This window comes from Malaclemys terrapin, chromosome 24 (genome assembly GCF_027887155.1).
Source record: "Malaclemys terrapin pileata isolate rMalTer1 chromosome 24, rMalTer1.hap1, whole genome shotgun sequence".
Lineage (NCBI taxonomy): Eukaryota > Metazoa > Chordata > Testudines > Emydidae > Malaclemys > Malaclemys terrapin.
The window spans coordinates 7645970-7934327 of NC_071528.1; the positions used below are offsets into that span (position 1 = coordinate 7645970).

Below are 288358 nucleotides of genomic sequence, written 5' to 3' on the forward strand. Positions count from 1 at the left end.
TCTGAGTCACTGATCTAAGAAGTCTTGGCTTTGACTGTGACACACACCTTTGCTCCTCCCCCTCCTCCCCAATTGCATTTTTGGCATATTTGACCAAATGATGGGAAATTTTTTGTTTCCTGTTCTCAGCCACATCTAGTGCATAAGAACATAAGAAAGGCCATACTGGGTCAGACCAAAGGTCCATCTAACCTAGTGTCCTGTCTTCTGACAGTGGCCAATGCCAGGTGCCCCAGAGGGAATGAACAGAACAGGTAATCATCAAGTGATCCATCCTCTGTCACCCATTCCCAGCTCCCGGCAAACAGAGGCTAGGGACACCATTCCTGCCCATCCTGGCTAATAGCCATTGATGGACCTATCCTCCATGAACTTATCTAGTTCTTTTTTGAACCCTGTTATAGTTTTGGCCTTCACAACATCCTCTGGCAAGGAGTTCCACAGGTTGAGTGTGTGTTGTGTGAAAAAATATGTCCTTTTGTTTGTTTTAAATCTGCTGCCTATTAATTTCATTTGTTGACCCCTAGTTCTTGTGTTATGAGAATGATTAAATAACACTTCCTTATTTACTCTCTCCACACCAGTCATGATTTTATAGACCTCTATCATATCCCCCCTTAGTTGTCTCTTTTCCAAGCTGAAAAGTCCCAGTCTTATTAATCTCATCTCACATGGCAGCCGTTCCATACCCCTAATCATTCTTGTTGGCCTTTTCTGAACCTTTTCCAATTCCACTATATTTTTTTGAGAGGGGCCGACCACAGCTGCATGCAGTATTCAAGATATGGGCATACCATGGATTTATATAGAAGCAATATGATATTTTCTGTCTTATTATCTATCCCTTGTTATTATCTAACATTTGGTTAGTTTTTCTGACTGCCGCTGCACATGGAGTGGATGTTTTCAGAGAACTACCAACAATGACTCCAAGATCTCTTTCTTGAGTGGTAACAGCTAATTTAGACCCCATCATTTTATATGTATAGTTGGGATTATGTTTTCCAATGTGCATTACTTTGCATTTATCAACATTGAATTTCATCTGCCATTTTGTTGCCCAGTCACCCAGTTTTGAGAGATCCTTTTGTAGCTCTTCACAGTCTGCCTTGGACTTAACTATTTTGAGCAGTTTTGTATCATCTGCAAATTTTGCCACCTCACAGTTTACCCCTTTTTCCAGATCATTTATGAATATGTTGAATAGAACTGGTCCCAGTACAGACCCCTGGGGGACACCACTATTTACCTCTCTTCATTCTGCAAACTGACCATTTAATCCCATCCTTTGTTTCCTATCTTTAACCAGTTACCAATCCATGAGAGGACCTTCCCTCTTATCCCATGACAGCTTACTTTGCTAAAGAGCCTTTGGTGAGGGACCTTGTCCCTTTTTGAAAATCTAAGCACACTATACCCACTGGATCACCCTTGTCCACATGCTTGTTGACCCCCTCAAAGAATTCAAGTAGATTGGTGAGGTATGATTTCCTTTTACAAAAAACATGTTGACTCTTCCCCAACAAATCATGTTCATCTATGTGTCTGATAATTCTGTTCTTTACTATATTTTCAACCAGTTTGCGCGGTACTGAAGTTAGGCTCACCGGTCTGTAATTGCCAGAATCACCTCTGGAGCCTTTTTAAAAAATTGGCGTCACATTAGCTATCCTCCAGTCATGTGGTACAGAAGCTGATTTAAATGATAGGTTCCATACCACAGTTAGCAGTTCTGCAATTTAACATTTGAGTTCCTTCAAAACTCTTGGGTGAATAACATCTCGTCCTGGTGACATGGGCGGTGGGTTTTGACTGAAATGCTACTATGTGGATTATTTCTGCATTCTCTACTATGGCACTAAATGCTGAAATATGCATTGCATTAGTATTGCTGGCTCTACAAATAGCTATAGCACAGATTATCTTCAATCAGCTTCTCACAGCAGTCTGTGCATTATAGTATATTTTGTATTCAACATACACGCCTAACTTTGATTAATTTCCCCCGTCACATATTCATCAATTCGTTCACATTGTCCTTCATCACAACCATCTCTTGTATGCACAACTTTATTCTCTGCAACACACTACTACAGTCACTTAATCTGCTGCTACAACGGTGAATTTATTTAAAGGAACAACACTTAGGCAACCTTTAATAAACGGATAATATATTTCGCTAACTCTGACTGTTTGAATGGTCGGATGTGAGGGTTAGGATTTGGAGACCGTGCTGTATGTTGCATGAAAAGTAATTTCAGATATATATGCAGTGAGGCCTTAGATTGATTTCTGACTTTGATTTTTGGGTGTGAACATCTTCTACACTATTATGAGTGGAGGCATTGCTATATATCAGGAGAAAAGGAATTTCCTCTACATTTGCAATAATTACTTGAATTCCACATATGACCTCCATGGCATGATATTTTGGGCAGTTGTTATATCCGCATTCCCCAAACATCACCCCCAATGGGGCTGAGGCTATGGTAATATTGATTTCATTGGGTTACATCTAAGTAAGGCTAAGATTCTGTCATGGATATTTTTAGTAAAAGTCAGGGACAGGTCAAGGGCAATAATGAAAAATTCATGGACGCCCCTTGACCTGTCCCTGACTTTTGCTAAAAATATCCATGACAAAATGGGGTGCCTGGGCAGTTGCAGGCTGACTGGGATCTCCAGGGCCCCCCTCCATGCGTAGAAGCTCTGAGCTCCAGGGTCCCCCTCCACCGGCAGCTGCAAGCTCCAGGGGTCCCCCCTGCCGCCCACAAGGGCCAGGAGCTCCGGGGGTCCAGCCTGCTTCCCCCGGCGGCCCAAAGCTCCCCCGGCTGCCTGCGGAGGCAGATAGCTCTCGGGATCTCCCTGCCGTCTGGGGTGGCTGGGAGCTCCGGGGGTCCCCCCTGCTGCCCACAAAGGCAGAAAGCTCTGGGGATCCCCCGGCCACTCACAGTGGCCAGGAGCTCCGGTGGCAGGGAGCTGCGAGCGTCCTCCTGCCGAGATTGCAGCCTTAATCATAAGGCCTTCTCCCAAGGTTAATAAATTGTCAGAGCGGGATCTTGATTCATGTTCACATGAATGTGCAAACATTGTGGCAAAAATGAATAGAGAATATAACTATTCCTATTCATGAGACTTATAATAAGTAACAACCGTTGGTCATTAGATGACTGTCCTCACCATAAATCCTACCAGTCCCACAGGTTTTGTGTTCTTTGTCTTGTGTTCCACATAAGTGATAATCCCACGTTGGCATTCAAGCAAGGGACATTCATACTAGGGCTATGAAGTGACTACCATATCAGGAGATTCTAACTGAATCTACCTGGTTTGGTACATCAGAAAGAGTTATTGACAGTGATGTAGATATTCTTAAGAGAAAGCACGAAAACCCAAGATAAACCAGTTTATGACTTAGGCATCTTTTGTATATTTGCGTGCAAAGAAACCCTGGCAGACTGATTAGCAAAACTAGCAGGGAGAGTTATGCAAGAGAAGGAAAATTAAAGAAAATCTGACATTTGAAAACAACCACATCAACTAGAAAACAATAATGGAAGAGGATTTAAGGATTAAGGGAAACCCAGTAATAAACAAAGAGAAAACATTCAACCTTCTTGGTCCTGCTAGTGAAGGCAGGGGGCTGGACTCGATGACCTTTCAAGGTCCCTTCCAGTTCTAGGAGATAGGATATCTCCATTAATTTAAATTTAATTTAACCTTCTGTCAGCCATAAAAGCCACTGGGAAACCAATCAGCGGAGGGGTCTGAAACCTCCCTGATGTAGAGTGGTGTACAATTCCACCGTAACAGTTCTACACCTTAAAAGGCACAAAGCACAGATCTAGACCTAGTCTCACTCTTCACACAGAGAGCCAGAAACTTCAGCTTGTGGGCGCAGAGTATAGCTGCATTATGAGGAAAGAACACAACGTAGACAGTAGCTTAGCCAACTAATGACAAAAGAAGAGGAGGGGTAGAATAGCATAACTGTGTACAATCATATGAAAAATATAAACACCAAGGAGGGAACACATGGCTTAGGGGTATCATAATGGCGTATAACTAAGAGTACTGGGATGAAATTAATCAAAGGATAATGCAGGCTGCATATCATGAACATTTCCACTATAATTGTTGTGGTAGTAGCACCTAGGGCCCCGGCTGAGTTTGGGGGCCCTTTGTACTAGGCACTGTACAAATACATTGTAAGTGGGAACGGTCTCTTACTATCTAAATTCCCAAGACAAACAAACGACAGGACCGAAAACAGAGGCAGAGGTGGAGTGTCTTGCCAAGGGCACGCAGTAAGTCAGTGGCAGAACTGAGAACCCTGGTTTAGTGATAGAACCCAGTTAAGTGCCCTAGCCACTGGACCCCACTACCTCTCCCATGGAGAAATCTATTTGACATGCTGGCGGTCCCCTTGCGGAAGACATTTATATATCATCTTTCCTCTGAGGATCTCACATCTCTTCATGGACTTTTAACCAATTCTCACATCATTGTGAGGTTAGGTAGCGTATTTCTGCACTCACCAGAGAGGTGCATTTATGACTAGAGATGTTAAAACGATCTGCCCAAGGTTGCAAATCAAGTTAATAGAAGGATCAATAAGAGAACCCAGAAGCCCTGACTTCTAGCTCTCTGCTCTGCCCACTAGAGACAGACGTGAAGAGTAAAAACATGTTATAGAATCATAGAATATTAGAGTTGGAATAAACCTCAGGAGGTCATCTAGTCCAACCCCCTGCTCCAAGCAGGACCAACACCAACTAAAACATCCCAGACAGGGCTTTGTCAAGCCGGGCCTTAAAAACTTCTAAGGATGGAGATTCCACCACCTCCCTAGATAACCCATTCCAGTGCTTCACCACCCTCCTAGTGAAATAGCGTTTCCTAATATCCAACCTACCCCACTGCAACTTGAGACCATTGCTCCTTGTTCTGTCATCTGCCACCACTGAGAACAGCTGAGCTCCATCTTCTTTGGAACCCCCCTTCAGGTAGTTGAAGGCTGCTATCAAATATTAAGTCTTCCAAGATTGCAGAGAGATACAGTCTATGGGAGCAGCTTTGGCCTAAATTTGATAACCATTTGTGTCAGACTAGGATAAGTACCGTTGACCAAAGTCTACCATAGATTGGTTGTGATGTATGAATCACCATTACAAATGTAATCTCTACTCTTCAGAGAAATCATTATTAGCAGCAGCTGTATCATTTCCACAAAATGAATGGACAGGAGAAAACATTACCTCAGAAGCCATTCATGGCTGTTGGTGCTGTTCTCCAGGGTGGGTGGCACAGGGACAGCAAAAGGGGATGCTTGAGAGGGCCCCAAATCCTGAGTGGTGCTGCGACCCTGTGCATCCGGTTGCAAAATCGCTCATTGAAATTTGGCCTGGTGGCTCCTGCGGCACAATGGTGGGGTGGCTGGACCAAACTTGAGTGCACTGCGACCCCACGTGCCATGTCACAACGCCTGGCGCGTGGAGCCAGGCCCAACCCTTCAAGACAGGAGTTGAGTGCTGCTGCAGGATGAGTGTGGGATGGGCTCACCTGCCAGGTTGCAACCCCACTCACTGAAATTTGGCCCAGCAGCCTCTCTGTCAGAACAGCGGGGCCGCCGGGCCAAAGCCGAGTGGCACTGTGACCCCGCATGCTGGGTCACAATGCTATTCACTGATATTTGGCCTTCCCTCAGTGGTCATTTTTTTGGAAAGGTTTTGCCCCAAACCCTCAAAAACCTCTTTGTGTGCGCCCTACATGTGGCAGGTAAAAAGGGGTTTTTTTCCTCAAAAATCTTCTTTAACCTACTCACTAGAAAGACCTCTTAGAGGTGAAATATTTCCTCTGTGGGCAAAATCCTTCCAAGTGAATGTTTTCCTAATGTACCTGCAATATAATGGCAGCCATCTGTCTTGAACCGTGACAGTGTAAGTGCCTGAGCAGGACAGTTGCTGTGTGTCATGCTGCAGCATCACGAGTAGTTAAAAAGTCCAATTCTTGGGTGACAGCCCGTGCCACAATTAGTGCAAGCCTAAGACGCAGGGCCAGAGGATGAAGTTGACACACTCCTAGTGCGTGAGGCGTGCTGCGCTTTCCTCTGTGCTCTCCTCACTTTCCTCTCTCTCAATCTCCTCTCTTCAGCCTCTTTGACCCCCGGGAGCAGAGCTGCCTTCTATTGTAGCCTGTGGCGTCTTCCCAGCTTGTGGTGTCCGTGTTGAATGTTTTCAAGTCCCTCTTGCAAATATCTCTGAACCTGAGCCTAGGTGGACCCAATGGCCTTGGAACATCCAGAGGTTCTCCATGCAGGAGCTCCTTTGGAATGCCTCCATTGTCCATCTGGTGCAAATGGCCAAGCTAACAGAGATGTCTGTGTTTGAGAAGAGGGATTAGACTTGGCAATTTTGCTTTCTCAAAACGTGTCAAGAACCATAGGTGCTGACTCTGTGGGTGCTCCATGGAAAAAAAATAGTGGGTGGTCAGCACCCACCAGCCACTCGCTGATCAGCTGTTCAGCAGCCCCCTCCCCCCAGTGCCTCCCACCTACTGCCAATTAGCTGTTTGATGGTGGGCGACAGGCACTGGGGAGAGGGGGCGGAGTCAGGACTGGGCACTGGGGGAGAGGGGGGAAGAGGCAGGGGGAGGGCGGGAAGAGGCGGAAGGAGCGTCGGGCCTTGGCAGAAGGGGGAGAGTGGGGGCAGGGCCTCAGGTCAGAGTGGGGTTGGAGCACCCACCCAGAAAAATGAAATTCGGTGCCCGTGTCAGGAATTTTGGTTTCCGACTTGATATTTAGAATCGAAGAGGGTGTGGAAATTGTTTCGCCTTCTCTCATGCTTGCTATAGTCGGTCTGGGTCTCACCACCATACGGCAGCGTGCCCAGAATGCAGGGCTGGTAGACCTGTATGTCCGTGTCCAGTGTTAGTTTCCTGTTATGCCACATGCACATGGTCAGTTGGCTGAATGTAGTAGCAGCCTTTCAGATGCCAGAATTAAGCTAGTCATCTAGAGATAAGTTATCCAATACAATTGATCCTAGATAGCAGAACTTGCGCACAACTTCTGGTGTGGCGTTAGCTATTGAAACTTCTGGTGCAGTCAACACACCTTGTGCCAGAATCATTGTCTTTTTTTAGACTGATGGTTAGTCCAAATTAATCACAAGCTAGCACAAAGTCATTGCAAAGTTGCTGGAGCTCCTCCTCACTGCATCATCCGTGGAAAGAAGATCTCATCTCAGCAGATCTTTGACTTTGCTTTTTCTCTTAGACATTCAATGTTAAAGAGTTTCCTGTCTGATCTTGTATGGAAATGTACTCCTTCGGTGCTAGAAGAGACAGCATGATAAAGCATCAGAGAAAAGTATCAAAGGGGTAGCCATGTTAGTTTGAGAAAAGAATATACTGAAGAGTGTTGGTGCCACAACACACCCTTGTTTGACACCACGACGGATTTCAGCACTGTCAGATTGATCACCACCATACTTGACTGTAGCCTTCATGCCATCATGGAAGGATTGAATCAGGCTGAAGAGGATTGGGAGGTAGCCACTTCTCTCTAGCAATGGGAAAAGTCCCTTTCTGCTGACTGGATCAAAAGCCTTGGTGAGACTTACAAAGGCCATGTGGAGAGGTTTTGCTTGTTCTTAACACTGCTTGCAGTTGCCTTAGTGCAAAGACCATGTTCATAGTTTGTGATTGTTTCCACTCACCATTGCATCTATTAGCTTCTGTCAATGATGATGTCTCCATTCAGAGATTTGAGTAGGGATGTCTTCTTGGCTGAAGGACTGTTGCTTTCTTGTTTCCATCATACATATCTTAGAACTCCTTTCTCAAAGAACATTTGTATCTTCTCACAGAGATCGAGCCAGTATGATTGAGCATATTGCTTTGCTGTTCACGGCAACGTGCTCTTGGCCACTCTGAGAGAGTGGCTCATGTTGTGGTGGAGAAGGGCCTCCGGAGAAGGGTCCATGTTGCAGTGGAGATATGCTGTGTGTTTTGCTTCAAGAAGTGGAAGCAGTTCTTCAGAGCATGCTGCAAACCAGTCTTTATCTTAAGGTTGCCGCTATAAGGATATTTATTCTGAGCATGTAAAAAGCAACAGAGGGTCCTGTGGCACCGAGGGTTCGGTGCCACAGGACCCTCTGTTGCTTTTTACAGATTCAGACTAACACGGCTACCCCTCTGATACTATTGTGAGCATGTTCCATGCTGCATCAGCATTCAGGAGAAGTGCAATCTTTATTGGAATTAATTTGCAAACTGGACATCATTAAATTAGGCTTGAATAAAAACCGGGAGTGGATGGGTCATTACACAAAGTAAAAACTATTTCCCCATGCTAATTTCCCCCTACTGTTACTCACACCTTCTTGTCAACTGTTTGTAATGGGCCATCCTGATTATCACTACAAAAGTTTTTTTTTCTCCTACTGATAATAGCCCACCTTAATTAATTAGTCTCATTACAGTTGGTATGGCAACACCCATTTTTTCATGTTCTCTGTGTATATATATCTTCCTACTGTATTTTCCACTGCATGTATCCGATGAAGTGGGTTTTAGTCCACGAAAGCTTATGCCCAAATAAATGTGTCTCTAAGGTGCCACAAGTACTCCTCATTTTTTTTGCTGATACAGACTAACACGGCTGCTACTCTGAAACAAGCAATAGTGTCTGCCTCTGACTATATAGGCCTGTATTGTACCAAAGTCCTCACCATGGATGCCTTTGGGGCCGAAGAGCGTCCTCTCAAAGGAACATCATTATTAACAGGGCCAGCACAAATGCAGTGTGTGTTCGGAGATCAAGAAAAGACTTACTTCTCCCACTCATAACTCCTTGATTGATTAGAAAGGCCTCCACCCATCTTCCCTGCACATCCCCACCTACCCACAGACTGATTTCAGTTATGCTCTTGCCACTCATATTATGCAGGTTTGCCAAGTGTTTGTCATTGTTTTGAGATGTCCGACTAGGACTAGCATATGTGTTTGGCTGCCAGTGTCTGAACCCTCCTGAACAGTCTGTATTCTAGCCTCTCAAACTTAACATTTTCTGTGGTGGGATGTGACACTGAGTTGCTATTCCAACACCATCCTGTTGTGCTACCAGCCCCACAGAGCCCCTCAGTCCAGGCCCCCAGGTTCAGATAAATGAGCAAATGGATTTCTCTCCTGTAGAAGACCAAGAACACTTTACAAAACTAGCCACATTTTTGTCTATCACGTGAGATTAGAGCCAAGTGAAACTACCAGGTTTTTTCCTCTGGCAAGTTTATTTGCAACCCAGATTTTTTTTTCATGAGTACGGTTCACTCATCCCAACGGACTTAATTAGAAATTCTGCTTATCTAGTATGTCTGCCAGGGAAACAATGTAAGCCCAATGATGCTAAATACTAATATCAGCTTCACTTATGAGGCCTCACTTGCCCCCCGCCCCCAAACTCCCATGACATGCTAAGAGACCTATTACAGGTAAAAGTGATGTGTACAGCTGTGTTTTGGTGCAGAGGAGAGGTGAACATTTTAATACTCTCACCATTGGAAATACTCTTACCTAGAGACCACTGGAAACTCTACAAGATCTGTCCACAATCCAGTTGGTTGGAATGAACACTATTAACTGTAAGTGAGAAAACCTGGCTTAAAACTGCAATGGGATCCGAAAGAAATGGGCAGTCTTGCATTACGAAGTCTTTAACTTTGGATCAAATAGAGGTAGCCGGTTTCGCCTGCCTCATACTTAACCATCCATAAAGACAATAGAGGTTTGTTCTCAGTCTTAGCACTTTCCTTAAGAGTCATAAATTTTCTGTACTCCCAAATTTGTGATTGAATAAATGAACAAACAATGGGTCCCTATCTGGCAGTTGCATGGAGGCGGGCACCAAACAGACCTCATAATTACATTATTGAGTGACAGTCATAACTTCTAACTAGTGACTAATGGGCATACTCCAAACAATTCTAAAAGTTCCAGATGCTTATCCGTGCCTCTTTGATCAATAAATCAAGTCAGAAATCTAGTGAGAACAGCTTGGCATCTTGACATTTACTTCCTGGCCATTACCAGGAAGTAGTGGAGAGGTGCATGAAAAGTTTAAAGTGAAACAGATAAAAAATTACTTAAAATACATTTTTGGGACCTCAAAAATGGTTAGCGTTTTGGATCAAGTTCTGAGTCTGTTCTTATTTGATTCAGACTAGTTTCTCCATCCTTATTTCTTACCAGCGAAGAAGGCTTTGCTATTTACAGGAAACGAATGAGGATTGTAAAACATAATTAGGTCTTTTTCAGAAATGTAATAAGTATTACACAGTTGGTCATATTAAAAAGAAAAACACTTTATTAACCTACAGGTAAGGTTTTATAGACATTTAAACACTTAAAAACAGAAATTGCTACATTAAATTACAAAAATAAACCACCATAGACATCCTACACCCCAAAAAATTAATTTAAACAACCACTTTAATCAGATCTTTATATTGTATACATATTTCAAAGAAATACCACGTGAATGGGGGAGGGATAGTTCAGTGGTTTGAGCATTGGCCCGCTAAACCCAGGGTTGTGAGTTCAACCCTTGAGGGGGCCATTTAGGGATCTGGGGCAAAAAAATTGGTCCTGCAAGTGAAGGCAGGGGGCTGGACTTGATGACCTTTCAAGGTCCCTTCCAGTTCTAGGAGATAGGTATATCTCCATTTATTATTATTATAAATGTTTTGAAACTGTAAAATGCAGCCTGTGCTGTTATGTTATTATATTTTTCTGACACTGTTATTTTAGATGTATTCACAACTTCAATATAATGATGATTCTTGTTTATAGGAATACGAAGCATGTGCATTGCTTTTGTAAAGTATTTTGTGTATATATTTATTTTACAAATTGCCTGAGTCCTGGGCAATTACTCCTAGTAACATAACAGAACCTGCTGTAGGTGACCAAAAATATCCAAAGAAAGCCCTACCTAATACATATTTGTATGCCTGGAATCTTTACCGTTGCTATTTGGATGCTTTAATCACATATAGGCAAAAGCCCTTGCAGAAATGAGATCACCTTACACTATAACTGTAGTCAATGCAATGTTTGGAAGGAAATAATAGAACATGAGCCTGCATCATAATAAACTAGAGCCTAGAAACGATTGTCAGATCAACTGCTGGAGGACATTTACAGGAAGCTTGTTTCTTTGTCTATAAGAGCAACTTGCTTCAGCGGAGCAGTCAGTGTGACAACCAGTCACACGCTATTGCCAGTGGTGCGGTAAACTCCGGAGGCATCTGGGTGTAGTGGGAGACATTCTGTACCTAGCCAGGCAAACCCCCCAAATTCAGAATTGCTGCCTGACCCAAACCTTCGGTTTTTTTGCTTTTTTGTTTTTTCCGTATCTCTAACTGCTAATGGGATCAGTTATTATTGCATTGTTGTTGAGTATTCGACCGTATCCTTTCCCGAGTAACTATACTAATAACATTCATTATCATTTGTTTCTGTAAAAGTAGCCGGATGGCTACCTGGGCTCTTGATTAATTTGCAAAGGCAAAGAAATCTCACTAGTAGGATTAAAGGGCGAGGGCTAAAACCACAGTGGGCATTTCAACTTGTGCTGCGTCCGTCATGTGTAAAAACTGTCCTCGTCACAGTTTGTTTCTACATATCTGATAGGTCTCTTCAAAATTGATGTTAGTTCCAGTGTTGAAGAGCTTACAATCAAACACAACAATTCAAACCTATTTATTTATTTATTCTACTGTATAATTGTGTCTCTCAAGTTCTCTGTGCATAAAAATCGGAGGTAGACATGAGATGGCAATATTGCAGAGTAGTGTGCATTTATGCAAGTAATATTCATTTTGAAGCTAGTGAGCCTAGTGTAGGTATCCTATACCTACATCTAGTGGGGATGCATATACACCTCTACCCCGATATAGCGTGGCCTGATATAACACAAACTCAGATATAACGTGGTAAAGCAGTGCTCGGGGGGGGGTGGGGGGGCTGCGCACTCCGGTGGATCAAAGCAAGTTCGATATAACGTGGTAGAGGTGTATATATCTCTCCAGACAAAAGCTATGTTAAATATGAAGTTAAATTTGAGAGTATATATCAGTAATTTAGGGTAACTAAACGCAAGCATTATAAACCCAGGAAATTCAAAGTTAAGATTAAACTTAAAAGAAATCCAAATATGTTAAGGTATGGAAATATACATTTAGGTCAGCCAGACAACCTTAACTCTGCCCTGTAGTGACATTTATACAGGTATGTATATATAAACACACACATACACACACTTTGACAAAATCTACTCATCCATCCCTTAGGATGGAGGTCCAGGTTGGATATCAGGAAAAACTATTTCACTAGGAGGGTGGTGAAACACTGGAATGCGTTACCTAGGGAGGTGGTGGAGTCTCCTTCCTTGGAGGTTTTTAAGGCCCGGCTTGACAAAGCCCTGGCTGGGATGATTTAGCTGGGAATTGGTCCTGCTTTGAGCAGGGGGTTGGACTAGATGACCTCTTGAGGTCCCTTCCAACTCTGATATTCTATGATTCTATGATTCTATGATAGGTAGTTTTTTGATGGGCAAGTAAAATATATTTGATATTGTTTAAATTACAATTTTGCAAGACTGATTTTATATATATACACACACACACTAAGTGACTGACTTTGTCAAAATGGTTTGATTAGTTCTTATTTATTATTCACTACATTCTCCTGGATATACTGTTGAGCAGGTGATGTGGAACATATATGTGCCAGATAGATAGCCCAGTGCAAATTCTGGTGTTCAGATAGTGCAGTAATAAACGTATTATCCCTTAGATGAATAGATTGAAAGTTACTAATTTGCTTCTAATTGTAGTATAAATCAAGAACTTAAAACACTTCCATTTCCTCTCCAGAAAAATATTGTTGTGTTTGTTTGATGACTTTTAGGTCACCAATTTGTGCTGATAGAAAAGACAGACTGTTGGTCCTTTAATTACAACACATTTGGATTTCTGAATGTTGGTAAGAGATGCTACTGTTCTCTAACACTATCACAACCAGTTCTAGTGTAAATACAGATGCTAGACAAGCCACAACCAAGAGCAAAAAAGAACTGGGAGTTGTTCTTTACAACCTTCTGAAAAGCCATCAGGTGATAGGTTGGGATAAAGAGATTTATTCTGTGACTGAAAAGGAGGAAACGTTGAGCTTGGGATTATAGTTGATCACCTTTTATTTCTGTAAATGGAACATGAACAATAACGTGACATGGGTCAAACAATGCCCCAGTTACACCCATGCAATCACTCTGACATAAACAAAAGTGGTGTAGTTGACAGCAGAATCTGGCTTCCTATTTCTAACTATTGGACCTTCTGCCAGTGTGAGCAGAAGGAGTGAGAACCTGACAGATCTGACATGGGCTGAGCCACCCTAACTCCAGAAGAACCAGACATCTCCTGCAATATCCTCACCACCTCCCCGCAACTCCCTTGGCCTTTTACAAGAAAGTTAATCATAGAATATCAGGGTTGGAAGAGACCTCAGGACATCATCTAGTCCAACCCCCTGCTCAAAGCAGGACCAACCCCAACTATATCATCCTAGCCAGGGCTTTGTCAAGCCTGACCTTAAAAACCTCTAAAGATGGAGATTCCACCACCTCCCTAGGGAACCCATTCCAGTGCTTCACCACTCTCCTAGTGAAATAGTGTTTCCTAATATCCAACCTAGACCTCCCCCACTGCAACTTGAGACCATTGCTCCTTGTTCTGTCATCTGCCACCACTGAGAACAGCCGAGCTCCATCCTCTTTGGAACTCCCCTTCAGGTAGTTGAAGGCTGTATCAAATCCCCCCTCACTCTTCTTTTCTGCAGACTAAATAAGCCCAGTTCCCTCAGCCTCTCCTCGTAAGTCATGTGCCACTCTCAGCATTAACTTACTCAAGTTTCCCCTAAGTAGGTCGGAACTACCTCTCGGCGGCAGCCCATGAAGTCGCTGGAGAGGAACACCATCCTAGCCTCCGTGGAATCACTGAAATGCATACAGATCTGTTAGTTTGAAAGTCATCTCACCTGCTCATTCCTGAAGGGGGAAATTGTCTCCCTCCACTACCTTTGCTCCCTCAGTGAATGATGCCGAAGAAATCTTGAAGTGTTTTCTGTTTCTTCCCTGGGTAATTCCAACATAAGGGACACTCTGGCCCTATGATTCCAATTTATTTTGGGCTAAATGCAGCACAAGAATAATAGGAAAGTAGAGATAGGAAACATAAAACAAAAGCTAGACAACAAGCCTGGTGACTCATTTCTAATTTTCTAGCCTTTGTAACGACTGAACTCAGATCTATCATGAGAACCAGGAACGACAAGAAGCGTAAGTCCGTCTCGCAGTCCCACAGAAAGGGAGAGGGATTGGGATTTCTCTGATTCAATCTGAACAGCCCTTTTTATGAAGAGACAGCAACGTTTTCTACATTAAATCGATCCACAAGTCAGTTGTGAATGAGCGGTGCAGAAGAAAGCGGTTTGGGCATGGGCTCTGAATAGCAGGAGGAGGGCAGAAAATGGGTCACAAAATTTGCTGGTGTACTGGTTGGAAATAAGAGTCAAATTATGAATGAATACAGGAAATTAGAATCCTGACTCTGTACTAGAGGTGGGCATTATTTTAACAACATCTTTGTGGATTAATTTAATGCCCTTGAAAGAGAGAAAGTATTAATGCTGACTGATCCAAGCATAGGGCAGGCTGGCACCAAAAAAGTTGCCTTCACACAGCTCTTTCAACGCACCCGAGTTTCAAATCGTAGTACACGCTGATGTCCCAGTTTGCTCTTGGTCAGTGAAAAAAAACCTCTCTGGAAGGTGAGTCAGACCCTTATACAGAGGTCAATCAATAGTGTGCTGTCTTTTTGCCATAAATTGTTGCATTGCATCCTGAAGATTGCAAGATTTTAACACCATTGTCATTAGTCACAGCAAATTCCACTGCCAAAGACCTCCTATTAAGAATATCGAGCCCCTGTACATTTGAACCTGGATTCCACTAGCCATAAAATCAATGCATGCAACTGCTATGACAGAGCAGGGAGCGGGAGCTGGTCTTTGATGGGGCATTGATGCTAGCCCACTTGAACCTTTAAAAATAAGGCCCAGGACCTAGAAATAGAACTGAAGCCAACGTGGAATGTGAAATTTGCAGCTATGAATTTAATTCTTGGTTGGGTTCAAGCCATCAGCATACAGGGACCAAAACGACGCTCAGTGCCCAGGAGAGGGTGAGGGGCATCAAGGACCCAGTTAAATAACTTAGAGTTATTGCCGGGCAGCTCTAAATGGTGCCACTGACGCAGGATGCTTAATGGATTCTGGGCCAGAGGAAGAGTGGCTGTTTTCATACCATCTCACACGTCAAACTATTTGAATTCCAATGCTACTGAAATCTGTATTTCAAAAACTCAGATCGTTTTTCAGATAGCAGAATGAAAGGCAAAACAAAACAAGAAAGCAATTGATTTCATAATCAGTCTGGTTAAAGAAAATGAACCCTCCGTGGTCACGTGCATTCAGTTTCAAGATTAACAAAGATAAAAAAAATTCTTTGGATTAGCAATTTATCTGAACTAGATTAAAGGTGTAAAACTGGGGGGGGGGGGAAGGCAGAAATAAGTGAAATGCATATTAAATGATCTTTTCTACTGCTCAGTATGTGCTACCAATACAGGAACGAGTACAGAAACATCAGCCGGCACGACAAGGAATATGGGTAATGAATCCACACCTGTCATGAGTGCCGGAGTAAGTACCGAGCAAAGCGGACACAACAACACAGAAAGACACGCGGCCATACACCACTGATGAGAGAGCTCATGAGGGGTTTCTCCACAACTGAAACTCTTAGAACTAGAGAGACGAACCCATCCCCAGTTACTGTGACAGAGACACCCGTGAGGCCAACTGTTTCCTCGTTAAGCACAGCAACTGCTGAGATGAACACATTCACAATACCTATAACCAAGGCAGACACAACTTCCCCGCCATAGCAAGTGAGCCAGATTCCATTGGCGTATTCATGTTTATTTGAGATGGTGTCTAAAACGGCAGGTGAGAAAGCTTTGGAAACCAGTATACTTGAGACAACTGAGGCTACAAAACTCACAACTAGCTCTCCATTCCTCGCTAGCATCATCACACTGGCAACAGTGCAGCGTAATGGAGACATATTACCTACCACCAGGAAAGAGCTGAGCCATACTGCAGAAGGGACAAACATGACCAAACAAATGAATGCTGCCCGGGATTATTCTCAGGAGCCAAGAACATCCCCAGATACTCTGAAAAGGACATTAATGAAGTCAGCTCTGCAAAGCACAAATCTAGGACAGGGAACAAGTGAGACAACCACTTCCTCAATACCTCCAGCTGCTAGACAGTGCTCCCTTTTGCTGATGTCATTACACAGACACTGTCTGTTACTTTTACCACCTTGGAGATGCTCTCTGCTACTTCCTGGACAACAGTTGTAAACGGCGGCGAGTGTGTGGAAACCACCTTTTTACTCTCTCCGAGCACAAGTGTAGAGAAAAATGTTCAAACTGCTCATATAAAAATACCCACCGGAGAGCTGACAGGGAGTAGCAGAAACAAACTCTGCTACATCAGGGACACAAAGTAGTGTAGCTGTATTAATCACAGTGGTCCCATCATCGGTAGTGGTAACCATTCCACCCTCTACAAAAGAGCTAGGTCATCCAAACCCAACCTTATTCCTAGTTGAAAAAGAGGAGACTAAGGGGGGATATGATAGAGGTATATAAAATCATGAGTGGTGTGGAGAAAGTGAATAAGGAAAAGTTATTTACTTGTTCACATAATATAATAGGGGCCACCAAATGAAATTAATAGGCAGCAGGTTTAAAACAAATAAAAGGAAGTTCTTCTTCACACAGCGTACCGTCAACCTGTGGAACTCCTTGCCTGAGGAGGTTGTGAAGGCTAGGACTATAACAGGGTTTAAAAGAGAACTAGATACATTCATGGAGGTTAAGTCCATTAATGGCTATTAGCCAAGCTGGGTAAGGAACGGTGTCCCTAGCCTTTGTTTGCCAGAGGGTGGAGATGGATGGCAGGAGAGAGATCACTTGATCATTACCTGTTAGATTCACTCCCTCTGGGGCACCTGGCATTGGCTGCTGTTGGTAGACAGGATACTAGGCTGGATGGACCTTTGGTCTGACCCAGTATGACCGTTCTTATGTTCTTATGTTACCAACAATCACAAGATTTTGAAGTCACACGCAGCTAAAAAGTACAAAAGAGAAAATGGCCAAGATTGTCATTACAGCCAAGGCAGAGAGCACCTCTTTGTGCTGTCCCAATTCAAGGAGAAAGCCGCACAGAAGAAATGATGACCAATGCAAAGTCGCCGACTCCTAATCCTGGGATAATCACTTCAGAAGGAAGCAGCAATTGGAATGTATCAGCCACAGAAAACACAGGCGCAACTACAACCGTGTTAAGAAGTGTCACCACCCCAGGAAGCCTAGCTTCAGGTGTAACCACTTTTCTCCACCAGCTGAAGAAACAAGGGCTACAACAAAGAGGTTTTATCCATCTCCACACTACACCCATCCCAACCATACTCAAGTACAAATGAGAATGTTTTCCGTTGCCTCGTCATTTATTACATACTCAGTTATGAGGCAACAAAATTGCTAGGCACTAACTAGAGGAACCTAAGACTTGCCGTGCTGGAGCAGATCCGAGTCTCGGACAGTGGCCAGCACTGTCTGCTTCAGAGGAAGGTGCATGAAACTCTCAGGTGGACAATTATGGAACAACCTGCCCACAGGGGAGTTTTCTTCCTAGTTACTTCAGTCCGAGACTGGTGTATGCCCTGAAACGCATCACTTCTAAAATAAGAATCCTAGCGAATCTAACTGTGGATGTTCCTATTGGCCACCGATGTGTCTATTCCTTCTACTCCTTTTATGAATCTACTGAGGTCTTGGGAAAGGAGGCTTTCCAAATGCTGCTGATGCTCGGTTTTAATGCACAGCCCTAGAGAGACAAGGAGACATGGGGTCTAGTGCTGTCTTCACTTTTGGTCACAACCTTGGTGCAGGGCATTTCCTGGGGATTAATGAGCTATTGGATGGAGCGGGTGGCCCTTGGTTTTGGATCAGGCTATGCGCAATCTTAGCCTCTTTCCCCCTCCCTTGCCTCAAAGTCGGATAGCTGTGATAAAGTGAAACTCCAAAAAGTCCCATGGCCATCCAGAGTTATTTTTTTTTTGACCGATGCAGATTAATTTGGTACATATGAGGAAGTTCTGAAGAACGAACACCCTGCACATTAGATTGCTTAAATCATCCCTCAGCTTTTAATTAATCTCATATTATTCTTTTGTTACTTGTTACTCTATACCTGTGTGTTTACTGAGGTGTGGGATGGCCTCTAGTGACTCAGCTGGAAAGAGAAACAGAAAATCCATCACCCCATTTCATTTAGCAGGTTATACACACAGTGTAGGCTCCATATGGAGCTCACTGGAAGGCTATATAGATACTTACAGGGATCAGACAGAAACAGACAATCTTGAAGTAAGCAAGGCTGACACACAGATTCTGGGCTAGATTTCCAACTGACGCTGAGGAGCGCAGAGTGAAATACAGAAAGGGCTGCCCAGGTGGTTTTAAGCCTCTTCTGTGCTCTGTTGATTCTGAACTAGCAGTGCCCTGAGCCAGCCCTCAGCATAAGGGGGGGTTCCTACCTGACGGGGGGTTCCAAAGAGGATGGAACTGTGGTGGCAGATGACAGAACAAGAAGCAATGGTCTCAAGTTGCAGTGGGGGAGGCTTAGGTTGGATATTAGGAAACACTATTTCAATAGGAGCTGGGTGAAGAAGCACTGGAATGGGTTACCTAGGGAGGTGGTGGAATCTCCTTCCTTAGAGATTTTTAAGGCCAGGTTTGACAAAGCCCTGGCTGGGATGATTTAGTTGGGATTGGTCCTGCTTTGAGCAGGGGGTGGGACTAGATGACCTCCTGAGGTCTCTTCCAGCCCTAATCTTCTATGATTCTATAACTTACAGCAGCTTTAGGGCTGCCGTATGTTACACTGATTGCCATTGGTCCTACAAGACTATGCAGCTGGGGATTACTGGGGCAAAAAGAAGTCCTAGCCATGGGGTGCAGGGAGGTCTATGCTGGGCTGATTCTTCTGTGGCCTGTTATAACGCCTTAATGGTCACTTTGTACCATGGGATCAGGTCTCAACATACAGCGGCGGCTCCAGGCACCAGCGTTCCAAGCGCGTGCCTGGGGCGGCAAGCCGCGGGGGGCAGTCTGCCGGTCCCTGCGAGGGCGGCAGTCAGGCAGCCTTCAGTGGCGCGCCTGCGGGAGGTCCGCCGGTCCCATGGATTTGGCGGCAATTCGGCGGCGGGTACGCTGAAGCCGCGGGACCGGCGGACCTCCCGCAGGCATGCTGCCGAATCCGTGGGTCCGGGGACCTCCCGCAGGCATGCTGCCGAATCCGTGGGTCCGGGGACCTCCTGCAGGCATGCCGCCGAAGGCAGCCTGCCTGCCGTGCTTGGGGCGGCAAAAAAGCTAGAGCCGCCCCTGTCAACATAGGGAAGAATCTGACCCCATGTGCCAAATATTATTCTCTGTTAAGTATACTAGGAACATTTTTCATCCATAAAAATAAACACAGATGGTATTTTCCAGATTAGCATATTTATTGAGATCTCTGTGTAAGAATCCATCTGTGTCCTGAAATATGTAAACATCGGCTATGTGTAAGTAGGACGATTGGTTTAATTTCATTTAATCAATGTACAATGTACTTGATCAAAGGTATTGCTTTATTACCTAATGAGTTTGGGGGTCTCATTCTAGTCCCAGACAGGACCGCCCAGAGGATTCAGGGGGCAAAGCAATTTGGGGGGCCCCTTCCATAAAAAAAAGTTGCAATACTATAGAATACTATATTCTCGTGGGGGCCCCTGTGGGGCCCGGGGCAAATTGCCCCACTTGTCCCTCTCCCCGACCTGGTCCCAGGACACATTTTTGCACATCGCCAAACTACTGCACAATATTGCCTACTTTCCAGGACTGGCAGCCAATAGTTCGGCTACAGGACTAGTCTGTATGGGTATCTCAGTCCCACTTGAAATATGCTGGCCCAGGGGTATGCGGAATCCACTCCATCCACGGCAGAGGCATTGGAAATCTGTTGGAAATGTTGCTACGTTCAGTGGAATATTCCTGCAGATTCCCCCCTGCGCTGCCAGTACAGAGACAGAGTGGAGGCAACTTGCGTTTCCCCTGTTCAGGAGCTGGTGTAACTCCAGGTTCAGGCCCAGAGTGGCACCATGTTTCAGTGACCACTATGAGGTTTTGCAGGGGTGCCACATCTGCACAAAGCCAAAATAAATGGATTTTCTCACAGGCAGCAATGAGGAGTTTGGCCTTAAGCAGAAGACAAGGTGTGGAGCCACCTCTCTGCGGCTGCTTCTCCAAACCCAAATTCTCCCCACGTCCCATATGCCAGTGATTGTGACCACTAGGTCTGTGTAGTGATGGACCCAGTGGCTACAATTCTGTCCCGTCCCCCACCAAAATTCCTCATAGTGCAAGGTTATGTGGAACCAACACACCCACCCAGCCCTTTCATTGCAGAACCGTGATGGCTACACTGCATTGGGGGGCTTGCCATGGTCCTTGTGCTGATGGATGAATTTCAGCCAGAACAAATAAACACCTTTACTTATTTCTGGGCCACAGGCTCTTTTATCAGTGTTGTCTCCGATGGTATTCTCATGCACAATAAAGAGCAGGATGATAGTTATGGGATTTGGGCCTTGTAGGAAGTTTTGAACAGATGCATAAGCATAGCTGCATTTTTGTAATATTATAAAATCAAGCCTTTTGGCGCACAGGCTTCTTGCCCAGGTAAAGGCAGACTTATTACACTAGGCAGCACATTAAGGTGTGTCAGTCTCTAAGCTAACAGAACAACATGCTTGTGTTACCTGAGTTAATTCCACAACATTTGGAACCTGCTCTCAGAGGGAGCAGAGTTACAACGAGCCTGGAGCAGCAGCTCATCGGGAGAAATAATCTCAGGCAACAAAAATGGATTGGAAACTTCACTCTGTGCAATATTTCTTGCGGGACATCTTTATAATCGTGGCACTTTATTTCCACACGTGTGGAACAGGTAGGAAGTTCTGAGTCTTTCTTTTTTAATGTATAGAGCTTTGAAAGGGCAAAGTAAGTGTGTCTAATAAAGTTTGGAAGAGGTTTTTTAAGAAGGCTGGGAATATGACGTGCAAGCGGGGGAGTGTGTGGAGAAGTTTCACATAGTCTCAGAATATTTATTTTCCTATAAATGTGCATGCAACGTAGAGATATTAGATTAAGGTGCAAAACAGCAGAGGCATTTTTCTAGTGAACATTTATTATAGCAGGGAATTGGGAAGAGGGAGATGGAGAAAGAGAGAGAGCGAAAGAAGGAAAAAAAGAAAAGCTAAAGGGGCTGTGGACAGAACTTTGTAATGTCTCACTAACAAAGGATAACCACGTACTTCAGAGCAATAAGTCAAAGCAGGAGTGGGTTGTGCATGCTCATCCATAAGAAATACAAATAATAAATGTGCTCTGCTGGTCCTATTGCATTTTCTCTTTGCACCAACCAAAGGGGATGTCTGCATTGTTATTTTTATAGCTGCTCATCTTGTTAGTACAGGTGTTCTTTCTATTTATATAGAAGTAATCTGCTGTATTGCTAATGTAGCCGATGATTTTCGTTTATTTAGTCTATGCACAAGTTACATTCATTTTAATGCCCACTAGTATGGGATGCATAAATATTTGTTTTTGTACATTGCCTGTGCTGCAAGTTCCGAGAAAGATGTTTTTCCCCCTATGTTTCAATTCAAATGGATTATTTCAGCCATGCAAATAAAATGCTGCATGTAGTATTTTATAGTGAAAGATTAGGTGGGTAAATCAGCAAATGGCCCTTTCTGCAAACTTCCTCCAGGTGATTGTGGTGGTTTCTCTTCCTACATACACCCCATCTCAAAACCACCACACACAACTAGGCATGGCGGCCAGTCCGAGGTCAGGGTTAGGATAATAGTGTGAAGGGGATGAATAACGCCGGTCAGAATGCAGGGGCATTGGCAGAACTGTGCCGAGGGTCCAGGACTGGAATAGCAAGGATTGCTAGTAAATTGAGATTGTGACCAACTGTCAGAGCTAGACTGGCCAACTTTTAGAAGCATCAGACCAGCTTTTAGAAGCACCGGTAGATTTGACTGGAGAACTTGGTATTGTAATAATAAGGGTTTCTGTCTATCATGAATGAGGTACATTGATGACACAGCGTGGAAGAGTCAGTAAAGGAATGGCAAGGTGTGTAGCAGATTGGCATTTAGGTACATTGACAGCTGTGTGAGGACTCAGGGATGGCATAGAATCATAGAATATCGGGGTTAGAAAGGACCTCAGGAGGTCATCTAGTCTAACCCCTTGCTCAAAGGAGGGCCAATCCCTACTCCCCCCTCCTTTGTTTTGTTTGCCCCAGATCCCTAAATGGCCCCCTCAAGGATTGAGCTCACAATCCTGGGTTTAGTGGGCCAATGCTCAAACCACTGAGCTATCCCTCCCCGCATAGCAGCAGAGCTCTGCAGATCAGGCTTGCGGTGCTTGGGAGAGCTGTGTGGCTAAGAAGCTTGCACATCACTTGCCTGTACTGTCCCTAGCCCTAATCAGTGCTGTTAATCTCTCTCTTACATAGAATTCACTGTGCCTTGTGGTTAGGACATGTGCTATTTGCTTAACAGATTCTCATAGAGCAATGTCTCCGTTTTGACAGCGACATTCCTTGTCACTGGAAACAGGCTCAGGCTTGTGACATGCTGTCAATTCTCCAGTGGGCGGGTGACAAGTAAGATGTGATATGTTCCTGCTATTTACAGCTCGTTAGAACCAAGAGGACTGACATGACTTCATTATTGACTTGGATAATGGAGCAGAGAGTACGCTTATACATTTTGCAAATGAACTAAACTGGGACAGGTTGCAAGGGCTTTAGAGGGCAGGATTAGAATTCAAAACGACCTTAACAAATTGGAGAATTGGTCTGAATTCAACAAGATGAAATTCAATAAAGAGAAGTGCAAAGTATTTCAGTTAAGGAAAAATCAAATGCACAACTATAAAAGAGGGAATAGCTGGCTAGAAAAGGATCTGGAGGGTATAGTGGATCTCAAACTGAATATAAGTCAACAATGTGATGCTGTTGCAGAAAAGGCTAATATCATTATGGGGTGTATTAACAGAATGGTTGTATGTAAGACACGGGAGGTAACTGTCCCATCCTACATGGCACTAGCGAGGCCTCAGCTGGAGTTCGGTGTCCAGTTCTGGGCACCACACTGTAGGAAAGATGTGGACAAATTGGAGAGATTCCAGAGAGCAACAAAAGTGATAAATGATTTAGAAAACCTGACCTCTGAGGAAAAAATTTAAAAACTGGGTATGTTTAGTCTTGAGAACAGAAGACTGAAGGGGGAACCTGATAAGTGTCTTCAGATATGCCAAAGGCTGTTATAAAGAGGACTTGGATCAATTATTCTCCATGTCCACTGAAGGCAGGACAAGAAGTAATGGGTTTACTCTGCAGCCAGGGAGATTAAGGTCTGGTCTATACTACCCGCCTGAATTGGCGGGTAGAAATCGACCTCTCGATCCCCAAATCGGCGCTCTAACTCCACCAGCGGAGGTGGTAGTAAGCGCCGCCGACAAAAAGCGGCAGAAGTCGATTTTGCCGCCGTCCTCACAAGGGGGTAAGTCGGCTGCAATACGTCGAATTCAGCTACGCTATTCACGTAGCTGAATTTGCGTATCTTAAATCGACTCCCCGCTGTAGTGTAGATGTACCCTTAGGATAGTTAAGCTCTGGACCAGGCTTCCAAGGGAAGTTGTGAAATCCCCATCACTGGAGGTTTTTAAAGAAATGGACAAACACCTGTAAGGGATGAATCATAGAATACCAGGGCTGGAAGGGACCTCAGGAGATCATCTAATCCAACCTGCTGCTCAAAACAGGACCGATCCCCAGACAGATTTTTGCCCCAGATCCCTAAATGGTCCCCTTAAGGACTGAACTCACAACCCTGGTTTTAGCAGGCCAATGCTCAAACCATTGAGCAATCCCTCCCACCTTGGGCTAGGTTTACTTGGTCCTGTCTCAGTGCAGGGGGCTCAAGTTGATAACCTCTCAAGGTCCTTTCCAGTCCGACATTTCTGTGATTCTATGACCATATTGAACACAAATGTTGTTTTGTTAGTAAACAATATTATTAATCTTTCAGGTTTTCTCTCTAGATAATGACAAAAAGATCCATTTTGGTGTATGTTGCAGTAAGATATTAATTGTAGTAAACATTAAGACTGAGTTTTTCAAAGCTGTTTAGTGGGTTTGGATGTTTAATTTCCATTAATTTTCATGGGAATTGGGTGTCCAAATCCCTTTGTTATAGTTGTACTCACAGGCCCCAAATGGGGTTGGAGTCACAGCATGCTGGGCATTGGACAAACATGATAGGAGACAATCCCTACGCCGGTAGCGCTTACAATCTAAAGGACACAAAGCAGACAAAGAACAGGGGAAGGGGATATGACATACAAACAAATGAATATGTTGAGGAACTGGTAAATGAATATAGTGAAGCTGTGTTAGTTACAAGTGGTGCTGGTGGTTTTAATAGAGACAGAGTGGAGCTAGCAGGAATGAGGAAGGTTAGTAAGAGTAAGTTATATGTGTGAGAACAGAACACTGGAATTTTTGGCTTGGAGAAAGAAGAGGAGTAAAACCTGCAAAAAGGCTGAGGGCCAGATTTTAGGTGCCTAGGTGCTTTTGAAAATCCCATTAGGCACCTAGCTGCCTCTTTTGACACTTAAATACCTTTACAAATCTGCCCTTTAGTGAGATTTAGGCTGCTAAATCATGTAGGAGCCTTTGAAAATTTCCCTCAGGATTCATAAAAGTTCAAGAAGGGTTTATCAGTGGTGTAATTGGAAGCATTAATAATAAAAATATTGCTTGGGAACTATGGGATACAGAAACCAGGGAGCCGATACCACTCATCTTTACAATTTAACTAGCACTTTATGTCTTCAAAATATTTTACAGACATTAGCTAATTAATCCTTATACTCCCTGGTTAGAAGGGAAAGATTATTAGCTCTGTTTTATGGATGGGGACACAGGCACAGGAAAGTGAAGGGACCTGTCCCAGACCTCCCGCTGAGTCAACAGCAGAGCTGGGATTGGAATTTAAGAGCACAGCTGGGCGAATAATGGTTTTTTCAGTTCTCTGGCAACTCAATTTAGAAAATAAAAACATTTAATTTCAGGTCAAACCAAAACCAAACACTTTCAATTTTTTTCAGTGAATTGAAAAGTAAAAAAATTTCAAGTCAGGTTGAAACAAAAATTGATTTTTTTGGTTTTGATCTTGGGCATTTTTTTACACCATGCCATGGAGGGGAGGAGGGCGCACCTCCCTTGTGACCTTCACCCCGGTCATTAGAGCAGTCCCTGAAATGTGGGAGCCGAGGTCTGGCTCTCCCTCTGCCCGAGGTGGAGAAGGGACAGTGTCCTAGCCACTAGGCTATGGGATATTCTGGTGTGGGGCTTTCTCAATGAATAATTAAATACTCATTGGAGCACCGACTTGAAATTGGGTCTCCCACATCCTAGGCAAATGCCCCAACCACCACATCATAGATCATCGTCTCTCTCTTTCCCTGGTACAATGAGTAGTCATTGTTAGAGGGCTTATTCCTTCACCCGCTCACTTCCCTGGTCCTTCTCGCATGAACAGAGAGCAACAATATCCGAAGTCCGAAGGTGCAAACAATTCAATGTTTATTGGGGTGAACTTCCGGCAAGCATGATTCCAGTTTCCTTCCTTAGTGTCCCCCTTCCCAGTTCTGACACCACAAAGCCTTGCCTGTGTCCCTGTTCCCATTCCCTGTTCCCATTCCCCCACCCTTAGCAAAATATGATTCCAATTCCCCCCCCATTCCCTGTTCCCATTCTCCCCACTTGACTCCCTGATTGACTGCAGATTATATAGTAAACCTGAGTTCTGCTTAGCTATACGTTAACCAATCATTTTACTGAAATTTAACTAACCAATCCCAAACATATTGTAACAGGTTTATTTAACCAATTATATGCCACCACCTTAATTGGTTTATGATGTATATTTGGTTGTCGTGGTAATTGAATCTTGTGTTACTATGGCAACTGAGTTAGATTATTAGGGAATAGCCCAGCCAGTTTTGGCTGGTTAAACTGTTGCCCACAAGGATATAACAGTTTACGCCCAACAAAATTAATTAGACAGCAGACAGAAACAATCACAGAACCAGACAGAGATTATACAGACAAACAATAGGGAAGTGGAGACTACAGTGACAGAACAATACAGAAATGAGGATTTTACACCGCAGCTATTGATCAGTGAGTTCTTGCCAGACAGGATGCTATCAAAGTAAGTTTTCTTTAAATCTTTTAGGCTCTTCGCTTTCTCTGGAGGTGATCGATCGGATCCCCTTTCTAACAGCCCCAGATTGCCTTATTTCAGTGTGACTGGTTTGGAATGTGAGGATGTGACCGGTCGCTTCCCAGTTTATGGCTGGCCTCTGCTGCTTAGCCAAAGGCCTTAGCCTAAGAACCAGGCCTCAGACTGTCACAGTAAGAGAAGGCCCTAAACAGGCAGACAGTGATTTTGATTCTCTCTTTTATACCTCTATAACTAGCTAAGTGATAAGAATACACCTACATTCTTAAAGTATAGACCTTTGCAGTCAGGCCTGAGTAGCTATAGTCTAACAATTGTCATCATGAATGATTCTGTCTGATATTCAAGGTTTCATTTTTCTCTGATCAGTTTTACCTGGAGTTACTCCATTGACTTCAATGGCCTTTCTCCTGATCTACACAAATGAAAGTGAGAAGAGAGGTCCTCCATCTTGAATAGTCTCACAACCCTAACCCCATACAGACAGGCAAACCTCTTTTGCTTAAAGGTGCAGTACGGCAAGAACAGAATCTTACCTATATTCACCATGCATGTAATCTTGGCCTAATACAGTCCAGCACAAGACAAACACTAGAAGCTAAAATTACAGACAGTCGTGCATTGAGTTCATATTGTCCATGTTCAATTTGTGTTACAATGATGAGGTTTCTTAAAGGAAAGTATTCCAAGTTTATCATGTGGGTCTGTTTCAGCAGAACTGGTGAGGTTGTTTAGTGAAATTGGCATAGATCCATTGACTACAGAGCAGTTATGCAAATTCACACCAGCGAAAGATCTGGACCAGTAGCTTCTTCCAGCTGTGTGGAACTTAGAACCCAAAGAGTCTGCTGTCCAATCAGCCTCTGTTCTAGGCGCTTATTAAAATTAAGTTATTGTGAACAAAAGGACGTTCAGCCTCCTTTGGGGAAAAAGCATGTAAATACACAGGTTATTGCTGATTCCAAAGTATGAACACATTGTACTGCACAATGCAGTATTGTACATAGAGTCAGGTCTGTTATTGCATAGAACAAGTTTGCATAGTTCAGGGAACTGGTCGTGGTATCTGAATGTTTTGTTTCTCAAGGCTAAGCAGAAAAAACTGATTTGTCAATCTGCCCACAAGAAGATGTTAATTATACCTGAAGGATTTGCACTTAAAACTGAAAATAAAAATGCGCTGTAATAAATCTAAACTGAGATTTCAAAAATACTAGAGGAAGTTAAAATTCCATTAAAATCAAAGGATGTTATGAGTCTAACTCCCGTGGATAGCTTTGATAACCTCAATGAGAATGTCTGAGTCTCCAATCAGACAATTAGAAAATGATGACGTCAAATTATGGCTGGCCTTGATGGGTGTACAGGGGAGTAGGAGAGAGCAAAAGGTAGAAGATATAAGTAAAGTTAGTATTTGCAGGGATTTCAAAGTTCTGATGACAGAAACAGTTACAGGACTAGGCCTTGGAGTTCTGACCAGCTCAAAAACAATTTCTATTGGTCCAACTTTAGGGTTTTTAGTACTATTGGACAGGTAGACATAATATCTTTCAGATTTCCAGAGGTAACACAAGGGTACAAACTAAAATTGACCAGGTAAAAAAATGCAGCAGAGCTGCTGGTTACGTTATTCGCAATTCTTTCAGTGACAGCATGGTTCCCAGGGGAAATATTTCCAAATTATAATTCATGCAAATATTGTTATCCGATAGACTAAGATTTAGCCACCAATCATAGAGCTGAAAAAATAAATTCTGAATTGTGTTTCTCGACAGGGGAAGCCACAACTGCATCTATTGTCGCGACAAAAGACATCTCCACAGAGGTATACGAGAGTACAACTGTTCCCACCACTTTTGACCCTACCACAGATATTCCATTTGGGAGTACAGACACCATAGGCCAGAGCACCATGGAGAAGTCAAGCCCTCTCCAGCTTGACACTACACCTAAGGTGAGCACCACTGCAGAAGCTGAGAGAACCACCGGCCTCTTTTTCTCAAGTCCATCAGCTGAGACAACCTGGGAAAAGGAAACGCCACCTTCTCAGACGACGAGTGTCACTGAGACCTCAAGCCAAGTTGAGATCAAAACATCTGATTCCCTAACACCTAGAGACTCAGTCACAACTGTCCCACTCTCCAGTAACTCCTCTGATACTGCAAGTCCAAGGGAAACCTTAACAACTGCGGAAAACACCACTGCTATTTCACAAGCCAGCAAGCCTGGTGGGACGACAACTGGAGAAGACACCACTAGAATAGCAGAGACCAGCACAGTTCCAGTCCATCCCACTATGTCATCTGAGTCCACAAAAGTGTCTGCAAGTAAATCTACTTCGATGACAGACTCGCCTCAGACAACTTCCCAGACTGACAGTATGTTAACTGTTGGGAGCAGCACGCCAGAGAATTCAGTTGTAAGCACCGCAGAGAGCACTACGACATCAGATACGCCTACCAGAGCAAGTACCTCGATAGAAACGGAAGTATCCACAGTTCTGCCAAGAATCAGTAGTGCCCAGGCAACGGCTGAAACTTTGGGCAGCACTAACGCACGAGGAGAAACCACAACCGTCTCTCCTGCAATTCCATCAGGCAGGTCCACAGAGATGTCCGGAAGAACCTCTGTTCCCACCACTTTTGCGCCTCTCACGGCTACTACAGAGGGGAGCCCAGGCACCGTAGCCCAGAGTACGGTGGAAAAATCAAGCCCTACTACCTCTACTCTAGCAGAGACGAGCACCTCTCAAGGCACTAGTGGAACAGCGGAGATGCCCACTGCTTCAAGAGCAACTTCTAGCCCTAGTGAGACGAGCACTATTCCTGCAAACACCACAGTAGCAAAGACAACTCCAAACTTCTTTCCTTCTAGTGCAACAAGTGAATCCACAGAAACGGGTACAAGTGCAACTGCCGAGAAGACGAGCGCCTCTCTCGCCACAAGCCCAGTCCAAGACATTTTAGGCCTGGCCAGCAGTTCAGCGGCTGGATCAAGGCCAACGTCTCAAGGGAGCACTCCCTTCCCTGAGACGGGCACTGTAGCAACAGAGACATCTCCTGCTGGGCCACACACCAGCACTCCAGCTGAGACCACAACAAGCACGGTGCGCAGCACTAGTGACAGAGGCACAAGCCCAAATACCTCCCTACCCAGAACATCGGCAGAAACCACAGAGATGGCTGGAAGTTCCCCATCTGTCGAGACCACGACTGGCTCTGTAACTAGCCCCCTCACTGCAGAAACATCGACAATTCCAAGAAGTACAAGCACTGGGACACCCACCACTACGCAAACAATGGGACCTACCTCGGCACCGGAAAGCGCTACCCCGCTTCATACAACACTTAAGGTGGGCACCACTGTTGGAACTGAGAGCACCACCGGCCTCTTTTTCTCAAGTCCATCAGCTGAGAGCACTACGGAAAAGGCAACGCCACCTTCTCAGACGACGAGTGTCGCTGAGACCTCCAGCCAAGCTGAGATCACAACCTCTGAGTCCCTAACAAGTAGAGACACTATCACAACCGTTCCACTCTCCAGTAACCCTTCCCTTACTGCAAGTCCAAGGGAAACCTTCACGAGTGCGGAAAGCACCACCGCTGCGCCACACACAAGTACGCCTGGTGGGACGACAACTGGAGAAGACACCACTAGAATAGCAGAGACCAGCACAATTCCCGTCCATCCCACTACGTCATCTGAGTCCACAAAAGTGTCTGCAAGTAAATCTACTTCGATGACAGACTCGTCTCAGACAACTTCCCAGACTGACAGTACGTTAACTGTTGGGAGCAGCCCGCCAGAGAATTCAGTTGTAAGCACCGCAGAGAGCACTACGACATCAGATACGCCTACCAGAGCAAGTACCTCGATAGAAACGGAAGTATCCACAGTTCTGCCAAGAATCAGTAGTGCCCAGGAAACGGCTGAAACTTTGGGCAGCACTAACGCACGAGGAGAAACCACAACCGTCTCTCCTGCAATTCCATCAGGCAGGTCCACAGAGATGTCCGGAAGAACCTCTGTTCCCACCACTTTTGCGCCTCTCACGGCTACTACAGAGGGGAGCCCAGGCACCGTAGCCCAGAGTACGGTGGAAAAATCAAGCCCTACTACCTCTACTCTAGCAGAGACGAGCACCTCTCAAGGCACTAGTGGAACAGCAGAGATGCCCACTGCTTCAAGAGCAACTTCTAGCCCTAGTGAGACGAGCACTATTCCTGCAAACACCACAGTAGCAAAGACAACTCCAAACTTCTTTCCTTCTAGTGCAACAAGTGAATCCACAGAAACGGGTACAAGTGCAACTGCCGAGAAGACGAGCGCCTCTCTCGCCACAAGCCCAGTCCAAGACACTTCAGGCCTGGCCAGCAGTTCAGCGGCTGGATCAAGGCCAACGTCTCAAGGGAGCACTCCCTTCCCTGAGACGGGCACTGTAGCAACAGAGACATCTCCTGCTGGGCCACACACCAGCACTCCAGCTGAGACCACAACAAGCACGGTGCGCAGCACTAGTGACAGAGGCACAAGCCCAAATACCTCCCTACCCAGAACATCGGCAGAAACCACAGAGATGGCTGGAAGTTCCCCATCTGTCGAGACCACGACTGGCTCTGTAACTAGCCCCCTCACTGCAGAAACATCGACAATTCCAAGAAGTACAAGCACAGGGACACCCACCACTACGCAAACAATGGGACCTACCTCGGCACCGGAAAGCGCTACCCCGCTTCATACAACACTTAAGGTGGGCACCACTGTTGGAACTGAGAGCACCACCGGCCTCTTTTTCTCAAGTCCATCAGCTGAGAGCACTACGGAAAAGGCAACGCCACCTTCTCAGACGACGAGTGTCGCTGAGACCTCCAGCCAAGCTGAGATCACAACCTCTGAGTCCCTAACAAGTAGAGACACTATCACAACCGTTCCACTCTCCAGTAACCCTTCCCTTACTGCAAGTCCAAGGGAAACCTTCACGAGTGCGGAAAGCACCACCGCTGCGCCACACACAAGTACGCCTGGTGGGACGACAACTGGAGAAGACACCACTAGAATAGCAGAGACCAGCACAATTCCCGTCCATCCCACTACGTCATCTGAGTCCACAAAAGTGTCTGCAAGTAAATCTACTTCGATGACAGACTCGTCTCAGACAACTTCCCAGACTGACAGTACGTTAACTGTTGGGAGCAGCCCGCCAGAGAATTCAGTTGTAAGCACCGCAGAGAGCACTACGACATCAGATACGCCTACCAGAGCAAGTACCTCGATAGAAACGGAAGTATCCACAGTTCTGCCAAGAATCAGTAGTGCCCAGGAAACGGCTGAAACTTTGGGCAGCACTAACGCACGAGGAGAAACCACAACCGTCTCTCCTGCAATTCCATCAGGCAGGTCCACAGAGATGTCCGGAAGAACCTCTGTTCCCACCACTTTTGCGCCTCTCACGGCTACTACAGAGGGGAGCCCAGGCACCGTAGCCCAGAGTACGGTGGAAAAATCAAGCCCTACTACCTCTACTCTAGCAGAGACGAGCACCTCTCAAGGCACTAGTGGAACAGCAGAGATGCCCACTGCTTCAAGAGCAACTTCTAGCCCTAGTGAGACGAGCACTATTCCTGCAAACACCACAGTAGCAAAGACAACTCCAAACTTCTTTCCTTCTAGTGCAACAAGTGAATCCACAGAAACGGGTACAAGTGCAACTGCCGAGAAGACGAGCGCCTCTCTCGCCACAAGCCCAGTCCAAGACACTTCAGGCCTGGCCAGCAGTTCAGCGGCTGGATCAAGGCCAACGTCTCAAGGGAGCACTCCCTTCCCTGAGACGGGCACTGTAGCAACAGAGACATCTCCTGCTGGGCCACACACCAGCACTCCAGCTGAGACCACAACAAGCACGGTGCGCAGCACTAGTGACAGAGGCACAAGCCCAAATACCTCCCTACCCAGAACATCGGCAGAAACCACAGAGATGGCTGGAAGTTCCCCATCTGTCGAGACCACGACTGGCTCTGTAACTAGCCCCCTCACTGCAGAAACATCGACAATTCCAAGCAGTACAAGCGCTGGGACACCCACCACTACGCAAACAATGGGACCTACCTCGGCACCGGAAAGCGCTACCCCGCTTCATACAACACTTAAGGTGGGCACCACTGTTGGAACTCAGAGCACCACCGGCCTCTTTTTCTCAAGTCCATCAGCTGAGAGCACTACGGAAAAGGCAACGCCACCTTCTCAGACGACGAGTGTCGCTGAGACCTCCAGCCAAGCTGAGATCACAACCTCTGAGTCCCTAACAAGTAGAGACACTATCACAACCGTTCCACTCTCCAGTAACCCTTCCCTTACTGCAAGTCCAAGGGAAACCTTCACGAGTGCGGAAAGCACCACCGCTGCGCCACACACAAGTACGCCTGGTGGGACGACAACTGGAGAAGACACCACTAGAATAGCAGAGACCAGCACAATTCCCGTCCATCCCACTACGTCATCTGAGTCCACAAAAGTGTCTGCAAGTAAATCTACTTCGATGACAGACTCGTCTCAGACAACTTCCCAGACTGACAGTACGTTAACTGTTGGGAGCAGCCCGCCAGAGAATTCAGTTGTAAGCACCGCAGAGAGCACTACGACATCAGATACGCCTACCAGAGCAAGTACCTCGATAGAAACGGAAGTATCCACAGTTCTGCCAAGAATCAGTAGTGCCCAGGAAACGGCTGAAACTTTGGGCAGCACTAACGCACGAGGAGAAACCACAACCGTCTCTCCTGCAATTCCATCAGGCAGGTCCACAGAGATGTCCGGAAGAACCTCTGTTCCCACCACTTTTGCGCCTCTCACGGCTACTACAGAGGGGAGCCCAGGCACCGTAGCCCAGAGTACGGTGGAAAAATCAAGCCCTACTACCTCTACTCTAGCAGAGACGAGCACCTCTCAAGGCACTAGTGGAACAGCAGAGATGCCCACTGCTTCAAGAGCAACTTCTAGCCCTAGTGAGACGAGCACTATTCCTGCAAACACCACAGTAGCAAAGACAACTCCAAACTTCTTTCCTTCTAGTGCAACAAGTGAATCCACAGAAACGGGTACAAGTGCAACTGCCGAGAAGACGAGCGCCTCTCTCGCCACAAGCCCAGTCCAAGACACTTCAGGCCTGGCCAGCAGTTCAGCGGCTGGATCAAGGCCAACGTCTCAAGGGAGCACTCCCTTCCCTGAGACGGGCACTGTAGCAACAGAGACATCTCCTGCTGGGCCACACACCAGCACTCCAGCTGAGACCACAACAAGCACGGTGCGCAGCACTAGTGACAGAGGCACAAGCCCAAATACCTACCTACCCAGAACATCGGCAGAAACCACAGAGATGGCTGGAAGTTCCCCATCTGTCGAGACCACGACTGGCTCTGTAACTAGCCCCCTCACTGCAGAAACATCGACAATTCCAAGAAGTACAAGCACTGGGACACCCACCACTACGCAAACAATGGGACCTACCTCGGCACCGGAAAGCGCTATCCCGCTTCATACAACACTTAAGGTGGGCACCACTGTTGGAACTGAGAGCACCACCGGCCTCTTTTTCTCAAGTCCATCAGCTGAGAGCACTACGGAAAAGGCAACGCCACCTTCTCAGACGACGAGTGTCGCTGAGACCTCCAGCCAAGCTGAGATCACAACCTCTGAGTCCCTAACAAGTAGAGACACTATCACAACCGTTCCACTCTCCAGTAACCCTTCCCTTACTGCAAGTCCAAGGGAAACCTTCACGAGTGCGGAAAGCACCACCGCTGCGCCACACACAAGTACGCCTGGTGGGACGACAACTGGAGAAGACACCACTAGAATAGCAGAGACCAGCACAATTCCCGTCCATCCCACTACGTCATCTGAGTCCACAAAAGTGTCTGCAAGTAAATCTACTTCGATGACAGACTCGTCTCAGACAACTTCCCAGACTGACAGTACGTTAACTGTTGGGAGCAGCCCGCCAGAGAATTCAGTTGTAAGCACCGCAGAGAGCACTACGACATCAGATACGCCTACCAGAGCAAGTACCTCGATAGAAACGGAAGTATCCACAGTTCTGCCAAGAATCAGTAGTGCCCAGGAAACGGCTGAAACTTTGGGCAGCACTAACGCACGAGGAGAAACCACAACCGTCTCTCCTGCAATTCCATCAGGCAGGTCCACAGAGATGTCCGGAAGAACCTCTGTTCCCACCACTTTTGCGCCTCTCACGGCTACTACAGAGGGGAGCCCAGGCACCGTAGCCCAGAGTACGGTGGAAAAATCAAGCCCTACTACCTCTACTCTAGCAGAGACGAGCACCTCTCAAGGCACTAGTGGAACAGCAGAGATGCCCACTGCTTCAAGAGCAACTTCTAGCCCTAGTGAGACGAGCACTATTCCTGCAAACACCACAGTAGCAAAGACAACTCCAAACTTCTTTCCTTCTAGTGCAACAAGTGAATCCACAGAAACGGGTACAAGTGCAACTGCCGAGAAGACGAGCGCCTCTCTCGCCACAAGCCCAGTCCAAGACACTTCAGGCCTGGCCAGCAGTTCAGCGGCTGGATCAAGGCCAACGTCTCAAGGGAGCACTCCCTTCCCTGAGACGGGCACTGTAGCAACAGAGACATCTCCTGCTGGGCCACACACCAGCACTCCAGCTGAGACCACAACAAGCACGGTGCGCAGCACTAGTGACAGAGGCACAAGCCCAAATACCTCCCTACCCAGAACATCGGCAGAAACCACAGAGATGGCTGGAAGTTCCCCATCTGTCGAGACCACGACTGGCTCTGTAACTAGCCCCCTCACTGCAGAAACATCGACAATTCCAAGCAGTACAAGCGCTGGGACACCCACCACTACGCAAACAATGGGACCTACCTCGGCACCGGAAAGCGCTACCCCGCTTCATACAACACTTAAGGTGGGCACCACTGTTGGAACTCAGAGCACCACCGGCCTCTTTTTCTCAAGTCCATCAGCTGAGAGCACTACGGAAAAGGCAACGCCACCTTCTCAGACGACGAGTGTCGCTGAGACCTCCAGCCAAGCTGAGATCACAACCTCTGAGTCCCTAACAAGTAGAGACACTATCACAACCGTTCCACTCTCCAGTAACCCTTCCCTTACTGCAAGTCCAAGGGAAACCTTCACGAGTGCGGAAAGCACCACCGCTGCGCCACACACAAGTACGCCTGGTGGGACGACAACTGGAGAAGACACCACTAGAATAGCAGAGACCAGCACAATTCCCGTCCATCCCACTACGTCATCTGAGTCCACAAAAGTGTCTGCAAGTAAATCTACTTCGATGACAGACTCGTCTCAGACAACTTCCCAGACTGACAGTACGTTAACTGTTGGGAGCAGCCCGCCAGAGAATTCAGTTGTAAGCACCGCAGAGAGCACTACGACATCAGATACGCCTACCAGAGCAAGTACCTCGATAGAAACGGAAGTATCCACAGTTCTGCCAAGAATCAGTAGTGCCCAGGAAACGGCTGAAACTTTGGGCAGCACTAACGCACGAGGAGAAACCACAACCGTCTCTCCTGCAATTCCATCAGGCAGGTCCACAGAGATGTCCGGAAGAACCTCTGTTCCCACCACTTTTGCGCCTCTCACGGCTACTACAGAGGGGAGCCCAGGCACCGTAGCCCAGAGTACGGTGGAAAAATCAAGCCCTACTACCTCTACTCTAGCAGAGACGAGCACCTCTCAAGGCACTAGTGGAACAGCAGAGATGCCCACTGCTTCAAGAGCAACTTCTAGCCCTAGTGAGACGAGCACTATTCCTGCAAACACCACAGTAGCAAAGACAACTCCAAACTTCTTTCCTTCTAGTGCAACAAGTGAATCCACAGAAACGGGTACAAGTGCAACTGCCGAGAAGACGAGCGCCTCTCTCGCCACAAGCCCAGTCCAAGACACTTCAGGCCTGGCCAGCAGTTCAGCGGCTGGATCAAGGCCAACGTCTCAAGGGAGCACTCCCTTCCCTGAGACGGGCACTGTAGCAACAGAGACATCTCCTGCTGGGCCACACACCAGCACTCCAGCTGAGACCACAACAAGCACGGTGCGCAGCACTAGTGACAGAGGCACAAGCCCAAATACCTCCCTACCCAGAACATCGGCAGAAACCACAGAGATGGCTGGAAGTTCCCCATCTGTCGAGACCACGACTGGCTCTGTAACTAGCCCCCTCACTGCAGAAACATCGACAATTCCAAGAAGTACAAGCACTGGGACACCCACCACTACGCAAACAATGGGACCTACCTCGGCACCGGAAAGCGCTACCCCGCTTCATACAACACTTAAGGTGGGCACCACTGTTGGAACTGAGAGCACCACCGGCCTCTTTTTCTCAAGTCCATCAGCTGAGAGCACTACGGAAAAGGCAACGCCACCTTCTCAGACGACGAGTGTCGCTGAGACCTCCAGCCAAGCTGAGATCACAACCTCTGAGTTCCTAACAAGTAGAGACACTATCACAACCGTTCCACTCTCCAGTAACCCTTCCCTTACTGCAAGTCCAAGGGAAACCTTCACGAGTGCGGAAAGCACCACCGCTGCGCCACACACAAGTACGCCTGGTGGGACGACAACTGGAGAAGACACCACTAGAATAGCAGAGACCAGCACAATTCCCGTCCATCCCACTACGTCATCTGAGTCCACAAAAGTGTCTGCAAGTAAATCTACTTCGATGACAGACTCGTCTCAGACAACTTCCCAGACTGACAGTACGTTAACTGTTGGGAGCAGCCCGCCAGAGAATTCAGTTGTAAGCACCGCAGAGAGCACTACGACATCAGATACGCCTACCAGAGCAAGTACCTCGATAGAAACGGAAGTATCCACAGTTCTGCCAAGAATCAGTAGTGCCCAGGAAACGGCTGAAACTTTGGGCAGCACTAACGCACGAGGAGAAACCACAACCGTCTCTCCTGCAATTCCATCAGGCAGGTCCACAGAGATGTCCGGAAGAACCTCTGTTCCCACCACTTTTGCGCCTCTCACGGCTACTACAGAGGGGAGCCCAGGCACCGTAGCCCAGAGTACGGTGGAAAAATCAAGCCCTACTACCTCTACTCTAGCAGAGACGAGCACCTCTCAAGGCACTAGTGGAACAGCAGAGATGCCCACTGCTTCAAGAGCAACTTCTAGCCCTAGTGAGACGAGCACTATTCCTGCAAACACCACAGTAGCAAAGACAACTCCAAACTTCTTTCCTTCTAGTGCAACAAGTGAATCCACAGAAACGGGTACAAGTGCAACTGCCGAGAAGACGAGCGCCTCTCTCGCCACAAGCCCAGTCCAAGACACTTCAGGCCTGGCCAGCAGTTCAGCGGCTGGATCAAGGCCAACGTCTCAAGGGAGCACTCCCTTCCCTGAGACGGGCACTGTAGCAACAGAGACATCTCCTGCTGGGCCACACACCAGCACTCCAGCTGAGACCACAACAAGCACGGTGCGCAGCACTAGTGACAGAGGCACAAGCCCAAATACCTCCCTACCCAGAACATCGGCAGAAACCACAGAGATGGCTGGAAGTTCCCCATCTGTCGAGACCACGACTGGCTCTGTAACTAGCCCCCTCACTGCAGAAACATCGACAATTCCAAGAAGTACAAGCACAGGGACACCCACCACTACGCAAACAATGGGACCTACCTCGGCACCGGAAAGCGCTACCCCGCTTCATACAACACTTAAGGTGGGCACCACTGTTGGAACTGAGAGCACCACCGGCCTCTTTTTCTCAAGTCCATCAGCTGAGAGCACTACGGAAAAGGCAACGCCACCTTCTCAGACGACGAGTGTCGCTGAGACCTCCAGCCAAGCTGAGATCACAACCTCTGAGTCCCTAACAAGTAGAGACACTATCACAACCGTTCCACTCTCCAGTAACCCTTCCCTTACTGCAAGTCCAAGGGAAACCTTCACGAGTGCGGAAAGCACCACCGCTGCGCCACACACAAGTACGCCTGGTGGGACGACAACTGGAGAAGACACCACTAGAATAGCAGAGACCAGCACAATTCCCGTCCATCCCACTACGTCATCTGAGTCCACAAAAGTGTCTGCAAGTAAATCTACTTCGATGACAGACTCGTCTCAGACAACTTCCCAGACTGACAGTACGTTAACTGTTGGGAGCAGCCCGCCAGAGAATTCAGTTGTAAGCACCGCAGAGAGCACTACGACATCAGATACGCCTACCAGAGCAAGTACCTCGATAGAAACGGAAGTATCCACAGTTCTGCCAAGAATCAGTAGTGCCCAGGAAACGGCTGAAACTTTGGGCAGCACTAACGCACGAGGAGAAACCACAACCGTCTCTCCTGCAATTCCATCAGGCAGGTCCACAGAAATGTCCGGAAGAACCTCTGTTCCCACCACTTTTGCGCCTCTCACGGCTACTACAGAGGGGAGCCCAGGCACCGTAGCCCAGAGTACGGTGGAAAAATCAAGCCCTACTACCTCTACTCTAGCAGAGACGAGCACCTCTCAAGGCACTAGTGGAACAGCAGAGATGCCCACTGCTTCAAGAGCAACTTCTAGCCCTAGTGAGACGAGCACTATTCCTGCAAACACCACAGTAGCAAAGACAACTCCAAACTTCTTTCCTTCTAGTGCAACAAGTGAATCCACAGAAACGGGTACAAGTGCAACTGCCGAGAAGACGAGCGCCTCTCTCGCCACAAGCCCAGTCCAAGACACTTCAGGCCTGGCCAGCAGTTCAGCGGCTGGATCAAGGCCAACGTCTCAAGGGAGCACTCCCTTCCCTGAGACGGGCACTGTAGCAACAGAGACATCTCCTGCTGGGCCACACACCAGCACTCCAGCTGAGACCACAACAAGCACGGTGCGCAGCACTAGTGACAGAGGCACAAGCCCAAATACCTCCCTACCCAGAACATCGGCAGAAACCACAGAGATGGCTGGAAGTTCCCCATCTGTCGAGACCACGACTGGCTCTGTAACTAGCCCCCTCACTGCAGAAACATCGACAATTCCAAGCAGTACAAGCGCTGGGACACCCACCACTACGCAAACAATGGGACCTACCTCGGCACCGGAAAGCGCTACCCCGCTTCATACAACACTTAAGGTGGGCACCACTGTTGGAACTGAGAGCACCACCGGCCTCTTTTTCTCAAGTCCATCAGCTGAGAGCACTACGGAAAAGGCAACGCCACCTTCTCAGACGACGAGTGTCGCTGAGACCTCCAGCCAAGCTGAGATCACAACCTCTGAGTCCCTAACAAGTAGAGACACTATCACAACCGTTCCACTCTCCAGTAACCCTTCCCTTACTGCAAGTCCAAGGGAAACCTTCACGAGTGCGGAAAGCACCACCGCTGCGCCACACACAAGTACGCCTGGTGGGACGACAACTGGAGAAGACACCACTAGAATAGCAGAGACCAGCACAATTCCCGTCCATCCCACTACGTCATCTGAGTCCACAAAAGTGTCTGCAAGTAAATCTACTTCGATGACAGACTCGTCTCAGACAACTTCCCAGACTGACAGTACGTTAACTGTTGGGAGCAGCCCGCCAGAGAATTCAGTTGTAAGCACCGCAGAGAGCACTACGACATCAGATACGCCTACCAGAGCAAGTACCTCGATAGAAACGGAAGTATCCACAGTTCTGCCAAGAATCAGTAGTGCCCAGGAAACGGCTGAAACTTTGGGCAGCACTAACGCACGAGGAGAAACCACAACCGTCTCTCCTGCAATTCCATCAGGCAGGTCCACAGAGATGTCCGGAAGAACCTCTGTTCCCACCACTTTTGCGCCTCTCACGGCTACTACAGAGGGGAGCCCAGGCACCGTAGCCCAGAGTACGGTGGAAAAATCAAGCCCTACTACCTCTACTCTAGCAGAGACGAGCACCTCTCAAGGCACTAGTGGAACAGCAGAGATGCCCACTGCTTCAAGAGCAACTTCTAGCCCTAGTGAGACGAGCACTATTCCTGCAAACACCACAGTAGCAAAGACAACTCCAAACTTCTTTCCTTCTAGTGCAACAAGTGAATCCACAGAAACGGGTACAAGTGCAACTGCCGAGAAGACGAGCGCCTCTCTCGCCACAAGCCCAGTCCAAGACACTTCAGGCCTGGCCAGCAGTTCAGCGGCTGGATCAAGGCCAACGTCTCAAGGGAGCACTCCCTTCCCTGAGACGGGCACTGTAGCAACAGAGACATCTCCTGCTGGGCCACACACCAGCACTCCAGCTGAGACCACAACAAGCACGGTGCGCAGCACTAGTGACAGAGGCACAAGCCCAAATACCTACCTACCCAGAACATCGGCAGAAACCACAGAGATGGCTGGAAGTTCCCCATCTGTCGAGACCACGACTGGCTCTGTAACTAGCCCCCTCACTGCAGAAACATCGACAATTCCAAGAAGTACAAGCACTGGGACACCCACCACTACGCAAACAATGGGACCTACCTCGGCACCGGAAAGCGCTATCCCGCTTCATACAACACTTAAGGTGGGCACCACTGTTGGAACTGAGAGCACCACCGGCCTCTTTTTCTCAAGTCCATCAGCTGAGAGCACTACGGAAAAGGCAACGCCACCTTCTCAGACGACGAGTGTCGCTGAGACCTCCAGCCAAGCTGAGATCACAACCTCTGAGTCCCTAACAAGTAGAGACACTATCACAACCGTTCCACTCTCCAGTAACCCTTCCCTTACTGCAAGTCCAAGGGAAACCTTCACGAGTGCGGAAAGCACCACCGCTGCGCCACACACAAGTACGCCTGGTGGGACGACAACTGGAGAAGACACCACTAGAATAGCAGAGACCAGCACAATTCCCGTCCATCCCACTACGTCATCTGAGTCCACAAAAGTGTCTGCAAGTAAATCTACTTCGATGACAGACTCGTCTCAGACAACTTCCCAGACTGACAGTACGTTAACTGTTGGGAGCAGCCCGCCAGAGAATTCAGTTGTAAGCACCGCAGAGAGCACTACGACATCAGATACGCCTACCAGAGCAAGTACCTCGATAGAAACGGAAGTATCCACAGTTCTGCCAAGAATCAGTAGTGCCCAGGAAACGGCTGAAACTTTGGGCAGCACTAACGCACGAGGAGAAACCACAACCGTCTCTCCTGCAATTCCATCAGGCAGGTCCACAGAGATGTCCGGAAGAACCTCTGTTCCCACCACTTTTGCGCCTCTCACGGCTACTACAGAGGGGAGCCCAGGCACCGTAGCCCAGAGTACGGTGGAAAAATCAAGCCCTACTACCTCTACTCTAGCAGAGACGAGCACCTCTCAAGGCACTAGTGGAACAGCAGAGATGCCCACTGCTTCAAGAGCAACTTCTAGCCCTAGTGAGACGAGCACTATTCCTGCAAACACCACAGTAGCAAAGACAACTCCAAACTTCTTTCCTTCTAGTGCAACAAGTGAATCCACAGAAACGGGTACAAGTGCAACTGCCGAGAAGACGAGCGCCTCTCTCGCCACAAGCCCAGTCCAAGACACTTCAGGCCTGGCCAGCAGTTCAGCGGCTGGATCAAGGCCAACGTCTCAAGGGAGCACTCCCTTCCCTGAGACGGGCACTGTAGCAACAGAGACATCTCCTGCTGGGCCACACACCAGCACTCCAGCTGAGACCACAACAAGCACGGTGCGCAGCACTAGTGACAGAGGCACAAGCCCAAATACCTCCCTACCCAGAACATCGGCAGAAACCACAGAGATGGCTGGAAGTTCCCCATCTGTCGAGACCACGACTGGCTCTGTAACTAGCCCCCTCACTGCAGAAACATCGACAATTCCAAGCAGTACAAGCGCTGGGACACCCACCACTACGCAAACAATGGGACCTACCTCGGCACCGGAAAGCGCTACCCCGCTTCATACAACACTTAAGGTGGGCACCACTGTTGGAACTGAGAGCACCACCGGCCTCTTTTTCTCAAGTCCATCAGCTGAGAGCACTACGGAAAAGGCAACGCCACCTTCTCAGACGACGAGTGTCGCTGAGACCTCCAGCCAAGCTGAGATCACAACCTCTGAGTCCCTAACAAGTAGAGACACTATCACAACCGTTCCACTCTCCAGTAACCCTTCCCTTACTGCAAGTCCAAGGGAAACCTTCACGAGTGCGGAAAGCACCACCGCTGCGCCACACACAAGTACGCCTGGTGGGACGACAACTGGAGAAGACACCACTAGAATAGCAGAGACCAGCACAATTCCCGTCCATCCCACTACGTCATCTGAGTCCACAAAAGTGTCTGCAAGTAAATCTACTTCGATGACAGACTCGTCTCAGACAACTTCCCAGACTGACAGTACGTTAACTGTTGGGAGCAGCCCGCCAGAGAATTCAGTTGTAAGCACCGCAGAGAGCACTACGACATCAGATACGCCTACCAGAGCAAGTACCTCGATAGAAACGGAAGTATCCACAGTTCTGCCAAGAATCAGTAGTGCCCAGGCAACGGCTGAAACTTTGGGCAGCACTAACGCACGAGGAGAAACCACAACCGTCACTCCTGCAATTCCATCAGGCAGGTCCACAGAGATGTCCGGAAGAACCTCTGTTCCCACCACTTTTGCGCCTCTCACGGCTACTACAGAGGGGAGCCCAGGCACCGTAGCCCAGAGTACGGTGGAAAAATCAAGCCCTACTACCTCTACTCTAGCAGAGACGAGCACCTCTCAAGGCACTAGTGGAACAGCAGAGATGCCCACTGCTTCAAGAGCAACTTCTAGCCCTAGTGAGACGAGCACTATTCCTGCAAACACCACAGTAGCAAAGACAACTCCAAACTTCTTTCCTTCTAGTGCAACAAGTGAATCCACAGAAACGGGTACAAGTGCAACTGCCGAGAAGACGAGCGCCTCTCTCGCCACAAGCCCAGTCCAAGACACTTCAGGCCTGGCCAGCAGTTCAGCGGCTGGATCAAGGCCAACGTCTCAAGGGAGCACTCCCTTCCCTGAGACGGGCACTGTAGCAACAGAGACATCTCCTGCTGGGCCACACACCAGCACTCCAGCTGAGACCACAACAAGCACGGTGCGCAGCACTAGTGACAGAGGCACAAGCCCAAATACCTACCTACCCAGAACATCGGCAGAAACCACAGAGATGGCTGGAAGTTCCCCATCTGTCGAGACCACGACTGGCTCTGTAACTAGCCCCCTCACTGCAGAAACATCGACAATTCCAAGAAGTACAAGCACTGGGACACCCACCACTACGCAAACAATGGGACCTACCTCGGCACCGGAAAGCGCTATCCCGCTTCATACAACACTTAAGGTGGGCACCACTGTTGGAACTGAGAGCACCACCGGCCTCTTTTTCTCAAGTCCATCAGCTGAGAGCACTACGGAAAAGGCAACGCCACCTTCTCAGACGACGAGTGTCGCTGAGACCTCCAGCCAAGCTGAGATCACAACCTCTGAGTCCCTAACAAGTAGAGACACTATCACAACCGTTCCACTCTCCAGTAACCCTTCCCTTACTGCAAGTCCAAGGGAAACCTTCACGAGTGCGGAAAGCACCACCGCTGCGCCACACACAAGTACGCCTGGTGGGACGACAACTGGAGAAGACACCACTAGAATAGCAGAGACCAGCACAATTCCCGTCCATCCCACTACGTCATCTGAGTCCACAAAAGTGTCTGCAAGTAAATCTACTTCGATGACAGACTCGTCTCAGACAACTTCCCAGACTGACAGTACGTTAACTGTTGGGAGCAGCCCGCCAGAGAATTCAGTTGTAAGCACCGCAGAGAGCACTACGACATCAGATACGCCTACCAGAGCAAGTACCTCGATAGAAACGGAAGTATCCACAGTTCTGCCAAGAATCAGTAGTGCCCAGGAAACGGCTGAAACTTTGGGCAGCACTAACGCACAAGGAGAAACCACAACCGTCTCTCCTGCAATTCCATCAGGCAGGTCCACAGAGATGTCCGGAAGAACCTCTGTTCCCACCACTTTTGCGCCTCTCACGGCTACTACAGAGGGGAGCCCAGGCACCGTAGCCCAGAGTACGGTGGAAAAATCAAGCCCTACTACCTCTACTCTAGCAGAGACGAGCACCTCTCAAGGCACTAGTGGAACAGCAGAGATGCCCACTGCTTCAAGAGCAACTTCTAGCCCTAGTGAGACGAGCACTATTCCTGCAAACACCACAGTAGCAAAGACAACTCCAAACTTCTTTCCTTCTAGTGCAACAAGTGAATCCACAGAAACGGGTACAAGTGCAACTGCCGAGAAGACGAGCGCCTCTCTCGCCACAAGCCCAGTCCAAGACACTTCAGGCCTGGCCAGCAGTTCAGCGGCTGGATCAAGGCCAACGTCTCAAGGGAGCACTCCCTTCCCTGAGACGGGCACTGTAGCAACAGAGACATCTCCTGCTGGGCCACACACCAGCACTCCAGCTGAGACCACAACAAGCACGGTGCGCAGCACTAGTGACAGAGGCACAAGCCCAAATACCTACCTACCCAGAACATCGGCAGAAACCACAGAGATGGCTGGAAGTTCCCCATCTGTCGAGACCACGACTGGCTCTGTAACTAGCCCCCTCACTGCAGAAACATCGACAATTCCAAGAAGTACAAGCACTGGGACACCCACCACTACGCAAACAATGGGACCTACCTCGGCACCGGAAAGCGCTATCCCGCTTCATACAACACTTAAGGTGGGCACCACTGTTGGAACTGAGAGCACCACCGGCCTCTTTTTCTCAAGTCCATCAGCTGAGAGCACTACGGAAAAGGCAACGCCACCTTCTCAGACGACGAGTGTCGCTGAGACCTCCAGCCAAGCTGAGATCACAACCTCTGAGTCCCTAACAAGTAGAGACACTATCACAACCGTTCCACTCTCCAGTAACCCTTCCCTTACTGCAAGTCCAAGGGAAACCTTCACGAGTGCGGAAAGCACCACCGCTGCGCCACACACAAGTACGCCTGGTGGGACGACAACTGGAGAAGACACCACTAGAATAGCAGAGACCAGCACAATTCCCGTCCATCCCACTACGTCATCTGAGTCCACAAAAGTGTCTGCAAGTAAATCTACTTCGATGACAGACTCGTCTCAGACAACTTCCCAGACTGACAGTACGTTAACTGTTGGGAGCAGCCCGCCAGAGAATTCAGTTGTAAGCACCGCAGAGAGCACTACGACATCAGATACGCCTACCAGAGCAAGTACCTCGATAGAAACGGAAGTATCCACAGTTCTGCCAAGAATCAGTAGTGCCCAGGAAACGGCTGAAACTTTGGGCAGCACTAACGCACGAGGAGAAACCACAACCGTCTCTCCTGCAATTCCATCAGGCAGGTCCACAGAGATGTCCGGAAGAACCTCTGTTCCCACCACTTTTGCGCCTCTCACGGCTACTACAGAGGGGAGCCCAGGCACCGTAGCCCAGAGTACGGTGGAAAAATCAAGCCCTACTACCTCTACTCTAGCAGAGACGAGCACCTCTCAAGGCACTAGTGGAACAGCAGAGATGCCCACTGCTTCAAGAGCAACTTCTAGCCCTAGTGAGACGAGCACTATTCCTGCAAACACCACAGTAGCAAAGACAACTCCAAACTTCTTTCCTTCTAGTGCAACAAGTGAATCCACAGAAACGGGTACAAGTGCAACTGCCGAGAAGACGAGCGCCTCTCTCGCCACAAGCCCAGTCCAAGACACTTCAGGCCTGGCCAGCAGTTCAGCGGCTGGATCAAGGCCAACGTCTCAAGGGAGCACTCCCTTCCCTGAGACGGGCACTGTAGCAACAGAGACATCTCCTGCTGGGCCACACACCAGCACTCCAGCTGAGACCACAACAAGCACGGTGCGCAGCACTAGTGACAGAGGCACAAGCCCAAATACCTCCCTACCCAGAACATCGGCAGAAACCACAGAGATGGCTGGAAGTTCCCCATCTGTCGAGACCACGACTGGCTCTGTAACTAGCCCCCTCACTGCAGAAACATCGACAATTCCAAGCAGTACAAGCGCTGGGACACCCACCACTACGCAAACAATGGGACCTACCTCGGCACCGGAAAGCGCTACCCCGCTTCATACAACACTTAAGGTGGGCACCACTGTTGGAACTCAGAGCACCACCGGCCTCTTTTTCTCAAGTCCATCAGCTGAGAGCACTACGGAAAAGGCAACGCCACCTTCTCAGACGACGAGTGTCGCTGAGACCTCCAGCCAAGCTGAGATCACAACCTCTGAGTCCCTAACAAGTAGAGACACTATCACAACCGTTCCACTCTCCAGTAACCCTTCCCTTACTGCAAGTCCAAGGGAAACCTTCACGAGTGCGGAAAGCACCACCGCTGCGCCACACACAAGTACGCCTGGTGGGACGACAACTGGAGAAGACACCACTAGAATAGCAGAGACCAGCACAATTCCCGTCCATCCCACTACGTCATCTGAGTCCACAAAAGTGTCTGCAAGTAAATCTACTTCGATGACAGACTCGTCTCAGACAACTTCCCAGACTGACAGTACGTTAACTGTTGGGAGCAGCCCGCCAGAGAATTCAGTTGTAAGCACCGCAGAGAGCACTACGACATCAGATACGCCTACCAGAGCAAGTACCTCGATAGAAACGGAAGTATCCACAGTTCTGCCAAGAATCAGTAGTGCCCAGGAAACGGCTGAAACTTTGGGCAGCACTAACGCACGAGGAGAAACCACAACCGTCTCTCCTGCAATTCCATCAGGCAGGTCCACAGAGATGTCCGGAAGAACCTCTGTTCCCACCACTTTTGCGCCTCTCACGGCTACTACAGAGGGGAGCCCAGGCACCGTAGCCCAGAGTACGGTGGAAAAATCAAGCCCTACTACCTCTACTCTAGCAGAGACGAGCACCTCTCAAGGCACTAGTGGAACAGCAGAGATGCCCACTGCTTCAAGAGCAACTTCTAGCCCTAGTGAGACGAGCACTATTCCTGCAAACACCACAGTAGCAAAGACAACTCCAAACTTCTTTCCTTCTAGTGCAACAAGTGAATCCACAGAAACGGGTACAAGTGCAACTGCCGAGAAGACGAGCGCCTCTCTCGCCACAAGCCCAGTCCAAGACACTTCAGGCCTGGCCAGCAGTTCAGCGGCTGGATCAAGGCCAACGTCTCAAGGGAGCACTCCCTTCCCTGAGACGGGCACTGTAGCAACAGAGACATCTCCTGCTGGGCCACACACCAGCACTCCAGCTGAGACCACAACAAGCACGGTGCGCAGCACTAGTGACAGAGGCACAAGCCCAAATACCTACCTACCCAGAACATCGGCAGAAACCACAGAGATGGCTGGAAGTTCCCCATCTGTCGAGACCACGACTGGCTCTGTAACTAGCCCCCTCACTGCAGAAACATCGACAATTCCAAGAAGTACAAGCACTGGGACACCCACCACTACGCAAACAATGGGACCTACCTCGGCACCGGAAAGCGCTATCCCGCTTCATACAACACTTAAGGTGGGCACCACTGTTGGAACTGAGAGCACCACCGGCCTCTTTTTCTCAAGTCCATCAGCTGAGAGCACTACGGAAAAGGCAACGCCACCTTCTCAGACGACGAGTGTCGCTGAGACCTCCAGCCAAGCTGAGATCACAACCTCTGAGTCCCTAACAAGTAGAGACACTATCACAACCGTTCCACTCTCCAGTAACCCTTCCCTTACTGCAAGTCCAAGGGAAACCTTCACGAGTGCGGAAAGCACCACCGCTGCGCCACACACAAGTACGCCTGGTGGGACGACAACTGGAGAAGACACCACTAGAATAGCAGAGACCAGCACAATTCCCGTCCATCCCACTACGTCATCTGAGTCCACAAAAGTGTCTGCAAGTAAATCTACTTCGATGACAGACTCGTCTCAGACAACTTCCCAGACTGACAGTACGTTAACTGTTGGGAGCAGCCCGCCAGAGAATTCAGTTGTAAGCACCGCAGAGAGCACTACGACATCAGATACGCCTACCAGAGCAAGTACCTCGATAGAAACGGAAGTATCCACAGTTCTGCCAAGAATCAGTAGTGCCCAGGAAACGGCTGAAACTTTGGGCAGCACTAACGCACAAGGAGAAACCACAACCGTCTCTCCTGCAATTCCATCAGGCAGGTCCACAGAGATGTCCGGAAGAACCTCTGTTCCCACCACTTTTGCGCCTCTCACGGCTACTACAGAGGGGAGCCCAGGCACCGTAGCCCAGAGTACGGTGGAAAAATCAAGCCCTACTACCTCTACTCTAGCAGAGACGAGCACCTCTCAAGGCACTAGTGGAACAGCAGAGATGCCCACTGCTTCAAGAGCAACTTCTAGCCCTAGTGAGACGAGCACTATTCCTGCAAACACCACAGTAGCAAAGACAACTCCAAACTTCTTTCCTTCTAGTGCAACAAGTGAATCCACAGAAACGGGTACAAGTGCAACTGCCGAGAAGACGAGCGCCTCTCTCGCCACAAGCCCAGTCCAAGACACTTCAGGCCTGGCCAGCAGTTCAGCGGCTGGATCAAGGCCAACGTCTCAAGGGAGCACTCCCTTCCCTGAGACGGGCACTGTAGCAACAGAGACATCTCCTGCTGGGCCACACACCAGCACTCCAGCTGAGACCACAACAAGCACGGTGCGCAGCACTAGTGACAGAGGCACAAGCCCAAATACCTACCTACCCAGAACATCGGCAGAAACCACAGAGATGGCTGGAAGTTCCCCATCTGTCGAGACCACGACTGGCTCTGTAACTAGCCCCCTCACTGCAGAAACATTGACAATTCCAAGAAGTACAAGCACTGGGACACCCACCACTACGCAAACAATGGGACCTACCTCGGCACCGGAAAGCGCTATCCCGCTTCATACAACACTTAAGGTGGGCACCACTGTTGGAACTGAGAGCACCACCGGCCTCTTTTTCTCAAGTCCATCAGCTGAGAGCACTACGGAAAAGGCAACGCCACCTTCTCAGACGACGAGTGTCGCTGAGACCTCCAGCCAAGCTGAGATCACAACCTCTGAGTCCCTAACAAGTAGAGACACTATCACAACCGTTCCACTCTCCAGTAACCCTTCCCTTACTGCAAGTCCAAGGGAAACCTTCACGAGTGCGGAAAGCACCACCGCTGCGCCACACACAAGTACGCCTGGTGGGACGACAACTGGAGAAGACACCACTAGAATAGCAGAGACCAGCACAATTCCCGTCCATCCCACTACGTCATCTGAGTCCACAAAAGTGTCTGCAAGTAAATCTACTTCGATGACAGACTCGTCTCAGACAACTTCCCAGACTGACAGTACGTTAACTGTTGGGAGCAGCCCGCCAGAGAATTCAGTTGTAAGCACCGCAGAGAGCACTACGACATCAGATACGCCTACCAGAGCAAGTACCTCGATAGAAACGGAAGTATCCACAGTTCTGCCAAGAATCAGTAGTGCCCAGGAAACGGCTGAAACTTTGGGCAGCACTAACGCACGAGGAGAAACCACAACCGTCTCTCCTGCAATTCCATCAGGCAGGTCCACAGAGATGTCCGGAAGAACCTCTGTTCCCACCACTTTTGCGCCTCTCACGGCTACTACAGAGGGGAGCCCAGGCACCGTAGCCCAGAGTACGGTGGAAAAATCAAGCCCTACTACCTCTACTCTAGCAGAGACGAGCACCTCTCAAGGCACTAGTGGAACAGCAGAGATGCCCACTGCTTCAAGAGCAACTTCTAGCCCTAGTGAGACGAGCACTATTCCTGCAAACACCACAGTAGCAAAGACAACTCCAAACTTCTTTCCTTCTAGTGCAACAAGTGAATCCACAGAAACGGGTACAAGTGCAACTGCCGAGAAGACGAGCGCCTCTCTCGCCACAAGCCCAGTCCAAGACACTTCAGGCCTGGCCAGCAGTTCAGCGGCTGGATCAAGGCCAACGTCTCAAGGGAGCACTCCCTTCCCTGAGACGGGCACTGTAGCAACAGAGACATCTCCTGCTGGGCCACACACCAGCACTCCAGCTGAGACCACAACAAGCACGGTGCGCAGCACTAGTGACAGAGGCACAAGCCCAAATACCTCCCTACCCAGAACATCGGCAGAAACCACAGAGATGGCTGGAAGTTCCCCATCTGTCGAGACCACGACTGGCTCTGTAACTAGCCCCCTCACTGCAGAAACATCGACAATTCCAAGCAGTACAAGCGCTGGGACACCCACCACTACGCAAACAATGGGACCTACCTCGGCACCGGAAAGCGCTACCCCGCTTCATACAACACTTAAGGTGGGCACCACTGTTGGAACTGAGAGCACCACCGGCCTCTTTTTCTCAAGTCCATCAGCTGAGAGCACTACGGAAAAGGCAACGCCACCTTCTCAGACGACGAGTGTCGCTGAGACCTCCAGCCAAGCTGAGATCACAACCTCTGAGTCCCTAACAAGTAGAGACACTATCACAACCGTTCCACTCTCCAGTAACCCTTCCCTTACTGCAAGTCCAAGGGAAACCTTCACGAGTGCGGAAAGCACCACCGCTGCGCCACACACAAGTACGCCTGGTGGGACGACAACTGGAGAAGACACCACTAGAATAGCAGAGACCAGCACAATTCCCGTCCATCCCACTACGTCATCTGAGTCCACAAAAGTGTCTGCAAGTAAATCTACTTCGATGACAGACTCGTCTCAGACAACTTCCCAGACTGACAGTACGTTAACTGTTGGGAGCAGCCCGCCAGAGAATTCAGTTGTAAGCACCGCAGAGAGCACTACGACATCAGATACGCCTACCAGAGCAAGTACCTCGATAGAAACGGAAGTATCCACAGTTCTGCCAAGAATCAGTAGTGCCCAGGCAACGGCTGAAACTTTGGGCAGCACTAACGCACGAGGAGAAACCACAACCGTCACTCCTGCAATTCCATCAGGCAGGTCCACAGAGATGTCCGGAAGAACCTCTGTTCCCACCACTTTTGCGCCTCTCACGGCTAGTACAGAGGGGAGCCCAGGCACCGTAGCCCAGAGTACGGTGGAAAAATCAAGCCCTACTACCTCTACTCTAGCAGAGACGAGCACCTCTCAAGGCACTAGTGGAACAGCGGAGATGCCCACTGCTTCAAGAGCAACTTCTAGCCCTAGTGAGACGAGCACTATTCCTGCAAACACCACAGTAGCAAAGACAACTCCAAACTTCTTTCCTTCTAGTGCAACAAGTGAATCCACAGAAACGGGTACAAATGCAACTGCCGAGAAGACGAGCGCCTCTCTCGCCACAAGCCCAGTCCAAGACACTTCAGGCCTGGCCAGCAGTTCAGCGGCTGGATCAAGGCCAACGTCTCAAGGGAGCACTCCCTTCCCTGAGACGGGCACTGTAGCAACAGAGACATCTCCTGCTGGGCCACACACCAGCACTCCAGCTGAGACCACAACAAGCACGGTGCGCAGCACTAGTGACAGAGGCACAAGCCCAAATACCTCCCTACCCAGAACATCGGCAGAAACCACAGAGATGGCTGGAAGTTCCCCATCTGTCGAGACCACGACTGGCTCTGTAACTAGCCCCCTCACTGCAGAAACATCGACAATTCCAAGCAGTACAAGCGCTGGGACACCCACCACTACGCAAACAATGGGACCTACCTCGGCACCGGAAAGCGCTACCCCGCTTCATACAACACTTAAGGTGGGCACCACTGTTGGAACTGAGAGCACCACCGGCCTCTTTTTCTCAAGTCCATCAGCTGAGAGCACTACGGAAAAGGCAACGCCACCTTCTCAGACGACGAGTGTCGCTGAGACCTCCAGCCAAGCTGAGATCACAACCTCTGAGTCCCTAACAAGTAGAGACACTATCACAACCGTTCCACTCTCCAGTAACCCTTCCCTTACTGCAAGTCCAAGGGAAACCTTCACGAGTGCGGAAAGCACCACCGCTGCGCCACACACAAGTACGCCTGGTGGGACGACAACTGGAGAAGACACCACTAGAATAGCAGAGACCAGCACAATTCCCGTCCATCCCACTACGTCATCTGAGTCCACAAAAGTGTCTGCAAGTAAATCTACTTCGATGACAGACTCGTCTCAGACACCTTCCCAGACTGACAGTACGTTAACTGTTGGGAGCAGCCCGCCAGAGAATTCAGTTGTAAGCACCGCAGAGAGCACTACGACATCAGATACGCCTACCAGAGCAAGTACCTCGATAGAAACGGAAGTATCCACAGTTCTGCCAAGAATCAGTAGTGCCCAGGCAACGGCTGAAACTTTGGGCAGCACTAACGCACGAGGAGAAACCACAACCGTCACTCCTGCAATTCCATCAGGCAGGTCCACAGAGATGTCCGGAAGAACCTCTGTTCCCACCACTTTTGCGCCTCTCACGGCTAGTACAGAGGGGAGCCCAGGCACCGTAGCCCAGAGTACGGTGGAAAAATCAAGCCCTACTACCTCTACTCTAGCAGAGACGAGCACCTCTCAAGGCACTAGTGGAACAGCGGAGATGCCCACTGCTTCAAGAGCAACTTCTAGCCCTAGTGAGACGAGCACTATTCCTGCAAACACCACAGTAGCAAAGACAACTCCAAACTTCTTTCCTTCTAGTGCAACAAGTGAATCCACAGAAACGGGTACAAATGCAACTGCCGAGAAGACGAGCGCCTCTCTCGCCACAACCCCAGTCCAAGACACTTCAGGCCTGGCCAGCAGTTCAGCGGCTGGATCAAGGCCAACGTCTCAAGGGAGCACTCCCTTCCCTGAGACGGGCACTGTAGCAACAGAGACATCTCCTGCTGGGCCACACACCAGCACTCCAGCTGAGACCACAACAAGCACCTTGCGCAGCACTAGTGACAGAGGCACAAGCCCAAATACCTCCCTACCCAGAACATCGGCAGAAACCACAGAGATGGCTGGAAGTTCCCCATCTGTCGAGACCACGACTGGCTCTGTAACTAGCCCCCTCACTGCAGAAACATCGACAATTCCAAGAAGTACAAGCACTGGGACACCCACCACTACGCAAACAATGGGACCTACCTCGGCACCGGAAAGCGCTACCCCGCTTCATACAACACTTAAGGTGGGCACCACTGTTGGAACTGAGAGCACCACCGGCCTCTTTTTCTCAAGTCCATCAGCTGAGAGCACTACGGAAAAGGCAACGCCACCTTCTCAGACGACGAGTGTCGCTGAGACCTCCAGCCAAGCTGAGATCACAACCTCTGAGTCCCTAACAAGTAGAGACACTATCACAACCGTTCCACTCTCCAGTAACCCTTCCCTTACTGCAAGTCCAAGGGAAACCTTCACGAGTGCGGAAAGCACCACCGCTGCGCCACACACAAGTACGCCTGGTAGGACGACAACTGGAGAAGACACCACTAGAATAGCAGAGACCAGCACAATTCCCGTCCATCCCACTACGTCATCTGAGTCCACAAAAGTGTCTGCAAGTAAATCTACTTCGATGACAGACTCGTCTCAGACAACTTCCCAGACTGACAGTACGTTAACTGTTGGGAGCAGCCCACCAGAGAATTCAGTTGTAAGCACCGCAGAGAGCACTACGACATCAGATACGCCTACCAGAGCAAGTACCTCGATAGAAACGGAAGTATCCACAGTTCTGCCAAGAATCAGTAGTGCCCAGGAAACGGCTGAAACTTTGGGCAGCACTAACGCACGAGGAGAAACCACAACCGTCTCTCCTGCAATTCCATCAGGCAGGTCCACAGAGATGTCCGGAAGAACCTCTGTTCCCACCACTTTTGCGCCTCTCACGGCTACTACAGAGGGGAGCCCAGGCACCGTAGCACAGAGTACGGTGGAAAAATCAAGCACTACTACCTCTACTCTAGCAGAGACGAGCACCTCTCAAGGCACTAGTGGAACAGCAGAGATGCCCACTGCTTCAAGAGCAACTTCTAGCCCTAGTGAGACGAGCACTATTCCTGCAAACACCACAGTAGCAAAGACAACTCCAAACTTCTTTCCTTCTAGTGCAACAAGTGAATCCACAGAAACGGGTACAAGTGCAACTGCCGAGAAGACGAGCGCCTCTCTCGCCACAAGCCCAGTCCAAGACACTTCAGGCCTGGCCAGCAGTTCAGCGGCTGGATCAAGGCCAACGTCTCAAGGGAGCACTCCCTTCCCTGAGACGGGCACTGTAGCAACAGAGACATCTCCTGCTGGGCCACACACCAGCACTCCAGCTGAGACCACAACAAGCACGGTGCGCAGCACTAGTGACAGAGGCACAAGCCCAAATACCTCCCTACCCAGAACATCGGCAGAAACCACAGAGATGGCTGGAAGTTCCCCATCTGTCGAGACCACGACTGGCTCTGTAACTAGCCCCCTCACTGCAGAAACATCGACAATTCCAAGCAGTACAAGCGCTGGGACACCCACCACTACGCAAACAATGGGACCTACCTCGGCACCGGAAAGCGCTACCCCGCTTCATACAACACTTAAGGTGGGCACCACTGTTGGAACTGAGAGCACCACCGGCCTCTTTTTCTCAAGTCCATCAGCTGAGAGCACTACGGAAAAGGCAACGCCACCTTCTCAGACGACGAGTGTCGCTGAGACCTCCAGCCAAGCTGAGATCACAACCTCTGAGTCCCTAACAAGTAGAGACACTATCACAACCGTTCCACTCTCCAGTAACCCTTCCCTTACTGCAAGTCCAAGGGAAACCTTCACGAGTGCGGAAAGCACCACCGCTGCGCCACACACAAGTACGCCTGGTGGGACGACAACTGGAGAAGACACCACTAGAATAGCAGAGACCAGCACAATTCCCGTCCATCCCACTACGTCATCTGAGTCCACAAAAGTGTCTGCAAGTAAATCTACTTCGATGACAGACTCGTCTCAGACAACTTCCCAGACTGACAGTACGTTAACTGTTGGGAGCAGCCCGCCAGAGAATTCAGTTGTAAGCACCGCAGAGAGCACTACGACATCAGATACGCCTACCAGAGCAAGTACCTCGATAGAAACGGAAGTATCCACAGTTCTGCCAAGAATCAGTAGTGCCCAGGCAACGGCTGAAACTTTGGGCAGCACTAACGCACGAGGAGAAACCACAACCGTCACTCCTGCAATTCCATCAGGCAGGTCCACAGAGATGTCCGGAAGAACCTCTGTTCCCACCACTTTTGCGCCTCTCACGGCTAGTACAGAGGGGAGCCCAGGCACCGTAGCCCAGAGTACGGTGGAAAAATCAAGCCCTACTACCTCTACTCTAGCAGAGACGAGCACCTCTCAAGGCACTAGTGGAACAGCGGAGATGCCCACTGCTTCAAGAGCAACTTCTAGCCCTAGTGAGACGAGCACTATTCCTGCAAACACCACAGTAGCAAAGACAACTCCAAACTTCTTTCCTTCTAGTGCAACAAGTGAATCCACAGAAACGGGTACAAATGCAACTGCCGAGAAGACGAGCGCCTCTCTCGCCACAAGCCCAGTCCAAGACACTTCAGGCCTGGCCAGCAGTTCAGCGGCTGGATCAAGGCCAACGTCTCAAGGGAGCACTCCCTTCCCTGAGACGGGCACTGTAGCAACAGAGACATCTCCTGCTGGGCCACACACCAGCACTCCAGCTGAGACCACAACAAGCACGGTGCGCAGCACTAGTGACAGAGGCACAAGCCCAAATACCTCCCTACCCAGAACATCGGCAGAAACCACAGAGATGGCTGGAAGTTCCCCATCTGTCGAGACCACGACTGGCTCTGTAACTAGCCCCCTCACTGCAGAAACATCGACAATTCCAAGAAGTACAAGCACAGGGACACCCACCACTACGCAAACAATGGGACCTACCTCGGCACCGGAAAGCGCTACCCCGCTTCATACAACACTTAAGGTGGGCACCACTGTTGGAACTGAGAGCACCACCGGCCTCTTTTTCTCAAGTCCATCAGCTGAGAGCACTACGGAAAAGGCAACGCCACCTTCTCAGACGACGAGTGTCGCTAAGACCTCCAGCCAAGCTGAGATCACAACCTCTGAGTCCCTAACAAGTAGAGACACTATCACAACCGTTCCACTCTCCAGTAACCCTTCCCTTACTTTAAGTCCAAGGGAAACCTTCACGAGTGCGGAAAGCACCACCGCTGCGCCACACACAAGTACGCCTGGTGGGACGACAACTGGAGAAGACACCACTAGAATAGCAGAGACCAGCACAATTCCCGTCCATCCCACTACGTCATCTGAGTCCACAAAAGTGTCTGCAAGTAAATCTACTTCGATGACAGACTCGTCTCAGACAACTTCCCAGACTGACAGTACGTTAACTGTTGGGAGCAGCCCGCCAGAGAATTCAGTTGTAAGCACCGCAGAGAGCACTACGACATCAGATACGCCTACCAGAGCAAGTACCTCGATAGAAACGGAAGTATCCACACTTCTGCCAAGAATCAGTAGTGCCCAGGCAACGGCTGAAACTTTGGGCAGCACTAACGCACGAGGAGAAACCACAACCGTCTCTCCTGCAATTCCATCAGGCAGGTCCACAGAGATGTCCGGAAGAACCTCTGTTCCCACCACTTTTGCGCCTCTCACGGCTACTACAGAGGGGAGCCCAGGCACCGTAGCCCAGAGTACGGTGGAAAAATCAAGCCCTACTACCTCTACTCTAGCAGAGACGAGCACCTCTCAAGGCACTAGTGGAACAGCGGAGATGCCCACTGCTTCAAGAGCAACTTCTAGCCCTAGTGAGACGAGCACTATTCCTGCAAACACCACAGTAGCAAAGACAACTCCAAACTTCTTTCCTTCTAGTGCAACAAGTGAATCCACAGAAACGGGTACAAGTGCAACTGCCGAGAAGACGAGCGCCTCTCTCGCCACAAGCCCAGTCCAAGACACTTCAGGCCTGGCCAGCAGTTCAGCGGCTGGATCAAGGCCAACGTCTCAAGGGAGCACTCCCTTCCCTGAGACGGGCACTGTAGCAACAGAGACATCTCCTGCTGGGCCACACACCAGCACTCCAGCTGAGACCACAACAAGCACAGTGCGCAGCACTAGTGACAGAGGCACAAGCCCAAATACCTCCCTACCCAGAACATGGGCAGAAACCACAGAGATGGCTGGAAGTTCCCCATCTGTCGAGATCACGACTGGCTCTGTAACTAGCCCCCTCACTGCAGAAACATCAACAATTCCAAGCAGTACAAGCGCTGGGACACCCACCACTACGCAAACAATGGGACCTAACTCGGCACCAGAAAGCGCTACCCCGCTTCATACAACACTTAAGGTGGGCACCACTGTTGGAACTGAGAGCACCACCGGCCTCTTTTTCTCAAGTCCATCAGCTGAGAGCACTACGGAAAAGGCAACGCCACCTTCTCAGACGACGAGTGTCGCTGAGACCTCCAGCCAAGCTGAGATCACAACCTCTGAGTCCCTAACAAGTAGAGACACTATCACAACCGTTCCACTCTCCAGTAACCCTTCCCTTACTGCAAGTCCAAGGGAAACCTTCACGAATACGGAAAGCACCACCGCTGCGCCACACACAAGTACGCCTGGTGGGACGACAACTGGAGAAGGCACCACTAGAATAGCAGAGACCAGCACAATTCCCCTCCATCCCACTACGTCATCTGAGTCCACAAAAGTGTCTGCAAGTAAATCTACTTCGATGACAGACTCGTCTCAGACAACTTCCCAGACTGACAGTACGTTAACTGTTGGGAGCAGCCCGCCAGAGAATTCAGTTGTAAGCACCGCAGAGAGCACTACGACATCAGATACGCCTACCAGAGCAAGTACCTCGATAGAAACGGAAGTATCCACAGTTCTGCCAAGAATCAGTAGTGCCCAGGCAACGGCTGAAACTTTGGGCAGCACTAACGCACGAGGAGAAACCACAACCGTCTCTCCTGCAATTCCATCAGGCAGGTCCACAGAGATGTCCGGAAGAACCTCTGTTCCCACCACTTTTGCGCCTCTCACGGCTACTACAGAGGGGAGCCCAGGCACCGTAGCCCAGAGTACGGTGGAAAAATCAAGCCCTACTACCTCTACTCTAGCAGAGACGAGCACCTCTCAAGGCACTAGTGGAACAGCGGAGATGCCCACTGCTTCAAGAGCAACTTCTAGCCCTAGTGAGACGAGCACTATTCCTGCAAACACCACAGTAGCAAAGACAACTCCAAACTTCTTTCCTTCTAGTGCAACAAGTGAATCCACAGAAACGGGTACAAGTGCAACTGCCGAGAAGACGAGCGCCTCTCTCGCCACAAGCCCAGTCCAAGACACTTCAGGCCTGGCCAGCAGTTCAGCGGCTGGATCAAGGCCAACGTCTCAAGGGAGCACTCCCTTCCCTGAGACGGGCACTGTAGCAACAGAGACATCTCCTGCTGGGCCACACACCAGCGCTCCAGCTGAGACCACAACAAGCACGGTGCGCAGCACTAGTGACAGAGGCACAAGCCCAAATACCTCCCTACCCAGAACATCGGCAGAAACCACAGAGATGGCTGGAAGTTCCCCATCTGTCGAGACCACGACTGGCTCTGTAACTAGCCCCCTCACTGCAGAAACATCGACAATTCCAAGAAGTACAAGCACAGGGACACCCACCACTACGCAAACAATGGGACCTACCTCGGCACCGGAAAGCGCTACCCCGCTTCATACAACACTTAAGGTGGGCACCACTGTTGGAACTGAGAGCACCACCGGCCTCTTTTTCTCAAGTCCATCAGCTGAGAGCACTACGGAAAAGGCAACGCCACCTTCTCAGACGACGAGTGTCGCTGAGACCTCCAGCCAAGCTGAGATCACAACCTCTGAGTCCCTAACAAGTAGAGACACTATCACAACCGTTCCACTCTCCAGTAACCCTTCCCTTACTTTAAGTCCAAGGGAAACCTTCACGAGTGCGGAAAGCACCACCGCTGCGCCACACACAAGTACGCCTGGTGGGACAACAGCTGGAGAAGACACCACTAGAATAGCAGAGACCAGCACAATTCCCGTCCATCCCACTACGTCATCTGAGTCCACAAAAGTGTCTGCAAGTAAATCTACTTCGATGACAGACTCGTCTCAGACAACTTCCCAGACTGACAGTACGTTAACTGTTGGGAGCAGCCCGCCAGAGAATTCAGTTGTAAGCACCGCAGAGAGCACTACGACATCAGATACGCCTACCAGAGCAAGTACCTCGATAGAAACGGAAGTATCCACACTTCTGCCAAGAATCAGTAGTGCCCAGGCAACGGCTGAAACTTTGGGCAGCACTAACGCACGAGGAGAAACCACAACCGTCTCTCCTCCAATTCCATCAGGCAGGTCCACAGAGATGTCCGGAAGAACCTCTGTTCCCACCACTTTTGCGCCTCTCACGGCTACTACAGAGGGGAGCCCAGGCACCGTAGCCCAGAGTACGGTGGAAAAATCAAGCCCTACTACCTCTACTCTAGCAGAGACGAGCACCTCTCAAGGCACTAGTGGAACAGCGGAGATGCCCACTGCTTCAAGAGCAACTTCTAGCCCTAGTGAGACGAGCACTATTCCTGCAAACACCACAGTAGCAAAGACAACTCCAAACTTCTTTCCTTCTAGTGCAACAAGTGAATCCACAGAAACGGGTACAAGTGCAACTGCCGAGAAGACGAGCGCCTCTCTCGCCACAAGCCCAGTCCAAGACACTTCAGGCCTGGCCAGCAGTTCAGCGGCTGGATCAAGGCCAACGTCTCAAGGGAGCACTCCCTTCCCTGAGACGGGCACTGTAGCAACAGAGACATCTCCTGCTGGGCCACACACCAGCACTCCAGCTGAGACCACAACAAGCACAGTGCGCAGCACTAGTGACAGAGGCACAAGCCCAAATACCTCCCTACCCAGAACATGGGCAGAAACCACAGAGATGGCTGGAAGTTCCCCATCTGTCGAGATCACGACTGGCTCTGTAACTAGCCCCCTCACTGCAGAAACATCAACAATTCCAAGCAGTACAAGCGCTGGGACACCCACCACTACGCAAACAATGGGACCTAACTCGGCACCAGAAAGCGCTACCCCGCTTCATACAACACTTAAGGTGGGCACCACTGTTGGAACTGAGAGCACCACCGGCCTCTTTTTCTCAAGTCCATCAGCTGAGAGCACTACGGAAAAGGCAACGCCACCTTCTCAGACGACGAGTGTCGCTGAGACCTCCAGCCAAGCTGAGATCACAACCTCTGAGTCCCTAACAAGTAGAGACACTATCACAACCGTTCCACTCTCCAGTAACCCTTCCCTTACTGCAAGTCCAACGGAAACCTTCACGAATACGGAAAGCACCACCGCTGCGCCACACACAAGTACGCCTGGTGGGACGACAACTGGAGAAGACACCACTAGAATAGCAGAGACCAGCACAATTCCCCTCCATCCCACTACGTCATCTGAGTCCACAAAAGTGTCTGCAAGTAAATCTACTTCGATGACAGACTCGTCTCAGACAACTTCCCAGACTGACAGTACGTTAACTGTTGGGAGCAGCCCGCCAGAGAATTCAGTTGTAAGCACCGCAGAGAGCACTACGACATCAGATACGCCTACCAGAGCAAGTACCTCGATAGAAACGGAAGTATCCACAGTTCTGCCAAGAATCAGTAGTGCCCAGGCAACGGCTGAAACTTTGGGCAGCACTAACGCACGAGGAGAAACCACAACCGTCTCTCCTGCAATTCCATCAGGCAGGTCCACAGAGATGTCCGGAAGAACCTCTGTTCCCACCACTTTTGCGCCTCTCACGGCTACTACAGAGGGGAGCCCAGGCACCGTAGCCCAGAGTACGGTGGAAAAATCAAGCCCTACTACCTCTACTCTAGCAGAGACGAGCACCTCTCAAGGCACTAGTGGAACAGCGGAGATGCCCACTGCTTCAAGAGCAACTTCTAGCCCTAGTGAGACGAGCACTATTCCTGCAAACACCACAGTAGCAAAGACAACTCCAAACTTCTTTCCTTCTAGTGCAACAAGTGAATCCACAGAAACGGGTACAAGTGCAACTGCCGAGAAGACGAGCGCCTCTCTCGCCACAAGCCCAGTCCAAGACACTTCAGGCCTGGCCAGCAGTTCAGCGGCTGGATCAAGGCCAACGTCTCAAGGGAGCACTCCCTTCCCTGAGACGGGCACTGTAGCAACAGAGACATCTCCTGCTGGGCCACACACCAGCACTCCAGCTGAGACCACAACAAGCACGGTGCGCAGCACTAGTGACAGAGGCACAAGCCCAAATACCTCCCTACCCAGAACATCGGCAGAAACCACAGAGATGGCTGGAAGTTCCCCATCTGTCGAGACCACGACTGGCTCTGTAACTAGCCCCCTCACTGCAGAAACATCGACAATTCCAAGAAGTACAAGCACAGGGACACCCACCACTACGCAAACAATGGGACCTACCTCGGCACCGGAAAGCGCTACCCCGCTTCATACAACACTTAAGGTGGGCACCACTGTTGGAACTGAGAGCACCACCGGCCTCTTTTTCTCAAGTCCATCAGCTGAGAGCACTACGGAAAAGGCAACGCCACCTTCTCAGACGACGAGTGTCGCTGAGACCTCCAGCCAAGCTGAGATCACAACCTCTGAGTCCCTAACAAGTAGAGACACTATCACAACCGTTCCACTCTCCAGTAACCCTTCCCTTACTGCAAGTCCAAGGGAAACCTTCACGAATACGGAAAGCACCACCGCTGCGCCACACACAAGTACGCCTGGTGGGACGACAACTGGAGAAGACACCACTAGAATAGCAGAGACCAGCACAATTCCCCTCCATCCCACTACGTCATCTGAGTCCACAAAAGTGTCTGCAAGTAAATCTACTTCGATGACAGACTCGTCTCAGACAACTTCCCAGACTGACAGTACGTTAACTGTTGGGAGCAGCCCGCCAGAGAATTCAGTTGTAAGCACCGCAGAGAGCACTACGACATCAGATACGCCTACCAGAGCAAGTACCTCGATAGAAAATGTAGTATCCACACTTCTGCCAAGAATCAGTAGTGCCCAGGCAACGGCTGAAACTTTGGGCAGCACTAACGCACGAGGAGAAACCACAACCGTCTCTCCTGCAATTCCATCAGGCAGGTCCACAGAGATGTCCGGAAGAACCTCTGTTCCCACCACTTTTGCGCCTCTCACGGCTACTACAGAGGGGAGCCCAGGCACCGTAGCCCAGAGTACGGTGGAAAAATCAAGCCCTACTACCTCTACTCTAGCAGAGACGAGAACCTCTCAAGGCACTAGTGGAACAGCGGAGATGCCCACTGCTTCAAGAGCAACTTCTAGCCCTAGTGAGACGAGCACTATTCCTGCAAACACCATAGTAGCAAAGACAACTCCAAACTTCTTTCCTTCTAGTGCAACAAGTGAATCCACAGAAACGGGTACAAGTGCAACTGCCGAGAAGACGAGCGCCTCTCTCGCCACAAGCCCAGTCCAAGACACTTCAGGCCTGGCCAGCAGTTCAGCAGCTGGATCAAGGCCAACGTCTCAAGGGAGCACTCCCTTCCCTGAGACGGGCACTGTAGCAACAGAGACATCTCCTGCTGGGCCACACACCAGCACTCCAGCTGAGACCACAACAAGCATGGTGCGCATCACTAGTGACAGAGGCACAAGCCCAAATACCTCCCTACCCAGAACATCGGCAGAAACCACAGAGATGGCTGGAAGTTCCCCATCTGTCGAGACCACGACTGGCTCTGTAACTAGCCCCCTCGCTGCAGAAACATCGACATTTCGACGTATTACTGAAACAACAGAAGTGCCATTTACTGCACCTGATGTCACTGTCATCTCACAACACGCTTCTAATGGAATGAAGACAGCTACTTCAGCCTCAGAAAGCGGTACGTTCTTCTGGACGATTAATTCCATTCCGATATCAAGTCCTGTTTCTCCAGCCCGAACTTGAGATTATACGGCTAAATCCCAAGAGATTCTAACGTCTGTCTTTGTTGCTCCTTTATCTCTAGGGACGATAGTCGCTGTTACAAATGACTTTAGAACAGAACTGGGAAATTCTCCAACAAGTGTTCCCCAAACTCCATCCAGCGGAACTGGCAGCATTACTTCACCAGCTGAGAAAACTGGAAGCTCCTCTGTCACCAGTACTGTAGCTGAGCTATCAACGACCATCGGCACCCATGCTGCAGAAGAGCTGATTACATCTTCCTCTGTCACCAGTCCCCCAGGTAAGACAAGAAGTATGATTCGCAGCAAACTCTGGATCAGGCCTGTAGGTAACACGGTGTGCACCAGTAAGAGATTTCTTCTACTGTGTTTGCTTTGCTGATCTGGACAATATTTTGAAGGGTGGAGTGAAAACCATGTCCATTCCATGCCCACTTATGCGAGGGGTGGGGAGATCTGTGACGGCTTTCCTCACTGCTCTATGGTCTGAGATGTAGGTTGTGAGTGCAGGGGATTGAAGAGACACCTTGCATCCAGTGTGCCAGCATTCCTGGGCATGCCAGAGAACCACCTTTGCCCTAAAGAAATATTTTTTATCAAATTAAAGGGGGAAGTCAATGTAGCTCTTTATATTCCCAAAGCACTGAACTCTCCTTAGCTGCGTCCTCATGACCTATCATCTGAAGTATTAGTATCCTCATTTTACAGATGTGGAAAGAGAGGATTTCAATGACGTGGCCACCGACACACAGTAGCAAAAGTGGGATTAAAATTTAAGGTGCCTTTTGGTCCTTTAATAATGAAGAGGATATTAAATAATAATAAAATCACACACAGTCTCAGAGTCAACCCTGTCAAAGGATCAGTGTGGGCGGACCTTAATGCCTGGATGAGCCTCACTGAAGTAACCACATGGCACTGCTGGGGATTATCTTAATCCAGGGGTGGCCAACCTGTGGCTCCGGAGCCACATGCGGCTCTTCAGAAGTTAATATGCAGCTCCTTGTATAGGCACCGACTCTGGGGCTGGAGCTACAGGCGCCAACTTTCCAATGTGCTACAAGGTGCTCAACCCCTGGTTCTGCCCCAGGCCCCGGCCCCATTCCACTCCTTCCCGCAAGGCCCCTGCCCCTTCCCCTGAGTCTGCCACACCCTTGCTCCTCCTCCTCCCCCCCCCAGCCTCCTGCACACCAGAAAACAGCTGATGGCAGTGGGCAGGAGGCGCCGGGATGGAGGGTGAGGTGCTGATTGGCAGTGCTGCTGGCGGGTGGGAGACACTGGGCTGGCAGGGGAGCTGACGAGGTGTGGGGCTGCTGACATGTTACTGTGGCTTTTTGGCAATGCACATTGGTAAATTCTGGCTCTTTCTCGGGCTCAAGTTGGCCACCCCTGTCTTAATCACTCCCACCAAGCTTTATGTCATCTGCATGGAAAGTGTAGTTCCCCAATGAGACCAGCAGATGGGAGTGTTTAGTCACTAATAAGCCAGTAAAAGCTTTGTCAAATAAAATGATAGCAAATCAAAGGGAGCCTTTACCGCAAGCAGCGAAAGGCAGCGTGACTTACTTTTCAGTTGGTTCGCAAGATATGTTACTTGTCATTTCCTGCAAAGATTTTTTTCCAGACGAGCAAAACTGCATGAAATATTTGTGTTCCGGGGCTTGCATCCAAATTTGTTCCAAGTTAAAGCTACAGATATTGAACAATTTCTAAACAGTTCTGTCCCTTATGGGGTGGGCCTTCGTTTGACTGTCATTTCTACGCAGCATTAAAATTGTGCACAAACTTACATAGAACCATAGAGTTAGAATAGTCATCTAGTCTCACCCCGTGCCAATATGCAGGATTTGTTGTTTCTAAGCCAGTGGTTCTCAAACTAGGGACGTTGCTTGTTTAGGGAAAGCCCCTGGCGGGCCGGGATGGTTTGTTTACCTGTCGCGTCCACAGGTTCGGCCGATCCCAGCTCCCACTGGCCGCAGTTTGCCGCTCCAGGCCAATGGGGGCTGCAGGAAGGGCGGCCAGCACGTCCCTCGGCCCGCGCCGCTTTCTGCAGCCCCCATTGGCCTGGAGCAGCGAACCGCGGCCAGTGGGAGCCGCAATCAGCCGAACCTGCAGACGCGGCAGATAAACAAACCGGCCCGGCCCGCCAGGGGCTTTCCCTAAACAAGCGGCGGCCCTAGTTTGAGAGACACTGTTCTAAACCATCCAAGGCAGGTGGCGCCAGCCTCCTTTCGAAAACCTCCAGTGAAGGAGGTTCCAGAACCTCCCAGGGCAGGTCTGGTCCATTGGCCGACTGTTCTCACAGTTCGGAAGCTTTTCCTGAGATTTAATCTAAATCTGCTCTGCTGTCGTTTGAACCCAGGGCCTCTTGTCCTGCCCTCTGTGGCAAGAGAGAACAACTTTCCCCCATCTTTTGTACGGCAGCCTTTCAAGTATTTGAAGACTGCTCTCATGTCCCCCCTTAATCTCCTCTTTTCCAAACTAAACATACGCAGTTCCTTCAGCCTTTGCTCGTCTGGCTGCATTCCATCCCTTTGATCATCTTTGTCGCTTGCCTCTGGATCCTTTCCAGTTTCTCTACAACCTTTCTATACATGTGCCCATACACTGCAGGTGCAAACGCTGGTGTACTCAATTATACAATACTTGTGCCTGCACGAATGCAAATGTTAACAGAAAAGAGACCAGGAACACAAGCCACTTTTGGATTCTCATTTCCTGTGTTGAGGGTTTCTAGGTTCATTGCATGCAACAGGTGATGCACTTGAAGTTGGTGGAAACGGGTTTGTAATTAGGTAGCAATTCCTTGCGTGGAATTTGCTGGCTGATTCTTTTAGCTGCAATAGCATCAAATTCCACCTCTTAGTCAAGGATTGTGTATAAGTCTCCTGCCTGGCTTTTGGGATTTGGATGTGCAGGAAATAGAAATGATACACAGATTCTCCCAGAATGAAGGGTAGGGGGCTATATTTGGACTGGCCATAAAGGTGAACAACAAAATAAAACATGGGGATGGGGGAGGTTTGCATGTGCCATTTCATACTCCTTCAGGATTCACAACGATATGTGAAAGGCAAATTGCTTTGTTTCTGAATGTCCTTTTCTGCTTGTTTGTTATATTATATTACATCTCTCCTTTTGCTTAATGACCCTCTGGAGGAGCGGAGAAGTGGAGTCAGGGCGTGACACTGCAGAAAGTCAAAGTATGAGATATAGTTTCCCCAGTCCTCCTTTGTGAGCTATGAAGGACACATTAAGGATGAAAAGGGATGGTCCATATTTTGTGACTGAAATGTTTTCACCCACAGAAAAATGGAGTTTCCTAGAAAGCAAAATAAAACAAAACCAACAAAATCCAGCAGTTTGGGGGGAAATTTTGAAACGAATTAAACACATGCTTTTGTTTTGTTTCGTGTTAAATTGAAATTTGTTATTTGTTTTTGTTTTCAGCAGCTAAAATTCATTCAGAGTTTTGTATTTTTCCCTTCTCCTGCTTTTTTTTTTTTTTTTTTTTGGCCACTGCCTTTAATCACATGAAAGAGGTTCAGGTTACCCCACTTGCTTTTGTCTTTTTCTTTTTTCTTTTCTCTGCTCTGTAACTTTTTCAAAACTTCCTCAACGGTGCAGAAGTTAAAGTTGGTGGGGGAGAGGCTGAGGTAAAAACCCCTGCACATTATACACTACGCTGGAATTGGTCTTTTAAAAAAAGGAGTGGGGAGAAAAGGAAATCTGAAATTTTGAAAAGTTTGGAAAATAATTCACAAAAAAATTAGAAAAAAACAAAACAAAACAAAAACTATTCCACTGTGAACCCTGGGAAACAGATGCAACTTCAAAATTCAAACATGCTCTGCTCATTGTGTTTCCATGTTTCTACGCATGCTGAACCTCAAAGAAATCACACAAATACACATAGGTTCTGGAACTAGGGATGCTGGGGGTGCACTTGTACCCCTGAGCTTGAAGTGGTTTCCATTATATACAAGGTTTACAGTTTGGTTCAATGGCTCACAGCCCCCCCACTCTACAAATTGTCCCAGCCCCCTTGCAAATACATCTTCCCACTTCCCGGAAGAGCTCTAGAAGGCCATTTCCCCACACAGGAGATGTGAGGTTTTCTGGATCTCTAAGAAAGTTCCAAGGTTCTGCTCTTATTTAATCCATATACGCCACCAGTGAGGTTCCTTTTCACAGCCACTATCCTTCTATTTAAGGAACGCTAGATGGGATACTCTTCAGATTCTGTTAACTTCTCTCCTTAATTAATATACGTACAGGCAGCTGTATGTTAGACATGCTACAGCATGTGCTTGTTATTTTGTGGCAGGCAGCATTTATTGGACAGGGGTTTGTCTGTCTTTTTCTTAATTTCCAAAACATGAGAATTCCCTTTACACATAACGGCCGATACTTGGAAAAATGTAAATATCATAACAAAGAGGTGTCAAGTATCAGAGGGGTAGCCGTGTTAGTCTGAATCTGTAAAAAGCAACAGAGGGTCCTGTGGCACCTTTAAGACTAACAGAAGTATTGGGAGCATAAGCTTTCGTGGGTAAGAACCTCACTTCAGATGCAAGACTGAAGAAGTGAGGTTCTTACCCACGAAAGCTTATGCTCCCATTACTTCTGTTAGTCTTAAAGGTGCCACAGGACCCTCTGTTGCTTATAACGAAGAGGATTACTCAGCATGAAGGTGGTATGACCTGGAAATCACCAATCTTTCAGACTAGAAGAGACCACATTTCTTTCATTTCAGGCCCCAGCTCATTTCAATTGAAAGATATTAGCTCTACATTTACTAGCTTACTCAACACTGCTTATGCAACATTTTTGTGACGTCTGAATGACCTTTACGGGGCTCACAAATGATCTACACCCTATTGACGTGCCTGCAAAAAGATACGGTGACACGTGCCACTCCACCCAGAGGTGAACATCAAGGAGGCTGACTTGCTTTCCCCAGTTACTACTATCTATAGTACCGGCTCAAAAGCCATCAAGTAGCATAGGGAAATTGCTTAGCGCTGTGGTCCCCATAAAGCAAAGCACTTAAGGACCTGGTTAACTTTTAGCATGCAAGTTGTCCCATCGACCACTTTGTGTCTGCTTTAGTCTGGGGATCAAAGCTGTGCTAAATTGCACCAGTTCGTAATGGCGTCCAAGAGGCCATTCTAGATGCCGGGGATTGACCAGAAGTACTGGCTTCCCTGGCCGCGTTCCCTTGTCCCAGCCGGAGGGGCTAGAACTAGGGGTGCTGCTGCACCCCATTATACATAGGGTTTACAATTTGATTCAATGGCTCCCAGCACCCCCACTATACACATTGTTCCCACACCCCTGGTCCCAGCTACATCCCCTACACCAGTGGTTGGAAGGACTGCGGCATCAGAGCAGCTATGCTCATCTTATGGCACCTGAGAATTCAGTCCCTGCAGGGTGATACGGGAGGATAGCTCAGTGGTTTGAGCATTGGCCTGATGAACCCAGGGTTGTGAGTTCAATCCTTGAGGAGGCCACTTAAGGATCTGGGGCAAAAATCAGTACTTGGTCCTGCTAGTGAAGGCAGGGGGCTGGACTCAATGACTTTTCAGGGTCCCTTCCAGCTCTATGAGATAGGTATACATTATTCTTATTATTAAGCAAGCCATTTACCCCAACGTGCTTTATGCTGGGAGATTGGCATAAAGCAGCTGCAGGAGGGGCCAAGGATCTGGCCCAGCGAGTGTATCCCAATGAAATACATGCCCACGCTGCTTGCTGGCTGAGCCAGTACTGTAGACGGTAGTAACTGGGGAAAGCAAGTCAGTCTCCTTGATGCTCACTTCTGGGTAGAGTGGCACGTGTCACCTTATCGTTTTTGCAGGTATGCCAATAGGTTGCAGATCATTTGCACAAGATGTCCTAGCTTGCATTTCCCTACAAGTTTTTGTTTTCTTCTTCCCCATGCATCTCACCCTTTCTGACTGATTTTTCTGACCTTGGTAGTGTTTGCTGAAAGGTCAAAGAGGCTCTTTACAGCTTCTCCCATCCTTTGGGCATCCAGCCAGGAATCAGACACTAATGGTCTCCGAACCATGAAGTTTGTCCTCTTAGGAACCTCTTTGATATTCTTTTTAGCTTTATTTGTTACCCAACCAATGGCCAAGTAATTTTAAACAAATGTATGATTTTTCAAACATTTGGAACCCTAACATTTTGTATAAAAACAATGGAAATTGGCTTTTCAAGAAAAATAAGATTGAAGTTAATGAGTAAATAGACCAAAAAATGTCCCCTAATTGCTTTAATAATAAAATTGAATTCACTTTGGCTTTGATGATGCCCCTTTTGTGTTTGCTCTCTATTAATATTCTAGCCAACAAGTTTACAAGCAGGAAGGTCTGTGCAAATAGCAGTTTTTATGGGAATATTCTCAAATATATGCATAACATGAATTTTGAATTTGGAAATGTATGTATTTGCCCCAGAGCTACACTCAGCCGGGCACAGCATAGAAACAATACCGCGAGACCTATGGGTCCAATCAAAGCTAGCCAGCAGAGATCAAATTTTGGATTCTTGCCAGCAAATGACAACATTATTGGCTGAAATGATTTGGTGAGTAATCCTGAATAACAGATGAATTCCAGATCTACTAACAGAGAAAGAATGTAGTTTAGCTATATAACATTGAATGGTAAAATTCTGGTGGGTCTTTTAGAGATTCTGCACGAGTACCCTATTCATTGTTTGCTTTTAGATAGTCCAAGAATTTTTCATTCTCACGCCTCTCCAGGCTTGGAGGGATCGTGTGGCAAATACCAATGCAGTTTCTTTTCTTCTTTGTTTTTTAATTATTTGTATTCTTACCTGAAGTATGTCATCTGTGGCCAGAAATTACGTGCTTGGGCTATCAATATGTCCGAGTAATTAGAGATTCTTCCCCCCAATGCACCCTGACTCCTACCCTCTGAGGGACATTACTAATAACTGTTTGCAAGCAGACCTTGTGATGCTAGGATTGGGTTATATAAAGACATAATCGACAGTGCAAGGGGCCAACTCATGTCCTGGACAATGAAACTCCTTCATAGGGAGCTGGGAGTGAAATGGGTGTAGTGACCACTCCCTTACCTTTCCCAAATGGCTTAATAAAAGTCTTTAATCAGACTCTTATGCATGGGTTCAGTCAATTTGTAAATTTCACTGGGCCTGTGTGGGACAAGTAGTTTTGATTTCTCAGGGAAGTGTCAGAGAGAAGGGAACTAGGGCTGTGGAAGTATATATAGTGAGCGGAGGTCTGAAGAGGGGAATCTGAGGCCAACTAGTGTTTGAGCTGTAATTTATTCTTGTAGATTTGGGGGAGAAACCAGATTAACCAGGGTAAAGCTATCAATAGCCATGGAGATCATCTCAAACTCCCTAAATAGTTATGGCTGTGCCCAAGCATAGCTTAGGTAACTTTCTTAACTCACCGATTTTAACAGAGTCCTTCCGCTTTGTCTTCGTTGCTTGGGGGGTCTAGAGGTAGCAGCAGTTAAATTTGTTTTGTTTTGCCAGCTTCTCTATCAGTCTGGGTTTCCGTGTCCCCACAGAGCTCCTGACATGCCCACAGCCTTTGCTTGCTGCTTTTTGCTGATCTGTGGGGTTTATTTATTTGAACATTTAATAACCTTGCTTATCTGGCTATGAATGATGATCATCTCACTCCTCCATCCACTGTCATAGAATCATAGAACTGGAAGGGCCCTCGAAAGGTCGTCTAGTCCAGTCCCCTGCACTCAAGGCAGGACTAAGTATTATCTAGACCATCCCTGACAAGTGTTTGTCCAACCTCTCTTAAAAATCCCCAATGATGGAGATTCCACAGCTTCCCTATGCAATTTATTTCAGTGCTTAACCACCCTGACAGTTAGGAAGCTTTGCCTAATGTCCAACCTAAACTGGCTTTGCTGCAATTTAAACCTATTGCTTCTTGTTCTATCCTCAGAGGTTAAAAACAACAATTTTTCTTCCTCCTCCTCATAACAACCTTTTATGTACTTGAAAACTATTATGTCCCCTCTCAGTCTTCTCTTCCCAGACTAAACAAGCCCAATTTTTTCAATCTTCCCTCATAGGTCATGTTTTCTAGACCTTTCATCATTTTTGTTCCATTCTCTGGACTTTCGCCAATCTTTCTCCACATCTTTCCTGAAATGTGGGGCCCAGAACTGGACACCATACTCCAGCTGAGGCCTAATCAGCGCGGAGTAGAGCGGAAGAATGACTTCTCGTGTCTTGATTACAATACTGCTGCTAATACAGCCCAGAATGATGTTTGCTTTTTTTTACAACAGTGTTACACTGTTGACTCATATTTAGCTTGTGATCCACTATGACCCCCCAGCTTCCTTTCCATCCAGCTATCTTCTTACAGCGGTACCCAGCAGCATGGGGTGTTTGAGTGTCGGAGTATCTGATCTGCCCAGTCCCCTTACTTCTACAAACTCTTTGACTCGTTCCTCTCTGCTACACATTGTCTTTTTCACTCACTCATCTCCCGCATCCCTACACAGTCTCTCATTCATTCTTGGATTCCTAATTTTCCTGATTACCCCATTCCCTCATCTCACTTACTCCTGCACATCCCCTGTCTCCATCCTCTCCTTCCCCCCAGGCCACTGAAAAATAGCCCCAAAGCCAACAAATACCAGGAAAATCCCCTTCTCACAGTTACAATGGTGAGACCGAGAGAGTAATACGGCCATTGGGCCCTTTAGTTGGAATCAGGCACTCACTGGATCCAGGACTCCCATGATGCACATGATGAATGGGGATGTTCAGGGATCGAAAGGCCAAACTGTGTTTTTTTAATTGTTTGTATTTATTTTTTCATTATTCGGAAGATTAACTTTTTTGAATGAGAGCGGCTTTGTGGCTCTGATCCAAGTAAGCACTTAAACATATGCTTAACTTTAAGCACAGAAGAACTTAAAAAAAAAATCTACTGACTACTCCCAGGCTTAAAACTAAGCACACGCTTAAGTGTTCGGTTGGATTGGAGCCTTTATTGCTTTCTAAAATAGTTTTTCTCAAAGTTTTACACCAAATAGCATCACAGAATATTTTTCTATATATGCACAAAAAGCTATATTGTTTGAATCGGAACTTTCACAAAACTTGCATGTTGTCAAGTATCAGGGGGTAGCCGTGTTAGTCTGTATCTACAAAAACAACAAAGAGTCTGGTGGCACCTTAAAGACTAACAGATTTATTTGGGCATAAGCTTTCGTGAGTAAAAACCTCACATCCGAAGAAGTGAGGTTTTTACTCACGAAACCTTATGCCCAAATAAATCTGTTAGTCTTTAAGGTGCCACCAGACTCTTTGTTGTTTTCACAAAACTTGACACTCAAAAGTTTGTCTGTCTTAGCTAGAAGAATGCACTTTACTTAAATATTTAGTAGATGAATGTATGATTGTACCCTCCTTAAAGATGTAGATTAGTCACTATTCTCTGTCATAATTTCATGTTTGAATAATGCACATTGACCTTTTCAAGGCACCAGTTTCTTATTTTCCTTACCTAGCGGGAAGGTATGATATTCTAATTTTAAAACCCCCGTGCTGTGAGGTGCGGCTGGGTGTGTCATGTCACCAAACCCAAAGTGCTGGCATTATGCAAGATACTGTAGGTTAACAACACTATATCTTGGTTGTTGGAGTCCTCCTCTTCACTGGTTGTCAGAGTTATTCTCTTATCATAAAGAGGACAGCAACAGAGAAAGGGAATTTTGGACTAAATTAGTAAGACTGTAATTCCATAAAAATAGAGATGGACTGGACATTACATTTACCTCGCTGTAAACTGCAGAACATATGTATAACCCTAGTACTATGCTTTGTTTCAGGTAAGTTTTATTTATTTACTATTTTGACAGGAGAGAACATTTGTGGCTATATATCTTAAAGGCTTAGATTTTTGAAAAAAAATGAAATGACTGTCGTTACCAAAAACTACAGGCAAGGGACCAAATTTTGCTCTTACGTCAAGGTAAATCCAAAGGTAATTCCACTTACTTTCATGAAGTTACTTAGGATTTACCTCCGACTAAAAGTGAGAAAATAATAAGCCTTAGTTTTTTCCTAAGGGGCATTGTATCTTGATTATCACAATGTCGTTTTAGAGCACACAACTCAAATCAAGCTTTCATCAGCTACTTTGCTAGGATAATAGAGAGGAATTTCTTCTCCAAACTTTTGTAAGGAAGTTACTTAAAGAACAAACACACTTATAATGAATTAATTGCATTTCATTTAGCAAATCCCATGACACACCTGTATATTGAACTGTTCATAACCTGCTCATTAATCTAATCCTTCAATATCTTTATAATGATGAAAGTTTTTTTAAAATGGCATATAGGAAAAATCACATTGGTGAGAAATATTACATTTGTTTGAAGATTTAATGAAAGGTATCTTCCATTACGAATTTTTCAATCTGGGTAAACTTTTTAAAAGCACCCAAGTGTCTTGGGATCCTAAAGATAAACTTGTCAAAGGCATCTAAGTGCCTCAGGAGCCTAAATCACTTACGTGCCTAAGTCACCTGGAAAATGTGACATCACTGGGACTTAGGCACCTAAGGACCTGATCTGTAAAGGCATTCAGGCACCAAAATGCAAATAGGTGCCTAGCTGCTTTTGAAAATCCCACTAGGTGCATAAATGCCTTTAAAAATCTGACCATAAGTTGCCTTTGAAAATAAGACTTAAGCTCCTAAATCACATAACTGATGTGGAAAATTTTACCCTAAGTCTCATTTTCAAAAGTGACTAACGCTCTAAATACTTAGTCATTTAGGCACTTTTGAAAATTACACCCCTTATTCTTTATGCTTAGTCTTTTGGAGATTGTACTATGGTGATTAAGATCAATTAAGAGACACATTATGATTCAGCTCCTCATAAGAATAAGGTTTAAGCTAATTGATTGCATTAGCAACATGACCGCAGTGTGAGTGGCTACAGTGAGAATGTGATATCTCTGATTTTGTTTGAGGGCAACAACCAGGGAATTTGTGACAGCCTTTTTAGCAGAAATATAAGTATGCTTTTAAGCTTGGTCTTTGGCTATATTTTAAAAAGCCTGTTTCCAGGCATACAGTTGGGATTTTCAAAGGAGTTTAATGGAGTTAGATTCCCCCATCCCATGGGAGTTGAGGATCTAACTCATCTGCACTCCTTTGAAAATCGCAGCCAATATTCTTCGTTAGACGTGTTTAATTCTCCAGGAGTAATTCTGTATCAACAGGAGTGTTGTATGTAAGACACTGGAGATACTTGTCCTGCTCTACTCGGCACTGGTGAAGCCTCCACTAGAGTACTGTGTCCGGGGAACACTTTAGGAAAGATGTGGATAAACTGGAGAGAGTTCAGAAGAGAGTAAGAAAAATGATCAAAGGTTTAGAGAGGAAAGGTTAAAAAAACTGGGCATGTTTAGTCTTGAGAAAAGAAGACTGAGTGGGGACCTGGTAACAGTCTTCAAAATGCTAAGGGTTGTTATAAAGAGGACTCTGATCAATTGTTCTCCATGTCCACTGAAGGTAGGACAAGAAGTAATGGGCTTAATGTGCAGCAAGGAAGATTTAGGTTAGATATTAGGAAAAAATTTCTAACTTTAAGGATAGTTACGCTCTGGAACAGGCTTCCAAGGGAGGTTGTGGAATCCCCATTATTGGAGGTTTTTAAGACCAGGTTGGACAAACACCTGTCAGGGATGCTCTAGGTTTATTTGGTCCTGGCTCAGTCCAGGAGGTTGGACTTGATGACCTCTCGTGGTCCCTTCCAGCCCGACAGTTCTATGGTTCTACAAACCTGACCAAAAAGAATTTAGACCCAGTACATTGTAGATAATTATAAAAGTGTCTTGTCCAACACTGAGTTTTATTTGCAGGTGTAAAACCCTACAGTATTTTTTGCTGTCGGAGATACTGTTCTCTGTTTTCTCGCTGGTGTAACCGTGATCAGAATCTGACCTAGGTGTCTAGTAAAATACTCATCAAGGGTGTATGAAAGGCAATATTTCCTGGGCACCAATCCAAGCTGCACTGCACCGACATGTGTATAGAATTGCAAACCGCATTCACTGGGGAGTGTCTGATGGGGTTTTACCAGCAATAGACTAGACCCCACCCATACACTGTAAGTAAACCTGCATAGAGGGCAGGGAGGGAAGTTAGTGAACTTTCCCTTGCAGAATGTTCTCTACATTCTGCCACCAGGAGCTGGGCTTGTCTAACCGGTCCACCACCCATGAAAGGAAGTGAAGATCTAGCCCTCAAAGCCTGTGAATCAACAGGGGACAAAAGGCTATATCTCTATTGGAGACACTGGCCACAATTGCCCCTGTGACCTGTCTTAAATAGGTGTGATGGGGGTGCATAAATGTAACAGCTTCTTTCTGTATCACACTTCCAGAAGACTCTGCATAGTGCCAACAAAGGAAGGGGGAAAATACACATAACCATGTCCTCACTCTGACCCACCCCCCACCCACTCCTCACTTTGCTCACCTGTCTGACTCCCCCTGATGCCCTGGTGCAGATCTTCAGATTTGTGGAGCTCTCACTAACGGGTTCAAAAGGGCATGACCTGGACCAATATTATGACACTAAATGACCAAAGAATTAACTACTTGTGTGCCACAAGCCTTGCACACTCAACAGGTATGTGGATTTCCACACGACCTACTGAATGCCAGGAAACGTCAGAGAAATGTTTGGCAAATGCCCATGGAGTCGCACAGGTGCCTCTAACTTGGGCATGGACTGAATATCCCCAGGCTGGTAAAGTGGGTAGGAATTAGGTGGACCATGCTGCTGATAGTGCGTGCTATCAGTTGGGTTATTTGCACTTTCTAAGCAGTTACCATTGGTAAACTTGAACGCTCCTCTGGGAAAGTGTCTCTCTTTTCCTGGAAAAATCTCCTGCTATTTCATGCTTTCAGCAGCTGCCTTTTATTATCAGTTTTGCAATCCATCCTGTGGTAAGATTTCTTTTTTTTTTTACTGGCGAAGTTTCTAAAAAGGACACAGAGACTCCTGTAAACCTTGAAATATCACGATGCAAAGATGGTGTTGGCTCAGATCGTTCCTGGTAGTTTTTTGTTTTGATCTCTTCAGGGGTTTCATAGCTGGTCTATAAAAATCTGCTCCAGGCTGAAACTTGGCAGAAAGGATCTCAGCCCGCAACTAGATTTGCCCACAAACAGCAGACAGACAGCTTTAATTTACAACATGAAAAATGGCATTATAATGTGCTAGGGTTATCCACTCCAAACTCCTGCTCAGGAGTTAGGAACAAGTGACCCCAGAAAATCCATTGCATAGCCCAGTATAGGCTGGGACGAGACTTTGAGAGTTTATTGAGTTCGGTGTGAATACTGCTGCATAGCAAACATAGTAAATCAAGCTCCTAGTCATGTATTTCCATATTGAATCTCAGTGTTTCACGATATGTTATGTATAAGTGCAGCTGATTGCCTTTCAGACAGCCTGATTGCTTACCACTGATTGCTTAAAGCCAGTAATAAGCAAATCAGGATGGTCCACTGGGCAGGAGGTTACTCGGAGACTTGGGGTCGATTCCTTGCTCTGCCACAGATTCCTTGTGTGACCTTGGGCGAGTCACTTAGTCTCCCTGTGGCTAAGTTTCCTATCTGTAAAATGGAGCTAATAGCACTGCCCTACCGGCACAGTGGTTTTGTGAGGGTAAATACATTAAAGATTGTGTGGCGCACAGACGCTATGGTAGTAAAGGAGACCACAGATAGAGAATCAAGATGTGAAATGAATGTGTCATGTTTGGCCTATTCATGTGGTATTTAGAAAAACACAGTAGATATGTTGAATTTGTTCCGGGTAAGGGCGGGAGTCAGCCCTTTAACACAGGGCACGTAGATCTGGCTGGGTCAGAACAGAAGGTTAACTACACAGGTTTTCTCCCTCTAAAGCAGAAGTTGCTGCTCATACATAAGAGATTTGCACCTGCTCGCCTAGTACGGCATGTACTTTTATTATGGTTACCATGCTTGTTATTTTTAGTGTCCCAAAGCATGCCACACCCTTGTCAAAAATATGTAAAAAGGCAGAGCCTTGCCCTAGAGAAATTATAATCTAAAAGGACAAGGTACAGACAAAAGAGCAGGAGAAAGGGTGGCACACCCATCCTGGTTACAGAATTAGAGGGTAGCTGTTTAGTAATGGTGGGAAAAGGAGGATGTGGAGGTGGGGCTGGAAGGATCAGAAAGGACAGTCCGGGCATGATGGGGAGTCGGGGAGAAGGCACGATAACTGGGCAGAGCGTGGGGTGCAGATTAGAGCGTGCTGGGTGAATAGAGGTGCATTGCAGGCAGGTGCAAAGCTGTGCATTCCGGCCTAACCTTCCTTCCCGAAGACAAGTTACAATTTGATTGACAGCTGCATTCAAAGCAGATGTTATTTAAAACATGCAGGACTAGACCCGGTCCCAACTGGTGACGTCAATAGAGGTGAAGGAGAGAAGTGATCGTCTTAAATTCGTACATACACCTCGTCACAAGCAGCAGGGCAGAATCTCCCCGCTGGGCTCAAGGAAGTGCTAGGAGAGGTAACCAGATAACATGCTGGCTGGCCCCGAGAGACTGGCATCTCCAGCTCCCCAGCTGGCTAACATGTATACCACCCTCAGCTGCAAGCACTGACTTAGCCTTCCCTGTTTCCCCAGCACAATTGTTTCCTGTAAGCACAGACTTTAGCCCACGGTAGTATTCATCAGCCAAAAATTCCATGGATTATTGTACCCTAGACATACCCACCGTAAATCAGTCCTAAAAATACCCTAAAATGTCAAGTGTAATTTCTCTGTCAGAACAAATCACTTCTTGATTACGTCTAAGTTTTGGATCCGGAGTTTTTACAGCAATAGCAGATATTATTAATGACTTAGAGAAGAGCAGGAAACAATTTTCCTGTCATGAGATTTTTTCAAGATTTCAACATTTCCCCCCCTCCTAATACAGGACACAGTGCAAATCTTGCAAATTTTCGTGAACAGCTATCCCCCAAACGTTCAAATCGGTCAGATTGGTCAACAGATTTTGTTTTGATAATTGTAAAATGCTTCATTTTGATTTTAAGCTTTTTATTTTTGATTTTTTTTTTAGTATAAATTAACTAAAATTTCAAAACAAAAATTCATTGTGTCTCAAAAAACTAAACTTTGCATTTTGAAAATGTACAAATGGGATGTTCTGATCATTTTGAAATATTTTTTTCCAAATTTTTTTCAAATTGGGAGATTTGTTGAAACTGGTTCTTGCTCATGGACAGTTTAATCAATTTTGACAAACTGACATTTTCTGTGGAGAAAAAAGTTATGGAAAACTTGTTTTCCTGTAGGAAATTAGATGGCTAGATAGCTCTCAAAGGTCCCAATTCAGCAAAACACACTTGTGCTTAAATCCCGCTGAAGTCACTGGAATGTAGCCTGCTTAGAGTTAACATATACTTATGCTGAACTGGGGTCAAAGTGCTTTAGAGAGGTGGTAAATTAGCATTTCTGTTTGAGAGATGGAAAGACAAAGCTGCAGGAAGGTTAAAGGGCCTGAGAGGAAGGATGGTCTCAGGGTTAGGGTGGTAGCTTAGGGCTTGTGAAAGCCAGGATCAAGTCCCTACTCCACTATGGACTTCCTGTAGCAGCTGGAGTGTAGACACACTCTGAGTATAGAGACTCTATCCTTTTTCCTTCCCCTCCTAGTCCACAACAGCACTAGTTGAAGCAGAACATTGACTTTGAATTTCCTGGTTGGTGTCACAAGCGTTATATAAACAGAATGGTTTCTCTTCAGCAGTAAATTAGCCTCCTAAGTGACTCAGGTAACTTGAACATGAATGGATTGTGATGGCATGGAGTGTTACAGCAAAAAAGCGATGTGCAATTATTAATAGAATGGGCCCCTCCTTAAGAACATTTGATCTAGATGACTTTGGACATACGGCTATCTCACAAGGAGAGAGAGTAATTCTTTTAGGATGACAAACATGTAGCGCTATCATAGTTTAATAAGTTAGTGACCTAGTTTTTAACTCTGGACACCTGGCTTAGGTCATATGTTGGTGGTTTGCTAACCTACTCATAACTGGGTTTTTTATTCTCATCACAGTGCCATACATTGGCATGATTGAAAGTTAGTTAGCTTTTCCTCACAGTTCTGAAATGAAAAAAATTGAAAATACAAATAACTTCTACGACTACTACTTTTCCCTAAACATTTTTGTTTAGAGTATTTTTTCAGAAAATATCACTGGATGATTGTTTTTCACACAAAAGTCCTATTTTTACACCTTCCTCCTCCCCTCCTTTGAATATTTTTTTTCATGAAAACACGTTGACCAGCTCTTTTCAAAACCTCACACAGGACTGGGCTGCGTTTATGTGGGGATAGAGGAGGGGAGTTTTGCTGCTTAGGCCCCCCTTTGTGGTAATTTGTTTGACTGTATATGGTTTGTCTGGACTTTACTGACTGTTGAGCTGCGTGAAGGGAATGTGGTCAGGGCCTTTGCTAGTTTTGGTTTTTTTTGGTCCCATGATTACCAAGTAAATAATCCAGAAACCCCGGCCGTTGACTTTTTTTTTTTTTGCTGTTAAAGGGGCCTCCTGTGAAGTTTCGCTCCAATCACAAGGGCACAATTATAGTGCAAAAAACCCAACCAACCAAATCCTACAGCAGCAAGTCTCAGAGCCTGGGTCAAGTGACTCGGGCTTGTGTTATGGAGCTAAAATAGCACAGTAGACATTCCTGCTTGGGCTGGCACCTGGGCTCTGAACCCCGGTGAGTGGGGTGGGTCTCAGAGCCTGGACTCCATCCCGAGTAGGAACATCTACACTGCTATTTTTAATCCCACAGCGTGAAACTCGTGAGCCTGAGTCAGTTGAGCCAGGCTATGAGACTTGCTGATGCAAGGGTTTTTGGTGTGTTTTTTTTCGCAGTGTAGATGTACCCTTAGACTCTGGCCTTGCCAGACAGCATAATGCTGCAGTGACACTACCGTAAAGCCGTCATGTTTCGGACCACCACTCTGGGCGACCATGGTGTTTTGGCTATTAGACATAGGAAAGTTGTTCAGAGCTACTATAAATGCTTGATCTTACAGTGTAGTGGACTAAGCATTCTAGCCCTGATCCGTCAAGTCAATTAAGCATCTGCTTAACTGTAAGCACATGAGCAGTCCAATTGACTTTAAATCCCTTGCCGTAAAAGGTCCCCTTATTGTTTTGGACACCAAATTCACAACAAAATAATCTGCAGAGGATAACCCAAACCTGTCGCTGAGTACTTAGTCTAAAATAGTTAACACCTATTAGATGCCCTTTCCGACAATAACATTCCAATCTGAATAGCTGTGGTGGCCCAGAAGGTTCATGATGACGCATGACACAGACCTTTGAGGAGAAACCTCTCTGTTTGCCTTTGAAACTATGTTCTTAATGCACAACAATAAAAAGGGAGGCGAGACGAGACATTCATGCAGCAAGACGAAGAAGTGGGACTCATGGTCACCCTTTGCAAATGTCACATTTGTCATATTCAAGTCTGATTAAATAACACTTCTGAGTGGGGAGGGGAACAGAAAGGGGATGGAGTGAACAGGTATTTGTGGCTCCAGAAAATAACTTCTACTTGTCCATAAAACATAAGCACAATTGCTTAAACAGATCCTCACTCCAACTCAAAGTCTAGGTGCCACTATTTGAAGGAATTAAGGGGGACTTAACATGATGCTTAAGCAATATAATGACCTTTCAGATGAGAGTGTAGGGTTGGTCAGTTTCACCCAATAAGCATAAACCTTGATCCATGCCTATCTTTGAGCACTATGTAATACAAATACATAATAAATAATGATAGTGTAATTAATAATAAATAATAATAGCTAGCCCTTATATAGTGCTCTTCATCAGTTAATCTTGAATAACTGCTAGATTCCAAGCAACCAATGGGCTACCAAACAACTTTGCATTAAATATCTCCATTTTATTAATGGCACAGTCTGGAAAACATACAATTCTGATAAAAAGCACAAGTTTCATACAGTGACCAAGACCCTCTAGGTACCCACTTTTGTTAATTTACTGCTTGAAGATATAGTAGCCCCCATATTCATACTTTCAGTTCTCTCTTGTATTGTTTTGTGGAAAATGCTATAGAACTAGAGCGAGTTGAAAGCTTTTGTTCAAAGATTTTTCAGTTAAAAAATTAAAAACTGCCTGTTTTCTGAATCAAAAATGTACATAGGAAGATTTTTTATGAAATGTATTTTTTCATGTAAAAATTGAATTATTTTCAAATTATAAATATTTGTTTTCCATCTCCTTCCACTTTTTCACAACTGAATAAAATAGAATGAAGGCTGTCTAGAGCTTACATTCCCCCCACATTTTAATTTTTCTATTTTTCCTTTTTTTATTGTCTCTCACTTTCAGTAGAGACAACAAGCATAATAACTCGTGTTCCCATTGTACTACCAGAGCTTCAAGCTGCAGAGAGTTCTGTGACTACGGAGACCTACATTACTACATTAAAGACAACTTCCGTAGCAGAAACTACAGCAATCAGGAGAACGACAGTTTCTCAGACAAACACAGTTCCTGAAAACACAGTTCTAGACACCTCAACTATACCTGACACATCCACATCAACTCTAGATACCACATCTACAACAGAGCTGACAACAATAAGGAGTATCGCTACAATTGAGAAAACAACGACGCTTCCCTTTTTTACAACTTCATTACCTGGGAGCACAGCTATAGCGACTACAGATATTCCAGAGACCTCCACAGCGCCACGAGAATCAACTTCCCCAGAAGAGTCGACAGGAATACCTACTACCACTACAGTAGAAAAGACAACCACAGTTCCTCCTCCAAACAGCACTATAATTGGGAGCACAGCTGTAGCCACTTCTACTGTACCAGAGACATCCACGTCTACTGTAGAGACCACATTCCCAACAGAAATGACAAAAATAACCAGTACGAGTAGAGTGGAAGAGACAACCACATTCTCTCTCTCTCCAACTTCACAGCCAGAAAGAACAGATGCAGCCACCTCAACTGCGCCAGAAACCACCACAGTTACGCTCAAGACCACTTCCCCAGCTGCGAGTACACCAATAATTAGTACTTCTACAATGGAAGGGACAACTACAATTCCCATTCTTAGCACTTCACAACCTGAAACCACTGCTGCAGCCACCTCTACCATAGGAATAACCTCCACCTCTCCTCTAGAGACGTCTTCCTCAGCTGAATCTACAGCAATGACTAGTAGCACTAGAAGTGAAGAGACAACCACGCTTCCCCTTCCTACAACTTCAGAACCTGGGAGCACTGCTGTAGCCATTTCAACTTTTCCTGAGACCTCCACAACTCTTGCAGAGACAACAACCCCAACAGAGAGGACAACAATAACTAGTCCCACTGGAGCTGAAGTGACATCCACACCTTCCCTCGCTGCAACTTCACAAGCTGAAAGCACAGCTGTAGCCAGTTCTACCACAGCAGAAAGATCCACCTCACCTTTCCAGACTACTACTTCAGCTGAAACTACAGCAGTAAGTAGTACTTCTACAATAGAGGTGACAACCACTGTTCCTAATCCCACGACTACAGTACCTGTGAGTACAGCTGCAGCCACCTCAACTGCTCCAGAAACCACCACAGTTACGCTAATGACCACTTCCCCAACTGAGACTACACCAATAATTAGTACTTCTACAATGGAAGGGACAACGACGCTTCCCCTTCTTAGCACTTCACAACCTGAAACCACTGCTGCAGCCACCTCTACCATAGGAATAACCTCCACCTCCCCTCTAGAGACGTCTTCTGCAGCTGAAACTACAGCAATGACTAGTAGCAGTAGAAGTGAAGAGACAACCACGCTTCCCCTTCTTACAACTTCAGAACCTGGGGGCACAGCTATAGCCACTTCAACTCTTCCTGAGACCTCCACAACTCTTGCAGAGACAACAACCCCAGCAGAGAGGACAACAATAACTAGTACCACTGGAGCTGAAGTGACATCCACACCTTCCGTCCCTGCAACTTCACAAGCTGAAAGCACAGCTGTAGCCAGTTCTACCACAGCAGAAAGATCCACCTCACCTTTCCAGACTACTACTTCAGCTGAAACTACAGCAGTAACTAGTACTTCTACCATAGAGGTGACAACCACTGTTCCTAATCCCACGACTACAGTACCTGCGAGTACAGCTGCAGCCATCTCAACTGCTCCAGAAACCACCACAGTTACGCTAATGACGACTTCCCCAACTGAGACTACACCAGTAATTAGTACTTCTACAATGGAAGGGACAACCACCCTTCCTCTTCTTAGCACTTCACAACCTGAAACCACTGCTGCAGCCACCTCTACCATAGGAATAACCTCCACCTCTCCTCTAGAGACGTCTTCTGCAGCTGAAACTACAGCAATGACTAGTAGCACTGGAAGTGAAGATACAACCACGCTTCCCCTTCTTACAACTTCAGGACCTGGGAGCACAGCTATAGCCACTTCAACTTTTCCTGAGACCTCCACAACTCTTGCAGAGACAACAATCCCAACAGAGAGGACAACAATAACTAGTACCACTGGAGCTGAAGTGACATCCACACCTTCCGTCCCTGCAACTTCACAAGCTGAAAGCACAGCTGTAGCCACATCAACTGCTCTAGAAACAACCACAGTCCTGGAACAGACCACTTCCCCAGCTGAGAGTACACCAATAATTAGTACTTCTACAATGGAAGGGACAACCACCCTTCCTCTTCTTAGCACTTCACAACCTGAAACCACTGCTGCAGCCACCTCTACCATAGGAATAACCTCCACCTCTCCTCTAGAGACCACTTCCTCAGCTGAATCTACAGTAATGACTAGTAGCACTAGAAGTGAAGAGACAACCACGCTTCCCCTTCTTACAACTTCAGAACCTGGGAGCACAGCTATAGCCACCTCAACTTTTCGAGAGACCTCCACAACTCCTGTAGAGACCACAACACCAACAGAGAGGACAACAATAACTAGTACCACTGGAGCTGAAGTGACATCCACACTTTCCCTCCTTGCAACTTCACAACCTGAAAGCACAGCTGTAGCCAGTTCTACCACAATAGAAAGATCCACCTCACCTTTCCAGACTACTACTTCAGATGAAACTACAGCAGTAACTAGTACTTCTACAATAGAGGTGACAACCACTGTTCCTAATCCCACGACTATAGTACCTGCGAGTACAGCTGCAGCCACCTCAACTGCTCCAGAAACCACCACAGTTACGCTAATGACCACTTCCCCAACTGAGACTACACCAATAATTAGTACTTCTACAATGGAAGGGACAACCACCCTTCCTCTTCTTAGCACTTCACAACCTGAAACCACTGCTTCAGCCACCTCTACCAGAGGAATAACCTCCACCTCTCCTCTAGAGACGTCTTCTGCAGCTGAAACTACAGCAATGACTAGTAGCAGTAGAAGTGAAGAGACAACCACGCTTCCCCTTCTTACAACTTCAGAACCTGGGAGCAAAGCTATAGCCACTTCAACTCTTCCTGAGACCTCCACAACTCTTGCAGAGACAACAATCCCAACAGAGAGGACAACAATAACTAGTACCACTGGAGCTGAAGTGACATCCACACCTTCCGTCCCTTCAACTTCACAAGCTGAAAGCACAGCTGTAGCCACATCAACTGCTCTAGAAACAACCACAGTCCTGGAACAGACCACTTCCCCAGCTGAGAGTACAACAATAATTAGTACTTCTACAATAGAAGGGACAACCACCCTTCCTCTTCTTAGCACTTCACAACCTGAAACCACTGCTACAACCACCTCTACCATAGGAATAACCTCCACCTCTCCTCTAGAGACGTCTTCTGCAGCTGAAACTACAGCAATGACTAGTAGCACTAGAAGTGAAGAGACAACCACGCTTCCCCTTCTTACAACTTCAGGACCTGGGAGCACAGCTATAGCCACTTCAACTTTTCCAGAGACCTCCACAACTCTTGCAGAGACAACAACCCCATCAGAGAGGACAACAATAACTAGTACCACTGGAGCTGAAGTGACATCCACACCTTCCCTCGCTGCGACTTCACAAGCTGAAAGTACAACTGTAGCCACATCAACTGCTCTAGAAACAACCACAGTTCTGGAACAGAGCACTTCCCCAGCTGAGAGTACACCAATAATTAGTACTTCTACAATGGAAGGGACAACCACCCTTCCTCTTCTTAGCACTTCACAACCTGAAACCACTGCTGCAGCCACATCTACCAGAGGAATAACCTCCACCTCTCCTCTAGAGACGTCTTCTGCAGCTGAAACTACAGCAATGACTAGTAGCACTAGAAGTGAAGAGACAACCACGCTTCCCCTTCTTACAACTTCAGGACCTGGGAGCACAGCTATAGCCACTTCAACTCTTCCTGAGACCTCCACAACTCTTGCAGAGACAACAACCCCAGCAGAGAGGACAACAATAACTAGTACCACTGGAGCTGAAGTGACATCCACACCTTCCCTCCCTGCAACTTCACAAGCTGAAAGCACAGCTGTAGCCAGTTCTACCACAGCAGAAAGATCCACCTCACCTTTCCAGACTACTACTTCAGCTGAAACTACAGCAGTAACTAGTACTTCTACCATAGAGGTGACAACCACTGTTCCTAATCCCACGACTACAGTACCTGCGAGTACAGCTGCAGCCACCTCAACTGCTCCAGAAACCACCACAGTTACGCTAATGACCACTTCCCCAGCTGAGAGTACACCAATAATTAGTACTTCTACAATGGAAGGGACAACCACCCTTCCTCTTCTTAGCACTTCACAACCTGAAACCACTGCTGCAGCCACCTCTACCATAGGAATAACCTCCACCTCTCCTCTAGAGACGTCTTCTGCAGCTGAAACTACAGCAATGACTAGTAGCACTAGAAGTGAAGAGACAACCACGCTTCCCCTTCTTACAACTTCAGAACCTGCGAGTACAGCTGCAGCCACCTCAACTGCTCCAGAAACCACCACAGTTACGCTAATGACCACTTCCCCAACTGAGACTACACCAATAATTAGTACTTCTACAATGGAAGGGACAACCACCCTTCCTCTTCTTAGCACTTCACAACCTGAAACCACTGCTACAGCCACCTCTACCAGAGGAATAACCTCCACCTCTCCTCTAGAGACGTCTTCTGCAGCTGAAACTACAGCAATGACTAGTAGCACTAGAAGTGAAGAGACAACCACGCTTCCCCTTCTTACAACTTCAGAACCTGGGAGCACAGCTATAGCCACTTCAACTCTTCCTGAGACCTCCACAACTCTTGCAGAGACCACAACTCCAACAGAGAGGACAACAATAACTAGTACCACTGGAGCTGAAGTGACATCCACACCTTCCCTCGCTGCGACTTCACAAGCTGAAAGCACGGCTGTAGCCACATCAACTGCTCTAGAAACAAACACAGTTCTGGAACAGAGCACTTCCCCAGCTGAGAGTACACCAATAATTAGTACTTCTACAATGGAAGGGACAACCACCCTTCCTCTTCTTAGCACTTCACAACCTGAAACCACTGCTGCAGCCACATCTACCAGAGGAATAACCTCCACCTCTCCTCTAGAGACGTCTTCTGCAGCTGAAACTACAGCAATGACTAGTAGCACTAGAAGTGAAGAGACAACCACGCTTCCCCTTCTTACAACTTCAGGACCTGGGAGCACAGCTATAGCCACTTCAACTTTTCCTGAGACCTCCACAACTCTTGCAGGGACAACAACCCCAACAGAGAGGATAACAATAACTAGTACCACTGGAGCTGAAGTGACATCCACACCTTCCCTCCCTGCAAGTTCACAAGCTGAAAGCACAGCTGTAGCCAGTTCTACCACAATAGAAAGATCCACCTCACCTTTCCAGACTACTACTTCAGCTGAAACTACAGCCGTAACTAGTACATCTACAATAGAGGTGACAACCACTGTTCCTAATCCCACGACTACAGTACCTGCGAGTACAGCTGCAGCCATCTCAACTGCTCCAGAAACCACCACAGTTACGCTAATGACCACTTCCCCAACTGAGACTACACCAGTAATTAGTACTTCTACAATGGAAGGGACAACCACGCTCCCCCTTCTTAGCACTTCACAACCTGAAACCACTGCTGCAGCCACATCTACCAGAGGAATAACCTCCCCCTCTCCTCTAGAGACGTCTTCTGCAGCTGAAACTACAGCAATGACTAGTAGCACTAGAAGTGAAGAGACAACCACGCTTCCCCTTCTTACAACTTCAGAACCTGGGAGCACAGCTATAGCCACTTCAACTCTTCCTGAGACCTCCACAACTCTTGCAGAGACAACAATCCCAACAGAGAGGACAACAATAACTAGTACCACTGGAGCTGAAGTGACATCCACACCTTCCGTCCCTTCAACTTCACAAGCTGAAAGCACAGCTGTAGCCACATCAACTGCTCTAGAAACAACCACAGTCCTGGAACAGACCACTTCCCCAGCTGAGAGTACAACAATAATTAGTACTTCTACAATAGAAGGGACAACCACCCTTCCTCTTCTTAGCACTTCACAACCTGAAACCACTGCTACAACCACCTCTACCATAGGAATAACCTCCACCTCTCCTCTAGAGACGTCTTCTGCAGCTGAAACTACAGCAATGACTAGTAGCACTAGAAGTGAAGAGACAACCACGCTTCCCCTTCTTACAACTTCAGGACCTGGGAGCACAGCTATAGGCACTTCAACTTTTCCAGAGACCTCCACAACTCTTGCAGAGACAACAACCCCATCAGAGAGGACAACAATAACTAGTACCACTGGAGCTGAAGTGACATCCACACCTTCCCTCGCTGCGACTTCACAAGCTGAAAGTACAACTGTAGCCACATCAACTGCTCTAGAAACAACCACAGTTCTGGAACAGAGCACTTCCCCAGCTGAGAGTACACCAATAATTAGTACTTCTACAATGGAAGGGACAACCACCCTTCCTCTTCTTAGCACTTCACAACCTGAAACCACTGCTGCAGCCACATCTACCAGAGGAATAACCTCCACCTCTCCTCTAGAGACGTCTTCTGCAGCTGAAACTACAGCAATGACTAGTAGCACTAGAAGTGAAGAGACAACCACGCTTCCCCTTCTTACAACTTCAGGACCTGGGAGCACAGCTATAGCCACTTCAACTTTTCCTGAGACCTCCACAACTCTTGCAGAGACAACAACCCCAACAGAGAGGATAACAATAACTAGTACCACTGGAGCTGAAGTGACATCCACACCTTCCCTCCCTGCAAGTTCACAAGCTGAAAGCACAGCTGTAGCCAGTTCTACCACAATAGAAAGATCCACCTCACCTTTCCAGACTACTACTTCAGCTGAAACTACAGCCATAACTAGTACATCTACAATAGAGGTGACAACCACTGTTCCTAATCCCACGACTACAGTACCTGCGAGTACAGCTGCAGCCACCTCAACTGCTCCAGAAACCACCACAGTTACGCTAATGACCACTTCCCCAACTGAGACTACACCAGTAATTATTACTTCTACAATGGAAGGGACAACCACCCTTCCTCTTCTTAGCACTTCACAACCTGAAACCACTGCTTCAGTCACCTCTACCATAGGAATTACCTCCACCTCTCCTCTAGAGACGTCTTCTGCAGCTGAATCTACAGCAATAACTAGTAGCACTAGAAGTGAAGAGTCAACCACGCTTCCCCTTCTTACAACTTCAGGACCTGGGAGCACAGCTATAGCCACTTCAACTTTTCCTGAGACCTCCACAACTCTTGCAGAGACAACAATCCCAACAGAGAGGACAACAATAACTAGTACCACTGGAGCTGAAGTGACATCCACACCTTCCGTCCCTGCAACTTCACAAGCTGAAAGCACAGCTGTAGCCACATCAACTGCTCTAGAAACAACCACAGTCCTGGAACAGACCACTTCCCCAGCTGAGAGTACAACAATAATTAGTACTTCTACAATGGAAGGGACAACCACCCTTCCTCTTCTTAGCACTTCACAACCTGAAACCACTGCTGCAGCCACATCTACCAGAGGAATAACCTCCACCTCTCCTCTAGAGACGTCTTCTGCAGCTGAAACTACAGCAATGACTAGTAGCACTAGAAGTGAAGAGACAACCACGCTTCCCCTTCTTACAACTTCAGGACCTGGGAGCACAGCTATAGCCACTTCAACTTTTCCTGAGACCTCCACAACTCTTGCAGAGACAACAACCCCAACAGAGAGGATAACAATAACTAGTACCACTGGAGCTGAAGTGACAACCACACCTTCCCTCCCTGCAAGTTCACAAGCTGAAAGCACAGCTGTAGCCAGTTCTACCACAATAGAAAGATCCACCTCACCTTTCCAGACTACTACTTCAGCTGAAACTACAGCCGTAACTAGTACATCTACAATAGAGGTGACAACCACTGTTCCTAATCCCACGACTACAGTACCTGCGAGTACAGCTGCAGCCACCTCAACTGCTCCAGAAACCACCACAGTTACGCTAATGACCACTTCCCCAACTGAGACTACACCAAGAATTAGTACTTCTACAATGGAAGGGACAACCACCCTTCCTCTTCTTAGCACTTCACAACCTGAAACCACTGCTGCAGCCACCTCTACCAAAGGAATAACCTCCACCTCTCCTCTAGAGACGTCTTCTGCAGCTGAAACTACAGCAATGACTAGTAGCACTAGAAGTGAAGAGACAACCACGCTTCCCCTTCTTACAACTTCAGAACCTGGGAGCACAGCTATAGCCACTTCAACTCTTCCTGAGACCTCCACAACTCTTGCAGAGACAACAATCCCAACAGAGAGGACAACAATAACTAGTACCACTGGAGCTGAAGTGACATCCACACCTTCCGTCCCTTCAACTTCACAAGCTGAAAGCACAGCTGTAGCCACATCAACTGCTCTAGAAACAACCACAGTCCTGGAACAGACCACTTCCCCAGCTGAGAGTACAACAATAATTAGTACTTCTACAATAGAAGGGACAACCACCCTTCCTCTTCTTAGCACTTCACAACCTGAAACCACTGCTACAACCACCTCTACCATAGGAATAACCTCCACCTCTCCTCTAGAGACGTCTTCTGCAGCTGAAACTACAGCAATGACTAGTAGCACTAGAAGTGAAGAGACAACCACGCTTCCCCTTCTTACAACTTCAGGACCTGGGAGCACAGCTATAGGCACTTCAACTTTTCCAGAGACCTCCACAACTCTTGCAGAGACAACAACCCCATCAGAGAGGACAACAATAACTAGTACCACTGGAGCTGAAGTGACATCCACACCTTTCCTTGCTGCGACTTCACAAGCTGAAAGCACAACTGTAGCCACATCAACTGCTCTAGAAACAACCACAGTTCTGGAACAGAGCACTTCCCCAGCTGAGAGTACACCAATAATTAGTACTTCTACAATGGAAGGGACAACCACCCTTCCTCTTCTTAGCACTTCACAACCTGAAACCACTGCTGCAGCCACATCTACCAGAGGAATAACCTCCACCTCTCCTCTAGAGACGTCTTCTGCAGCTGAAACTACAGCAATGACTAGTAGCACTAGAAGTGAAGAGACAACCACGCTTCCCCTTCTTACAACTTCAGGACCTGGGAGCACAGCTATAGCCACTTCAACTTTTCCTGAGACCTCCACAACTCTTGCAGAGACAACAACCCCAACAGAGAGGATAACAATAACTAGTACCACTGGAGCTGAAGTGACATCCACACCTTCCCTCCCTGCAAGTTCACAAGCTGAAAGCACAGCTGTAGCCAGTTCTACCACAATAGAAAGATCCACCTCACCTTTCCAGACTACTACTTCAGCTGAAACTACAGCCGTAACTAGTACATCTACAATAGAGGTGACAACCACTGTTCCTAATCCCACGACTACAGTACCTGCGAGTACAGCTGCAGCCATCTCAACTGCTCCAGAAACCACCACAGTTACGCTAATGACCACTTCCCCAACTGAGACTACACCAGTAATTAGTACTTCTACAATGGAAGGGACAACCACGCTCCCCCTTCTTAGCACTTCACAACCTGAAACCACTGCTGCAGCCACATCTACCAGAGGAATAACCTCCCCCTCTCCTCTAGAGACGTCTTCTGCAGCTGAAACTACAGCAATGACTAGTAGCACTAGAAGTGAAGAGACAACCACGCTTCCCCTTCTTACAACTTCAGAACCTGGGAGCACAGCTATAGCCACTTCAACTCTTCCTGAGACCTCCACAACTCTTGCAGAGACAACAATCCCAACAGAGAGGACAACAATAACTAGTACCACTGGAGCTGAAGTGACATCCACACCTTCCGTCCCTTCAACTTCACAAGCTGAAAGCACAGCTGTAGCCACATCAACTGCTCTAGAAACAACCACAGTCCTGGAACAGACCACTTCCCCAGCTGAGAGTACAACAATAATTAGTACTTCTACAATAGAAGGGACAACCACCCTTCCTCTTCTTAGCACTTCACAACCTGAAACCACTGCTACAACCACCTCTACCATAGGAATAACCTCCACCTCTCCTCTAGAGACGTCTTCTGCAGCTGAAACTACAGCAATGACTAGTAGCACTAGAAGTGAAGAGACAACCACGCTTCCCCTTCTTACAACTTCAGGACCTGGGAGCACAGCTATAGGCACTTCAACTTTTCCAGAGACCTCCACAACTCTTGCAGAGACAACAACCCCATCAGAGAGGACAACAATAACTAGTACCACTGGAGCTGAAGTGACATCCACACCTTCCCTCGCTGCGACTTCACAAGCTGAAAGTACAACTGTAGCCACATCAACTGCTCTAGAAACAACCACAGTTCTGGAACAGAGCACTTCCCCAGCTGAGAGTACACCAATAATTAGTACTTCTACAATGGAAGGGACAACCACCCTTCCTCTTCTTAGCACTTCACAACCTGAAACCACTGCTGCAGCCACATCTACCAGAGGAATAACCTCCACCTCTCCTCTAGAGACGTCTTCTGCAGCTGAAACTACAGCAATGACTAGTAGCACTAGAAGTGAAGAGACAACCACGCTTCCCCTTCTTACAACTTCAGGACCTGGGAGCACAGCTATAGCCACTTCAACTTTTCCTGAGACCTCCACAACTCTTGCAGAGACAACAACCCCAACAGAGAGGATAACAATAACTAGTACCACTGGAGCTGAAGTGACATCCACACCTTCCCTCCCTGCAAGTTCACAAGCTGAAAGCACAGCTGTAGCCAGTTCTACCACAATAGAAAGATCCACCTCACCTTTCCAGACTACTACTTCAGCTGAAACTACAGCCGTAACTAGTACATCTACAATAGAGGTGACAACCACTGTTCCTAATCCCACGACTACAGTACCTGCGAGTACAGCTGCAGCCACCTCAACTGCTCCAGAAACCACCACAGTTACGCTAATGACCACTTCCCCAACTGAGACTACACCAGTAATTATTACTTCTACAATGGAAGGGACAACCACCCTTCCTCTTCTTAGCACTTCACAACCTGAAACCACTGCTTCAGTCACCTCTACCATAGGAATTACCTCCACCTCTCCTCTAGAGACGTCTTCTGCAGCTGAATCTACAGCAATAACTAGTAGCACTAGAAGTGAAGAGTCAACCACGCTTCCCCTTCTTACAACTTCAGGACCTGGGAGCACAGCTATAGCCACTTCAACTTTTCCTGAGACCTCCACAACTCTTGCAGAGACAACAATCCCAACAGAGAGGACAACAATAACTAGTACCACTGGAGCTGAAGTGACATCCACACCTTCCGTCCCTGCAACTTCACAAGCTGAAAGCACAGCTGTAGCCACATCAACTGCTCTAGAAACAACCACAATCCTGGAACAGACCACTTCCCCAGCTGAGAGTACACCAATAATTAGTACTTCTACAATGGAAGGGACAACCACCCTTCCTCTTCTTAGCACTTCACAACCTGAAACCACTGCTGCAGCCACATCTACCAGAGGAATAACCTCCACCTCTCCTCTAGAGACGTCTTCTGCAGCTGAAACTACAGCAATGACTAGTAGCACTAGAAGTGAAGAGACAACCACGCTTCCCCTTCTTACAACTTCAGGACCTGGGAGCACAGCTATAGCCACTTCAACTTTTCCTGAGACCTCCACAACTCTTGCAGAGACAACAACCCCAACAGAGAGGATAACAATAACTAGTACCACTGGAGCTGAAGTGACAACCACACCTTCCCTCCCTGCAAGTTCACAAGCTGAAAGCACAGCTGTAGCCAGTTCTACCACAATAGAAAGATCCACCTCACCTTTCCAGACTACTACTTCAGCTGAAACTACAGCCGTAACTAGTACATCTACAATAGAGGTGACAACCACTGTTCCTAATCCCACGACTACAGTACCTGCGAGTACAGCTGCAGCCACCTCAACTGCTCCAGAAACCACCACAGTTACGCTAATGACCACTTCCCCAACTGAGACTACACCAAGAATTAGTACTTCTACAATGGAAGGGACAACCACCCTTCCTCTTCTTAGCACTTCACAACCTGAAACCACTGCTTCAGTCACCTCTACCATAGGAATTACCTCCACCTCTCCTCTAGAGACGTCTTCTGCAGCTGAATCTACAGCAATAACTAGTAGCACTAGAAGTGAAGAGTCAACCACGCTTCCCCTTCTTACAACTTCAGGACCTGGGAGCACAGCTATAGCCACTTCAACTTTTCCTGAGACCTCCACAACTCTTGCAGAGACAACAATCCCAACAGAGAGGACAACAATAACTAGTACCACTGGAGCTGAAGTGACATCCACACCTTCCGTCCCTGCAACTTCACAAGCTGAAAGCACAGCTGTAGCCACATCAACTGCTCTAGAAACAACCACAGTCCTGGAACAGACCACTTCCCCAGCTGAGAGTACACCAATAATTAGTACTTCTACAATGGAAGGGACAACCACCCTTCCTCTTCTTAGCACTTCACAACCTGAAACCACTGCTGCAGCCACATCTACCAGAGGAATAACCTCCACCTCTCCTCTAGAGACGTCTTCTGCAGCTGAAACTACAGCAATGACTAGTAGCACTAGAAGTGAAGAGACAACCACGCTTCCCCTTCTTACAACTTCAGGACCTGGGAGCACAGCTATAGCCACTTCAACTTTTCCTGAGACCTCCACAACTCTTGCAGAGACAACAACCCCAACAGAGAGGATAACAATAACTAGTACCACTGGAGCTGAAGTGACAACCACACCTTCCCTCCCTGCAAGTTCACAAGCTGAAAGCACAGCTGTAGCCAGTTCTACCACAATAGAAAGATCCACCTCACCTTTCCAGACTACTACTTCAGCTGAAACTACAGCCGTAACTAGTACATCTACAATAGAGGTGACAACCACTGTTCCTAATCCCACGACTACAGTACCTGCGAGTACAGCTGCAGCCACCTCAACTGCTCCAGAAACCACCACAGTTACGCTAATGACCACTTCCCCAACTGAGACTACACCAAGAATTAGTACTTCTACAATGGAAGGGACAACCACCCTTCCTCTTCTTAGCACTTCACAACCTGAAACCACTGCTTCAGTCACCTCTACCATAGGAATTACCTCCACCTCTCCTCTAGAGACGTCTTCTGCAGCTGAATCTACAGCAATAACTAGTAGCACTAGAAGTGAAGAGTCAACCACGCTTCCCCTTCTTACAACTTCAGGACCTGGGAGCACAGCTATAGCCACTTCAACTTTTCCTGAGACCTCCACAACTCTTGCAGAGACAACAATCCCAACAGAGAGGACAACAATAACTAGTACCACTGGAGCTGAAGTGACATCCACACCTTCCGTCCCTGCAACTTCACAAGCTGAAAGCACAGCTGTAGCCACATCAACTGCTCTAGAAACAACCACAGTCCTGGAACAGACCACTTCCCCAGCTGAGAGTACACCAATAATTAGTACTTCTACAATGGAAGGGACAACCACCCTTCCTCTTCTTAGCACTTCACAACCTGAAACCACTGCTGCAGCCACATCTACCAGAGGAATAACCTCCACCTCTCCTCTAGAGACGTCTTCTGCAGCTGAAACTACAGCAATGACTAGTAGCACTAGAAGTGAAGAGACAACCACGCTTCCCCTTCTTACAACTTCAGGACCTGGGAGCACAGCTATAGCCACTTCAACTTTTCCTGAGACCTCCACAACTCTTGCAGAGACAACAACCCCAACAGAGAGGATAACAATAACTAGTACCACTGGAGCTGAAGTGACAACCACACCTTCCCTCCCTGCAAGTTCACAAGCTGAAAGCACAGCTGTAGCCAGTTCTACCACAATAGAAAGATCCACCTCACCTTTCCAGACTACTACTTCAGCTGAAACTACAGCCGTAACTAGTACATCTACAATAGAGGTGACAACCACTGTTCCTAATCCCACGACTACAGTACCTGCGAGTACAGCTGCAGCCACCTCAACTGCTCCAGAAACCACCACAGTTACGCTAATGACCACTTCCCCAACTGAGACTACACCAAGAATTAGTACTTCTACAATGGAAGGGACAACCACCCTTCCTCTTCTTAGCACTTCACAACCTGAAACCACTGCTGCAGCCACCTCTACCAGAGGAATAACCTCCACCTCTCCTCTAGAGACGTCTTCTGCAGCTGAAACTACAGCAATGACTAGTAGCACTAGAAGTGAAGAGACAACCACGCTTCCCCTTCTTACAACTTCAGGACCTGGGAGCACAGCTATAGCCACTTCAACTTTTCCTGAGACCTCCACAACTCTTGCAGAGACAACAACCCCAACAGAGAGGATAACAATAACTAGTACCACTGGAGCTGAAGTGACAACCACACCTTCCCTCCCTGCAAGTTCACAAGCTGAAAGCACAGCTGTAGCCAGTTCTACCACAATAGAAAGATCCACCTCACCTTTCCAGACTACTACTTCAGCTGAAACTACAGCCGTAACTAGTACATCTACAATAGAGGTGACAACCACTGTTCCTAATCCCACGACTACAGTACCTGCGAGTACAGCTGCAGCCACCTCAACTGCTCCAGAAACCACCACAGTTACGCTAATGACCACTTCCCCAACTGAGACTACACCAAGAATTAGTACTTCTACAATGGAAGGGACAACCACCCTTCCTCTTCTTAGCACTTCACAACCTGAAACCACTGCTTCAGTCACCTCTACCATAGGAATTACCTCCACCTCTCCTCTAGAGACGTCTTCTGCAGCTGAATCTACAGCAATAACTAGTAGCACTAGAAGTGAAGAGACAACCACGCTTCCCCTTCTTACAACTTCAGGACCTGGGAGCACAGCTATAGCCACTTCAACTTTTCCTGAGACCTCCACAACTCTTGCAGAGACAACAATCCCAACAGAGAGGACAACAATAACTAGTACCACTGGAGCTGAAGTGACATCCACACCTTCCGTCCCTGCAACTTCACAAGCTGAAAGCACAGCTGTAGCCACATCAACTGCTCTAGAAACAACCACAGTCCTGGAACAGACCACTTCCCCAGCTGAGAGTACACCAATAATTAGTACTTCTACAATGGAAGGGACAACCACCCTTCCTCTTCTTAGCACTTCACAACCTGAAACCACTGCTGCAGCCACATCTACCAGAGGAATAACCTCCACCTCTCCTCTAGAGACGTCTTCTGCAGCTGAAACTACAGCAATGACTAGTAGCACTAGAAGTGAAGAGACAACCACGCTTCCCCTTCTTACAACTTCAGGACCTGGGAGCACAGCTATAGCCACTTCAACTTTTCCTGAGACCTCCACAACTCTTGCAGAGACAACAACCCCAACAGAGAGGATAACAATAACTAGTACCACTGGAGCTGAAGTGACAACCACACCTTCCCTCCCTGCAAGTTCACAAGCTGAAAGCACAGCTGTAGCCAGTTCTACCACAATAGAAAGATCCACCTCACCTTTCCAGACTACTACTTCAGCTGAAACTACAGCCGTAACTAGTACATCTACAATAGAGGTGACAACCACTGTTCCTAATCCCACGACTACAGTACCTGCGAGTACAGCTGCAGCCACCTCAACTGCTCCAGAAACCACCACAGTTACGCTAATGACCACTTCCCCAACTGAGACTACACCAAGAATTAGTACTTCTACAATGGAAGGGACAACCACCCTTCCTCTTCTTAGCACTTCACAACCTGAAACCACTGCTGCAGCCACCTCTACCAAAGGAATAACCTCCACCTCTCCTCTAGAGACGTCTTCTGCAGCTGAAACTACAGCAATGACTAGTAGCACTAGAAGTGAAGAGACAACCACGCTTCCCCTTCTTACAACTTCAGAACCTGGGAGCACAGCTATAGCCACTTCAACTCTTCCTGAGACCTCCACAACTCTTGCAGAGACAACAATCCCAACAGAGAGGACAACAATAACTAGTACCACTGGAGCTGAAGTGACATCCACACCTTCCGTCCCTTCAACTTCACAAGCTGAAAGCACAGCTGTAGCCACATCAACTGCTCTAGAAACAACCACAGTCCTGGAACAGACCACTTCCCCAGCTGAGAGTACAACAATAATTAGTACTTCTACAATAGAAGGGACAACCACCCTTCCTCTTCTTAGCACTTCACAACCTGAAACCACTGCTACAACCACCTCTACCATAGGAATAACCTCCACCTCTCCTCTAGAGACGTCTTCTGCAGCTGAAACTACAGCAATGACTAGTAGCACTAGAAGTGAAGAGACAACCACGCTTCCCCTTCTTACAACTTCAGGACCTGGGAGCACAGCTATAGGCACTTCAACTTTTCCAGAGACCTCCACAACTCTTGCAGAGACAACAACCCCATCAGAGAGGACAACAATAACTAGTACCACTGGAGCTGAAGTGACATCCACACCTTTCCTTGCTGCGACTTCACAAGCTGAAAGCACAACTGTAGCCACATCAACTGCTCTAGAAACAACCACAGTTCTGGAACAGAGCACTTCCCCAGCTGAGAGTACACCAATAATTAGTACTTCTACAATGGAAGGGACAACCACCCTTCCTCTTCTTAGCACTTCACAACCTGAAACCACTGCTGCAGCCACATCTACCAGAGGAATAACCTCCACCTCTCCTCTAGAGACGTCTTCTGCAGCTGAAACTACAGCAATGACTAGTAGCACTAGAAGTGAAGAGACAACCACGCTTCCCCTTCTTACAACTTCAGGACCTGGGAGCACAGCTATAGCCACTTCAACTTTTCCTGAGACCTCCACAACTCTTGCAGAGACAACAACCCCAACAGAGAGGATAACAATAACTAGTACCACTGGAGCTGAAGTGACATCCACATCTTCCCTCCCTGCAAGTTCACAAGCTGAAAGCACAGCTGTAGCCAGTTCTGCCACAATAGAAAGATCCACCTCACCTTTCCAGACTACTACTTCAGCTGAAACTACAGCCGTAACTAGTACATCTACAATAGAGGTGACAACCACTGTTCCTAATCCCACGACTACAGTACCTGCGAGTACAGCTGCAGCCACCTCAACTGCTCCAGAAACCACCACAGTTACGCTAATGACCACTTCCCCAACTGAGACTACACCAGTAATTAGTACTTCTACAATGGAAGGGACAACCACCCTTCCTCTTCTTAGCACTTCACAACCTGAAACCACTGCTTCAGCCACCTCTACCATAGGAATTACCTCCACCTCTCCTCTAGAGACGTCTTCTGCAGCTGAATCTACAGCAATAACTAGTAGCACTAGAAGTGAAGAGACAACCACGCTTCCCCTTCTTACAACTTCAGGACCTGGGAGCACAGCTATAGCCACTTCAACTTTTCCTGAGACCTCCACAACTCTTGCAGAGACAACAATCCCAACAGAGAGGACAACAATAACTAGTACCACTGGAGCTGAAGTGACATCCACACCTTCCGTCCCTGCAACTTCACAAGCTGAAAGCACAGCTGTAGCTACATCAACTGCTCTAGAAACAACCACAGTCCTGGAACAGACCACTTCCCCAGCTGAGAGTACACCAATAATTAGTACTTCTACAATGGAAGGGACAACCACCCTTCCTCTTCTTAGCACTTCACAACCTGAAACCACTGCTGCAGCCACCTCTACCATAGGAATAACCTCCACCTCTCCTCTAGAGACCACTTCCTCAGCTGAATCTACAGCAATGACTAGTAGCACTAGAAGTGAAGAGACAACCACGCTTCCTCTTCTTACAACTTCAGAACCTGGGAGCACACCTATAGCCACGTCAACTATTCCAGAGTCCTCCACAGCTCCACTAGAGACCACTTCTCCAGCAGAGACTACAGCGCTATCTACTACCACTACAGTAGAAAAGACAACCACAGTTCCTCCTCTGACCATCACTAGAGCTGAGAGCACATCTTTGGCCACCTCTACCATTGGACAGACATTCAGCTCTCTTTTAGAGACTACGTCTCCAGTTCAAACTACAGCCATGACTAGTCGCGCACCTTTAGAAGAAAGAACCACAATTAGTCTTCCTACTACTACACTACCTCAGAGCACAGCAGCAGCTGCCTCTTCTGTTCCACAGACCTCTATTGCTCCTCTAGAGACCACTATCCTAGCTGAGACTATGGAATTACCTAGAACCACTATAGTTGAGGAGAAAACCACAATTTTCCTTCCAGGTACTTCCCCAATTGAAGCTACCACTTCAATGGCTATCCCCACACCAACTCCTGTGGCCACTTCCCGCACTGAGACCACAGCTGGAGTCACTTCTATTTTACCGTTGACACCTACAGTCCGTCTTGAGACAAGTTTTCCCTCTGAGACCACAAGAATTCCCAGCACCTCTAGAGAAGTGGAGACACCCACAGCTGCCCTTCTTGTCACTTATCCCACCGCAACCACAAGTGCAGTCACCTCCTTTTTAGCAGAGACATCCACAGTTGCTGTTACAGTGACTTCTCCGGCGGAGACCACAGTGACACTGTCTCCCACCACAGCAGGTCCTAAAACATCCACATCTGCTCTGGAGACCAATTCCCCATCTGAGATCCCAATAGCTTTGGGCACCACTACAGAACTTGGGACACCCACAGCATCCCTTGTCACCACTATTCTCGCCAAGACTACTAAAACATCACCCATTGCTACAGCAGCAGAGAGAAGCACAGCGGCGCCAATCACCACTACCCCTACAGAGACCACAACAACTTACACCTCCACTACACGACAGGGAACTACGACAGGTGCCCTTTTTACAACTTCTCCGGCTGAGACCACAACCTCTCTGGGCGTCCCTATCAGAGGAGAAACAACAGCAGCCATCTCTGTGACGACCACAACGTCGCTTTCACCTACCACAGCTGCATTGACAAGTAAGGGCATTATTTTCCTCTTGTTTATCCTTTCAGATTGAAAGAAACAAATGGTTTCTATCTGTTATTATCCTGTTAGAATGGAGGTATTTTGAATACAGCAAAAGTGAAGGTGCCCTGCTACCTACAGTAGCCAGATATTATTTGGTATATATGTAGTGAAATTTAGAATTTTCATATATATAGGAAACAAGAGAAAGGTGAACATAAAAGAAAAAATAAATAGAACAGATGGGAGTATCTTATTGTAATGACGGCGTCTGCTCAACTCAACCCGTCTTTCAGGTTGTTCGTTAACAGAAATCATGTGACGGGGAGGGGATACAAACTGATATAAAAAAGGGATTGGAATGGCAATTGTCCCAATTTTTCTTGGTACCTTTTTCTCATTTACAGTAATTGCTTGTAAACTTGAAATGGAGTATGTGCTTAACATTAAGCATATGATTAAGTCTGTCCCTTTTCAGCAAAGCACTGAAGCAAGTGAGTCGTCTTGCTGATGTCAGTGGGACTACTCATGCTTTAAAAACATGGTCTGAATGCACAAAAGGAGTTAGGCATGGTGAGGCTGAGGGTCACAGCACCGAACTTTTAGGCAGTTAGAAAGTCACTGAGATTCACAAAACCTGAGTTAGGTACCTAGGCTGTTATACAATGAATGAGGGGAGAGAGTTTCCTTAAAATGATATCCACCAGGGTATAGAGTTGTTCTCGTGTGCTTTCTCTCTTTCTGTGGCCCAAATAACTCAGAATGAGATAGGAAGATCGAGAGCACGCAAGTGCATGTTAGCCAGGATGGGGAAGACCCAGGATGCAGTCCCTGGGCCTAGATGACTCTTTAATTATTTATCCAGAGCACAACTGTATGTCTCCCACATCCCAGGTGAGTAACCGAACCACAGAGCTATAAAGTTATGAGGGAGGACCTCCTACTCTCCCTCGCAAGAACTGTTTTGTGTGAATGCACCTGAGGGGCCCAGTCCAGGAGGCATGCTAAGGTTATTTTACTTTTGTATTTGGCATTGGTGCAACTGTTGCTGGAAAATTGTGTCCAGTTCTGGTGCCCACAATTCAAGAAGGATGTTGGTAAACTGGAGAGGGGTCAGAGAAAAGCCCAGACAATGATTAAAAATTAGAAAACATGCCTTGATATGAAAGACTCAGTGAGCAAAATCTATTCAGCTTAACAAAGAAAAGGTTGTGGTCAAGTCACCCCTCAATCTATAAGGACCTGCCTTGGGAACAAATATTTGATAAAGGGCTCTAGAGCAAACAAAAGCATCACAAGATCCAGCAGCTCGAAGTTGAACCTAGACAAATTCAGATGGGAAAAAATATGTACATTTTAAAAAACTAGAATAATTAGTCTTTGGGAAAATTTACCAAGAGTTGTGGTGGATACAACACCCTTGGCAATTTTAAAATCAAGGTAAGATTTTTTTTATTTAAGTTATTCTCTATTTCAAAAGGAATTATTTTGGGAAGTTCTATGGCCTACAGGAGGTCAGAGTAGATTATCACAGTGGTCCACTCTGGCCTTGCAATATATGAAGCTATGAATGAGAGTGAAAATTACAGTTACAACCACTGCAAGAGTAGTGTATAGATTCGTTCGTGTAACTGAGAATGAGGTCCAGAGAGTAGGAAATGCAAAAAGTATTCTAAAGCAAACTACAGAATTACTCTCTTATATATGTTCAACATGTAAGTTATGAGAAATATAGATGGAAAAAATTCAGAACTGGAGAGAAAATGCTTCAATCTTCAAAAGTAAAGCAAACTCTATGTATGTTAACACTGATGATATATTATCAGTATATATATTGCTTGGATACGCACTCAATATGTGGTGTAAGAACATATATATATATAATAGTATACCTGAGATACATTTCTCTACACAGACCATGAAATAACTGAAGTAATCTACCAGAAAACCATTAAGCCAGTGGAACAAAATAAAGTTAATAATGTCACAACAACACAGACAACTCCTGTGGTTAAAACTACCACCACCACCACCAAAAGTACAACTTTAGAGAGTACCACCAAAGCAGCAGCTCCCGTGATCCCAAACAAACCTGGGACCACAGCAACGTATCTCACAACAGGAGCAGAATCCATCACCACAGCCCCAGTGACCACTTCCACAGCCGAGACTAAAACTGCAACTACATCTACATTAGCAGAGACATCCACTTCTGCTCATCCAACCTCCTCCCTAACTGAGGCCACAGCACTAATTAGCACTTCCACATCACAGCCAACCACACTCACTCTGCCTGCTAGTTCAACGTCTGTTATGACTGTTGCAGCCACCTCTGCAACAGCAGAAACGTTCACATCTCCGCTAGAGACGACTTTCCCAGGTGAGACTACAGCATTACTTGGTAACAGGACAGTAGAGGGGACAACCATTGTTGCTCTTCCTACCACTTCACTACCTCAGAGCACAGCTGCAGCCACCTCTACTAATCCAGAGACATCCACAGCTCCTGTAGAGACCACATCTGCACCTCAAACTACAGCAATGACTAGTACCACTACACTAGAAGAGACAACAACACTTCCTCTTCCTACAACTTCACTTCTTAGGACCACAGCCACCAATACTATACTAAAGACATCCACATCTATAGAGACCATGCCTCCAGCTGACATGACAGCAATAACTACTACCACTACAAACGAAGAGACAATGAGACTTTCCCTCCCTACAACTTCACAACCTGAAAGCATAACTGCAGCCACCTCTACCATCGGAATAACATCCACCTCTTCTCTAGAGGCGACTCCTGCAGCTGAAACTACAGCAATGACTAGTACTACTACGATAGAGGGGATAACTACAATTACTCTTCCTACGATTACACTGCCTGGGAGCATAGCTAGGGCCACCTCAACTATTCCAGAGACCTTCACAGCTCCTCTAGATAACACTTCCCCAGCTGAGACTACAGCAATAATGAGTGCGAAAACGATAGAGGGGACGACGATACATCCCCTTTCTACCACTTCACAATCTGAAAACACACCTTTAGCCCCTTCTACGATAGGAGAAACATCCACCTCTCCTCTAGAGATGACATCTCTAGTTGAAATTCAAGCAATAACTAGTACTGCTACAATGGAGGCGAAAACCGCAGTTCCTCTACCTATGACTACACTACCTGGGAGCAGAATAATAGATATCTCTACTATTCCAGAGATTTCCACACCTGCACCAGAGATGACTTCACCAGCAGAGACTACAGCAATATCTACTACCACTACAGTAGAGAAGACAACAACAGTTCTTCCTCCTACCAGCACAATAACTGGGACCAGAGCTGTAGCCCCCATTACCTTACCAGAAACATCCACATTTCCTGTAGAGACCACATCCCCAACAAAGATGACAATAACAACAAGTACGACTACAGTGGAAGAGACAACCACACTCTTCCTCCCTCCAACTTCACAATCTGAAAACACAGCTACAGTCACATCTACAATAGGAGAAATATCCACCTCTCCTCTACAGTCTACTTTTGCAGCTGAAACTACAGCAATAATTAGTACTACTACAATAGAGGGGAGAACCACCCTTCCCCTTCTCAGCACTTCACAACCTGAAACCACTGCTGCAGCCACCTCTACCATAGGAATAACCTCCACCTCTCCTCTAGAGACCACTTCCTCAGCTGAAACTACAGCAATGACTAGTAGCACTAGAAGTGAAGAGACAACCACGCTTCCCCTTCTTACAACTTCAGAACCTGGGAGCACACCTATAGCCACCTCAACATTTCCAGAGACCTCCACAACTCCTGTAGAGACCACAACCCCAACAGAGAGGACAATAATAACTAGTACCACTGCAGCTGAAGTGACATCCACACCTTCCATCCCTGCAACTTCACAAGCTGAAAGCAGAGCTGTAGCCAGTTCTACCACAGCAGAAAGATCCACCTCACCTTTCCAGACTACTACTTCAGCTGAAACTACAGCAGTAACTAGTACTTCTACCATAGAGGTGACAACCACTGTTCCTAATCCCACGACTACAGTACCTGCGAGTACAGCTGCAGCCACCTCAACTGCTCCAGAAACAACCACAGTTCTGGAACAGACCACTTCCCCAGCTGAGAGTACACCAATATTTAGTACTTCAACAATGGAAGGGACAACCACCCTTCCTCTTCTTAGCACTTCACAACCTGAAACCACTGCTGCAGCCACCTCTACCACAGGAATAACCTCCACCTCTCCTCTAGAGACGTCTTCTGCAGCTGAAACTACAGCAATGACTAGTAGCATTAGAAGTGAAGAGACAACCACGCTTCCCCTTCTTACAACTTCAGGACCTGGGAGCACTGCTATAGCCACTTCAACTTTTCCTGAGACCTCCACAACTCCTGTAGCGACCACAACCCCAACAGAGAGGACAACAATAACTAGTACCACTGGAGCTGAAGTGAGATCCACACTTTCCCTTCTTGCAACTTCAAAACCAGAAAGCACAGCTGTAGCCACATCAACTGCGACAGAAATCACCACAGTTACGCTAAAGACCACTTCCCCAGCCGAGAGTACACCAATAATTAGTACTTCTACAATGGAAGGGACAACCACCCTTCCTCTTCTTAGCACTTCACAACCTGAAACCACTGCTGCAGCCACCTCTACCATAGGAATAACCTCCACCTCCCCAACAGAGAGGACAACAATAACTAGTACCACTGGAGCTGAAGTGACATCCACACCTTCCCTCCCTGCAACTTCACAAGCTGAAAGCAGAGCTGTAGCCAGTTCTACCACAGCAGAAAGATCCACCTCACCTTTCCAGACTACTACTTCAGCTGAAACTACAGCAGTAACTAGTACTTCTACCATAGAGGTGACAACCACTGTTCCTAATCCCACGACTACAGTACCTGGGAGTACAGCTGCAGCCACCTCAACTGCTCCAGAAACCACCACAGTTACGCTAAAGACCACTTCCCCAGCCGAGAGTACACCAATAATTAGTACTTCTACAATGGAAGGGACAACCACCCTTCCCCTTCTTAGCACTTCACAACCTGAAACCACTGCTGCAGCCACCTCTACCATAGGAATAACCTTCACCTCCCCTCTAGAGACGTCTTCTGCAGCTAAAACTACAGCAATAACTAGTAGCACAAGAAGTGAAGAGACAACCACGCTTCCCCTTCTTACAGCTTCAGGACCTGGGAGCACACCTATAGCCACCTCAACTTTTCCTGAGACCTCCACAACTCTTGCAGAGACAACAATCCCAACAGAGAGGACAACAATAATTAGTACCACTGGAACTGAATTGACATCCACACCTTCCCTCCCTGCAACTTCACAAGCTGAAAGCACAGCTGTAGCCAGTTCGACCACAATAGAAAGATCCACCTCACCTTTCCAGACTACAACTTCAGCTGAAACTACAGCAATAACTAGTACTTCTACAATAGAGGTGACAACCACTGTTCCTAATCCCACGACTACAGTACCTGCGAGTACAGCTGCAGCCACCTCAACTGCTCCAGAAACCACCACAGTTACGCTAATGACCACTTCCCCAACTGAGACTACACCAATAATTAGTACTTCTACAATGGAAGGGACAACCACCCTTCCTCTTCTTAGCACTTCACAACCTGAAACCACTGCTGCAGCCACCTCTACCACAGGAATAACCTCCACCTCTCCTCTAGAGACGTCTTCTGCAGCTGAAACTACAGCAATGACTAGTAGCATTATAAGTGAAGAGACAACCACGCTTCCCCTTCTTACAACTTCAGAACCTGGGAGCACAGCTATAGCCACTTCAACTTTTCCTGAGACCTCCACAACTCTTGCAGAGACCACAACCCCAACAGAGAGGACAACAATAACTAGTACCACTGGAGCTGAAGTGACATCCACACCTTCCGTCCCTGCAACTTCACAAGCTGAAAGTACAACTGCAGCCAGTTCTACCACAACAGAAAGATCCACCTCACCTTTCCAGGCGACTTCTTCAGCTGAATCTACAGCAATGATTAGTACCACCAGAAGTGAAGAGACAACCACGCTTCCCCGTCTTACAACTTCAGAACCTGGGAACACAGCTCTAGCCACCTCTACTATTCAAGAATCCTCCACAGCTCCACTAGAGACCACTTCTCCAGCAAAGACTACAGCGCTATCTACTACCACTACCGCCGTTCCTCCTCTGACCATCACTAGAACTGAGAGCACATCTTTGGCCACCTCTACCATCGGACAGACATTCAGCTCTCTTTTAGAGACTACTTCACCCGTTCAAACTACAGCCATGACTAGTCGCACTACATTAGAAGAAAGAACCACAATTAGTCTTCCAGCTACTACACTACCTCAGAGCACAGCAGCAGCTGCCTCTTCTGTTCCACAGACCAGTATAGTTGAGGAGAAAACCACAGTTGCCCTTCCAAGTACTTCCCCAGTTGAAACAACCACCACTCTGGCTATCACCACACCAGCTCCTGTGGCCACATCCCGCACTTATACCACAACTGGAGTCACTTCTATTTTACCGTTGACATCCACGGTCCGTCTTGAGACAAGTTTGCCCTCTGAGACCACAAGAATTCCCAGCACCTCTAGAGAACTGGAGACACCCACAGCTGCCCTTCTTGTCACTTATCCCACCACGACCACAAGTGCAGTCACCTCCTCTTTAGCAGAGGCATCCACAGTTGCTGTTACGGTGACTTCTCCGGCGGAGACCACAGTGACACTGTCTCCCACCACAGCAGGTCCTAAAACATCCACATCTGCTCTGAAGACCAGTTCCTCAGCTGAGATGCCAATAGCTTTGGGCACCACTAGAGAACTGGGGACACTCACAGCATCCCCTGTCACCACTGTTCTAGCAGAGACTACTAAAACATCACTTATTGCTACAGCCGCAGAGAGAAGCACAGCGGCTCCAATCACCACTACCCCTGCTGAGACCACAACAACTTACACCTCCACTACACGACAGGGAACAACCACATCTGCCCTTTTTACAACTTCCCCAGCTGAGACCACAACCGCTTTGGGCGTCCCTATCAGAGGGGCGACAACGGCAGACATCTCTGTGACAACCACAACATCGCTTTCACCTACCACAGCTGCTTTGACAAGTAAGGGCATTGTTTTCCTCGTGTGTATCCTTTGTAGTTGCATAATTTGCTTTCCCGTGAGTTCAGACCCATTTTAAGCAGCAGGAGTCCGGGTTGTCATCCTTTTGAAGTCACATATTAAAAGAAACCATTTTTATTAGTGTTTATCTAACTAGATTGGAGATATTTTGAGGATAAAAAAATATGGTTTCATGCTACCTAGAGTAATTGAATATTATTTGGGATAGAGGTGGCAAAATATAGACTTTCCATCGGTATAGGAAACAAGGGAGATATGAACATAAAAGAAAGAATAAATAGAACATATGGGAGTGTCCTATTATAATAATGTTGCCCGCTTAACTGAAGTTAAATAATCTTCTTGAAATTTATTAATGAACATAAATAAATATGGGAGCAAAGAGGATACAAACTGACAAGAAAGGTATTGAAACAGGAATTCTCTGCATTTTTCTTTGTAGTTATTTCCCATTTACAAGAGTATCTTGAAGGCTTGAAATGGAAATATTAAGTACTAAGGCCCCAATTCAGTAAAATATTCAAGTCCTTCAGCACGTGCTTAACATTAAGCATATGACTAAGTTCATCTCTCTTCAGCAAAGCACTCAAGCCACTGAGCAGTCTCACTGAAGTCAGCGGCACTTAAAAGTTCAAACTGAAAAAGTTAAAGCCTGAATGCACAAATGGAGCTCGGTGCTGTGATGCTCTTATAGACGGTTAGAAGGTCACTGTGATTCACGGATCCTCAGATAGACACCTAGGCTCCTATAAAATGAGTGTGCAGGGATAGGAGAAGAGGGGGAGAATGCATAAGAATGATTCTATATCTTTTTCATTAGAGCACTCACCCGGAATGTGGGAGATTCCGGACCCAGATCCCCTGCACAAATTATTTTGTTATTATTTATCCACAGTGCAACAGTCAGTCTTCCACATCCCAAGTGAGGACCTGAACCACTGGACTAAAAGTTATGAGGGAGGACATTCTCCTCCTCTCCCCCCAAAGGTGTTTTGGGTGAACTGACCTGAGTGGCCTGCTCTGGGAGGCATGCTCAGGTTATTTTACCGCTGCAGTGAATCTCTCATGCATTCTACATGTAAATTGTGATAAACATTCATAGAAAAAATTCACAACTGGGGGGAAAATGTTGGAATGTTTAAGCTAAAATAAACACTGTGTATATTCACAATGACCATATATTATTGATATGCATATACCATTGATTTGCACTCAACATGTGGTATAAGCACCAATGTAAGATAGCATAATGGAGATACATTTCTCTACACAGATCGTGAAATAACTGAAATAATCTACCAGAAGACCGTTAAGCCACTGGAACAAAATAAAGATAATGCCACAACAACTCAGACAACTCCTGTGGTTAAAACCACCACCACCACCACCACCACCAAAAGTACAACTTTAGAGAGTACCACCAAAGCAGCAGCTCCCGTGATCCCAAACAAACCTGGGACCACAGCAACGTATCTCACAACAGGAGCAGAATCCATCACCGCTGCCCCAGTGACCACTTCCACAGCTGAGACTAAAACTGCAGCTACCTCTACATTAGCAGAGACATCCACTTCTGCTCATCCAACCTCCTCCCTAGCTGAGCCCACAGCGCTAATTAGCACTTCCACATCACAGCCAACCACAGTCAATCTGCCTGCTAGTTCAACGTCTGTTATGACCGTTGCAGCCACCTCTGCAACAGCAGAAACGTCCACATCTCCTTTAGAGACCACTTTCCCAGGTGAGACTACAGCATTAGCGGGTAACAGGACAGTAGAGGGGACAACCATTGTTGCTCTTCCTACCACTTCACTACCTCAGAGCACAGCTGCAGCTACTTCCACTATTCCAGCAACATCCACATCTCCTCCAGAGACCACTTCTCCAACTGAGACTACAGCAACAACTACTACTACAGTCAAGGAGAGAACCACAGTTGTCCTCCCAACCAGTTCACTCTATGAGACCACAGCGTCTCTACAGACCACATCCACAGCTGAGACTACAGCAATAATTAGCGCCACTACAGTAGAAAAGACAAGCACAATTCCTCTTCCTCCCATTACAATACCAGGGAGCACAGCTGCAGACACCTCCAATATACTAAAGACATCCACATCTCCCGTAGAGTCCATGTCTCCAGCTGAGACAACAGCAATAACTAGTACCACTACAATTGGAGAGACATCGAGACTTCTCCTTCCTACAAGTTCACAACCTGAAATCACAGCTGCAGCCACCTCTACCATAGGAGAAACATCCACCTCTCCTCTAGAGACAACTTCTGCAGCTGAAACTACAGCAATAACTAGTACTACAATAGAGGGGATAACCGCAGTACCTCTTTCTACGACTGCACTACTTAGGACCACAGCGTCAGCGACCTCTGCTATTCCAGAGACCTCCACTGGTGCTCTGGAGACCTCTTCCCCAAATGAGACTACAGCAGTAACTGGTACCACTGTAGTAGGTGAGACAACCACAATTACTCTTCCTGCTACTTCACTCCATGAGAGCACAGCTATAGCCACCTCTACTATACCAGAGACCTCCACCTCTCCCGTAGAGACCACTTCTGTCGCTAAGACTACCGCAATATCTAGTACCAGCAGAGCAGAAGAGACAACCACGGTTCTCTTTCCTACTGCTTCACTACCTGGGACGATGGCTTCAACCACTTCTGTTATCCAAAAGACTTCCACAGCTCTTCTAGAGACCACTTCTCTAGCTGCGACTACAGCAACAACTAATGCCACTACCCCTGAAGAGACAACCACAGTTGCCTTTCCTACCACTTCTCTTCCTGAAAGTACAACAGGAGCTTCTTCACCTATTCCAGAGACCTCCACAGCTCCTCGGGAGTCCATTTCCCTGGCTGAGACTACAGCAATAACTAGTACGACTATAGTAGAAGAGACAGCCACGGTTGCGCTTCCCACCACATTACCTCAGAGCACAACCGTAGCCACTTCTGCTGGTCCAGAGACCTCCACCGCTCCACTAGAATCTACTTCCTTAGCAGAGACAGCAGCAATAACTACTGCCTCTACAGTCAAGGAGACAACCACACTTCCCCTTCCTACAATTTCACAGCCTGAAAGCACAGCTGCAGTTACATCTCCTATTCTAGAAACCTCCACAGCTACTCTAAAGACCACTTCCTTAGCTGAGACTACTGCAATAACTAGTACCACTAACGTAGAAGAGACAGCCACGGTTGCCCTTCCTACCACTTCAACCCATAAGAGCACAGCTATAACCACTTCTACCATAGCAGAAACACTAACAACTCCTGGAGAGACCACTTCTGCAGCTGCGCCTACAGCAACAACGAGTTCCAGCTCCGTGGAGGAGACAATCACAGCTTCACCTCCTACCACTGCAGTACCTGGGAGCATGGCTGTAGCTACTTCTACTATTCTAAAGACCTTCCCAGCTCCTGTAGAGACTACTTCCCAAGCTCAGTCTTCAGCAATAACTGGCTCCTCTACTGTGGAAGAGACTACCACGGTTCCTCTTCCTACCACTTCGTTACCTAAGAGTACACCTGTAGGGACATCTACCATAGCAGAAACATTCACATCTCCTTTAGAGACCGGTTCCTCAGCAGAGACTGCAGCAGTAACTACTGCCAGTACAGTGGAGGAGACAACCACAGTTGCCCTTCCGACTACTTCCCCAGTTGAAACCACCACCACTCTGGCTATCACCACACCAGCCCCTCTGGCCACATCCCGCACTGAGACCACAACTGGAGTCACTTCTATTTTACCGTTGACATCCACGGTCCGTCTTGAGACAAGTTTGCCCTCTGAGACCACAAGAATTCCCAGCACCTCTAGAGAACTGGAGACACCCACAGCTGCCCTTCTTGTCACTTATCCCACCGCGACCACAAGTGCAGTCACCTCCTCTTTAGCAGAAGCATCCACAGTTGCTGTTACGGTGACTTCTCCGGCTGAGACCACAGTGACACTGTCTCCCACCACAGCAGGTCCTAAAACATCCACATCTGCTCTGGAGACCAGTTCCTCAGCTGAGATCCCAATAGCTTTGGGCACCACTACAGAACTGGGGACACACACAGCATCCCCTGTCACCACTGTTCTAGCAGAGACTACTAACACATCACCCATTGCTACAGCCGCAGAGAGAAGCACAGTGGCTCCAATCACCACTACCCCTGCTGAGACCACAACAACTTACACCTCCACTACACGACAGGGAACAATCACATCTGCCCTTTTTACAACTTCCCCAGCTGAGACCACAACCGCTTTGGGCGTCCCTATCAGAGGGGCGACAACGGCAGCCATCTCTGTGACAACCACAACATCGCTTTCACCTACCACAGCTGCTTTGACAAGTAAGGGCATTGTTTTCCTCGTGTGTATCCTTTGTAGTTGCATAATTTGCTTTCCCGTGAGTTCAGACCCATTTTAAGCAGCAGGAGTCCGGGTTGTCATCCTTTTGAAGTCACATATTAAAAGAAACCATTTTTATTAGTGTTTATCTAACTAGATTGGAGATATTTTGAGGATAAAAAAATATGGTTTCATGCTACCTAGAGTAATTGAATATTATTTGGGATAGAGGTGGCAAAATATAGACTTTCCATCGGTATAGGAAACAAGGGAGATATGAACATAAAAGAAAGAATAAATAGAACATATGGGAGTGTCCTATTATAATAATGTTGCCCGCTTAACTGAAGTTAAATAATCTTCTTGAAATTTATTAATGAACATAAATAAATATGGGAGCAAAGAGGATACAAACTGACAAGAAAGGTATTGAAACAGGAATTCTCTGCATTTTTCTTTGTAGTTATTTCCCATTTACAAGAGTATCTTGAAGGCTTGAAATGGAAATATTAAGTACTAAGGCCCCAATTCAGTAAAATATTCAAGTCCTTCAGCACGTGCTTAACATTAAGCATATGACTAAGTTCATCTCTCTTCAGCAAAGCACTCAAGCCACTGAGCAGTCTCACTGAAGTCAGCGGCACTTAAAAGTTCAAACTGAAAAAGTTAAAGCCTGAATGCACAAATGGAGCTCGGTGCTGTGATGCTCTTATAGACGGTTAGAAGGTCACTGTGATTCACGGATCCTCAGATAGACACCTAGGCTCCTATAAAATGAGTGTGCAGGGATAGGAGAAGAGGGGGAGAATGCATAAGAATGATTCTATATCTTTTTCATTAGAGCACTCACCCGGAATGTGGGAGATTCCGGACCCAGATCCCCTGCACAAATTATTTTGTTATTATTTATCCACAGTGCAACAGTCAGTCTTCCACATCCCAAGTGAGGACCTGAACCACTGGACTAAAAGTTATGAGGGAGGACATTCTCCTCCTCTCCCCCCAAAGGTGTTTTGGGTGAACTGACCTGAGTGGCCTGCTCTGGGAGGCATGCTCAGGTTATTTTACCGCTGCAGTGAATCTCTCATGCATTCTACATGTAAATTGTGATAAACATTCATAGAAAAAATTCACAACTGGGGGGAAAATGTTGGAATGTTTAAGCTAAAATAAACACTGTGTATATTCACAATGACCATATATTATTGATATGCATATACCATTGATTTGCACTCAACATGTGGTATAAGCACCAATGTAAGATAGCATAATGGAGATACATTTCTCTACACAGATCGTGAAATAACTGAAATAATCTACCAGAAGACCGTTAAGCCACTGGAACAAAATAAAGATAATGCCACAACAACTCAGACAACTCCTGTGGTTAAAACCACCACCACCACCACCACCACCAAAAGTACAACTTTAGAGAGTACCACCAAAGCAGCAGCTCCCGTGATCCCAAACAAACCTGGGACCACAGCAACGTATCTCACAACAGGAGCAGAATCCATCACCGCTGCCCCAGTGACCACTTCCACAGCTGAGACTAAAACTGCAGCTACCTCTACATTAGCAGAGACATCCACTTCTGCTCATCCAACCTCCTCCCTAGCTGAGCCCACAGCGCTAATTAGCACTTCCACATCACAGCCAACCACAGTCAATCTGCCTGCTAGTTCAACGTCTGTTATGACCGTTGCAGCCACCTCTGCAACAGCAGAAACGTCCACATCTCCTTTAGAGACCACTTTCCCAGGTGAGACTACAGCATTAGCGGGTAACAGGACAGTAGAGGGGACAACCATTGTTGCTCTTCCTACCACTTCACTACCTCAGAGCACAGCTGCAGCTACTTCCACTATTCCAGCAACATCCACATCTCCTCCAGAGACCACTTCTCCAACTGAGACTACAGCAACAACTACTACTACAGTCAAGGAGAGAACCACAGTTGTCCTCCCAACCAGTTCACTCTATGAGACCACAGCGTCTCTACAGACCACATCCACAGCTGAGACTACAGCAATAATTAGCGCCACTACAGTAGAAAAGACAAGCACAATTCCTCTTCCTCCCATTACAATACCAGGGAGCACAGCTGCAGACACCTCCAATATACTAAAGACATCCACATCTCCCGTAGAGTCCATGTCTCCAGCTGAGACAACAGCAATAACTAGTACCACTACAATTGGAGAGACATCGAGACTTCTCCTTCCTACAAGTTCACAACCTGAAATCACAGCTGCAGCCACCTCTACCATAGGAGAAACATCCACCTCTCCTCTAGAGACAACTTCTGCAGCTGAAACTACAGCAATAACTAGTACTACAATAGAGGGGATAACCGCAGTACCTCTTTCTACGACTGCACTACTTAGGACCACAGCGTCAGCGACCTCTGCTATTCCAGAGACCTCCACTGGTGCTCTGGAGACCTCTTCCCCAAATGAGACTACAGCAGTAACTGGTACCACTGTAGTAGGTGAGACAACCACAATTACTCTTCCTGCTACTTCACTCCATGAGAGCACAGCTATAGCCACCTCTACTATACCAGAGACCTCCACCTCTCCCGTAGAGACCACTTCTGTCGCTAAGACTACCGCAATATCTAGTACCAGCAGAGCAGAAGAGACAACCACGGTTCTCTTTCCTACTGCTTCACTACCTGGGACGATGGCTTCAACCACTTCTGTTATCCAAAAGACTTCCACAGCTCTTCTAGAGACCACTTCTCTAGCTGCGACTACAGCAACAACTAATGCCACTACCCCTGAAGAGACAACCACAGTTGCCTTTCCTACCACTTCTCTTCCTGAAAGTACAACAGGAGCTTCTTCACCTATTCCAGAGACCTCCACAGCTCCTCGGGAGTCCATTTCCCTGGCTGAGACTACAGCAATAACTAGTACGACTATAGTAGAAGAGACAGCCACGGTTGCGCTTCCCACCACATTACCTCAGAGCACAACCGTAGCCACTTCTGCTGGTCCAGAGACCTCCACCGCTCCACTAGAATCTACTTCCTTAGCAGAGACAGCAGCAATAACTACTGCCTCTACAGTCAAGGAGACAACCACACTTCCCCTTCCTACAATTTCACAGCCTGAAAGCACAGCTGCAGTTACATCTCCTATTCTAGAAACCTCCACAGCTACTCTAAAGACCACTTCCTTAGCTGAGACTACTGCAATAACTAGTACCACTAACGTAGAAGAGACAGCCACGGTTGCCCTTCCTACCACTTCAACCCATAAGAGCACAGCTATAACCACTTCTACCATAGCAGAAACACTAACAACTCCTGGAGAGACCACTTCTGCAGCTGCGCCTACAGCAACAACGAGTTCCAGCTCCGTGGAGGAGACAATCACAGCTTCACCTCCTACCACTGCAGTACCTGGGAGCATGGCTGTAGCTACTTCTACTATTCTAAAGACCTTCCCAGCTCCTGTAGAGACTACTTCCCAAGCTCAGTCTTCAGCAATAACTGGCTCCTCTACTGTGGAAGAGACTACCACGGTTCCTCTTCCTACCACTTCGTTACCTAAGAGTACACCTGTAGGGACATCTACCATAGCAGAAACATTCACATCTCCTTTAGAGACCGGTTCCTCAGCAGAGACTGCAGCAGTAACTACTGCCAGTACAGTGGAGGAGACAACCACAGTTGCCCTTCCGACTACTTCCCCAGTTGAAACCACCACCACTCTGGCTATCACCACACCAGCCCCTCTGGCCACATCCCGCACTGAGACCACAACTGGAGTCACTTCTATTTTACCGTTGACATCCACGGTCCGTCTTGAGACAAGTTTGCCCTCTGAGACCACAAGAATTCCCAGCACCTCTAGAGAACTGGAGACACCCACAGCTGCCCTTCTTGTCACTTATCCCACCGCGACCACAAGTGCAGTCACCTCCTCTTTAGCAGAAGCATCCACAGTTGCTGTTACGGTGACTTCTCCGGCTGAGACCACAGTGACACTGTCTCCCACCACAGCAGGTCCTAAAACATCCACATCTGCTCTGGAGACCAGTTCCTCAGCTGAGATCCCAATAGCTTTGGGCACCACTACAGAACTGGGGACACACACAGCATCCCCTGTCACCACTGTTCTAGCAGAGACTACTAACACATCACCCATTGCTACAGCCGCAGAGAGAAGCACAGTGGCTCCAATCACCACTACCCCTGCTGAGACCACAACAACTTACACCTCCACTACACGACAGGGAACAATCACATCTGCCCTTTTTACAACTTCCCCAGCTGAGACCACAACCGCTTTGGGCGTCCCTATCAGAGGGGCGACAACGGCAGCCATCTCTGTGACAACCACAACATCGCTTTCACCTACCACAGCTGCTTTGACAAGTAAGGGCATTGTTTTCCTCGTGTGTATCCTTTGTAGTTGCATAATTTGCTTTCCCGTGAGTTCAGACCCATTTTAAGCAGCAGGAGTCCGGGTTGTCATCCTTTTGAAGTCACATATTAAAAGAAACCATTTTTATTAGTGTTTATCTAACTAGATTGGAGATATTTTGAGGATAAAAAAATATGGTTTCATGCTACCTAGAGTAATTGAATATTATTTGGGATAGAGGTGGCAAAATATAGACTTTCCATCGGTATAGGAAACAAGGGAGATATGAACATAAAAGAAAGAATAAATAGAACATATGGGAGTGTCCTATTATAATAATGTTGCCCGCTTAACTGAAGTTAAATAATCTTCTTGAAATTTATTAATGAACATAAATAAATATGGGAGCAAAGAGGATACAAACTGACAAGAAAGGTATTGAAACAGGAATTCTCTGCATTTTTCTTTGTAGTTATTTCCCATTTACAAGAGTATCTTGAAGGCTTGAAATGGAAATATTAAGTACTAAGGCCCCAATTCAGTAAAATATTCAAGTCCTTCAGCACGTGCTTAACATTAAGCATATGACTAAGTTCATCTCTCTTCAGCAAAGCACTCAAGCCACTGAGCAGTCTCACTGAAGTCAGCGGCACTTAAAAGTTCAAACTGAAAAAGTTAAAGCCTGAATGCACAAATGGAGCTCGGTGCTGTGATGCTCTTATAGACGGTTAGAAGGTCACTGTGATTCACGGATCCTCAGATAGACACCTAGGCTCCTATAAAATGAGTGTGCAGGGATAGGAGAAGAGGGGGAGAATGCATAAGAATGATTCTATATCTTTTTCATTAGAGCACTCACCCGGAATGTGGGAGATTCCGGACCCAGATCCCCTGCACAAATTATTTTGTTATTATTTATCCACAGTGCAACAGTCAGTCTTCCACATCCCAAGTGAGGACCTGAACCACTGGACTAAAAGTTATGAGGGAGGACATTCTCCTCCTCTCCCCCCAAAGGTGTTTTGGGTGAACTGACCTGAGTGGCCTGCTCTGGGAGGCATGCTCAGGTTATTTTACCGCTGCAGTGAATCTCTCATGCATTCTACATGTAAATTGTGATAAACATTCATAGAAAAAATTCACAACTGGGGGGAAAATGTTGGAATGTTTAAGCTAAAATAAACACTGTGTATATTCACAATGACCATATATTATTGATATGCATATACCATTGATTTGCACTCAACATGTGGTATAAGCACCAATGTAAGATAGCATAATGGAGATACATTTCTCTACACAGATCGTGAAATAACTGAAATAATCTACCAGAAGACCGTTAAGCCACTGGAACAAAATAAAGATAATGCCACAACAACTCAGACAACTCCTGTGGTTAAAACCACCACCACCACCACCAAAAGTACAACTTTAGAGAGTACCACCAAAGCAGCAGCTCCCGTGATCCCAAACAAACCTGGGACTACAGCAACGTATCTCACAACAGGAGCAGAATCCATCACCGCTGCCCCAGTGACCACTTCCACAGCTGAGACTAAAACTGCAGCTACCTCTACATTAGCAGAGACATCCACTTCTGCTCATCCAACCTCCTCCCTAGCTGAGCCCACAGCGCTAATTAGCACTTCCACATCACAGCCAACCACAGTCAATCTGCCTGCTAGTTCAACGTCTGTTATGACCGTTGCAGCCACCTCTGCAACAGCAGAAACGTCCACATCTCCTTTAGAGACCACTTTCCCAGGTGAGACTACAGCATTAGCGGGTAACAGGACAGTAGAGGGGACAACCATTGTTGCTCTTCCTACCACTTCACTACCTCAGAGCACAGCTGCAGCTACTTCCACTATTCCAGCAACATCCACATCTCCTCCAGAGACCACTTCTCCAACTGAGACTACAGCAACAACTACTACTACAGTCAAGGAGAGAACCACAGTTGTCCTCCCAACCAGTTCACTCTATGAGACCACAGCGTCTCTACAGACCACATCCACAGCTGAGACTACAGCAATAATTAGCGCCACTACAGTAGAAAAGACAAGCACAATTCCTCTTCCTCCCATTACAACACCAGGGAGCACAGCTGCAGACACCTCCAATATACTAAAGACATCCACATCTCCCGTAGAGTCCATGTCTCCAGCTGAGACAACAGCAATAACTAGTACCACTACAATTGGAGAGACATCGAGACTTCTCCTTCCTACAAGTTCACAACCTGAAATCACAGCTGCAGCCACCTCTACCATAGGAGAAACATCCACCTCTCCTCTAGAGACAACTTCTGCAGCTGAAACTACAGCAATAACTAGTACTACAATAGAGGGGATAACCGCAGTACCTCTTTCTACGACTGCATTACTTAGGACCACAGCGTCAGCGACCTCTGCTATTCCAGAGACCTCCACTGGTGCTCTGGAGACCTCTTCCCCAAATGAGACTACAGCAGTAACTGGTACCACTGTAGTAGGTGAGACAACCACAATTACTCTTCCTGCTACTTCACTCCATGAGAGCACAGCTATAGCCACCTCTACTATACCAGAGACCTCCACCTCTCCCGTAGAGACCACTTCTGTCGCTAAGACTACAGCAATATCTAGTACCAGCAGAGCAGAAGAGACAACCACGGTTCTCTTTCCTACTGCTTCACTACCTGGGACGATGGCTTCAACCACTTCTGTTATCCAAAAGACTTCCACAGCTCTTCTAGAGACCACTTCTCTAGCTGCGACTACAGCAACAACTAATGCCACTACCCCTGAAGAGACAACCACAGTTGCCTTTCCTACCACTTCTCTTCCTGAAAGTACAACAGGAGCTTCTTCACCTATTCCAGAGACCTCCACAGCTCCTCGGGAGTCCATTTCCCTGGCTGAGACTACAGCAATAACTAGTACGACTATAGTAGAAGAGACAGCCACGGTTGCGCTTCCCACCACATTACCTCAGAGCACAACCGTAGCCACTTCTGCTGGTCCAGAGACCTCCACCGCTCCACTAGAATCTACTTCCTTAGCAGAGACAGCAGCAATAACTACTGCCTCTACAGTCAAGGAGACAACCACACTTCCCCTTCCTACAATTTCACAGCCTGAAAGCACAGCTGCAGTTACATCTCCTATTCTAGAAACCTCCACAGCTACTCTAAAGACCACTTCCTTAGCTGAGACTACTGCAATAACTAGTACCACTAACGTAGAAGAGACAGCCACGGTTGCCCTTCCTACCACTTCAACCCATAAGAGCACAGCTATAACCACTTCTACCATAGCAGAAACACTAACAACTCCTGGAGAGACCACTTCTGCAGCTGCGACTACAGCAACAACGAGTTCCAGCTCCGTGGAGGAGACAATCACAGCTTCACCTCCTACCACTGCAGTACCTGGGAGCATGGCTGTAGCTACTTCTACTATTCTAAAGACCTTCCCAGCTCCTGTAGAGACTACTTCCCAAGCTCAGTCTTCAGCAATAACTGGCTCCTCTACTGTGGAAGAGACTACCACGGTTCCTCTTCCTACCACTTTGTTACCTAAGAGTACACCTGTAGGGACATCTACCATAGCAGAAACATTCACATCTCCTTTAGAGACCGGTTCCTCAGCAGAGATCCCAATAGCTTTGGGCACCACTACAGAACTGGGGACACACACAGCATCCCCTGTCACCACTGTTCTAGCAGAGACTACTAACACATCACCCATTGCTACAGCCGCAGAGAGAAGCACAGTGGCTCCAATCACCACTACCCCTGCTGAGACCACAACAACTTACACCTCCACTACACGACAGGGAACAACCACATCTGCCCTTTTTACAACTTCCCCAGCTGAGACCACAACCGCTTTGGGCGTCCCTATCAGAGGGGCGACAACGGCAGCCATCTCTGTGACAACCACAACATCGCTTTCACCTACCACAGCTGCTTTGACAAGTAAGGGCATTGTTTTCCTCGTGTGTATCCTTTGTAGTTGCATAATTTGCTTTCCCGTGAGTTCAGACCCATTTTAAGCAGCAGGAGTCCGGGTTGTCATCCTTTTGAAGTCACATATTAAAAGAAACCATTTTTATTAGTGTTTATCTAACAAGATTGGAGATATTTTGCGGATAAAAAAATATGGTTTCATGCTACCTAGAGTAATTGAATATTATTTGGGATAGAGGTGGGAAAATGTAGACTTTCCCTCGGTATAGGAAACAAGGGAGATATGAACATAAAAGAAAAAATATATAGAACATATGGGAGTGTCGTCTTATAAAAATGTTGCCTGCTTAACTGAAGTTAAATAATCTTCTTGAAACTTATTAACGAACATAAATAAATATGGGAGCAAAGGGAATACAAACTGACAAAGTTATTGAAACAGGAATTCTCTGCATTTTTCTTGGTAGTTATTTCCCATTTATAACCTTATCTTGAAAGCTTGAAGTGGAAATATTAAGTACTAAAGCCCCAATTCAGTAAAATGAAGGTCCAGGGAGTAGGAAATGGAAAAGAGCAAACTATAGATTGACTCTCTTATATATGTTCAACATGTAAATTGTGATAAACATACCTAGAAAAAATTCGCAACTGGGGAAAAAATGTTGGAATGTTCAAGCTAAAACAAACACTGTGTATATTCACAATGACCATATATTATTGATATGCATATTCCATTGATTTTCACTCAATATGTGGTATAAGCACCAATGTAAAATAGCATAATGGAGATACATTTCTCTACACAGATCGTGAAATAACTGAAATAATCTACCAGAAGACCGTTAAGCCAGTGGAACAAAATAAAGATAATGTCACAACAACTCAGACAACTCCTGTGGTTAAAATCACAACCACCACCACCACTAAAGGTACAACATTAGAGAGTACCACCAAAGCAGCAGCTCCTGTGATCCCAAACAAACCTGGGACTACAACAACATATCTCACAACAGGAGCAGAATCCATCACAGCAGCCCCAATGACCACTTCCACAGCTGAGACTAAAACTGCAGCTACCTCTCCGTTAGCAGAGGCATCCACTTCTGCTCGTCCAACCTCCATCCTAGCTGAGCCCACAGCACTAATTAGCACTTCCACGTCACAGCCAACCACAGTCATTCTGCCTGCTAGTTCAACATCTGTTATGACCGTTGCAGCCACCTCTGCAACAACAGAAACGTCCACATCTCTACAGACCACTTTCCCAGGTGAGACTACAGCAGTAATTAGTACCTCTACAGTAGAGAGGAAAACAGTATGAGTTTCTCCGATGCTTACTTCAGGTATGAATGCCTAGAAAGATGGATAGTTAATGGTGACCCCTGCTTTTTACTATAGATTTATATTTTACAGTGTTTTGCCATTATTCTTAGTAGAAGTAAAACCACATACTCATGTCAGCCAGTTGTTTTGCCCAACTTAGAGATGGCATCCTCAAAAGTACCACAACCCACTCTATGTACGGCTTCTACTTCCCTTCAGATGACAACTTCCTTCTTCCCAGCCACCACTTCCCAGCCAACAACCGAGACCTTTTCTTGGGCTAGATTCTTTAGACAGGACCAAAAAATGCTAATAGGGAGGCTTTGGTCTTTGAAAGGTATCATTTCCAAAAGCATCTAGGGTATGTCCAGATTTTCAGTAGGACATAATCACTTAGATCAGGGGTTCTCAAACTGGGGGTCAGGACCCTCCAAGGGGTCGCAAGCTGTCAGCCTCCACCCCAAACCCCGCTTTGCCTCCAGTATTTATAATGGTGTTAAATATATTAAAAAGTGTTTTTAATTTGTAAGGCTTGCTATGTGAAAGGGGTCCCCAGTACAAAACTTTGAGAACCACCGACTTTGATGCTTCTGAACAGGGCCGGCTCCAGCATTTCTGCCGCCCCAAGCAAAAAAAAGCCGCGATCGGCGGCGGAAGTTCTGCGGCAGGTCCTTCGCTCCTAGAGGGAGTGAGGGACCTGCCGCCCCCGAATAGCCGCAGGTGCCTCCCCTCTCCCTTGGCCGCCCCAAGCACCTGCTTGTTAAGCTGGTGCCTGGAGCCAGCCCTGCTTCTGAAAATGTTACTCTAAATGTTCAAATGTTTCTTGGGATGAGTTAGACTGCAGACTCCTTGGGGCCCAGCTCCACACCTTCGCTGTGTGAGAGTGAAGGTCATGCAGCTTTCCTGGAGCATACATGGAGGAGATCTCTGAGCCAGCTCTGCACAGGACAGCCTGGAGGGCACAGATGGATCTAGTGGTCCCTACATGCTGTGGGAATTAAGGCCAGTGGTAAAATGGAAAAAAAAAATTGTCCCCCCTGCCAGATGGAAATTTTTCATTAATGTTTTGTGCTTAAAACTCTTCAAAAATTCAAAACATTTTGACCAGTTCTAGTGCAAACAGTGCAAAGGGGCTGCAAGATGAATGGCCACCAGTGCCCGCTCCGAGTGTGTGTTGGGGTCAATTTCACTTTCACAAGCCACCCACACAGAGCCACACTACTTAGGAAATATACAGGGGATGTGAGCTTCAAGCTACCCTTACTCATGCTGAACAGTATTTCACTTATTCACTAGTCTCGTTGATTCAATGGAATATACTTAGAGTAAGGGAGTATTCTGCTGGACCAAACGTGGCAGAATCTGGTCCTATGGATGTTAGGAACATGATGTCAGATGAAATTCAACAGAGGCAATTACTAAGTAATACATAGGCTTGGAAGGATGAGATTTTTCTTGATAAATGTCGGTAAACGTCACTTCCACAGTACACACACAAACTGATGAAACAATATTTCCAGAATATTGTCATAATAATGGAAATTTACAGATAGGCAAAGTCAGAAAAATGCTGCATGAGAACTTCTCAGACTTTGCTTTAAAGATGTTCACTTTGTATATTTTGACATGTGATGTTGAAAATTAGTGTATCTATTGTCATTAAATAACTACTGTCTGACACTCCCCACTGACACCCCTCCAATAAAAAAACTAAAAGCTTAAAACTCAATTTTGCACAAATGTGAACATTCAAATCAAGAAAAAATTAAAAATGCTTAAAAATAAACATCTATATTAACTGTCAAAATTATAAAATATTAAAATCAAATTCTGCCAACGCTAGTAATAGAAGGAACAGTTGTTTGATTAGATCTAATCTCGCAGGGAAACGCTGTCAATGTCATTGTGAGCAGAGCACAGTGAACGAAGCTTCCAAATAGTATGAAAAAAGTTCTGCATATTGTTATTTTGCATAGCTAGAGACAGTCTGATAGTCCAATACAATTGGCAGTCTAATGATAATGGCTTAACAGTTCCTTTAGGAAAATGAAAGATATTTTTATTCCAATATAACGACATCTGTTTTACCAGCTCCATATTATGACTTTCATCATGGGTGAGTTCACTGATTTTTCATTCTGCTATTTCATTTTTTCCAGCTGTTTTGCCAATCTCAACCCCCGCTCCAGCAATTGAACATTTCACAGTGAACTTCTCCATAACCAATTTCAAATATGATTCACAACTGGGATCTCCTCATTCTGCCCGGTTCAATGCTACTGAGAAAGCCTTGATCTCTTTGGTAAGTAGGACTGGCTCACAGCCTTTCCGGGCAGTTTGGGGTATCTGGTGCTATCAGCAGTACGGCAGACTAATGACAACCTCTCTTTGCCAGCTCGACCCTATATTTGGAAACAGCAGCATCGGCCCAGATTATATAAGATGTGAAGTGACGGCTTACAGGTAAGGATCCTGGGGCTGATATTACCATATTACCCTACAATGTGAAGGTTCATTTGCTGTCATTTTGTTCGGCATTGGACAGTCACCAGCAAACAATTTAAACACATGATCAAATCTGACATTGTCTTTTCTATTGTAGACCGGTGAGAGCTGGGAATGACACCGGGGTAGATGCCGTCTGCACCTACAGGCGCGACTCCACTGCTCCCCCGTTTGACAGAGTGGGTGTTTACCATGAAATCCGCAACAAGACAAATGGCATCACCAAGCTGGGCCCCTACACCCTGGACAAGGACAGCCTCTATGTCAATGGTAACCAGATGATTTCTTTACATCTTGTCCCTTCTGTGTAATTGATTGCACCGATGTAACAATAGAGACGCGATATATTTGATGGATGTTAAAGATCACATATAGCAAGAAAGAGTCCCAGCCCCACAATAACCACAGACCATAGAAAGTCAGTGATGGTTTTATGCCCTACTGCTCTTTCTGGACCATCCTATTTGTCACTTCTTTCCCTCCCCACCTGTCTAGTTGCCCTCTAATCATTTTCCCTTCTCATTCCAGGTTATAACGAAGCACCAGCTCTGCCAAGTGAGTATAGTTCAGAATGATCCTTAATGAAAAAATGGGAAAGATACAAACTTTCAAAGTTTAATACAAGACAGGCGGTGAATAGAGCTTGTCTAGAACTGTGAGTCTGCTCACAATGGAATGGAATTGGCCCTCTAAGGAGAACTGTCGGCAGTACCCTTGTGGTGGGGGCGGGAAATAAAATCCCATTTGCGATTTGCGTAAACATGGATCTGGGGAATTAGAGATGTGTTCCAGTGTGTCTGAAGGGCTGAGATCATTGATTTTTCATTCTGCTATTTCATTTTTTGCAGCTGTTTTGCCAATCTCAACCCCCGCTCCAGCAATTGAACATTTCACTGTGAACTTCACCATAACCAATTTCAAATATGATTCACAACTGGGATCTCCTCATTATGCCCGGTTCAATGCTACTGAGAAAGCCTTGATCTCGTTGGTAAGTAGGACTGGCTCACAGCCTTTCCAGGCAGTTTGGGGTATCTGGTGCTATCAGCAGTACGGCAGACTAATGACATCCTCTCTTTGCCAGCTCGACCCTATATTTGGAAACAGCAGCATCGGCCCAGATTATATAAGGTGTGAAGTGACGGCTTACAGGTAAGGATCCAGGAACTGACATTTATTTATAACACTACAGTCTGAGCACACATTTCCAATCAGTTGGTTTAGCATCAGAATAAATCGTAAATAGTTCCCTCTTGCATAATTAAGCCCTACGATACTTCTGTCACTGTGGCTGGAAGCAGAACGTGATAACGTCAGCATAGGTTTCTAAGGGACACTGAATGGTTAGAGCTTCATAAATGGCTTAATTACATTATTGATTGGTAGAACATCGTTAAGGGGATTATTTTAGATTCCAGAAATAGGTGTACTTATGAATTATCATCTTATGGTAACAATGAGATCCCAGAATGAAACATATGTCTTCATCATTAGCAAACAATTTAAACACATGAACAAATCTGAGATTGGCTTTTCTATTGTAGACCGGTGAGAGCTGGGAATGACACCGGGGTAGATGCCATCTGCACCTACAGGCGCGACTCCACTGCTCCCCCGTTTGACAGAGTGGGTGTTTACCATGAAATCCGCAACACGACAAATGGCATCACCAAGCTCGGCCCCTACACCCTGGACAAGGACAGCCTCTACGTCAATGGTAACCAGATGATTTCTTAACAGTTTTCTTTACCGCTCATTCTGGACCATCCTTGCATCTACTTGTCTCTTCTTTCCCTCCCCACCTGTCTAGTTGCCCTCTAATCATTTTCCCTTCTTATTCCAGGTTATAACGAAGCACCAGCTCTGCCAAGTGAGTATAGTTCAGAATGATTCTTAATGAAAAAATGGGAAAGATACAAACTTGCAAAGTTTAATACAAGACAGGCGGTGAATAGAGCTTGTCTAGAACTGTGAGTCTGCTCACAATGGAATGGAATTGGCCCTCTAAGGAGAACTGTCGGCAGTACCCTTGTGGTGGGGGCGGGAAATAAAATCCCATTTGCGATTTGCGTAAACATGGATCTGTGGAATTAGAGATGTGTTCCAGTGTGTCTGTAGGGCTGAGATCATTGATTTTTCATTCTGCTATTTCATTTTTTGCAGCTGTTTTGCCAGTCTCAACCCCCGCTCCAGCAATTGAACATTTCACAGTGAACTTCACCATAACCAATTTCAAATATGATTCACAACTGGGATCTCCTCATTCTGCCCGGTTCAATGCTACTGAGAAAGCCTTGATCTCTTTGGTAAGTAGGACTGGCTCACAGCCTTTCCGGGCAGTTTGGGGTATCTGGTGCTATCAGCAGTACGGCAGACTAATGACATCCTCTCTTTGCCAGCTCGACCCTATATTTGGAAACAGCAGCATCGGCCCAGATTATATAAGATGTCAAGTGACGGCTTACAGGTAAGGATCCTGGGGCTGATATTACCATATTACACTACAATGTGAAGGTTCATTTGCTGTCATTTTGTTCGGCATTGGACAGTCACCAGCAAACAATTTAAACACATGATCAAATCTGACATTGTCTTTTCTATTGTAGACCGGTGAGAGCTGGGAATGACACCGGGGTAGATGCCGTCTGCACCTACAGGCGCGACTCCACTGCTCCCCCGTTTGACAGAGTGGGTGTTTACCATGAAATCCGCAACAAGACAATTGGCATCACCAAGCTGGGCCCCTACACCCTGGACAAGGACAGCCTCTATGTCAATGGTAACCAGATGATTTCTTTACATCTTGTCCCTTCTGTGTAATTGATTGCACCGATGTAACAATAGAGACGCGATATATTTGATGGATGTTAAAGATCACATATAGCAAGAAAGAGTCCCAGCCCCACAATAACCACAGACCATAGAAAGTCAGTGATGGTTTTATGCCCTACTGCTCTTTCTGGACCATCCTATTTGTCACTTCTTTCCCTCCCCACCTGTCTAGTTGCCCTCTAATCATTTTCCCTTCTCATTCCAGGTTATAACGAAGCACCAGCTCTGCCAAGTGAGTATAGTTCAGAATGATCCTTAATGAAAAAATGGGAAAGATACAAACTTGCAAAGTTTAATACAAGACAGGCGGTGAATAGAGCTTGTCTAGAACTGTGAGTCTGCTCACAATGGAATGGAATTGGCCCTCTAAGGAGAACTGTCAGCAGTACCCTTGTGGTGAGGGCGGGAAATAAAATCCCATTTGCGATTTGCGTAAACATGGATCTGGGGAATTAGAGATGTGTTCCAGTGTGTCTGTAGGGGTGAGATGACTGATTTTTCATTCTGCTATTTCATTTTTTGCAGCTGTTTTGCCAGTCTCAACCCCCGCTCCAGCAATTGAACATTTCACAGTGAACTTCACCATAACCAATTTCAAATATGATTCACAACTGGGATCTCCTCATTCTGCCCTGTTCAATGCTACTGAGAAAGCCTTGATCTCGTTGGTAAGTAGGACTGGCTCACAGCGTTTCCGGGCAGTTTGGGGTATCTGGTGCTATCAGCAGTACGGCAGACTAATGACATCCTCTCTTTGCCAGCTCGACCCTATATTTGGAAACAGCAGCATCGGCCCAGATTATATAAGATGTGAAGTGACGGCTTACAGGTAAGGATCCAGGCACTGACATTTATTTATAACACTACAGTCTGAGCACACATTTCCAATCAGTTGGTTTAGCATCAGAATAAATCGTAAATGGTTCCCTCTTGCATAATTAAGCCCTACGATACTTCTGTCACTGTGGCTGGAAGCAGAACGTGATAACGTCAGCATAGGTTTCTAAGGGACACTGAATGGTTAGAGCTTCATAAATGGCTTAATTACATTATTGATTGGTAGAACATCGTTAAGGGGATTATTTTAGATTCCAGAAATAGGTGTACTTATGAATTATCATCTTATGGTAACAATGAGATCCCAGAATGAAACATATCTCTTCATCATTAGCAAACAATTTAAACACATGAACAAATCTGAGATTGTCTTTTCTATTGTAGACCGGTGAGAGCTGGGAATGACACAGGGGTAGATGCCGTCTGCACCTACAGACACGACTCCACTGCTCCCCCGTTTGACAGAGTGGGTGTTTACCATGAAATCCGCAACACGACAAATGGCATCACCAAGCTCGGCCCCTACACCCTGGACAAGGACAGCCTCTATGTCAATGGTAACCAGATGATTTCTTAACAGTTTTCTGTACCGCTCATTCTGGACCATCCTTGCGTCTACTTGTCAATTCCTTCCCTCCCCACCTGTCTAGTTGCCCTCTAATCATAGAATCATAGAATAGAATCATAGAATATCAGGGTTGGAAGGGACCTCAAGAGGTCATCTAGTCCAACCCCCTGCTGAAAGCAGGTCCAATTCCCAACTAAATCATCCCAGCCAGTGCTTTGTCAAGCCGGGCCTTAAAAACCTCCAAGGAAGGAGATTCCACCACCTCCCTAGGTAACGCATTCCAGTGCTTCACCACCCTCCTAGTGAAATAGTGTTTCCTAATATCCAACCTGGACCTCCCCCACTGCAACTTGAGACCATTGCTCCTTGTTCTGTCATCTGCCACCACTGAGAACAGCCTTGCTCCATCCTCTTTGGAACCCCCCTTCAGGTAGTTGAAGGCTGCTATCAAATCCCCCCTCATTCTTCTCTTCTGGAGACTAAACAATCCCAGTTCCCTCAGCCTCTCCTCATAAGTCATGTGCTCCAGACCCCTAATCATTTTTGTTGCCCTCCGTTGGACTCTTTCCAATTTTTCCTCATCCTTCTTTTAGTGTGGGGCCCAAAACTGGACACAGTATTCCAGATGAGGCCTCACCAATGTCGAATAAAGGGGAACGATCACGTTCCTCGATCTGCTGGCAATGCCCCTACTTATACAGCCCAAAATGCCATCAGCCTTCTTGGCAACAAGAGCACACTGTTGACTCATATCCAGCTTCTCGTCCACTGTGACCCCTAGGTCCTTTTCTGCAGAACTGCTACCTAGCCATTCGGTCCCTAGTCTGTAGCAATGCATGGGATTCTTCCATCCTAAGTGCAGGACTCTGCACTTGTCCTTGTTGAACATCATCAGGTTTTTTTTGGCCCAATCCTCTAATTTGTCTAGGACCGTCTGTATACTATCCCTACCCTCTAGTGTATCTACCACGCCTCCTAGTTTAGTGTCATCTGCAAACTTGCTGAGAGTGCAGTCCACACCAGATGAACCTCCAGATCATTAATAAATCAATTTCCCGTCTCATTCCAGGTTATAACGAAGCACCAACTCTGCCAAGTGAGTATAGTTCAGAATGATCCTTAATGAAAAAATGGGAAAGATACAAACTTGCAAAGTTTAATACAAGACAGGTGGTGAATAGAGCTTGTCTAGAACTGTGAGTCTGCTCACAATGGAATGGAATTGGCCCTCTAAGGAGAACTGTCCGCAGTACCCTTGTGGTGGGGGCGGGAAATAAAATCCCATTTGCGATTTGCGTAAACATGGATCTGTGGAATTAGAGATGTGTTCCAGTGTGTCTGAAGGGCTGAGATCATTGATTTTTCATTCTGCTATTTCATTTTTTGCAGCTGTTTTGCCAATCTCAACCCCCGTTCCAGCAATTGAACATTTCACTGTGAACTTCACCATAACCAATTTCAAATATGATTCACAACTGGGATCTCCTCATTCTGCCCGGTTCAATGCTACTGAGAAAGCCTTGATCTCGTTGGTAAGTAGGACTGGCTCACAGCCTTTCCGGGCAGTTTGGGGTATCTGGTGCTATTAGCAGTACGGCAGACTAATGACATCCTCTCTTTGCCAGCTCAACCCAATATTTGGAAACAGCAGCATCGGCCCAGATTATATAAGATGTGAAGTGACGGCTTACAGGTAAGGATCCAGGAACAGATATTTATTTATAACACGACAGTCTGAGCACACATTTCCAATCAGTTGGTTTAGCATCAGAATAAAGCGGAAATATTTCCCTCTTCCATAATTAAGCCCTACGATACTTCTGTCACTGTGGTTGGAAGAAGAACTTGATAATGTCAGCATAGGTTTCTAGGGGACACTGAATGCTTAGAGCTTTATAAATGGCCTATTTACATTATTGATTGGTAGAACATCGTTAAGGGGATTAATTTAGATTCCATTAATAGGTGTACTTATGAATTATCATCTTATGGTAACAATGAGATCCCAGAATGAAACATATCTCTTCATCATTAGCAAACAATTTAAACACATGAACAAATCTGACATTGGCTTTTCTATTGTAGACCGGTGAGAGCTGGGAATGACACCGGGGTAGATGCCGTCTGCACCTACAGGCGCGACTCCACTGCTCCCCCGTTTGACAGAGTGGGTGTTTACCATGAAATCCGCAACAAGACAAATGGCATCACCAAGCTCGGCCCCTACACCCTGGACAAGGACAGCCTCTACGTCAATGGTAACCATCTGAATTCTTAACAGTTTTCTTTACCGCTCATTCTGGACCATCCTTGCGTCTACGTGTCACTTCCTTCCCTCCCCACCTGTCTAGCTGCCCTCTAATCATTTTCCCTTCTCATTCCAGGTTATAACGAAGCACCAGCTCTGCCAAGTGAGTATAGTTCAGAATGATCCTTAATGAAAAAATGGGAAAGATACAAACTTGCAAAGTTTAATACAAGACAGGCAGTGAATAGAGCTTGTCTAGAACTGTGAGTCTGCTCACAATGGAATGGAATTGGCCCTCTAAGGAGAACTGTCCGCAGTACCCTTGTGGTGGGGGAGGGAAATAAAATCCCTTTTGCGATTTGCGTAAACATGGATCTGGGGAATTAGAGATGTGTTCCAGTGTGTCTGTAGGGGTGAGATCATTGATTTTTCATTCTGCTATTTCATTTTTTGCAGCTGTTTTGCCAATCTCAACCCCCGCTCCAGCAATTGAACATTTCACAGTGAACTTCACCATAACCAATTTCAAATATGATTCACAACTGGGATCTCCTCATTCTGCCCGGTTCAATGCTACTGAGAAAGCCTTGATCTCTTTGGTAAGTAGGACTGGCTCACAGCCTTTCTGGGCAGTTTGGGGTATCTGGTGCTATCAGCAGTACGGCAGACTAATGACATCCTCTCTTTGCCAGCTCGACCCAATATTTGGAAACAGCAGCATCGGCCCAGATTATATAAGATGTGAAGTGACGGCTTACAGGTAAGGATCCAGGCACTGACATTTATTTATAACACTACAGTCTGAGCACACATTTCCTATCTGTTGGTTTAGCATCAGAATAAAGCGGAAATATTTCCCTCTTCCATAATTAAGCCCTATGATACTTCTGTCACTGTGGCTGGAAGCAGAACGTGTTAATGTCAGCATAGGTTTCTAGGGGACATTGAATGGTTAGAGCTTCATAAATGGCCTATTTACATTATTGATTGGTAGAACACCATTAAGGGCATTATTTTAGATTCCAGTAATAGGTGTACTTATGAATTACCATCTTATGGTAACAATGAGATCCCAGAGTGAAACATATCTCTTCATCATTAGCAAACAATTTAAACACATGAACAAATCTGACATTGGCTTTTCTATTGTAGACCGGTGAGAGCTGGGAATGACACAGGGGTAGATGCCGTCTGCACCTACAGGCGCGACTCCACTGCTCCCCCGTTTGACAGAGTGGGTGTTTACCATGAAATCCGCAACACGACAAATGGCATCACCAAGCTCGGCCCCTACACCCTGGACAAGGACAGCCTCTATGTCAATGGTAACCAGATGATTTCTTAACAGTTTTCTGTACCGCTCATTCTGGACCATCCTTGCGTCTACTTGTCAATTCCTTCCCTCCCCACCTGTCTAGTTGCCCTCTAATCATAGAATCATAGAATAGAATCATAGAATATCAGGGTTGGAAGGGACCTCAAGAGGTCATCTAGTCCAACCCCCTGCTGAAAGCAGGTCCAATTCCCAACTAAATCATCCCAGCCAGGGCTTTGTCAAGCCGGGCCTTAAAAACCTCCAAGGAAGGAGATTCCACCACCTCCCTAGGTAACGCATTCCAGTGCTTCACCACCCTCCTAGTGAAATAGTGTTTCCTAATATCCAACCTGGACCTCCCCCACTGCAACTTGAGACCATTGCTCCTTGTTCTGTCATCTGCCACCACTGAGAACAGCCTTGCTCCATCCTCTTTGGAACCCCCCTTCAGGTAGTTGAAGGCTGCTATCAAATCCCCCCTCATTCTTCTCTTCTGGAGACTAAACAATCCCAGTTCCCTCAGCCTCTCCTCATAAGTCATGTGCTCCAGACCCCTAATCATTTTTGTTGCCCTCCGTTGGACTCTTTCCAATTTTTCCTCATCCTTCTTTTAGTGTGGGGCCCAAAACTGGACACAGTATTCCAGATGAGGCCTCACCAATGTCGAATAAAGGGGAACGATCACGTTCCTCGATCTGCTGGCAATGCCCCTACTTATACAGCCCAAAATGCCATCAGCCTTCTTGGCAACAAGAGCACACTGTTGACTCATATCCAGCTTCTCGTCCACTGTGACCCCTAGGTCCTTTTCTGCAGAACTGCTACCTAGCCATTCGGTCCCTAGTCTGTAGCAATGCATGGGATTCTTCCATCCTAAGTGCAGGACTCTGCACTTGTCCTTGTTGAACATAATCAGGTTTTTTTTGGCCCAATCCTCTAATTTGTCTAGGACCGTCTGTATACTATCCCTACCCTCTAGTGTATCTACCACGCCTCCTAGTTTAGTGTCATCTGCAAACTTGCTGAGAGTGCAGTCCACACCAGATGAACCTCCAGATCATTAATAAATCAATTTCCCGTCTCATTCCAGGTTATAACGAAGCACCAACTCTGCCAAGTGAGTATAGTTCAGAATGATCCTTAATGAAAAAATGGGAAAGATACAAACTTGCAAAGTTTAATACAAGACAGGCGGTGAATAGAGCTTGTCTAGAACTGTGAGTCTGCTCACAATGGAATGGAATTGGCCCTCTAAGGAGAACTGTCCGCAGTACCCTTGGGGGTGGGGTGGAGGAAATAAAATCCCATTTCCGATTTGCGTAAACATGGATCTGTGGAATTAGAGATGTGTTCCAGTGTGTCTGTAGGGGTGAGATCATTGATTTTTCATTCTGTTATTTCATTTTTTGCAGCTGTTTTGCCAATCTCAACCCCCGCTCCAGCAATTGAACCTTTCACTGTGAACTTCACCATAACCAATTTCAAATATGATTCACAACTGGGATCTCCTCATTATGCCCGGTTCAATGCTACTGAGAAAGCCTTGATCTCGTTGGTAAGTAGGACTGGCTCACAGCCTTTCCGGGCAGTTTGGGGTATCTGGTGCTATCAGCAGTACGGCAGACTAATGACATCCTCTCTTTGCCAGCTCGACCCTATATTTGGAAACAGCAGCATCGGCCCAGATTATATAAGGTGTGAAGTGACGGCTTACAGGTAAGGATCCAGGAACTGACATTTATTTATAACACTACAGTCTGAGCACACATTTCCAATCAGTTGGTTTAGCATCAGAATAAATCGTAAATAGTTCCCTCTTGCATAATTAAGCCCTACGATACTTCTGTCACTGTGGCTGGAAGCAGAACGTGTTAACGTCAGCATAGGTTTCTAAGGGACACTGAATGGTTAGAGCTTCATAAATGGCTTAATTACATTATTGATTGGTAGAACATCATTAAGGGGATTATTTTAGATTCCAGAAATAGGTGTACTTATGAATTATCATCTTATGGTAACAATGAGATCCCAGAATGAAACATATGTCTTCATCATTAGCAAACAATTTAAACACATGAACAAATCTGAGATTGTCTTTTCTATTGTAGACCGGTGAGAGCTGGGAATGACACCGGGGTAGATGCCATCTGCACCTACAGGCGCGACTCCACTGCTCCCCCGTTTGACAGAGTGGGTGTTTACCATGAAATCCGCAACACGACAAATGGCATCACCAAGCTCGGCCCCTACACCCTGGACAAGGACAGCCTCTACGTCAATGGTAACCAGATGATTTCTTAACAGTTTTCTTTACCGCTCATTCTGGACCATCCTTGCATCTACTTGTCTCTTCTTTCCCTCCCCACCTGTCTAGTTGCCCTCTAATCATTTTCCCTTCTTATTCCAGGTTATAACGAAGCACCAGCTCTGCCAAGTGAGTATAGTTCAGAATGATTCTTAATGAAAAAATGGGAAAGATACAAACTTGCAAAGTTTAATACAAGACAGGCGGTGAATAGAGCTTGTCTAGAACTGTGAGTCTGCTCACAATGGAATGGAATTGGCCCTCTAAGGAGAACTGTCGGCAGTACCCTTGTGGTGGGGGCGGGAAATAAAATCCCATTTGCGATTTGCGTAAACATGGATCTGTGGAATTAGAGATGTGTTCCAGTGTGTCTGTAGGGCTGAGATCATTGATTTTTCATTCTGCTATTTCATTTTTTGCAGCTGTTTTGCCAGTCTCAACCCCCGCTCCAGCAATTGAACATTTCACAGTGAACTTCACCATAACCAATTTCAAATATGATTCACAACTGGGATCTCCTCATTCTGCCCGGTTCAATGCTACTGAGAAAGCCTTGATCTCTTTGGTAAGTAGGACTGGCTCACAGCCTTTCCGGGCAGTTTGGGGTATCTGGTGCTATCAGCAGTACGGCAGACTAATGACATCCTCTCTTTGCCAGCTCGACCCTATATTTGGAAACAGCAGCATCGGCCCAGATTATATAAGATGTCAAGTGACGGCTTACAGGTAAGGATCCTGGGGCTGATATTACCATATTACACTACAATGTGAAGGTTCATTTGCTGTCATTTTGTTCGGCATTGGACAGTCACCAGCAAACAATTTAAACACATGATCAAATCTGACATTGTCTTTTCTATTGTAGACCGGTGAGAGCTGGGAATGACACCGGGGTAGATGCCGTCTGCACCTACAGGCGCGACTCCACTGCTCCCCCGTTTGACAGAGTGGGTGTTTACCATGAAATCCGCAACAAGACAATTGGCATCACCAAGCTGGGCCCCTACACCCTGGACAAGGACAGCCTCTATGTCAATGGTAACCAGATGATTTCTTTACATCTTGTCCCTTCTGTGTAATTGATTGCACCGATGTAACAATAGAGACGCGATATATTTGATGGATGTTAAAGATCACATATAGCAAGAAAGAGTCCCAGCCCCACAATAACCACAGACCATAGAAAGTCAGTGATGGTTTTATGCCCTACTGCTCTTTCTGGACCATCCTATTTGTCACTTCTTTCCCTCCCCACCTGTCTAGTTGCCCTCTAATCATTTTCCCTTCTCATTCCAGGTTATAACGAAGCACCAGCTCTGCCAAGTGAGTATAGTTCAGAATGATCCTTAATGAAAAAATGGGAAAGATACAAACTTGCAAAGTTTAATACAAGACAGGCGGTGAATAGAGCTTGTCTAGAACTGTGAGTCTGCTCACAATGGAATGGAATTGGCCCTCTAAGGAGAACTGTCCGCAGTACCCTTGGGGGTGGGGTGGAGGAAATAAAATCCCATTTCCGATTTGCGTAAACATGGATCTGTGGAATTAGAGATGTGTTCCAGTGTGTCTGTAGGGGTGAGATCATTGATTTTTCATTCTGCTATTTCATTTTTTGCAGCTGTTTTGCCAATCTCAACCCCCGTTCCAGCAATTGAACCTTTCACTGTGAACTTCACCATAACCAATTTCAAATATGATTCACAACTGGGATCTCCTCATTATGCCCGGTTCAATGCTACTGAGAAAGCCTTGATCTCGTTGGTAAGTAGGACTGGCTCACAGCCTTTCCGGGCAGTTTGGGGTATCTGGTGCTATCAGCAGTACGGCAGACTAATGACATCCTCTCTTTGCCAGCTCGACCCTATATTTGGAAACAGCAGCATCGGCCCAGATTATATAAGGTGTGAAGTGACGGCTTACAGGTAAGGATCCAGGAACTGACATTTATTTATAACACTACAGTCTGAGCACACATTTCCAATCAGTTGGTTTAGCATCAGAATAAATCGTAAATAGTTCCCTCTTGCATAATTAAGCCCTACGATACTTCTGTCACTGTGGCTGGAAGCAGAACGTGTTAACGTCAGCATAGGTTTCTAAGGGACACTGAATGGTTAGAGCTTCATAAATGGCTTAATTACATTATTGATTGGTAGAACATCATTAAGGGGATTATTTTAGATTCCAGAAATAGGTGTACTTATGAATTATCATCTTATGGTAACAATGAGATCCCAGAATGAAACATATGTCTTCATCATTAGCAAACAATTTAAACACATGAACAAATCTGAGATTGTCTTTTCTATTGTAGACCGGTGAGAGCTGGGAATGACACCGGGGTAGATGCCATCTGCACCTACAGGCGCGACTCCACTGCTCCCCCGTTTGACAGAGTGGGTGTTTACCATGAAATCCGCAACACGACAAATGGCATCACCAAGCTCGGCCCCTACACCCTGGACAAGGACAGCCTCTACGTCAATGGTAACCAGATGATTTCTTAACAGTTTTCTTTACCGCTCATTCTGGACCATCCTTGCATCTACTTGTCTCTTCTTTCCCTCCCCACCTGTCTAGTTGCCCTCTAATCATTTTCCCTTCTTATTCCAGGTTATAACGAAGCACCAGCTCTGCCAAGTGAGTATAGTTCAGAATGATTCTTAATGAAAAAATGGGAAAGATACAAACTTGCAAAGTTTAATACAAGACAGGCGGTGAATAGAGCTTGTCTAGAACTGTGAGTCTGCTCACAATGGAATGGAATTGGCCCTCTAAGGAGAACTGTCGGCAGTACCCTTGTGGTGGGGGCGGGAAATAAAATCCCATTTGCGATTTGCGTAAACATGGATCTGTGGAATTAGAGATGTGTTCCAGTGTGTCTGTAGGGCTGAGATCATTGATTTTTCATTCTGCTATTTCATTTTTTGCAGCTGTTTTGCCAGTCTCAACCCCCGCTCCAGCAATTGAACATTTCACAGTGAACTTCACCATAACCAATTTCAAATATGATTCACAACTGGGATCTCCTCATTCTGCCCGGTTCAATGCTACTGAGAAAGCCTTGATCTCTTTGGTAAGTAGGACTGGCTCACAGCCTTTCCGGGCAGTTTGGGGTATCTGGTGCTATCAGCAGTACGGCAGACTAATGACATCCTCTCTTTGCCAGCTCGACCCTATATTTGGAAACAGCAGCATCGGCCCAGATTATATAAGATGTCAAGTGACGGCTTACAGGTAAGGATCCTGGGGCTGATATTACCATATTACACTACAATGTGAAGGTTCATTTGCTGTCATTTTGTTCGGCATTGGACAGTCACCAGCAAACAATTTAAACACATGATCAAATCTGACATTGTCTTTTCTATTGTAGACCGGTGAGAGCTGGGAATGACACCGGGGTAGATGCCGTCTGCACCTACAGGCGCGACTCCACTGCTCCCCCGTTTGACAGAGTGGGTGTTTACCATGAAATCCGCAACAAGACAATTGGCATCACCAAGCTGGGCCCCTACACCCTGGACAAGGACAGCCTCTATGTCAATGGTAACCAGATGATTTCTTTACATCTTGTCCCTTCTGTGTAATTGATTGCACCGATGTAACAATAGAGACGCGATATATTTGATGGATGTTAAAGATCACATATAGCAAGAAAGAGTCCCAGCCCCACAATAACCACAGACCATAGAAAGTCAGTGATGGTTTTATGCCCTACTGCTCTTTCTGGACCATCCTATTTGTCACTTCTTTCCCTCCCCACCTGTCTAGTTGCCCTCTAATCATTTTCCCTTCTCATTCCAGGTTATAACGAAGCACCAGCTCTGCCAAGTGAGTATAGTTCAGAATGATCCTTAATGAAAAAATGGGAAAGATACAAACTTTCAAAGTTTAATACAAGACAGGCGGTGAATAGAGCTTGTCTAGAACTGTGAGTCTGCTCACAATGGAATGGAATTGGCCCTCTAAGGAGAACTGTCAGCAGTACCCTTGTGGTGAGGGCGGGAAATAAAATCCCATTTGCGATTTGCGTAAACATGGATCTGGGGAATTAGAGATGTGTTCCAGTGTGTCTGTAGGGGTGAGATGATTGATTTTTCATTCTGCTATTTCATTTTTTGCAGCTGTTTTGCCCGTCTCAACCCCCGCTCCAGCAATTGAACATTTCACAGTGAACTTCACCATAACCAATTTCAAATATGATTCACAACTGGGATCTCCTCATTCTGCCCTGTTCAATGCTACTGAGAAAGCCTTGATCTCGTTGGTAAGTAGGACTGGCTCACAGCCTTTCCGGGCAGTTTGGGGTATCTGGTGCTATCAGCAGTACGGCAGACTAATGACATCCTCTCTTTGCCAGCTCAACCCAATATTTGGAAACAGCAGCATCGGCCCAGATTATATAAGATGTGAAGTGACGGCTTACAGGTAAGGATCCAGGAACTGACATTTATTTATAACACTACAGTCTGAGCACACATTTCCAATCAGTTGGTTTAGCATCAGAATAAATCGTAAATAGTTCCCTCTTGCATAATTAAGCCCTACGATACTTCTGTCACTGTGGCTGGAAGCAGAACGTGTTAACGTCAGCATAGGTTTCTAAGGGACACTGAATGGTTAGAGCTTCATAAATGGCTTAATTACATTATTGATTGGTAGAACACCATTAAGGGCATTATTTTAGATTCCAGTAATAGGTGTACTTATGAATTACCATCTTATGGTAACAATGAGATCCCAGAGTGAAACATATCTCTTCATCATTAGCAAACAATTTAAACACATGATCAAATCTGACATTGGCTTTTCTACTGTAGACCGGTGAGAGCTGGGAATGACACAGGGGTAGATGCCGTCTGCACCTACAGGCGCGACTCCACTGCTCCCCCGTTTGACAGAGTGGGTGTTTACCATGAAATCCGCAACAAGACAAATGGCATCACCAAGCTCGGCCCCTACACCCTGGACAAGGACAGCCTCTACGTCAATGGTAACCAGATGATTTCTTTACAGTTTTCTTTACCGCTCATTCTGGACCATCCTTGCATCTACTTGTCTCTTCCTTCCCTCCCCACCTGTCTAGCTGCCCTCTAATCATTTTCCCTTCTCATTCCAGGTTATAATGAAGCACCAGCTCTGCCAAGTGAGTATAGTTCAGAATGATCCTTAATGAAAAAATGGGAAAGATACAAACTTTCAAAGTTTAATACAAGACAGGTGGTGAATAGAGCTTGTCTAGAACTGTGAGTCTGCTCACAATGGAATGGAATTGGCCCTCTAAGGAGAACTGTCCGCGGTACCCTTGGGGGTGGGTCGGGGAAATAAAATCCCATTTGCGATTTGCGTAAACATGGATCTGGGGAATTAGAGATGTGTTCCAGTGTGTCTGAAGGGCTGAGATCATTGATTTTTCATTCTGCTATTTCATTTTTTGCAGCTGTTTTGCCAATCTCAACCCCCGTTCCAGCAATTGAACATTTCACTGTGAACTTCACCATAACCAATTTCAAATATGATTCACAACTGGGATCTCCTCATTCTGCCCGGTTCAATGCTACTGAGAAAGCCTTGATCTCGTTGGTAAGTATGACTGGCTCACAGCCTTTCTGCGCAGTTTGGGGTATCTGGTGCTATCAGCAGTACGACAGACTAATGACATCCTCTCTTTGCCAGCTCAACCCAATATTTGGAAACAGCAGCATCGGCCCAGATTATATAAGATGTGAAGTGACGGCTTACAGGTAAGGATCCTGGGGCTGATATTACCATATTACACTACAATGTGAAGGTTCATTTGCTGTCATTTTGTTCGGCATTGGACAGTCACCAGCAAACAATTTAAACACATGATCAAATCTGACATTGTCTTTTCTATTGTAGACCGGTGAGAGCTGGGAATGACACTGGGGTAGATGCCGTCTGCACCTACAGGCGCGACTCCACTGCTCCCCCGTTTGACAGAGTGGGTGTTTACCATGAAATCCGCAACAAGACAAATGGCATCACCAAGCTTGGCCCCTACACCCTGGACAAGGACAGCCTCTATGTCAATGGTAACCAGATGATTTCTTTACAGCTTGTCCGTTCTATGTAATTCATTGTGCCGATGTAACAATAGAGACGCGATATATTTGATGGATGTTAAAGATCACATATAGCAAGAAAGAGTCCCAACCCCACAATAACCACAGACCATAGAAAGTCAGTGACGGTTTTATGCCCTACTGCTCTTTCTGGACCATCCTATTTGTCACTTCTTTCCCTCCCCACCTGTCTAGTTGCCCTCTAATCATTTTCCCTTCTCATTCCAGGTTATAACGAAGCACCAGCTCTGCCAAGTGAGTATAGTTCAGAATGATCCTTAATGAAAAAATGGGAAAGATACAAACTTTCAAAGTTTAATACAAAACAGGTGGTGAATAGAGCTTGGCTAGAACTCTGAGTCTGTTCACAATGGAATGGAATTGACCCTCTAAGGAGAACTGTCCACAGTACCCTTGTGGTGGGGGGGACGACATAAAATCCCATTTGCGATTTGCATAAACATGGATCTGTGGAATTAGAGATGTGTTTCAGTGTGTCTGTAGGGGTGAGTTCACTGATTTTTCATTCTGCTATTTCATTTTTTCCAGCTGTTTTGCCAATCTCAACCCCCGCTCCAGCAATTGAACATTTCACAGTGAACTTCACCATAACCAATTTCAAATATGATTCACAACTTGGATCTCCTCAGTCTGCCCGGTTCAATGCTACTGAGAAAGCCTTGATCTCGTTGGTAAGTATGACTGGCTCACAGCCTTTCTGCGCAGTTTGGGGTATCTGGTGCTATTAGCAGTACGGCAGACTAATGACATCCTCTCTTTGCCAGCTCAACCCAATATTTGGAAACAGCAGCATCGGCCCAGATTATATAAGATGTGAAGTGACGGCTTACAGGTAAGGATCCAGGCACTGACATTTATTTATAACACGACAGTCTGAGCACACATTTCCAATCAGTTGGTTTAGCATCAGAATAAAGCGGAAATATTTCCCACTTCCATAATTAAGCCCTACAATACTTCTGTCACTGTGGCTGGAAGAAGAACTTGTTAATGTCAGCATAGGTTTCTGGAGGATACTGAATCGTTAGAGCTTTATAAATGGCCTATTTACATTATTGATTGGTAGAACATCGTTAAGGGGATTATTTTAGATTCCAGTAATAGGTGTACTTATGAATTACCATCTTATGGTAACAATGAGATCCCAGAGTGAAACATATCTCTTCATCATTAGCAAACAGTTTAAACACATGATCAAATCTGACATTGGCTTTTCTATTGTAGACCGGTGAGAGCTGGGAATGACACCGGGGTAGATGCCGTCTGCACCTACAGGCGCGACTCCACTGCTCCCCCGTTTGACCGAGTGGGTGTTTACCATGAAATCCGCAACAAGACAAATGGCATCACCAAGCTCGGCCCCTACACCCTGGACAAGGACAGCCTCTATGTCAATGGTAACCAGCTGATTTCTTAACAGTTTTCTTTACCGCTCATTCTGGACCATCCTTGCATCTACTTGTCTCTTTTTTCCCTCCCCACCTGTCTAGTTGCCCTCTAATCATTTTCCCTTCTCATTCCAGGTTATAACGAAGCACCAGCTCTGCCAAGTGAGTATAGTTCAGAATGATCCTTAATGAAAAAATGGGAAAGATACAAACTTTCAAAGTTTAATACAAGACAGGCGGTGAATAGAGCTTGTCTAGAACTGTGAGTCGGCTCACAATGGAATGGAATTGGCCCTCTAAGGAGAACTGTCCGCAATACCCTTGGGGGTGACGGAGGGGAAATAAAATCCGAATTGCGGTTTGCGTAAACATGGGTCTGTGGAATTAGAGATGTGTTCCAGTGTGTCTGTAGGGGTGAGATCATTGATTTTTCATTCTGCTATTTCATTTTTTGCAGCTGTTTTGCCAATCTCAACCCCCGCTCCAGCAATTGAACATTTCACAGTGAACTTCACCATAACCAATTTCAAATATGATGCACAACTGGGATCTCCTCATTCTGCCCGGTTCAAGGCTACTGAGAAAGCCTTGATCTCTTTGGTAAGTAGGACTGGCTCACAGCCTTTCCGGGCAGTTTGGGGTATCTGGTGCTATCAGCAGTACGACAGACTAATGACATCCTCTCTTTGCCAGCTCAACCCAATATTTGGAAGCAGCAGCATCGGCCCAGATTATATAAGATGTGAAGTGACGGCTTACAGGTAAGGATCCAGGCTCCGAGATTACCATATTGGGATAATACAACTGCTGCTCCTTCCAGCGGTCTTGTGAGGATAAATACATTAAAAGTGTGAGGCTCTTGGATATTAGAGGAATGAGGGCCCAATAAGTACCTTAGATCAACAACTAATATGTTAATCTATCCTTGTTAATGTTAGCTTGGTGAGGGGAAAACAAACCTTCTCTACTTTGTTATTTTCCTGAAGACTTAACATGCTGCTGATTTCAGAGGATTTTACCTGATGGTCTTTGGGCAGGAACCGCATTGAGAACCAACCATTCGGGGTGGGGGGAGGGCAGGTTGGGAGTGAGGCAGGGAAATGGGTCCAGGACCGGATTTCTCTCTCACAAAGCGGTCGACAGATTTAAGATGTCGGCAATCGCATAGCTTCCTTACCTAGCATTTTATTTCATCTCCAAAAAGAGCAGATTGGTTTTTTTTCCTGAAGCTTTTTAAAATTTTCCCATGTTATAAATGGATAGAAAAAAAAATCACGTGAAACGTACTTGTCCTGTTGTCCCTAGCCCTGTGGAAAATGGCGACGGCACGCACGTCGATGCCCTCTGCACCTACCGAAATGACTCCACCAGACCCAAGTTCGACAGAGCGAAGGTTTACCACGAGCTGAGCAACAAGACAGGAGACATCACTAAATTAGGTCCTTACAACCTGGACAACAGCAGTCTCTACGTCAATGGTAAACAACTAATGGCCCATTGCTGTTCACTGCTGTCGCAGGCAGGGTGTTAAGAATCGAAAAAGCACAATTCACTGTATACATACAAGTACATCCACTGTGCGCAGTCTCTTCCATACCCTGTGTGCTCTGTTTATGTGTACATTGCATCTCATTAATTTACACACCTGCAGTGGCTTTACATCCAAGCCATTACACTGCGGCCATTAGCCTTCTACCTTACACACCAATCAATTCCCAAGAGCTGTGAAGCAGCACTGGAATCTTCAGCGCTTGGCTTCTGGCGCTCCATTCCTGAGTTCTCTCTTTTATGATCTTCTTTCATTTTTTAGTGTCTCAGTCCATAACCCTGTTTCTTAATGATAATCTCTGTTCCTTTCCAGAATACAACGAAGCACTTCTTGGACCAAGTAAGTGTTTTAACAAATTGATTCACATTAGAGCTATCAAAGGAAAATTAGTGGGGAAGGAATTCTCAAAAGCCCTGTAGAAGGGTAGAGTTCTGTTGGGACTGAGGGTGTCTTTGAGGGTGCAGAAGGCTTTGTATGTTGCTATGTTACGATCCTTTCTCTTCTATATCACAGCTCTGAGCCCAACTACCCCCCAAAGTCCAACAGCTGGGCATTTCACACTGAACTTCACCTTGACCAACCTCCGCTACACCACAGACCTGGGGACACCGGGTTCCCGTAAATTCAATTCTACAGAGAAAACAATACTGTATTATGTAAGTCTGACAGACACACGCTGCCCGGCCTGTTTCATTTGTTGGCTCTTGTGCTCTCCCCTTTGCACACCCCTCTTCTCCCCCCAGACGTGTGTCAGACTCAGGAAATGATCTTTTCTTTGACAGATTGAGCCTCTGCTCAGAAACAGCAGCATTGGCCCGGTCTACACTGGATGCGAAGTGATGGCATTTAGGTAAGGAGGGTATATTTCTTCAATTCCGCTACAGCGTAGGGCTTCATGTACGTTCGCTGGACACGCTAATCACTAACAATGTATAGTTCCTTTCCCTTTCCACTTTCCCTAATATTTAAAATATCCATGTATCTAACTACCACCAGTGTCCGGCATTTAGTACCTGGGAACCAGAGTCATTACAGTGAAAGCTGCTATGATTTCTTAGATACCCTTTTTTTCATAACATTGCTTTCATAATTATATTGTGATATTTCCATAAGCTTCCTTTAAACCCAAATTCAAACAATTATCCTGTCCCTCTGGATAGTCCGGCTTCCGTTTAGTGGTTCTTTTTAATATCATATTGAGGAGCGAATACAGACAATGGCACTAACTAACAGAAATCTTCGTAACGTCTGATTCCCTAGGTCGGTGAAGAACAGGGATGACACCGGGGTAGATGCCTTGTGCAGCTACAGGAATGAGGCCACAGCGCCCAAGTTGGACAGAGTGAAGGTTTACCGGGAGCTGAGCAGCATGACGAAGGACATCACCACATTAGGGCAATACAACCTGGATAACAAGAGCCTCTATGTCAATGGTAATCGGATGATGGTCTCACACCTCCAGGGAGCGCTCACATCGCTCCTTGGTTTAACACGCATGAATAAAAAAGATGAAACAGCTGAAAAATCTACAGGAAATAATGACATCCACACCGCTGAGAAGTCAGTCCAGACTTGAGTAAAATATTTGTGAGCTCAGAAAACAGCTATTTCCTTGCACTCCATGGAAACACTCCTTCCTTGGGGTGACAACTGCCATAGTAGGACAAGAGAAATTCCCCAGGAGGTGGAAAGGGGACGTGGAAAATACAGGAAAGTGGGAGATGGCCTGCTTGGGCCTTAGGCTTCCATTCCGCAGGGCATTTAAGCACGTGCTTAACTTTAAGCACAGAAGTGTCCCATTGACATTTATCGAATAACACGTGCTTAAAGATGAGCATGAGCCTAAGAGCTTTGCTGAATCAGGGCTTATTTAAGAACATGGGTAAAATGGTCACAAACACTTAAGTAACTGAGGAGACCAAGTCCCATGGACTGGCAGGATTTAGGTTTCTGAGTCCTACAGGCACTTCTAAAATTTTTACATTAAGTCCCATTTTTAAAAGTGACTTGAGCAATGTAGGAGACTAGGTCCCAGTGACAATATCTGGGATTTAGTCTCCTAAGTCACTTAGGTATTTTTGAGCATTTTATCCCAATAGTACACATAGCTTTTATCCCCGAGTTGCAGTCTTTGAGATTATAGTAAAATACAACCATTCTTAAGCAACGGGGTTACTTATTCGATAGATACACATCTACAGCACTTGGCTTCTGGCGGTCCATTCCTGAGTTAACTGTTGTATGATCCTCTTTCATTTTTTATTCTCTCTGTCCAAAGCCCTGTTTCTTAATGATAATCTCTCTTCCTTTCCAGAATACAACGAAGCACTTCTTGGACCAAGTAAGTGTTTTAACAAATTAATTCACATTAAAGCTAATGCAGGGAAATTAGCACTGTACTAGTGTAGTGTACTGTTGGGACTGAGGGTGTCTTTGAGGGTGCAGAAGGCTTGGTATGTTGCTATGTTATGATCTTTTCTCTTCTATATCACAGCTCTGAGCCCAACTACCCCTCAAAGTCCAACAGCTGGGCATTTCACACTGAACTTCACCTTGACCAACCTCCGCTACACCACAGACCTGGGGACACCGGGTTCCCGTAAATTCAATTCTACACAGAAAACAATACTGTATTATGTAAGTCTGACAGACACACGCTGCCCGGCCTGTTTCATTTGTTGGCTCTTGTGCTCTCCCCTTTGCACACCCCTCTTCTCCCCCCAGACGTGTGTCAGACTCAGGAAATGATCTTTTCTTTGACAGATTGAGCCTCTGCTCAGAAACAGCAGCATTGGCCCGGTCTACACTGGATGCAAAGTGATGGCATTTAGGTAAGGAGGGTATACTTCAATTCCGCTACAGCGTAGGGCTTCATGTACGTTCGCTGGACACGCTAATCACTAACAATGTATAGTTCCTTTCCCTTTCCATTTTCCCTAATATTTAAAATATCCATATACCTAACTACCACCAGTGTCCGGCATTTAGTACCTGGGAACCAGAGTCATTACAGTGAAAGCTGCTATGATTTCTTAGATACCCTTTTTTCATAAAATTACTTTCATAATTATATTGTGATATTTCCATAAGCTTCCTTTAAACCCAAATTCAAACAATTATCCTGTCCCTCTGGATAGTCCGGCTTCCGTTTAGTGGTTCTTTTTAATATCATATTGAGGAGCGAATACAGACAATGGCACTAACTAACAGAAATCTTCGTAACGTCTGATTCCCTAGGTCGGTGAAGAACAGGGATGACACCGGGGTAGATGCCTTGTGCAGCTACAGGAATGAGGCCACAGCGCCCAAGTTGGACAGAGTGAAGGTTTACCGGGAGCTGAGCAGCATGACGAAGGACATCACCACATTAGGGCAATACAACCTGGATAACAAGAGCCTCTATGTCAATGGTAATCGGATGATGGTCTCACACCTCCAGGGAGCGCTCACATCGCTCCTTGGTTTAACACGCATGAATAAAAAAGATGAAACAGCTGAAAAATCTACAGGAAATAATGACATCCACACCGCTGAGAAGTCAGTCCAGACTTGAGTAAAATATTTGTGAGCTCAGAAAACAGCTATTTCCTTGCACTCCATGGAAACACTCCTTCCTTGGGGTGACAACTGCCATAGTAGGACAAGAGAAATTCCCCAGGAGGTGGAAAGGGGACGTGGAAAATACAGGAAACTGGGAGATGGCCTGCTTGGGCCTTAGGCTTCCATTCCGCAGGGCATTTAAGCACGTGCTTAACTTTAAGCACAGAAGTGTCCCATTGACATTTATCGAATAACACGTGCTTAAAGATGAGCATGAGCCTAAGAGCTTTGCTGAATCAGGGCTTATTTAAGAACATGGGTAAAATGGTCACAAACACTTAAGTAACTGAGGAGACCAAGTCCCATGGACTGGCAGGATTTAGGTTTCTGAGTCCTACAGGCACTTCTAAAATTTTTACATTAAGTCCCATTTTTAAAAGTGACTTGAGCAATGTAGGAGACTAGGTCCCAGTGACAATATCTGGGATTTAGTCTCCTAAGTCACTTAGGTATTTTTGAGCATTTTATCCCAATAGTACACATAGCTTTTATCCCCGAGTTGCAGTCTTTGAGATTATAGTAAAATACAACCATTCTTAAGCAACGGGGTTACTTATTCGATAGATACACATCTACAGCACTTGGCTTCTGGCGGTCCATTCCTGAGTTATCTGTTGTATGATCCTCTTTCATTTTTTATTCTCTCTGTCCAAAGCCCTGTTTCTTAATGATAATCTCTCTTCCTTTCCAGAATACAACGAAGCACTTCTTGGACCAAGTAAGTGTTTTAACAAATTAATTCACATTAAAGCTAATGCAGGGAAATTAGCACTGTACTAGTGTAGTGTACTGTTGGGACTGAGGGTGTCTTTGAGGGTGCAGAAGGCTTGGTATGTTGCTATGTTATGATCTTTTCTCTTCTATATCACAGCTCTGAGCCCAACTACCCCTCAAAGTCCAACAGCTGGGCATTTCACACTGAACTTCACCTTGACCAACCTCCGCTACACCACAGACCTGGGGACACCGGGTTCCCGTAAATTCAATTCTACACAGAAAACAATACTGTATTATGTAAGTCTGACAGACACACGCTGCCCGGCCTGTTTCATTTGTTGGCTCTTGTGCTCTCCCCTTTGCACACCCCTCTTCTCCCCCCAGACGTGTGTCAGACTCAGGAAATGATCTTTTCTTTGACAGATTGAGCCTCTGCTCAGAAACAGCAGCATTGGCCCGGTCTACACTGGATGCGAAGTGATGGCATTTAGGTAAGGAGGGTATACTTCAATTCCGCTACAGTGTAGGGCTTCATGTACGTTCGCTGGACAGGCTAATCACTAACAATGTATAGTTCCTTTCCCTTTCCACTTTCCCTAATATTTAAAATATCCATATACCTAACTACCACCAGTGTCCGGCATTTAGTACCTGGGAACCAGCGTCATTACAGTGAAAGCTGCTATGATTTCTTAGATACCCTTTTTTTCATAACATTGCTTTCATAATTATATTGTGATATTTCCATAAGCTTCCTTTAAACCCAAATTCAAACAATTATCCTGTCCCTCTGGATAGTCCGGTTTCTGTTTAGCGGTTCTTTTTAATATCATATTGAGGAGTGAACACAGACAATGGCACTAACTAACAGAAATCTTCGTAACGTCTGATTCCCTAGGTCGGTGAAGAACAGGGATGACACCGGGGTAGATGCCTTGTGCAGCTACAGGAATGAGGCCACAGCGCCCAAGTTGGACAGAGTGAAGGTTTACCGGGAGCTGAGCAGCATGACGAAGGACATCACCACATTAGGGCAATACAACCTGGATAACAAGAGCCTCTATGTCAATGGTAATCGGATGATGGTCTCACACCTCCAGGGAGCGCTCACATCGCTCCTTGGTTTAACACGCATGAATAAAAAAGATGAAACAGCTGAAAAATCTACAGGAAATAATGACATCCACACCGCTGAGAAGTCAGTCCAGACTTGAGTAAAATATTTGTGAGCTCAGAAAACAGCTATTTCCTTGCACTCCATGGAAACACTCCTTCCTTGGGGTGACAACTGCCATAGTAGGACAAGAGAAATTCCCCAGGAGGTGGAAAGGGGACGTGGAAAATACAGGAAACTGGGAGATGGCCTGCTTGGGCCTTAGGCTTCCATTCCGCAGGGCATTTAAGCACGTGCTTAACTTTAAGCACAGAAGTGTCCCATTGACATTTATCGAATAACACGTGCTTAAAGATGAGCATGAGCCTAAGAGCTTTGCTGAATCAGGGCTTATTTAAGAACATGGGTAAAATGGTCACAAACACTTAAGTAACTGAGGAGACCAAGTCCCATGGACTGGCAGGATTTAGGTTTCTGAGTCCTACAGGCACTTCTAAAATTTTTACATTAAGTCCCATTTTTAAAAGTGACTTGAGCAATGTAGGAGACTAGGTCCCAGTGACAATATCTGGGATTTAGTCTCCTAAGTCACTTAGGTATTTTTGAGCATTTTATCCCAATAGTACACATAGCTTTTATCCCCGAGTTGCAGTCTTTGAGATTATAGTAAAATACAACCATTCTTAAGCAACGGGGTTACTTATTCGATAGATACACATCTACAGCACTTGGCTTCTGGCGGTCCATTCCTGAGTTAACTGTTGTATGATCCTCTTTCATTTTTTATTCTCTCTGTCCAAAGCCCTGTTTCTTAATGATAATCTCTCTTCCTTTCCAGAATACAACGAAGCACTTCTTGGACCAAGTAAGTGTTTTAACAAATTAATTCACATTAAAGCTAATGCAGGGAAATTAGCACTGTACTAGTGTAGTGTACTGTTGGGACTGAGGGTGTCTTTGAGGGTGCAGAAGGCTTGGTATGTTGCTATGTTATGATCTTTTCTCTTCTATATCACAGCTCTGAGCCCAACTACCCCTCAAAGTCCAACAGCTGGGCATTTCACACTGAACTTCACCTTGACCAACCTCCGCTACACCACAGACCTGGGGACACCGGGTTCCCGTAAATTCAATTCTACACAGAAAACAATACTGTATTATGTAAGTCTGACAGACACACGCTGCCCGGCCTGTTTCATTTGTTGGCTCTTGTGCTCTCCCCTTTGCACACCCCTCTTCTCCCCCCAGACGTGTGTCAGACTCAGGAAATGATCTTTTCTTTGACAGATTGAGCCTCTGCTCAGAAACAGCAGCATTGGCCCGGTCTACACTGGATGCGAAGTGATGGCATTTAGGTAAGGAGGGTATACTTCAATTCCGCTACAGTGTAGGGCTTCATGTACGTTCGCTGGACAGGCTAATCACTAACAATGTATAGTTCCTTTCCCTTTCCACTTTCCCTAATATTTAAAATATCCATGTATCTAACTACCACCAGTGTCCGGCATTTAGTACCTGGGAACCAGAGTCATTACAGTGAAAGCTGCTATGATTTCTTAGATACCCTTTTTTTCATAACATTGCTTTCATAATTATATTGTGATATTTCCATAAGCTTCCTTTAAACCCAAATTCAAACAATTATCCTGTCCCTCTGGATAGTCCGGTTTCTGTTTAGCGGTTCTTTTTAATATCATATTGAGGAGTGAACACAGACAATGGCACTAACTAACAGAAATCTTTGTAACGTCTGATTCCCTAGGTCAGTGAAGAACAGGGATGACACTGGGGTAGATGCCTTGTGCAGCTACAGGAATGAGGCCACAGCGCCCAAGTTGGACAGAGTGAAGGTTTACCGAGAGCTGAGCAGCATGACGAAGGACATCACCACGTTAGGGCAATACAACCTGGATAACAAGAGCCTCTATGTCAATGGTAATCGGATGATGGTCTCACACCTCCAGGGAGCGCTCACATCGCTCCTTGGTTTAACACGCATGAATAAAAAAGATGAAACTCTGGAAAAATGTACAGGACAAAATGACATCCACACAGCAGAGAAGTCAGTCCAGACTTGAGTAAAATATTTGTGAGCTCAGAAAACAGCTGATTTCCTTGCACTCCATGGAAACACTCCTTCATTGGGGTGACAACTGCCATAGTAGGACAAGAGAAATTCCCCAGGAGATGGAAAGGGGACGTGGAAAATACAGGAAAGTGGGAGATGGCCTGCTTGGGCCTTAGGCTCCCATTCCGCAGGGCATTTAAGCACGTCCTTAACTTTAAGCACAGAAGTGCCCCATTGATGTGTATGGAATAACACGTGCTTAAAGATGAGCAAGAGCCTAAGTGCTTTGCTGAATCAGGGTCTTATTTAAGAACATGGGTAAAATGGTCACAAACACTCAAGTAACTGAGGAGATCAAGTCCCATGGATTGGCAGGATTTAGGCTTCTGAGTCCTACAGGCACTTCTAAAATTTTTACATTAAGTCCCATTTTTAAAAGTGACTTGAGCGATGTAGGAGACTACGTCCCAGTGACAGTATCTGGGATTTAGTCTCCTAAGTCACTTAGGTATTTTAGAACATTTTATCCCAATAGTACACATAGCTTTTATCCCCGAGTTGCAGTTTTTTGAAATTATAGTAAAATATAGCCATTCTTAAGCAACAGGGTTACTTATTCGATAGATACACATCTACAGCGCTTGGCTTCTGGCGGTCCATTCCTGAGTTATCTGTTGTCTGATCCTCTTTCATTTTTTAGTCTCTCTGTCCAAAGCCCTGTTTCTTAATGATAATCTCTGTTCCTTTCCAGAATACAACGAAGCACTTCTTGGACCAAGTAAGTGTTTTAACAAATTAATTCACATTAGAGCTATCAAAGGAAAATTAGTGGGGAAGGAATTCTCAAAAGCCCTGTAAAAGGGTAGAGATCTGTTGGGATTGAGGGTGTCTTTGAGGGTGCAGAAGGCTTTGTATGTTGCTATGTTATGATCCTTTCTCTTCTGTATCACAGCTCTGAGCCCAACTACCCCCCAAAGTCCAACAGCTGGGCATTTCACACTGAACTTCACCTTGACCAACCTCCGCTACACCACAGACCTGGGGACACCGGGTTCCCGCAAATTCAATTCTACAGAGAAAACAATACTGTATTATGTAAGTCTGACAGACACACGCTGCCCGGCCTGTTTCATTTATTAGCTCTTGTGCTCTCCCCTTTGCACACCCCTCTTCTCCCCCCAGACGTGTGTCAGACTCAGGAAATGATCTTTTCTTTGACAGATTGAGCCTCTGCTCAGAAACAGCAGCATTGGCCCGGTCTACACTGGATGCAAAGTGATGGCATTTAGGTAAGGAGGGTATACTTCTTCAATTCCGCTACAGCGTAGGGCTTCATGTACGTTCGATGGACACGCTAATAACTAACAATGTATATAATGGACACAAGTCAGATATCAGGAATGGCAATATACAAAAACCTGTAGGAGAACACTTCAACCTCCCTGGCCACACAATAGCAGATGTAAAGGTAGCCATCTTACAGCAAAAAAACTTCAGGACCAGACTCCAAAGAGAAACTGCTGAGCACCAGTTCATTTGCAAATTTGACACCATCAGATCAGGATTAAACAAAGACTGTGAATGGCTATCCAACTACAGAAGCAGTTTCTCCTCCCTTGGTGTTCACACCTCAGCTGCTAGCAGAGCACCTCACCCTCCCTGATTGAACTAACCTCGTTATCTCCACACTGACATATACCTGCCTCTGGAGATTTCCATTACTTGCATCTGAAGAAGTGAGGTTCTTACCCACGAAAGCTTATGCTCCCAGTACTTCTGTTAGTCTCAAAGGTGTCACAGGACCCTCTGTTGCTTTTTACAGATTCAGACTAACACGGCTACCCCTCTGATACTTAATGTATAGTTCCTTTCCCTTTCCATTTTTTCTAATATTTAAAATATCCATGTATCTAACTACCACCAGTGTCCAGCATTTAGTACCTGGGAACCAGCGTCATTACAGTGAAAGCTGCTATGATTTCTTAGATACCCTTTTTTCATAAAATTACTTTCATAATTATATTGTGATATTTCCATAAGCTTCCATTAAACCCAAATTCAAACAATTATCCTGTCCCTCTGGATAGTCCGGCTTCCGTTTAGTGGTTCTTTTTAATATCATATTGAAGAGCGAATACAGACAATGGCACTAACTAACAGAAATCTTCGTAACGTCTGATTCCCTAGGTCGGTGAAGAACAGGGATGACACCGGAGTAGATGCCTTGTGCAGCTACAGGAATGAGGCCACAGCGCCCAAGTTGGACAGAGTGAAGGTTTACCGGGAGCTGAGCAGCATGACGAAGGACATCACCACGTTAGGGCAATACAACCTGGATAACAAGAGCCTCTATGTCAATGGTAATCGGATGATGGTCTCACACCTCCAGGGAGCGCTCACATCGCTCCTTGGTTTAACGCGCATGAATAAAAAAGATGAAACTTCAGAAAAATGTACAGGACAAAATGACATCCACACAGCAGAGAAGTCAGTCCAGACTTTGTGAGCTCAGAAAACAGCTGATTTCCTTGCACTCCATGGAAACACTCCTTCATTGGGGTGACAACTGCCATAGTAGGACAAGAGAAATTCCCCAGGAGATGGAAAGGGGACATGGAAAATACAGGAAACTGGGAGATGGCCTGCTTGGGCCTTAGGCTCCCATTCCGTAGGGCATTTAAGCACGTGCTTAACTTTAAGCACAGAAGTGTCCCATTGATGTTTATGGAATAACATGTGCTTAAAGATGAACATGAGCTTAATAGTTTTGCTGAATCAGGGTCTTATTTAAGAACATGGGTAAAATGGTCACAAACACTTAAATGACTTAGGAGACCAAGTCCCATGGATTGGCAGGATTTAGGCTTCTGAGTCCTACAGGCACTTCTAAAATTTTTAGCTTAAGTCCCATTTTTAAAAGTGACTTGAGTGATGTAAGAGACTAGGTCCCAGTGACAATCACTGGGATTTAGTCTTCTAAGTCACTTAGGTATTTTTGAACATTTTATCCCAATAGTACACATAGCTTTTATCCCCGAGTTGCTGTTCTTTGAGATTATAGTAAAATGCAGCCATTCTTAAGCAACAGAGATACTTATTTGATAGATACACATCTGCAGCGCTTGGCTTCTGGCGGTCCATTCCTGAGTTATCTGTTGTATGTTCCTCTTTCATTTTTTAGTCTCTCTGTCCATAGCTCTGTTTCTTAATGATGATCTCTGTTCCTTTCCAGAATACAATGAAGCACTTCTTGGACCGAGTAAGTGTTTTATCAAATTAATTCATATTAAAGCTAACGCAGGAAAATTAGCACTGTAGGAGTGGATTGTTCTGTTGGGACTGGGGGTGTCTTTGAGGGTGCAAGTATCAGAGGGGTAGCCGTGTTAGTCTGGATCTGTAAAAGCAGCAAAGAGTCCTGTGGCACCTTATAGACTAACAGACGTATTGGAGCATGAGCTTTCGTGGGTGAATACCCACTTCCTCGGATGCATGTGAGGGTGCAGACAGCTTTGTATGTTGCTATGTTACGATCCTTTCTCTTCTATATCACAGCTCTGAGTCTCACTACCTCCCAAAGTCCAACAGCTGGGCATTTCACACTGAACTTCACCTTGACCAACCTCCGCTACACCACAGACCTGGGGACACCGGGTTCCCGCAAATTCAATTCTACAGAGAAAACAATACTGTATTATGTAAGTCTGACAGACACACGCTGCCCGACCTGTTTCATTTGTTGGCTCTTGTGCTCTCCCCTTTGCACACCCCTCTTCTCCCCCCAGACGTGTGTCAGACTCAGGAAATGATCTTTTCTTTGACAGATTGAGCCTCTGCTCAGAAACAGCAGCATTGGCCCGGTCTACACTGGATGCGAAGTGATGGCATTTAGGTAAGAGTTCTGTTGTAGGGGTGGTTCCATTCTCTTGACAGACACTAATTGGGCCAAGACCCCAGCTGGTTGTAAAGCAGCATAATTCTTTATAACCCACGTTTCCCCCACCTGAGATCTGCCCATGTGTCTTTATGACTTAATTCTTCCTGCCTTGGCTCCTGTATATTAATGTTCAAATCACCCCCTTAAACCTTCATGATTTCATTTTATTATTGGTTCTGTGAATTAACCCTCCCCCCCAACTCTGCAATGCAGCTGTTTTGATTGTGAATGAAGACTGATTGTGGCTGGGTTTCTCAATCGCCAGCTTTTGCAGTAACATAAATAAGGCTGGTGATTTTCCGTCCATGTCAGCCGTGCCCTAAAGCACCCCTGTGATTCTCTAGGTCTGCGAATAATAAGGATACCGGGATCAATGCAGTCTGCAGCTACAAAAACAACTCCACAGTCGCCACGTTTGACAGAGTGAAGCTCTATCATGAGCTGAGCGGCATGACAAAGGGCATCACCACGCTCGGACCCTACACCGTGGAGAAGAACAGCCTTTATGTGAATGGTAAACATCCAGAGAGAACTTTAATTCGTGCTTTCGCTTCATCGGGGCTTGGACTCTCTAATAGCACATGATGAACTTCCCCTTCCATCGATGATTTCCAGTTTATGGCAGTCCACAGGCTTTGGCACAAGGACTAAGCCAGACCAGCATATTGGTGCTTTCACGGAGGTTCTTCATTTAGCTAATAGCTAGGTTTAAAAGCTCACTGCTGTCTTCATCTAAATCAAACAAGGACCCACTCCGATTGCCTGTAGTTAGGTGGATAAAACTGCTCTCAAAAAACACCCTTAACCCTTTTTTTCAAATTTATTTATGTAGGTTTCCGCCTCTCAGACATAGCTACTACTACAGAACCTCCTCCCACGGTGACTCCAGAGACTGTGGGGTATCTGCTCAACTTCAAAATAATCAATGTAAACCTAACCAACCCAGACCCGACGTCTTCGGCCTACCAAGCATTACAGAAAGACATTGCTGACAAGGTGAGAGGCCACCTTTCAGAAGCCGTCTTGGCTGTTCCATCTGATTTTCACACCAAATTCCAGGAACAGTTAGAGAAGTTTTAATTGTTGACCTTCAAAATGTGGACAAAGAAATTGTCAATGTTTCAAATTTCAACGAGCGCTGCTGTTGCCAGTCCCGACAGAGCCTGTGTGTTGTGTAACATAATTCATGAGAAGCTGCAGGATTTGTTATCTTAGAGGGGGGTCTCCATGCTTCAGAGCAATCACAAGACTGGATCACCTCTAAAAGAGACAAGGCGGAGGTCGTCTATTAAACCCAGCCTGTTGGCACCTGTACCTTAATGACCAAATTTAGGAGTAGGCACAAACTGATCCCAACATATGCAGGTGTAACCCACCAATGAGTGTGCGACAGGTCCTCCTCCATGCCTGACCCATAGAATACATGAGTCTGTGACACCCCTACCTAGAGAAAGAGCAATGGATGCTCTTAACTCTGCAGGTTGTCCGTTCAATCGCTGGAGTGTTAACCAAGATGGCAGCCAATGATAATCTCTGTTGGTGATGGGATAAGATGAGAAGAAGGGCTGCCATGCTCAAAGTCAAGTTGGAACCATAAGAACACGTACCACACGATGCCCGTTTCAAATATAAAATCAGTCACATCTTCAACCATGTTAGGGTCTTTCTGCTGCCCTAAAGCATCAGGCACGAGGTCACCCCTTACTACTGGAAATATCTAATGGTGTGTTTCTTTCAGATTAACCAGCTGTACAAAAAGAGTGACCTTCAAGGCAGATTCCTGTACTGCAGCGTCACAGGCTTGAGGTTTGTGCTACGATTCAGTTTTCTTTATTAAAGTGTGCAGATGCTCATGCCTTTCCCTGGGTACCCTGCTCCCTTGCAGAAGTCCTCTCTGCTCCAAAGTTTGACATGCAGTTTAATTCACGCCCTGTCTGAATAACTCACAGGAGCCACTCCCTGACTTCTTCATTCTCACGCACATGCCCAGGGTTTAAATATCAAGGATTAAAATCAGTAAAAGGCCTGAGGCCATGCACCATGCTGTAGCTGATCTCCCGAGGGGTCAGACTCTACTTCTGAGAGCGAGTCATGAACTCTGGCTATTAAGGGACAGATGAGCTGGAGATGGACTCCTTTCCAAGAACATGCCTGGGTTCAGCTCTGCCAGCCTCTGGATGTGCTGCTAGTGCCAACAGAACTGTCACCAAACTACCTGTTTCCTTACTTGGCATTTCATGCAATTAGTATTCTTCACAAAACTGGGGTCGTAAGGAGACCCAGGAGCTGGGTCACGAGACTCCCCACCCCTCTCACCTCCAGGGAACTGTCTGAATCTAGCCCGCATTGGTGGGGGACCAAAAGTCATTTGTATTCCATGGAGGGTCGGTGGCCCATGGGGAATGAACTGGGTGGTTCTTACTCTAGTTCCCACTAGATAAGTCTCCACATCAAACCCTTCCCAGGTATCCTTAACTGGGATTTTCAAAGGGAGTTAAGCACCCGACTCCCATTGACTTTCATGGGGATTTGAGCACCTCTAGGGCCCCTTTGAAAATCCCAGCGCTTGTTGGCAATCTCAGCAGAGGACAAGAATGGAATGGATCATAGAGATAAAACCCCTCCTTTCTTTTAGCCCCCAGAGCTGGCCCCTACCGGTGTAGGAACACTGGTGTGAGACTTTGTAAGGGGAGCAGGTGGCTGGTCTGTGGATAAAGAGCAAATCTCGTGTCTCCAGGGCTGTATCCAGCACCAGCTTTCTGTAAAACCTCCATTAGCATGGCCCATAAAAAGGTGATCATCTGAGGGCCAATTTGTTTAAGAGCCTTGACCTCTCTGCCCCCAGGATTGGCTCTGTAGTGGTCGACTGCCACTGCTACTTCAAGCCAGCGCCCAACCGCAGCGAGGAGACCGTTCTAAGCGCCTTTCAGGACGGAACGAGGAATGCAAGCGCACAATGGCTGGGAGGCAGCTACCAGCTGCAGGGAGCCAGTGTGAATGGTATGTAAGCCATATAGAAGAGCTGGCTGCCTAACTTTCATTCTGGGTAATCCAAATCCCCGCGGCAGATGAGAAAGTCTCTGCCTTTCTTCTCTTCCACCGAGAAGTCTCCACCTCCCTGGTCTGGGCCGGTGAATTCCCAGATCGCATGTGCCCGTTTTTTGGCCCATCCCGTTTGGCTCAATCCAACATGTCGGGTCCCCAGTGACCCACACAGTCTTTCATTGTTAGACAAGGGGAGGGGTAACTGAAACCGTTCATTGCGATTTCAGAAAGTTTGGATGTTTTGAATTTAAAAAAGGAGATACGAAATCCCCAAGGAACGACAGGAAGGTTTTTAAACACTAGAGGACTGGGGCTTTCGAGGTGAATTAATGGAGTTTGGCACCCAAATCCCACGGAAATTCAAATTCAGCTAATGCCTCCAGGCTCCTTCCAGGCTCCCCATCTTAACCCAGGACAGCTCTGGTCCAATGGGCCTTTGCCTGCTTCTCTTCACTGTATTTTTGATGGGTTTCTTTTCTTTCTTCTCAGTTTTGGAGCCAGTTATTAAGCCAGTCACTCAGCCGCCCGTCAGTGCTGTGCGAGAGACTTTCAGGTTAAACTTCACCATCACTAACCTCTTCTACTCGTCCGAACTGAAACAACCCAATTCAAATCCTCACCGACTGAACAAGCTGATGATTGAGCAAGCGGTAAAGTTCTAAGGGTCTGCAAATGGGCCCCGATCCTGGTCCCGTGGGAATTTTGCTCTTGGTTTCTGTAACGGGGCGACGACTCACCGGCGTGGCGCCTCCTGCTGGTCGTCCAGGGAATTAACTCGTCAGCCTCCGAAGCGCCCTCTGCAGTCTCACATTGCCGCTGGCCCCCATGTCCCTCCTGGACCCCGGTGTCCCTTCTCTCCGGGTTCTGCCCCCTGCAGTACCCCGCAGACTCGCTGGGCCTCCCCTCCCCAGGGAACCTCCAACCCCCTATCCCCACCTCGCCTCAGTCTTGGGCTACTGCCAGTCACCATGTAGCCCCCGCTCACTGGGACAGACTGCAGTGTAATTGCCACTCATCATTGGCAAGGAGGGTTTGGACCTGCTGCCTCTGCCTACCCTTGGGCTGCCCCTCCGCAACCCCCAGTACCTTCTTGGCCTTTAGCAAGGCCTGCAGCCTGGGGGTTTTCCAGGCCGGAGCTCCCCAGCTCCTCTGGCCTTTCCACCAGCCCTACTCCACTTTAGGTACCCGGCTCAGCTCCCAGCAGCCAGGCCCATCCCTCTCAACCGCTAGAGAGAGACTGTCTCTTGGTTTCTGGCCCACAGCCCTCTTATAAGGGCCAGCTAGGCCCTCATGAAGCCAGCCACAGCTGTGGTCAGCGACCCACTCAACTTCCCCAGCCATTCTTAATCCCTCTTACCTTGCTGCAGCCCTCTCCAGGGCTGCTTTCACCCTTTCAGGGCCGGAGCGGGGTGATCACCCTGCTATAGTTTCACCAGTACTCCTTTCTCTTGTTCAAACGTAATTTGATGCACTCCTATTTGTGCCCACATGGCAATCATTCTTTTTTCCTTTTCCACCCAGCTTGACAACATTTTCAGAAATAGCAGCGTCAAGAACTACTTCGCTGGCTGTTCAGTTGAAAGCTTTCGGTATGTCTCTTCTCGCGGGCTGTGTCACACAAGAATTGTTATTCTTTACATTCCAACGAAATGTTTATTGAAAGTCTCACTCAGGAGCCTATGCTGGTTCATGTTATTTGAGGGTATTGCGTTCGTCTGTCTGCTCTAGCCCAAACCTCAGGGAGCTGAATGGAGGGTGTTCACTGGAGGGAAAAGAAAATCACATTCACGCTCGCTCATTTCGACATTGGTGAGGCCTCATCTGGAGTACTGTGTCCAGTTTTGGGCCCCACGCTACAAGAAGGATGTGGAAAAATTGGAAAGAGTCCAGCCGAGGGCAACAAAAAATGATTAGGGGGCTGGAGCACATGACTTATGAGGAGAGGCTGAGGGAACTGGGATTGTTTAGTCTGCAGAAGAGAAGAATGAGGGGGGAGTTGATAGCTGCCTTCAACTACCTGAAAGGGGGTTCCAAAGAGGATGGATCTAGACTGTTCTCAGTGGTACCAGATGACAGAACAAGAAGCAATGGTCTCAAGTTGCAGTGGGGGAGGTTTAGGTTGGAAACTAGGAAAAACTTTTTCACTAGGACGGTGGTGAAGCACTAGAATGGGTTACCTAGGGAGGTGGTGGAATCTCCTTCCTTAGAGGTTTTTAAGGTCAGGCTTGACAAAGCCCTGGCTGGGATGATTTAGTTGGGAATTGGTCCTGCTTTGAACAAGGGGTTGGACTAGATGACCTCCTGAGGTCCCTTTCAACCCTGATATTCTATGATTCTATGATTTTTTTGCCTTGCCTCAAATATTTCTGCAAATGCCAAAAAAAGTGCTTTTATTTGTGCTGGGAAAGTTATTTTCATGCCCAACTCATCTCTAGGCAAAAACAGATAATTTCACCCACATCTAAAACTCAAAATTAAGCAGCTTTGCAAAAGCGTAATGAAAATTGACCAGCCCAGGCACAAAACCCACTAACTCGCCCTTCTCCACAATCCCAGATGATAATTGGGGTGGGGCTGGGGGGAGAAGGCAAGAGTTTGACTTGTCCAGCAGAAAAATGACTTGTCCAGGGTGAATGGAATTTTGTAAGACTAACAGCAGCTCCTCCCTCTTTTTCTAAAAAGAGAGGTAACTTACAGGTGAAAACCGGCCTGCGGCTAATGAAACATTGCTCTGAGATCTGCATGAACACCGCCCTGACCTGTTTATCACCTTTTCCATTGACTTACATCCCTGTTTCACACTCCTGGTCTAGCTCACTTAGTACATTTCGGCATGCTCTGTCGCGTTCCTCCCCCTGCATTGATGGCTTGTGATTTGTCTTTTCCAGGCCCATCTCCGGGAAAACTTACACTGGTATTAATGCCATCTGCAAATTTATGCTGGACAGCACCTCCAGGGCCTTTCAAAGAGAAGAAGTGTATGAGGAGTTTAAACATCTCACCAACGGAGTCACTCAGCTGGGGGACAGCTACACGCTAGACAAGGATAGCTTGCTTGTTAATGGTGAGTGGCAGGTCAGAGCCCTGGAACCTAGAGCACATTGCTGTGGTTGAGGTTCTGCTGGCGTTTTTGAACCTGCTTTCTCGCTGTTCTCCTTTTCTTCACAAGTTCCTCTTTTCTTTCCAGATTATTCTCCTCTGAACACAATGGCAGGAGAGCCTGGTAGATCGGGTAAGTGTTTTTTGAGAAGCAATTCGCGTTAAAGGTACTGAACAGACGTTAAGCGTCAGAAAGTTAATAGGGAACATGCACAGACGTGGGGTTAGACTCACGTCTCCATGGCTTTGGGGACAAGAGTGTAGAGAACTGGGTCTCCCAGCAGGGAGCCAGCACTCAAGCCGGGGCAGTTAGAAACATGGATGAGTAGCAGGTGCAGATACCTTGGGGACAGCACAACTGTGACAGTTGTTCCAGTCACCATTTGGGCCTGTAAAACTCGACCTCACCAATACTGGCAGCAAAAGAGCAATGAGCCTGGCCATGGTGAATCCATTACACACTTGGGACTCATGGGAAATCCACCCAGGACTACAGCTTATCCACCGAACAGCACACCCTGGGGAGGAGCAGCACCCACTTCCCCTGCACCACCAGGCTTCTCCTCGGACCTAGAGAGAGTCAGAGTTTGAGGCCAGAAGGGACCACCAGGTCATCTAGTCTGACTGCCTGTACATCACAGGCCACCAGCCCCACCTAGCTACCCCCCACCATGCCCACCAGCCAGAATCAGATCCAAGTGTTACAGGCCTCAGGGGACTAACCTACTGCATGCCACAGACAGAGAACAGGAAGGACCGAGATGCACCGAGAGACCTGATCAATGGCGAAGAGGGGAGTTTGCTATCCAGGAACCATTCAGGCCTGGGCCTTTCTGCTGCAGCTGCCAACAGAGGGCCCAATTAGTGCCCGATGGAGCGGTGTTTGACCGACGTGGACATTTTTGCACTAGAAACTCACAGGCCACTGCACATCCATCCCATGATTACGGCACTTAAATAAAGAGAAGTAACCCTGAAAAGACATAGGCAGCATTTAACATCAGCTTTTTTCCCCTCCCACATTTTCAAACCGCCCCTTTAAGTTGAGAAGTGCCCTTGAAATTTGGCCGTAGTCAGAATTCTGCCAAATCACCCGCCGGGCCTTGTGTGTAATCTTGTTTCTGACCCAAATGACTGTGAATTTAGAGATCTGTAATTCGTCCTTTTGTCCTTCCAGAGCTCCCATTCTGGGCCATAATCCTCATCTGCCTCTCGGCATTGCTTGGCTTGATTCTCCTCCTCCTCGTGTGTTTCTTGGTAAGTGGCCACTCTGCTGTCCTGCTGCCTCAGATTCACAGGTACCGTTGTGGCCCAGTGGCTGGAAAGAAGGGAATCGGGCATTCTGGCTGATTTAGACACATTGAAAGTAAATCCTACCAATGAATTAGTAAGCTAGGAGCAAATAGGGAACACAAGTGGGCTGGCAACACACAGGGGAAAACAATAAGCATTTTGGGCCAAATCCTCCCTGCTTTACTCGTGTGGCTTCCACTGGGACTGCTCCCATGAGCGAGGAGAGGAATATGACCCATTGAATACGTTATTAAGGAAGAAGGTTGAAGAGCATAAAGGAGGGATATGGAGAAAACCAGGAAAGTAGAGGTAATGTCAACCCCCAGAAAGACCAGTGGCTTCTTTTTCTTGCTCTTCTTAAACACTTTCCCGTCCCTAAATCTCTGCAGAATGGTGAGGACACAGAGCTACTGAGTGCAGAAGGTTCAATAGCTTTACACAAATGACCAGCTTCAGGAATTGCACTGAACACTTCCCATTCCAACTTCTTAGCAATAGGAAGAAAGCTGAAGTCCCCTTCCAGGGTCAGACTCCAGCTGCATCTCTGCTGCACAGGATGTGGATGGGTGGATCCTCTTCTAATCTCCCAACAGGGATACTACTGGGGGCCTGAGGGTAGGGAGGAAAGCGTCTCCTTTTTAGTGCCCTCTGTTCCCAGGGCTCTCACAACCCAAGCTGTGTATCCTGCTTTCCAGATAGGCCAACAAAGTTTGCAAAGAGAAACTGGTTAATTGTACTCAGATGCTCAAGAAGGAAACAGCTGGCCATTCTGAACAGGGAACTTTGGAAAGGAGAGAGACTTAGGGCAGGTCTACACTACAGGGCTAAGTTGACCGAAGTTACGCAACTCCAGCTACGTGAATAATGGAGCTGGAGTCGACGTACCTTAGGTCGACTTATTGAGGAGTCTACACCGCGCTGAGAATTTCTCCCATCGACTTACCTTATGCTTCTCGTTCCGGTGGAGTATCAGAGTAGACAAGACAGTGATCGGTGGTCGATTTAGCGGGTCTTCACTAGACCCGCTAAATCGACCCCCGGTGGATCGATCGCTGCATGTTGATCCCCCCCGTGGGGACAAACCCTTAGGGGCCGAAACTGGAGGGTCTGACATGGATTGGCTTTGTGGCCTTGGGTCAGTTATTTTACCTCTCTGCCTCTGAGTCACATCATCTGTAAAATGAGGATAATATCTACCGACCTGGTAAAGCACTCTTAGGCCCTCAGAGGAAAGGTGATACAAAGGCTCACATTTCTCACATTAACGTTGCTTTCTTCCCACCAGATTGCCTTTTGTCTGAGAAGAAAGGAAGGCTTGTACGACGTCCAACAGAGCATATACGGGGTCTATTTCCCACACCTGGACATGAGAAAAATGCACTGACGAACGTATTGCCGAGATGAACTCCTTGCACTCAGAAGTGTCTCTTCTCACTGACTCATTCATCCACCAAGAGAAAAAATGTTTACAACTGCAGTAAAGAATGTTCTATTTTTCCCTTAGTAAATTATGATTAGCCCGAGACACATCTTTCCTTGTGGCCTTTATACAGAAAACCTTTGCACTGATCCCAGCAATTATTTTGTACTGTGGAAAACTGCCAGCAATGAAGATGTATTGGGGATAGATATTTATTTTTTTACGCACTGTGGGATTTTGAGCAAATGTTATACATCCAAAAAAATAAAACAGAAAATGAAGTGAACGCTAGATGTATGCAGTCTACAGAGCTCCTCAGTGTTATGTAGTTTTTCTGAAGGGGGAGATTAAAATTATGCTCATTTATGGTGTTTTAGTTACTAACTATTGTGAATGAACAAACCCAAGACAAAAGCACTTTAATTCTACTTTGTTTGTTTTCTGCTTTATCATTTAAAAAATTATATGTGTATATATTTTAAACAAATGAAAAAAATAATTTTATATTTTAAATGATGCCAGGAGATTTTTTTTGTTTTGGTTAAAGATGCATTATTAAATATAATTCTTTGTGAATTTGTGAGTCTGTTGTCCCATGTCACTCAGGATAGATACTGTAACACGGACTGAAATTCAGAAATAAAGTATCAGAAATCATTCCAATAAGGCTGGGAGTTTATTTTAGTCAGCATCTTAAAAAAAAAATCCCTTTGCGAGGCTCTCTTTGCTTTTGGCTGGGTGCCGAAGTGGCAGAGTAGTCTTTGGGGTGGGATCGAAGAAAAGATGCCCAAGTTTGGCCCTAAAGAAGCCTTGAAATAAATCCAATCAGTTTGGTCCGTCAGGGGCAGATTGTTATTAACAAGAGAGTTACTAGCATTTTCCCAGGATAGCAAGCCCAAGTCAACAGTGGCTGAAAGCGGATACTATCCGAGAGCTGTTTTTTGGATTATGTAACACACATTGGTCCCTTCAAAAATCACCTTCAAATTAGCAGTACCGTTCCCTTTTGCTGGCAGTCTCAGTGGAAAAGCCAGGGACTGACCGGATCATGGAGACCGGATTCCTCTCTCACCTCTCAGAGATAATCTTGGCAGAACAAGATTGACACAGGCCAGGGCAAGATGGGGGAAACCAGCCTGGCTGTCATTCACGCTATAGAATCATAGAAGATTAGGGTTGGAAGAGACCTCAGGAGGTCATCTAGTCCAACCCCCTGCTCAAAGCAGGACCAACACCAACTATCTCCGTTCTGTGGACAAACAGAGGTCTCCAGTCTCCAGGACTGTTGATCTGATACCTTTTCATCAGCCTGAAATTCACACATGAAAGTCTGCTTCCAAACGCATTCTCGCTGCAGGTACACATTTCATAGAGCCTGCTACAAAATAAACCCGGGGGCAGCAAACAACAGACACAATCATTATAGGCCACAAAAGGGGAACTGGGCTGAGAACACTCGTAAACAATGGAAGCAGGGGCTGTTACCACTTCACCGAACGCAACCCTGCTTTCGTGAGGAGGAGCATGTCTCATTTGCCCTCTGTGGGGCCGCTCACTTCAGGCGCACACCCACCCAAAGGCCTCAATTCAGCAAAGCACTTGGGCACATGTGCTGAAATCCCAGAGGGAAGAGGCTCTGTGTTTTGCTGAATAGGTCTGGGATTATTCCCATGTTTAAAACAAGTCCATTACAATTAAACCGATTCTCCCCAACCTTCCAGAAGCGCCTCCGTCATTCGCCTGCTGCTCTTCTCATCCGCCACAGTCACAGCGCCCCGAGAGCCAGGGCTCTACTGAGCAGCCTGGATGATCCATCCTAGATACGTATATGGCCCCATCACTGTCGTATGTGAGCTTCTCACAATCATTAATACAGTAGGACACCGTTTCTCTGACCCTCCATCAGCTGGCTCTCTGTATTAACCCATCAACCAGCGCACATGCGTCCAGAAGCAGGTGGGCTCTCCTGCACCTGCTAGAAAGCACTGCAGGTTTGCACTTTCCCATCCTCTGGATTATCCAACCTGGCCCCGGTCCCAATTAAGTCGGATAAACGGGGTTCTGCTGTATATTTACCCTCACAATCACCCCTGTGAGGCAGGGAAGTGCAATTATCCCCATTTTACAGGAAGGGGATTGAGACACAGAATTCAAACCAGATTTGTAAAGGCCCAAGGTCACACAGGAAGTTTGTGGTGGAGGAGGTCTCCCATCTCCTAGGCTAGTGCCCTAGCCCTGGGGCTGTTGCTCCTTTGACTAAAACACACCTCATACAAGGAGTCCAGTTCACTTTAATCAACAGGGAGCTGGCCGCTGTATTTGTACAATTGGATTAACCAGGCCGACTCGTGGTCGCCTTTTTACTTGTAACTTTGAGGTCCTGATTCTCCATTGCCCTGTACCGAGTGCAGCCATTCACAGCAGTGCATTCACAGCCATCCCGAACTGGGAGCATTTTACACCCAAACTTTTCTCCGGTGCCACTGACTGAACAAATTCCAGGGAAACAGAAAATCAGCCGAGTCTTTCAGAACTAACTTCAAGCAAATAAAGATCCAATAAAAGATATTACCTCACCTACCCTGTCGCTCTCATATCCCGGAATCAACTCGGCTACAACAACACTGCAAACATCAAACAAATGGCCATCAAACAAACCCTTCTGCACAGCGGAGATTAAAGATGTCAGGTAGACTGTTAAATTGGATTTTTCCTTCTATGGAAAGCCACCTTTAATAATAAAAATGGGCTGTCTGAGAAATTGAAAATAGCACCCCAGACCTGGTTACATTCAATGTGAACAAATAAGACAGGCCCAACCAGTAATATTTTACACACACACACACACACACACACACACACACACACACAGCTTCAAAAGAGCTAATTTCCCAAAGTTGTGGGAAACTATGAATGAAATTGATTGGGATAAAAACTTTAGCTGGAAAAATGTGATTGAAAAAAGGGGGAAATAAGGTAGCAATCGGTATACTTTAGAAGTTATGAAGTGTATAAAATTGATTAGGGAAGCTAAAGCCATCAGGGAATAATCCATAGCTGACAAGGTTAAGGACAAAAAGGAGGAGTTTAAATATATTAGGAATAAAAGAAGTCCTAGTTTAGGCCCATTACTAGATGGAAATGGTAAAACTTAATAATGATGCAGAAAAGGCAGAAGTGTTAAATAAATATTTCTGTTCTGTATACTGTATTTGGAAAGAAGGATGATATTCTTGTATCGCATGAGGATGATGTACTACATTCCAGTCCGTTAGTAACTAAGGAAGATGTTAAATATCATCTACTAAGGAGAAACGTTTTTAAATCAGCAGGCCTGTAAAACTTGCATTCAAGATTCCTAAAAGAGCTGGTTGAGCTCTCTAGCCCACTAGCATTAATTGTCAATAAATCTTGGAATACTGAGAAAATTGAGAAGACTTGTAGAGTGCTGATACTGTGTCAATATTGAAAAAGGACAAGCGGGATGACCTAGGTAATTATAGGCCAGTTAGCCTAACATCAGTCCTGAGCAAAACTATGGAAAAGCTGATAGGAGATTTAATCAATAAAGAACTAAAGGATCGGAATATAATTAAGGTCAGTCAACGTGGTTTTATGGAAAGTAGGATTTGTCAAACAAATCTGATTTCATTCTTTGATGAGAATGAGATTACAAATTTGGCTGATAAAGTGAACTGTGTAAATACAATATACTCAGACTTTCGTAAGGCATTTGACATTCTGATTAAAAAAATAGTGCTACACAATATCAATAAAGCACACGGTTGGGTTAACAGTTAGCTAAGTGACAGACCTCAAAAGTAGTTGTCAATAGTGACTTGATTACGGTGTTCAAATACCTTCACACGCAGTGAATACCAGGTACTAAATGGCTTGTTAGTGAAGAAAGGCAGAACAAGAACCAACACTTGGAAGCTGAAAACAGACAAATTCAAATTTGAAATGTAAACACAAACTTTTAAACTTTGAGGGGGATTAACCATTGGAATAAACTACCAAGGGCAGTGGTGGGCTCTCCATCCCTTGACGTCTTCAGATCCAGACTAGATGCCTTTTTGGAAGAGATGATTTAGCCAAACTCAAGTTATTGGGCTCAGTACAGGAGTAACTGGAAGAAATGTAATGACCTGCGATATACAAGAGATCAGACTAAAGGTTCTAATGGTCTCTTCTGGCCTCCATGAATAAAAGCAATACTGTATCAGGATGGTCTGGCCTGTTAGGGAGTCCCTGCAGCCTGCTTTTGTTAGGGGAGTAGCTTGTTTTTCATGTTACTTTGTGAAGTTTTGCTTGAAGAATAAACTGTGTCCCGAAGGAAGGGCCTGGACAGACTCTGGGTCTTAATCCTACCAGGGCTAGGGAAACAGGTCAGTAGCCCTACAAGCACCTAGGTTAAACAACGAACAAAGCACCTGAAATATGTGCTAGCTCATATTGCAGAATCCAGTGGGACAAATAACATCCTATTTGCAACCCCTGGAGCTATGGGGTGCTGCAAGCGATAGAGGCTCCCAGAGGCAAAGCTTTCATCTCGCCTCTAAATGTGGAAGTGCAAATATTGGGCCAGATCCTCTGGTGATTTAGGACAACTTTGCATCCTGCCGTGGATACAAAGGTGAGCTAAAACCAGCTCATCTGACCACAGGAGGGTCTCCCCTATGTACACGGATCCTTGGATAGCACACAGCTGCTGGAACAGTGCATGTGGCCAGGGGAAAGGAGGACAGAGCTGTGGGCATGCCTAGAGCCGAAGGGTTGCCAACTCTCCAGGATTGACCTGGAGTCTCCGGGAATTAAAGATTAATCTCTAATTAAAGATTACGTCATGTGATGAAACCTCCAGGAATACGTCCAACCGGCAACCCTTCTAGTGTGTCCCTACGCCCTGGCAATCCCTGGCTGCTAGAGGGAGTAAACGCAAATTACAGCAGCCACTTGGTGGCAGATTTTTCTATTCTTGGGGCTGAAACACCTGGCCTGTACTTTTCTATAATGTCTCCCAGCCCCATCCCATCCCACTGCACCTGCCTGTGCTGATCTTACGGGAGCTGGCTAAGCCTGGGGCCACCCACACACCTTTCAGGCTTGGCAACACACAGAAAACAGCCACTGCAGTGCTTCATATTCCAGGGAAGATTTGTCACCTAAGAGCTATTTCCTTAGAGGGGACGTTCTTACGGGTTGGGATTGCCTTTTTGTTCTGTGTTTGTACAGCTCCAAGCACAGTGGGGTGCTGGGCCACAACTGGGGCCCATTCTCACACAATGAATAATAATATGTAACAGGAGAGGGTAGAAACTACAACATGTTTTCAATGATCCTCCTGGGGAACTACAGAGCTAACAGCTGACTGGCTTGAGAAGGTTTTTACTTTTGCTAAGGGCCAAGCAGCGCTTCTCACACCTGTTGGTTAGGTAGCAAGTACAGAATCATAGACACGGAGGGCTGGAAGGGACCTCAAGAGGTCCTCTAGTCCAGCCCCAGGTGCTGAGGCAGGATTAAAAATGACTCCGTCTAAAACAAGCCTCAGGCTCACTTCCCCACTCCCTCAGCCTGCCCTGCACAGAGAGAGGGGGAATGGTAGATAGTTAATGATAAACAGGCAGATCAGGATCAGATCAGGAGAGAGGTAAATAGTGGTGTCCCCCAGGGGTCTGTACTGGGCCCAGTGCTGTTCAACATCTTCATCAATGATCTGGAAAAAAGGGTAAACAGTGAGGGGGCAAAATTCACAGATGATACAAAACTACTCAAGATAGTTAAGTCCAAAGCAGACTGCGAAGAGCTACAAAGGGATCTCACAAAACTGGGTGACTGGGCAACAAAATGGCAGATGCAACAGAGAGTCCTGTGGCACCTTTAAGACTAACAGATGTATTGGAGCATAAGCTTTCGTGGGTGAATGCCCACTTCGTCGGATGCAGTTGCGTATGGTCCAATACATCTGTTAGTCAATACATCTGTTAGTCTTAAAGGTGCCACAGGACTCTCTGTTGCTTTTTACAGATCCAGACTAACACGGCTACCCCTCAGATAAAATGGCAGATGAAATTCAATGTTGATAAATGCAAAGTAATGCACATTGGCAAACATAATCCCAGCTATACATATAAAATGATAGGGTCTAAATTAGCTGTTACCACTCAAGAAAGAGATCTTGGAGTCATTGTGGGTAGTTCTCTGAAAACATCCACTTAATGTGCAGCGGCAGTCACAAAAACTAATCGAATGTGGGGAATCATTAAGAAAGGGATAGATAATAAGAGAGAAAATATCATAGTGCCTCTATATAAATCCCACGCCTGCACGCCCACATCTTGAATACTGCGTGCAGACGTGGTCAGCCCATCTCAAAAAAAAAATATATTGGAATTGGAAAAGGTTCAGAAAAGGGCAACAAAAATGATTATGGGTATGGAACAGCTTCCATATGAGGAGAGATTAATAAGACTGGGACTTTTCATCCTGGAAAAGTGACGACTAAGGGGGGATATGATGGAGGTCTATAAAATCTTGACCGGTGTTGAGAAAGTAAATAAGGAAATGTTATTTGCTACTCATAACGAGAGATCACCAAATGAAATGAATAGGCAGCAGGTTTAAAACAAATAAAAGGAAGCACACTGTCACCTGTGGAACTCCTTGCCTGAGGAAGTTGTGAAGGCTAGGACTATAACAGGGTTTAAAAGAGAACTAGATAAATGCACGGATAGGTCCATTAATGGCTATTAGCCCCGATGGGCAGGGATGGAATCCCTAGCCTCTGTTTGCCAGAAGCTGGGAATGGGAGACAGGGGATGGATCACTTGGTGATTACCTGTTCTGTTCATTCACTCTGAAGCAGTGGTTCTCAACCAGGAGTACATGTACCACTGGGGGTACACAGAGGTTTTCCTGGGGGTACATCAACTCATCTAGATATTTGCCCACTAAAATTTCATACAGACAAAATGAGAAGTCAGCAATTTTTCAATAATAGTGTGCTGTGACATGTCTGTGTTTTATGTCTGATTTTGCAAGGAAGTAGTTTTCAAGGGAGGTGAAACCTGGGGGTACACAAGACAAATCAGACTCCTAAAACGGATACAGCAGTCTGGAAAGGTTGAGAGCCACTGCTCTGAAACACCTGGCATTGGCCTTTGTCAGAAGACAGAACACTGGGCTAGATGGACCTTTGGTATGACCCAGTATGGACGTTCTTACGTTTTCACAGTGGTAGATTTTATCCACCTTCACTTGAGTCAATGCTTGGTTACTAGCTGCCATCTGGAGAGATCACAGGGAGGCCAGACGAGCTCTTTGAGTAGCTTACGAACATCAGCAGGAAGCAGCTATGGAGATAGAGTCACCTGTCCAATAAGTTGCAGTGGGGGAGGTTTACGTTGGATATTAGGAAAAACTTTTTACTAGGTGGGTGGTGAAACACTGGAATGGGTTCCCTAGGGAGGTGGTGGGATCTCCTTCCTTAGAGGTTTTTAAGGTCAGGCTTAACAAAGCCCTGGCTGGGATGATTTAGTTGGGGTTGGTCCTGCTTTGAGCAGGGGGTTGGACTAGATGACCTCCTGAGGTCCCCTCCAACCTTGAGATTCTATGATTCTATGAAGAGCTGGAGAAAGACCCCCAGCTTATCACAAAGAGACCTCTGAATGGCCATCAAATGGTAACTGCTCTCAGTCACTACTGGCTTAGGCCAGATTCCAACCAGCTAAGTAAGCAGGCACGGCTCTTTCGTCACATATTTACTGATAAGCAAAGGCTTGTCCTCTGCCAATGACCTTTTCACAAACACCCTCAGAAAGCCACCTGGGTGGGGTGCGGACTGACGGTGTCGTTCCTCCCAAAGCAGCTATGCTTCAGCTGTGGCATTTTGGTGCCATGGAGCTCTGAGCTGAACCACAATCTGAGGTAAGATCTCCCCTCACACCCTCCCTTCATCTGTGCACCTGGGGCCTGGCAGCATTGAAGAGTAGGGAGCCATCCAAGATGGCGACACAGAGAGGGCCGCAGAGTTTACCTCAGAACGGTCCCAGCTTTCAGTGAAGCATCAACACCACAAAGGGTTTAAACACATGGTAGCCGGAATGATAGTGAACTTGAATTTCAGAGCGAGGCAAACCTCAGAGTGAATGACCGAGTCTGGCAATTCAGAGCAGGGAAGAGCGCAAACCACTGTTGGTTAACCCCCTCCACCATCTCTGTGGTGGAAGGTCTAGCTCTTCAGGGTGCGGACTGTCCACTAGTACATTAGTACAGCACCTGGCACTACAGGGCCCCGCTCTTGGTTGGCTCCGAGGCAATACCGCAATAACCAGGATTTATAATAATAATTACCAAGTCAGTCCTTCATGCCATGGGCCAGAGAAGGGCATTGTGCAAGGCCTGCTGAGACACTCCTCAGTGACACAGCAGGCTGAAATAGCTTCATCTGTCAAGGCTAGTTAAAGACATCTTCATTCATGGATCAATGAGATGACAGGTACTGGTGATTCAGAAAGCTGTGGATTCAGAAGAGGGCTTCTGTCTAACTCACTTCTGGCCAGTGACCCAGCAGGGCGTTAGGGGCACTATGTTTCTGAAGGGGCCATGCTTCAGAGGGCATCTCAAAGTCAAATCCTGTGCGTTCCTGGGCATGAAAATCCCATGAGCCTTCCCTGAAGAATGAGCTTTCTCCTCATTGTCCTGGTCAAATTCCAGTTGGGGTCACTACCTCTTGCCTCTCTAAATTCCCCAGTGCAGTTTGAATTGGTTACAGTACTCTTCATTTCCTTGTGTCATGGCGTGCCGTATACCAACTGCTGTGTTCCCATTTCTAGGGTGAGCCTGGGATCCCTACACACTGGGTAAAGATTAAACATCGGAGCTTGATTCCGCCACTGCACTCTCGGAGAAGCGCCTTATTCCCCAAGCACTCCTATTCAAATTAGTGGGGCTTCTAGGCAACGAGCATGGTAAAAATCAGATCATTATTATTTTATACAGTTTAGCCAATGTTGAGCCACAATTCATTAAGACTTGAAGTGTTGTGCCTTAACTCACATCTTTAGGCCAAGGGGTTGCCATACCCATGCGCAATCTCTCTCACACACGCACAAAGCCATGAGGTGAACAAAGAATTCATCCATGCAGCAAGCCTGAGAAACCATTATGAAGTCATTAGCACCTCGTAGTTTCCTTGTGCTCCATCCCAGGCTTAAGGCTTCCAGGGAAGGAGTTGATAAACCTTCTGAAACACTGAAGGATCTTCTGATCCATTGCGCCCTCCACACACACCGTTCGGTGAGATGGTCAGAAAGATGGAAAAACTCTTTCCTTTCACCTGAGTCAAACCTTGCAACAATTTTCATCCCAAATCACAATCGATTTATGCAGCAGCACAGCCCTCCTGCATCTGATCTTTGACCCACAGATACCACAGACATCCTCCAATGGTAATCGACAAATCCAGACCCATGCAGCAGTAGATACCTAGGGAGTTCCTGTCTGGGCCTGTCACTCATTTGAATCATAGAATGTCAGGGTTGGAAGGGACCTCAGGAGATCATCTAGTCCAACCCCCTGCTCAAAGCAGGACCAATCCCCAGACAGATTTTTGCCCCAGATTCCCTAAATGGCCCCCTCAAGGATTGAACTGACAACCTGGGGTTTAGCAGGCCAATGTGCAAACCACTGAGCTAGCCCTCCCCCCACTGTAGGCCGTGAGCCGTGAGCCAGATGTTCCAGAGAGCTCAGGACTGAATTTTCAGGTGCTCAGCACTCACTGTTGGGCCCAGATTTTCCAAAGAACTGGGCATGTTGGGCCCAGGATGGGTGCTGAGGCAATGTGAAGATCTGGCCATTAGTGTCGCACTGGGAGCAGAACGCTTGGGTGGGTGCCCGACTGGGATGTGAATCTGTCCCTGAATGGGATGTATAACGTTTCCTGCGAAAAGCCAAGTGAGATTCCCCCCGGGAGCCATTTCCCGAGCTCTTCCTGGATGCCCTTTCCGAATTTGAAGCGTGATCATTACTAGAAATGAAACACGCTTTCCCCCCTCCCGATGACGGCGTCATGGAAGGGTGGGGTTTTACCACAGGCGATGCAGCTGGGAGGAAAATGAATTCAACCCAGGGCTCTGGGCAGGGGCGCCGGAAGGGGGTGGGTGGGAGGGGGGTCTGGGGGCCATGGGCCTCCCCGCTTTTAAAAGAGGGAGGGCCATGCCCTTCCACTTTTTATTGGCCCTAAGGATGAGAGACGGGGGAGGGGATGGGGTCTTGGGGAGCAAGGGGCAGCGTGCGGGCAGTGTCTCGGGAGACGGTGCGGTGCGGGGGCAGGGCCTTAGGGGGGAAGGGGTGGTGCAGGGGTGGGGCCTAGGATGACCAGATGTCCTGATTTTATAGGGACAGTCCCGATATTTGGGGCATTTTTTTATATGGGCTCCTATTACCCCCACCTCCCGTCCCGATTTTTCACACTTGCTGTCTGGTCACCCTAGTGGGGCCACAGTTTGGGCCCCACACTGTTGGGAAAAGGACGCTTCCGCCTCCCCTGGCTCTGTGTAATGGTGTGATACTATCACTAAATGAACTGTTCGCTCTACTGGGAACGGAAGCTGTAGCGCCAAGGCAACCATGATAGAATGGGCTTGAATCTTTCCATCCGAACTAACGTTTTCACCTGGCAAATCAAACCTCCCTACCAGCCTTGGAGCCAAACCAGCCGACAGCAGCAGCTTGGCTCCCATTCAACTCCTGGGGCTGGTTTCTGAATGCAGATTACAAGATTACAGGCAGAGGATTATAAACCTGCTTGCTTGATCCGTTACAGACAAACAGGGTTGTCAACATCCAACACGGTGTCAGCTATAAAAGCGTACCGTGTTTTCACAGCCGCTTGCGAAAGAGGCTGGCAGTGGTACATGCAGACCTTTCGGGTGGCCCAGTGGTTTCAACAGAATTGTCAGGACTCCCAGGTTCAGCAATCGAGACTCTACCATAATTCCCATGGGGTGGGGTGGGGCAGCGCAGGTCACGTCACACGCACCAGAGCCTTAGGATGTGCCCACCACTTTTGGAACAACATCACCCCATGTTACAGGCTCAAAGCCCCAGAGCAGCACCAAAGAGGGCCCCTGGCTGGGGGACTGGATTGGACGGGGACGCGGGAGACCTCCGCTCTGTTCCCAACGGTGACCTTAAATGAGTCCTTTGTTTCCCCTCCCACCCTTTGTCTCCCAATCCTTTCAGACCGGAAGCCCTTTGGGGCAGGGACTAACTCCCCACACCACAGGGCCCCAATCTTGGGCTACTTATATACCAGACGACAGATAATCAAGACCCCTAGGAACTCCAGTGAGCAGTACTGTCGTGGAGAGCACATGGTACTGGACAGGCTCCCGGGTGGTCCTTTCTGGGCTAGTGCACAGTGTCCGTGGTCCAGCATGTCTGGCCAAGGGGGCAGGGAGGTCTGACACGCACAGACGAGGGGGCAGGGACATCTGACGCGCGGGGCGGGAAGGTTTCTATTTCTAGGTCTTTCCTAACATTTGACTTTCTCTGTTGACGCAAGCAGCAAAGGGCATGGGGTGAAAATAGAATCCAGGTCACACCGCCCCTGGGGCGAGAGCTGTATCCAAACACAGGTGTGTCACATACCAGGACAGAGCCCAGGCCTCATGGTCACTAGTTCCTAGGGTTTGTTTTCACACTCTGTTCTCCGAAACACCAGCAATCCCATCCCCCTCCCTCCCACTCAGTCCTTTCTGCCTCTCCGACCACCACTTTGGCCTGGTCTACACTGGGGCGGGGACCGATCTAAGTTACACAACTTCAGCTACATGGATAACGGAGCTGAAGTCGACGTACTTAGACCTACTCACCGTGGTGTCTTCACCGTGGTGAGTCGACTGCAGACGCTCCCCCGTCGACTCCGCCTGCGCCTCTCGTGGAGGTGGAGTACAGGAGTCAACGGGAAAGCGCTCGGGGATCGATTGATCGCGTCTAGATGCAATCAATCGACCCCCCCGCTGAATCGATCGCTGCCCGCCCATCCGGGGAGTCGTGTAGACATACCCTTTGTGTTACGTGGCATCGAATTTGGATCCATTCCCTTGCCCGGGCGTCCACTCTGAACTCTGCCTCACTTCAGTGGGGCTTCTCTACTCTCTCCACCGCGCCACTTCAATTAAAAGTTGATGGGATGGGACAGTGTTTAATTTGTACCAGGGCTGCCAGAGCTGAGCCCTGGCGCCTCCGGGCCTGGCAGTTCAGAGCCCCGGCGCCTCCGGGCCTGGCCGTTCAGAGCCCCGGCGCCTCCGGGCCTGGCCGTTCAGAGCCCTGGCGCCTCCGGGCCTGGCCGTTCAGAGCCCCGGCGCCTCCAGGCCTGGCGGTTCAGAGCCCTGGCGCCTCCGGGCCTGTCGGTTCAGAGCCCCGGCACCTCCGGGCCTAGCCGTTCAGAGCCCCGGTGCCTCCGGGCCTGGCCGTTCAGAGCCCCGGTGCCTCCAGGCCTAGCCGTTCAGAGCCCTGGCGCCTCCGGGCCTGGCAGTTCAGAGCCCCGGCATCTCCGGGCCTAGCCGTTCAGAGCCCCGGCACCTCCGGGCCTGGCCGTTCAGAGCCCCAGTGCCTCCGGGCCTGGCAGTTCAGAGCCCCGGCGCCTCCGGGCCTGGCACATCAGTATGAATGTAGAAGAACTGCTTGAGCCCTGGTACTTCTTTCATTAAAAATTAAGCCCTGGGATGGGAATACACAGCTGGCGAGAGATGCCTGGAGCCTCAGAGCTTCACTTTATCCACAGAACAGACAAGCTTTTCCATGCCCCCTCCAGCCAAAATGGCTCTGGAGGGACCCATGCCTTGGGCCTATTCTTCCTGGAATGCCCTCTCCTTGCCTTCTGCTAAGGCTTCCAGCAAAAGGGGTCTGTTAGGGCCAGGTGTGGTGGTGACTCCGGTGACAAGCATGACTACGAGGCGCACCACTCAAACCATCATAGAATCATAGGACTGGAAGGGACCTCGAGAGGTCGTCTAGTCCAGTCCCCTGCAGCTCATGCAGCTCCTCAGAAGACAACTTATTCCCAGTCTGGGGCACATTCAGGCCAGCCACCTTGAGCGGACATTCTCCAGGCCCTGAGCTGTGAAGAGCGACATTCTGTGCCACCGAGCGGGATGGGGGACAAGCCGGCCAGCAAACACACAACGCTGGATGGCCTTAGGGCTGGCAAGTCCTCAGGGAGGAGGGTAGGAAGGGGAGCTAGACGCTGCAGTCTGTCACAACAAAGCAGACTCCCCCTTCGGGAGGTATTTGCTGCGCGGGGTTACTACAACTGAACCAGAGAGGTAGCTCGGGGGAACAGCTCCCGGTCAGAGCAGGAGCCCCGGGGGCTGAGCTCCGGCATGGTGCTTAGAGGGGGCGGAGGGTGGTGCTAGTGTTAGCCAAATGGGCTCGTTTCCCCCTGGAGCTGCCCAATTACCCCAAGGAGGCACGGGAGTCTAGAAGACGGCTTCAAGTTCTTTATTGATCAGTCAGCTGAGCGGGTGTCCCCCTCGACTCATGCCAGAGGGAGGAGCACACCTTACAAGCGGAGAGCAAGCCTTTTTATACCCAGTAACAAATGACTTAACGTGCATACATTCTGCTGACCTAAGGAATTTTAAATTCCTTTCTAGGGGTATATAGGATACATCTGTTGGGTCCCCTTGATTGATTGCCCTTCCAGGGTCCAGGGGTAGGGGTAATGGGATACATCTGCTGGGCCTCCTTGCTGTTGGGCCTCTTTGATTGATTGTCTTGCTATACCTTTATATATGGGAAAAACAGCTGGGATAATAGGCAAGTATTTGGCCTTTATTCTAACAAGGTTCTCCCCCCTTAAAAGCATTTTGAGAGCCTTATGGCCCCCAATCCTCAGCTTTTACCGGTTGATATAATGCCATCATGCGTTGGCATACAATTTGATTAGCCATTCGTCGGACTAATGCAATTACACAGGGAGCCACTCTTGAGCCCCCCACTTTTGGGAGCTTCCAGCAGTCAATGCGGAATCAACGAACCGCCTCTCCCTAATCAAGTCGTCATATACCTTAATTCCTAATTTATTTCCCTGGATTTGGGGTAGTAGAAAGAATAAGGGCCTAATGTACCCAACATAACATATTCCTGACCAATTTGGAGGCAAGCTTCGATAAGCGTATTGCCCATATATCCAGTAATGGCCTTTTAGGGCCCATTGTCCATTCGCAAAGGGGCCATCCCAGGTTTCGGGATAGTCCTTGGGGCCTGGTTCTTCGTAATACAAAGAGTTACCCATCTCCAGGGGCCCCCCTAATACAATAGATGTACCGTCAGGATTACAATAGTCACATTTCCAAGGCCCAGCCCCTTCCTTCCAAGCGCAATTACAACCAAATTTAGGGCTATTGGTAGTAGACCAAAAATGATTAAAATGGGTTACCTGAGTTCCATTAGAATGTTGCATGCCCACTGATACCAGCGTACCACGTGATCCTTACTGTCGGTATTATCTCGCTGGCAACTTAGAAAGAGGGCATCAAAGAACCCATCTTGTCCAACTGCCTTACAGCCCTCGCCGGTATGCTGTTGGTAGGAACAACTTACCCAGCTATGATTAGTGAGTTTTACGTGGGTATGGTTCCACCGTCCTTGATATTTAGAACAGTCATACGTATGGCAACTAGGGTGATCATAACAGTCAAATCCTAGAGATAGGGTCCAGTCACATCGGCTTTTGCCCACATACACCCCTTCTGGTTTTGTTCGGTTTAGACAAAGGATCCCCATCTCAGAGGAATAGAGTCACCAAGGGCTACTATCCTCATCCCAAACTTCTGTTCCTTTGTGGACTATACTTAAATTACTGATCCACCATTTAGCTTGCACTGGCTGGGCTACCCAAGGCCATTCATTCCAATCCCCTGGACCTCCACAAACCCAGCAGCTACTAAGATTGAAGGAACTCGCTATTATTTCTCCCAGTTGTATAAACCTATTCTCCCAACCATAACCAAGATAGACACCTATGAACAGAAATATCAATAATGAGTTCATTATTGCTTTTTCCTAAACAGTCCTTTTAGCCCATCGAGTCCTTGATACTCCCAGACGGTGTCTTCGCCCGTGCCACCCCGGACTTCCGGGGCCGGGGTGGGCAGAGGGCCGGTGTCCTCTTCCGTGGGATTGGTTCCCTGGTCAGGATTCAGAAACCGCTTTACCCGGGTGTGATGTGTCCATTTGTCGCTCCCGAGAATTTTAACTGCGGCCTGGCTAATGAGCGAAACGGTGTGTGGACCGTCCCACCTTGGCGTAAGGGGGTCGCGTTTCCACTTCTTGACAAGGACCTGGTCATCGATCCGGAACGGATGCACGGTCTGGTCCAAGGGGAGAGCCTGGAATGGCGCCGCGTCGATGCAGCTGTAACAAAACAGATTGCAACCCGGAAACCTGTTTCCATAGTAAGTCATTTCCCACTTCCCAGGTTACATCCTCCCGGAATCCTGGGATAAGTATTCGGGGAGGGAACCCAAAGACCAGTTCAAATGGTGAAAGCTTAAGACCCTTACGTGGGGCCCTTCGAATGCAGTTAAGGGCGAGTGGTAACGCATCAAGCCACTTTAAACTAGACTCTGTGCATAGTTTAGTGAGGGTATCCTTGAGAGTTCTATTTATTCTTTCCACCTGACCCGAGCTTTGCGGCCTCCAGGGTGTATGTAGCTTCCATTGTATACCGAGTGCCTGGGACACCTGTTGCAAGACTTCAATACAGTCATGAGTGGGGCTGGTCTCATAGGAAACCCAAGGGTCAGGCAATAGGGTAGCTAGGTTGAGGGAGCTAACTGTCCTAAAGGTTAAGTTAGGGGCTAGCAAGGGCCCTACCTCATATCTGGTATGTCGACTGGGATTTAAATGCTTTTCCCCAGCGCCCGTCCCCAGTATTTGAGGCACCCCGTGAGGAACCACAACCTCAGTGTCCCCTCCCAGGGTTAATTTTTCAGCCTCTTGTACAAGAAGAGCGGTTGCTGCAACGGCCCGTAAACAGGCAGGCCACCCTTGGCGACAGGGTCCAACACCTTTGAGTAGTATCCAATGGGTCGCCAGGTTGGTCCCGACCTTTGGCACAGAACTCCAGCAGCCACCCCTCCCCTTTCATGAACGTATAGAGTGAATGGCCTCCGAGGGTCGGGGAGGGCTAGAGCGGGAGGCTGAACCAAGGCTTCTTTTAGCTCTCAAAATGCTTTTTCCATCTCTTTGGTCCACGTCCAATGGAGCAGACCTTCTTTAGTTACGGATTCATACAGCGGTTTGGCTCTTCCCCCGTAGTCAGGGATCCAGAGTTGACAAAACCCAGTCAACCCCAGGAAAGCCCTCAACTCTCGGGGGTTTTGAGGTCGAGGGTTATTGAGTATCACCTGGATTCTTTCTTTACCTAGACTACGACTTCCCTGGCACAAATGATACCCAAGAAAAGTGACCTGTCGCCTAACCAATTGTGCTTTTTCCCTTGAGACCTTATACCCCTGTGCCCCAAGGTAATTAAGGAGCTTTACAGTCTGCTCTTTACAAGCTGCCTCTGTTTCAGTACTTAAGAGCAAATCATCGCAATACTGGACTATGTTACATGAGGGGTGTCTAGCCAGGAATGGGGCAAGGTCCCTTCTCAACTGGCTGCCAAAAATCTCAGGTGCACAGGTAAGTCCCTGTGGGACCACGGTCCAAAGGTATTGGGCCTTATAATGAGTATCTGGGTCCTCCCACTCGAAGGCAAACAGTTTTTGAGATTCCAAATCAAGGGGGATAGAAAAGAAGGCATCTTTTAAGTCTATTACAGAGAACCAACTGTGCTCTTTGGGAACTTGGCCCAAAATAGTATGGGGATTTGGGACGACTGGATAGGGAGCCTCTATTAACTTGTTAACCTGTCTTAGGTCCTGGACCAACCGATACTGCCCATTAGGCTTAGGCACTCCCATTATCGGAGTGTTGTACGGGGACGTGCCTTCCCTGATCCACCCACACTGCAGAAACTTTTGAATCAGAGGTTTTAACCCGATTTTAGTGGTCAGCTTAAGAGGGTATTGTCGAATTCGGACCGGGCTGCTTCCTTCCTTAAGGGAAATATGCACTGGTGAAGCATTCCGGGCTCAAGCGACACCTCCCTCCTCTGCCCAAACCTCAAGGTTAACCCCTGACAGCTGGCTTTCTTCATTCCTCCCCAGCATTCCGGGAGGTGATTTCCAGCGCTTATCAGGGTCATCTGGTAATTTGAAGACTGCTGCTTAGGAAGTCTAACTTCCATAGTCCCTTTATCAAACGAGATTTCTGCCTGTAGTTTAGTAAGAATATCTCGTCCAAGCAGTGCGATGGGGCAAGAGGGGCTGCAAACAAATTGGTGGGAAATTTGGTGGTCCCGTACCTTTACTAGGAGAGGCAAAGTTTTTTTTCCAAAGCTGTAGTTTGTCCCTCTATCCCCTGTACCATGGCACATTCCCGAGCTCTACCTCGGGGAGCCTTACTAAGGGGGAGCAAACTAAGAGTGGCCCCAGTGTCAATAAGGGCTTCAATTGGGCGGCCCTCCACATTAATTTTTACCGTGGGATCCAGACTGGCAGCTTGCGCAGCCAGGAGGGGCCGCTGGGTCCCTCGGCTTCCCTATGGGGAAGATCCCTCCCCTGAACGTCCCGTGTTGTTGTAAAGGATGGGAAGGGACGGGGTTTTGTTTTTACGTTCCTTTCCCATGGCCTGTCGCCGGGGGCATTCATTCTTCCAGTGCCCCTCTTCCCTACAGATAGCGCACTGGTTTTGACCCAGGCGGGGGTCCCGTCCTCTCCCAGGTGGCCCTGGCTTCTCCTTAACCTTGTCCCCCCTTTCTGCATATCCTTCTCTCAGGGCCATGGCCAAAACACGGGCCTCTTTCTTTCGCTCCTCATCATCCCTCCGATCATAAACCTTCATGGCTATTTCTAAAAGTTCCTCTATATTCTTGCCCGAAGCCCCTTCCAATTATATAGCTCACTAGTGGTAAAGGGAACATATACCATAGTGAGATTACCCTCAGGGGCTACAGTTTCCTGCAGTGGACACAAATAATTCTGTTGCAGGGGCCCTTGGAGTACCGGGCCACCCTTGCTCCTGGTGTGGTTAGACACCGGGGAGCTCAGAGAGATCGGAGGGGGGTCCCGTTTGGAAAAATCCTGGTTGCTTGGCTCACCCCTTTCAGCTGAGGCATTATCCTCAGAGATGTGGGGGGGGGATTTCAATTGAGGGTACCGGAGCCGGGAGGCCAGGATACAAAGGGGGAGGGGGCATAGGATCAGGGGCAGAGGGAATCACAGCCCGCAGACAAGATTTCTTAACAGGGAAACAGGGTTTCCTAACAGGGGCACGGGCCATTAAGGTTTTAATAGTTTGTGATCTACATTTTTGCAACCATGGGGGATGATTGGCCACAAGGTCCTGCCAAATATCTATATAGGGATATTGGTCCCAATGCCCATCCCAGATCACAATGCTATGTACTGCTTGTACAACCCCTGGTTTCAGCGTCCCGCCCTCGGGCCATTCCACCCCGAATGTCATCCATTCAAGAGTACAGAATTTTACAAGCTTGTCTTTACATAATACAATTCCATAATTAGCCTGGCGTCTAAACGCCTTCCAGTTATGCAGCATACATCCCAGGGGTGTCCAGGAGAAGGTGCTTTGTCCGGACCCCATTATGCTTTACCCAGAGTTTTCCGAGACAGAGATATCAAGAGGGGGAAGAGGTATAGATCTAGTTCTAACTCAGATATCCGCTGGGTCACGAGGTTCGGCTGACCCCCCTTGCAATCAAGATATCCTGGTCATCGGGTTTCCCCTTGCAGGAGTCTTGGGGCGGCTGAAGTCAGCTTAAGCCTCAGACCTGTCAGCAGCACTCATTCATCTTTCACACAGATCCTTTAATCAGTTACAATCTCGGTTTCCAACACACCATTAAGAGGAGAAACAAGATTACCCTTCCTATAGACAAGAGTAATCCCTGAGGTTGCTCCAAGTCCCAATAATTGTTAAAAACGGCCCATGGACTTGTGGAGTTAGTTACGTTACTCATTGGCCGTTATTTGCTTACCCTTTAACCAAAAACACAACAACAAGACATTTACAAAGCTACAATAATGTTAACATACCTTCCCGTATACAGGCTGCCTAGGGGATTTCCACTGTCCAACCCACACCTCGGGGGCGTTATTCCTCAAACCCAGGAGGTAAACGCACTTACCGCCCGAAGTGGCCGCGTCCGGCAGTCAGACTTCCCCTCCTTCTGAAGCCGTCTTGCTTCCGTGTCCTTCAGAGTTCTCTTTAGAGAGGACACAGCCGCCCCGGCCGATTGTGACGATCCGAGGCCCGAGCAAAGCAACAGCTCGAGGTGGCCACTCCTCAGAATCGCCCTCGGCCGTCGGTCAGTGCCCTCTACAGGGAGAGAAGTCCCGGCGGAGTCGCCATTTGTTAGCCAAATGGGCTCGTTTCCCCCTGGAGCTGCCCAATTACCCCAAGGAGGCACGGGAGTCTAGAAGACGGCTTCAAGTTCTTTATTGATCAGTCAGCTGAGCGGGTGTCCCCCTCGACTCATGCCAGAGGGAGGAGCACACCTTACAAGCGGAGAGCAAGCCTTTTTATACCCAGTAACAAATGACTTAACGTGCATACATTCTGCTGACCTAAGGAATTTTAAATTCCTTTCTAGGGGTATATAGGATACATCTGTTGGGTCCCCTTGATTGATTGCCCTTCCAGGGTCCAGGGGTAGGGGTAATGGGATACATCTGCTGGGCCTCCTTGCTGTTGGGCCTCTTTGATTGATTGTCTTGCTATACCTTTATATATGGGAAAAACAGCTGGGATAATAGGCAAGTATTTGGCCTTTATTCTAACACTAGGACAGCGCTCAAGGAGATCAGCCCTTGCGTTCCCCTCCCCAGCGTCACCAGGATAAGAACCCAATCGGCGACACAGTCAAAGGGCCGAGAAGGAGCCTGGCCGTGGAGCCATGAAGAAGGCAAAAGCAACACATTCCTAGCCTGACCGGTTTGGCAGGGCACTCCGAGCCCGGCCTCTGTGACTGGCTCCCTGTATGACCCCAGGGCGGTTTCCTTTCTCTGGTTGCTGTGGTAAAGGCGGAGATGTTAGCAGAGGGCATTTCTGGGGCAGCACCGGGAGCACCGGGGTGCCCTGGCCATGCCTTCGTTTTCCTGGGCGTGCCTCTTGCACGGCTGGTTGGACATGAGGGTAACAGAGCAGCCTTCACCGTGGCTCTGTGCCACATTGGCCAGCTCTTTGTCTGCCTTCGGTGTACCGCAGACTTCACAGGTCAGAAAGCGGGGCCCTCAGCGTAGGAGGGGTTTTGCAGTGGGGTGCTTGCTTTTCCCTGCCCTTGCTTCCTCCATGTTACCCGCTCAGAGCCCTCTGGGCAGCCACTGCTGTTACAGCAGCCTGGTATTGAAAGAGCCGGGGATTGAGACCCTCAGAGCAGAGAGTCCAGGGGCAAGAGGCTGGTTTATTCAGCCAGACATTCCAACCACGCCACTCTAGCCGGTGTTTTCACCCAAAGCACCCTATAGGTCCTGGCTCGCTCCGCGTCAGGCCTGTGGCCGCACCTAAATACATAGGGATTGTGTGACCGGTGGGGACAGACCACACGCGGGAGAGACAGGTTTATATACACAGCTGTTTTGATGGAAAGATTCACACCCGAGTCCTAGCTCCGCACTTAGGATGACCAGATAGAAAGTGTGAAAAATCAGGACAGGGGGTGGGGGTAATAGGCGCCAACCCCCCAAATGATCAGGACTGTCCCTATAAAATCGGGTCACCCTATCATGTCAAAAACCGGACTCAGGCTGGGTCACTTACAGTACACAAAACTGTTGCTTTATTGAAGCCACGAACTTAATAGTGGCTATTCCTATGTGCCAGGAGGTGGTGCTCTGTTGTCTGTAGGTATGGAGTTAGCTATCTCTTTCCTATGGCTCTCCTGTCACACTGAACATCCGGCCCCTCTCTCAAATCCTGGAGCCAGCTCCCAATACTGTGACGTGAGCCCCTCCCTCTGGGCTAGGTACGGATCACGACTGGAACATGCTGGGAAGCAGGATTCCAGGGCAGTTCAGGTCCCTCCCCTGTGGCTGGCTAACCCATCTTCTGTAGACTGGTTTCCAAACTCCTCTGCAACAGGGCCAGGCTACACAGTCAGGAAAGTGCTTTGGGATCCTCCAGAGGAGATGTGCTTTCGCCCGGGGAAAAATAACCCTAGGAACACACCCACCATAAAGCGCTGGGCCTGAGACATTAGGAGAACGTTGTGTCCCTCGCACTGCGCCGGCTGCCGCTGAGAGGCAGCGGTGGAGAATTCTCTTGCCCCACTGCTTTATCATTCTGCCTGGGAGGCCCTTGTAGCTAAGGCACGAGCCTGGCAAGCAGAAGCTGTGGGTGCAATTTTGAGGTCTGCAACTGACTCCCTGCAGAGCCTATGGCAGGGAGGAAGGCCGGGGAGGGTTTATTTTTAATGCCATGAAGTTCCTAGGGACACACAACCAAGCCACAGAAGCTGGGACTAGAACCTGCCTCCACACCTAGTCAGCAGCTCTCCCAGGCAGAGCTTAACCCCACTTTACATCACCCCCGCCCACAGAGCTTAGGGAGCGCTGGAATCTCTAAGGGGCATATAGACTCCTGCTAGCAGGGCTAGAGCAAGCAGGCTAAGTAGAGCATTGCAGCTCAGGCTCCCAGGCCTAGGGTATTGGGTGCGTTTATGTGCCCAAGCTGCAACGTGAGCATTGCAACGGTTAGCCCTCCTAGCGCGAGTCTGTTCACCCGGACCAGGGGGGCTCGCTGCCAGCCGCAGCGTGGAGACACCCTCCCGTGCGATACAGAACCACCCCGGGCCAACAGGCCGAGTCACGCATGGAGCTTCTGTCTTGCCGCGCGGGGAGACTTTTACATCCAACCCACCCACAACAATTCTGTGCTTTAAATCATTACTAAGTCAGGGACAAGATTCTAAGCAAGAGAGAGAAAGGGGCTCCTCCCCCAGCATGGAGAAGGGAGCTGAGAAAGCGTGCACGGCTGGATGGTTTTTGTCATGTTTCTTCTTGCCCAGAGCAAGAATTTAGCTTTGCAGCAAACACCCTGGCAACACCCACCAGTCACCCGTGTCATTAGCCTTCCAGCTGACAGTACAATTCTGTGTGTGTGTGTGTGTGTGTGTGTGTGTGTGTGTGAGAAAGAGAGAATGGTAGTGGCAAGTCTGCCCATCTTCCAAACTGCTTCTTCCTCAGCCGCCCTCCAATAGGGAGCATCACAGCTCACGACTCTCTGGGCATCCTGACTCCTTGGCCAACGTTTGCCCGTTACTGTCTTGGTACGAGCCAGCCACGGGCACAAGCTGCTCCAGACAGACCCAGGACTGGCACAGCAGGGTGAGACAGGAGTGGGAAAGCGAAGGGCACGGCGGGCCAGGACTGACGCTTGACCTCACCCTTTGGTACCAGGTGGTCGAGCAGCGTGAGAAGCTGCCTGGTTTGTGCTGCGTTGCTCTCTCAGTCTCAGTATTGACGGCCTCAAGAGCTCAAAAGACACGAGTCGGATCCCCCAGAAAGCCAAGAGATGCCTTTTTTTAAAATGACCACATTGTGTTTGCTGCTCTGGCTTTCCATTGTGAACTCCCCCTGCCCATCCTCAGCGTGTGTCTGAGACACGCTTCATGGTGCCCGCTGTCCCAGATGAGTTCAGCCCCCCTGCAGGAGTTCTCACCCCCACCTCTGCCCCCAACCTCCAAGTCAATCCTGTTCCCCCGCCCAGCACTCACATCTACGTGCCCTGCCCCCCACATCAATTCAGCCCCCACCCAGCCTTGCATCTGCCCAACGAGTTCAGCTATCCCAACCTCCTGGGTTCTGTCTCCTCAATCCTCACCCCCCATTAAGGCAACAAGACACTGGCTCTTCCTTTATCCCATTTATATAGTGTGCTGGGGGTGGGGGCTAGTCCGTGGGCACTGGCTGGCCTCACTCTCGGTGCTGACAGCCCCTGAACGTGCTAGTTGGTTGTTGATGTTCTGTGCGCTCCCCCGCCCCAGGGCCGCCCAGAGGATTCAGGGGGCCTGGGGCAAAGCAATTTCGGGGGCCCCTTCCATAAAAACAAGTTGCAATTCTATAGAATAGTATATTCTCGTGGGGGCCCCTGTGGGGCCTGGGGCAAATTGCCCCACTTGCCCTCCCTGGGCAGCCCTGCCCCCAAGTCACGGAGGAGAAGAATCAATAAAGGAACTCCAGTGTGCACCTGAGTGACGGGCGCAGCAACCCACCCATTCAGGCCCTGTGACAAGCCCCTAGAGGCCACGGTGATGGGCGCAGACAACTTCCAGGTGAGACGGAGAGCTCTCCGGTTAGATCGACCGCAGTGCGCAAGCCAAGCGCTGTGGAGGTTCCCAGAACTGGAGCAATGCCGGGGAGGTGGGTCTGAATAAAAGTGACACAGGGCCATGAGTGGGGTGCTGAAGGTGCCTGGGTACAGCTTTCTGGAGGGGAGCAGGGACCTAACGGTCCCTCCATGCAGCTGCCCAGATCCCTCGGTCTATCAGCTGAGCCCCCTACTTTACCCCGCAGGGACTCCCCTCTTGCTATCGATTTGAGGTGGGAGGTGCTCCTCTGATAAATATAGGCCACACTGTGATTTCGAACAGTCTGTAGCCAAGGAGAAGTTGGCCGGGGCAGGAATTTCCTAGAATTGGGCTGATTCTGCAGAGGATATTCACGTCCCCTCCTTGAGCCTGCGCCTAGCAAGCTAACAGGTGTTTGGCAGAGGGCCTCCTACACGCTCATTGACACCACACCGTAATCGCCCACAAATACCCTCCCTGTGACTCACTCTCTGTCCGCCACATTTCAGCTTATGGGCACGGCTGCCTGTGTACCCTTGCCGAGCTCCCTGCTCGGGGCGGGCGACCGACCTGGCTGTCGGTCCAGCCCTTCAGCTTCTCCATGGCAAGCCATGTGAGAAGAGCGGTGCTGGCTCCTGGGTGGGAAGCATTCCTGAGCTGGGGCTAGAGACAAAGCTGCATGAATTCATAGGCGTGCCAGTGTCTCCCGCCATCTCCTGGCCACTGCCGGGCAGTGCAGCGCATGATTGGAGCGGGCAGCGAGCGACACACACTGCATTCAAATTAGGGCTGCCTGCCATGACCAGATTTCTCTTTAGAGATTCCCCCCTGCAGCATCTATTGCAACAGACGTCCTCAAGCAGCCCAGTGTAGAACTATGCGGTATATTCACTGGGCCTATGTGACCATTGGTCAGTGTGGATTAGGGGTGGGCAAACGTTTTGGCCCGAGGGCCACATCTGGGTATGGAAATTGTACAGCGGGCCATGAACGCTCACGAAATAGGGGGTTGGGGTGCGGAAGGGCTCCAGCTGGGGGTACAGGCTCTGGGGATAAGGGGTTCGGAGGGCAGGAGGGGGGATCAGGGCTGGGGCAGGGGGTTGGGGCACGAGAGGGGGTCAGGCTCCAGGCAGCGCTTACCTCAAGCAGGGCCCGGAAGCAGCAGCATGTCCCCCCTCCTACGCGGAGGTGCAGCCAGGCGGCTCTGCGCGGTGCCCCGTCCGCAGGCACTGCCCCTGCAGCTCCCATTGGCTGTGGTTCCCAGCCAATGGGAGCTGTGGGGGCAGCACTTGGGGCGGAGGCAGTGTGCAGAGCCCCCTGGCTGCCCCTACACATAGGAGCCAGAGGGGGAACATGCCGTGCGGAGTGGGGCAAGCCCCGGACCCCACTTCCTGGCAGAAACTCGAGGGCCTGATTAAAACACCTGGAGGGCTGGATATGGCCCCCAGGCCGTAGTTTTTCCACCCCTGGTGTGGATCAACCTCTGTGCCTGATTCACAGAGGAGGTGGGCACCACCACAGCAGGACCAGTCGAGTTCTAAGGCTACGTCTACACTGCACTCAGAGGTGTAACTGCAGCGCCTGTAGTTATACCCAAGCTACTAGATCAAAGCCGCAGTCCCACCTCTGACTGGACTGTGGTCAGACCTTAGTTCCCAGACATCAGACTGAAGCACCCCCTATTAGACTCATAGACTCTAAGGTCAGAAGGGACCATTATGATCATCTAGTCTGACCTCCCGCATGATGCGGGCCACAAAAGCTGACCCACCCACTCCTGGAAGAATTCTCTCCTTTGACTCAGCTGTTGAAGTCCTCAAATCATGATTTAAAGACTTCAAATCGCTGAGAATCCTCCAGCAAGCGACCCCTGCCCCATGGTGCGGAGGAAGGCGAAAAACCTCCAGGGCCTCTGCCAATCTACCCTGGAGAAAAATTCCTTCCCGACCCCAAATATGGCGATCAGCTGAACCCCGAGCATGCGGGCAAGATTCTCTAGCCAGACCCTCTGGAAAAAGTTCTCTGTAGTAACTTTTAATATAATATTAGGAGGCGGTTGATCAAAATAATTGTGCATATCTCGTCTGACCTCTTTCTGATCAAAGGCCAGAGACTTCCACCCGGTGATTCCTGCACCCTGGCCTCCGGATTAGTGACACAGAGAAGGACAACAGCCTCCAAGAGGGAAGGAACTGCAGAGCTGGGGCCGGCACTAGATGTTTTGCCACCCAGGGCAAAAAAAAAAAAAAAAAAAAAAACCTGTTCTGCATCACCCCCACCCCCAAGCTGACAGTCCAAGAAAAAAAGGCAGGGAGATTTGGCACCCCCAGCCCATCCAGATTCTGATTTGGCACCACCGGAAGTTTGCACCGAGGACAACTGCCCCTACGAGCAGCCCTGCACAGAGCTTAACAGCTACCAATGCCTCACCTAGCACAGGACTCAGAATCCGAGCCCCAAAGAGTTAGACAGGCACATAATGCCTGTCCCTGGCTTCCGCTACAGAGCCCTACGTCTCCTTGGTGAAGGGATCCCTGCTCCTTATTTGCTGCCTCTCCCCTTCCCTCAGCCACTGTTTGCTGCGCTGTCCGTCCTCGGGCCTGCAGCACCGTTAGAGCTCTTCCCCTAGGCCTGTGGGCCAGGGAGGGAATGAGGGGGTTGATTTGTGAAAACAATTGCCTTATCTTGGAAGGTAGCTTTTTGGCAACACTCCGGGCTCCACACACCCTTCTTACCGACCAGCTTAAACCAAGCTAGTCCAACTTGCTACTAGAGTGCCAGGTGCATTCCCCTCCCAGCCGATGCCCTGCCTCAGTGCCATCGGCTGACAGAGATGCATGGGGCTCTTTAAGCACGTAGCTTACAGAACAGCGGATGTGCTCTCAGGGCCCAGAGGAAGGATGGCCTTGTGGACTGGGATTGAGGAGATCCAGTCAGTTCCTGGGTCTGCCAGGTCATTGACTTCAAGCAGAACATTTCACAGATTATTTCGTGACAGGCTCTTAGTGGTTCGGGTGTGAAGTATTGCATCCAGTTTTGGTCCCTCCACTACAGAAGGGACGTGGACAAATTGGAGAGAGTCAAGCGGAGGGCAACGAAAATGATCAGGGGGCTGGGGCACATGACTTATGAGGAGAGACTGAGGGAACTGGGATTGTTTAGTCTCCAGAAGAGAAGAGTGAGAGGGGATTTGATAGCAGCCTTCAACTACCTGAAGGGGGGGTGTGAGGTTCAATTACAGAAACCCCCTTGGGACTGTCACCTGATGTGCTGAGACTGCCTCTGAGATAGTTTTTAATGCCACTTTGGGCCTCCAGAACCTGCCTTGTTGAGCCAGACACACCAGTCTGCTGCAACACAGACCCAGGGTCTGAACCACGCACCCCAAAGCTGCAGATTTAACTGAAAACAGCTTAAGAATTGCTCCTGTCTCCAGCACCCAGACACCCAGCTCCCAATGGGATCCAAACCCCAAATGAATCCATTTTACTCTGTATAGAGCGTATACGGGGTAAACTTATAAGTTGTCTTCCCTCTAGAACACTGACAGAGAGAGATGCACAGCTGTTTGCTCCCCCGAGTATTAGTCACTAACTCTGGGTTCAATAATAAGCAAAAGTGATTTTATTAAATATAACAAGTGGGATTTAAGTGGTTCCAAGTAATAACAGACAGAACAAATTAAGTTACCAAGCAAAATAAAACAAAACACGCAAGTCTAAGCCTAATATAGTAGGAAACTGAATACAGGTAAATTTCACCCTCAGAGATGTTCCAATAAGCTTCTTTCACCGACTGGACTCCTTCCTACTCTGGGCCCAATCCTTTCCCTGGTACAGGTTTTGTTAGCTCCAGCTCAGAGGGTAACTAGGGGATTTCTCATGACTAGAACTTCCTTTGTTCTGTTCCACCCCCTTATACAGCTTTGGCACAAGGCAGGAATCTTTTTTTCTTCTTGGGTCCCCACCCCTCCTTCTAAATGGAAAAGCACCAGGTTTAAGATGGATTCCAGTACCAGGTGACATGGTCACATGTCCTATGAGACCCCAAGCCTTCATTTTTCCCGGCCTGACTCACAGGAAGGCTTGCAAGTAAACAGAGCCATTTATAACCAATTGTCCTAGTTGATGGGAGCCATCAAGATTCCAAACCACCATTAATGGCCCACACTTTGCAAAATTACGATAGGACCTTAGTGTTATATTTTATATTTTTAGTTTTAAGATACAAAAATGATACATTTATACAAATAGGATGACCACACTCAGTAGAGTATAAGCTTTGTAATGATACCTTACAAGAGACCTTTTGCATGAAGCATATTCCAGTTACATTATATTCACACTCATTAGCATATTTTCATAAAATCATATGGAGTCCAACGTCACAGGGAGTTCTAAAGAGGATGGAGCTTGGCTGTTCTCAGTGGTGGCAGATGACAGAACATGGAGTAATGGTCTCAAGTTGCAGTGGGGGAGGTCTAGGTTGAATATTAGGAAAAACTTTTTCACTAGGTGGGTGAAGCACTGGAATGGGTTCCCTAGGGAGGTGGTGGAATCTCCTTCCTTAGAGGTTTTTAAGGCCTGGCTTGATAAAGCCCTGGCTGGGATGATTTAGTTGGGGTTGGTCCTGCTTTGAGAGGGGGTTGGACTAGATGACCTCCTGAGGACTCTTCCAACCCTGATATTCTATGATTCTATGACAATGTCAAATGGTGAAAGTTCAGTGGGTTCTGAGTTATGCGTATGCAAAAAAGTTATAAGCTGGAGGAAAGAAGGAGTTAAAAACTCACCTGGTGGCATCGGTCACTACTACTCCGACTGGCTCATCAGGGTGCAGGGTGGACAGGCAGGTAATGAAATTGGATGGCAGTGCTGAGTTACAGGGATTGCATTCCACACCCTGTATCCGGAGAAAAATCCCATCTGGAGGCACAGAATTCCAAAGGGACTGGCTGGCATCTGGGCTGGGATTAAGCAATAAGCCATTGGTGCCTGCCTGGTGTTGCGAGGCACAGGACAAAACATATAAGGACTGATGATTCTCTGTGCTCAAGACAGGCACAGAGGGTCCCTGTTTCTGGGCCTCGCAGGAGTTTGCCCATCCTCCGGTGTAAATTAAAGCAGCTTTAGGGCAGTTCTGTTTCAGGCACGTATACAGCCCTCTCACTTGAGTGTTTTTATTCTAATAACACCTCTGTGCCGTACAGAAATGCTTATTATCCCCATTTTAGAGAGGGAGACTAAAGCACAGAGAGACTAGGTGACTCACCCAAGGCCAGACAGGGAGTCAGTGGCAGAGCAAGGACTTGAAACCGAGTTTGCCAAACCCTAAGCAAGTGCCTTAACCTCTTTGCTTCCTACTTGAACTCCCACACTGCTTCCCATGGGCTTTGGTAAGCAACAAAAAAAACTAATGTGGAGCTTTCCAGCCACGCCTCTGGATTTTAAACATCGATTCCCTCTATTTTTTTAGTAATGTATCCTTCCCCTGAGAAAAATAGTGACTCACTGCGGTGTCTGGCTCTCCTCCTCTGGTGCACCCGGCGGACAACTGCTGTTGCCCAGGCCATGGCCTGTTTCTTCTCATAGCTCAGCTCACGTGCAGGCCGACCCCTCCAATGGTGTCAAAACTCTCCCTGCAAACAACTATCTAATAGCCGAAGGCCGGGACTTCAGTCCTCACTCTGGGCTCTCCTCCCCCAGGGCGTCCTGCAGTCCTAGCTCCCCTCAGCCTCCTAGCTGCCTCCCTGGATAACATCCTGCCCTCACCCTGCTTCAGCCCTTTCCAAGCTCTGCTGAGTCCTTGTACTGAGCGATGTCTCCCCAGAGGGCCAGCTTGTCCACTCCGGTCAGGGCTCATACAGGAGCACCTGACCCCTCTCTCCCATGCACCCGTCTCAGGAAAGGAGCCCAAGGCCTATGGCTCCCTTCGCTCCCCAGTTAGCACTCATTCTGAACTGGGCCTGGCCCACCCTCCAGGTGCAACTAGGTTCACTAATTGCTCCCTGGCTCCACTTAACCCTTTCACTGCCCGTGTGGCACAACCCTTCACAAGTTCCTAACAGGAAATGACCTGGGAGGAAGGTTTTAAGCGCCATTTTTTTCCACGGGCCTGGACTCTTCTGACCCCCTTCTCCCGCCTCCTCTGCGGTCCAGCTCCGGCGAACACCTTCAGCTCACATCTTGCATTGCAACAGCTGAATGCAGAGGGTTGGAACACTACAGCCCTAGCTTTCTAATCAATATGAACGAAATGCCAGGGCTACTGAGTGTGGGGGAATAGACCACATTGGCTATAAATCCAGCAATCCTTTCCCAGGCAGCCAGAATCCTCACCCAGGAGTGCCCACTCCCCTAGCGCTGGCTAGAGGCTGTACCACCCCCCAAAACTTCCACTAGCCATTCCCTCCCTTTGCCTCTGCCATGCCACTCTGACCTGAAGCCCAGCTAGTGGGGCAAGGAGAACCCAGCACAGTCATTTATAGAGTTCCGGGTGCTAATTAAGCCTCATGCTTCAGGGCTTAAACTGAGAGCTTGAAGGATCAGGAAGGCATCCCCTCCAACCTCTATTTAATGGGCAGCAGGTTTAAAACAAATAAAAGGAAGTTCTTCTTGACATAGTGCACAGTCAACCCTGTGAAACTCCTTGCCTGAGGAGGTTGTGAAGGCTAGGACTATAACAGGTTTAAAAGAGAACTAGATAAATTCACGGAGGTTAAGTCCATGAATGGCTATTAGCCAGGATGGGTAAGGAATGGTGTCCCTAGCTGCTGTTTGTCAGGGGGTGGACAGCAGGAGAGAGATCACTTGATCATTGCCTGTTAGGTTCACTCCCTCTGGGGCACCTGGCATTGGTCACTGTCGGTAGACAGGATACTGGGCTAGATGGACCTTTGATCTGACCCAGTATGGCCTTTCTTATGTTCTTATTTACAGAACTCCACAGCTAGTCAGGTGCATTGTGGGATTATTTTTTCTTCTTTGAATCATTGGCTATTGGCCACCGCCAGAGCCAGGATAATAGAGCATGTAGAATAGGGGTCTGATCTTTTTACTGTTGCCCCGCTCATTAAAACGGCCTTGCTCCATTCCAGGGCCTCAGAGCCGGTCAAAGGGATCAGCCGTGCCTCAGGAGGCATCATGGAAACGTTCACCTGAGATAAGAACCAATTGCAACTCTTGCCCTTTCCAGGGTATTCTGTCAGAGCCCCACCCTGGTTTACTGCTTGTCGGTGCTGACATTTTTGTGTCTGTCACTATAATCTCTGCTATTCAGAGCGTGCCAGACCACAGAACAAATGTGAGAAGTAAATAAATGTAATAATGGAGACAATGAACCTTGCAGACAAAAGGATAGCAGGTGGCAAGCCAGGACACCTGCGTTCTGCTCCTGCCGCTATCACTCATCAGCTCTGTGACCTCGGGCAAAGCTCCGTGCCTTTGTTTCCCCTCCCACCCTCTGCCTGTTTTGACTATGAAATTTGTAAACTCTTTGGGGCAGGACGTGTCTCCCGCTTTGTGACTGTACAGCACCTAGCACCACAATAATGGTCCGTAGCCCTTACATCTGTAAGTCGGAAAGCATTTTACAAAGGAAGTCAGTGTCCATTTTGCAGGTGGGGAAACCGAGGCACCGAGCGGGGAAATGACTTGCCCACTAGGCCACACTGCCTTCCCAGATGGGACCCTCATCTCCAGGGGGAGCTCAGTACAAACAATCTTTAATAAGTGTTCAAAGAGTTACACATTGTAGGAGCTGGCTCAGGCAATCCACAGCAATTAGAGATGGCAAAGCCCTGGTGGGCCACCTTTCCCCCGGCTGGTTTGCGAAATCTCAAGCCAACACAACACACCCGACCCATCTCAGCACACGACTGCATGGTTCTCAGGACACGGGACAGATTCTGAGGGCAGCTGTAGCTTTCTGACCCCCCTCCTCTGCCAGCCACAGAGCTTGAGTCCTGAGTCAATTCCACACCTTGCTGATTGCAAATGCTTTAGTGACATCATCGCGACACTCCTTCACCATGGCAACGAATCCCAACAGCTGCTAGCCCAGAATTGTGCCAACAAATAAATGCAATGGACAAAACAGGGGTGTTGGGCATGCACGAACGTGTGCTCCAGATTCATGGGAGCCTGTGAAATAATAATACCTACCTCTTACGTAGCACTTTCCATCAGTCGATCTCACCTGGCTTTCCAAAGGAGGTCAGCAGCGTTATCCCCATTTTACGGGTGGGGAAACTGAGGCACGAGACCGGGAAGTGACTTAGAATCATCGAATCATAGAATCTCAGGGTTGGAAGGGACCTCAGGAAGTCATCTAGTCCAACCCCCTGCTCAAAGCAGGACCAACCCCAACTAAATCATCCCAGCCAGGGCTTTGTCAAGCCGAGCCTTAAAAACCTCTAAGGAAGGAGATTCCACCACCTCCCTAGGGAACCCATTCCAGTGCTTCACCACCCTCCTCGTGAAAAAGTTTGCCCAAGGTGGTCCCAGGCTTGTAATCACACTCTCTCTAGAGTCCAGGGTTGACTTCAGTCAGGAATGATGTCAAAAGAGCACAGGAAAACCCTCTCTGATATGCCTTTGGGAATGCAAATACAATGCATGCCACCCTTAACTGAGACAAGGCCTCCAGGGTGCAATGACGCATGTCGGGAAGCGCATGGAGGCGGGTCTAGGGACCCATGGGGCAGAGTGGCTGCAGCCCATGTGTTTGCCTTGCAGCCTGAGAGCAGCTCACTGTTTTACGGAGACGGGCCAGGGATTTTGTTGCATTTGAGCAGGGGTGCTCAAACTTCATTACACCGCGACCCCCTTCTGACAACAAAAATTACTACACGACCCCAGTAGGGCGGACCGAAGCCCGAGCCCCACCAGGAAGCCCAAGAGCTTCGGCCCCAGCAGGAAGCCTGTAACCTGAGCCCCGCCGCCCAGACCAGGACTGGGGGCACAGAGGAAGCTTGCAACGCTGCTGCCCGGGACGTGCTTTGCTGTGGTTTAACAGAAAACCTTCCTCAAAGGCTGCATGGTCCAGCAGACAGTGCCTTGGCCCGGGGTCTGTTTCCTGCCCTGCCACTGAGCTGCTGTGTGTCCTAGGGCGAGTCACATCCTCTCTTTCCCCTCTTACCTCGGTGTGTCCCCACCTTGCCGATTTAAATCGTAAGCTCATCAGAGCAGCGCTTGTCTCTTTCACCATGTTTTTTGTACAGCACCTAGCACAGTGGGGCCATAGCTCAGCCACGGCTTCTGGGTGCTGCTGTCATAATACTAACTAACCCTGTCTCCAGGGCGGTCGCCCTTTACAAGCCCTCAACACACTTACAATATTTAAAAGAAATCATCAAAAAGGTCAGCGGTGCTGGTCGCTTGACACCCGTCATTTTCTGCTATAGCTGCAACTGTCTGCGGTGCAGTAGTGACACCTGGTGGTCAGGGGGATCAGCAACGTGCAGGTAGGGTGTCCTGCCGTCTCCTGGTTTTTAAAGGTTGGAGAGAATAATCCATTGTTTTAGGGACTGATTTTTAAAGGCACCTAAGTGCTTTTGAATATCCCACTAGGGGTCTATCTGCATCTTTAGACACCTTTAAAAACTGGCATTGGTGCAGCCCTCTGCCCATATCTCCCTCCAATTGGCAGTCCCAGGGATGAGGATAGCTGGCTACTTTCTCACAACTAGAGGAGTTCTCAGTTGGCTCAAGTGACAGAGACCAGGCCTGGGACTGTCAACAGAGTTAAAGGGAGTTAGATGCCCATGTTTCATGGAAGTCAGGCCCTTATCATAGAATATTAGGGTTGGAAGGAGTCATCTAGTCCAACCCCCTGCTCAAAGCAGGACCAATCCCCAGACAGATTTTTGCCCCAGATCCCTAAATGACCCCCTCAAGGATTGCGCTCCCAACCCTGGGTTTAGCAGGCCAACGCTCAAACCACTGAGCTATCCCTCCCTTATTCCCCTGTACCCCTTTGATAATACCAGCTTTGCTGCTAACAGTCCTTCGTTCAATTCCCGCCAATTACCATTTGTACACTTTGTTACAACAGTGTTAATGGTGAATTATCTTTTTGCTCCTTTAAAATAACGCTACCAACATTCAACTGATATCAGTATAAAGCTCTTTGAAAGGATCTCGAAGCAGACACTTTATATTGGGTTCCTTTGGCCCAAAGACTGGTTAATTCAACTTCTAGCTTTATCCTATAGCTATTAGTTAAAAAAATGAAACAGGCACAATGTTTAGGTCAAGTACAAATGGGGTCAGAAAGATACAGTGAAAAATGAACAACAACAAAAGTCTCATTTCAGATCAGATGGGCAGAGATGGAAGAAAGGCAGAGAATGAAGGCAAACAGGAACCAGAAGGGAATGGAATGTTAACACAGTCAGCCAAACCACCAGGTTGGGGAAATGCATCATCCATTGTGATCAGCGTATCCTGTTGAAACAGCTTCACTGAAGAAGCTGGAATGATGTCATAGTTCTCACTATGACAACAGTGATCAAACCTGTCCTGGAACTAAGCTAACTCCCCTAAAAGCCACTTCCCATTTTACCTTTAGGGAGGTTATTTCTGCCTCCACTAGAATGTCTTCAGACAGTCCGTGGATAGGTAGCTCAAGACTATCTAGTCCAGACCCCATGATGCCAAGAACGATGAACGAGGAAATGGTGACTTCAAGGTCAATGAATCCACAATCAGGCAGTCTAGGGACAAGGAGCCCCTCTCTAAGATCTGGGGCCCATTCTCCAGATAAGTACCTCAAGGCTAAAGGAGCAGCAGAAGAAAGCAGGTTCACTGGAGAGTGGTCTAGTTCCCCTGCGAAAGACCACCCTGTTGTGAAGAAGACAGGAGCCGTTGTGATAGAAACAGGTACTGGGAGCTGTAAAGGAGGGTTTGCTGGGCAGCAGAAACCCAAATCCATTGTTGGTACTGTGGTCGGCCATCTTTCGGAGGGGTCAATAAAGTCTGAAAGGACCGGAACAGACACTTTTGTTGGAGAGAGAGCCCGACTGCAACCCAATGCGGAGATCATTTTTCCTGTGAGGAATGGCATCATCATCGATTGGGAGGCAGCAGAAGTCCTCTGGAGACACATGTTCTATCATGACCTTAAAGTTCACCCAGAAGAGCATGCTCTATTGATGTCAGATCCACCCCTCAGCCCTACCACCAACAGAGAGAAGATGGTGGAAGTGGTGTTTGAATCGCTGAACTCTCCTGGCATGTACATTGCTTATCACTCTGTCTTGTCAGTATATGCCCATGGGAAAATCAGTGGCTTGGTGGTAGATACGGGTTACGCAGTGACCCACACTGTACCGGTCCTTGACGGTTATAACTTGCCACATGCCATTGAGAGAATGGATATTGCCGGATCTCACTTGACTTCCTTTCTGCTACAGCTTCTCAGGGACACTGGGCATGCGTTTAATGAGAGGATGATGCATATTGTGGAAGACATCAAGCATAAGTTCTGCTACGTCGCTGCGGACATTGAAAGCGAGTGCAATCTTCCCAAGGAGGAATACATGGTAGATTTCCAGCTGCCGGATGGCCAGATCATCAGCCTAGAGAAAGAGCGATTCCAGTGCCCAGAGAGATTATTCAACCCCCCCAAGATGCCTGGTGTTTCCCTTGTGGGCATCCACACCATGGCCCAGAGAAGCTTAAAGAAAGTCCCCAAAGAAGCCAGGAGAGATATGTACCAAAATGTACTTCTCTGTGGAGGTTCCTCTCTCTTTGAGGGGCTGGAGAAGAGGTTTACCAGTGAGCTCCTTCAGAAAGTGCCAGTTAACACCAAGCTGAGAGTTTCCTCCATCCCGCTGAGGAATTATGCTGCTTGGACTGGAGGCTCCGTCCTGGCTTCCTTGAAGAACTTCCAGTCGTGTTGGATTCGAAAGGAGCAGTACACAGAGCATGGGCCGTACATTGTCCATCGGAGGTGCTACTGAGTTAAACTAAAGGCACACGAGCCATCAGGAGAAGTGAGTTTGCACCGAAATTGTAATTTGCTCGTGGTTCCTGGTTGGGCAATGGACAGTCATATCATTAATAAATGTCTTCGCCTTATGCGGCACCATCCATTCAAGGATCTCAGGACACTCCAGGCTGGAATTTTCAGAGGAGCCTTAACAAGTTTGGGAGCCCAAATCTCATTGAATTCCAGTAGCAAATATGGGCTCGATGGCAGGGCAAGCGTCCCCTCGACACACAGCATCCCACCACGCCCTAGGCCTTAGCCCTGCTCTGGAAAGAGCTCCCCTTTACAGAGGTGAAGGGTGCTCCATCTCCCTGGTTCCTTGGCCTCTCCGCTAAGGCTGCCAACAAGGAGGGGCAGTTCCTCCTAATGGAGATGGGAGAGTGTGCGAGATATGGGTGCTTCTCCAGCCCAGGTGGAGACCCAGCACCTTGTTTCAGGTAGGGCCGCTGAATGGATGTCAGATAAGAATGACTTTCAGGTGCTGAGGCTGAACTGGAACTGGCACCCTCAGAAGGGGAAACGCCTCATATTCCAGTCCCAGACCCCCTGAACCAGCCAGTCCCCTGCTCTGGGGCTAGATTGGACCCAGTACCTCTGAAAGCAGAAACGTCTCTCATATCCCCTTCCCTATGCACTGAGCCAGCAGCCCCTCTGACCAGATGCTAGATAAGAACTAAAACCTTCTACAAGGGAAAGGCCCCATATCCCAGTCCCCGAGCCAGCCAGTCCCACAAGCAAACTGCCTGCCACTTGCTGGCCCTGAAGTCACCGCTGTCTCATTCATGCCATGCTGCCATCTCCTGGCAAACTCTGCCCCTAATGTACATGGTGCATTATTTCCCCCCTCTGTCTCTGGCTATCACCCCTATTCCCCCCTCCCCCAGCACATCCCGGTGGGTTATGCAGGCTGCTGTATGATACCTATCTCCCCCTGCCCTTCCCGTCCCAAACCCCTGTGTGGTCTCTGGAGTAGCTACACAGAGATAACCATGACCATCTCTGCTCCCCCAGCATCTCTCTAGCCCCATAGGCTTTGCAAACTATGATAGCTTCCCTCACCTATTGGAATGCAGCTGCAACTGGGGTGGGACAGGCTGGCGGTTTAACAGCAGTGCGACACAACAGTTTGGGACAGGAAGTGAACAGGAATCCCCTCACTAGCTGACACAGCAGCCGGGGAGGGATTAAATAACAATGCTGAGCTCTTACATAGCTCTTTCCATCCATACATCTCAAAGCACTGTACACGGGCAGCATTATCCCCATAGGACATAAACAGAGGTTACAGAGAAGGGAAAGGACTTCCGCTCGGTCACCCAGCGGCAGACCCAGGAATGCAACCCAGTATCCAGAGCCCGAGGGCAGCATCCCCATCCAGGGGGAATTTAGCTGTGATCCCGCAGTTAACATCCTGAGGCTGGGCTCACAGTTCCGGGCTGGTTTGGGTTCCATGGAGCGAGCCCTGCTTGGGCAGACCCATGCTGCCCTCTATTCCCCAGCCAAGAGAGGAACGGGGCATTCCTTTGCCTTAGAGCCCAGGGCTAGTGTCTGCACTCAGGCTGCGGATTAGTGGATTCATCTGCTGTCCCAAGGCCCCAGAGGAAGCAGCAAAGGCTTCCCAGGCTATTGAGGTGGTTTGGCTATGCCTGCTTGGCACGATCTCCTGGGAAGTGACCCTCTTCTTGGTGTCTCCACAGCCCCACTAGCACCTTCCTGCCGTCCTAGCTGCTCCAAAGTGAACAACATTCAAACCCCATTTCTAGCCTCACTGGATAAAAGCTCAGAGCTGGGCAGCTCCGCCCAGCCCAGCGCCAGATCTCCCCCAATACCTAGACCTCACTGGTGCCACCTCCATGGAGCAGGTGTCATGCATGGCCCTGGGGGTTTCATGAGCTCAGGCTTCGAGGGTCAGCAGTGAGCTCCCAGATAGGGCAGGGAGCTGCTCAGCTCTGCCCCCGAGCCCCATTGCAGTTAGCTCACTCGCCTTCCCCAGCCTCTGCCAAGGCTCCCCCAGCTGAGATCATATGCCTGGGAAGCCAGGAGCCCCATAGCCTACTCACTGCCTCACTGGCAAGGAATTACCACAGGCGTCCCTCTCTGAGAGGGAGACAAAGGGCGGATGGCACTGGTGTTATTTCTACAGACACAGGCTAAATTGGCCACCACCCAAGCACTAGCCTACAGCTGAGCTATGGACCAGCCTATATATAGGGAATCCCCGCCCACTCCCAAGTGGCCTGGAGGCGGAGCTTAATGGCAGCAAGCAAGAGAGAAAACCTGGCAAAGGATCCCAGCGGGAACAAGGGGCCTGGTTTTGCCTCTCCTGCCAGCCAGTTCTGGGGCCCAGAGAGCCCAGGGACCTTCCCCTTCCTGCCCCGCCCTAGAGGAAGGCCCCAGCTCCCCCGCCACTCCCTTCTTGGGGCTTGTTCATCCATGATGCTCCCATCGCCATATGCAGGATCCATCCAGCGAGCACCTGTGGGGTTGGAGCCTGTCCATTTCCCTTGAGAGCGGAGCCGGGGGCTTTCTAACCCTCTGCTGCCCATGGAGATCGTGTCTCTGAGCCCCACGGATCAGCAACCTCTCCCACCTCCCAGCCTGAGGGGAACGCAGAGTTGAGGGGGAAAAACACACACCCCCAGGGGCAATGGAAGGAGCCAGGATTGGGGGCCACATGGACCCCTGGATTGTGGAGCAAGGGAAGTTCTGTCCGCTCCCGCATTTGTCATTTCCAGCTCAGAAAAGAGGGTTAAAAACCACGGTTGCCACCTCCCTCCCACTGGAGCTGAGTGGGAGAGTCCTCACCTCAGCAGGGGCAGGTGGGAGAATCGGGGGGCCGGGAACAGGGAAAGGGGGGAAAAGAGCCAGTCAGACTCCTCCCCCCACAACTCCTGCAGAGTTGGAGTCAGGGGCTCTGTCGGTCTCAAATCCACCCCTGCAGGACCCTCCGGGACCTCACAAGGGGGTTTGCAGCTACCAGGGATAAGAAGCCCCTGGCCCTCCCTCCTAGGCCACCCCTTGCACACCTATGCCCTCCTGCATCCCGTCCCTTCAACCCTGAGGCCAATGCTTCCCTTTTCCGTCTCAGCCTTTGCCTCGTGTGTCCCCCGCCTGTCCCCTTCTTCTTCTGACCCCAGTTCCTTGTCAGCCCCAGCAGGCTGGCGGGAAGAGCCTGGTTTGGGGTCTAGGGATCATGAGGTCCAGTGTGTCGGAGGGGGGAGGGAGGATTGCACACACTCGGGGCAGCTGCTGGAGAGGGCAGCGTGACAGTTGTGTAAACAGGTTTCACCTTGGCCTTTCCGGACAGCTGGCTGCTTGCTTTTGCAAGCGTCATGTTCTTTTAACATAATCTGTGTGCGCGTAATGCACAGTGTGTCTATCGGCACCCACAGATACCCCCCTACAGAACCTACCCCCCCTATGCAGACCTCTCCTGCAGACACATGCCACACGCATGGACAGGCATGCACACAAACACACAGAGTTCTCTCACTGCAAATGGGGCGGGGGGGAAGCGGAAGGAGAATGTCTCAAAACGTCCCAAACTCGATGGCAAATCTTGGCCAAAGGAACCCCCCTGGCTATTCCCGCCCAAGTCGCTGAGCTGGCGTGACCTCTCGCTGCTGTGACTTTTGGGGGACAGTTTTTCCAAAAACCTCCCCTGTGACCTCCCCTGCACCCTATCCCAGCATGCTTGCTTGCTTGGGTGGTGGTTATATTTGGGTTGGCGGAGGCTCGTAACGCCCAGCTGAGTGGGGAGGTGCGGTGAGCCGCAAGGATCCCGCGGGAAGCTTCTGATGAGCGAAGTGAACTGGTTGCCCATGGGATCCGGCCTCTCGGGCTCTCAGATTGAGTCAACCTAGCACCTTTTCATTTCCCCTGAAACTTTCCAGAGGAAACAAGTTCTTATTTCTCTAGAAATCTAATCCCCAGGTGACAGGCGAGAGAGAGCAGGCGGGTTTGTAGCTCTTGTGAAAGGACGACACCCACATCACCGAGCTCATCTTGGAACAAATGCAGCTGCCTCCTCTCCCCCCCCCCCTCGCCCCCCCACTTCTCAGGTCAGTGCCTGAATAGAAACCCTGCTGGCTTTGCAGCCCCAAGGGCCTGTCTTCACTGCTGAGTTAGCTACACTTGCTCAAGAGAGAGCGGCCATGCTGTGAAGTAACCCTCGAGCTGCTGGGTCCACACGGGCCCTGCACTCACTCCTACGTGGTACTCAGACTGCAGGGGAGGGGGAGCACATCCCAGGCGCCCCTTGGAATGCAGTAAGCCGGGCAGCTCTACCAAGTTTTTCCCTGTGAATTGTGGGAGATCTTGTCTGTCTTTTCCAGGCCCCGGGTGGGGGGAATGGGGGTAAGGGAGATTGAGGACTGGCCTCAAACCTGTGTCCACCCTGCAGCGTGGTTATGGGAACAGCTGATGAGGTGTGCTCCCTGGCGTTTCAGCCTATACCCTCTCTCGGGCCAGCCAGGTTGAGTTAAGGGCACGACCGCGCTGGAGTTAAGAGTTGTGTGTGGACGGGTTAACTTTGCAGCCCTTGGACTGGATGCTGCTGTTCCATCCACAATAGGGTTACCATATCTATTAAATAAAAAAAGAGGACCTTCCACGGGCCCTGGCCCTGCCCATTTCTCCACCCCCCAGCCCCGCCCCAACTCCGCCCCTTCCCCGCCCTAACCCCGCCCCCTCCTCCCTCCCACTCCCAGCCACGGGGAAAGGGCTGCCCGAGCGCTACCAGCTTCACGGTTTGCCGGGCAGCCCCCAGACCCTGCGCCCCCGGCCGGCGCTTCCCCAGCGCAGCTGGAGCCCGGGAGGGGAAGCGCCCAGCCGGGGGCGCAGGGTCTGGAGGCTGCCCGGCAAACCGTGAAGCCGGTAGCGCTTGGGCTTCGGGCAGCCCCCTTGCCTCCGGACCCTGCGCCCCCAACTGGGCACTTGCCCTCCCGGGCTCCGGCGGCGCAGGGTCCGGAGGCATGGGGGCTGCCCGAAGCCAGTAGCGCTCGGGCAGCCTGGCTCTGTTTAAGAGCCAGGCTGCCCGAGCGCTACCGGCTTCGGGCAGCCCCCATGCCCGCCTCTTAAACAGAGCCGAAGAGTCAGAGGAGGAGCAGAGCCGCCATTTTCCCGGACATGTTCGGCTTTTTGGCAATTCCCGCCGGACGGGGGTTTGAGTGCCGAAAAGCCGGACATGTCCGGGAAAAAGAGGACGTATGGTAACCCTAATCCACGAGGGGCTGGCCCGGCCCCATTTGCTGAGAGGTTCCAGAAGGCCAGCCCTTCTCAAAATCGGATCTTCTGTGAATGGCAGAGCCTGGCTGCTCTTAAAGCGATACACACCCCAACGACAGAGGCAAAACACCAGGGGTGGCAAAAGTGCACCCAAAAGACCAAGCGGCCTAAATGTGGCCGCCTGCTGCCTGGGCCAGAAGGGCAGGACAAAGCTAATTGGCTGCAGGCTTTTATTGCCGGCAAGCTCCCAAACTAAGTAACTGCTACCAGAATGTCAAGCAACTTGGCTCCCCCTAGTGGTCATTTTCTGCTTGTAATTTTGTTCTTTCTATTAAATCAGCAAAAAGAACAGGAGTCCTTGTGGCACCTTAGAGACTAACACATTTATTAGAGCATAAGCTTATAAGCTTATGCTTATGCTCTAATAAATGTGTTAGTCTCTAAGATGCCACAAGGACTCCTGTTCTTTTTGCAGATACAGACTAACACGGCTGCTACTCTGAAACCTATTAAATCAGGTGGCCCCCAGCAAGGATGTGGGGTTTACATGCTTGGGGATGGGGGTGGGGTGCTCCCTCACTCCCCAGGGATAAAGAAAAGCTGAAATGGGGGTAGGTGTCACCATGTGGGGCCACCCTAAACCCCCAAATTCTTTGGCCAGTGGTGTTTTCCCCTCCCTGTTGAGTAGCCAGAGCCCCACATGAGCTGAGATTTCCAACGGCCTGGAACTGCTCTGTCTCCCAGTGAACTGTGCTTTACCTCGGGGGACTGGAATACGGACCAAACGCCTGAGTCTCTTCGAGAGAGCGACTTGCAGGAGGCAGGCGGGACTGGGCCCCGCAGCTGGGAGGATGGAATTATTCACAGGTGGGTCACAGCACCACGTAGTGCTGCATGATATGCCCTGACGGAATCAGAGTCCAGCATGGCCAAAACAACGCCGGGGTGTGGTCCCACCCCCGGGGCTGCTCCAGGAGCTTCAGAGAGACACAGGAGCAAGCAGAAACACGCCTTCTGTGTCCCAGGGGGTACTCGCAGAGAATGCAATGGGGCCTGAGGCGGGAGGAACACTCCCGACATCCAGCCCAGCTCACAAGCTGATCCTAAAAGCTTTAACAGTAAAAATAACAAGCCCTGCAGAGGAGACAATGTGGTCTAGTGGACAGGGCCCACATGCAAAGGGCCAGGGTGCTGGGCCTGGCTCTGGCACGTGCCTGCTGGGTGTCTTTGGGCAAGTATCGGTGCCTCAGTTTCCCCATCTGTGAAATAGAGATTCTGATATAACCTCCCCATGAGGTCACCATGGGGGAGAGGCACCAACAGAAAAGGGGAAGCTGGTGCCCTCTGCTCTCTCCCTGGCTCACACAATCCCCCAGTGGTCACCCATTGAGTCAGTGTGAATGGCTTATCTGCCCTGTGGGGGTGTAGCTGTTTTCTGGTTGGCTGGCCTATCCTCTGTACAAAAGAGGGAGCAAGTTTTACTCCCTCCGAGTTAGAATTGGCTGTGGAGTGTCTTGGGCCAGTTAAAAAAAAAAAAAAAAAAAGCAGCAAGAGATGTTTCAAACTGGCTGCGTCAATGCTTCGGTATCAGCTGTGGTCTTGGAAGTGGTTATTCACTCCTGCAGGTTTGCTTTCATGAACATGCTTACCAGCAAAAACTCCTTAACCCAAACGCTCATAGAAAAGTCTTTTAGCAAGCTACTTTTCTGCTCCTGCCATTAAGCCCTGGATGGCAATTAATTGATCTTTGACTATTAGTGGTGAATATGCCCAATGGCCTATGATGGGATGTTAGATGGGGTGGGATCTGAGTTACTACAGAGAATTCTTTCCTAGGTGTCTGGCTGGTGAGCCTTGCCCACATGCTCAGGTTTAGCTGATCGCCATATTTGGGGTCGGGAAGGAATTTTCCTCCAGGGCAGGTTGGCAGAGGCCCTGGAGGTTTTTCACCTTCCTCTGCAGCGTGGGGCACGGGTCACGTGCTGGAGGATTCTCTGCACCTTGAGATCTTTAAACCACGATTTGAGGACTTCAACAGCTCAGACATGGGTTAGGGGTTTGTTACAGGAGTGGGTGGGTGAGATTCTGTGGCCTGCATTGTGCAGGATGTCAGACTAGACCAGGGTGGGCAAACTTTTTGGCCCAAGGGCCACATTGGGGGTGCGAAATTATATGGAGGGCCAGGGAGGGAAGGCTGTGCCTCCCCAAACAGCCTGGCCCCTGCCCCCTATCCGCCTCCTCCCACTTCCCGCCCCCTGACTGCCCCCCTCAGAGCCCCCAACCCATCGGAACCCCCCCTCCTCCTTATCCCCTGACCAGCTCCTCCCGAGACCCCCCCACCCCTAACCGCCCCCTGGGATCCCACCCCCTATCCAACCCCCCCTGCTCCCTGTCCCCTGACTGCCCTGACCCCTATCCACACCCCCGCCCCCTGACAGCCCCCCTGGGACTCACCCCCCCCATCCAATGGCCCTCTGCTCCTCGTCCCCTGACCACCCCCTCCCGAGACCCCCCCGCCCCTAACCGCCCCCTGGGAACCCACCCCCCCGACCCCTATCCACACCCCCACCCCCTGACAGGACTCCCACTTCCAACCCTCCCTGTTCCCCATCCCCTGACCACCTCCCCAGAATCTCCGCCCCATCCAACCGCCCCCTCCTCCCTGACTGTCCCTTACCCAACCCCCCCGGTCCCTGCCCCCTTACCAGCAGCAGGAGCTTGCAGCTGCGCCACCCTGCCAGAGCCAGCTGCGCTCCCCACGCTGCCCAGCGGGAGCGGCCAGCCAGAGTGCGGCCCGCGTGGCAGCGTGGCTGTGGGGAAGGGGGGACAGTGGGGAAGGGGCCGGGGACTAGGCTCCCCGGCCGGGAGCTCAGGGGCTGGCCAGGACGGTCCTGCGGGCTAGATGTGGCCCATGGGCCGTAGTTTGCCCACGTCTGGGCTAGACGATCATAATGGTCCCTTCTGACCTTAAAGTCTATGATTCTATGATTCCTAGAAGAGCAAGATTAGGTCATTGCTGGAGTAGTTTGATGTAGTGTTTTTAATCTTTCTCTGAACCCTGTACCGTTGAGCTTGTTGTAACTAAAGCCCCTGGCTTTACAGGGCAGAAATGATAGAAGAAGAAAAAAGATTTTTAAATCTCTTAAATACTCTGGTTGAGATTTGCTAAGCTGCCTAAGAGATATGGACGCTCGTTTCCCATTAGAAAGGAATGGGAATTGGGTTTCCAAATGCCAGAAATGACTTTGAAAATCCTCCCCCACTACAATAATAATACTAATCCCTAGTGCTTAAATAGACTTTTCATCAGTAGATCTCAAAGCGCTTTACAAAGGAGGTCAAGCTAATCATTTTGCAGATGGGGAAACTGAGGCATGAAGCGAGGCAGCCCCAGAAATAGGACCCAGTTCTTCCCGTCTGGTGAGCTACCACTCCCTTGGTAATAGAGGTAGCACCTACAGAATGCAGGATATTCATCAGGGTTGATCTGCAGAGCACACTCAGTGCCAGACAAGCCTGCAATCATGCCAATAAAAGATTTTTAGCATACAGCCTCACATGGTGTGTGTGTGGATGTGTCTGTCTGTCTGCCAGTAAGTGCTCTGAAGAAAATGTCTCTCAATGTGTCTCTCAAAGAAATGAGAAGGCTGGAGGACACAGAATAGAGAGAGTTTGAGGTTAGTCAAAGTCCTGTAGTAACCTAATGGAAAGTATTTCTCTACTGTAATCTTGTTTTGATGCCATCAGCAGGCATCTTCTGCTGCCTAGGACAGAGGCGACAAACGTGGGATGTGTGAACGGATGATACTACACTGGAAAGGTGACGCCTACTCGAGGTCTCGCAATGATGCTCATTGGCCTTCGTATTTGACAGGGTGTGGGCCAGGAAAGTGGAAAATATTAAGGAGAATTAATCTTTAAAAAAAAAAAATCCCAACTGCACCATTAAACCCATCAGCAAATGTTATTCAAAAGCAAACGTATTTGCTCTCTCTGCCTCCTCTATACCCTGAGGGCAAGACATTCATGTTCAGACACAACCATTTGGCTCCATTCCCTTCTCCTCCCATCATGTCTTCCCCAACCCGGCCTGCTCTCTCACAAGCTTTTGCTATCGGACTTGTGCTTTGATCTCCACACAGCCAGCAAGGGGACACATGTCGCCCAGACCCGGCCACTCTCTGTCCCTCTGCAGATCAGAGGGCCTTTCGGGGTGGGGTAGCGGAAAGGGGACAACTGCCACATCATGGGGCATGATCCAGGCACAGAGGGGGTCTTTGGCCTCCAGATCAGGGGGCTCTGGTCAGGCCGGTTGTCTCTAACTTGATCCCACAATGGCCTTTTGCACCATCCCTTGTCCGGCACTAATGGCCCATTCAAACCTTTTGTTTGACAGGCAGCGCTGTCTAGACCTGCCCTGCCCTCTAACCACACAGAGTGACGTGAGAGGCGTGGGTGTCTCTGGGCCTGCCAGGATGCTGCATGACTTCTTCTGGGGGCAAAATAGTCTCCCAGCTACACAGATCACTTCCTGTGCTGCCCTGCCACAGGCAGGCTAAAAATAACGGAGACGAGCTCTGTAACGTGGGAACTCTCAGCGAGATCAGTCGCTGCACAGGAGGGGGGAAATTGTAGCTCTCTATTTTCCAGAGAGCTACGTGCGGTAACCGAAGCCTTCCCACTGACCAGGCTCTTCAGAACTGCCCTGGAAAGCCAGAGAGGCTGCAAAGAGTTACTTCAGATGGGAGAAAGACGGCTCAGTCCTGAAACGTATTTCAATGCCACAAAGCCGCTATGCTCCTCCCTCGCGCCGAGCCCAAAGTTCCCCCTCCATTACATTTAGCGGCCTTGATTCTCCATTGCCCAGCACCGGGGGGGTCGTCATTTACACCAGTGCAAAGTGGTGAAAGGGATCATCGTCAGCTGGCAGCTCTGGAAACACCCTCCCTCCAGCCACAGAGCCGGGAGCTGCATGACCCTACGGCTGCCCCGGAGGAGATTTCAGCTTCTATGACCCATGCAATCCTGGCACCTCTTAGTCATAACCAATGAGAAGGTCCAATTCCTCCCAACTGCGGCTTGGACATCGGCCCCCTAGAAAAAAGATTGGCCCCACCAATTCCCATCACGGGGGCTACGGAGTAGTTGGTCATCTAGCTGTAGTGGTGAGGGGCTGTACTATAGTGGGGGTATGCAGAGGTCTTCCAGGGGGGACATCAACTCATCTAGATATTTGCCTCATTTTAAACAAGCTACATAAAAAGCACTAGCGAAGTCCGTACAAACTAAAATTTCATCCAGACAATATGACTTGTTTATACTGCTCTATATACTGTCCACTGAAATGTAAGTACAACATTTATCTTCCGCCTGATTTATTTTATAACGATGTGGTAAAAATGAGAAAGTTCGCCATTTTCTCAGGAACCGTGCGCTGCGATACGTGTGTATTTTTATATTGGATTTTGTAAGCAAGTAATTTTTAAATGAGGTGAAACTTGGGGGTACACAAGACCAGGGCCGGCTCCAGGCACCAGCTTAACAAGCAGGTGCTTGGGGCGGCCAAGGGAGAGGGGCAGCACCTGCGGCTATTCGGGGGCGGCAGGTCCCTCACTCCCTCTAGGAGCGAAGGACCTGCCACTGAACTGCCGCCGCCGATCGCGGCTTTTTTTTTTTTTTTTTGCTTGGGGCGGCAGAAATGCTGGAGCCGGCCCTGCACAAGATGAATCAGTCTCCTGAAAGGGGTACAGGAGTCTGGAAAGGTTGAGAGCCACTGTTATAGAGAACTCAGGGTCCTGGGTGCTGAAGAGCTGCAGAAAGGGGGTAGTTACATAAGAAATTGGGGGGGGGGAAGTGGGTAAAGACTTGGGCAATTGGCCCTTTGTCAGTAGAAGCCACCGTTGTAGCAATTTCTCTGCTCTAATTCAAACAGAAATTAATGCCGGGGGGAAATCCCCTGGTCTGTGTTATACAGGAGGGGACACTAGATGATCAGAGTGATCCTTTGGCCTTCTAGAGGTGAGAATCACTTTGTGACTCCGACCCTGCCGGGCCCTGAAGCCTGGACTCCAGCCCCAGCCTGGAAGTTTACACAGCAATGAAACAGCCCCACAGCCTGACTGCCCTGTGCCTGAGTCATCCGTTGCGGATTGTTCTTTGCTGTGTAGACATACCCTCCTGGGCCCTTGCTCCAGTCCTCCCCCACAGTGTCTAGCTGGCCACGGGGAGGGGACAGGCAGCCATGGGAGATGGTCACCCTGTTTACAGCTGGACTCCGGAAGCTACATGGAGAGATTAAAGCGGGTTGAAAAAAGGGTTATGTATGTTTGACGGCCCCTCACCCCACTGTAACAAGGTTGAGCACTCACCGCCGCGGCGCCTCCTGCTGGTCATCTGGGAATGAGCTCAATTCCAGCACTCGGAGCGCCTCCTGCTGGCCGGCGTCTCTCCTGCCTCAGGCCCCCGTGTCCCTCCTGGACCCCGGGGCCCCTTACCTTGGGGTGCTGCCTCACAGCAGTGCCCCCATACTCTGGGTCTCCCTTCCCAGGGAAACCCCCTCCCCCTATGGCCACCTTGCCTCAGTGGCTACTGCCAGTCATCATCTAGCCCCCCGTTCTCTGGGGCAGACGCAGTCTGTCATGGCCACTTATCATTGGCAAGGGGGTTGGAGCAGCTGCCTCTGCCTATCCCCGGGCTGCACCTCCGCAGCCCCAGTACCTCCTTAGGCCTTAACAAGGCCTCAGCCTGGGGACTCGCCAGGCTGGAGCTCCCCAGCTCCTCCTGCCCTTCCCCAGTACTGCTCTGCTTCAGGTACCCTGGACACCAAGGCAGCTAGGTCCAGCCCACTCCCTTAGCCCTTATATCAAGGCCAGCTGTGGCCTGATTGGGTGTGGCCACAGCTGTGGCCGCCTCCCCAATTAGCCTACCTTTTCCCCTAGGAGCGGGGTAACTACCCCGCTACACCCACCCCGAGAAGGCAGTGCAGTGCTATTCTCCCCCATTGTACAGACGGGAACTGAGGCACTAAATGACTTGCCCCAGTTCACACAGGAAATCTTCGGCAGAGGCGGCAATTGAGGCCGTGTCTCCCAAGCTAGCCCTCCAACCATCAAACCGGACTCTCAGAGCATCGGTCAAGGAATCCCTGATTCGGAGCCTAGCTTCCCAAGCAGCCCTAGGCCCTGCAACCTGTGCCTTGAAGCGCTGTGGCAGGGGGGACTGTGTCCCTTCCATCTATGCTCATGGGGGATCCTACTATTTAAACCACAAGAAGAATCTATTAGCTGGAGCTGTGTCCTCTTAAGGCTTTGGCCATTAGACAGGGCCATGATGTTTGGCACCTGTAGCATTCTCGCCACTAGAGGGCAGTGATGCAATGACATACGGGACACTTCCCAGAGCAAGGATGGTGCCTTGCCCAGGAGATAACTTTCTCTTAACATGTGTTTAAATTAAGTGTGTAGGGAGGATGCACCCAGCAGCCTACAGCTCCCTTAAAATGCAACCTGAAGTCAAAGAGAAGAAAGGCCGTCACTTTAACAAGTAGACAGAAACGCCGGCACCTTTAAGATGTGGAAGTCGGTTGTATAACTTCTGTTTCACAGCTCCACCAACGCTTCCTGACAGGAAGACTGGTGGGTACCAATGGGGCTGAGACATCAGTGCAAAAACCTTACAGCCTTGCGCTAAAACCGAGATTGTGGAGCAGCTTTATAAGGACTGATTCACGAGTGCCAGCCCCGTACAAGCACAAATCACATCAGGCCACCCAGAATCATGAGATTGTTTTAATCTCATGCTTTTTTAGGATAAACATATTAGGTTCTTTTGATCTGCTGTTGGTTTCCAAGCCTTTAGGGAGTTCGGATTGAAGTGCATGGATAAATTAAATGTTTTTTAAATGAAATCACACACACCTTACCTAAATGTGTAGGGAGATTCTGCAGCATTTCAAAACCTGGGGTTCTGCAGCCTTAAAGCAAATAGGATTTTTCCTGCGGTTATGCTGTGTGCGTAGTTAATCGTCTTGTAACAAATATGTGGCCACCTGGGACTTCATGGCTGACTGTATATTGTACATTGTGGTTATTCAGAATGTCACAGGAACAGTGGGGATGAAATTCAGATCTTCACACTCCAATAGCACCGGCTCCTGCTGCTTGAGGTGAAAGCAAATCATAGTTAGCTATGAGACGGGGCTGGTCAATATTTTAAACTTTATTTTCACGGAAAAGTTCAGGAAAAAAAGAAAGTTTTCAGTTTCATTTGACATTTCAGGGTTTTTTTTAATGTCCGATGCCTTTTTGCAAATCAAAATGAAAAATATTTTTGTTGTATTTTGAAATGTTTTTGTTTCTTTTTTGAGGGTTCCCCTCTCCCCTCTCACATTTAAACTTTCTCCCCATGGTGGATAAAGAGTAATGAAATGAGAGGAAGTGGGGGAGGAGGGACCCATAATAAAACAAAACAAATTGAAAGTGAAACAAAAATGTTCATTTCGGTCCAAACCATGTCATTGAAAAAATGTGACATCAAAATGCTCATCCTGTCAAAAAGTCAGTTTTGTTTAAAAAAAAAAAAGTTTTCAACACAAGATGTTTAACCCGCTGGACAACTTGCTGTCTGCTAGAACTTATTACTCGTGGCTTCACAGTTCTGATTTGTTCCTGCAGAGGGCAGTGGTACACACACAGACACACACAGTCCATTACATTAATGACTCAGTGAGCAATGCACTAGCTAGTGACTATTTTTTGGTCTGTGAAAGCTCGCAGCCCGCTTTCCCTTTCTCAAGAAGAAAAGCGACCCCTATTCCCGTGAAGAGGTCGAATGAAGATAAGAGCATGCTGCTTCTTACTCATCTCTGCCCGCAGAAAAACGTCGACACTTCAAAAGCCCTAGTTGTATTTTCACAGTGGAATATTATTACATTGGTGGTGTTAACAGGGCTCCATTTCTCCTCTCGCTCCTCATACTGCCATAGGGTGACCAGACAGCAAGTGTGAAAAATCGGGATGGGGGTGGGGGGGGTAATAGGAGCCTATATAAGAAAAAGACCCCAAAATCGGGACTGTCCTTCTAAAATCGGGACATCTGGTCACTCTCTACTGCCATCCCAGAGAAGAGGTAGGAAACAGTTATCATCATGCTTAGACAATTCAGCTTCTGAAAAATGTTTCCCTCTCTCCAGGCTGTCACTCGCCCTGCCCTTTCTTTTAAAGCCCTGCCTCTTAAGGAGCGTCGTTATTTCTATCGAGCCCCAAATGTGTTCGGTGCTGTCTATACACCTCTAGGGCTTGTCTACACACAAACTTACACCAGTTTAATTAAACCGGTTTAGTGAAACCACAGCAAGCCCCTGTGTGGATGCCTTCGTTTCGGTTTAAGAGTGGTTGCTTTCTGCGTAGACATGGCCTTGGTAAGCTACAGCCCCTGCCAAAAAGAGCTTAGAAGACAAGCCAGACAAAAAATGAGGGAAAGTAGCCAAATTGGCCAAGGTAACTCCACAAATTGGGGGCAGAGCTGAGTATAAAGGCCGCTGCCCTAGTCACTGGGGTACAATGCCTCCCTACCTACGGGCACGCAAGCTAGGTGGACTGGAGAGGCAGAAGGGGTTGAGACTTATACAGCCTATCATCCTTCAAAATCTGTTCACTCAGTGCGGTGGAAGAGGACGTTCGCCATGAAACCACAACACGTTACCTTTGGTGCCTTCATTGGCAAGTGGGAATTAATTAGTAGTAGCAAATCTATCCATTCTTAGCAAAGCCTGTGATACTGCATCCCCCCAAAACTCCCTCTCAAAATACGTTCCTGGTTGGCTTGGCCTGGTTTACACTTAAAATGTAGATTGACAGAGGTGCATCACTCAGGGGCAAATTCTCACCCCTCGGCGCCAGAGCTACGCCGACCAAACCCCGGCGCAGAAGCGGCTAGGTCAATGGAAGAACGTGTCCGTCGACCCAGCTACTGCTGCTCGGAGGAGGTGGATTACCTTGAGGGATGGAAAAAAGCCCTTCCATCGCTGTTGGAAACGTCTGCGCTCCAGCGGCATTGTAATAGGGTTCCACTCACTGCAAGGGCGCCTCCTCCTGGCAGCTCTGGGGATTTGCTCTTCCCAGGTCTAACACTGCCTTCTGCCCTGCCCTGCCAGCTCCTTCTTTCAATCTCTGCAGCTCAGGGTTCTCTCTCTTTGTGACTTAGCTTTTGGGCCAGGTCACTATAATCCCCATGCAAACTGTCTCAGGCTGTCTTCTTCTTCACTGGCCAAATGGTGCCAGTTCCCCAGTGGCTGGTGGGGGAACCTGGACCTGCCCTCTCCCCCGGGTTCCAGCTCAGGGACCCTCTAACCAGCAGCCAAGGTCTGCACCATCTTAAACCTTGCTGCGTCTCCCTGAGCCTTTTCCTCCACCCTCTCCCCAGGGTTTCCCTCCTTCCCTCTCTAATGTCCAAAGAGTGGCAACAGGGTCCCTCACTGCAGCCCCCTTCTGCTCCCAGCTGCCTGGCTTTATCCTAGCCCTGCCTGGTCCTTCTCAGCTGGGCTCCATCATCATTCAGGGTTACTTAGGCCTCCTAATTCCCCTTAGCTGTGGCCTCTCCAGTTAACTGGCCCCTTCTCAGCCTCATTAACCCCGTCTTGGCTAGTGTGGAGTGAACACCCCATGACTACAGAGCCATTGCTGTGCGCCTGTCGTGTAGACCAGCACTTGGAAAGGGACCCTGCCATGTGGACTGGAAACTTGTCTGTGAGAATCTGTAAAGACAGGCAATGCCCACCCACCTTGCAGTCCATTTCAGGAAAAATGTCTAGTGGGGAAACACAGTTATTAAGGAACATCTTCTGTAACATTTCAATGATCTAGAAGGAAGAACTAAACAGCACCTTAATGGTATTCCTCGATAACGTTAAACTGCGAGAATGGCAAAAAAACAGAAAGGGATCTTGACTGGTTAGAAGCATGGGGAGAAACTAGCAAAGTGAGATTCAACATGGAAAACTGCAGCTAATACATCCAGGGGGAAGCACAGGTAGTTGGGAAACAGCAGTTCTGAAAGGGATTTTGGAGTGATGCAGCCAGCAAATTAGACATGTTTGCAAAGCAATATTTTGGTAGACGCCAAGCAGGGATCGGGGTTCTGTAGTGGTAGGTGCTGGATAAAATCAAGACGACAGTCCCTGCCCCCAAATCTTGCCATCTAAATAGAAAGTGAGAGACAACAAGTGGACACAACACGCACAGCTTCAGGGTCGCAGAGAGATAGCTGTGATCCATGTACTACGTAGTGGCCTCTGATTAAGATTCTGGGTACATTTTTAAGTGTTTACGGCCTATATTTTCACAAGTGATCGGTGGGTTTGTGTGTCTGATTGGTGGCCAACTTGAGCAGCCTAAAAGGGGATTGATTTTCAAAAAATGCCGAGCACTTAGGTTCTATGCCTGGCTTTGCCACTGACTTATGGCTAGCCTTCAGCATGTCACTTGAGGAGAAAATCTACTAGATAGAGCAAAATATTGGGAATCCGGACTCCTGGGTTCTTTCCTGGCTATGAAATGGCATGTGATAGGGCAGGAGGACTAGGAGTTAGGACTCCTGGGTTCTGCTGACATCCGTTCCCCGTGCTGTGCAGGAGGTCAGAGGAGAGCATCATAATGGGGGGAGGGATAGCTCAGTGGTTTGAGCATTGGCCTGCTAAACCCAGGGTTAGAATCATAGAATCATAGAATCATAGAATATCAGGGTTGGAAGGGACCTCAAGAGGTCATCTAGTCCAACCCCCTGCTCAAAGCAGGACCAATTCCCAGCTAAATCATGAGTTATGAGTTCAATCCTTGAGGGAGCCACTTAGGGAACTGGGGTAAAAATCTGTCTGGAGATTGGTCCTGCTTTGAGTAGGGGGTTGGACTAAATGACTGCCTGAGGTCCCTTCCAACCCTGATATTCTATGATTAATGGTCCTTTGTGGTCTTAAAATCTAAAAGACCAGCCTGAAGAAAGCTGTGGACAAACTGGGCCACAGGGCTGGCATTTTTGGCAGGTTGGGAGCAGTGGGGGTGATGAAATAAGAGACCAGATTGGAGATGTAGATCGAGGCTGGGTTACAGAGACCCGTGAAAGCCACAGAGGATGCAGAGGGAGGGATGCTAGTCAGAGAGGCAGGGTGATATGGTGGGCAACAGATCCCACACTTGATTGGTTCATATACCAGCTTCTTATAAAAATTGTTGCGAAACGAATGGCTGGAACGTCAAGCTAATGTACCCCCCGTGCTACAAGCACCATAGTTTGGGAAGCCCTGGGCTGGACTGCTGGGTGAAGGAGGCCACACATTAGTGCAGGGGTCCCCAACCTTTTTCGTCTGGCGGGTGCCACACGACGAGCCTCCGTCGAAATGCCGCCGACAAGCAGCGTCATCCAGAGGTGTCGCCGCTGAAATGCTGCTGCTTCTCAGCGGCATTTCGGCGGATGCTCGTCCACCAGCCAGTACACGGGTGCACTTAGACGCCCCGGCGGGCGCCATGGCACCTGCAGGCACCACGTTGGGGACCCCTGCGTTAGTGCATTGGGGAATGATTTGGGGGGTATTGTGGGCATCGAGGTAGCAGCTGAGATGGACAGTAATGAGGTCCTGGACAAGAGAGGTCATGAGGTGGTGTCAGAATAGAGAGGGGGGGCCAGGTCTTTGCAATGCTGGGGAGAAAGAAATGGCAAGTCGGAGCTCCAGCACGGCTTGGGACAGGGACATAAATACACACCTTGGGGTGAGATAAGCAGCCCGATGTGTGTTTATGACTGTGAAACCATCTCAACCGGCTAGGCAGTGAGGTTCTCTGGGTAGCGATGGAAGTGCCCCGTGATGCGGCTGTGTGAGGTATAGGAGAGAGGAGGATTCAAAGCTGACCCCACCTGGGGTAACAGGGAGAGTGGTGGCTTTGTCCTCAGGAACAAAGACCAGGGAGAGTGGGGAAGGCGTCGGAAGGAAAACGAGCAGTTCAGCTTTGGCCACGTTGACGCTGGGCTGGGCGAGCCGGGATGAAGTGAGGAATGCGTCAGGACAGGAGCGAAGAGGTAGGTTGGTGAGTCGCTAGCACAGAGAGGGAGAAGAGGGGGCCAAGAACAGAGGCTTGTGGGAGAATCCCAGATAATGGTTGGGCGGGAGGAGGAGCCGCCAAAGCAGATGCTTAAGGAAGAGATAAGGAGGTAGGAGGAGGACCAGGAAAGGCCAGGATGCCAAGGAGGTTGGGGTGGTCAGTGGCATCAATAGCAGCAGAGGGGTCACTGGGGCTCACCCTCCATTCCGTTTTTTAAAGTTCTCCTCCATTGCCACCACTGGTGCAGTTCTGCCCATGGCAGCAAAGGACAGAGCTCTGGCAGTTCCCGGCATTTCAACCATCATGCCATCTAGACTCGGGATTAGGTGACACAGCAGCTGAGATGCCCAGCCTGAGTACTTCTGCCCTCCCCCACTCTTCCCCCCGGCTACCAGTGGTGGCGAGGACGGGGAATTTTAAGGACAAAGAGCCAGGGTCGAGCGGCCACCTCTGGAGCCTGTAGAATTCTGGAACTTGGCATTTGGTTCTGGCACCTGGTGGCTGGAACGTTAAGGACAAACCGGTGTGAGCTCAGAGAAGAGCAACGAAGCTGATGAGGGTAACGGAGAGGACGATGTACGCTGAGCTAAACACACCCATCCTGGCAAAGCAGCAAATCTATGAAGAATATCAGACCAAAGTCAATTCCCGCTAGAGTCCATGTCTTTCCATTGAGTTGGTAGTTCCATTCCGACGGTAGCTGAATCAGGCCTGAGAGCACCAAGGAGGAAGAGGAATTATTTAGGGCCACACAGGAAGGTATAGCTAGGGGTGAGAGGATGGAACAATGAAAACAGAGGCAGCGGTAGGATCCCCTTTGAAACCAGACTGGTCAAGCACTAGGAAACATATTGTAAGGAACTCGGCTGAGTTTGCTGGATGGCCCAAGAGGCCTTTTCCATCACTGGTTCCTAGGAAAGGATGACCCTAGCCATCTATGGGACTAACCTCCAGCAGCACTAATGTAACCACTTCCTCTCTTCACCTGTCACCACGGGCTGCACTGGGTTACACATGTGAAAACCAAATATAGGTGTTAAACTCAAGGGGAGTCTCTTCAAAGCACATGCAGGAGGCCTCTGACTTGTTCAGCTGCTTCAGAACCTTTGGGGTTGGGGATGGGCGGTTGTTTCTTGGTCCATCCTAACTGGTGCAAGAGGAAATCAGCCCAGTGATGTGTGAAACTTGAAAAGGTGATGGGCCCCCTCCCATTGCCATCAGTGAAGCCTCTTGCCTCGCACTCAGCAAAGCTCCCTCTCTGAGTTCTTGTGTAGCGATGTGGTTAACGTGTGTTTGTTTCCTCTCTTGGGGGGACGTGATAAGTGACTTGGACACACACAACCGCAGCGCCTCTCACGCCACACGAGCTTTCCATTTGCAAGCAACAAACCCCCTCTCAGGCTGCTCCTCTGTGGCCTGAGTGGCTCTTTCTTTTCTTCTGGCAGCCAGAAGATAGTGTCATGGGCTTTGCCAAGATAATGCAAACAGCTTCTCTGCGGTCTCCCCACTCTAACTGCCTGAAAGGATCCATCCTGCTCACTGAGAAACCCTTCCCCAAGGAGCTCCTTGACCTGTTGGGGTTCTATTGGTCCCCCAACCCTCATCGCTTGGGCATTTTAAATAGCGGCATCCAGCCAAAAAATGCCATCCTACTCAGCGCATACAGCCTGTCCAGTATCAACTCACCCCAACAATGGAGCCATGAGTGCATCTCCATCATGCCCTGATCCACCATCAAAGGATCTCAAAGCCCCTTAATTATTGTGAATTGATTAAGCTTCGTGATTGCACTGTGGAGGGAGGGAAGGGATAACATACCCCGTGTTATATCTAGGATACCTGATGGGCGCAGAGAGATGAAGTGGCTCACCCAAGGCCACGCAGGAGTGCTGGCTCCCAGGATGGAGCTCAGTCTACTTGACCATGCTGCCAGCCGCTGTCTTATCAAACCCTTGGCCAAACCCGCTGCTCCCCAAATGCCAAAGAGAAAAGCTCAGCTTGACAGATGCCTGGAAGGCTACCAAATCTGGGCGTGGGTGACCAAAGAGGGAGGTGTGTTTTAAAGGACCCATCACCAGGAATGCTGGGCCAGCCACCCCCTCACACCCAAACCAGGACTATCACCTTTGTTGACTGTCATGTATTAAGGTCCTGATCCCAATCCCATTCAAGTCAACAAGAGTCTTTGAATTGCAAAGAGATCTACTGCCTTCCGTGGGAGTTGTCTGGGCCTAGGGTGACCAGACAGCAAGTGTGAAAAATCGGGACGGGGGTGAGGGGTAATAGGAGCCTATATAAGAAAAAGACCCAAAAATTGGGACTCCCAGTTTACACCAGATGGGGATCTGGCCCCAACGTCTTACTAGCAGTTCACTATGATCTGTCAGAGTTTTATCCTGCTACCTGTCACCATCGTATCTGAGCACATGATGCCACCAACAGAGCCCTGTATCTTTGCCGACAATAGGACTAAAGGGGAGGAGCAGACGAATCTTTCAGTAATTAATTACATGTGCCATCACCACCTCCCCCCAGCCCTCCCCCGCACCCACACACCTTCCCAAAACTATATGGTGCAATCTTTTTAAAAAGCACACCCTCCATTCCTCTCCCACCAAACACAACTCAATCACGGGTAAGATTTTCAGACGCGACTGGTAATTTTGGCTGCCCAACTTGAGACACTGGCTTTTCAGAGGCCAGGGGTGCAGCATTTGTGTGTACAACAGGACTCTTGTACGTACACGTTGACAGCATTGGCACACACAGGCCAAGCTTTTCAAAATGGACTCATGGTTTTGGACGCCTCGTGTGTGTGGGGGGGGGATGGCTTGAGACACCTTCCAAGGGGGACCTGATTTTCAAACAGTGCTGAGAACCTGCCTTCTGAAAACCAGGCTCTTTGAATGTGTCTCAAGTTCTGCACCCAAAAATAGAGGCACTTAAATCCCCAGTCACTTTTAAACACCCTGCCCTGGAACCTGGCCTAGAAGGAAGCATCAAGCATACCATAGCATCTGGAGAGGCAGGGGAAGTTCTAAAGTGACAGGCCCATTGGTGGAGAAGACCCTGCCTTTTCTCTTCTCAATGTGATATCATGGGAGGTCCAGCAACTCATCCCAGTTGCAGAGATGGGATGTGGCATAGCAGATAGTCCACCAGGCAGCCAGGTCTAAGAGTGCTGGGAGGGTGACGTACTCTAAATAGTTCACTTGCTTGTTGAAACGTCCCCATTGGCACAAACATTACAGCTGCCATGAAGCCACAGGCTGGGAATTTCAAAGGAGGCTAAGGGAGTTAAATGCCAACTCCCATTGGAAGCTGGGATCCTAACTCCCCTAGACTCCTTTCAAAATCCAGCTACACTCCCTTTCTCTCTCTCTGTCTTAGGTACTTATATGGCCCAAATCACCATAGTATCTGTGTATACCGTGTTGAATGTGTTCCCCAAGAGACAGTATGTTCCCCCAAGACCTCAAGGCAATTTTATTTCACCCCCTTGTCTGGAGTTAATGTTATTGCATGGTATAAAAATCATAGATGTTTTCCCTCACTTAAAATATCAAAGAATTCCTGACAATAATAGGCAAAAGTGGAGGAGCAGGATTACCTAGTGGCTGAACCACAGGACTGGGAAACAGGACTCCTGGGTTCCATGCTGAGCTCTGCCATTGACTCCCCATGTGACCTTAGGCACATCACTTCACCTCTCCGTGCCTCAGTATCCCCATCTGTGAAATGGGGTTAATCATAGTGATGGCCTATTTGGCAAGGAGACAAATTCAGTATAGTTTGTAAAATGATTCGCGATCCTTGGAGCGAATGTGCTAGGGAAATACAAAGCATTATTAAATTAGATGAGACTCTAGCTAACATGAGCGTGGGTTTATTTGAGCTTTGGGCCAAGTTTCGCAGGGATGAGGTGCTGTAAAATTTTGGCCCAAGATTCAAGGATTGGTTCAAGCTGATTTATCAAAACATTTATGATAAATAAGTAACATTATCTGATGTACAAGAACTAGGGAAATGAAAAGAAGGAAGAACTTAACCAAAGTTCAAGTTGTCTGTATTGGACCACGGTTCACCGGGTCATTTTAGAGTGGAAAGATGCATCAACTGGCAATTTGGGAAACCTGAGTTCAATTTCCTGCTCTGCTACAGGCTTCCCGTGTGACCTTGGTCAAATCACTTAGCCTCTCTGTGCCTCTGTTCCCCTTCTGTACAATGGGGATAATAGCCTGGTCCTGTCTCACAGGGGTGTTGGGAGGATAAATACATTAAAGACAGTGAGGTGCTCAGATACTGAGATGATGGGGACCACAGATGGAGTGAGAAATTTTTGGTGCACGGATTTAATTTATGTTTTCATCAAATCTTTGGGGATTCACATTAAGTTTTGCATGCGGGTTTGGGTTAATTCTTAACAAGTTCACCCAGCACTAATAGAAAGTAAATGACAATAGGGCTTCATGTGAAAATTCAAATATAGACTTTATTTTATTCTACAACTGCTGCTGACTGAATACGCTTGTTTGTTTGAGGTTGAGAAGCTGTCAAACCTCCCCTCTTCCTCCTTATGTTGTAGCTTTAAAAAAAATGTATAAAGTATGAGTAAAGCTACATGCGAGAAATGAAAGATTGTGGTCTTCAGAAAAACTGATATCATAAAACCAACCTGATGATTAACAGTTTAGTACATTCACACTTCTGTACTGTGTTTAGTAGCTGATCTGTACAGGCTAATGTAAGTTTCTTTCTTTCTTTCTTTCTTTCTTTCAGCACCAAATGGCATGAGTCTGAGAGATGGCGGTATCTGAAAAAAAGAGGATGCGAGTTGGGAGGAAGTACCATAAATAAGACCCCAGTAAAACTCTGAAATAAATGCTCAATTTCAGCCCGTGCTGAAAGGTGTCCCTGTATCGCAAAGCTGATAACCTAAGGCCTCAGAGAGTTAGACACCAGCTACCACTGAATTTTGAATTGGCCCCTGTGGAAATACCAGACATAAACTCATGCTGAGGTGTCACTGCGGTCAAGCTAAGCACACATCCAAATGCCAGTGACTTTGATGGGAAGTTCATGGCCATTTCTCAGGGCAGACTTTCTGTATTTACCTGCTGACCCCCATCAGCATCGCATGACGAATGGACCTCATAAACATTCATGCATCTTTCCTCCCTACGCCGTTGGGGATTGTCTACAAAAAGACCCACTGGCAGCCTACTACCATGGCAAATGTTGTCTCTAGACGGGGGTCTGGCATTTTACTACCGTGTCATCTAATTTTGCTCTTCACGGGGCCGGGTAGCTCAGTGGTAGAAGTACCGCAAAAGGTCTGAACTTCAGCTTCCGCTGCTACTACTGTGAGTAAAACTGTACTGGTGCAGAAAAATGGATGCACCTTTTCCAAGCGGAGTTTTAGTGAAGTAAATCTTTTGAAATGCCCACCCCCTTCGCATAGACAACGCCTAAATGATCTACAGCAGAGGTGGGCAAACTTTTTGGGCCGAGGGCTACATCTGGGTGGGGAAATTTGTATGCAGGGCCGGGGCAGGGGGTTGGGGTGCGGGAGGGAGTGTGGGGTGTGGGAGGGTGTGCAATGCGCAGGAAGGGGCTCAGGGCAAGGGATTGGGGCAGAGGAGGGGTGCGGGGTGTACGAGAGGGCTCAGGGAAGGAGGTTGGGGTGCACAGGGGTGCAGGGTGCAGCAGGGAGCTCAGGGAAGGGGGTTGGGGTACAGGAGGGGTGCAGGGTATACGAGGGGGCTCAGGGCAGGGAGTTGGGGTACAGGAAGGGTGCAGCGTGTATGAGGGGGCTCAGGGCAGGGGGTTGGGGTGCAGGAGGGGTTCAGGGTGTACGAGGGGCCTAAGGGCAGGGAGTTGGGGTGCAGGAGGGGTGCGAGGTGCAGGCAGGGAGTTGGGGGGCGGGGTGCAGGAGGAGTTTGGGCTCTGGCCCAGTGTCACTTACCTAAAGCGGCTCTGGGGTGGCAGCAGCATGCACCGGGGCCAGGGCAGGCTCCCTGCATGCCTGCCCTGTCCCCGGCCCCATGCCGCTTCAGGAAGCGCGGTGGCCTCTGAGGGTGGGGGGGCGAAGGGCTCCATATGCGCTGCCCTTGCACACATCCCGGTACCTCCCCAGAAGCTCCCATTGGCCGCGGTTCCCCATTCCCGGCCAATGGGAGCTGCGGGGGGTGATGCCTGGAGGCAAGGGCAACGCACAGAGCCCTCTGCTCCCCCTCCCGGGGGCCGCAGGGACGTGGTGCCGGCCACTTCTGAGAGCAGCACGGGGCCCACAGTGCCATGGGGGGCAATTCCGCCGGGCCGGATCTAAAGCCATGAGGGGCCGGATCCAGCCCGTGGGCCATAGTCTGCCCACCCCTGATCTACAGAAAGATGATGGCTGACGCGTAAATAGAAACCAGACCAGATTGCAACAGAGAAGTCCAGAATTTACATAGCACGGAGAGCTATAGGATTTAGATGCATTGGCAGAGGTGTTGGCGGTCCAGGCCTGCACCAGCAAGGTGTGCAGCAGGATCTGTAGGGCTGATGATGGGTGTGGGGGGACACCAGGACTGGGGGACAGCTGAGGGTGCTGCAAATCAGGAGTCTGGTGCAGAGGCAGGGGAAACTTCCACAGAAAGGTGTTTGGATATAAGCAGAGTGACCAACTCCTCATTTTCACAGGGGCAAATTTCAGCTATAGAAAATGAAGGTAGCTCCAAGCGACAAAGGGATCCTTGTGAGAAGCAGTCCTCACCTGGGGCAGATAAGAAGGTTAGCACGAGATAATGCAGATCAGTCTAGCCTCACATTATGTCTGTATATGGAACAAGACCTGTTCTGATCTCCAGCTGTGACTCGCTACACTATATGGTAAAATAGCATTACTGTAAATTCGGAGAAATGAGGTCACCCAAGCAGATATCCTCCCGCCCAGTCCCTCCTCCTCATCTGACCTCCTTGACATCGAACCCAACCCAGTCAGCTCTGTGCTCATCCGATGACCTCTCCAGCAGCGTGGGTTCCCCATCTTAGCCACGTGGCAGGAGAAGCTAACCCCCTAGCTCTCCGCTTTGAAAAGCAGATTCTGAACTCAGTTACTTAAGTATAACTCTGGAGTTCATGGTATTCATTTTGGCGGAGTCACTCCAGATCACACTGGTGCAACTGAGATCAGAATAAAAACCAGAACGTATCATGGAATATTTCAGCTTCCATAAATATAACCACCCTCCCCTGTGGAAATAAACCTGATTGGGGTTAAACTAATGGGGTCTTATAGGGGTCTGTGGAAGCAGAGGCCCTGATGGTCCCCTACCTATGACCTTGTGTCACTATTTATAGCAATGCAAAGTGAATGTGACTTGCTGCCCCATCAGAATGGCTGCTTTGCACAGGTGTCAATGTCAACCCTATGTCCCCCGAGCCGAAGACTTTGAGAGGGACGAGATAAGGATTCTGCACTAGCCTATAGAATTACAGCGGGAGGAGACCAAGCCGGAAGGCGCTGAGCACCCTCAAATCCCAGTAATATCTGCCCCTCGCAGGATTGGGCATGCGCTGCGGGAGGGCGCTCACAGCACATCCTGTGAGAGGTTTTTAAAAATTAAGCTATCAGGTTTAAAAATCTCTCCCTATTCAGTTCTCTCAGGATAGTGGGCAGTGCACCAGGTTGGGAGTCAGGACGTGTGGGTCCTGTTCCTAGAACTGCCACCGGGCTGCTGTGTGACCCTGCACAAATCACTTCCCGCCTCTTTTTGTCCTCACACCCTCTGTCCTGTCTATTTAGGCTGTGAGCGCTTCAGGGCAGGGGACTGGGTCTCAATGGAGGTTTGTACAGAGCCCAGCACAGTGGGGTCCAGAAGTGGGTTTGGACTTCTACTTGCTACTGTAATATGACTATTAATAATACAGAATAGGGATCATTTGCTATTAAATTCCATCGGGCTGATCTATTGGACTTCCTGCCTGTGATTTAGTGGGCTGGGTCACTTTCTCTGACTCACCAGATTCCTCTCCCCTCACCAGACAAGAAGGGGTTAATGAGCGTCGGTGGGCTCAGACAGCCTCATCTGCTACCCTTGGGGTCATGCCTGGAGAGAAGAGCTAAAAGGACTGAAGCTGGCTTCGGTTGGGTGGCGGCTGTCACTCAGGGAGAGAAGCGGGCTGGAGCCAGGGAGCTGAGCAGAGCTGGCAGGCAGAACCTCCCTGAAGGACAGTAGGCAGGCCTATACCAGGGAGCCGAAGGCAGGCAAGCTGCAGGAATCAAGTTCACCCAGGATTCTCCACGCTGGTGGAGGGGCGTGCAGGGAGCAGGAAGACTTGTTCTGGGTCAGGAAATGCCCCGTCTGGGGAGTGGAGAAAACTCCCCTGCAGTGGAACTGGCTGAATGGCAGAAAGCACCAAGAAGCTCTGCAGTTAGGGTTACTGTACATCCGGGTTTTCCCGGACGTGGTCTCTTTTTGGGTAGTCCGCCCTCCGTCCGGGCGGATTTTTCAAATCAGAGGAAACGTCTGGGATTTTTCAAGCAGAGCAGATGCTGCAGTTCAGAAAGAGCAGTCTCCCGCCCCTGCGTCTGCCGCTGCTGGATCCCGCCCACCCTGGCTCGGCCCACCAGGTAAGCGGAGCCACCGAGCGGATCTTGGCCTGAGTGCCTGCCCCACTGTGGGGCTTCCAAGCCCAGCCAAGGCCCGGCCCATAGGAAGGTGTTGACTGATGGGTTGGTGCTGCATCCCGGGCCTGTGTCAGCTGCCCTGCCACCATGACAGGGAGCATGACACTGCCCCCCACCTTGAGTGTGACCCCCCCCAAGTACCCCTCCAGCATCTCCCAAATACCCCTTCCCATCCCAGTACACACACACCGCTCCAGCACCCCCAAATACCCGCTCCAGCACCCCCCAAATATCCCCTAACAGTATAAACACACCACTCCAGCACCCTCAAATATCCACTACAGCACACCCCAAATATCCCCTCCCATTCCAGTACACACACACCACTCCAGCACCCTCAAATACCCACTACAGCACACCCCAAATATCTCCACCAGTACACACGCACTGCTCCAGCACCCCCAAATATCCCCTACCAGTATAAACACACCACTCCAGCACCCTCAAATACCCTCTCCAGCACCCCCCCAAATATCTTCTACTAGTACACACACACCACTCCAGCACCCCCAAATATCCCCTACAGCACCCCATAAATATCTCCTACCAATACACACCCCTCCAGCATCCCTCAAATGCCCCCTCCCATCCCAGTACACACACACCACTCCAGCACCCCCCAAATATCCCCTACCAGTATAACACACCACTCCAGCACCCTCAAATATACATACACACACACACACACACACACACCAGCAGTGTCCTCTATTTGGGAACTTGAAATCTGGTTACCCTATCTGCAGTGATCCTAGAGAAGAGGCTCAGAAATAGAGAGCCTGGGAAGAGACTGGGAAAGGCCTAGAACACCTGAAGGCAGGAAGTGGCCCAGGGAGGAAGGGAGGGGTCTGTGTACACAGGACTTGGCTACTTGTTAAAGGATCCCTAGACTGGAACTCAGAGGACAGGGAGGGTGTGGGTCCCCCACTGAGGAAGATGGGACTGAAACCCCAATACCAGGGGAAAGGGCTAGTGAGTTCACAACTGAGCTGACTACCCAGTGTGCGGCTGGGGGACTATTGTTTGCTGGACTTTTGGTTCATCGTGGAAGGGATGGGAACGGGCCCGAGGGCCGAGTCATAAGAAGAAATGGACCATCTCCGGGCCTAAATGGCCTGTCACAGCCAGCTGGTCCTTTAAGGGGAGTCGGGCACAGTCTTGCCTATGAATGACACAGCAGTTATCCCCAAGCTGATCTTGATCTGGTGACTTAAGTACAACCCGTGAGCTCAGCTGTGAGAGGGGGAGTGTCCATTCCACACTTGCCCTGAAGGGTTAATGGAGGCCAGATGGGCTAATTAACATATTAGGCTGAGAGGAAAGCTCTAATTTGGGGGCAGCTCACCTGTGTGGGAACAGGAGGGGCTTCTACAAAGGCAAAGGGCCTGCTAGCAGAAAGGGGCTGCAGGGAAGTAGGCTGCAGTGACTCGCTGGGTGAAGGGAGGCGTGTTTGGGGCTATATTGCACAGGGAACAGCAAGGGATACACTAGGGCAGACCTCGGCTACTGATGGGAGGGCACCTGAGTTGGAACCTGGAGTAGAAGATGGGCCAGGGTTCCCTGCTGGGCAGCGCATGGGAAGCCTGCCTGAGTCCATTTGCCAGGAGAGGGGAAACATGGATCGTGACCTGGCCTGAAGGCCAAGTCATGAAGAGGGAGCATGCTGAGTTGCAGAGGCTGAGTGAGGCTGGCAACAGAGCCTACAGAAGGGCGGCCCCGGGCCTGGAGGGCGCTAATCCCCAGAGCTGCCAGGAGGACAGCGGACGAGCGGTGAGTGGACCCGGTGACAGGGTCAGAGTGCACCTCATGGGGAGGGAGGAGACCGCAGCTGGGGAGGAGTCCCCGGAGAGAGGAGCTAGGGAGCTCCCTCTCTGGAAAGGGCCTGGTGAAGGCAGGCTGAAGAGGGCTTACAAGGAGCAGAGGATCCCTTGGGAGAAGCTGCTGCAATCCCTGGGAAGGGGAGGCCACGGGGACCCTATTAGGAAGAAGGGCCCAGCGTAAGGAGCACAGAAGGACTCCGCGGGACCCAGGAATAGGGGTGAAGAGCAGGGAACTTCAGTGCAGCCCACGAAGGGGCAGTTGTTCGTATGGATTTTTAGTTGCCCTTGAGTTACCCCAGAAGGGGACTGCCCTAAGCAGTGCCCAGGCCGGAGGGCTGGGCCACTGCAGACTTAGATAGAGACAAAGAAGTGGTTGACTGGGTGCTAGAGACACAGGCCCCTGCACAGCCGCACTCTGACGCCAGCGGGCGACAGCAGTGAGCGAAACCATTTGGCGGAGGTGGCCGAGGCGAAGATGGGGGCCCTCTGGCAGGGAGTCCCACTCTACCACCAAGGTTTTGGGCTGTTATTATTTCATCTGAGACTCAACTACGCCATCCCTCTAGTTTTGGTCCTGAATAGTGATTTCCCTTGGGCAGGGTGCTCTTTTAGGCTCTGATCCTGCGGAGCTCCCTATGGGCAGATCCCTGCTCCTGCGCTGGGTTACTCCCAGGCCATAGTATTAAACGCTATGCCTCATGTATCCTCCATGACTTGCAAATCCCAAGCAAAACTAGTGTGTGTGTTCCTAATGCAGCCCCGCAACAGGAATAGGGTGACCAGATGTCCCGATTTTATAGGCACAGTCCCGATTTTGGGGTCTTTTTCTTATATAGGCTCCTATTACCCTCCACCCCCGTCCCGATTTTTCACATTTGCTGTCTGGTCACCCTAAACAGGAATGAGAGAGGGGGCTGTGTGTGTCAAACTTCAAGGGCACGTCCAGAGGCTCAGGCCACCACCCAGACATTTGTCTGGTTTCCATTTAAGGCCAGACTGGTGGGCCCACAAGCAGAGGGTGACGCATATTAGGGAGCAATTGATTTCTCATACTCGTAATACTGATTATCTTTTTTTGTATGGTTTGGGTTTTCTCCTGGGGTGAAATCGCAATCAAAATAGTTTTTAAAAATGACATTGACCTTTTCAATATATTGATATGTATATAAAGCTGTTAAATACCATGATGTTTATTACAGCTACAGCATATGTTTCCAGGAGTCACTGCTAACCTTTTCTAACCCACTCATGATTGTTTTGTTCCCCACCCATGAGTCAAACATTGTACAGAACTCAGACAAATAGACGGAGCATCCGCAGTCATCCCATTGTCTAACACATCTGATGAAGTGGGTTTTAGCCCACGAAAGCTTATGCCCAAATAAATGTGTTAGTCTGTAAGGTGCCACAAGGACTCCTCGTTGTTTTTTCTGATACAGACTAACACGGCTACCTTCTGAAACTAAAGGGCGTGAAAATCTTGCAGCAATATGTTGGTGGTGGGATTTTAGAGCACTCAGGCCTTGGCTACACTGGCTTGGTCACAGCCATGGCAGCGCTGTGAATTCTCAAGTGTAGCGAAGGCCTCAGTGTTTTGAGAACAGAATTGAGGGCTTTTTAGAGTCCCACCCTAAATGGACATAAGTCATATTTGTTGGCATTGGATTATGATTTTGGGGAATGGTCCATTATGAGGACAGAGAGAGGAAAAAAAAAGAAAAATGTCTTCCCAAAATGGCTGTATTTTTGAATGGAGGGAGAAATCTCTTCTTTTCCCTGCCCCCACCCCCCAAATTTGAGTTTGAAACTTGGTTTTGGATGCAAATGAATTCTCATTTGCACTGTAGTGATCAATGTGCCAAAAAAATACATCTATAAATAAGCACTGAAAATGAAAGATTTTGGTGGTGGTGGTTTTGTTTTGTTTTTTTTACATGTTTGGATGTGAAAATAGACATTTCACTTAAATTCGAGAGACACGTTGCTGGAATGCAAAAATCTATTTACAGGATTTATATGGCTTCCAATACCGTAGTATCTGTGCACCTGACCAATCTTTGTATTTATCCTCCCCTCACACGGGGGTAGGGAAGTATCCTTATCCCTACGTCACTGGGCAGGAAAGGGGGAGGTTGTATTAATTTAGATGGAATAAATTGACCCAGAGAGTCGAAAGTGTTAACATAACCCTGTCACTGTCCAACATTAAACTGTCAAACCAGGGTGCGGGGTTTGGAATATAGAGCCTTGCTCTGCTTTGCCCATGGCAAACGTGCCATTAACAAACATTTTAACCTTTGATTAAAGACCAGGTGCTTGGGGCGGCAGGTTGTACGAGGCGGCATTCCTCCCAATCCTAGGGCGGCACGGCCGCTTTTTGTTGTTGTTGTTGTTCCGCTCCGGCCGCCCTGTAGGGGGCGGCGGCGCGGAGGAGGGGAGCGCCCTGCAGCAAGCCCGGCAGGGCAGCCCACGTCCTTCCCTCCCAGCCGACTGGAGCGGCGCAGAGCCCTCCCGGCAGGCGGTGCGGCGGGAGGGGCCGCATGGCAGCGCCCCGCTGAAGCCCTGACCGCCCCCCTTCTCTCTCTCCCCCCGCTCCCTCTCCCTCCCCCCCGCTAGCCGGGGCACATCTGCAGCATAGGGAGTCCCCCTGCACCCTGGCTCTGGCCGCACCGCCCCTTTTTTTTCTTTTCTTTTTTTTTTTGCTTGGGGCGGCAAAAAAGCCAGAGCCGGCCCTGTTAAAGACACAGAAAAAGAAGGAAAAAACACAGGATTGGCAGTCTTATCAGCCACTTTGAGATCTGGCAAACTTATAACACCATCGGACTGTTTAGAGCAGTGGTTCTCAAACTTTTGTACTGGTGACCCCTTTCACATAGCAAGCCTCTGAGTGTGACCCCTCCTTTACAAATTAAAAACACTCTTTTATATATTTAACACCATTATAAATGCTGGAGGCAGAGCGGGGTTTGGGTTGGAGGTTGACCGCTCGTGACCCCTCAATGTAATAACCTCGTGACCCCCTGACGGGTCCCACCCCCCAGTTTGAGAACCCCTGGTTTAGAGCATTACTTCTAGCTGTCTTTCCGGTTACAGGCTTACGGCAGTGTTGCAAAATACAGGTGAGTCTCATCTTACGTGGGAGTTCCATTCCGCGGTTAGCGCGTAGAGCGAAAACAGTGTATAGTCAAAATTACATTGAGTTGAATGGCGGGCGGAATTGCCCGCACTACAGGTACAATATTAAAATTGTTATTTCTCTTTTTTGTTTGTTTTTGTTTTTGTCGACCGCGTAAAGCTGAAATCGCGCATGTTAAATGCGCATAAGATGTGACAGACCTGTATACAGTCTTGGCCCATTAAACCAGATTTATATTAAACAGAAGGCAAAGGCAGAGGACGAAGAAAGAGGAGAAATAAAGTAGGGAAGGAAAAGGAGACACAAGGAAGGGAGTGACAGCAGGAGACAAAGTCCCGCTTACCAGGTGGGGGTTGGGATTTAACCAAAGCTGGTGGAGGCAATGATGTCATTTGGGACACTTTTCCGGATCAAGCCCTCAGTCTTGTTGGCTCTGCTGAAATCCCACACTGGACCTGAGCACAGACCCCAATACTGGGCTTAACCCCAAACTGGCCCAATCACTACACAAGACCTCAGGCCCCTTCGGTGGATCCAGTGCTACGCTGACTCGCTGAACTCCCCTAATGATGGGGTGGGCGGGGAGGAGGAAGAGCAGTGGGGATAAGTAGTTGAATGACTGTTTCCTGAAGTTTCTCTGTAACCATCTGGATTTCTCACCCAGAGTGAGGATCTAAGTGGTAGGTGGCTAAATTGTGGCACCCAAATAAAGGAATCCAGTGACCAAATCCCTAAAAAACAAACAAGAACATAGTCCGTTGACATGTCAGTGAATATGTGTTACTAAATCAGTATTTTCAGTGTAATCTTGGTGGCAGGCACTGCGATTCAAAAATTGAAGGGAAGAGTGAATTCTGCTCTCATCTACACTGGTGTGAATCCAATGTAGCTCCTTTCACTCCACTGGAGTTACTCTGGATTGACACTGGTGTAAAAGACAGCAGTTTCTGTCCAGAGATTTACAGTGCGCTATTGCCAGAGGGCAACCATGAAGTACAATGTTGGTCGTAAGCTTATTCTTACCATTAAACAACTGTATGCCAAGACCAGCAGTGCAGTTCTCATCAATGGCACAATAGGAAAGTGGTTTTGCACCACTGTTGGAGTCCAGCAAGGCTGCCTTCTTTCGCCCACACTGTTCAACATCTACTTGGAGCACATAATGACCAATGCCCTAGAAGATCACATAGGCACAGTCAGCATTGGGGGACGAACAATCTCAAATCTTCGGCCCGCTGATGATGTTGACGGCCTGGCAGGCAGTGAAGATGAACTTGCCAACCTTGTGAAATGATTGGATGAAACCTCCGCAAAATACGGCATGGAAATCCGGGCAGAGAAAACCAAGCTGATGACAGACAAACGTGACGGGATCAGCTCACGTATCATTGTCGGTGGACAAGAGCTGGAGACAGTGAAACAGTTAAAGTATTTGGGGGCAATCATCACTGATGAAGGATCCAAGGCAGAAATTTGTGCAAGAACTGTGCAAACCACAGCAGTGGCAAAGCTAAAGCCAATTTGGATTCTAGGGAGATGTTCTTATTCCTCCAAACTGAAACTGCTGCACACATTGGTCATCTCCAGTTTTCTGTATGCGTGTGAGACATGGACCCTTATGGCAGAACTTGAACGGAATATACAGGTAGTGGAGATGAGATACTTACATAAAATCCTGGGCATCTCCTACTTCGACCACATCACTAATGAAGAGGTCTGCAACATCATCACCCAATGCGCTGGGTCATATGAAGATTTTTTGATGACCGTGAAGAAGCGCAAGCTGAAGTGGTACGGCCATGTAACAAGATCATCCAAGATCATCCTCCAAGGGACAGTACAGGGGAAGAGAAGAGGTAGACGGAAGAAGAGATGGATTGACAACATAAGAGTGGACAGGAATGCACTTCGGAGACTCAAGCGCTGACACACAATTGTCAGGGGTGGAGACAATTGGTTGATTGCTCATCAGTGACGGTGCCCCAACAACCAGTGCGGTTATGGGAGTGATGATGATGATTGCCAGAGGCCTACCTCTGAAATAGATGAGTGATTTCCTTTGAAGCAGAGATGCAGCTGGTCCTCATTCACCACCACCACCCTGCTTTGGCTAGGAGCTGGTGCAATGGCTGTGACTTGGATTCCAGAGCCTATGAATTACAGGGATGAAAGGCCAAATCTAGGGTTGCCAACTTTGTAATATTTAAAAACACTCTAGCAGGAGTGCCAGAACCACCCCTGCCCCGCCTCTTTCCCCAAGACCCATCCACTGCCCTGCCTCTTCTCCCAAGGCCCTGGCCCCTATTTATTCCTTTTCCCCTGTCCCCCCCTCCTCCTACTGCTTTTCCCCTCTCTTCTCTTTTCCCCTCCCCCCCCCCCCCCCACTTCCCCTCTGCTGGGTCAGGAGGAACTGTCCTGCGGAGCCGGAGCTGGGAGTTGCAGCCACCCAACACAGGTAGGAGGTGGCCCTGGCTGAGTAGGGCCTGGTGCTGGTGATGACCTGGCACCTCCCCCGCCTGCAGTAACTGGACTTCAGGTGTCTGGTCAGTAGATGTGACAGGACACTGTCAGGTCCCCTTTTTACCCAGACACCGGACTCTCTGGTTGAAAACGGGACATCTGGCCACCCTAGCCAAATCCCAGTTCATTAGCAACAAAAAGAAAGATGAAGTACAACCCGTGCTTCTGAACTTGGCATTCTTAGTAGCAGAGCGAGTCAAAAATTGCCTAATAAAACAGTTTTCTGATGGAAAATGCTGATTCAACCAGGTCATAGGAACATAGCTATTGTGTTGCAAATGTCAACAAACTATGGAAATGTTTCATTTCAGCATTATCATTTTTACTTTTTTATGTAATAGTCAAAACGATAAATGAAAATGAAACTATTTGGTAGAGTTGAAATGAATTCACAGAGTAATTTGTTTTTCAAATCTGTCCTGATTTGGGACTAAACAACATTTTGGAGAATTTCTATGCCATGGAAATTGTGTTTTTTTTTTTTTTCAGCCAGTTCTTCTTAGTTGATCCTCTTTATTGTAGTGCCTGCAGCAGGGCCTGGGCTCGATTCCCTTGTCTCTTCTCTGTCCCTTCTGTTATATCCCAGGGAGGGTTCCCAGCCTGCCCTGCTCTTAAAGGAACAGCATCCTTTGATAGGCCCACACAGTTGTGAAACATGGTTCTGGCCCAACTGGGATGAGAATCCTGCTCAGAATAACTGTCTGAGTGAGACATATTTCATCTCTGATAGTTACCTAAGCACAATTAGGACATCTGTTTCCCTGTTCTCATACAAAGAAGAAAACATGTTACAATGAAGTAGGCTACAACCCGGTTTCATAACTGTAGTTAAAGCTCTGCCTACACTTATAAAATGAGTGTATCCCTTTAGGTATCAGGCAGAACTGTGGGTAAATGGACAGGATACTTTAAGGGCTTTTCACTGTGAACTGATCAAAGCAGGGGCACCAGAACAGGGATGGGGACCGGGGGCCATGGCCCCATCACTTTTTTCCAGCCGTAAAGGGCAGGATCAAACCTGAGACCTCTGGCGCTTAGTGCATGAGTCTCTACTGCATGAGCTAAAAGCTGTATGCCTGTTAGCTAAAAACGGTAGAACAGACTGATTAATTTCTCTCTCTCTAAGTGGTCTCAGTGCCACGAGATGGGCCAGAACGCCACCCCCAGGAAGTGTGTGGGTTACAATGGCAACTTTGAAATTTTTATTTTGAAAACAAATTGAAATCAGAGCATTTTGATCAATTATAATGTGCTATAAAATAAGAGCCTCAATCGGAATGAAACTTTTTCATTATGTTGAAATGAAACATTTTGATCAATTCCAAATGATTTTTTTATTTTGAAATGCAGTGAATTCCCACTGAAAGGACATTCCAAGTTTCAGCCAGCTCTAATGTTATATCTGAATCCTCACTACCCCCCCTGATTATTCTAGCACACCGTTGTATGGCAATCCTCTGCCAAAAATCTTCACATGATCCCAGGGAGAGTTTTCCCATCCATACTGGCAATAAAAAAAATTAGTTACAACATGGCTGGCTCCTAACCACGTCAGGGAACCACAGGTTGTCTGGCTGGGTAGATGAGACATTAATGAAGCCTGTTTAGGATCCATCTGTATTGTAGAAATAAGCATGTTGTTGGATCTGATTGCAACAGAGCTGTCCCCTGACACAGTTAAATGAGCGTTTTCTAGTTCAGGGCAGACAGGACCCAACCCTGTTTCAGGAGTGGACAGGGGACTCGCTTAGGCGTCGTGAGACTGGAATTCAACTCTGGCATTGACCTGCTGTGGGACCTTTGGGGAGTCGCTTTGCATCTGTTTCCATCTCACCCTTTACCTGTCTTGTCTTTTGAGACTGAGCTCTTTGGGGTAGAGCAGGGGTAGGCAACCTGTGGCACGCGTGCCGAAGGTGGCACGCAAGCTGATCTTCAGTGGCACTCACGCTGCCCGGGTCCTGGCCACCGGTCCAGGGAGCTCTGCATTTTAATTTAATTTTAAAAGAAGCTTCTTAAACGTTTTAAAAACCTTATTTACTTTACATACAACAATAGTTTAGTTCTATATTATAGACTTCTAGAAAGAGACCTTCTAAAAACATTAAAATGTATGACTGGCACGCAAAACCTTAAATCAGAGTGAATAAATGAAGACTCGGCCCACCACTTCTGAAAGGTTGGCGACCCCTGGGGTAGAGCCTGTCTCACTATGTGCATCTACAGCACCCAGCACTATGGGGCCTCTCAACTTAGGGCACATCTTCACTGGCAACGTTAAAGCGCTGCCCCTCCACAAGGGGAATAGCGACCAGCGCTGGGAGCACGGTTCCCGTGCTGGTGCACTGTCTACACTGGAACTTTACAGCGCTGAAACTTGCAGCGCTCACGGCAGTAGCGTAGCTGTGGGGGGTGCAGTTTGGGTGAGCATGCTCAGTACACCCAAAGTAGGGAATTGGGAGCAGGAGCTGTTTGCGTCGTTACACCGGCGCTGGGCTCCTGCAGGCAAGGGGAGGTGGCACAGCCGGAGGAGCCATGGGGGGGGCGGCGCAGCCGGAGGAGCGAGGGGGAGCGCAACATGGCAGCCCGCAGCGTGGCCGGAGGAGCCATGGGCCACAGGGGCAGCACGGCACGGCTGGAGGAGCCATGGGGGGGGCGCGGTGCGGCCGGAGGAGCAAAGGGGGCGTGGTCAGAGGAGGAGCCAAAGGGGGGGGCGCCTTTTTAATGTTTGCTCCCCCTGCTCTTAGAACCTGGCTACACCACTGGCTCACGGGGGTGTTTTTTCACACCCCTGAGCGAAACCGTTGCAGCGCTATAAAGTGGCAGTGTAGACAGGCCCTAAGTTCCTGTCTACACTGTAGAATGGAACTGTGCTTCAGGCATGTCCGATTGTAACGGATCCACCCCTCTGGGGCTGACCCTTGCTAATAAGGAATGAAGGAGGTTGCATGCCTGCAGCTAGCTGGAAGTGGAGAATTCCTCTCCGTTGGCACCCAGGACCAGGAGGGCTCAGTTGTTTACAAGCCCAGCCTTTGTTCAAGTGTATGAGAATGCCAAAGAAGATATTAACAACCCCACCCACGCGTGAAAGATGCTGTCCAAGATAACAGGCAGCTGCCAGCTACCGGAGGCTCAGCATCCAGTAAGAAGCTGAAGGTTGGGAGGCCGTTTACAGGAAGCTGAGAAAAAGAGATAAAAGTGTGGGTCAACAATACAACAAACTCCTGTGCGGTTTGGATGCTGGGGATGGTGTCACCTCAGCGTCCGTTTCCTACACGCTGTGGGGCTCAAGTTTGCTTTCTGTATCCGGAGGCCATAATGATTTGGAGCTGGGGGCTACAGGGCAGGGTCAGCACAGGAGCTGGCGCCCCCCAGGGACTTCCGCCCTGGCTGTGGTCCTGCAGCCATTTCAGAAGTGTGAAGTGGAGACATGAGCGAGACTTCAGGAGCATTGTGTGTGACTAGTCGCTCAAGACGTGGCCCAGCCCTCCTCCTAGGAGAACAATACAAACTGGCAGTATATCTAATGTGTATTTACACCTCTGCCACACACAAAAACAACAAGAAGTGAGGTTCTTTTTACCCACGAAAGTTTATGCCCAAATAAATCTTAGTCTTTAAGGTGCCATCGGACTCCTTGTTGTTTTTGTGGGTACAGACTAACACAGCTATCCCCTGATACCCCCCCCCCACACACACACACACACAAAAATGACTAGTTCAGGAAATAGTAGCACCCCATCTCCACTAGCATCCCTCATGCCTTAGTGCTTAGCTCCTGCACGCCTGCCTGTTCTGCATTCTGTCCCCATCCCTTGGCCTGAACGCTGCGTTAGTGTTATTTGTATTACGGTGATGTCTAGAAGCGCCAACCCATTTCAGGGCCCTATTCTGCTGGGCATGGTTCGATCACAGAGTGAGACCATCCCTGCCCCGAAGAACTTGCCGTCGAAGGCTATGGCCGCACTATGAGCGAGGGGGAGGAATCCCCCTGTTTGTGTACACGGACTCCCGCTAGCCTTCGTCGAGCTAGCGCGAGTATCAATAGCAGCGTCGCCGTGGCAGCGCAGCAGGGCTGAGCCATGCTGGGTACGGGCTGTGACATCCACTTGAACTTCACACATTCATTTAGTGAGTAAATGATTCCAGCGATTGTATCAAAAGACAGTTTCATAACATCGTCATAAGTTAGTTCCCACGGTCATCGTCCCGGGGTGGGAAAGGCAAAGTGTGTTTCCTTCCCCTGTCCCCCTCAGGTCTAATTACATCTCCAAAGACCCCCCACCCCTAAACACAGAGTAAGGCCATGTCAATATGTGCAGCTGCAGTACATCTGGTGCAGACGCTCTATGCCCATGGGAGAGAGCTGTCCTGTCAGCATAAAAAACGAACGGCAGAAGCTATGGCGGCAGGTGACGCTCTCCGACGTAGCTCTGTGCACACAAACGCTTATGTCGGTGTAATTCGTCTCGCCACCCCAAGCAGCCTTTCCCCCCGCAGCCTCCCTAGCTTTGGACCTCCTGCCATCACCGCTGCCCCGGCTGGATTGTCGGGGTGAATCATCTGCTTTATCTCCTGCATGCCCTGTTGGAGAAAAAGGGACCCCTTCTGGCCCCGGGTTTGGAGCAGCAGCTCCAGTTTCTTCTGATCAGCAGCTGCCAGACCTCACTGTGTACACACCTGAGCGACACATAGACTGTTGTGCAGATGTAGCCTACGGGCCACCTTTTCCCTCTCCTTAACATCTGCACTTTCCCAAGCGGTTCTGGGCTTTCCCCGCCCTTTACCAGGGAGCATGAATTTGTCAGCAGTTTTACCACCCAGGTCCTCCCGCATTCCAGAGGAGCTCTGAGACAGGTCACCTTGCAGCCGGGCCTAGCACCTCCCAGCAGCGTTCCGGCCCACCGCACTGCCTGGCAGAATTAGTGACTCACTTGCTCTAACGCAGTTCTGCCTCCCAACATATCCTAGCTCTACCAATGTCCATCGCTCCCGGCAAATGTCCATCGCTCCCGGCACCGACTCCATTTCCTGAGTGAGGGCAGATAACGGGCTCTCCCTCTCGACCACTGAGTCTGGCCCTGGCAGGCTTACACCCGAGACCTCGGCGTTTAACACTGTTACATCATTACTGGAAATAACACATCCAGAAAAATGACTTCCCACCTTCCCATAGTCAGAATCCCCGAACGACCGTTAGAGTCCCTATTGACTCAGGCTACCAGCAGGGTGATGGGATCCATCATACCCACCTTTGTTTGCCTGCTAGATCTGGCACACCTTATGTCCATCCTCCTGGGTCCCATGGGACCCTCTTCTCCAGTTTGAGCTGCCTGCGTTTGTCCTGGCCTGCAAGCTTCTGTTGCTCCTCTTCACTCTGACTCCCGGCCTCCAGCTCCATCCATCTCACCACCATGAGCAGCCTTTCCCGCTGCAGCCTCCCCAGCTCTGAACCTCCTGCCATCACCGCTGCCCCGGCTGGATTGTCTGGGGAATCATCTGCTTCGTCTCCTGCGTGCCCTGTTGGAGAAAAAGGGGCCCCGGGTTTGGAGCAGCAGCTCCAATTTCTCATGGTTTTGTCATGAGTCTTGTGGTAATTGTTTTCCTCAAAGCCCCAGCTCCTGGAGTCAAGTGGAGATGTGGTGATTTCAGCCTTCATTCTTAAAACAAAAGTAAGTTTCCAGCCCTCATGGCTGTGGAGAAAGCTTCCAAATGACCCTAAGGCTCAAAAAGCAGAAGGCAAATAAACATTATTTTACACAATCTCATGATTTTTGCCAACCCCAGATAGTCAATCTTGCTCTTCTAACTGCTTCTTGGTGAGCTCCATGTATGTTTCTTGGCTCATCCTGCCTTTTCTGCCGCTCTATTCACCTCACACTTTCTCTTGTTCTATTTCCCTTACCTGAAATAAACAAACAGAAAATAACGAACTGGGAACAGACCAAGAAAAGGTTCCAATCTTGTCATTCTCTTACAGTCCAGTGTACCAGTGCCTGGAGTCTGATTCTTAGCAAACTGATTGTAAATTCAGCCACCACTCTGCACTGAGATGCATCTGAAGAAGTGAGGTTTTTTTACCCACAAAAGCTTATGCCCAAATAAATCTGTTAGTCTTTAAGGTGCCACCAGACTCCTTGTTGTTTTTGTGGATACAGACTAACACGATTACCCCCTGATACTTGTGCACCGTGGTGGTTCTCAGGGTACCCAGGACTACAAGCCACCTTGTTCCCCACACACACCTCCAGCAACAGCGAGAGCTGACATTGTCACCCTGACACCTCCCTGTTAGCCATCCAAACAATCTGCTCTGGGCTAGGCCAGCCTTCACTTTGCCTTGCAGGTTAACATAGGTGCAACCCGGTCCCTGAGCCCCTTCAAAGCGTGCCCCTGTGGTGTCCAGTCCCTTATCCCCCAAACCCTCCCCAGTGATACCAGATTTGCTACCCCCCCCCCAAAAATGTACACACCAGCTTGAATGATCCAACTCAGGATCAGCACTTTGCTAAATACTACAATGCTGAGACATACTTAGAGTGAAAACAATCATAAGTTTATTATCAAAGATCAAGATTTAAGCGATAGTGAGTGAGGAAACAGAGGGTTACCAGTAAAAGAGAATCCTAACACTAGTCTTAGAGACTAAATTTAACAGATTAAATAAGCACAGCGCACCCCAAATGTCCTTGGCCGTGTTTTCAACCAAGCCCTGGTTGAGCTGTGTTCACAGCTGCATTTTTCATTGCCCATTATTTCCTAGGTGCAGGAGAAAGGGGTGTGTTTTTTGCCTTACTCTTGTATTTCCCAGGTTCATTGTCTGTCCCTGGACACAGGAGAACCCCCTGTGGTTCAGTCTTCAGTGTCTTGTTCCGGCTTGATTTGGTATGTGATTGGGGCTTCCACTGTGTTGGCTGACAATGCTTAATTTACATGTGGCTGGAGAGACGGGTGAATACACATCCTTTGTCTGGCAGAAACCTATTTGTCAACCCTGCCTTGATACAGACTTTACATAGTATCTGTACATTCATTTCACAATAGTGTTAATGATCAGTGTGAGCCTGGCTTCCCCTGAAGATCTTACATAGGGTGACCAGATGTCCCGATTTTATAGGGACAGTCCCCATTTTGGGGGCTTTTTCTTATATAGGCACCTATTACCCCCCACCCCCGTCCCGATTTTTTACACTTGCTGTCTGGTCACCCTAATCTTACATGACCCTTTGGTGAGACAGAATGTACCTACCAGGATATTCTTTTAACCCTTTAGCAAGGGGGTTAGCACCAGCTGGTTCTTAGGGTCACACCCACCCACGGGTTTCAGGCCGGTGTTTAGCTGGCACAGCTCAGCCATGCCTCCACGGTCACTATCTGTGCTACGGTGCCTACACTGCTGTTTATACTTGTGCTTGATCAATGAGAGCTAGCATGAGGACGTGTACATGAACAGGGGAATCACAGCCCTACCTCATTGTCTAGACACAGCATAAATAGACAAGACAGATCAAGGGTGAGTGAGGAAACAGAGAAGGGAAGTGTCCTGGCCAGGGCCACTCAGTAGATCAGTGATAGAACCAGGAACGGGAGCCAGATCTTCCAACTCCCAGGCTCTATGACAAAAATGCTAACGACTTATTTTTTAAAAAATCTTATACAATTAGCCTGTCTGAAGCATCTGTGGGGGGAAAGGTGAAAATTAAATTCTTCGTTTCAGAGGAGGCATTTTCAACAGCTTCTTCCTCCTAAACTACTGATCCACTTTAATTCTAACTTTCCTTAAAATTCCCTCTTTATCTGAAGAGTGAGCATTGTAAATCTGCAACAAGAACAGGAGTCCTTGTGGCACCTTAGAGACTAACAAATTTATTAGAGCATAAGCTTTCGTGGGCTACAGCCCACTTCTTCGGATGCATTGTAAATCTGGTGCTGATACCCAGACTAATACTTTCAAACGTGACTAGTGATTTTGCATTGGTCTTTGCTGCAGAGGATGCGAGGGAGATTCCCACACTTGATCCACTCTTTTTAGGTGACAAAACTGAGGAGCTGTCCCAGACTGGGGGGGCCTCAGTAGAGGAGGATTTGGAACAAGTTGATAAATTACACAGTAATAAGTCACCAGGACCAGGTGGTATTCATCCAAGAGTTCTGAAGGAACTCCACTATGAAATTGCAGACCGTGATGTGTAACCTATCGCTTAAATCAGCCTCTGTGCCACATGACTCGAGGATGGCCAATGCAATACTGATTTTTATTTTTTTTTTTTTTTAAAAGATTCCAGAGGCAATCCTGGTAATTACAGGCCAGTAAGCCAACTTCAGTACCAGGCAAATTCCTTGAAACTATAGTAAAGAACAGAATTATCAGACGCATGGATGAACACAATATGTTGGGAAAGAGTCAACACGGCTTTTGAAAAGGGAAATCATGCCTCATCAGTCTATTAGGATTCTTTGAGGGGGTCAAAAAGCATGTGGATGTGGGTGATCCAGTTGATATAGTGTACTTAGACTTTCAGAAAGCCTTTGACAAGGTCCCACACTAAAGACTTTTAAGCAAGGCAAGCGAGCAGTCATGGGACAAGAGGGAAGGTCCTTTCGTGGATCAGTAACTGGTTAAAAGACAGGAAACAAAGGGTAGGAATAAATGGTCAGTTTTTACAATGAAGACGAGAGATAAATAGTGAGGTGCCTGAAGGATCTGTACTGGGCCCAGGGCTGTTCAACATTTCGTAAATAATCTAGAAAAGGGGGTGACCAGTGAGGTGGCAAAATTTGCGGACAATACAGAATTATTCAAGATAGTTAAGACCAAAACGGACTGCAAAGAGTTACAAAGGGATCTCACAAAACTATGTAACTGGGTGACAAAACCGCAGCTGAAATTCAGTGTTAATTGTGCAAAGCAGGGCACACTGGAAAGCATAATCCCAACTATACATACAAAGTGATGGGGTCTAAATTAGCTGTTACCACTTAACAAAGAGATCTTGGCGTCATCATGGATAGTTCTCTGAATACATCTGCCCAATGTGCAGTGGCAGTCAAGAAAGCTACCCAAATGTTAGGAACCATTAGGACAGTGATAGATAATATGACAGAAAATATCATAATGCCACTACATAAATCTGTGGTACAGCCACACCTTGAATACCGTGTGCAGTACTGGTCACCTCATCTCAGAAAAGGTCTAGTAGATTTGGAAAAGGTACAAAGAAGGGCAACAGAAATGATTAGGGATATGGAACAGCTTCCATATGAGGAGAGATTAAAAAGACTGGCACTGTTCAGCTTAGAAAAGAGACCACGAAGGGTGGAAATTATAGAGGTCTATAAAATCATGAATGGTGCAGAAAAAGTGAATAGGGAAGCGTTATTTACTGCTTCACATAACATAAGAACCAGGGATCCCCCAATGAAATTAATAGGCAGGTGTTTTAAAACTAACGTAAGGAAGTATTTCTTCACACAACTCACAGACAACCTGTGGAACTCATTACCAGATGCTGAGGTGAAGGCCAAAAGTATAACTCGGTTTAAAAAAAGAGTTAGATAAGTTCCTGGAGGATATGACCATCAATGGCTACTAGCCAAAATAGTCAGGGATGCAACCCCATGTTCTGGGTGTCCCTAAACCTCTGCCTGCCAGAAGCTGGAACTGGACGACTGAGGATGGATCATTTAATATTGTCCTGTTCTGTTCATTCTCTCTGAAGCGCCTGGCACTGGCCACAGGATACCGGGCGAGCTGGGCCATTGGTCTGATCCAGTATGGCCGTTCTTATGTTCGTATGCTGTGGAAGGGGGGCAGTGAAGAGCCCCATTGCTTCGTGTGGGCGTTGCAATCCCTTCCAGAGCTCCACGGCGACAGTGCACACTGCACAACTCACGGCGACGGTACAGCATGCTCCCCTCCTTGCAGTGGGCTAGATGCAAGGTGGAGGGGGAGCAGTATCACGGCTTTGCCTCCTTCCCACCCTGCCCTTCTTCCCCATAGGGCCCTAGCAGTTAGCTTCCCCCAAGCACAGGGACTGTGACTGGTGCATGCACTGGATATACAAGGGGGCGGAGGGTGAGAATGCTCCTTATGCCATCTCCTGCCCACACTTTGGAAGGGCCAGGTGCTATATTACCCCGAAGAGACAGAAGGGCAGAGCTGGAGCCAGAAAAATGGCTCAGAGAAGGGTGTGAGATAAACCAGGGTGTGGGGAGGGGCCTGCCTTATCTGTCACCTCCTTGCTCTCTCCTGTTTGCTTATCCTGCTGCAGAGCCACCCTTCCGCCCCGTCTGCCCAGCTTACACCCCCATTAGCTTCACCTCTGAGTTTGCCCCCACCCGGCTCATGCAACAGCAGGAGAACAACAAACAGGAAGCATTACTCATTTCTTAATCATCTGCAAATATCAGCCCATGGGTTCCTGCGTGGAGTCCTGGGCTTGGGCACCCAGAGATGGGTTAAGAACCGAACCCCCCAGACCCCGAGCTCTGTGACACCCTGGGCAGTGGGAGATGCAGAGGAGGGGAACCACTCATCAGTCCCGGTGGGTGGAGGAGCAAGGGACAGGACAAGCAGTGGCGAGGGAGGGGAGTGGAATTTCCTACAGCAATCATTTCTGAGAGTGTTCTCATCACCGTAAGTTGTCTCTACCTGCTCTGGGGGATGCAGGAAATAGACATGCTTGTGGTTTCTTTTAATCTTTAAGCATCACTGTGGCAAATTTCACACCTGAAGAGTGAGTGCAGTGTCTTGGTTGCCTTTCCGAATTCCAGTGAGTACCGTAGGCTTGTCACCGCCGAGCCAGAGGGGGCCATGGCCAGGCGGCTCACCGGGCAGCCCCCTGGGTTTTTCCACCAGGATGACCGCAAGGCTGACGTGTTAATGCTGCTCTGCAGTGCTAGATGGATAGTAGTAAGAGCTGGCTTGGCTGCCCATGGGAGGTAGGCCTTGCTAACCGCCTTGACCAGATGAGCTTTGCTGATGTGCTTCGCCCTGACCGCCTCTGGGGTATTGCTGTTATAGTTTGAATTGTAGTAGCAATAAGAGACCCCATGCAATGAAAAGATGGTCTCTTCCTGCAAGCGCTCACAGTCTAAGGAACTCGGGGTGCATGTCCTCCCTGACTTGTTCCCACCATGCCCTTTCTTCCGGCCAGCGCAGGTGCTGTAAGTGCCCTTTGTGGTCAAGTCTTCTCTCAGTGGCACACCTGACCACTAGGAAATGGACAGAGAGATCCCCAAGGGTTGTGAGGGGCTGGGACACAGCGGTGAATGCAAGCCACTGAGAGTCAGGACTCCTGGGTCCCGTTCACGGCTCTGTCACTGATGCACCATGTGACCCTGGGCAAGTCAATTAACCTCATTTTTGCCCTTCAGTAAAATGGATAGAACATGACAGGGGAGATCTCACAAATGGCAGCTGGGGGCCGAACCTCCATAGGCAATTCCCTTTGGCTTTCAGTGGGCGCCCAGTTGCTCCTCTGTGCCTGTGAGTTGGATTGTGTCATTTATGGCCCAGCCCTGCACAGCCACAGGGAGAACACTATGAGGGCTCTGAGTGGCAGAACTCCCTGGGGCATGGGGTGGAGGCCAAACTGTGACACCCCTTAATGCAGGCAATCAATTGTGTCTCAGAGGGGTGTATCTGAGTCACACACCCTGCCAAAGCCGCTTGATAGTAGAGCCGCTAATGTACAATCTAAGCCTTGAAAAAAATTGTGTTCTAGGGGTTTGCCTAGAAGAAGAGCTATTACTACTGATCATTAATAGCATAGGAGAGTCACAAAAGACCTGATTCTCATCTCACTTACATAGGTTTGACTCACTGACTTCATTGGAAATTTACTCTGCTGTGAGCGAGAAGAGAATAAGCCCCCTTACGTGGGAATCTCCTGTCTGTGCACTCAGGTTCTTCAGAAGATAGGAATGGGTCATTGTGGCTGGTTTCTGAACCACAGAAACTTTGCAGGGCTGGAGGGAGCAAGGGAGAGGTTTGCCATCTGAGATCCCAGATCTGGCCGGGGATTTTGCAAATGGGTTCTCTTTACAATGGGCCAAAGCAAAACCCTAGATACAAAGGTCCCCTAACCTTGGGAGTGTCTGACACCCAGATCTGAATTTTGCATCACTTATAGAACGAACCGCACTCTTGGGCAGTGGCAAACATGCACCGCGGTGGCAGTCCTCAAAAGCAAGTGAAATTACATCAGCTGTGTCATGAGACAAACTGAACCAACTGGTAGGCAACGTCCCATAGGAAGAAAATCTGAGGGATAAAGGAGTTCAGGTGAGCTATCAGTTTCTCAAGGAGACAATACTGAAGGCATAGGCGCACCCGTGGGGAAAAATTAGTGGGTTCTCTGCACCCACTGGCAGCCAAGCTCCCCTCACCCCCTGCCCCACTTTCTCCTCCCCTGAGCACGCTGCATCCCCGCTCCTCGGCTTACCTCCCAGCGCTTCCCACCCGGCCGCTGCCAAACAGCTGTTTGGCAGCATTAGCATGCTCCGGTGGGTGGGTGGGAGCGGGAACGTGGTGCGCTCAGGGGAGGAGGAGGAGAAGAGGCGGGGGCAGGGATTTGGGAAAGGAGTTGGAGTTGGGGCAGGGACTTTGGGGAAGGGGTGGGAGGGGGGGTGAGGTGGGGCGGGGCGGGGGGGGTCGAGCACTCTCGGGAAAGAGGGGAAGTCGGCGCCTATGATTGAAGGCACAACTGCAAATTATCCAGATGCAAAGGAAAGATAAGAAGAATGGTCAGGGGCCAATATGGCTCTATCAGGAGCTCTTTAATGACCTGAAAATCAAAAAGGAATCTTACAAAAAGTGGAAACACAGAACAGTTACTAAGGAGGACTGATAGCTTGGTGGTTTGAGAATTGGCCAGCTAAACCTAGGGTTGTGAGCTCAATCCTTGAGGGAGCCATTTAGGAATCTGGGGCTTGGCCCCTCTCTGAGTAGGAGGTTAGACTCCTGAGGTCCCTTACAACTCTGATATTCTATGCTGCAAAAGAATAATGTGAGTGTATATAGGGTTAAAATCAGGAAGGCTAGGGTACAAACTGAGTTACACCTAGCATGGGACATCAAAGGTAATAAGAATAGGTTCTTTAAATACATTAGGAACAAGAAACAGCTGAAAGAAAGTGTGGGAAAGGGGAGCTGATCACATCAAGTACGCTGAGGTGTTTAATCCCTGTTTTGATTCGGTCTTCATTAAAAAGGTTAATGGTGACCAGACACTCAGCACAATTAATATTAACAACAAAGGGGGAGGACAACAAGCCAAAACAGGGAAAGAAGAGTTTTAAGAATATTTAGCTACGTTAGATGTATTGAAGTTGCCAGGGTCTGATGAAATTAACCCTAGGGTACTTAAGGAACTTGCTAAACAAACTGTTAACAATTATCTTTGAGAACTTCTGGAGGACACAGGAGGTCCCAGAGGACTGGAGAAGGGCAAATATAGCACCTATGTTTAAAAAGAGGAACAAAGAGGACCCAGGAAATTATAGCCCAATCAGTCTAACTTTGATATCTGGAAGGAAACTGGAACCAATTATGAAACAATCAATTTGTAAGCACCTAGAGGATAGGGTTAGACGGAATAGCCAGCATAGATTTATCATGAACAAATCATGCCAAACCAACCTGATTTCCTTGACAGGTTTAGTGGCCTAGTGGATAAGGGTGAAAGCAATAGATGTGGTATATTTTGATTTCAGTCAGGCTTTTCACACAGTCCCACATGATATTCTCATAAGCAAACTAGGAAAATGTGGTCTAGGTGAAATTATTATAAGGTGCATGCACAACTGGTGAAAGACCACACTCAAAGAGTAGTTATCAATGGTTTGCTGTCAAACTGGGAGGGTGTATGAAGTGGGCCACACAAGGGTTGGTCAATATTCAATATTGACATGCCGGCCGGCGGTGCGGGTGCTCGGGGATCGGGCCGGGGGCTCGGGCCGGGCCCGCGGTGCGGTGCCTGGCCGGGGGCTCCGGGGCTGGGCGCTCAGGGCCTCCGGCGGGGCCGGGTCAGGTCGGGTCGGCCGGGCCGGGGCCTCCGGCGGGGCCGGGTCGGGTCGGGTCGGCCGGGCCGGGGCCTCCGGCGGGGCCGGTCGGGTCGGGTCGGCCGGGCCGGGGCCTCCGGCCGGGCCGGTCGGGTCGGCAGGGCCGGGGGCTCCGGCGGGGGGATCGGGGGCGCCAGCCGGGCCGGGGACTCGGGGGCTGGGCCGGCGGTGCCAGGCTGGGCCGGGGGTGGTGGGCCGGGGCCGGCACCCCAGGGCCGGGGACAGCCTGGACCGCGCCTCCTCCCCCCACACTCCCCCTTACCTGCTTCAGGCTTCCCGCGACTCAAATGTTCGCGGGAAGCAGGGGAGGGGGCGGAGACTTTGGGGCGGGGGCGGAGTTGGGGCGGGGCTGGGGGCGGGGCCGGGCCCCCGTGGAGTGTCCTCCTTTGGGAGGCACAAAATATGGTAACCCTAAATTAGGATACAGAATGACCTTTACAAATTAGAGAATTGGTCTGAAATCAACAAGATGAAATTCAATCAAGATACATGCAAAGTATTACACTTGGGAAGGAAAAATCAAATGCACATCTGCAAAGTGGACCTGACAACAATTTTCAGTGTTAAGGGTTATTATAGAGAGGATGTTGATGAATTATTCTCCATGGCCATTAAAGGCCGGACAAGAAGTACTGGGCTTAATCTGCAGCAAGGAGAGTTAGGTTAAATATTAGAAAAAACTTTCTAAGTCTCAGAGTAGTTAAGCCCTGGACCAGGCTTCCAAAGGAAGTTGTGGAATCACCATCACTGGAGGTTTTTAAGAGCAGGTTGGACAAACCCCTGTCAGGGATGGTCTAAGTTTACTTGATCCTGGCTCAACGCACAGGGCTCTACTTGATGACCTCTCAAGGTCACGTTCAGTCCTATATTTCTCTGGTTACCCACTGCAAAACCACATCTCAAGAGGTATATTTATTAATCCAGCCATCCCCTGATTTGAAAAGTTTGGCTCAGCTCCCGACAGACAATCAAATACACTTAACACCTTTCTGGCAAGAATGAAGATTTTATTAGGCACAACGTCTGGACCCAGTTTTACAATACGGAGTGCAGATCTTCATAAATACAGTGGTTCTCTTCACATTAAGGGCATTCTTTCCCAAATGAGCTTAAGGAGGAGATGGGGACTATTATTTCTGTAGTCAGGTGGCTTTCTTCATCCTTCTACATTGTCTTATCATTTATGTATGCAGCACCCCCAGAGCTCGAGGTGCGTTCTAGACAAATAAACCAGATACAGTCCGTGCCCTGAAAAGCCTGCGACTTAAATGAAAACATCAATGTGACAAATAAAGAACAAAAATAGAAGGGAAGCAGGTAGAGTAATGCTCAAAAGTTAGATACAGATGTTACAGCAATATACAGCCAAGAAGCATCTTTGGCCAACACTTTGCAGCCGCCCAGTGTGTATTTGCTACCGTCACAACATATTCTGCAGGGCTCTGTTAATTGAGTAGTAAGGTAAAACACATTGTGTGTTGCTGGCACCCTATTAATGGGGAAGGCGGGGAAGGGATGTGAGGCAAAGCCGAGAAAACAAATCCTGGGTGCAAACCCTCCCAGATGTTGGGGGGGGTGTGGGGGTTGAAATTTAAGCCCCATTTTGCAAACGGCCTTTAAAACAGTCAGAATCAGAACTCCAGACGAGACATCCCCTGAACGTCCAAATCTGGATCTGGAACTAGAACCATAATTCGTGGCTTGAGCTCGTGTCTGACTTTAAGTTTGGAGATGGACATTAGGTAGCTCCTTAACTGAGGTGCTCAGAGCATGGAACAGATAGAGCTTGAAGGAACTCATAGCAGAGCCACAATGATTTAAGGGTGTTCGGGAAGGATGAAAATTGAACATAACGAAGCGCGTGTGACTCATCTAAGGAATGGCCAAGGAAAGACCCTGATATCTATGTACAGTATTTGAAGCATGTACCTACTACAGAGGGAGAGGAATTCTTTGAGCTCGGCCATAGGGTCTAGCCAGGTACAACAAGATGAAATTAAGCCGAGGAAAATTTAGGGTGGGAAATCAGGAAACATTTCTTAATGGCAACATCTGTTAGATCAGGGGTGGCCAACCTGAGCCTGAGAAGGAGCCAGAATTTACCAATGTATATTACCAGAGAGCCACAGTAATACGTTAGCAGCGCCCCATCCGCTCCCCAGCACCTCTTGCCTGCCGGCAGACCCCGCCAATCAGCGCCTACTCCCCCCGCCCACTACAATCAGCTGTTTCAGGTGTGCAGGAGGCTATGAGGAGGAGCGAGGGCATGGCAGACTCAGGGGCAGGGGCCTTGGGGGAAGGGTTGGAGTGGGGGCCGGGGCTTGGGGCAGAGCAGTGAGCACCCCCCCACACATGGGAAAGTTGGCATCTATAGCTCCAGCCCCGGAGTCAGTGCCTAGACAAGGAGCCGCTTATTAACCTCTGAAGAGCCACATGCGGCTCCGGAGCCACCAGGGCCGGCTCCAGGCACCAGCCCACCAAGCATGTGCTTGGGGCGGCGCCTGGAGGGGGGCGGTGCGGCGCGGTGCTCCGGCCCGAGAGCAGGGCCGCGACTGGGCTCGCCACCTTCCCTGCGGAGCTCCGGCCGCTGGGGAGAGCGGAGCCGCGGCGGGCTCGCCACCCTTCCCCCGGCGCTCTGGCCACCAGGGAGAGCGGAGCCCCGGCCGGGCTCTCCGCCATCCTCCCGGCACTCTGGCCGGTCAGGGAGAGTGGGGCCCCGGCCGGGCTCTCTGTCCTCCTCCCGGCGCTCCGGCCGCCAGCTGAGCCACGGTGGGCTCGCCGCCCTCCCCCTGGTGCTCCGGCCGGTCGGGGAGAGCGGGCCTGCGGCCGGGCTCAGCGCCCTCCCCTGCTGCACTCGGAGGGGTGGGGGAGCGGCGGGAGGCTTTTTTGCCTGGGGCGGCAAAAAAGCCAGAGCCGGCCCTGGGAGCCACAGGTTGGCCACCCCTGTGTTAGATGGCAGAATAGTCTCCCAAGGGAAGAGAGGGGAACCCCAACACCTGGAACATTTAAAGTCTGTATACTACACTCAAGAAGACATTGGAGTGGACAATTCTTCGCTAGTAGGGATGGACTTGAAAACCTAACGAGTCTTTTCCACCGCTAGCTTCTTTACAGATCATTGTGCAATGGCACCAAGCATCTCCAGGTGCAATTGCCATGTCTATTGATAGTACCATGTAATTCCCCTGCCACTACCTGGAGATCAAACTCTGAATTAAGGCCCGTCTCCACCAAGAAGATTCCTCCAGGAGTGCTATGATTGGCCCCTGGATCTAGTGTCCTATAGTTACCTCTCCATCTCAACGCAGTTCTTCCTCTGCAGTGTTTGTGAACCTGTGCTCCTGGGAGCATCTGCTTTGGGGTTCAGTGAACACAGCACGAAGCTACGTACTGTAGGAACAGATGGATGGTACCATCCACTTGATACCCTGCTTCCAACAGTGACCAGAACCAAGTGCTTTGCAGAAACCCAGCCACACCCATAAGCACCTAATTGTGCTATACCATTGTGGGGAGCATTCTCCCAGAGATGGTGATGACCTGGGTATGCCCTTGAAACATGACGATAGAGAATATGTTAGAGTTATCTTGGCTGGGTTCGATTCCAAGGGCTCAGTTGCAGGTATTAGCCGCTGCCTGATGCTGGGGGACCATGAGGTTTAGAAATCAGGCTTAGTTCATGAACAGAAAAGGGCTACATTCATCCGATAACTTATTCACAGTGAATAATTTGAGCAGCTCTGTCCCTGAGACAGAAGGGATGCCAGGAGGCCTCTGGCTTTGGACCCTGATAGCGCAAATCCAAAACGTCTGTCATGAAACACTTTCCCCAGCTATTGCTCAGAAACAAGGCTTTCCTTTCTCTGCGGTCGGTTAATGTACGTGTAACCCACTGGCCAGTGTATCCCGCTGGCTGCCTGATCCACAGAGAATGTGGGTCTATTCCGGCTCTCCCCTAGCGAGCCTGCCTCGTTAGTTTAAGCTGTAGAAACTCAGGGTTTCAGCTCTGGAGATTCTCAATTCAGTCCCTGCTGTTGGCCAACAGAGCAGCTGCTGCATAAACTCTCTGGCAGGAGCGGGAGTATCTAACCCTAAGCCAAACGCTAGCCCTCTGGAAGTTTAGCCTTGACTAATCTATACGGTCCCCTGTTAACTAAGGTGCCCATTTGGCTGGTGGAAGGAAATATAATCAAGTAGCTCTTACACAGCACTTTGTATTTTCAAAGCCCAGCACGCTGATAAGGGCTGAATCCCTTGAGTGGGCTCAGGAAGTAGGAAAGCACTTCTGTTCCCTCCACCCACCCCCCGCGCATTTGCACAGGACCCAGAATCCTGGTAGCAACACTTGCTGGGCTACCTTCCTCTGTCTGAAACAGCAGGACGTCAAAGCATGCGACAGAACGTGTGGTGCGTGGCAGCAGGGTCCACATGGCAAGTTATGGCTACACTGATCATAGCAGGAATAGTACAGGCACTATGCATGTAGCTATGCGTTGCAGCGAAAGGCTGCAAGGAGTCAGCAGGGAAACGTTCCGGAAGTGGGGAGCTGCCAGAGACTTTCTCCGCTGCCTCCTACTGCCGGAGCCTTTCCCCACTGCCAGAGACTTTCCCTGCTGCCGGAGCCTTTCACTGCGGCAGGGAAGGGCTCTAGCAATGGGGAGGCAGTGTAGCAGTGTAGACCTGGGAGTCCCCGCTTGGGTATGTAGTCAGCCGTGAAGGGTACAGACCCTAGGGTTCATTTGTGTAGGGCACTTTACTCTACTCTGTGCCTCGCCGTCAGCACTGCTGTTTATACCTGTGCTAGCTGGGTGTGCAGTGTCTGTCCTAAGTGTACACGTACCTTTAGCGTGCAGCAGGCTGGTGCGTTGTGCTTTCACACCCTGGCCTGTCGCACGCTACGTCTCCATATAGGCAAGCCCTGGAAAGTCCAGCAAACTGGTGACTGCTCAGCGTTTCTACTTTGGGTTTCTGGTTTGTAAATGAAAAGGGACAGGTTAAGCAGAATGAGGCAAGGGGGGAGATGCTTCAGGGGGGCGGCGGAGTTCAGTCAGGATCAGGACCCTCCTGGCAGTCATTTCAACGGTGCTTTTTTTGTTTTCCATGGGAAATTTTGCATGTTCAGCAGAAATTCTAATATAGAAACATTTCAGCCGAAACCAAAACATTTTGGCCCAAAAATGAAATATTTTGATTGGGAAATGTTGCGGTGGTGCCTTATGCTTCCATTCTCTTCCACCGGCTGGGCTCCCTGGGTGAGCTACATTTCCCATGATGCACCATGGTCTCCCTTCTTGGAAAAGGGCAGCAGTACCTCATGGGAGTCCCTGGTCAGGGTGTATCATGGGAGATGTAGTCTGGCTGGGGAGCCCAGCTCACAGAGAAGAATGTGTAGGGTTACCATTTGTCCGGATTTACCCGGACATGTCCTCCTTTTTGTGCTAAAAATAGCGTCCAGGGGGAATTTGTAAATCACTCAAAATGTCTGGGATTTCCCCCCTCCCCCGCAGAGCAGAGCGAGCGGCTGGGAGGGCTGCAGGAAAGTCACAGGCTGGACTCCGGAGCAGCTGTAGAGGAGCCGGATCCGCCCTGCATTCTGAGCCGGCAGCTCTGCCCTGCAGCCCGGCTCCAGCAGCGCTGTGCAGGGCCAGGGACCGGGTTTTGTTGTGCTGGGGAGCGCAGCCACGTGTCCGGCTCGCACAGAGCCCAACACCCTGTTCTGAGCAGCAGGGTAAGGGGGCCAGGGGGCAGGAGAAGGGGCAGGGAGGTTCTGGAGGGGGCAGTCAAGAAACGGGGGGGGGTCGGGAGTTCAGGGGGGGGCTTTTTGGGGGGAGTGGAGAAAGTTTTGGGCAGTCAGGGTAGAGGTAGGGGGTAGGGTCCTGGGGGGCAGTTGGGGGGGGTCTTAGGAGGGGGCAGTTAGGGGAGAAGGAACAGGGAGTCTTAGGTAGGGGGTGGGGTTCTGGAGGGCAGTTAGGAGCAGGGGTCCCAGGAGGGGGCAGTCAGGGGACAAGGAGCAGGGGGGTGGGGGGCTGGGAGTTCTGGGGGAGCTGTCAGGGGGCAGGAGTGGGGAGAGGGATCGGAGCAGTCAGGGGACAGGGAGCAGAGGGATTTAGATGGGTTGGGAGTTCTGGGGGGGGCTGTCAGGGGGTGGGGAGTGGTTGGATGGGGCGTGGGAGTCCCAGGGGTCTGTCTGGGGGTGGGGGTGTGGATAAGGGTTGGGGCAGTCAGGGGACAAGAGGCAGGGAGGCTTAGATAGGGAGTGGAGTCCTGGGGGGCAGTTAGGGGCAGGGGTCCCAGGAGGGGGCAGTCAGGGGACAAGGAACGGGGGGAGGGTTGGGAGTTCTGGGGGGGGCGGGAAGTGGGAGGGGCTAGGGCGGGGCTCCTCCCGTCCTCTTTTTTGCTTGCTGAAATATGGTAACCCTAAGAATGGGGGCATGAGGAAACCAAACTATCACTCTCATGAGGAACTGCAGCATCATTTCCAAATTGAAATAGTTCAGTTTTTGTGCATATGGTTTTTCAATGGAAAACTGAAATTTTCTACAGGAAGCAGACATTTTTCATTAAAAAAAAATCATGTAGCTGAAAACCCCATTTTCCACCGCAAAAGAAAATTTTCAGCCAGCCCTAGTTGTTACATAACAGTGTCACAGCAGCCATCTTCTGTTGCCACCATTATTGCTGCCACATGGGGGGCCAAATCCCCGAGGTAGCTTTGATGATCCCAATCCAGATTTTTAATTTTCATTTAAAGCTGGCCAAAAAAAGGGGGGGGGGGGTCTAAAATTGTTATATATTTCTCATTTAATCAAGTATCAGAGGGGAGCCATGTTAGTCTGTACCCACAAAAACAACGAGGAGTCCAGTGGCACCTTAAAGACTAACACATCTGAAGAAGTGGGTTTTTTACCCATGAAAGCTTCTGCCCAAATAAATCAGTTAGTCTTTAAGGTGCCACCAGACTCCTCGTTGTCTCATTTTATCAACATTTTTGGTGACATTTGTAATGAACATTTTCATGTAGCCCTTTCCTGGTGCTGCAGTGGCTGTGATATTCAGGCTTTCTGTGATCATCTGATAGGTTGTTGGTTTGCTCTCCTGCTAGAACATCACCTCCAGCATGGTCAGATGTGGTGCAGGCCGTATCGCTGGCCATGAAAACTGATGTGCTTTGGCTCAGGGGGGATTTTGGCTTTGGTATCATTTTCAAAATAAGATAGTTTCAAATGAGAAATTTTTTGGTCCACTTAGTCACATGTTGGGATTTTTTTTTTAAATTATTGCACAATTTAAAAAAAAAATCAAAAATTTCTGATTTACAAAAGCGAGTTCAATTATGAACAAAACACAAATATTTTTGATAGAATTCTCAGTTACAAATTAAAAAAAAAAGAATTTTTGCCTCCTCCCAAAAAATGATGTAAAGAAAAATGAAATGTTTTCTACTAGGCCATGCTGATTAAGAGAAATGGACATATTCAGTCTGAAGAGAACTGATGATTCATGGGAAATACAGTGGGCTAGATTCTGCTTTTGTTTTACCCCTGCGTAAATCCACTGATGTGATTCCACATTTACTTCCAGAGTAACTACGATCAGAAACTGGGTAACTGCTCTGCAAATGACACCAGAAGCATGTTCTACTGTGGCTATACTGGGGAGCTCTGGAATCACCAGCAGGAATCATGGAAGATATTCAAGGTAAGACAAAGTCTGAGCCATTACGAAATGGCTTAAAGGATCATTAAATCTGTTCAATACGAATCTAGGTGAGTATTGCTCTAGAGGTCCTTTCTTCTTCTCACCGAACTGGTTTCTGATCCCACTTCCCATCCTCACACACAGAAACAGTCCCACTGGTTACAGGAATGCAAGGACAATGGGACTACAGATGGAACATGATTGAATAGCATGAGTCTTAGATAATCCGCTACCTCTCTCCAACACCCCCATTTGTCCTGAGCCTGCTCCAGGCATGTTGAGGTGGGCGTCGTTGAAGCTGTCTCTGTCCATTTGCTGTTTCAAACAGGAAACATGAATAAAAACTTTAATAGCCCCATCCTGCGGGGAAGAAAGTGACCACGAAGCAAGAGGAGTGAAAATGGCTGCCACACCGAGCGACTGTAGTTGGGGTGTAGTGCTGCTGGAGTATCATGCGCTGCTCACCATGCCTGTAATCTCGGCCTTCTCCATCCTCAGTCCTCCCCTCCCACACCTACCCCAGACCCTGCCTTTCGGCTCCAGGCATGAGCAAAGCAACAACGTGAAACCATAAGCCCCCTGTTGTACAAAGAGTGAGTCTGTGGGTCTCACTGGAACACGGCGTGTGGAGTTTTGGGAAAGTACTACCATGCCAGACACATACCAGCCCCCGTCAGGCCCTGCTCACACCCATATCTCACATGTTCAACGCAAAACAAATTACTTTTCCTCTTCAGTGCATAAGATAATTATCCCCCACTTGCTCCCTCCTTCCCAGCCCATAATGGGGGGGGGGGTGTCTCCTCTGCAATCTCAACGGGAGTCAGAGCCACTCTCCTCCCAGCTGCTGAGGGCTTTAGTCTTAATTCTGAGTTTGTGAGGCAGGGCAGAATAGCTCCGGCCCCTGGAAGGGTCCTCCACAGGGCACAGCTGGCTGCCGCGGGGGAGAGGGGATATTTTAGGCACTTGCTGCTCATCATCTTCATCTAATGGGCTTTTGGTGCCTTGGTTCCCTGCCTCAGCCATACTGGGAGAAGTGGCCAAGAAACGGGCATTGTCCAGTGAAGGGAACCGGCAAGTGTATTTCTCCAGAAAGTGGTAATTGAAGTAAGGGGAGCAGAGGGTGGATTTGAAGGCTGATTCGAGCCTCTTTGGCTGGTGAGGGTTCAGATCATACTGGGTGCCCAGTAGGGTCTGCTTTGGGTCAGAGCTCTGGAGATTTCTGGGTGGGGTAAGGCCTTTGTAAGCGAACTCAGTGGGCTCCACCATGCGGGGCACAACGCCGTTTGTCCTGAAGCAGCCATCCCGGGTCAAGGGCTCCACCTCGAGGAAAGGGGCGGCTGCTTTGTGCCCTCTGAGGTAAATCCCCAGGAAGTCCTGGATGGAACCAGCCTGGTGGGTGTAGACGTCCGGGCTGATGAGACCGAAGTGCAGCTTTAAGGCCAGCAGCTCGGCCCTGAGGAGGGCGTTCTCCTCACTGAGAGCCGACAACTGGCTCTCCATGGCAAAGTCATTGAGTCGTCTCTTTTCCCGGGAGCGTTTGGCCGCCTCGTTGTTCTTGCGTCTCTTCTCCCAGTACATAGTGTCCTTCTTCTCGTCGGGCATGAACTCCCGCTTGCGCCGCGAGGGCCCGCTCACCTTGCCGCTCAGCAGTTTATTCTTGCCGTGATGAAGCCCCAGCTCGCTGAGGGTGCTTAGCGGTGCCATAAAACTTTCCATGGCGTCAGACTCCACCACTGTATTCAGCTGCTGGGAACCTTGGAAGGTGGAATTCAAGTATCCATTATAAAACTGTTAGCACCTACCTATTATTTGTGTTCGTTTATGCATGCAATTATTCATTATTATTTTTTTGTAGTGCAGTAGGGCCTAGGAACCGCAGCCGTTCATCGAGGCCCCGCTGTGCTTTGTGCTGTACAAACAGAACCAAAAGATGGTCTTTGCTCACAATTACATCTATTCTCCCAGCCCCTTTTGGAGCCAGATTTTCAAATGGGTGCCTGCACAACATGGGGCACACAATCCCCACGTGTGCCTGCCAAATGGGTGAATGTCTGCATGCTTGAGCAAGGGGCAGGAATGCAGGTCAAATCTACACTAAAATGTCAGGTCGAGCTGACTACATCACTCAAGGGTGTGAAAAATCCACACCCCTCAGGGACATTGTTAAGTTGACCTAACCCCCAGTGTAGACAGCGGTAGGTCAACGGAAGAATTCTTCTGTCAACCTAGCGACTGCCTCTTGAAAATTTGGTTCTGAGACCTTCAGGCATCTACAACTATATGAACTCATTAATTATTTTACTTACTAATCAATTCTCATTTGTTAAATTATAAAAGGATTCTTAATGTGCTTTATCACACTCAACATCATGGCTTAAATTGACATGACAGCATCTGCATGGCCTGTGGTTTATAACAGTGTTTTATAGCTCTATCTGTAAGTCATAACTAATCATAATAATCCTTTAAGTAGCGTGCTTTATTGGACTCTTATTAATCAGAGCTGAATCTTGGAAATTTTTCCAGGCACATGCATGTGACTGGGGAAATGTATTTTATAACATTTGGAAACTTCTCCCCTGCTCCTTTGTGAAACTGTAAAGTGCTTATGTGAGTCAGGGAACACAGCTCTATAAAGGATTCCTGGTGGAGCTGGGGGGGAGATGTTTTTTTTCATTGAAATTTTCAGGGGGAAATTTTGATTTTTCATTGGAAAAATATGTTTTCAGCTGAAAACGGCCCAAAACTTTTGACCCACAGCCCGCAAAAGTCAGTGTTTGGCGGAAAATTGTCAGGTTTTGGGCTTCCTGTTTTCAAATGAGAGATTGAAATTTTGGGAGGAAAGCAGACACTTTCTGCAGAAAATGTTTGTTCAAAACCGCGGATTTCCTTCTGAAAGGAAAAGTTTCAACCGGAAATTTTCAATCAGCCCTAGCTCCCTGCATGTGGCCATGGAGGGGGTGGCCGGAGTAGGGGCAACATGTGGGTATTATTTATTATTATTCTTTTTAAAGAGTCCTAAAATGTCCTAGTTGCTTCTCAAAACACATCAAAGATCCCTTGTCCCAGAAACAATACCTCACTCAGGGTGTTCTCTGGGAGTGGTGTGGAGTGCTTGGCTACCGTTGTTGTTCTGCTTATGGACTACAGGAGTGCAGTGGTGGAGTCCTGCACGGGTTTCGGTGGTAGAACCTGTCATAAACTCTCTGGCAGTACATAGAGCATCACAGTGGATAATGTTGGCAACTGAAAAAGCAAAGCAAAAGAACCTGTTTCACCCTGAGTATGTTTGGGGAACCTCTGGATCAAATTTACTTTTGATCGCAAAGCATCAAAGGGAGACTTTGGCTGAGGACACTTGTGGTTTCTGACAGCATCACAAGGCAGAAACACTCTGTTTCAGGGCTTAATCACTTACCAGGAATTATGGGGGGTTGTATATGATGTGACTCCTTTTGTTAAATGAGTCAAAGATCACCACGTGGCTTTTTCACTGTGCAGCCCCATCCCCTGCATGGGTGAGAGGAGCCTCCTTTCTCCCCATCATTCTCAATCCAGTTGCCTGGCATAAAGGGACCCTGTGAAAAGAATTTGGATGGTTATAACAAAATCCAGTTGTCTGGTGGAGCCCAGGAGTTCAGAGTAAGTCTGATCCCCAGAAAGAATAACAAACAACCCCTCCTGATCCCTGAAACATGAACCAACCCTGAAACATGTGTATTCCAGCAGGTTTGCTTAACCCTTTCAATCCTGAATTGGTTTGCTGTGAGGTGGGAGCTTGCCTGAGATCCCACCCTGGCACTATTTGGAATACGGCAGGTGGCCTGGGGAGAAGCAAGACTGAGTTGGAGACAGGAGCCGAATGTGGATCAGCGGGATGTGAGAATTGGACTAGAGAGAAGGGATCCTGTAGCAGTCGCCTAGAGGTGGGGCTAGGTTTGGTATAGTCAGAAGAGGCAGTCACGGGAAGTTCTTATCTGAGGCAAGATCTGGCACTTTATAGTTAAGGGATGAAGTCTCTGCTGGGCCAGAAATATGAAAGTTTCCATCTTGTACCCACAGAACCTAAACCTCAGATCTACCCAGGTGTCCTTTGTCTCTGGTGACATCTTCTCAGCGGCACTGACCCCCATGACCCACAGGGCCCTACGTAGCACACAGTCATGCATTCACAAAGGCAAGTGGAAACAGCTTAATATCAGCAAGAACAATAGATTAGTTTCGGTCTCACATTTTATGCAACCAGCATTTCCCAGGGTCCACTGGCATCGAATAAGTTGCTCTCCAGCTAGAAGTTCAGAGTGGTTCCTGACCAGATTCTGCCCTCAGAGTAGGAGCTACCATACCAGCTCAGAATACAGCTCCTTCTAGTGCAGCGTCCCATCTCTGAGAGGGGGCAGGGTCAGAAGCTTCTGAGAAAGGTGACACTTCCATCTCTCATCCTCTCATTTGCACTCATGTTGTTCATACTCCACCCTCCAGAAACTGCTCCTTTCTGGAATGAGACATTTTCTTTGTGCTGCTCATGTCCCTACTAGCTTCCTCTTCCTAGTGTTATTATATACAGAATCTATACAAAAGTTGCACCCTTACAACCTCTCTAATGTATCTAGCTAAGTGTGTTTCTGTGCATGCAGGAGGAAATTCCTGAACTCTGAGGAGCTCTGACTCCAGATCCAAATTTTACAGTTGATCCCTAGAATCTATAATGGACCAATCTAGAAATATGGGTGTAAATATCCAGGACCTTGTTTGGGGTGGGGGATGATTTGTGTTTAATTAATGGAGATATCCCATCTCCTAGAACTGGAAGGGACCTTGAAAAGTCATTGAGTCCAGCCCCCTGCCTTCACTAGCAGGGCCAAGTACTGATTTTTCCCCAGATCCCTAAATGGCCCTCAAGGATTGAACTCACAACCCTGGGTTTAGGAGGCCAATGCTCAAACCACTGAGCTATCTCTCCCCTCCACTCAGAGCCCTTTATACCACTCTACAAGTGGGTGTAAATCATATTTGAACTCATTTCTATGCAGCCATTTTACACTGCATGAGAGATTCTCATTTACAACTAAGATCCCTTTAAATGTCTACAGCAATGTAAATGGGTCAGGAGTTCAGGAGTCCAGTATTTTGGTTCAGACCCATCTTCTCTTTTTCCCCTTAACTCTTTCCTCAAGCGGCAGTAGTGCATCTGGATTTCTTTTTAGTGTGAGAAGTGTTTGGTTGTTTGTTTTCTGAAATGAAAATCTACTTTTGATTAGGAATAAGCTTAGCTCAGGGTAGTTTGAAGTGTGTGTGTGTGTGTGTGTGTGTTTGTTTGTGCACGTAGCTGAGTTAACTGCCACACACAGACACAGATACGCACACACATGTACACACCATCCCCCTCAGAAGTTAAAAGTGATACAAAATACTTGATTTTTAAATACACCTCCAAATAAATCAGAGGACAAAGGGAAGAGCCATCCGTGGACCATATTGTGATTTCAGGAGTGGAAAATAGGCCACGTTCCAATCTCACGGACACGAGTGTCAGTTTGGAGAAACCCCGCTCAAAATCATTGGATTTACTCCAGTTTCACACTTGTGAAACCAAGAGCAGAATTTGGCCCACTTGGGAGGCAGAGGATTTTAAATCAGCACAGAATTTGGCCTGCTGATGTCACTGGCATCACTCCTGACGGATGCTGGTGTAACTGAGATCAGAATTCACCCAACTGTTACTCCAGAATTGCAGTGGTGTCAAGTGAGATTAGAATCTGGCCCAGTGGAGTTACTCTGGATTTCCACTGGTTCAATGAGATCATTATCTGCCCACAACGAGCACAGTACATGTTCACAACAGAAAACCTCTGTAGAAGTTCAATTTACTGATGAACACACGGACCCCGTGTTATAAGCCGGTTATTAGTCAATACAGTTTCATTCTACCCTGCAATGTATTAACTTTCTTAGTAACAGAAAACGCAATCTGTGGTTTGGTCATATTTCAGATCACGCGCTAAAACCTTCGACCTATTTCAGATAAAAGGTTACCAAGTTCTAATTACTCATATTCCTGAGCATGTTACGTCCGTACTAATGCAGTGATTACCTGATGCTATTGAGGAACAAGCTTTTTTAAAATTAATTGTTCGTGAGAGCAGAGAGCTGGAAGCAAAGCATAGTAGGTCAGTGGTTTACATTCGGGGCGCTTCAGGAGAACTTTTCCTTTGGTTTCTATTTCCCCAAGATTCCCTGTCGCTGAACATCACTTTGAGGTTCCAATGAACCCAAAACTCAAAGCAAAAGTAACTCAGAAACCACGGTAACCCAGCAAAGCCCTGGATTTACTACAGTTCTGTTTAAGAGCACAAAACAATTGCTGGTACATGCCACGGCACAGTTGCAAATCTGTCAATAGGGCCGGATTTGCCAGTGCTCAAGCACTCTCAGCCAGGGCCAGATTCTCAAAAGAATCCAGCTCCCATTTGGGTTCCAAGCTTTTGGGATAATCTGGCCCTGGGTGCCACAATGAGAACTCCAGGGAGTTGAGCGCTTTTGAAAATACGGCCCCAGTTGTCAGTGCTGAGACCTCGAAAACCTGGCCCTTTGGGCAGATTCTGACTCGGAAGCATATTTTGACCTTTCTGGGGTATTAAAAATGATGGAGTATAGATATATCTTCTCCCCTCCTCTCCCTTTATCCTAACCCTCTTTGTTTTCTTTCTGTATTATGATGAATCTGGTATTTTGGTATATTTGTTGCATTGGGAAAAATTAATTTTTAAAAATGATGGTTGCAAATTCAATCATTAGTTTCTGGGAGTTGAGAAATTCAGGTTGTTCACAAGGGATATGATCAGGGCCGGCGCAACCCATTAGGTGACCTAGGCAGTTGCCCAGGGCGCTACAATTTGTGGGGCGGCGACTGCGGTGGTATTTCGGCGGCAGGACCTTCCACCGCCTACAGCGGCAGAAATGAATATGATAGACTAAATGATAGAAAGTTAGCTTGGAGAGGGGTATTTACAAACCTTTAAAATAGACATGAATTACATACACATCTCTCTGCATAATGTGGACATTTATAGCTCTTCAGCTATAAATGTATTAGATCACCTAGTCATCATCACCCCCCAGAGCGCTGCTTTACCGCGTTATATCTGAATTCGTGTTCTATCAGGTCGCGTTATATCAGGGTAGAGATGTACCATATTTAGGACCTATTTCTGATCCAAGTTACACTGGTATAAATCAAACATGAAGTCAATGGAGATACTTCAGATTCACCCTGATATAAGCAAGATCAGAACCCACCTCTAATCTGAGACACATTTTCTTTTGTGAAGAACTGACCTTTAATATTTTAAAAATAAGATTTACAATATACTGAATATGATATTGGTATAACGATTGACTAGAATAAGTTTTCTTTTTGAATAATATAAGTAACATGGGCAGATCCTTGCTCCCAGGTTCATCAAAGTAAATCTAGAGTAACTCCCCTGACTATAGAATTTGGATTAATAATAATCTAATAATTAATTATAAGCATACTTTGAATAACAGATATGAGAAATATATAACAAATATACAGTTATAATAATTCCATTGTTGACGTGGAGGCATTTCTGAATCCATGATTGCTTTTGTTTGCTATACTTTGTTTCTTTTGTCTGACGGACTGAAATCTTTAACATCGAAGTGAAAATAATGTATAAATTATGGCCAAATATTTTATAATTTGGTGCCTAAATCTAGTCACCTACATCCACCTTCAGGCACCTAAATTAAAGAAGTCTAATTTCCAAAGGTGCTGAGTACCCTCACATCCATTTAATGTCAGTGGACGCAGTGGGTACTCAGCATTTCTGAAACACTTTTACTTACATGCCTAAATATGGATTTAAATACCTAACTTTTGACTCCCACGTTTGAAAAATGTCCCCTATATTTTGTACATATCCACACCCAGGTGTTCTCTGTATGTGTACAGTGTACATCAAAATAAGTTCAGAAGTAACAACTATCTTTAGAGCAGGGGTGCACAAATGTTTCCTGCCATGCCATCCTTCCCATTACCTGAAATCTGTAACTTTTTTTTTTTTTTTTGCAAGATGGTAGAAGGCATGAATACTTTATTTTCATTACTAAATTTATAATTTATAAAGGTTATTAGGAGGTAGCAAACACGAAGTATTACAAACTGCAAACATAGAATTTCAGATGAAAAATAAATTAACCACTCACATCAACTATTCCTTCTTGAGTTCCTTCCTCTTCTTCCTATACCCTGCAGTGGGACTGGGATCCCGCGGGTCCCACAGGACCTGCTGCCCTAACAGCAGGTGCGGGATAAAAATTCAACAAACAGTGCGGGAGTGGGTGGGAGTGGGTATTGTGTGGTGGAATAGAAGTCTTCCCGCGCTGCAAACGAATGAACATCCCAGTCAGCAGCCACCGCTTTTCAGCCACCAACGCCGCCACCAGAAGCGGCGCAGAAGTAAGGGTGGCAAAGGGTAAGTCTGCTGTGAAAAGTGACATTTGTATATTTGTTTTTTAAAAGGGCCAAAGGTTCTTTGCACACACCCCCCACCAGAATCTCTTGTACCCCCAGCCCCCCAGTTTGCGCACCACTTCTTTAGAGAATAAATATCACTGGAAGATGCAAACTAACAAATCAGAATTAATCTGCAGAGTAATTTACAGAAGTATCTGGAAAAAGAACAGGTGTTCTTGTGGCACCTTAGAGACTAACAAATTTATTTGAACGTAAGCTACAGCCCACTTCATCGGATGCATAGAGTGGAATATATATATATATATATATATCCTCAATATATGTTCCACTCTATGCATCCGATGAAGTGGTCTGTAGCTTATGCTCAAATAAATTTGTTAGTCTCTAAGGTGCCACAAGGACTCCTGTTCTTTTTGCTGATACAGACTAACACGGCTGCTACTCTGAAACCTGAAAGAAGTATCTGGGTCAATCCATTCATTTCATCCTCCCAGATTTTCACCACCCAGGGGCCATTCTGTGGCTGTGCAAAATTTCCCCCTGAAGTCAATGGAAGCTTTGACAGTGCAAGGAACGCTGGAAAAGCCCGTAAAAGTGAAAAATGCCAGCAACAAACCCCACATGTTCTGCTGACCTAAATGGAGGATCGATCCAATTTCTCCTAGGCCTGTTCTCAAATTCACCTTTTATCAGTTTATTATGCTGGAGAACCAATCTTGCAAACTTATATTGATGTGACTAGTCTTAGCTCATGCAAGTAAAACCACTGACTTGAATTGGGAATGAAGTCTCACGTGAGTAAGAATGACTCACATGAGTCAAAGGGTTCACAGATTCAGACCCCAGATCTTCCAACACACAGGGACATGTTCTCTAAAATTTGGGACACACACACACACACACACACACACACACACACAAACACATGGCATGGCTTTGGCAGGTCCTCAGCTTTGCAGAGCAGAAGAACAGAGGGGCGATGATAATCAGAGCCAACGCTAGGCATAAGCAGACAAAGCAATTGCTTACGGCCCCAAGCAACTCAAGGGGACCCCCTATTTGCTTTTTATTATAAGAACTTGCCTGTTTTAGTATTGGGGGTGGGAGGATGAGGCAAAAATACTCCTGCTTAGGGCCCCCAGTGGGCTAAAACCGACACTCAGGATGATGACTGTAACTACTGGGCAAACTCTCCTTTCATTTACACCCACTGGGCCTGATTCTCTGTTGCTCTGGCAATGTCAAGGGGCCTGACCGGACGTGAATGCAACTTAAACCACTTGGAAGTTCCTTTACGCTGTCGTAGCGAAGTAGAGGGACTGTAGTGGTTTCAGTGAGGCAGCTCAGTTTTAACTTGGATGGGAAGCCAGTCAAAATACAGCAATCTTAATATTTGTGGACATTAACATCGTGTTGCCCTTAAGACCCGCTACAGTCCTGATTCGGAGGACGAGTCCAGGACAATTTAAACCCGTGAATAAGGACTATGTGTGTGTGTGCAGGGGACTGCAGGCTCTAGTCCTTAACTGAATCATGGCTGTGTCCTGTGGCCTATAGAGAAGCAATAAATAAAAGATTAAAACAGGTCCGTAGGCTGCATCACAGAGGGCAGGGCGGTGAGCACATTCATTTTTACACATGTATTTATGTATTAAGGTGTACAGTTTAGCAGTTCTACACTAAAAATAATTGGCATGCTATAGGCTCTGTTCACCCTGGTATAAACCAGGAGTGAGTCCATTGAGGTCAGCAGGATTACACTAGGGTGATATTGGTGTGAGAGGAAAATCAGACCCCTCAACTAATATTGTTGTCCCATGTCAAGCAAACTCATGCCCATTTTTGGCCTGCCGGTCACAATATGTGCAGAACTGCACAATGCAACCTGCCCAGTTCTTCATACCTAGGCGGACGGAAAATTCCATCTGCTTCATACTGAATCTGGTAGAAACTGTTGTCCCAGCGGTTTTTTAAAAAGTGAAGATCAATGCACAAAGATAAGCAAATAAGTTTCTGAGGGCTGCTCCAGCTCTTAAAATGACTCCTCAGCGTGAATACATGAGAGGCAGTCTATACGCAAAACAACCCTTTTCTGTTCAGGGCCATACATGGTTTTATCTTACAGCCGGGCTCTGATTCACCAAAGCTCATAAGCGGGTGCTGAAGCCCCTCTCTATTAACACCCTCATCCACATTCGTGGGGTAATGCATCCCATGAGCATATATGTTGTGATAACTCAAGAACTAGTGGCCCTCCAACAATGCCATTTCAGGATGTTGTCACCTGTACACAATTCAGCAAAATGAAATTTTAATTTAGCATGACATTTTTTTTTCTGTATCAGAAAAATATGTGGGGTACAAATGTACCCCAAACGTGTTCCACTGTTATCCTGTATTTTTAGTACTTCTATGCACACCTTTGCTTCTAGTGAGAGCATTTTGTACTGTAATAGTGGTAACTATGTCTCCCTCACTAAGCAAGCTGTTGTTTTTTACATACATTTAATTTGTGTACGCTAATTGATAATGCATTGCACTGAAAATGGTTGCTGCATATAATCACCCTAAGATGGAAGGTACTCCAGCGATGTGTGGAAAGTGCATACAGGCTCACAGGGAATGAGATTCCTGCTAGTTCTTTCAATTTGCTGGTTAAATAATTTTTTTTTTTTTTTTGCGTAAAACATTACGTTAGCTTCTGAATGTATTTCAGAAACAAAAGTCCCCCAATTAATGTAACTTTTTCATGACAGTGGATTTTAAATAAAACCTTTTTCTCCTAAAATATTAAAGAATTGGTTTCTCAATGCATTTGGGGTACAAACTTCCCCCATGACACAGCTAATGTAACTTCTTTCTCCACACTGGATGAAGGTTAAATCAATGCAATATAAGCACACACTTAAAGTTAAGTGTGGGCTCAAACACTCTGCAGAATTGGGGGGCTTAATCCTTATCCAAGCAAGATTGCCACTGACTTCAGGGAGCTGGTAAAGACCACAGGTCTTGGTAATTAGAAGTCAAGAAAAAACAACAAAGAGAAAGGATTTGATAAATTGTGATTCACAGACTTTTTGATCTGTCCTAAGAATGACTCTCAATGGCTCATGGGACCCCCTTGTTAAAATCCCACCTTCAAATTGAAGATAGAGGAGGGTGATTTCCTTGCTAATGATGGGGTCACCCACTCTTCGGATCGTGCTACGCTATCACTGCCAAGATGCTCTTACTACTTTAAAATAGAAAATAAAGTGGCATCTTGTTTAAAAGAGCCATTTTTCTGCTTTAGAAATGCACCAGAATCCACCAAATACCAGCTATCGGAAATGAAAACATTCCCCAGCAGCTAATAATCCTAAACTCCTCTATATTCTTTTCACACACTTGTTCCAAATCACCCAGCTAGAGTTGCCAATTTTGGTCGGACGTATGCCTGGAGATTTCATCACATGACATAATCTTTAATTAAAGATGAATCTTAAATTCCTGGAGACTCCCTGCCCGAATGTTGTGCTCTGCTTTCTAGACATACAGGGCCCAGCTCCCTTGCTCCTTGCACAGTCATTCACACCGGTGCAGAAATGTTTCTCAGAAAAGTGAATCAGGATCTCTGTCTGTTTTTCAGCAACAAAATAGATACATTTCCAGCAAATGCAGCTCCATGGGACTTTTGCGGGGCCAGTGGCGACGTCTTTTTCCTGGGCTCTAATTATGAAAAAGGATTTTTGCTTAAATGGAAAACCAGATGAAGAGATCCCCCCGCCTCATTGCTTCTATCTGCAGCACCAACACCCCCAGAACTTATCACAAGCACCCAGGGGATCCCTCTCTTGAGCACCTAGATCACCCATAGATCAGTCATATCATTTTATCCTCATTTAACAGATCGGGAATCTCTGGCACATATGGGTGGAAATGACTTGTCTGATATTAGACAGCCACTAAGTGGCCAAGCTAGGAATAGAATCCAGGTCTTCAGATTTACCAGCCACTGCTTTGTTTATTGCTTTCTGTCCCTGAAACTCCCCTTCACCTTTTCTTTCACTGAGGTCTTGCCAGAGCCATGTACAGTCTCTAAAGGCTTTTGCTTCTCTTTTAAAAGGAGCAAACCCATCAGTAGAAGCTTGTCTAAGAGACTTTCTGATCCTCCCTCATATCTTTGTGTGCACAAAGAGCACACCAGGGAAAGCACAATCGCATCTCTCATTCATTAATCGTTAATATCAAGATTTTCTCTCGGAGGTTTCCCTTTCGCTACTTTATCACAGGAAATAAATGAAACGTCTGAAGATTCTGTAAGACAGAGTCACGCATCGGCTATTTTCCACCGAGTCCCTATAACACACGTACTGGGTGACAAAGAGATCTAGACACCTGCATCTGGGTTCTCTGGCCCAAAAGCAGCTGCCGTTTCTTAGCACTACGATTCCACTGAGCACTGGGATGATGCAGCACATTTATACTGCATGCCTTTGTGTGTTCGAAATGAAAATGAACATGCAGTTCACACAGAGCAGCCTTAGAAATATTCTCTCCTGTCTAAACTTGCTTTTTGCCGTTTCTTTTTAAAACCATTGGAAGAGAGGGTGATACACTGCATTAGGGTCGCATGCTGATCTTGGTTGCAATGGTGTAGAATCCCAAGTAATTCCACTGGAGTTGCTGGAGTTGTTCTAAACTTCTACCAGTGTAACTGAGATCAGAATCCAGCCCTTAATGGCTTGCATAGAAATCGGCGACAGAAAATGCCATCTCCTCATCTACTCCATCTCTTGGAGTCTCCACAGTTTTGCACAGCACAGTTTTACATGACTCAAGCAATGGGGCTTTCTGTTGATATTTAAACTGTTGGACCATGCAAGAAAAGAGAGGGAGAAAAAAGAGAGAGAGAGACTCCCTACCATCACTCTTCCACTTCAATACATGAAGCCAAATTCTGCCCTTATTTGACATGAACACGGTCCTGCTGCACAGATGTGAGTGAGGGGAGGGTTTGGCCTTATGCAGGGCTGGAAATAGACACACTGCAATCTGCTTACTCACCAGATTCTTGCTTCTTACCGGCAGCTATTTGTTCTGAAAGATCCCCATGGGTAAGGGCTTGCAGGTCCCCCTCCATAGACAGACCAACCAAGGTAGATCGCTCCGCTTGCCACTGAAGACTGGAACATGTGGAATGCTCCACTCAGCCCTGAACTGCAGCCACCTCCATGGTGGAATGTGGCCGGAGTTTAACAGTACACGTCACTACAATACTACATGAAACCTAGGCCAGGAAGTGGAGCAGAACACTGCAGCAGCCAATGGAAACTGCCAGGGGAATCTGGAGGCGACAGAAAGGGTCAGCCACCCAAACTGGATTTTGCTGAGGAGGCTGGTACTCCAGCAAAAAGGGTCACCACAAGAATTATCGTGAGCACAAAGAGTCATGCCCTTGGATTTACAACTCACCAGAAAGATGTATTAGAGTCTTGGATCAAACTTCCTGCCAACTCTCATGATTTTATCACGAGTCTCGTAATATTTGGTGTTTTCCTTAAAGCCCCAGCTGCTAGAGTCATGATTAGGTGGGAATCTCAGCCTTTCATTTTTACAAAAGGAAGTCTCTAGCCCTTGCAGCTGCAGAGAAAAGCTTGAAAATGGGACTCCTGAAGGCTCAAAAAACAGAAGCCAAAAGGCAAAGGAAAAGAACCCCACTCTGTTTTTCTTTAAATCGCAAGATTTTTAAGCCTATCTCGTGATTTTGATTCAACATTTTTGAACGTTTGAGGTTGGCAATACTGTTTGCTACTTGGAAAATGTCCCTTATGAATTAAGGCGAGATTTTTTTCAAAAGTAACTCACGATTTTGGATATCCCAATTATGAGATGCCCAGCCCGAGACATCGTAAAGGGGTCTGCATTTCAAAAAGTGCTTTCTGAAAATCCCCTTTAAGGTCTCTCAGGTTCGGCACACCAAAATGGAGATGTCCAAAATCACTCGTCACTTCTGAAAATCTTGGCCTGCAGATTGTGAGAAAAACAGTGGCTTTGGGTAAAAAATTAAATGCTGACATTGATGGCTTAATGTCATATGTTCTTTATACTATTAATTTATTATTTATTAATGATTATGATTATGATTATTCCTCATATATGGGCAGCCGCCGTTTTGTTTGAAAGCAGCCAGAAAATGTATCCTTATGCTTCCCTCAGTCTGTGGAATTCCTCCAGAAAGTTTAGCCAAGCCTCAGGCCGAGGATGGGCAAGTTCCCATGTGGACTGATAACCATTTTTCTATACCTATAAAGGTCACATCTTTAAAGTCCAGTACCTTGAAGGGTAAGAAACTGAAGCTCTACATCACAAGAAAGAGGGATTCCTGGTTTCCCAGTGGGACACAAGAGAACATGCAATAAAGCTGTGACATTTTTAAGTACAGAAAAGCTATATTGGGCCATATGGGGGAGGTTTTTATCACTCCCTTAGAACTTTGAACACTTGGGCTCCGAGTTACTCCGAGGCAGCTGGTCATCCTGTTGGAGGGATTAAAAACAGACCCAATAAAAATATCAAAATCTCTCCTAAAACAATTAACCAGTGTGGACCATACCAAGTGGTGTGTGCAACGGTTTGGAGTGGGACTGTATAAAGATTCTATCGGATCTTGTGTGGGTTGACTTCAGCATTCACTCGCAGCTGCACCCACTCACGAGTAATAATGCAATTGTCCCAAATTCCTGTTGACAAAACCTTCATCCCACACCATCATGTGTTTTCTTGATACAGCAATAGAAAACCTCTGTTCCTGCACGCTTAAAGCTATATACATGACAATGAGCATGCATATTATTTGACCCTGTAGTAAAGGCTGAAAACACTTGGGCTGGGAATCTGTCCTCAGACACCTTCAATGCCCTCAGATCACTTCAATAGGAGCTACAAACTTGTATCTGAGGTCAGAGTTTGGCTAGAAAAAGTATGTATTGGCTAGAAAGAGATGGAGGAAAAGCACCAAGATAACATCTTGATGGGAGCTTTATAAATACACAAATATGTGTCTCTCTGTCTGTATTTATATGCTGGGCCCATCATCCATGGTATCTGGGCACTTTTGACCAGCTCCTCAAAGGTATTTAGGTATTTAATGATTTCAGTGGGAGTTAAGACATCTTTTAGGAGCTGGTCTTTTCTCTCTCTGTCTTCCTCTCTCTAGTTATCTACAATTCTACATATCCAAATTCTGACCTCAGATACAAGTTTGCAACTCATCTGAAAGCACTGAAAATAGCCAAGAGCAGATTTTCATCCCATGTCGTTGCAGTCTTTAGTATAATGTTAAATAACATGAGTGCTCGTGAACATATATGTTGATTTAAGTATACGGAAATGGAGGTTGTACTCCAAAAACTGGTGTCTTCTTACTAAACCAATCTGCTCTGTAAACTCTTTAGTGATAAAAAGTAACATTTTCAAAGCCCATAATGGCTTAGGAGCCAAGCTCCCATCTTCAAGAGTGACCTCGGCTTTTAGGAGACCAATGGTGTGTCTACACTGCGTTTGAAAACCCGCGGCAGTGTGTCACAGAGCCCATGTCTTACACACTTGGGCTTGCGCTACAGTACAAAAAGCAGCTGTGTGGATGTTTCGTTTTGGTCCGGAGCTCCAGGCCAAGTCTCAAAATCAATACTACTGTCTTTAGCACCATTGTAGGAGTCCCACAAGGCCAAGTCTGTAGACCCAGGCTCCGAGACTCACTGACATGGGTTTTCAAACGCACTGTAGACATACCGTAAGACTCATTGAAAGTGAATGGGACTTAGGTTCCTAACTGTCGTTTGAAAATGGCACTTAGCCTCCTAAGTCACTTCAGCCCAGAGTGTCCAAAATATTTAGGTGCCTAACTCCCATGGGAGTTTGTGCCTAAACATCGTTGAGGATCTGGGCCTTTGGCACTGTTGTAAATCCCACTAGACAACTATCTTTAACTTGAGGTGCCTAAATCCCTTTGTAAATCAGGCCCAAAGAGCATTGCTGGACTCTCACCATCTCAGGGTGATTTAGCAGGTTGAACTTTTAGAGAAAAAACCCTTTCTTTTCACTTGAAGGCTGAGTAAAGTTGGCCTAGTGTTACTGGCTGTCAGTATACATGAGACAACCTGGTTCCGTGGGTTTTTTTTTTAACAGAGGAGTTTTTCAGAGAGAAATCATACTTCAAATTTTAAGAAGAATCTTTTGAGAATGTGTTTGATATTTATTGACCATCATTCACTGTGGACTGACTATAAAAGGGTCCTGTGCCTGGGGCTGTATTTGCATGCTGCTTACCTAAATTATGAAAGACATATTGAGGTTTACCAGATATGCGGCATCCAGACCAACTGGTATCTCTGTCACATATGAGAAGTGCTAACCTGCCCCAACAGCATTTCATTATTATACATTTTAAAATCCCATTGTCTAATTGCTGATGCAATGAGGGAAATTTTGCAAATTCATAGAATTTTGGAAGGTAACTTCATTTTCTTTTGCATTTCAACTCATTCCTTTTTAAGTATTAGTTGTTACCTACTCTATGTGGCACCTGCACTGACAGTAAAATTATAATATTCCTTTTTAAAAAAGCAAGCTCCACTAATGGGCATAGCTATAGGAGAGAAATGAAGAGTTAAATTCTGCCTTTGTCTGTGTGACGTAAGACTCTGTTCTTGAAAGCTTGTCTCTCTCACCAACAGAAGTTGGTCCAATAAAAGATATTATCTCACCCAACTTGTTTCTAAAATATCCTAGGACCAACATGGCTACAACACTATCTATGACATGACCCCGCTGATAGTGTCTAATGCATTGAGAGATAGAGAGTTGATTGGCTAGCACAAAAATTTTACTGAATAAATTATTTGGCAGATCACTGCAATATTCACTGAATAAGGTAATCTGTTAATAATATTCTACCAATTTAGACAGAGTACATAGATAGATTGAAAGCTCTGTCGAAGACAGTGAAACCTCTCCTAAGCAACCATGCATGGAACCCACAGAAACTAAACCCCCAGTCCTGTTGAATTTTAACTAAAGTTTGCACAAATTTTTTTTACTAGAAACCTTGAGGAAACTTGAGACTATTAGAGAGGAACCTTAGTGCGTGTTTTAGAGTACAACGAAAACTATCCCCAGTAGGCAATGCCCTTTGTACTCTGTGATTCTGAAGTCATGACATTTGCAGAAGAAGTCACCCCTGGTTGCATATTTGTGCCCCCCTTTAAAAAATGTATCTAGCTCTTTTGGTTGTGGAGGTAACTTTGAAAATGGGAACTGAGTGTAATCAATGTAGCGCTGCCTGCCTGAGTCTGCAGAGTGCCTGAAACAATACATCTGAGACGGGTGACCTGCCCTGTTCACCTTAGTCAGGGCTTTCCTAGTTGTTACAGAACCCAGCATTTGTTTTGGATTTTGGCAATTTGCGGCAGCAATAAAAAGTCCTAGGCAAAAACCAAGGGAGCAAAATATATACTCTAGGCCAGTGGACACACAGGGGCAGCCTCTCCTCACATCATGAACTCATGGCAGCTGTCACATTCAGAATTCAAAAGCAAAACTGGAGTGATGGATGCTTCACCACAAACCTCAAACATTACTACTCGTAAATTTAGCACCTTCCTCGAATAAGATCAAATAGCAGTTACCTGACACCTGGCTTCTCTGCAAACCCCAGTGTGGGTGGTGTTCAAAACTGTTCTCTCCTTCTTGCAAAACTTGCTTCAAGGCAGTAAAATAATGACCAAAAAATTATTTGAAACAAGATGCAAAGGGTTTGTGAAAGAATGAGGCAGCCAGAGGGGTCAGTTAGATGGGGATTGGTCCGGCTTTGAGCAGGGGGTTGGACTAGATACCTCCTGAGGTCCCCTCCAACCCTGAGATTCTATGATTCTATGATTCTATGATAATGCCGCTGGGAGAAACAGTGCCCAGGCTGAGCAATGAAGGAAGGTAACGCTTGTTTTTAAAATCATGTCCAACAAGCAGTACAAGCATGGGTCAATTCAGCTTTGCATGTCTCTGTCTATCTAGGTGTTTCTGATGCACCAGTCTGCCCCGTGGGGGATGTAGTATTCGTGTCCTCACCTGATGGAGGAGCCACAGAGAGGTCTGCTCCAATTCAGGGATTGAAATAAATGGCCAACCTTTCAGAAGAGCTCTCTGCCTTAGACACAGAAGAAAACAAAGGATCTTAGGAAAGGGAGCTAAATAGGAATTTTGAGCCAAAACACAACCAGCTCGTGCTCCCAGCTACCCCAGCGCAACCCTACTGATCTCAGGAAATGCCCTGCAGAATTTGGCCCTGTGTACGTTTCCCAGATCAGGAAGTGCGGCAAAAGTCATTACCGTCCAGCGGCCTCTGCGATACGTTCTGTTCTCAGTAATATTCACATCACAATAACTACCGGCACCGCTGGGGTTCGCTGGCCGTGGCTGGCTTTCTCGGTAGACAGGCTGACAACTAAGTCAGCCAAGACATGCACAGTCCTCTCTCACTCCGGAAGTCCCTTCTGTTCAGGGGTGACGGCCATTAGCGGGAGTTGGCCGGCATTCAGCCGAGCTGCACTCCGCCTCGTTACCAGTCTGTGTTACAGCAATGAGTGCTGGCCCAGAGACAGCAGGAGATGCCCGGCTAGAAACCACAATCCTGCAGCATCCAGGTGCTAAACACCTCCCTATTCCCATGGCATGTTAGGGTTAGCCCTGCTGTTCCGAAAAGAAGCACCTGCTACAGAACCAAGGTGAGGGATGGAGGACAACAGGCGGTCACAATCAGGCAAAGAGCAGTGGCCATGAGCCGCCACGGCTTTGGGTCCACGGATCCAGTAGAGCTCCCTCGCCCCGCGGTGAGGACTGGCTGAGAAAACGGGGCAGCAAAATTCCAGCCGCTCAAGACAGAGGGCTTGGGTGTGGGGAGGGAGCCAAGTGTGCTAGGGAAGGAGCTCCGCTGGGGAATGGGTCCGAGCGCAGGGAGCTCCCTTGGGAGGAAGAAAGGCGGTGGGGAGGGGCAGAGAAGGAGAGAGGGAGGAAAGGAGAGGGGAAGAAAGAAGGGAGAGAGAGGGAGAGAGGGAAAGAGAGAGAAGACAGCAGAGAAAGTAAACGTGGGTTCCCTCTGAGAGTCCCCCATGTGCCAACCAAGCAGGGGAGCTGTCAGATGGCTCGGGCCGAGCACAGAGAAGTTATAAGGTATTTCCCCCACCATTACTGCTGCCTGCTTAGCCCCCAAACAAGCAAACCCACCATCCCCACCGGTGCAGCTGATGAGCTCAGCTCTGCCCATTCACGCCACAGGGGCCCAGACTTACCTGTAAGACACGATAAGTCACCCAGGAACCAGCAGGCATCAATCCCCTCCACTCCAGAGACTCAGCGAGGCTGAGAGGTGGCCGGTGAACTCCAGTGCAGGGTAGCCTCCCACAGCACTTGTTACATCGCTGCTCCGAGCAACATGTTAGTGGGTCAGCAAGGCACTAATTGTTAGGGGATTTTTTTTTGCATAACCAGGTCTTAGGAAAGCAGGAGTCATGTCGTGATTACGTAAGAGCGAGTGACACGCCGTGGCAGGGCAGGCCGTGTTGCTAGAGGGTCAGGTGGGTTTCTCTGGCGACGCAGCTGCTTTCTAGCTTTCTCAGAGCTTCCCGGTAGTCGCGTTCACACTGAACTCAGCCCTCAGCCAGAGGAACCACCTCCCCCCGGGGCTTCAACTTTGCTACTACAAAAAACCCTCCCTGGGTCGAGTCATATAGCTATGGTGCATTCTAAAGACGGGGGAGGGAGACAGTAGTGATGGGGGTAGGTAGACAAAGATAAAGCCAGACCACGACATGAACATGATAAAGTTTGCACTGCCTGCTAAGCCACACTCCGCTTCTTCAGATCGCTTCAGAAACATTAACTAAGCCTCACACCGTCCTTGGGAGCAGGGGCATCATTTCCTGCAAGGCGTGGGGAGCAGTTGCTGATGTTTCATAGGTCGGGATGCTCCCCTTCTCTCCCCCGTCTCCCACAACTTGGCAGGATATAATATAATCACGTATAATGTTCGATAGGCTGACGCAAGCTTGCCCTAGGGTGACTAGACAGCAAGTGTGAAAAAACGGAACCGGGGCGGGGGGTAATAGGGGCTTATATAAGACAAAACCCCAAATATCGGGACCGTCTCTATAAAATCAGGACATCTGGTCACCCTACCTTACCCTCTCCCCCAGTTTTCTCTGCAATGACACGCCTGCTTGGGTGGGGGGCCCGTTTGTATCCCACTCCCTATTTTACACCTGTGTTTAACCCTTAGTGGGCTGGCGTGTGGCATGGTGTTCGAACCCCTCGGGGCAGCTCAGCTACCAGGCACTGCTCTGGGCGGCTAGTTGGCATGGTGCTGAGGTGGCTGTGTCTGTTGCTATGGGGCGGCAGGGCCTGGCCAGGCCCAGGCCAGCCCTCCCAGCCCGCCCTACCTCTCCCTCATGCTAATGCCACCCCCTGCAAGGGGAAATACCACGGGGGGGAGGGGTGACCTTGGGTGGGGCAGAACGGGTCCAGGCTGGCTGCTGGGGAACAAGAGGCTCTCTGCCCCTCACGGGGTGTGGTGGGTGATTGTAAGGGGAGTCCCAGGAGGGGCCTGAAGAAGGCGGGGGGGGGGGGGGGGCACTGACTCCAGCAGGAGCCGGGACAGGCTTGTGAGTTTCTCAGGGGTGTGGGATGTATTGGCCTCAAGGGCGTCAGCACGACCCAGTCTCAGAGCTAGATTAACACACAGACCCCCCCACCCCAGCTCCCCATCCTCTGCTCAGATCCCTGGCTAACGCATCGAGGGGCCAGATCCAGGGGGTTGTGCCCAGTCCCAGCGAATGGGCTGGGCCCAGGGACTCCCCACGGAGGCTGGAGGGGACAGGATTGCCTTCCTCAGTTGGCCGTGGGTCTTGCTACTGTCTAAGGGCCTCAATACAATCCTCAGCCAAGGCATGCCCCCCTCCCGCCACAATACCCCTCTGCAGTGGCATAGATGGAGGCCCTTGGGGGAAGTAGATCTGCGCTGGTTCTGCTACTGGCGGGGGGGAGAATTAACTCTAAATGCACACATCTGGCTAAGCGCTCGCCAGCTTCCTCACAGGTGGAGGATACGTTCCCTCCTTGGGGGCAGCCCAGGAACTTGTGAACTGTCCTGGGACGAGGATTCTTATATACATTTGATAAAGCACCCAGAGACACCACACGGTATTTCACCTCCTATTAAAAGAGCACCTAGCAGCCCCAGCGTACCATCGCATAGCGAGAGACAGGCCCTGCTGCGAAGACCTTATAAGCTGAAGCCCAGGAGAAGGGTCTTGGCTGAGATCACACGGCAGGTTAGTAGCAGAGCTGGGAATAGAAGGGAGGTCTGCCGAGTTCCCATCCATCGTCCTATCCACCCGCGTTTCCCAAACTGAGTCATGACCATCACAGGGCGGGGGGGGATGGGGACGAAAGGGTACCAGACCGAGACACTCCTGCTGTGCAGTGAGAGATGGTTCCATGCCCCGCCACTGCCGCCCCGGGCCTTCTGCACACTCATCAGTACACTCACCCTACAGCACAGCAAGGTGGTAGCGGCCAGCAGACGTGGGGCTCGCAGCCACCGCCAGGCTGTCCCCATGGGCACGAGGCGGAGAGCCAACCCGAGCTGAGCCAAACCCAACGGGGGCCAGGTTATTTTCTGATCCGACACTTGCAGGCAGGTTCCGCTGGGTCCCGGTCGGGTTGCAGGGCTTTATCTCAGACCTCCGCCCAAAGGGGGTGGCGGCATGAAGAAGTTTGGGATGCACTGCACCAGCCCATGCTGCCTTTCGTGGTGTAGTTTGTGGGCCTAGGCAGGTGCGGCAGGGGACTCCTCAGTGCTTTGAACTGTGAGCTGCTTGGTGCTTTGACGTGTTTGCACTGAGAATGCTGCTTAAAATATACTCTGCAGCTCCAGCAGCCCTAGCAGACTCAGGGAGCCGTAGGTGGAGGTGCAATCTCACTCTCGTCACCAGGAGCCTGTGGGAGGACAAACATGTTCTCGCTTTCTCGGTTGGTTGGGTGAAAGGAGTTGTGTGTAAAAGCGAATCCCAGCGATCAGCTGGTATCCATGCAAGGACCATGCAAATCCCAGTGATCCCCTGGTATCCATGCAAGGCCCCAGTACTAGGGTGACCAGATAGCAAGTGTGAAAAACTGGGACGGGGTTGGGGGGTAATAGGCACCTATATAAGACAAAGCACCAAATACCGGGACTGTCCCTTTAAAATTGGGACATCTGGTCACCCTACCCAGTACCAGTTAGTGATCTGCTCAGAGCACAGCAGCGCAAGCCTGGTGGAAGGACCCTCAGATGGGTGACCTCAACTTGGGATGCTGCCAGGTGTGAGGCTAGTGCACCTGTAGGGGGAACCCTTCTCTCTGGCTCCATACTGAGCCAGCTCCTTACTAGGCTGCTGGGGAGATCTTGTGGCACCCTGGGATGGGACTGAGTTCAGGCCTGGTTTTGACATCTTGGGTGGTCTTGGTAAATCACTTCACTGCGCTGTGCCTCGGCATGGAGGCAGGGTTGCCTAGGGGTTAGCTCACTGGACTCAGACTCAGGAGACCTAATGTTCTGCCACTGTCCTGCTGGATGACCTTGGGCAAGTTACAGCCCCGCCCCGTGCCTCAGTTTTCCCATCTGTAAAATGGGGATAATGACACTGACCTCCTTTGTAAGGTACTTTGAGATGAAAAGAACTATAAGAGCAAGGTATTAGTATGGCTCTTGACCCTACCTGGCAGGAGGCTGGGGAGCTGAAGTCACCAATGCTCTGAGGCTGCTGTGGCAAGGAGCAGAGAAATACCTAGAACTACAGATAAGGGGTGCTGTGCTGTCGGTGACTCTTTAGAGACAGTGTCCTTCACTTCCTGTCCTAAACTCCTGTGTGATGTTTCCGTGCAGTTTTAAACAGCTTCCTTATCCCATACTCTCTAACCAGTCTCAGCCTGAGGCATCTGCATTTCAATGTGCGGGGGGAGGATGGGGGGGGAAGGCGAATGGAGGTGATCCCAATAAAGTGCTTTGGAAGCCTTCCAGGTGCAAAGCTTCGGTGCAATGATTCTTCTTTGTATTAAGGGTGAGGGAATAGTCTCTCCAAGGTGTCACAGCCGGGCGAGGCAAACCTTAGCCTGAGCAAAGGGTTTCCACCACCTTCCAAGTTCCAACCTGCCCAGCGATGGAGATGCTAAGGCAGGGGAGTGAACACAGAGGTACGGAGCCCAGAGAGGAATGAAAGACAGTGGCCTGGACTCAGAAGATCTGGGATCCTTTCTCGATTCTGCCACAGTTCTCCCTGGGTGACTTGGGCAGGTCACTGCATCTCTCTGGGTCTAAATACCCAATCTGGAAAATGAGGCTAAGAATCCTTCCTTCGCCTGTTTAGATTGTAAAGGCTACGGGGCAGGGACTGTCTCTTCCGAGGTGTATGCACAGCGCCTAGCGCAAGGGAGCGCTGATCTCAGCTGTGCTTCTCTGTGTTACTAGAATGCAACTGGGGACATTCTCTAGATACAGAGAAGCTAGGCAGGGTCAGAGCTTGTATCATATACCCAGAGGATAGAAAATCAAATCGCAGGCTCTGCTGGAGTATGTGAGACAGTCCAGAAGGGAAGAGCTTAATCTCTCTGGGACTTCCCTTCCCCAAAATATATTTTAGTGGCTTCTCACCTGCCTGAAAGCTTGTGTAGGTGCAGGTGCCCCCTCGTGGACGCTGATGGTGAAACAGCTAACCATCTAGTTATGGGCGAATAGAGTAATACACTGGCTGAAATGCACAGATAACAACGCTGGATCTGCCCTCGGACCCACAATGCGGGCCTGCCTCGCAATGTGAGAAGCCACATGATTCTGGGGCTTTGAGAGGCAGCGGGAGGGACACACAACCAGCTTTCTTCAGCCTCCATCCCAAATCTGGTGGTGGGGAGTGTTAGCCAGCTGCTCCCTGAACAAGCAAGAAAGCACCGAAGTGACTTAGGAGCCTAAATCCCTAGCTGCTAAGTTACTTAGGCACTTCTGAAAAGTTTACCCATGTACTGTTTTTTGAATTGACATTTATTGACAATCAGAAACCCAGCAAGAATTCCAGCTCCAGGACTCTGAAGCCTTGAACATTCTGTGTCTTAACTGCAGTTTAAAGGACTTCATTGGTAAAGGAGCATTGAGACGACGATTTCTTTCTTTTTTTTTTTTTAGCTAGTTCTGACAAGACTGAACTGAGCCACCTAGGGAAAGCAAATCCTCCCCGATGTATTAACCATGACAGATTCAACCCTGGCGTTCTTCTGCGCTCTAAGGGGCGCTCTCGGCCTGCATTATTTCCATGGTGAGTTAACTCTCTTGTGATGTGTGTTGGGGTGTGATACTAAGAATGATGGAAAGTGTTGAGATCAGGCACCAGGGCTTCCTCCATGGAGCTGAGGGTGAGAAATAACATCTTTTTGGTAGCTAGCTGCGCACGTTTGAGACCGTCCTGGGAGACAGTAAACGAACGGGAGTCCATATTTTACAGAATCGCTTTTCAGAGTAAAACATACTCGTACATCCTGATGCGTCTTGTGAAAAAGACACAGGCCCCGGAGACAGCTCTCCTGCTTGGCTGGCACATGGGGGACTCTCAGAGGGAACCCCCCCTTTACTTTCTCTGCTGTCTTGTCTCTCTGTGCCCAGCTATTTGACTGTAGACAGAAAATATTCCAGTGCCACTCTATGAATTGACATGCTCCCCTCCCCATGGTCACTGCGTTCGCTCTTAGTCCTTTCAAACCCAGCCAGAAGCGAAAAGTTCCCCGACACTGAGTGACAGATGAGGGGTAGGGGGCTGGGGAAAAGATCAAAAAGGCTTGGGGTTGTTTAATTTGGAAAAGGGGGGGTGGAATAAAGGGGGAAATGTAGAGCTGGTAGAAAATTGGAATTTCCATCCCATGGGAACTTCCAGTGTGTTGGCATTGTTTTACCCCCAGATTGGGATGAAAATGTGAAATATCGAATTTTTTCACAGAACAGAAGGCTCCAAAAATCGATTTGGAAATGTCAAAACATTTTGCTTCTGCTTTCCCAGCTCAATAAACAGTGTTGTGACATTCCCAGGTTTCAGAGTAGCAGCCGTGTTAGTCTGTATCCGCAAAAAGAAGAACAGGAGTACTTGTGGCACCTTAGAGACTAACAAATTTATTAGAGCATAAGCTTTCATGGACTACATAGAATATATGCATCCGAAAAAGTGGGCTGTAGTCCACGAAAGCTTATGCTCTAATAAATTTGTTAGTCTCTAAGGTGCCACAAGTACTCCTGTTCTTCTTTATTCCCAGGTTTGTCTCCAGCTGACGTGGAACTGCGTCCACCTGAGCTGACGCAATGCCTCGTGGGAGTTGTAATTCAGGTGGCGCAGGCAGGGCCGCCCAGAGGAGGGGGACAAGTGGGGCAATTTGCCCCAGGCCCCAACGAGACTATAGTATTCTATAGTATTGCAACTTTTTTTTATGGAAGGAGCCCCTGAAATTGCTTTGCCCCAGGCCCCCTGAATCCTCTGGGCGGCCCTGGGCTCAGGCCTCCATTCTTCCTTCCCGGCCAGGCTTCCCAGCCGGACTACATTCCTCCTGAGGCACCATGGTCACAGGACGCCCATGATGCACTGCAGCCGTGCAACCAAAGGTGAGACCCTGGTGCATCATGGGAAGTGTAGTCCAGCGAACTACAGCTTCCAAGCTGTAGCATGGATGCTCAGGCAGATGCCCTTCAATCACTTTTTGATTTGGTCCGACAAGCCGAAGTATTTTGGTTTGGATCCACCTGATTTGCTCAGACGGAAGTCTTGTGCTGCTGTTACATATACATGTGCATATTTGTATTGAAACCTGCAAGCCCATTAGCAAGTGTCACCTTTCCTGGTGAGCTACTGTTTCTGAACCTCACCTTCAAAACCTCTGCTCACCCTTGTGCCCACACAGGCAACCACAAATGGTTCCTCCTTCTTCACACTCTTCCTCTGAGCCGAAGCAGCGTAACAACTGTGCTCCCCCATCCCCCAAATCCCAGTTGAGCTGCCTGCAGAGCTGTAGCTACTCCCTGCGTTGCTGCTGCAGCTGCCAGCCCATGGACCCTTTGGAAAAGCTCTGTTTTAATGCAGCCACTTTCTTAGCCAAGAGAAGGAGCATTGCCTAGTGGTTAGAGCAGAAAGCTTGGTGTCAGAACTCCTGGGTTCTCAATATTCAACACTCTTCTGCTCTAGTTCTAAGCTGGCCATGGCCCCTTCTCTCTGGGGGTCTGCCTTCCTGCTCTCCGATGACAAGCTGTGTGAACTTGGGAAAGTCAATTCCCCTGACCTCTGCCTCGGTTTCTCCATTTGTGATAGAGACAATGCTATTAAACTCTCTGACAGGGGCTGCTTGTTAATGGTCTAGTGGTCAGGGTGTTAGTCTGGAAGTAGCGTTAGAAGACCTAGATTCAATTTGTGGCTGTGCCACAGACTTCTTGAGTGATTTGTGGGCAAGTCCCTTAGCCCCTCTGTGGCTCAGTCCTTCCTCTGCACTGCACAACCACACAGGGGGGGTTGTGAGAATAAACACTATGAAGATAGTGAGGTGCTCAGATACTGTGGGAGTGGGGGCCACGCATGTACCTGTGAGAGGGCAGTTGGACCTTAAGGCCAAAATCTAGGTAAGGATCTGAGGAGGTGGGTGTGTGATTTCAGTGGGCCTAGAGCCAGGGGGTGGAGGGCTGGAGACATGCCCTCATTGCTACCAAGCAAGATAGATGCAGTAGCAGTTCAACAATCCTGGAAAGGCAGGCCCCAGCCTTCTGGAACGCCCAAGGTGTGGGGTCACCTGACTGGCCTGCACCTGCTACGTAAGCCTGGAGCTGGGTAACCTGCCTGAGTCACTGTGCAGAAGCTCTGCTCTGCACTCTCACCTGGCTCCTGCAATCCGCATGCAGCCCCTGTTCCCAATCTCTGCTCTGCTCCCATCCTGTTCTTTGTTCCTGCTTTGCCCCTGCCCTTGCTCTCAGCTCCTGGTGTGATCCCTGCCCTGTCTCTAGCCCCTGTCTCTATGCTCCACTCCTGACCCTTGGGTACCCGATTCCAGCTCTGACCCTCACCTTGACTCCTGGTTCCTGGCTCCAACCATTAGCTTGACTCCCAGTTCCTGACTCCAGCTCTGACCTCTGGCTTTGGTTCCTGATTCCTACTCTAGCCATTAGGTAAGGCCATCTATGCCCTGGCTCCTAACAAGAAGTTGAGGGAGAGCAGGAAGGCAGACCCCCAGAGAGAAGGGGCCAGGCCCAGCTTAGAACTAGAGCAGAAGAGTGTTGAATATTGGGACTGAGTTGAATTTTTCTTCAGGAGCCCTGTGACAAAGGGAAACTGAGGCATGGCGCTGCAGCGCCACCCCAGGTGCTCAGGAGGCAATGAACCAGTTACAGTACCATAGGTAGATCCTCAGAGGGAAGGTACCAATGCAATACGAAGTATTGTCCCTGAGTAGGGAGTCGGATGTGCACTCAGAGTTCATGACCTTCACCAGGGAGTCTCAGGGCCTGATTTATCCCAAGGGGAGTGAGAGGCGAATCTGCTCCTACGTATTTTGGTCTGAGGCACTCCCAGTGCAACGCAACATGGGGTTTGTGAGCATGGTGTGATTGGAAAGTCCAATATCTTCCACAGGCACGTCCGGTGCCCTTACAGGTGGCTCTGGCCCAGCATGCCAAGGCAGGACTGCAGACGGCGAGTTTCCACACTAGTAGATAGTTTCACCCAATAGCATTAGTGAGATCAATAGCAGGGCCGGCTCCAGGCACCAGCTCAGCAAGCAGGTGCTTGGGGCGGCCAAGGGGAAGGGGCGGCACGTCGGGCTCTTCCACGGCACTTCGGCGGCAGGTCCCCCTCTCAGAGGGAAGGACCTGCCGCCGAAGAAGAAAGCGGCACGGTGGCGCTATCGCCAAATTGCCACCGATCGCGATCGCGGCTTTTTTTTTTTTTTTCCGCCGCTTGGGGCGGCAAAAACCCAGGAGCCGGTCCTGATCAATAGCACGGGCCCTCCCGTCCCCTCCAGCAGGCGAGGAGTAATTCCCACTGACTTCAGCAGGAGTCACTCACGCCCTGCCTGGAGGAATGGGACAGCACCCGACTCAACGCCATCTCTTGGGGTGGCCGTTAGGCCGAATGGACCCTATCGACAACTCCTCCAATGTAATCTGTCCCATAATGTAAGGCTAGGGAGCACTCGGTGATCAAAGGTAACACGCACAAACGAAAGAGAACCCCACGGATTTCAATGCCACACTATAATAAGGAAGCAATTTTCTCAGCCAAGTTCAGAGGAGGATTGACACCTCGATGAACTGGGGTAGCAGCCTGCAGTTGGATGCCAGGATAATAAATCCAAGGAATAGCAACATTCAGGCCTCAGGTCTAGCTGGGATCAGAGAGAACTTTGCTCCAGGTGCTGCTGGATTGCATAGTTAAGCAGATGGGTTAGGTAGGGCTTTTCCCTGGGCGAATAATTCTTCTAGGCTCTTCCTGTTACCCGTAGCCTACCCGGCCAGGGCACGCTCTATTGAGCTGGTGTCAGAAGTCGATGCCCATGCCGTCAGCACCGTCACTTTGGGTTCAGGATCCGCCAAGCCGTGCGGCTAAATCCAACCCCAAACCTCATACGATTTCCTAAACAAAATGCACAGGTTCAATCAAGAATGAGAGTTGCACCGGTGTGTGTCAACCTTTCCTCTGTTCCCGGCTTCTGCCTCTGTCCACTGGTACATTGCAGCCACGTGCCTTTACTAATTAGGCCCGGTTCAATAGGACCCTCCATAGCCATAATTAACCTTTTCGTTGCCGGATTCAGACATCACGCTGTGCAAAAGACCCAGGGGTGAAATGGCTTCTCTGCAGCATTGGCACTGTGAGCCGAAGGGGCCGCTCATCAACAAAGAGCCTGTGGTTTCCTGACGCTGTCTCAGGCTGCTGCCGCTCTCAGGCAGAGTGTACCGAGGATCTTTCATTGGACGATTCAGCTGCCCACAAGAGACCAGAGGAGGCCCCTCTGCCAATTTCCATCAGAGAGGATTTTGTGGGCACACTGAGCTCATGAATTCAGCTGCCCCAGCACGCTCGCCTACCACAGGTAGAGGAAATGAAACAGACTGACAGGTTGGGCTGCGAGTCAGACTTCAACACAACCTTAAAGATAAAGCCCCCTTCCATTCCCTGCCATGCCAGCCTCTGTTGCTTGCCTCCAATTTAGTGGGGCTGCTGGGAGACCTGGTGCGTGCTTTCTGCTTAGCATGAGCTGGGATGTCATTACTAATCGGTATTTATATTACAGTCGTGCCTAGAGGCCTTAAGTGAGATTGGGGCCCTGCTGTGCTGGGTGCAGTACTGCTGGGTGCAGTAAAGTCGCAGTTTAGTCTAACATATTTAGACTTCTGTAAGGTGTTTGACTTGGTGCATCATGACATTTTGAGAATGATTTAAAATTAACATGCCACACATTGAAGGGATTAAAAGCTGGCTAACTGATAGGTGTCAAAATGTAATTGTAATTGAGGAATCATCATCGAAAGGGTGTGTTTGTAGTGGGGTCCTGCAGGGATCAGTATACAAACCCCACACCAATGAGGAAGGGGTTAAGCAGCTGTTATGGGCCTAGGCAGCCCCACCCTGCCTGCGAAGCATGCGTGGCTTGGATGAGGAGCTCAAAAGGAGAGCAGCCGATAGGCCAGTAGGGCCGCAGACAGTGGAGGTGAAGTGACTTATGCGCTGAGCTCAAGGAGAAGAGACAGGATTCTCAGATGGTCTGAGACGTTATCTTTGATTTCCAGTTAGTTAATGTCTTCACCCATTTGGAGAGAGGGAACTGGTAGGAAATGATCCCGGGAGGCAGCAGGATTGTGCTTTGCTGGACTCAGCTGCTTACGTTGGGCCCCAGGTTGGAGTGTGGTGGAGGGGGTGGGCAGACCCTGAGGACTGAAGGGGCAAGAACCCAAAAGGTCAACCAACTCAGAGACCCAGAGACCCTCATCTGATCCAGTGGATTGCCTCTTTATATACCCCCAAGGGGCGGATACAAAATGTGACCTCACGGAAGGGCTGAGTCAAGGAAGGGAGAGACTAGTACCTGCCATGCCCTGTGTGACCACTGGGTGGTGCCTGTAGGAATGACCCCCTTCACGCAGCCCTGTGTTATTTTAACATTTTTTTAAATTAATAACCTGGATAAAAACCTTAAATCAGCATTGATTAAAGTGTGCAAACGATGTCACGGTTCAAGGCAACAGCGCCTGTGTCACCCGTCTATGATCCACCAAGAATCACAGCTCCCCGGCCATCACCTCTCCCTGGCAGAGAGACGTGTCTCTCTACCTCCAACAGGGTTTTTTTTTGCAAGCTGCACAGTTCCTGGCCTATGTTATGAATTCCCCTGCAAACCAGACGCCTCAGCAGGCCTGCTTTGCTTTCTACTCAGGGGCTATAAACAGTGTAATCACCCCCAGTTACAAGGTACCACACAACCTTTTCTAAGCAAGTACATTTATTCTTAAAGTGAAAGGACTACAGAGAAAACGTATTAAAACAAAGAAAGCCCCTATATGCTTGCTAATAAGCTCACGAGAGACCACCTCAACTCCAGCAATGGCTCTGGGAGGAGTCAGTCCTTCAAACCCCACCAAGGTGTTTTCTGTGTCTCCAAGTTCATGGCCGCCTTGGGTCAGAAAAGGCACACCCATGAAACTCTGAGCCGTTCCTTTAAACAGTTTGGGCCTCTGATCTTGTCTTGTCATGACAGGTGATTAGCAGACAAAGGTCCCCTCCTCTGCCTCTTGTAGCCTCTACCTGAGTTATTGTATAACTGGACATGCATAACCCCCAACCCCCACCCTGAGATTTCCTGGGAAACCCACTAAACTTTAGAAGTTCATTCTTGTCTGAGCCGTTGGTTTCAAATAGTCCTTTGAAGCTTGTTACACTTCCCACAGTTTACATTAATCATGTCTTCCCCTTTCCCCCTCAAAAAAGTTACATACAATCCCACAATAACACACAAACATCTGCATTTTTAATACAGTGAATGCCGAAGATACTTAAACTTAATTCAATAACTGTCACAAATGACACACAAACTGGAGGAGTGGTAAATAATGAAGAGGGCAGGTCTCTGAGACAGAGGGATCGGAATAGCTTGGTAAACAGGGGCAAGCAAACCGAGTGTTTTACTGTGGCTGAATGTATACATCCAGGAGCAAATAATGTGGGCCATATTTACAGGAGGGGAAACTCTATCCTGGGTAGCAGGGACTCTGAAGAAGATTTGGGGGTCATAGTGGATAATCAGCAGAATAGGCACTTCCAGTGCAAAGCTATGGCCGAAAGGGATAATGCAATCCTTGGATGCAAAAATGGGAATCTTGAGTAGGAGTAGAGAGGTTATTTTACCGCTGCGGGAATCCTGTGTCCAATTCTGGTGCCCACAAGTCCAGAAGGATGTTGATAAATTGGAGAGGGGTCAGAGAAGAGCTATGAGAATGATTAGAGGATTAGAAAATCTGCCTTACAGTGACAGACTCAAAGAGCTCAATCTATTCTGCTTAACAAAGAGAAGGTTAAGGAATGATTTGATTAGTCTATATCAGGGATCAGCAACCTTTCAGAAGTGGTGTGCCGTGTCTTCATTTATTCACTTTAATGTAAGGTTTCACGTGCCACTCATACATTTTAACGTTTTTAGAAGGTCTCTTTCTATAAGTCTATAATATATAACTAAACTATTGTTGTATGTAAAGTAAATAAGGTTTTTAAAATGTTTAAGAAGCTTCATTTAAAATTAAATTAAAATGCAGAGTCCCCCGGACCGATGGCTAG

General features: G+C 48.1%; 3 protein-coding genes and 1 long non-coding RNA gene across 4 annotated transcripts; 2 read left to right on the plus strand and 2 right to left on the minus strand.

The window, feature by feature from the left end:
* The first annotated feature begins 32036 nt into the window (after positions 1–32036).
* MUC16 (mucin 16, cell surface associated) lies at positions 32037–164958 on the plus strand. Its single transcript, XM_054013927.1, has 99 exons — positions 32037–32325; positions 42622–42987; positions 58549–58680; positions 63673–63891; positions 83917–84132; positions 85261–85590; positions 89170–89559; positions 90823–90894; positions 97294–97497; positions 97843–97980; positions 98764–98967; positions 99667–99770; positions 101105–101175; positions 124957–125129; positions 125388–125414; positions 125738–125850; positions 125944–126011; positions 126404–126576; positions 126703–126729; positions 127023–127165; positions 127259–127326; positions 127466–127638; positions 127897–127923; positions 128217–128359; positions 128453–128520; positions 128913–129085; positions 130166–130192; positions 130486–130628; positions 130722–130789; positions 131182–131354; positions 131481–131507; positions 131801–131943; positions 132037–132104; positions 132497–132669; positions 133750–133776; positions 134102–134214; positions 134308–134375; positions 134768–134940; positions 135067–135093; positions 135387–135529; positions 135623–135690; positions 135830–136002; positions 136261–136287; positions 136613–136725; positions 136819–136886; positions 137279–137451; positions 137578–137604; positions 137898–138040; positions 138134–138201; positions 138341–138513; positions 138772–138798; positions 139122–139234; positions 139328–139395; positions 139788–139960; positions 140087–140113; positions 140408–140550; positions 140644–140711; positions 140851–141023; positions 141282–141308; positions 141603–141745; positions 141839–141906; positions 142299–142471; positions 142598–142624; positions 142920–143062; positions 143156–143223; positions 143768–143940; positions 144324–144350; positions 144525–144667; positions 144794–144861; positions 145272–145444; positions 146326–146352; positions 146506–146648; positions 146775–146842; positions 147249–147421; positions 148303–148329; positions 148483–148625; positions 148752–148819; positions 149227–149399; positions 150281–150307; positions 150461–150603; positions 150730–150797; positions 151205–151377; positions 152262–152288; positions 152463–152605; positions 152732–152799; positions 153698–153870; positions 154743–154769; positions 155063–155205; positions 155332–155399; positions 155789–155958; positions 156277–156440; positions 157183–157250; positions 158290–158444; positions 158979–159139; positions 160011–160078; positions 161378–161553; positions 161677–161721; positions 162766–162845; positions 164167–164958. The coding sequence occupies exons 1-99, from the start codon at positions 32037–32039 to the stop codon at positions 164263–164265; spliced, it is 11610 nt and encodes a 3869-aa protein (XP_053869902.1). The 3' UTR covers positions 164266–164958.
* A 12833-nt stretch (positions 164959–177791) lies between these two features.
* LOC128828923 (uncharacterized) lies at positions 177792–183721 on the minus strand. Its single transcript, XR_008443258.1, has 2 exons — positions 183569–183721; positions 177792–179724 (listed from the first exon to the last, which is right to left on the minus strand). It is a non-coding gene; the product is annotated as an uncharacterized LOC128828923 (long non-coding RNA).
* Positions 183722–198320: 14599 nt separating this feature from the next.
* Positions 198321–199688, plus strand: ACTL9 (actin like 9). The gene has a single exon (XM_054013283.1). The coding sequence runs from the start codon at positions 198321–198323 to the stop codon at positions 199686–199688; it is 1368 nt and encodes a 455-aa protein (XP_053869258.1).
* A 57068-nt stretch (positions 199689–256756) lies between these two features.
* On the minus strand, positions 256757–257662 carry NFILZ (NFIL3 like basic leucine zipper). The gene has a single exon (XM_054013381.1). It carries the CDS (start codon positions 257660–257662, stop codon positions 256757–256759), a length of 906 nt encoding a protein of 301 aa, XP_053869356.1.
* Positions 257663–288358: the final 30696 nt, after the last annotated feature.

Excerpts from the sequence above, each read along its gene's own strand:
- MUC16 (XM_054013927.1), top strand. The coding sequence starts at position 32,037 with ATGTCCGGAAGAACCTCTGTTCCCACCACTTTTGCGCCTCTCACGGCT. Across the intron at positions 85,591-89,169 it reads TGAAACTACAGCAATGACTA|TACCTGCGAGTACAGCTGCA; the intron begins GTAGCACTAGAA and ends CCACGACTACAG. Across the intron at positions 130,790-131,181 it reads TGTGAAGTGACGGCTTACAG|ACCGGTGAGAGCTGGGAATG; the intron begins GTAAGGATCCAG and ends TTTCTATTGTAG.
- ACTL9 (XM_054013283.1), top strand. The coding sequence starts at position 198,321 with ATGTCTTCAGACAGTCCGTGGATAGGTAGCTCAAGACTATCTAGTCCA.
- NFILZ (XM_054013381.1), bottom strand. The coding sequence starts at position 257,662 with ATGGAAAGTTTTATGGCACCGCTAAGCACCCTCAGCGAGCTGGGGCTT.